The 288,358-nt window shown below is 40.7% G+C and overlaps 2 protein-coding genes and 1 pseudogene across 2 annotated transcripts; all 3 read left to right on the top strand.

Moving 5' to 3' along the window:
• The first annotated feature begins 167,991 nt into the window (after nucleotides 1-167,991).
• Nucleotides 167,992-284,823, top strand: LOC124606139 (solute carrier family 22 member 7-like). Its single transcript, XM_047138104.1, has 10 exons — nucleotides 167,992-168,111; nucleotides 199,487-199,761; nucleotides 199,998-200,225; nucleotides 220,129-220,286; nucleotides 228,988-229,156; nucleotides 246,415-246,636; nucleotides 250,495-250,709; nucleotides 266,376-266,563; nucleotides 266,704-266,910; nucleotides 284,737-284,823. The coding sequence occupies exons 1-10, from the start codon at nucleotides 168,097-168,099 to the stop codon at nucleotides 284,821-284,823; spliced, it is 1,764 nt and encodes a 587-aa protein (XP_046994060.1). The 5' UTR covers nucleotides 167,992-168,096.
• Nucleotides 171,102-171,219, top strand: LOC124607885 (annotated as a pseudogene).
• Nucleotides 284,824-284,911: 88 nt separating the features above from the next.
• On the top strand, nucleotides 284,912-285,571 carry LOC124606138 (palmitoyltransferase ZDHHC2-like). The gene has a single exon (XM_047138103.1). It carries the CDS (start codon nucleotides 284,912-284,914, stop codon nucleotides 285,569-285,571), a length of 660 nt encoding a protein of 219 aa, XP_046994059.1.
• Nucleotides 285,572-288,358: the final 2,787 nt, after the last annotated feature.

The raw sequence follows: 288,358 nt of genomic DNA, 5'->3' as shown, positions 1-288,358 counted from the left end.
ACTGCCTCATAAAGTGATATGTAGGAGTTAGATCAAAGTCAATTTTGATCATTCCACTACCTAGTGACAGATAGCAGCACTCATCTACTAGTTTTTATGTTTAAGGGTTAGCCTGCTCTTCCGTGCATGTCTTCATTCATAATATATTACTATTCACAGTTTGAGAACATTATACAAAGTTCTTGTACAACTTGCTATTCAGTAATTTTGAGTATGTCATACAAAAACTGCATTACATGAGAAAATTATTATTTTTCTGAATCAGAAATTACTGTCTTAATAGAATGGAAATATATATATGTAAAATTTCATATTACTGTAAACTTGAGAATGAAAGAGTATAGGCAGTTTTGTTATTTATAGGAAAGGTAATTATTCCAAACAGTTTTGCATAATGTGTTGGAAATGTATATTAAATCTGAAAGGAACAGACACGATAATAAATATGCAATAACATAATGAAAGATACAATGAATCAAATAAATTATTACAGCTTTTGTATAATTTTCTCCTATACAAAATCTAATGCTTGGACTTCATTCCAGTGATACTAGTGCCCCATTCCTTTCTTAAGTTCTTCATAAACTTTAACATTCTTGTCTGTCAGAACTATTTCTGGTTTCCACAAAGACAAAAAGTCAGCCATCAGCTGCACAAGAAAACCTTTATTTGGTTCACTTTACCAGTTTCAACAGTTTAAACTGTCAGCTTCAGAAGTGAAATACTCTGAAATCATTGGTAAGCCACTGTCAAAATAAGAATTTGGTGGTAGTGCCCTACAAATGATTGGCAAAAAATATATATGTAAAGCAGGTCTCTTAAAAGCAAATGTACAAAAATTGAATGGGTTGTTGAAACCAAATGTAAAATAGTTAAGCTTGAGAGCCATAACATATCTTGGCCACAGAACCAATAAAATAGAGTGACATCACTAAAAATATGTGATATGGGTGATGAGTGGCAAACAATGAACTGACAAATCACAAATCATACTTAGTATGTGCACCGAAAGCCAGTGCAAGTATGAATTAAATCTTATGAAACCACATAAATTTAATAACAAAAACATTTAAACAGACTTAAAAAAATAGCATTATTACTATGTAAAGGGAGCCAAACAAAGAAAGGTAAACTGTTGACATTATTTTACATATGATCAGTTCAATGTAACACTACTGTTCCAGTGGCCCAAGATGCCATTACAAATTGATATGAAATGTCTTCAGGTTCTTGCTTTGGCCAAAATAAAAACTTCTCTTTGCTCAGCTTCTGGATGTACTTAACACAGTCAAGGACGGTGATCTGAAGGCATGCAGGGGGCACAGCACATGTTTCCAAATTGACTTGGGGTGTGGATCCACACCTGTAGCTTATCTAAATGCTAAGAAAAGCCTAGTGTGTGGAAGCTAATAAATGTTGGTAGACATTTTAGCAAGTTGGCGTGTGACAGTTACATATTAAAAATAAGTAGTAGTCATGGCTGCACCAAGAAGACATCATAACAAAATAAAAAACCTATCTTACATAAAAGACATTAGTACATACTGGATAGAAATAACAAAATAAAATTACTTTGTTCAAAAACTATGTAAGGTTAAAACAAGCAAACACACCAGATCTTCTTTACTTAACAAAGATGGTGTCACTGGGAAAAAATATTTTACAATTCCTGTCATAGGTGACATGTCACATCAGATTGCTAAGTTGTTAAGAAAATAAAGGTTTTCTTGTGCACTGATGACTCACTTTTTATCTTTGTTTAAAAATTGAAATATCCTGCAGCTGCTAAACTACAGCTATGAAAAAAATCATTGTTTCTACTTTCGTCCTAGACTGTACTCTTTATAGATAGCAACATGACATAGTACCCTCAATAATTATTATTTGGCAGTAGAACACACACATAAAAGATGGTTGGCATGCTTTTGGAGCCAGTAGCTCCTTCTTCAGGCAAAATGGTTGAAGGGGAAGGGAGAGGGGTGAAGGGAAAGGACTGGAGAGGTCCAGGAAAAGGGGTAGATTTCGGAAAGTCACCCAGAACCACAAGTCAGGGGAGACTCACTGTACGGGATGAGAAAGAAAGACTCTTTTTTCTCATTCTGTATGGTTAGCCTCCCCTGACCTCTGGTTCTGGGTGACTGGCTCCAAAAGCTTGTCAATTACAACTGTCTTTTATGTGTTCTGCTGCCACTTGGTGAGTAGATTTTTTATCTATCTAAGCAAATAATTTTGTCAATAATCGATTGTTTTTTTGTTATATCAGTAATTATTCAGTTAATTATCATTAAATCTTTATCACATGTACTTTCAATCCTTACAAAAATAACCATTTATGTCAAGCATAATTACTCTTTCTTATTCGTAAGACCCACATATTTACAGATATGACATTACATATCTTCTTCTCACTGACTATGATACTTTTAATTACTCTGACAAAATTACTTATACTTATCTGTAAAGATGTTCCACATGACTCAGTGAATACTATCACACTATATTTCATGACAATCCCTGATAATAACCTCATCACCATATTCTTCATCATATATATCAACAATGAAACATGTAAACATGTTAACCCATGATTGCTCTCTTATAGGGAGTGGATAGCAATTTACAGTATGAGATAGCATCAATAGAGTGGCAGAATAGAAAAAGAAAGTTGTAGCACAGGAAACGAAAGTAGAAATAGTGTTACGATGGCCCAAGCCCTGTGCACTCCCAGAACATAACATACAAAGTGTGTATGTTACTCTAACGGTTTACACCAAATAAATCCTCAACTTTAAATCAGAATGAAATACCATGAAACCACAAAGCAGACACAAAATGCTCTACGGTATGTTGATGATTTTCACTTATGGACCGTCTGACAGCAACTGAATAAAACACAATTTTAGTGCCATACGCGTTTCGCCTTTATTTTCTGCAAGGCATCATCAGTGGCCTGTAATATGTACATATGTTAGCTATTTTATTTACATTTTTGTCACTGTGCCTATAGGTTATAAACAGTTCTGGTGGTTGGTATTTCCTATTAAGTAGTAATGTTTTGAACTGTACTTACAGGTTGCGTAGACAGTTTCTTATATATTACGCTCCTGTTGCATTTTTGGTCTTGTTCTTCTTCCTATGAGCGCCAATTTGCTGTTTTTTCTAGTATTACGCGCAACTGAGGAGGACAGGACCAAAAAATTGAAGATGACAAAATGCTCTGTTCAGTTCCTATCAAAATGTGAAACATAACATAGATATTAGCTCATCAATTTACCATTAAATTACACAATTCCTTGTACCAATAACTACATAGCAAAATCAATAAGTCACTCAGCATAACAATTCATATTTCGTACTAAAACACTTGTCATAGGCAAAGAACTAAATGAACAAAGCACAACATAGAAGTAAATCACCTAATAATCGAGAATTTTCTCACCAGAATCACACATACCAGACAAATCATTTACTACGTGGATAATGCTTACACACCACATTAAATAATGTACACAGAACTGAAGCATATAGAACTACCTTTCATTTCTTGCTTTACAAATAATTGTCCATAAACAAATACAGATAAACCAACACAAAGGGAAACTTCAAAGGAACCAATCTAGGGGTAACACACATTGTAGTATCCCCACATTCCCAATAAGCTCTGCCCCTACCCCCTCCATATAGTGAGAAGCATCTGGAAACTAAGGAAGCTGAAACTCCATTTTCTGGTTGGCTCCTTGTGGGCTGCTGGCTGTGGCAACAGTACAACTGCTAGCTGCATTGATGGGACGCCTATTGGCTGATGGCTGAGGTTGGTAACTGCAGTTGATGTCTGTACAAGTGTCTCCAGGTGTGGTGAGGCTTGCAGTGTTAGCATGGTATCTTGTAGGAGTATAGAAAACACTGGACAGACATGCTTCACATAGATCTTTCTCATTTTGCCATGTTATAAGATCCTGTTTGTGTAGTCTCCTTGTTGTAACACCAGAAGGGACCAGTGTACAATGGTTTGAGCAGCAATTTTATGAGTTCGGTGTGGATCATAACATGAGTACAGTCATCCAAAGTTTTGTGGGTGGAAATAGGGTGTTTGCCATGATATGAAGCCGGTGGGCAATGAATCTTATCTACATGTCCTTGAAGGAATGATTTAGGTTCCCTTCACTGCTCTTAATTCATGTACATGTCTATAGCACTGTGCCAATTAAAAAAAAGTACAATAAATTAAAGGGCATGCAGGAAGAGCCATGTGAGTTGGTTCAGAGATATTATTCTTAAAAGCCAGCATGAAATTTAATGACTTACTACTACTTAATCAAGGAAGGCTCTCACTCATGGCGAAGTCTTTGAACAGGGCTGACAGAAATGGCTTACAACCTTGGTTCAGCGTTGTCTCATGGCATGGGAAAACCTGCTTCAGTGGTGCACCTGGCAGTAAACATGTGCCAAAACAGTGAGGGATCGAATGACAATAAATCTGCCTGGTTCTGCTGGCACACACTGCACTATTTACACCATACAGCATGCAGTGTTCCAGGTGCAGGGGATGAACTAGGCATCTGGCATCAGGCTTTTTACAGCCCCAGTCAATGGAAGCCCATCAGAGGAATGTCATTTGGGAAGATGTTGTGGAAAACATGGTAGTACTCCTATTGTTACTCAAGCCATAACAAAACACTGACACTAGGTGCAGGGTAAGAATCCTGCTTTTCAAACATACTCTGGCGAAACATGGCAGACAACAATGCAAGCCATGTGGCATTGTGTGGGATGAGCTGCCAAGAGCATGACCAGGAGGTGTTGCTCTGTTGAAGTGAAAGAAGACTGCTTGAGCAACAGTTCAACATGCGCAGCTCTGGGTAGCATATCCACCTAAGCTCTAACTCTGGCGGAAGTGACCATTGAGGGGTGTCGGGGGGATGCGGGGATAGGCACAGCCTGTCATTTGCTGCTACATGTGAAGGCAATGGAAGGCATCACCACACAGTTTCCCCCTTTTGAGAGGAAAACACTAGTGCCAACCATGCAGAGGGGGTGTTTGGAGCTGACTGAGGAAATTTGTTGGGGGACATGCACAGATTATTACTACTGTGCTTATGCCCATGCTGTGGTTTCTGGTGAGAGAAGGCGCATGGGTAGCTCCTGTGCATGGTGTTGGGAGCATGTGAAACAGGATCACTACCCCAATGGTACAGGTGCTAGCTGTGTTGATGATGGCACTCTTTTTGGAGTGGCAGGTGCCTGGGGGTGGGGCTCTGTCTGTGTTAGCTGGAGGTAATAAAATGGGTAGTGCGGTGGTGGCATTTAGGTCCCAGGCACCGGGGGGAGGGGGGGTGTCAGTCATGTAGTCAGTTGGTAGTGGGTCAGAGGCACCTTCAGCTGGCTGTATGTTGGACATGGTGTCTGGGGGTGGCGTCAGCCAGTGACACATTGGCAACAGTGTGGGGTATGGCGTTAGCCTGTGTTGTATTGAGGGCAGTGTTGATGGTGCTGCAACTGGGGCCAGTGGTAGGTGGAGTCAACTCCACCTCGCTGGTGCTGTGCTCATTGGCTGGAGTGAACTCTAGGACTTAGGCCAGCTTGAGACTGTCTATGGAGACAGTTGATGTGGCCCCATTCAGACAGATGGAGAAGGTCTTGTCCTCAAATTCCAACACCAAGTGCAGGCCAGAATACTGAGAGAGAGGAAGAGGCCAGTAATGTCCATAACCCTCAAGGTCCAGAAGAGTTCATGCTGAAAGCCTAGATTGAGCAAGCTGGTATGCACCCCATAGGGTGGCTCAACTGTTGGTGGCACTGATGAGGAAGGGAGTGGTGGGGGCGAGATTTAGGAGTAGTTTGTGGGGGAAAATTGGATAAACTGGAGCTGGTGTTGATGAGGTAGTGATCAGGGAGACTAGCAAGATTCAAATCCAATATGAATTAGTGGTATGATGTGGTGTAGCAACCAGGTGCACCTGCTGCTGATGGCTGCAGGAGTTTGGGGACCAGAAGCATGGAGGTCTGCAGTTGGTGGCATTCTCACCAAACCTCTGGTGGTACCAGCAAGCTATGCCTTGTACACAGTGGTTGTCAGGGGGGTGGTTAGAGCAAAGCCAGAGAGGACATCCTTTTTCACCTGGGCCAGCATCTCATGAGTGAGGGTGGTTAGTGACTGGCAGCGGGTACTTGAGGCATAGGCAGGCAATGTAGCTGGTAAGTGCTACCACCTAGAATGTCAGGCGCTTCAGAATATGGTAGAGGTCAGGAGCCTGCATGCTGTATGTGGGTCATTAGCAGCAGGTGGTGTGAGTGACATCGCACACATGGAGGCTTGGGGTGGGTAGGATGGGCAGGTGAATAGCTGGCTGGAACCACAGTGTGGTAGCTGGTATTACATGGTGCAGCTGTGACAGGGAAGGATTTCAGGGTTTTGAACAGTTTATCAGCCAAGACCGCTGCATCTCCTAATGATAAATCGACATATGAGACCAGAGCATCCTGTACAGGGGCTGTGCATGAGCCAACAATTTAGGAGCAGGCATTTGGGGAAGATGTGTGGTTCAGTGAGTGCTCGGATGTGATCCAGCAACAAGGAAAGGTGCATGTTGTCACACTGCTCGGATGATAAATTAAAGTTACATGCCTGTTGCTGTTTAAAAGGAGTAAAGCTGGATATGATGCATCCTTTTAATTTAGTGTAGCTGCTGAAAAGTGGTAGGTGTGAAATAATGGCCTAGACTTGGGCAGTGGTGGTTGGGTTGAGGTAGGCAACAGCCATCCCAAATTTTATTGTATCTTTCGTAATAGAGCACCCTGCAAAAACTGCCTTGATGGAAGCAAACCACAGGCGTGGGTCTCACAAGTTGAAGGAGGGCAAAAGAACAGCTGCATGACCAGGGTGACGTTCTGCAGAGTTGGCTTGTGCTGGGCACACTGCTTGGTTAGTCAGCTGAGTCTAGCAGTTCTGTAGTGCTGACAGTTCCATGTGAAGTTCTGACATCTCGAAAGTACTTGTAGGTCCTAGGTGCTAGGGTGAGAGAGGTGGGAAGGGGGGGGGGGGGGGTGCCACGTGGTAGAGAGCACTGTAGGAGAGGGAATGTGTGGCTGCAACATTGTGACTTAACAGTGTGGGCAGTGTGTCACAGTATGTGGGGCGGTGCTGACAAGCAATATTGCAGAGAAGAACTTAGATGGGACACACACAATATGGCCCAGACAATATTATCTGCACCATGTATTTCTGTGGGGTTCAGTACACCACATGTTTTAAAACTGTGGTTTGTCTGGGTGTGTGGCTGTTAGCAGCAGGTGGGGCACAGAGGGGCTTGGTTGTGCTTGCAGAGGGGCAGCATCTGTGGAGGGGCGCAGGGAAAGGTGCAGAAGGGGAGTGCTGGTGAGCATGAAGGTAGGATATGCGTGGAGGGGCGTGGGAGGGGAAAAGTGATGTGCGCAGAGGGACAGCATGCATGGAGGGGTGTGGAAGCGGGTGGAGAAGGCAAGGTGCAGATGCACGTGCAAGACATATGCGTCCAGCTGCCCTAATGGGAACTGATTTTGTGACAACATGGAGTGTGCTAAACAGAACAATAAAACAGAAAAACTAGCATCTTTTGGTAATGAGACTCATCTCTTTTGTTTAGAGGGAATCACCAGTGATGTTTCTTCTATGCTCCCAAGGGGATACTTGCCTATAGTTGAGTCATAACTAAGAAAGATAACTATAAATAATGAGTTGTGCTGGAAGACCCATTTGAGATGGTTTAGAGATATTATTCCTAAAAGCTAACAACTGCAAGAAAATTTAACGACTTACCACCTCTTAATCATGAAGGACTCTCGCTCATGGTGAACTATTTGAACAGGGAAGACTGGAATGGCTTACAGCCATTTATTCAATGTCATCTGGCAATGTGGGAGAACCCACTTCAGTGGCACACTTGGCAGTAAACAGGCACTGAGCCATGCACGGCTCATGTTCATGCCATTTATTGTCATCTTCTATTATGGTACTGCCACCTAGTTTTCTTATTCCATTTATTGGCGTCACTAATTTCCTGCCTTACTTGCACGTGAGTGGCAGCAGCGGCGTGTATTGATAAGTGCACTGTCATACCATCTCTGGAGCGACTGATAGTATTTCCGGCTCATCGTTGTGTCTAGCAGACTGTTGTAGACAGATCAGCAGTGCAGTCAGAACGCAGCAGCAGTGCAGTCGGGGACAGAGCCCCAGGGAGGTCTGCGCAACTAGTACCAGCAGGGACGACTGTTGGTTGGGGTTCAGTCGGTCACCTCATCGACGGTGTGTATTTTGGGTCGGTTCCTTCCTGTGTAGAGATGTTGGTTGTGTTCCCTCTGCATGGTTGGGTCTGAGCCAGTGTCTCTGGGATGTCGTCCATCCAAAGGAAGTCAGTTGAGTTAGAGATGGACCAGCAGTGCAGTTGGGATGCAGCAGCAGTGAAGTAGAGGACGGAGCACAAGGGAGGCGCTGACAGCCAGTGCTCGTCGACTGCTGGCAACACACATGAACAGTCCAACAGAGGGAGATTGGAACAGGACGAATATTGGTTGGTTGTTTGGTTGGTTGGCTCATCAGCATATATTTGGTTCTGGGCCTGGGCAGTCGGTCTGTTGACATGGAACAGCAAGGAAGACCCCGTCGCACAGAGTCGGGCCGGAGCGACTGGCAGCGTGCATGCATGGTTGGAGTGTGAGGTGCTGCTTGTGAGTGCTACGAAGTTCATCGCCCACTGACCTTTGACATCAGAATTGAGTTCTCAAGTAATCTATTATCGAGCCTCAGCTGTTTACATTTCTTCGTTTGATCCTGGTTGTCACTTTTGGGACATTCCCATAAGCAACAACGTGTGTGTTTTCTAGTTGGATAGGATTCCAGCCGTCTTCCTGTAATTTATTCCCTGTTATTAAAGTTGACCAGTGGTATCTTCCGCCTCGTGGCCATTGACATTCCGGTTACCTGCCGTGGTCATTGACGTCCAGTGTGGCGTGTAGTTCAACAGCTGAGGTGTTGTTGGTCATTGTGGGCGCCAATATTCTGTGTGTCAAAATCTTGTGGTCGCTTAGGTAGTTGCGTGGAGCAGAACGGATCTTATTCATTGGTCAGTCAGCTGTCTGTTGGTTGTGGTGCCTCCAGATTAAGAAGTTGTTGGATAGGCTGCCTGTCTCACCTAAACAGGCGTTAGTGTTACAACCCCAGGCCAACCCTTGGAAACTTCTGAGGGCCGTCCCTGGTGTGTTATGTAGTAATTTTCCTGTTTGGATTTTAGTTATTTGGTTGATGAGTGTCCTTCAGTCGGGTTTTAATGTCTCTTAAATTAATGTCCTTGTCTTGCCTTTAGGGCATAAGATTGTTAAGCTTTTGTTTTAAGATAACGTCTTCTGCCTATTGATTGAAACTCTTCTTATTGCCTAATATGTGGTCTCCAGCCAAGGTCCATTAAAATTAAATTGCTAAGGCTTTCAGCCTGTTTAGACTGAAGATTTAGAAAATATTCTTGGGTGAAACCTCCCATAGAACCTTGTATTTAATTTCTTGCTTAGGCCTTGTGGTTTGGATTTGGAGTTTGGCCTTCAGGCGATCTAAGGTTAATCAAAGGAGGTCAATTAAAGTTTTGAATGTTTTGCATCCTTGTTGTAATATTGTGTGTTGATGAATAAAGCTTGTATGTTGAGTGAAACCAACAGCAACATATTTTGGCCCCTTTCCACAACCTAAACCACTCTGTCCTGCTAGCACAGGCGTTTCAGGCACAAAAATGGCCAGAGGTGGAATGATAAGAAACCTGACTGGTATTCCTAGCACACACTGCATCATTTACACCATACTGCACGCAGTATTCCAGGAGCTGACACCAGGTGGTGAACCAGGTGTCCAGCGTCAGGCTCTGAATAGCTGCAGTCATGACCTGGGGGGTGGTGCAGCCTAGGAAGGTGAGGCAGAAAATGTAGTAGTACTCCTCTTGTTAAACAAGTTACGGCAAAGACTGACACTGGATGCAGGATCATAATCCGGCTGTTCATGCATACTTGGGTGAAATGTAGCAGACGGCGACACAAGCCATGTAGTGTTGCACAGGACGAGCTGCCAAGAGTTCAGCTGGTAGGTGTTGCCTCATTAAGGTGGAGGGGACTGCTTGAGTGACAGTTCTTGCATCTGCAGCATGTGGAAAAAGTTGCCTTCTAAGCTCTCCCTCTGACAGAAATGACCATCGAGGGTGTTGGGGGGATGCAGTGGTAATTGGCTGGCAGGCACATTGCTGATCACTGATTTTGGGTCCGCCCAGCACATCGTCTGCTGCTACAGCAGTTCAACTAGACCAAGTAATCATCCAGATTAATTAATAGTATTATTATAGTGTAAATAAAATGCCAGCATGGTACCAGTAACCTCACTTTGTGAATGTTATCCTAACATACATGATCTTGAAACAGCAATGCACCAAGTCTTGCAATGAAACAGATTTGAATTCTCAGTCCTAATCTCTAGATATGTGGAGGGGGAAAATGAATCATGCAGTCTAGTTGGTGACTTAAATGTTTACTTAGCAAAATGGTAGGTTTGGCACCACAACTCTTAGTTCAATTATGACATGTAATCATTCAGATTTCAGGTTAACAGTATAATTATAGAGTAATTGGTGGGAACATCTCAAATTCTGACCTCCACTTGTAATTAGCAGATCATGAAATCGTGTTTTTGCTAGGTGCTTATCTCTGATTGTTAGCCAAATTATCTCAGACAAAATTTTACTATGTTGTGTTCAGCTATTATTCGTTTGTATGATCTGCATATCTGACAATATTAACTAATTTTCAGAATAATCATGAAACTTTATGAGTTACTGTCAATCTGAAACTATAAACAAACAACTAGAACTTACATTCTGTTTAAATGTCACAACTTCTGGTAATACTGATAGAAAGGTCTGTTACATCATGCATCTAAATATGGTAGGTATCTTGTATCTAATTTATTAATTGTGTAACTAACAAAATTATAAAAACCATTGTTTCTATTGCATATTTGATGTTAATTCCTTTGATAACTTCTTTTTCAGGATGAATTGTGTTTACTGATCAAATGGTAGTAATTGTAACATTTCCAACTATATGTTACATTAACAAGATGCAATGATTTTTAATTATAACTTGTATCAGTGCTGTCAATAATCTTCCAACTGTCATGAAATGTATATAAGGAATCGAGTTGTGAGAGGTGGGGCTCACTGTTTTTCTGACTTTCATGATGGAAGACCTGTGACCCATTGTGAAATAAAATGTTGATTATCATAAAATCCGTGGTAAGTGCCACAACTACTGTTTTGAGGAAACCGCAAAAAAAGTCAAGAAAGCATTCCTTTTCCATATGCTTATTTTTTGTATCCTAAACAAATGAAGACAGTGTATCTACAAACATTTTTAGAGTAAAGTTACTGTAAAACATTTAACAACAACAACACAAATGTTGATCAAAAAAAACAAAAACAGGGGTATGTGCCAACCTCTCTAACATAAAAACTGGGCTAAGTCTATCACTTATATCTGTAAATATAGGGATGTGGGAAGAGTAATAATAATATTTTAACTATTATAAAAATCTGGAAGCTACTGTTTACAGTTTTTCTATAATAACTATATTATTTAGAAAAGTCAGTTAGGCCTACAGAAGTGCCGCGTTAGCAAACAAACTAGCCTAGTTAAAGAATAAAGAGAAAATCAACACGGTACTATGTACTTACAAGTTTTATTTCAAAATAAATGTGTTTTACAACGTTTAAAAAGCTACATTTTGTATTAATTGTCCACTATCTGATAAAATACTACAATGTTACAGTCTATAAACAGCTGCTGTGTTTACTCAGTCAGATTTTGGTAAAACAGTTTGTTTTCTTGTTTGAGATAAGGTATCATCTTTTTTAAGTCGTCCTTCTTCTCAGTTTTGAATCTGGCTGTTATTTCAAGCTGGGGTAGATTTGTTTGCATCCGTGTTTCAACTTCATTGAATATTTATTTTGTAAGAACTTTTCCTGGGTTGGTTTTGGAAACTTTGAGCCAAATGGCCTTGGAAATTTCTAACTTTTTTGTGATGAGGTGTTCTTTAGCTACTTTGGAGAAGTCATAAAAATCATCATCGTTCATCATAGTGGTTAGAAAAGGAGTTTTACTATTGGCATTACGCAAAACTCTCACAAGATCCAAAGGAAATTCGTATTTTTCTACTCTTTTTCTATTTTTCAATTAGAGCAAAGTCTCGGTCATAGGTTAAGTATGAGTGGCAATACACGACATAACTGTGGTAAACCTCATCAAAGATATCATTTCAGACCAAGTATACTCACAGGAACAATACTATTTGGTTTTGTTTTGACCGCAGCTGTTGTCAGACCACACTATTAACTTTTTTACTAAAAACTTTTTACTAGACAGCAAACCTTTATTATTATCTGCCATATGCAGTCCCAAAGTGCAACAAGAAAGTTGACATAAATAATACATTTGGCAGTGTGACAATTTTGGCAAAGAGAAAACCAATTGTAAATCTGTGGCTATTGTGCATGTACGAGGGTAATCCCAAAAGTAAGGTCTCCTATTTTTTTATAAGTACATACACCTGTTTATTTCTACAAAGGTTTACATCAGTTTACAGCTTGAACACTTAGCTATTTTTCGACGTAATCACCATTTCTGTCGATGCATTTTTGTAGACACTGTGGCAGTTTTTGTATGCCCATGTCATACCAGCTCGCCACCATGCTGTTCAGAAAGTTATGAACCTACCCTTTCTCCTCGTTGTCGGAGATGAATCGCTGGGACCACATTTAGCGCTGACAGGTACTGTGAGACTTTGAAAAAAGTCAAACAGGCAATTCAGACCTGGAGAAGATGAATGTTGAGCAAGGGCATACACATACTCCATGACAACGCTCGCCCACACATCGCTCGACAAACCGTTGCTCTCCTGCAACAGTTTCAGTGGAAGATAATCACCCACCCACTCTATAGTCTTGACTTGGCACCCAGTGACTATCACCTGTTCCCTAGGTTAAAAGAGCATTTGGCTGGAAAGCGATTCGTCTCCGACGACATCGTGAAAGAAGAGGTTCATAACTTTGTGAACAGCATGGCAGCGAGCTGGTGTGACATGGGCATACAAAAACTGCCACAGTGTCTACAAAAATGCATCGACAGAAATGGTGTTTACGTCGAAAAAAAGCTAAATGTTCAAGCTGTAGACTTATGTAAACCATTGTAGAAATAAAGAGGTCTATGTACTTATAAAAAAATAGGAGACCTTACTTTTGGGATTACCCTCGTATCACTTTTAGGAGTAGCAGAATATACATGATCACGCTTCATCTCTTCTCTAGCTTTTTCAGCACGTCTATGATGAAATTCTAGTAAAGTACGACGTACAGCTCTATTGCTTGAGTCGTTAAATATTTTGCTTTTAAGCAGATCACATGTGTTACAGGTATCTTTCCTAGTTTTGGTGAAATCTCAGTTTGGGAAAGTGTTCTTTCAATACTTTTTTGTAGTACAAATACCTAATGTTTGTGTTTGGATAAAGCGTAACAGAAGCCTCATACATTCTGCTGTAATTTATATCTTGGCTTAAAAATAGAAGGGAGCTTTTAGCCCTTGTGTCATGGCTTTTGTACTTGGAGAAGCTTTTGATGTGTTCAACAATGTGTTTTACATCAGCAGCTATATATTTACTTTCTTTGTTTTTATTTCCCCTACGCTCAATGTAGGTAACATCACCACTCTTTTTTGCTTTTTCCAAGGTTTCCACACTCCACTTGGTAATTTTGTGTATCTCCAGAAAGGTTCTTTGCGGACTTGAAAATATCTGCCTTTGTCATCAGGAACTGTATAAAAAACACTGGCCTGTCTGCATCTCTCCTCGGGTTCTTCGTAGGAACCATGCCGCCTTCTTCTAACATTGCATATTCTTACGTTCCCCATCAAATAAGAGTTTTGTTTAAAATTATCGCCTATAATCCGTTCATCATAAGAATAAACCGGATGTAAACATTGTACTATGTATTCTTCCTGGTTTGCTGGATTCTCATTGGATTTTATTTATTTGTTTTATTTATTTATTTATTATCATCCCAATGATCACATTTGTGATATAGGATTTGTCAGGGTACATTTTAACAACTATATAATATCTTTACAAAATTTGTATCTGTGCTGAATTCATATTAATCTATCTTATGTTTAATACAATATACAACTAATAAGTGTTTTTATAACATAATTTCTTATGCACTGATGTAATTTCATTTGTCACATTAACTTAAACATATATTGTTATACAGTTGCACAGAGATATTCACTTATGCTGTAATAACATTTGTCAAGCATGTGGTTCTTTATAACAGTTTTAAATTTATCCTTGTTTTCCAGCGCTTTGATATGTTTTGGTAGTGCATTAAAAAGTTTGATGCCTTGATTACATATATGTTTCTAGCTTCGGGTCCTTGTTACAGCTTGTATGTGGAGATCTTTACATTGCCGTGTATTGTAATTATGGAAGTCTGTATTGGTTTTCATTTTGTCCTGATTTCTTTTGATCACCAACAGACATTTCAGAATGTATAATGACGGAATTGTTAAAATTTTCAATGCTTTAAAAAGGGGCCTACAATGTGTTTGAGGTGGGCTGTGGGTCATTATCCGAATAGCACACTTTTGTAATTTGAAAATCTCATTTAGACGACAATTTGTTTTTCCCCAGAATACTATCCCATAGGGTGCATTGGACTGAAAATAGCCAAAATATACTAATCTGGTACAGTCATTACTACAAACTCTTGAAATTATTCTAAGCACAAAACATGCTGAATTTAGTTTTAGTGCTAAGCTCACCACATGGTCCTTCCAATTAATCTTCTCATCAATGTGCATACCCAAGAATTTTGCACACTGTACTCTTTCAAGTTGTTTGCCCTCCATGGTGGGATTTAGGTCGTCTTGTTCACTTATTTTTCCATATTGCACATAATTAGTTTTTTTTGCATTCAGTGTTAGCTTGTTAGCACTAAACCATTTTTGTATATATTGTAGGACATGGTCCACAGTACTGTGCAATGACTGCTTCATATCACTAACTATTAAACTAGTATCATCAGCAAATAACATGATTCTAGCTTTTCTGTCTGACACCTGAATATCATTAATGTAAATGAGGAACAGCAAGGAGCCTAATACACTTCCTTGGGGTACTCCTACTGTGACCTCCCTTGGATCTGATCTTAGTTTAATTTTTTGATTAATATTTAGTGCTGTAATTTCAACCACCTGCATCCTCTTATCTAGATAAGACTCAAACCACTTTTTTACCGGTCCTCTGATACCTATAGCTTCAAGCTTTTTCAAAAGTATGCTGTGGTCAACAGTGTCAAAGGCTTTTGACAAATCTAGATTTATCCCAACTACACTTTTTCCCTCTTCCAATTTAGTGATTATTTCTTTTGTGTAATCTAGTACAGCTGTTTCAGTACTTCTCCCAGCTTGAAATCCATGCTGATTACTGTTTATCAGATTGTGCATATTAAGATAACGTGTGACTCTATATTTCATTAGTATCTCTAAAGCTTTAGAGAAAGTTGGGAGGAGTGAGACAGGTCTGTAGTTTTCTATTTTAAGTTTATTACTCTTTTTCAACAGGGGAATGACTTAAGAAATTTTCAGTTTTTGTGGAAACACGTCCTCAGCCATTGACAAGTTTGCTATGTGAGCCAATGGTTTCGCTATTTGATTAGCTGTTTTCTTTACTAATATTATTGGCACCTCATCTACTCCAGCTGACATCTTGGACTTGAGACTTTTAATCACTTTTAAAACTTCCTTTTCGTTTGTTGGAACTGCCATCATACTGCTGGCTGCCTTGGGTGCTTCCATCTTTTTTCTGCTCCCCAAAATTCCTGCTTAATGTCTGGGGTACATTTAAAAAGTAATTATTTATATAATTAGGCATGACATATTTATCTACCATTTTATTCTTCTCATCTTTTAGAATAATTTCCTTGTCTTTGATAGGTACCCCGGTTTCTTTTCTCACAATTTCCCATGCTATTTTAGTTTTATTTCCATATTATTACTTAATAACTTTGCATTTGCAATTACTCTGCGGTATATTTTCCTATACCTCTTTACATATTCTATAAAATCAGTATCTGTACACTCCCTCAACTCTGAATTCAGTTTTTTCATGTTTTCACATGGTTTCTTAATGCCAAGAGTCATCCAAGAACTTGACTTTATGTGTCCAGTAGACTTGATTCTGGTCAGTTTCTTTGGAAAACACATCTCAAAGTTCATCATATAAATCGATGCAAATACACTATATGCCTAATCTGTACTTGACTGTTTCATAACATCTAACCAATTTTCATTTTCTAAGATACTTATGAACTGATGACAGCTGCCCAGAGAAGTTTCTTTTGTAAATATTATTTACACCTTTATCTTCCTTTGACCTTAAAGGGATTTCAATTGTGAAAGCATTGTGCTCAGACGATCCTAAATATGTGTTTGTTACCTCTATGCTGACATATTTGAGAAAATGTTATCTATGAGGCTATTGGAGGTGTTTGTTATTCTAGTTGAATTGTTTATGTGTGGTGACATGTTGAAACTCTTTAATATGTCCAAAAATTACCTTTTTTGTTGGCTTTCAACTAGAAGATTAATATTGAAATCACCACAAAGAATAATCACAGTTTCTTTTTTGTAAATAGTATTTAGTAACAATTCTAATTTATCAAAAAAGACTTCTATGTTCCCACATGGTGACCTATACACTGTTATGACTATGACTTTTTTCATCAGGCCATATAGCTGGACAGCACCTGGTTCAAAAAACTTTTCAATACTTAAGTTCTCTGCTTCACATATCTTTTTAAATTCTAACTCTTGTCTAAGGTAAATACCGACTCCACCACCTTTTGCAATTTCCCTACTATAATGATTTGCAGGTTAAATGGATTAATATGAATACTACTTATTTCTTGGTCCTTATACCAATGTTCAGTAATACACAAGACATCAGGTTGGGTGTTACTTACTGCTATTTCAAGTTCACAACATTTGTTCTTGAGGCACTGCACATTTAGAGTCGTAATCTTTAGAACAGGGCAGTGAGCACCGACGGTATTTCTCCTTTCGTTTAACACTGTTATCTTGGAGTTTTCATTATGGCTGGATACCAAAAATTCTGTTGTACCGCAGGTTTCTTGTTTCTGTTGCTTTTCCTACTTGAAGTGGATGATGCTGATTGATTGTTTATACTAGCTGTGGCAGCTGATGACATTTTAATATTTACTATAGCAGATGTTGTTTTTAGTGCTTCAGCAAATGTTGCTCTTATTAAGGTATTCATTTCTTCTGCTTCTGCCCTCATTTGGAGTGGGATTTTAGAAACTTTTCTACTGTTATACGGCTTATTTCTTCTAGTATCTTTTCACCCATCATCTTTTTTCCATAATAGTTCCTGTGAGGTCCATGCCTCGTGAAATGATTTCTCACTGAGCTGTTTGCATCCACAAAAGTTGCACACTTAAAAGCACAGCAGATCTTCCTGAATTTATTATTTTTTGACTTTATTTCTTTGTTTACACATGATTCCTCGATTAGATCATGTCTTGGTGGCACACTTACAACGAGAACCTTTAAATTTAAATCTGACAGCTTTTTTTTAGAGTTGTTTGAAGTGTCCTTGTCGCTAGTTGGCTTTCATTTTTGTATATGTCATTTGCTCCACCTATTAGCACACAACATGTTCCAGTCTTAACTAAGTTTTCACAATTATTTACTATTTCATTAAGGGGAGCACCATGTTTGACAATGGCTGTTACTCTGAATTGGGACTGCCGATCATTTATTATTTGTGCCACACCCTTTGCATGACTATCAGCTAATACACAGACTTGATATTTGTTGTTCTCCAGGTGCCCTAGTTCCGTCGCTTTTATAGTATACTTTGAAGAAACATTTCCCTCGTTAGAACACACGGATGATCTAGATTCACTTTACTTGTCTTATTTTTTGAGTCCACATTTCGTCCTGTCGTGTCTTTATTGCCCGTTTTTCTTTGCACTCTATTTACTGACGAATTCATACCATCAGAAAGATTTCGTTTACTACTAGCAGAAGTTTTGATTGAAACGAAAATTGCCGGTATGTTTTCATTACACTCGTTTTTTAAATCGTCATAATTCCGTTGCTTTATCAGTTCCTCTAACTTATTTACGTAACGATTTGCAAGCACAAGGTCTTGCTGAAGCGATGCAGTAACACTTTCTTCTATCCAGTTATCGTATCTTGACAAAGCTACCATTAGTAGATCGCAGCAATCCATGCCACAGTCACATTTCGCGTCCCATTCTTCCGTTCCCGCGAAACACTTTGCATTAGAGATGGGCAAACTGAAACACGTAACTGTTTCGAAACTAATGAAACAGTACGATGTAATGTTTCGATACACTGTTTCGAAACAGTGAAACAGTTTGTGTTTTGTAATCTAATAAATCTACACATTTTATCATCTTGAATGTCTACTGTATAAGTATGTCCACATAAACATAAATGAGGTGCGAGAGCGCTAATCATATCGTAGAAAGTATGAAACTATCACTTAGGCGTCTTGGCAGTTTCGTATTTCCTTCAGCAAATGCGCTGCTTTCGTGTCGTGTGACTTTCATACTTTTCAATCGGCTGAGGGCAGCCATAGCTGAAGACAGAAGAACCACCACGAACGGAAATGGAGGTGGGAGCAAACTGCTGAAACAACGGATATGCTACTGGGATTCCCACATTCCGTTAGTATGGCTAATATACCCATCCTACTAATTTCCATGCACACAAAGGGAATCATTGTGGATAACAGACACAGTGACTATAGACTCACAAATAACACCAAATAATTCGAATAAATAACAAAATATAACAGAAAAAATATTTTGTGTTTCAAGGTGTTTCGAACCGTTACTATAAATTTACGATGCTTCCCGTTCACCATTACACTATCAGTGATATGTCAAACAGATTGCTTGCAATTATACCTACATCAAATTTATGTGCATGTCTAATAACTATCACTCTACGCCTTTTTTTATTTAAAATGTTGTAGTCTTACTTGCGTTTCTTAATATGATTTCTGTACATGAACAGAGAAGCGTATTTTATAAAAAAAGTGTAATTTAACTGAATGATTTTCACATATTTATTATTTTGAATGTGAATAGTATGCGTTGTTTTATTGTTTGGTTAGTGTTTATAAAGCAGATGTTACGGCATTTCGGAATGGGACAGTCAGCTAGAAACGAAGCTTTATTTTTGGATATCTTAAGCTTCATGCTATTGCTTGTCAAAAGATTTCGACACTCTTGAAAGTGTTTCATGAAGTGGTATGTTGTGTTTCAGTACCTGTGCCGAGCCCGAATCTCGTCCGACACAGAGCGGAATGAAACATCACTGTTTCGATACAATTAGTCCGTTCCAGGCACAGGTGGACTGAAACAGTCTTATTTTGAAACAACGATACAGTTTCCGTGTCTGGCTCGAGATCCGAGACAGGGGCGGAATGAAACACCATTGTTTCGAAACAGTGAACCATAGCCGTTCCGGCACACTGAAACAATTCCAGGTATCGATACACTGTATCGAAACATAGAAACAGTGGCCAAGTCTACTTTGCATGAATCCATTTTTGCGACACTGCACATAACCTGATACCTTTCGCGATGTAGTTATTGCACTTAATATAATTTATACTCGATATGTAGCCGTTTACCGTGGAACTATTTATACACACTTCTACACGCGACGCCATCTCCATTTCACGTGGGACTGCAGCCAAGTTGTTTCGAATACTGTCAAGTACGATGATAAGAGTACGTTTGTGCTGTGATTTACGTGCACATAGACTTAGCGATAATACGGGACAACAGCTTTACCGGTGCATTTAACTTGGACAGCACTGGCCGGTCTGCGGGTACAGCTAGCCTGCAGTGGCGTGGCCAGCTGCAGTTCACTCGTAGATAGACGCGAGCAGATGAGCTTCGGTAGTCATTTAATTTCTAAGCAGAATGAAATAATACATTGCAAATCTCTACTTAGACGACTAGATGAAAACCGCAACACGTTATCGTTTTTAGCTAACGTACTATTGTAATTAAAAACGAGAATGACGAAAATTCCTGTCTTAATCACAGGGTAATTTTTCTGCGTGAGCTGTGTGTGACGTAAGAGAGTATTGAAGGATTTCACCGTATGGTTAAATATTGATGCCGCTGAATGTATTACATCCAGTCAGTCGTCTGGTAGTCTCTTAACTCCTTCCTTATCCGAATCTGAGAAATGCATTTCAGTTCTGGAAGTGTCACCTGCTACGTTGCTAACGAGCCTATCAACAACAGAATCCATGAAGCCAACCACGCTCAGTATTTTCTCTTTTTCTTTTATTGCAATCCGTTCTATATCCCGCCAGCGTTCAGCAGTGACGAGTGAAAAAGCTGAGAGCGTTAGTTTCAGTACACCTGGCAGCTTAACAGTCTTGTTACTTGGGTGCCAAACCCCGCAGCTTGGCTCCAGATCAGTTCTGCTGGGTTCTTATTGTAATGGTACAGTAGCAAATGTAGAAATGCAGCATTTGTATGTCCTCGATGCTGTGAAAATGTTTCTACGATACCTATCTACCCCCGTGGTATAAAATGATGGACACAGACCAAATAAAGAGCATTTGGTTTTTCATTTTTGCTTTAAAAATTAAATTATGTTTTCTTAATTTAAACAACTTTTATGAACAGTCTTTCATAAAACATCTATAATTAAGAATTTGTATTTGAAATAGAAACAGGAATTTCGCGTCCACTATGTAATACGAAACAAGAAGTCATGCATTCATTAAAAATGATGAGTTTTATAATTACGAGATGTAGGTATTTCAAATTGAACGAGGAGGGAAATGACGCTGGGAATATTTGAACCAACGCACGTGTAGCTGCTTCTCGTTCACATTCTATCATGCTACTGACTGCGCAAAAACGTTTAATCTGGTTTTGTTTGTCAATTGCATATATACAACACTGGGAAAACTTCAAAGCCGATGATCTCCGTAAACTTATGAAAAACATGAAGAACAGCCTGTTTCTCGGCACTTTTTAACCGTGTTCCAATCGCGTGTTTCACTACGGAACAGGGAGCAGCCTCAGCCATTTTCATACTGAGCATTAACAGCGCGACAATCAGAGCACAACACTGCAGAGCCCAAAAGGCCTGCGCAGATCGGCGAATATTTCGTCGTTCTGTGCATGACGTCAGCATAGGAGCACGTCGTGTCGAGGCGCCAAAAGAGCTGTTTTTTATCGGGGTTGTTGTTTTGCTTTGGTTTGTGGTGTTGTTGAGGTGGTTTGTAAGTTTTGCGTTAAAATGCCTGGGTGTGCTGTAACAGGGTGTCTGTCGTACAGCCGAAAGACAAAAGGCACGGATATAATTTATCATTCGTTCCCAAAAGACAAAGTGCAGAAGGCCTGGATAATGAAGTGCTACCGGAAAGATAACTTCGATGTTGCGACGTCAACTGTTTGTTTGTTGCATTTCACATCCGATGATTACCTACGTGACTTGCGAACAGAACTTCTCAACCTACCGCCGAAGAAAACACTTAAACCAGACGCAGTGCCGTGTGTAAACATACCAGGAAGTGTACCCAGTGTTAGTGGAAATTCTGGCCCTGATGACACAGTTTCTCCGAATAGGACGGACAGGTTACAGGCAAGAAAGACAATAAAAATGCAATTGAGCACCTGGCTAGTGTGTCTCCGAGAAAAAGAAAAATAGACCAGTCAATAGCGACAGATGACTGTGACACTGATAGTAAACAGATCAGCGAACTCTGTAAACGTATAGAAGAATTAGAATACAGGAACCGCAGAGTGACAGCTATGTGTGCAAACCTCAGGTGTAGTGAGAAGTGTTTGAAACGCAAAGTGAAAGCTTGTGGCGAGAAAATAAAGTATCAACAAAAGTGTCGAAAGAAGCAAGTGCAGGATAAAGTGACTCTAGTATTAGGCAAATTGTTTTCAAACACACAGATAAACTGCTTGCTGAGTGGAAAGAAACGAGCAAATGGCAAAGGGAAGATATTTGTAAGGCGGTTACACTTCGTCCTGTGTCTAGGAAGTGTTATTTGTTTTTAAGAAATCAGGTCGGTTTCCCACTTCTAGGACTGTCAACACTAGAGATGGACGTCACGCTCTTACAGATGCTTTCCTGGTGTGCTGACAGATGTTTTGCAACTAATGAAAGCCCACTCATCTGTATTGACAAAAACTGAATGTGTGTGTGTGCTATCATTCGAAGAAATGAACGTAAATAGCAATATTAATTATGATCCTGTTGAAGATCGTGTTGTAGGGCCACACAGAAACGTGCTATTTGTTATGGTACGTGGTTTGTTTTCTGGATGGAAGCAATCCATTTACTATGATTTTGACACACAAATAACAGCTGATCGGTTAAACAGTGTTATCTGATCTTGTACAAGATGTTGGTTGCGATGTTGTTGCGGTAGGGTGCGACCTTGGAACAAAAAATCGACCTGTGTGGAAAGATTTTAATGTGACAGAAACAAATTCCTGCTTTTCCACTCCGCAGTATGAAAAGAAACGAATCCGGGTGTTTTCAGATGTTCCGTATTTGTTTAAATTAATGAGAAACCACTTTCTGGATGACGGGCTAAAGCTTCCAAGTGGGAAAATTGTTAATATATCTATTATAGAAAGACTGCTCGCATTCGATAGGAGTGAAATGGAGTTGTGTCCTACACTGTCACAGCTTCATCTCAGTGTCAAGGGGAGAGAGCGTCAAAGGGTTTATTTGGCAATGCATCTTTTTTCAAGTACCACAGCTAAAGCCATAAAGTACCTAATGCCTGAAGAAGAGGAAGCAGCAAATTTTTTTTCAGTTAGCAAAGGACGCATTTGACATTCTTAATGCTCGGAGGTACAATAAGAATGTGTTATCATGTGGTTATGGGATACATAAGAATGTTCAAGAAAGAATATTGAGAGAACTTTATACGTGTGCCGCAAAAATGCGCGTAGGCAATGCAAATCACTTGCTCCCATTCCAGAAAAGCATTATGACAACTGTTCGGTCATTATTTGGACTGTTTTCAGACCTTCAGCCACTACAAATGACATATATTTTAACTGCAAGATTGAACAAGGATGCACTGGAAAAATTTTTCTCACAGATTTGAGGAATTGGTCATTTCCATTCGAACCCTTCTTCAACACAAGTAAAATATCGATTATGGCTGTTACTGCTGGGACACAATGCTCATGACAGTCCTCTGTCAAGTGACACATCAGTAGAGGCAGATGAGTGTGACGGATTTTTGACGTCACATCTGTTCACAGGAACGGTAGATAGTGTCGGAAGTTCCATGCGGCTTTTCGCGGATGATGCTGTAGTATACAGAGAAGTTGCAGCATTAGAAAATTGTAGCGAAATGCAGGAAGATCTGCAGCGGATAGGCACTTGGTGCAGGGAGTGGCAACTGTCCCTTAACATAGACAAATGTAATGCATTGCGAATACATAGAAAGAAGGATCCTTTATTGTATGATTATATGATAGCGGAACAAACAGTGGTAGCAGTTACTTCCGTAAAATATCTGGGAGTGTGCGTGCGGAACGATTTGAAGTGGAATGATCATATAAAATTAATTGTTGGTAAGGAAGGTACCAGGTTGAGATTCATTGGGAGAGTGCTTAGAAAATTTACTCCATCAACAAAGGAGGTGGCTTACAAAACACTCGTTCGACCTATACTTTAGTATTGCTCATCAGTGTGGGATCCGTACCAGATCGGTTTGACGGAGGAGATAGAGAAGATCCAAAGAAGAGCGGCGCGTTTCGTCACAGGGTTATTTGGTAACCGTGATAGCGTTACGGAGATGTTTAATAAACTCAAGTGGCAGACTCTGCAAGAGAGGCGCTCTGCATCGCGGTGTAGATTGCTCGCCAGGTTTCGAGAGGGTGCGTTTCTGGATGAGGTATCGAATATATTGCTTCCCCCTACTTATACCTCCCGAGGAGATCACGAATGTAAAATTAGAGAGATTAGAGCGCGCACGGAGGCTTTCAGACAGTCGTTCTTCCCGCGAACCTTACGCGACTGGAACAGGAAAGGGAGGTAATGACAGTGGCACGTAAAGTGCCCTCCGCCACACACCGTTGGGTGGCTTGCGGAGTATAAATGTAGATGTAGAATTTTGCCTGACATGAGCGAAGCACTGCAAATGATAGATGGTGAAAAAGAGCTACTGTATACTAACTTTCCTCTTCAACCTGCACCAGAAGAATCTGCTGTCAAAGAGGGATGTGACTGCTCTGCAGAGGGATTCCGTTACCTGGCTGGCTACACTGCATATCGTGCAAAGAACTGTGACAAGACACTGGAAACGCCGTCTGCTGATATTTTAAGTCCTCCAACAAATGAAAATTATGGTAGGATTGAAGCCATATCTCGCGGTGGGCTTACAGATCCAACAGATGAGTGGCTACATAAGGTGTCTCAGTTTGAACAAATTTTTAATGAATTTAATGTATTGGATAGTATTTCCAAGTAAAGCAAATGTAGTGAAAACAATATCCACTGCTGTCCAAACTAAATATCCGGAATTTTCTTCACAAGTTATAAAACTGTATGCCAGAACAAGACTTTTCATTCGTATGCGGTTCCTCAATACGAAGCATAGAATGCAGAAAGCAGCAGCAGCACAGAAGCAGAAATCAAGACAGTGGCATTCTTCTTCCACTGCAAACATCTAAACAGGCAAATCAACTGTTTTAAATAATTTCCTGAGAACGTATTGCTGTTATAAGTAGTTGCTTGTCCATACAAGGGAACCTCCCCATCGCACCCCCCTCAGATTTAGTTATAAGTTGGCATAGGGATAGGCCATGAAAAACTGAACACAGATCAATCGAGAAAACAGGAAGAAGTTGTGTGGAACTATGAAAAAATAAGCAAAATATACAAACTGAGTAGTCCATGCGCAACGTATGCAACATCAAGGACAGTTCCAGCTTATGAGCGCCGTAGTTCCGTGGTTAGCGTGAGCAGCTGCGGAATGAGAGGTCCACGGTTCAAATCTTCTCTCGAGGAAAAAGTTTAATTTTTTATTTTCAGACAATTATCGAAGTTCAGGCTTTCACACATAATCAACTTCGCTCTCCAAAATTCTAGGGCATGTTCTAATTTGCTTGGACATATGCACAATTTTACGGTCTACACACGGTAACATTTGAAAACGTAAAAATCATATGTTTTGACAGAGCACAGAGAAAACTGTGCGACTGTGAAACTGTTGCATTCATTTGTTGCAGTTTATGTGACAAACTCTTGTGTTTTCATCACTTTTTTGGGAGTGATTATCACATCCACAAGAAAACCTAAATCAGGCAAGGTAGAAGAATCTTTTTACCCATTCGCCTAGTGTGCAAGTTAGGTGGGTGGACAACATATTCCTGTCATGTGACGCACATGCCGTCACCAGTGTCGTATAGAATATATCAGACGTGTTTTCCTGTGGAGGAATCGGTTGACCTATGAACTTGCGATCAAATGTTTTCAGTTCCCATTGGAGAGGCATGTCCTTTCGTCTACTAATCGCACGGTTTTGCGGTGCGGTCGCAAAACACAGACACTAAACTTATTACAGTGAGCAGAGACGTCAATGAATGAACGGTCAGATCGTCACTTTGTGAAAATAAAGAAAGTAAAATTTTCACTTAAGGGAGGACTCGAATCAAAGACCCCTCATTCCGGAGTTGCTCACTCTAACCACGGGACGACGGCGCTCATCAGCATATATTGTCCTTAATGTTACATATCTTGGACATGGACTACTCAGTTTGTGTATTTTGCTTATTTTTTCATAGTTGCACACAACTTCTTCCTGTTTTCTTGATCGATCTGTGTTCAGTTTTTGAAGGCCTATCCACTGTGTCAATTTATAGCTAAATCTGCGGGGGTGCGATGGGGAGGTTCCCTTGTTAGTAAGAATCGCTTGCTGCGCTAGCCGATGCCTCGCTTTGCTCCTACAGTGACGTCACTGCGCCAGCCAATCATAGCCGATTTAGCTTCGGGCCAACCTCCCTTTTAAATAACCTTGCTGCAGAGGCTGTGACAGTACACGAAAGCTCTCCGCGAAAGGCAATACTCCCGACTTCGAGTCGTGGTCTGGCACACAGTTTTAATCTACCAGGAAGTTTCATACCAGCGCACACTCAATTACAGAGTGAAAGTTTCATACAGGAAACGTCCCCAAGGCTGTGGCAAGCCATGTCTCCGAAATTTCCCTTTCTTCGAGGAGTGCTAGTTCTGCAAGTTTCGCAGGAGAGCTTCTGTGAAGGTTGGAAGGCAGGAGACGAGGTACTGGCATAAGTGAAGCTGTGAGGACGGGGCATGAGTCGTGCTTGGGTACCTCTGTTGGTAGAGCACCTGCCCGCGAAAGGCAAAGGTCCCAAGTTTGAGTCTTGAACCAGCACATAGTTTTAATCTGCCAGGAAGTTTCATACCAGTGCACACTGCACTGCAGAGTGGAAATTTCATTCTGGAAACACATATTCAGTTTCAGAGGTATTACTTTCATAAATGTCACGCCCATTCTGAATTAGTTACTGCCAGTCCATGTCTTAAGTACTTAGTTAAGTCTCCTTTACCAGTATGCACTTACTGCTCCTTCTAATTATTCAACGATAGTCACTGCAGTATGACCTTACCATTCCACAACAGTGTCACTCTGATGAAAGATGCGTGTGCCACATTTATATTACAGTTAACCTTTACAGTATTACAGTTAGCCTTCTGCGGCCGAGCAGTGTGTCAGCAGTGCGCAAGTAGCAGCAAGTGGCTTATTTAGCATTCATATCAGTGTTGTAGTCAAGTTGAAAATTTGTTTGAGTGTTCTTAGCGCACTTGGTTAGTTAAATCCGCCGAACCATTGTGTAGTTTCGTACTTAGCAGGGGCAGATCTGCATTTTAATGTCTGTGACGTGTAAAGTCGCGTAGTCGTCTGTCATTTGTTTATTTCTTTCAAATAGTCTTTGTACGTTACTGACAGTACAGTTAGCCTTCAGCTGCCGAGCAGTGTGTCAGCAGTGCGCAAGTATCAGCATTACTGCATTTACTAGGCAGTCTTGTATTTTAATAACCGTTTAAATTTTGTGTCAAATTGTTTGTGCTCTCTGTAGATTAGTTCAGACATTCTTTGCACAACAGTATTTAGCATGGATAGGGACTGCGATTGCTGTGTTCGGATGCTGGCTGAGTTGGCATCCCTTCGCTCCCAGCTTCAGGCAGTGTTGGCATCGGTCTCACAGCTTGAGGCTGTTGTCAATGGGCATCACTGTGGGGGTGTGGACGGGGGTTTGTCGGAGACGGCCAGCTCGTCCCACGCATCCCCCAATCGAACTACAGCTGTGGCTGCCCAGGATACTGATTAGATTGAGGCTGACCCCTCACGCGTGGTAGAGTGGGAGGTCGTCTCAAGGTGTGGCGGGGAGGGAGGGGGGGGGGGGGGGAAAGACATTCTGGAGGGCTGAACGGAAGACCTCTCCAGTTTGTCTGACGAACCGGTTTCAGGCTCTGTCTCCGGCTGATACTGACCATCGGACGGACATGGCTGCTTGTTCTGTTCCAGAGGTTGCCCCTCAGTCTTCAAGATCCTGACGGTCACAGGAGGTGGGCTTACTGGTACTCGGGGACTCAAAACGTCAGGCGCGTAATGGGACCCTTTAGGGATATGGCTGCAAGGGAGGCGAAGAAAACCAATGTGCACTCCGTGTGCATACCGGGGGAGTCATTCCAGATGTGGAAAGGGTCCTTCCGGATGCCATGAAGGGTACAAGGTGTACCCATCTGCAGGTGGTCTCTCATGTCGGCACAATGATGTGTGTCGCTATGGATCGGTGGAAATCCTCTCTGGCTTCCGGCGGCTATCTGATTTGGTGAAGACTGCCAGTCTCGCTAGCGGGATGAAAGCAGAGCTCACCATCTGCAGCATCGTCGACAGGACTGACTGCGGACCTTTCGTACAGAGCCGAGTGGAGGGTCTGAATCAGAGGCTGAGACGGTTCTGCGACCATGTGGGCTGCAGATTCCTCGACTTGCGCAATAGGGTAGTGGGGTTTCGGGTTCCGCTGGATAGGTCAGGAGTCCACTACACACAGCAGACGGCTACACGGGTAGCTGGGGTTGTGTGGCGTGGACTGAGCGGTTTTTTTAGGTTAGATGGCCTCGAACAAGTACAGAAAGGGCAACAGCCTCAAAGGGTGCGGGGCAAAGTCAGGACTTGCGGGGACCAAGCAGCAATAGGTATTGTTATTGTAAACTGTCGAAGCTGCGTTGGTGAAGTACCGGAACTTCAAGCGCTGACAGAAAGCACCGAAGCTGAAATCGTTATAGGTACGGAAAGCTGGCTGAAGCCAGAGATAAATTCTGCCGAAATTTTTACAAACGCACAGACGGTGTTTAGAAAGGATAGATTGCATGCAACCGGTGGTGGCGTGTTTGTCGCTGTTAGTAGTAGTTTATCCTGTAGTCAAATAGAAGTGGATAGTTCCTGTGAATTATTGTGGGTGGAGGCTATACTCAACAATCGAGCTAGGTTAATAATTGGCTCCTTTTACCGACCTCCCGACTCAGCAGCATTAGTGGCAGAACAACTGAGAGAAAATCTGGAATACATTTCACATAAATTTCCTCAGCATGTTATAGTCTTAGGTGGAGATTTCAATTTACCAGATATAGATTGGGGCAATCAGATGTTTAGGACGGTTGGTAGGGACAGAGCATCGAGTGACATTATACTGAGTGCACTATCCGAAAATTACCTCGAGCAATTAAACAGAGAACCGACTCGTGGAGATAACATCTTGGACCTACTGATAACAAACAGACCCGAACTTTTCGACTCTGTAAGCGCAGAACAGGGAATCAGTGATCATAAGTCCGTTGCAGCATCCCTGAATATGGAAGTAAATAGGAATATAAAAAAGGGAGGAAGGTTTATCTGCTTAGGAAGAGTAATAGGAGGCAGATTTCAGACTACCTAACAGATCAAAACGAAAATTTCTGTTCCGACACTGACAATGTTGAGTGATTTTGGAAAAAGTTCAAGGCAATCGTAAAATGCCTTTTAGACAGGTACGTGCCGAGTAAAACTGTGATGGACGAGAAAAACCCACAACAACAAAGTTAGGAAACTACTGCGAAAGGAAAGAGAGCTTCACTGCAAAGTTAAATGCAGCCGAAACCTCTCAGACAGACAGAAGCTAAACGATGTCAAAGTTAGCGTAAGGAGGGCTATGCGTGAAGCATTCAGTGAATTCGAAAGTAAAGTTCTATGTACCGACTTGACAGAAAATCCTAGGAAGTTCTGGTCTTACGTTAAATCAGAAAGTGGATCGAAACAGCATATCCAAAGGTGAAATACTAAACACCTTTTTCCAAAGTTGTTTCACAGAGGAAGACCGCAATGCAGTTCCTTCTCTAAATCCTCGCATGAACGAAAAAATGGCTGACATCGAAATAAGTGTTCAAGGAATTGAAAAGCAACTGAAATCACTCAACAGAGGAAAGTCCACTGAACCTGACGGAATACCAATTCGATTCTACACAGAGTACGCGAAATAACTTGTCCCCCCTTCTAACAGCCATGCACCGCAAGTCTCTAAAGGAACGGAAGGTTCCAAATGATTGGAAAAGAGCACAGGTGGTTCCACTCTTCAAGAAGGGTCGTCGAGTAGGTGCGCAAAACTATAGGCCTATATCTCTGACATCGATCTGTTGTAGAATTTTAAAACATGTTTTTTGCTCGCGTATCATTTCATTTCCGGAAACCCAGAATCTACTCTGTAGGAATCAACATGGATTCGGGAAACAGCGATCGTGTGACACCCAACTCGCTTTATTTGTTCATATGACCCAGAAAATATTAGATACAGGCTCCCAGGTAGATGCCATTTTCCTTGACTGCGGTAAGGCGTTCGATACAGTTCCGCACTGTTGCCTGATAAACAAAGTAAGAGCCTACGAAATATCAGACCAGCTGTGTGGCAGGATTGAAATGTTGTTAGCAAACAGAACACAGCATGTTGTTTTCAATGGGGAGACGTCTACAGACGTTAAGGTAACCTCTGGCGTGCCACAGGGGAGTGTTATGGGACCATTGCTTTTCACAATATATATAAATGACCTAGAAGATAGTGTCGGAAGTTCCATGTTGCTTTTCGCGGATGATGCTGTAGTATACAGAGATGTTGCAGCATTAGAAAATTGCAGTGAAATGCAGAAAGATCTGCAGCGGATAGGCACTTGGTGCAGGGAGTGGCAACTGACCCTTAACATAGACAAATGTAATGAATTGCGAATACATAGAAAGAAGGATCCTTTATTGTATGATTATGTGATAGCGGAACAAACACTGGTAGCAGTTATTTCTGTAAAATATCTGGGAGTATGCGTACTGAACGATTTGAAGTGGAATGGTCATATAAAATTAATTGTTGGTAAGGTGGGTGCCAGGTTGAGATTCATTGGGAGAGTCCGTAAAAAATGTAGTCCATCAACAAAGCAGGTGGCTTACAAAACACTCGTTCGACCTATGAGTACTGCTTATCAGTGTAGGATCCGTACCAGGTCGGGTTGACAAAGGAGGTAGAGAAGATTCAAAGAAGAGCGGCGCGTTTCGTCACAGGGTTATTTGGTAAGCGTGACAGCGTTACGGAGATGTTTAACAAACTCAAGTGGCAGACTCTTCAAGAGAGGCGCTCTGCATAGCGGTGTAGCTTGCTGTCCAGGTTTCGAGAGGGTGCGTTTCTGGATGAGGTATCGAATATATTGCTTCCCCCTACTTATACCTCCCGAGGAGATCACGAATGTAAAATTAGGGAGATTCGAACGCGCACGGAGGCTTTCTGGCAGTCGTTCTTCCCGCGAACCTTAAGCGACTGGAACTGGGAAGGGAGGTAATGACAGTGGCACGTAAAGTGCCTCCGCCACACACCGTTGGGTGGTTTGCGGAGTGTAAATGTAGTGTAGAACCCACAATCATTGTTAACTGTCCTTCTTCACTCTCTGTCTTCTTATCCACTATTCATCATTGCACCATTATATTACTGCTGTTTTGATTGACATGGGTTCCACACACGAAATCTCGCAACAAACTGACTTAAAAGTTCCTTCAGGCCCTGTGCTTATATAACTTTGCAAAAATGCCTACAAAAGTTTCACGTTGTGAAATACATATTTTCGGTTATTTACAATTAAAATTTTACTCTCAAATTAATCGAATAAGACAGAGAAATTGTTTTTCGTCTGAACGTCATGCTACAGTAAGAGTTTCAATTGAAATAAGTTTCTTGAAGACAAAAACTGCAAATATAGGTAAATAAACAATACCATGCATTATCTGGCAACTATTAAGTGCTGGTGTTCCTCTGTTTTGGAAATAAGCTACACAAATATTTTAAGGATTTCTATGGGTTGTTTTCATAACTTTATTGGTAATACAGTAATATTATCTGTTTACATGTCAACAATGTGGCTAGAATAGGAAATAATTACTGTTAGTTAACTGAGTTGAGCTTTCGCAAAAGTAGTTACTTGAAATGATTCAAATTAATGAAGAAATTATTCTGACCAATGTAATTTAGCAAAATTCTGCCTGGTCTTATACTCAGAATTACAGAATGACGGTTAATCCTATTGCACATCTCTCACTAACATTAATTATAAGTAACAAATCATAAAAAACACCATGTATGGAGGCAATAACAAACAGAATGGGATTGGGTCCCAGCTCACATTGCTACAAGGTCTCTAGCTAAGTATTACTCATTGCTAACACCACTCACATAGATTGTTTTGTTTCATTGAGCACATCACGTAGCAAAGTGAATGGAATATTTAAATGTCATTCACAAGCAAATGAAAATGTAAGAATATGGTAGAACGAGCTGTGATATGAGGTAATGTTGGGCTACGTCCTAATGTTGTTTTAAGTTAAAAATTTAAGGAAATGAAATCAGAAAATGAGAACTGACAGTCACGAATTAATTCAGTGGGATGAAATGCTGAAGCCAAGGCAAGACGACAGAAACTGAAATTTTGGAACCAAAATCAGACATGTGATGAACAACATTGAGGACTTAGCAACAAACAACATAAGGCTTTTGACACTGTACCACACAAACGGCTTGTAGTGAAATTGTGTGCGTATAGAACATTGCCTTAGTTATCTGACTGGATTCTTGATTTCCTGTCTGAGAGGTCACAGTTTGTAGTCATTCACGGGAAGTCATCGAGATGAACAGAAGTGATTTCTGGCATTCCCCAAGGTAGTGTTATAGGCCCTTTGATGTTCCCTGTCTACATAAACGATTTGGGAGACAATCGGAGCAGCCATCGGAGGTTGTTTGCAGATGAGGCTGTCATTTATCGACTAGTAAAGTCATCAGAAGATCAAAACAAATTGCAAAACGATTTAGAAAAGATACCTGAATGGTGCGAATATTGGCAATTTACCCTAAATAACGAAAAGTGTGAGGTCACCTATATGAATGCTAAAAGGAATCGATTAAACTTGGATTACACGATAAATCATTCAACTAAATACCTAGGAATTACAATTACAAATACTGAAATTGGAAACGACACACAGAAAATGTTATGGTGAAGGCTAACCAAAGACTGCGTTTTATTGGCAGGACACTTAGAAAATGTAACAGATCTACTTAAGGGACTGCCTATACTACATTTTTCTTTCCTCTTTTAGAAAACTGCTGCACGGTGTGGGATCATTACCAGATAGGATTGATGGAATACACCGAAAAAGTTTGAAGTAGGGCAGCACATTTTGTATTTTCGAGAAATAGGGGAGAGAGTGTCACTGAAATGATACAGGATATGGGATGGACATCATTAAAACAAAGGCATCTTTCGCTGCAGAGGAATCTTCTCATGAAATTCCAATCACCAACTTTCTCCTCTGCAAAAATATTTTGTTGACGCCGACCTACATAGGGAGAAACGATTACCATGATAAAATAAGGGAAATCAGTCCTCTCACGGAAAAACGTAAGTGTTGTTCTCTCTGCAGACTATACGACATTGGAAAAATAGAGAGTTGTGCAGGTGGTTCGATGAAACCACTGCCAGGCAGTTAAATGTGATTCGCAGAGTATCCCTGTAGATGTAGACATGTAGATGTAGAAGTAAGTACTCTTCAAAATCAGTTTTATTTATTTCACTCAGTGTATTGCATTTAGGTCATGTGAAAAACGTATTGTATAGGTTTTTCGGAACTTACTGAAAATGAAAGCATCTCATGAAGTTGTTGGGTGGGGATAGTAGGTAGACGACAATGTGCATTCAGAACAGGACAGTGATGATTTGAAGATTTTAGTGAAGAATGAAAATTTACATGATGAAAGCCACAAAGCAGGAGCTGTAGGTGCCTCAAGTAGTGCTCCCATTTTCGATGAATCAACTTCCGAGAGGTTTTAGATAAGAGCAGTGACTTATTTGAAAAGCTTTAAAAATTCTTAGAGGAGAAGTTGGACAAACAGGACAAACACATAGGCAAAAATTTTCAGAACGTAGGGAAAAACTTTCAATGCTTTCGAGAAAATTTTGAAAAGCAAAACAAGTTTCTTAGTGGGAGAAGCAAAAACTGACGAGAAGCAAAAAGACAGTTAAATAACACAATCCTGTAGATTGATGACTTAAAGGAGGAAGTAGGCAGTTCCATACGTTTTGTCATAACTGAATACCAGCTGACTGACACTCATATTATGGCAGTAGAAAACAAAGAAAGTAAAGTAAAAATCATACTTGTTGAAACAGAGACAAATGGTAGTAGCGTTTAGGTACTGTATGGCATGATTAAAAATAAAAGGCAAATGTCTGAACACGAGTTAATTAGAAGTAAAGAGTCTATTGATAGAAAATTAGCAAGTTTAAACAGTGTGTTGATACATGTCAAAGCAACATATCAGACGTTAATGTAAATTCTATATTCTACCAGAAGATTTTGTTACTAAGAGTTTAGGAAATGGCTGTGGTAATGTATGGGGAAACGAAAATATGAAAAATTTTTAGAAGAAAACAAAGTACACCCAGTCCACTTCATCTTTTAATGTAAACACAATTCTGTATCACCACTGTCTGGATGTTTAAAAATTAAATTTGTAAAAACAGTTTGTATGAGTAAGTATTATCTTGGGTGAACCAAAATATTAATACAGATATGAATTTATTGGCCGAAAAAATTTTTTTAATTAACTTTCCGTCAGAAACTACATAGACAAGAATAAAAAGTGAATCCTTAAACAGACCTTATTTCATGGAAGGTAGTGGTAGAATGAAGGACTTTTGTGAGCAACATTGAAAAACGTAAGTGTGTTTAGATAAGTCACTTCAGTAATTAATCCATATTGATGCCCTAAGGAGGAGATTACCAAATAAAGTTTATTGGGGATTACTATATGGGCCAGATGCTTCTTTTCTAAGATACGTAGACAAATCATGCATGGCGGATGTGAGAGAAATGAAAGACAAAGGGATAGACAAGGAGAATACAATCACAAACAGAACTAGGGAGGGGGGGGGCTGGTCTCAAAATTATTATGAGGATGGATATAGAAAGGGAGAGACAAGATATTATAGAAATTATTAACAGGATAATAATAAAGGGAGGGAAAACTACTGAAATGAAAGGAATAGAAGTGAAGGCAGGAGCAAAGAAGTAGACCATGGGAAGGAAATAACACACACTTTTGGCGACGGGGGGACAGAAAAGGAATGGCGTGGTAAACTGAGGGACATCCCACTTGGAGACTGTCAGTTTGTGGCGAGAAGAATACGTCAAAATGAGGCTAATTGTTTAGAAGAAGTAGCTGAAGAGGAAATCAAAATTTCACCATGTAAATAATATGTAGAGATACCAAGTTAACAGAATTAATATTGACACCGAATTTTGGGAATCTATACCCAAATGGTGAAGATATTCTTTCTTCTAGTGTTGTAGTTATGTACTTTGCTATTATTTTTCAATTGGGACGGGTTGTTAATAATAACATTCATAAGTGAATATATGTATTGTAAGGTACTGTGGATATCCCAGTTCCGTAAACAAATGTCTGCAAGATGATGTTGGGTGGGCTCCAGCTATTATTCTGATTACACACTTCTGTGCAGTTTCAGTTTATTCACCATTGACCATTCGCGGAATGGTTTTGACCATTAAATATACAATTATGAATAATTTTTACATCGAATACTTTTTCTCTTAATGACGAATTACCCCAAAATATGATGCCACATGAAAGCAGTGAATGAAAATAGGCATAGTAGGCTAACTTACTGATATGTTTATCACCAAAATTTTCAATAACTCTAATAGCATAAGTAGCTGAACTGAAACAGTTCAGCAGACCAATAAGTTTCTTACAATTCAACTTCTCATCAATGCACACACTCAGAAATTTTGATTATTCTGCCTTTTCCAGACCATTTTATCTACCTATCCTTCCCCCCGTGTTTACACGAGTAGTGGGTGGTCCACAAATATGGAATCAGCCTTCTGAAACAAAAATATATGGATGAACAGTAATTTAAAGTTGCTATGTCGTCCTAACAAGACACAGTCAGGGAAAGAGCATCGCAGGCGCCAAGATGCAAGTTGGTGCCAATTCTGTATAAATTCGCCACCTGCGCGAGTTCCACCAGCACCACCGGTGGCGGTGAGGAGGATGAAGGTATCCCGACTTCGCCTTTGCCAATTGCCGGCCGAGTACAATCCGCCAATGACCAGACGACAACGGACAGAAGCCTCTCTGAAGACAGTAGAGAAGTTCTCGTCAAGTTGGTTATAGATCATCGTCCAGGGCTGACGTAGACAGGGAACGTCGTTTAGTGAACTTTTAGAATAGACTTGTAAATTGCATACGATATGCACTGAGAAGCTTACCTGCGATTATTTTCACTTAGCCATTGAGGGCCTTTTTTGTGTCATAGTACATGCAGTGTTGCAGACTTCATTATTCGACAAGTCACAAAGATGAGTAAACATTTTTAACTCATTTGTGTGTCTTTGTTACTAATTTGTTGGAGCATTGTAGAACCTTCGTTCTCCAATCCTGTTACCTGATCCTGTGACATAGCTGTGTAATTCCGTTCGTAATTTTCAAATATTACATTTTAAACAGACAAAGAACTGGGAACAGCTTTATTCGTTATACGGTTACGTCTGTCGTGTTGCGGCGGTGCGGTTCTTTCCGTCCCTTTACGACGGACCTGCACCTCCCTGTGAACATTGTCTCAGCAGATCATCAGTAGGAAAGCCGAGTGAAACCTACTGTACTTCGACGTGAACCAGGCTGCAATTTAAGTCACTAATCTACGTTTCGGGAGAATATTTTCACACAAATGAAAGTTTGGAAATTTTGTCCTCAATTAATATATTCTGAAACTTAGGTGAACAAGTATAACTGCCAAGCCTGTGCTAGTGTTAACACAGTCACTCGTAATCCCTTTCACTCACGTTAGCAAGTTTATGGTGTTGCATTTCCCGAAAACGTAATAGCTACAAAAATACTGATTGTTTTTCATTGATAATGCTCGCCAAATATTAAGTCTGTCAGTACCAAATGCAGTCACATTTTTTTTTTTTTTTTTTTTTTTTTTTTGCCATCGACCTGCTCAATACGCCACGTGGAATATATGTCTTTTCTCGTCACAAAATTCACTTAAAATTCCGAAATTTCTACACGCCCATCGGAATAATTATGCCGTCACTTTACAACACGTTTGATGTATGAAACACTGCTGGATCCGGCAATTTATCATTTCAATCGGAACTACTACTACGCACGTCCGAACTGTTTCATGGCTAGACTCCGACTCCTCTCTGCAATACTCTTAAGTCTTCTTTACCAGCAGAGAAAGGGGCGCGAAGAATATTGCTCTACCATTGGTCAGTTTACTCAACAGCCAATAGCAAAACAACATTCTCCCACGTCAATCGGCGCATTTCATCAATAACCAATCGCAAAATAGTAAACCTAACGACTGCACATTTTACCAACGTAATTATCTAATATGCTGAAGTTTTGCTTATGCATAAAGTTATTTACTATTGTTATTTATACCTGAATTTACTTTCCCTTTACCATAAACTTACTTTACAAATCTATTCTACAAAAATCCCCTTTGTCCATATCCATACTTCTTCGAAATGTTCCCACACTAAATCCCACTACATAATTCGTTAAACAATTATCTTCATATTAACCTTAAACCACACTCACGCATCATTCATACTGCTACAACACATTTATAACATTTTACATACACAAAAAGAAATAATAACACTTTATGAAAATACTAGAACAATTTATGAAAAACATTCTATTACTTTAGTGCACTCTAGCGGGCACAATCGAAACTAAAATCACAGTCCCCCTATCCAATATTGTCCTCTGATACATAAACTACATGCGCGTCCAGTCTCGCGTCACCATCTGTCACTATCCAGCTCTGAGACACATCTCCCACTTAACCGCCTCCAAAACAGGATCGTTATACGGCGCTACGCCTCAATGTCTACCTTACAGGTGAATGGAAGCTGATGGTGAATTATTTCTACGTATATTCTGTATTGAGATCGTCATGATTTCGGGAGAGAGGAGCACCCGTCTTAACGCAGAGGATTTCAGCCGACTCTTTCCCAGACAGACCAAGCTTTGCCGACAGTGTAGAGGAGAACCGCCCACGATATTCCATGGAAATGAATGTGTCGGAGACAAAGCGAACGCAGGACGATCGAGAACGCCTACAGATGTCGCAGCATCAATCGCTGTTCTGGCATTGTTCACTGGGAGTCCTGACGGCAGTGTTCGCTATATCTTGCAGGAAACTACGGTCAGTCGTAAACGAATAATGCGAATTTGGCCCACACATTCATGGCACCCTCATGTGCATGGAGAGGTAAATAAATAAATCACAGATGCTGACCTGATTGAATCCTGACTGGATGCATCCATCTACGATAGTTGGCTTATCACAAGTGATGTTTTGGCCTGGAATATGAGATTCTCGTATTTTCGGGCCCTTCTTCATTCAGGATACACTAACAGTACTACTCTATTCTGCAGCTGTTAGACAAAGAAGAGCTGCCGTGGCTGTGTTTGAAGACAGCACCTTTCTTTCAGCACGATCTTGCCCAAGGAGGTAGAGAATACATGGAGAGGCTATAGCACATTATTCGGGGCTCCCTGCCGTACCACGTCGTATTAATAGTTGCCATGATTCGGTCAGTCACTCGGCGGTTGTTTTGAATTCGTGTATGGTTTTGTAAGCTACACAGTTGATGAGGTTCTTTTCAGAATCGTGCTTGCCTTGTTTTAAGAGCACAACTGCAGGCATGTGTCTCGAAAAGAGATTGGAGATTGATGTCATCATTTCTACGTATGTTCTGTAACAGTGGTGTGTTTTAATAAAGTGGTACATTTGTTTACTTGAGTAATAAAGCCGGTTTCATCCAAGCTTTCCATGGCAATTAGGTTAAGCCATATGATATTACGAGAACTTTATGATGATGGAAAAGCCTAACATATACTTTGTAATATTTCCGAAATGTCAGGAGCATAAGATCGTAAGTTGTTTCTGTGACTGAAATTTAGTTGCTAGATAGAAGGTGTGATTGATTAGGTCTTTTGCATCATTCTATTTTTGATAGTTGCAGTAGGCATTACTTCAATAATATTGTTTTGTTGCTTTCTGGAAACTTTAAATGAAATAAGCTTTTGCATTAGAAAATACGGACTACTAACAGAAAGGTCTGTAATTTTATGGGAACAGATAATTCAGTTTTAAATTGTAATGTTAAATAACAAGACGATCCTTTTAAATACAAAGCATAATGTGGAAATTATTCTTTGAAGCAATCTCCTTATGCTTTTATACAACGATAGTCATTTTTCCAAGTTTTGATCGAGAACGAGTGGTTACGCATTTAGATTATAGCTTCAGATAAACGCGTAAATAAAGTAAAATGTGCAAAGTGTAAATTAATTTGATACCGAACCTCTGAAATCGAAAGCAGATGGATAGTGTTGAGACTAAAGTGTGATACTGGACGATCCCCCCCTCCCTTGAAATCTTGGTTGTTGTCACAAAATGACCTATAGCGTAGCCTAATGTTTACTTTCACCCATTACTGAACCGCACTTTGTCATATATAACGCACGTTTCGTCATAAAAACCTAGTGCAAGGTAAAGTCAGTGTTTTGATGCTTATTTTGTACATACGTCGCAAATAAACCAAGCAAAATGCAAGCGTAGAGAGAGGGAGGTGGTGGTCCGCAACGAATCTTGGCTGTATATGACGATGTAAGCGGAATATCTAATTCATGAGAAACGCAAGGTAATGTACTGGCTATAACATTAATAAACCTATGACCAGTGAAAAACTTTGTTTCACATTCGAATGTTTGGGTGACTTATATCGCAATATTCCTGCTCTGCGGTGTGGTGTGGTGTTTCCTAGCTCAGTGTAACACAGTTTGTGTTTTGAGTGTGAAATTAATGATACATACAATCGAAATCAACGAAATTTTTCAGTAGAATGTTTCTCTCTGATACCTTTGTCATTCTCCAAAAGTTTTCTCTTAAAAGTGGTGTACTAAAACACATGAATAAGAATACTAAACTAAGTTTTGCAGACTGTATCTTTTACTTTTAAATGCTGTGCTGCTCACCGTCTGGGGTTACAGTATTTAAATGAAAGCTACTGACACTGTCAAGCGACGATGCATATAAAGTGTTAGTGGACTCTACTCAGAGGTTATATTGTCCTGGCTATAGAGGATGGTCAGAAACAATATAAAAAGCTCGTAAGGGTGTTGCAGGGTAGGCTGTGATGTGAAGTAATTGTCATGAAAAAAATTCATACGTTGCGCCGTTTCCGAGCTAATTATCATTGAAGTTAGTCAACGAGACCGTTATGCGCGCAAATTTAAGCGGCTCACCAGATACAATAAGTGTTAGCTGTCATCATAGCATAGATGACAGCACACAGGACTACTCAGCCTTGGCTCTACCGTCCCATGTCCAACTTTTGCGTCGCTTTCTTGTTCGGTTTTAGGAAATCAAACCAAGTACCGGCACATTTGGCGACACAGTCACTAGCGTAACGTAACGCGTTTTTTCCGAACAGTCACTTCTCAGCGCAATCTACCCTGCAACACCCTTACAAGCTTTCCTGACTGACTACCCTCTATCTGCTAAAAGCTAACAGTTGCAATTTCCTGCCGCGCGGGATTAGCCAAGCCGTCTAAGGCGCTGCAGTCATGGATTGTGCTGCTGGCCCCGGCGGAGTTTGGAGTCCTCCCTCGGGCATGGGTGTGTGTGTTTGTCCTTAGGATAGTTTAGGTTAAGTAGTGTGTAAGCTTAGGGACTGATGACCTTAGCAGTTAAGTCCCATAAGATTTCACACACTTCCAGTTGCAATTTCGTAATCTTCTTACTCACAGTTACGTACCGCGCCCCTTTCCTTCGACTTCCAAAAATAAGGCGAGGATGGTTCAGTTTACTTCACTTCGATCACGGTTTTGTCTCTATGTGGTCTATATATTTGATGATGCATCACCTCATTACTGGGTAGCTGTTGGGAATACTTAGACATCCAGTTTCCTCGGAGATACATAGGTAGTAAAGATACAGTGAAGCGGCCCCCACGATCCCCGAATTTCAGTCCATTAGATTTCTACCTGTGAGGACGAAAGGTTGTACACCTCAGGGAGCCGATTATTGGTGGTTGTGCCGCATTTCGGAACGTGTTATGGTTATTGAGAAATGAATGAAGCGGATAACAACAACCTTACAACTTGCTGGACATGACAAGCACATCCAGTACCCTTTTTGTGTTGTCGCCAGCAACTGCCTCGTTCTATACAAAATGCAACGTAACTGCAGAACTAATAAATCTATGCTTAAATGAAAGATAAAAGAAAGACATCACAGTTTCTATCGTGTAATTCTCTGCCTGTTTCATTCGTCACATAAACCCATTCTTATCAGAAAATTGCGAGTTGCATCGCAGATAAAGGCTTCCGAAACGGTCACCATGTTGGTAATATAGCCTGACAGGTTCTCCCCCTCTCTCGTCTAATGCTACTTTAAATTATTTATATTTATCAGCCTGTTTTTATTATTAGAAAGATGGTTCCAAACCTGTGACTCACCCGTAAAGGCTCAGTACAGTTGAAATCATGGTCACAGTTCGTTCGCCGCTAGAATCTCGAATACTAATCGCACTGACATACCATGGGTATATACTTAACCTTGACATCACATTAATTAACAAGAACACAAAATTTGAGAATAATACATGGTCTTGTGGTAGGCGAGAAATGTAAATCAAGTGATTCTGTTGCAAATGAAAATGGAATGCACGCCGTGTCTGTAATGAAAATGTTTCAGTTTATTCACGGAAGTCGCCCCTACAGTTGAGTTAAAGGCCTTCTGACATCTTTGCCCCAAACTTGAAGTCAGTCAGTGGCAACACACTATCATATGAACATTACCAGCAAATGAAAATTTACAAGACTTGTGTATGTAGTAACCCAGATATACCGGTTGATCAAAAAGTCAGCATAAATTTGAAAACTGTATAAATCACGGAATAATGTAGATAGAGAGGTACAAATTGACACACATGCTTGGAATGACATGGGGTGTTATTAGAACTAAAAACTATTTAAAAGTTTAAAAAATGTCCGACAGATGGCGCTTCATCTGATCAGAATAGCAATAATTAGGATAACAAAGTAAGACAAAGCAAAGATGATGTTCTTCACAGGAAATGGTCAATATGTCCACCATAATACCTCAACAATAGCTGTAGTCGAGCAATAATGTTGTGAACAGCACTGTAAGGCTAGGCGCAAATTGAGACGCGTATAGCGCGTGTGGCGCGACGCAGCGCAGCGCGCGTTTTTGTAACCAGTTTCTCGCGCAGCGCGTCGCGCTTGCCTCGCTAGCATCGTGGGAGATTTGAGGAGGGGAGCGGACAAGTAGCCCAGCCATATGCTCACATCGGAACGGCGCATATCAGCAGTGGTAGTATTGCCAATAAGATAAATTTTGCCTTACTGTATACTGAATTTTATTGCCTTTGGATAGTGTTTCGTTTTTCACCATTTAAACGCTCCAGCTTTCTTCGTTAGCACGTTATACTTTCCTGTTATTTATATCTGCATAGTTTTGTTCTGTTTTTCTTCTGTCAAGAAAAATGTATACTTCAGTAACTGATGAGCCATTGGCCGCTGGAATTTGCACCATATGCCTCCGTGATGTTTTCAGATCGCAAGAAGGTTCAAAATGGTTCAAATGGCTCTGAGCACTATGGGACTTAACTACTGTGGTCATCAGTCCCCTAGAGCTTAGAACTACTTAAACCTAACTAACCTAAGGACATTACACACATCCATGCCCGAGGCAGGATTCGAACCTGCGACCGTAGCAGTCGCGCTCGCAAGAAGGGACAGAGGGTAGTGAATAAGGAAGCAAGGAATATTATAAAATCATGTGATTAAGAATCAAGGTAGGAAAGTAAAGCAAGGTTATATTCTCGCTGCCTAGTAAGCTAGCGTATCTGTACGATCTGTTACAAACATTTAGAAAGGGATAATCTCCACAGGTGTGATCCCTTTGTTCTTGTGGTAAAAAGTGTCCAAGATCTGAAGTATAGAAGTTTCACTGTGATTACTCTGATATGTATGTAATAATGTAATACGACACACTGTACTACATGCTTGTGAACAACATATTTCCACTGCAAGCTAGAAACAGTCGAAAATCAGTCACAAATGACTATGTTTTAATTGGTTCGCCGTGATGAGAAAAAGCGTTTCAATTGTTGCATGGACATTATCAGCATTAATAAACTAATTTTACAACAACAGGCTACACAAATGAAGAAAATGGTCGGTATTATTACGAAAGTAGGAATATCCTAAAAGAGTGTTATGATTAGATATATTTAATTTGCTGAAATGTGCTGCTGACAAAGGCAGATCTACTTTCATGACAATGTTTTTCGAACTCCATCTCACAAGGCACACTTGGCTAACTTGTGCATTCCTGCGCGCGCATTATCCTTCGCTGCTGACAATACACTAACCATTGTGTTGTGCGACGGATCAATTGTTTATTTTTCTCAATAAGAACTATTTTATTCGCGATCACGCATTGTCAGTTTGGCAAGCCCTAGGTGAGTAAACAGTATCTGGCATGTGCCTATCATTCCGCCTGAAGGAACGCTCGTCATTATTTTAATACTGCTCAGATCAAGAGAAGGAATAAAATTCTTTGGTAAGTTTCCATTCCCGTCGCTCAGTGTTAAAAATACGATGGGTTACGGGGATTCCACCAAAATTCCAACAGAATTGCCAATCTGTTTTTGAGTGAGTTGTTAAGCTTTTCGCATTAGAAGAAGCATCACCATTTATGAGTAAAGGCCACATTTCTCTTGGTGACTGGTTTAATTGTACTTTCTTTGTCATAGTGTAATTTGCCAAACTCATCTCACAGCAGCTATTGAGACAGAATTCCGAAACTTAGGGCCTCATTAAACAAGTTCAAAATGGCTCTGAGCACTATGGGACTTAACATCTATAGTCATCAGTCCCCTAGAACTTAAAACTAATTAAACCTAACTAACCTAAGGACAGCACACAACACCTAGCCATCACGAGGCAGACAAAATCCCTGACCCCGCCGGGAATCGAACCCGGGAACCCGGGCGTCAGAAACGAGAACGCTACCGCACGACCACGAGATGCGGGCATTAAACAAGTAAGTGACAATTACAGAGCTCAATAGCTTACGAAAAACCTCATAGTATCGGTTTGCAGTAACATAAAAGAAGAAATTTCATGTTTATTTTCATACTAGGAAGCTCTTGTTTCGCTAGCTGTCGATAACTCTTAAAAAATTACAGTCACTGGAGTGAAATAAATGAAAAAAGAAGTATAAGTAGTGACATATCGCCATAGATAAGAAAGTTCCGTGTGTTTAATAATTGGCAAAAGTCTCTCCTCCTTGTGTGCTATCATTCGCCAAACTTTCGTTTCGATGTCTCGAGCGGTTTAGGAGATACGAGAGATGTTGCTAGTATTTCATTCTCGCGGGCGTGAGATCGGAAGTGAGCGCGCTACATGGGATCCATTTTCTCGAGATCGGAGGCAGATAGAGACCTCCTCCCAAGTCTAAACAAAAATTCAGCATGTTAGCTAAATTTCATACGCAGCAACATATGGTGTAATACGCACCAAAAGCAAAATCATAGCGACCCCCAATTTTCGTTGCAAACTTTTTGAATTTTGCGTAGTGTCTTACTAAAATGTGTACATCACAGTAAGAATGGTCATTAGCGAGGTGATGGGCACGAAGCTGACATATAACGCTACAAGTGAGGCAAAAATCATATATTTTCAGAGAATAGTTTCTGTAAAATCGTTTGAGAAAGATAAGAGGTTGCGCGCACTTCGGTTCAGTCAGCGCAGAGCGTCGCCAGTCGGCGCGTGCGAAGTACGGTGTACGCGTCGCAATATGCGCTGGACCCGCGTGACCCGTGCGGCACGTGCGTGTCGCGCTGTAGTCCAGTGTCACGTCACACGTGCTATACGCTTCTCAATTTGCGCATAGCCTAAAGCATGTCCGGAGTTATGGCGAGGCATTGGCGTCGGATGTTGTCTTTCAGCATCCCTAGAGATGTCAGCCAATCACGATACACTTGCAACTTCAGATAACCCCAAAGCGAATAATCGCACGGACTGAGGTCTGGGGACATTCCAGGCCAAGCACGACGAAAGTGGCGGCTGAGCACACGATCATCACCAAACGACGCGCGCAAGAGATCTTTCACGCGTCTAGCAATATGGGATGGTTCTAATAAAACCCCATGTCATTCCAAGCATGTGTCAATTTTTACCTCTCTATCTACATTATTCCGTGGTTTATTAAGTTTTCAAATTTATACTGACTTTTTGATCACCCGGTATATTCCAGCACAGTGCGTAAGAACAGCCGTGCGGTGTGGCCTCGCTGCTTAAGGCGCCTTGTCACGGATTGCGCGGCCCCTCCCGCCGGAGATTGGAGTCCTCCCTCGGACATGGGTGTGTGTGTTGTCCTTAGCGTTGGTTAGTCTAAGTAGTGTGTAAGTCTAGCTACCGATGACCTCAGCTGTTTGATCCTTTAGGAATTCACACACACACACACACACGTAAGAATATAAACAGTTTCTTTACAGGAGCTGTTCCAAATGCCAACCATTCTGACACTTCCTCCCATGCCAATTTTCACTGTTGTCGTTGCTATGTTCAGTTCGAAGACTGGCTTGATGTAGCTCTCCACGCTACATCAAGCTTCTTCTTCTCCGAATAACTACTACAGCCTACATTTTTTAGACCTTGTTTACTGTACTCATTTATAGGTCTCCTTCTACGATTTTTAACACTCACGCTTCCGTTTAACATTAAAATGGCGATCCCTTGATGTCTCAGAATGTGTCCTATCAACTGATCCCCTTCCCCAGTCAAGTCAAGCCACGGGTCTTCTTTCTCCCAGTTCAGTCTAGTACCTGCTCACTTGTTGCACAATATACCCACCTAATCTTCGGCATTTCCCTGCAGATACACATTTCACAGCTTCCATACTCCTCCCCCTGTCTGAACTGTTCATCATCCACGTTTCACTTCCATACAAGGAAGACGAACGCCTTCAGAAAAGACCATCTCTCAACAAATCCACACTCAGTACTAACAAACTATTCTTCTTCAACAACGTCCCTCCAGCCATCGCCAGTCTACATTTTACATCCTCTCTACTTCAGCCATAATCAGCTATTTTACTGTGCAAATAGCAAACCTCATCCATAACTATTAGTCTCCCAATTCCCTATTCAGCTCCCTCAGCATTACCCGATTTAATCCTGTTACATTCTGTGCTCATTTTAAAGCCTCCTTGCAAGACACTGCTCTCACAAGTCTCTTGCCGTCTCTGACAGAATCACAGGATCATCGGCAAACCTCAAAGTCCCTTCCTCTTCTCCCTGAACTTTCATTCTTTCTCCAAATTTTTCCTTGGTTTCCATTACCGCCTGTTCAGTGCGCATACCGAGTAGCATTGGGAACCGGCTACAACACTGCCCCACACCCCTCTCAACCACCGCCTTCCCCCTTTAGTCCTCGACTCTTACAACTGGTTTCTGGGTTCTGAACAAATTGTATGTAGCTTTTGCTCTCTACACTCAATCCCTGCTACCCTCAGAATTTCGAAGATTGTACTCTAGTGGACAAAATCAAAAGCTTTGCGCAAACCTACAAAAGCTATAAACCTAGGTTTGCCTTTCCTTTAGCCTACCTTCTGAGATAAGTCTAGGCTCAGTGTTGCCTCGTGTTTTCCTACATCTCTCCGCAATCCAAACTGACCTTCACCCAAGTCGGCTTCTAGCAGTTTTTCCATTTTCCTGTAAATAATTCGTGTTGGTATTCTGCAACCATGGTTTGTTACAGTGGTAGCTGGGTAATATTTACACCTGTCAGCACCTTCTTTTTTTGGAATTGGAATTATTACATTCATCTTGAAGTCCGACGGTATTTCGCCAGTTTTCAGAACAAATTATTATACCCACTGTACACAAATCTTACACTTGGCCGCCTCTCTCAACTCGTCGCCCCAATGGGCGCTACTAATTGTGATACGTCCTGTATAAAAATCTTCATTTGTGACACCTTTGGTGATCTCCTCAGTTTGTTGCCTCAGGTAGTGGCTTGTGTCGCTTGGGCTTTAAACCGAACTTGGGCACAACTTACCGTACAGTCAGGCACAATGGATGTTTTACGTGCGCAGCAATCCTAGAAGACTGGCGTAAAAGTTTAGCGTTCGTGAACAAAAGCGATGAGCATCACTGTTTATGTACAACTGATGTTGCCAGAAGCAGTTCCGAAAAGGGTTGGGCTGTAGACAACTGAAGAGCGGAAATGGAAAATCTTCTAAGTGCCAGATCTCACATTTCTAAGGGTAACCAAAATTATGCATATTTTTTTGTAAATAACTCATTTCTATCCAAAGAAATTGAGAAAGTATTCATATACCATGGATATATGGAGCCGGACGCAACAATGCAAAAAGTAATGAAACAAATGAGAAAACGGGTAATTTATTAAGAGCGTTCTAAGTGTCATACTAAGAAACCGTCTGGTTCTAAGTGCCACTAGGAAACTTTTTGTTATAAATGCCATTAGTACAGAGGCATTACGTTTTATTTGTGATAGTTCAAGTACAGAAATACAGCGGTAATATTTTAACCAGTAGAACTGTAGTCGACAAAACTTTTCCTCTAATTGTTTTACAAGACAACACAATGCATTTCCAGAAAAAGTATCTCTCAGTATTGACTTACTTTTCTTATACAACTAAATTGTTGGAATCAGATGTTGCAAAGTGTATTGTAAAAACTTCCTGTACCTGACAAAGAAAAAATAATGGCAACATCGTCAACGGCATGGCATGCGTCTACCATGGTCTTCCCGCTTTTGAATGCTTTGGTATTTTTCAGTTCTTCAGCTTCAGAGTAAGCACTTTTACACAGCTCTTTGAGATGGATGAATATGAGACATTTTGATCATTCGCATTTGAAACGTCTTCGTTGACCAAACGCTTCAGCGGAATCTTTAAAAACAAAGTAGTCAGTAGTATGCATTGGAATTACAATGCATTGGTTTGTAACTTTAGCTGGCTGTACAGGCTTGTGTAAACCTAGCGGAATAAAGGCCTTGCTTGTATTTCTTCTTTCCTCTATGACTGTAAAGACACTGTCACAGCTCAAAAAGATGTGCCCACTCACCAAAAATTTGTGTGTTATCGCTTCAAACCATCCTAGGTTAATGGAGCACACTCTGACGCATGGCATTTGGAACTTAATTAAGAAGCACTGCTTGGCACAATGTCCGTGCGGCATCTAGTAACGAGTGTTAGAAACATTTTTCTATGACTTGACACTTGGAATACGTCTAGCGACAGCCAACAGAATACCAAGAATGCAACAGCGCTGAAAATATTTTGTTGACACCCACCTACGTAGGGAGAAACGATCATCTTAATAAAATAAGCGAAATCAGAGCTCGAACGGAAAGATTTAGGTGTTCCTTTTTCCCACGCGCCATTAGGGAGTGGAATGGTAGAGAAGTAGTATGAAAACGAAAAAATGGTTCAAATGGCTCTGAGCACTATGGGACTTAACTTCTGAGGTAATCAGTCCCCTAGAACTTAGATCTACTTAAACCTAACTAACCTAACGACATCACACACATCCATGCCCGAGGCAGGATTCGAACCTGCGATCGTAGCGGTCGCGCGGTTCCAGACTGTAGCGCCTAGAACCGCTCGGCCACTCCGGCCAGCAGAATGAAAACGGTTCGATGAGCCCTCTGCCAGGCACTTAAGTGTGAATTACAGAGTAACCACGTAGATGTAGTGGAAAAATGCGCTTTGTTAAAAAATAGCACTTACAAGTTTAACGTTTCCCATTCTTCAACTAATGTCTGACGGTAAAGATACAAGAGGTTATTCAACTTTATTGTCAACAGTCATTACCAGCAACTAGTTGGGTCAATAAATTCGTAAACACAGCACGCATTGTTACTAGTGTATTAAAAATAATTCTCAGAGCAATATACGTGAGTGAGGTAACGAAGTCAGAGAAGGACACTACAGCCAGTCGTTCAGTACCAAGATTCTCTCATGTCGAAATCCTCAATAAGGAACGGTGATAACCGTTGAAAAGTCGTCGTAATGGTCTACACCTTTCCTGTGGACATTTTACGTCGAACACGCAACAATGAGCATTAAAGTTGTGATAGTGAACCTTGTCACTGGACATTTTAGATAGGTTTATCAGTCACGCATGTCTTCGTCGCGTCCGTTGCTCTCTGTGAACGAACAAGCAACTATCGAACTAGTCTTTGTTTCTTATGTGCGTAGAGAACCATATCAGTTTCCTCGAAATGACCTATCGGCTAAATACTAACTCTTTCCACATATCTAACTTAAGTCCAATGTCATACGTGGCTGTAAAAATGTGTAACGTTTGCAAGAAAACCGATAGAGTAGAAAAAGCGATAAGATAAATAACTGTCTTAGTTATGAGGGCGCGTTGAAAAGTAATGCCTCAGAATATTTTATACGAGAACTCTTACGACTTTTTAAATAAAATAAACGTCATTAACACACTGCATCATTATTCTTCATGTCTACATATTGATTTTTCAACATAGTGACGAACTCACTTCCCCCAAAGGGAGACGAATTGCTTGATACATTCAGCCTAGGATGTTTGATTTTGTTAGCGGAGGCACAAGTTCACCTCTGTTTACACAGCTTCATCATAATCGAAGGGGTCCTTAAGGTATGGGAGCCGATGAAAATCTTATCGGGGCAAGTCGGGACTGCATGGAGGGTGATCGACTGTGGTGAACCCAAGGCGTCGGATCGTTGCAGATACCGCAGAGTTCGTATGCATTCTGGCATTGTCATCATGAAGGAGAGGTTTCTCCAAGCGTGGTCGAATTCTTCGAATTCGAAGCTCGATTACAGCAGGCTGTTTCTCAGGCACAGACGTAGTTACGTTACTTACCGACGTGTTACACTCCACAGTTCAGAGCTCTCTAGCGGCAGAGGCTGCAAACATTAGACATGAAGCATGAAGGTGTAGAATGTTAATAACGTTTGCTTTATTTAGAAAGCTGTAAAATTTTTCGCGTAAAATATTCTGAGACATTCCTTTTCAGGGCGCCCTTTTAATTAGCTGTATTCATATTCCGCGGAAATAATTGCGACCAATCGCTATGACGTGAAAGTGTCAACTGTTTTACAAACATATAAAAGAAATAAATGGAGGAATCCCAAATGTGTGTGCGTGTAAATGTATGTTGGGTTGTAGTCAATGTTCCCAACTGATTGAGAAGCTGTCTAAAAAAGCTTCTGTAGCTGACGTCAGGTATTACGTTTATAACACGCTTCTACACAATGAAGATTTCCCTCATAAACGAAAAGTTGTTGCTAAATATAATACCATAAGATACCAGTAAGTGAAAATAGAAAAACTAAATCAACATCTTGACATCTGTCTCTCTAGCCCTTCTAGTGATTCGTTGTTCCTACGTTTTTCATTTTCTTCGCTTCCTGTTTAAGGATGTTGTAGTCTTCAAGCTGAAGACTGATTTGATGTAGCCTCCAGCCTAGTTTATTCTGTGCAAGTCTTTGGTCTCTGCGTAACTGGTGCAGCCTACAACCATACATCCACTTGGCTACTGTAGTCAAGTCTTAATCTTCGTCTATAACTTTCACCCCCAGAACTTCCCTCCATGACTTAATTTAACATTCTCTGGTGCCCCAGGATTTGTCTCTCCTTTTCGTCAAGTTTTGCCATAAATATACAGGGTGTTACAAAAAGGTACGGCCAAACTTTCAGGAAACATTCCTCACACACAAAGAAAGAAAATATGTTATGTGGACATGTGTCTGGAAACGCTTACTTTCCATGTTAGAGCTCATTTTATTACTTCTCTTCAGATCACATTAATCATGGAATGGAAACACACAGCAACAGAACGTACCAGCGTGACTTCAATTTGTTACAGGAAATGTTCAAAATGTCCTCCGTTAGCGAGGATACATGCATCCACCCTCCGTCGCATGGAATCCCTGATGCGCTGATGTAGCCCTCGAGAATGGCGTATTGTATCACAGCCGTCCACAATACGAGCACGAAGAGTCTCTACATTTGGTACCGGGGTTGCGTAGACAAGAGCTTTCAAATGCCCCCATAAATGAAAGTCAAGAGGGTTGAGGTCAGGAGAGCGTGGAGGCCACGGAATTGGTCCGCCTCTACCAATCCATCGGTCACCGAATCTGTTGTGAGAAGCGTACGACCACTTCGACTGAAATGTGCAGGAGCTCCATCGTGCATGAACCACATGTTGTGTCGTACTTGTAAAGGCACATGTTCTAGCAGCACAGGTAGAGTATCCCGTATGAAATCATGGCGGTGAATCGAGGAAATACAGTACATACTGACGAAGCTAAAATGAGCTCTCACATGGAAATTAAGCGTTTCCGGACACATGTCCACCTAACATCTTTTCTTTATTTGTGTGTGAGGAATGTTTCCTGAAAGTTTGGCCGTACCTTTTTGTAACACACTGTATATCCTTCACGATTCGATTCAGTTCCTCACCATGACATTTACCCGTCTAATCGTCAACATTCTTATGTATCATCACATTTTTATTTTTTGAGTCATCAGTCTTCTGACTGGTTTGATACAGCCTGTCACGAATTCCTCTCCAGTGCCAACTTCTTCATCACAGCGTACACTACAGTCTGAAATCGCGCGACCGCTACGGTCGCAGGTTCGAATCCTGCCTCGGGCATGGATGTGAGTGATGTTCTTAGGTTAGTTATGTTTAAGAAGTTCTAAGTTCTAGGGGATAGATGACCTCAGAAGTTAAGTCCCATAGTGCTCAGAGCCATTTGAACCATTTTGAACAGCGTACACATGCAACTTACGTTCTCAATTATTTGCTGGATGTATTCCAATCTCCGTTTACCTGTGCTGTTTTTACCCTCTACAGCTTCCTTTGGCGCCATGGAAGTTAATCCATAATGTCTTATCAGGTGTCCTACCATTCTGTCTCTTTTTCTTGTCCTTATATTCCTTTGCTTGGCGATTCTCCAAAGAACCTCCCCATTCCTTCCCACCTAATTTTCACCGTTCTTCTATACCATCACATCTCCAGTTTTCCCACTGTGCATGTTTCACTACAATACAGTGTTCCAAACATACATTCTCAGAAATTTCTTCCTCAAATTAAGGTCTATGTTTGATACTAGTAAATTTCTCTTGGTCAGAAATGCCCTTTTTTCCAGTGCTAATCTGCTTTTTATGTCGTCTTTGCTTCATCTGCCATGGCTTAATTTGCTGTCTAGACAGCCGCATTCACTAACTTCATCTACTTTTTGATCACCAATTCTGATGTTAAGTTGTTCGCATTTCTGCTATTTTTCATTACTTCTGTCTCTCTCAGATTTACTCTCAGTCCATTTTCTCTATTTGTTAGAGTATATATAAATGACCTAGTAGATAGTGTCGGAAGTCCCATGCGGCTTTTCGCGGATGATGCTGTAGTATACAGAGAAGTTGCAGCATTAGAAAATTGTAGCGAAATGCAGGAAGATCTGCAGCGGATAGGCACTTGGTGCAGGGAGTGGCAACTGACCCTTAACATAGACAAATGTAATGTATTGCGAATACATAGAAAGAAGGATCCTTTATTGTATGATTATATGATAGCGGAACAAACACTGGTAGCAGTAACTTCTGTAAAATATCTGGGAGTATGCGTGCGGAACGATTTGAAGTGGAATGATCCCACAAAAGTAATTGTTGGTAAGGCAGTTACCAGGTTGGGATTCGTTGGGAGAGTCCTTAGAAAATGTAGTCCATCAACAAAGGAGGTGGCTTACAAAACACTCGTTCGACCTATACTTGAGTATTGCTCATCAGTGTGGGATCCGTACCAGATCGGGTTGACGGAGGAGACAGAGAAGATCCAAAGAAGAGCGGCGCGTTTCGTCACAGGGTTATTTGGTAACCGTGATAGCGTTACGGAGATGTTTAACAAACTCGAAGTGGCAGACTCTGCAAGAGAGGCGCTCTGCATCGCGGTGTAGCTTGCTCGCCAGGTTTCGAGAGGGTGCGTTTCTGGATGAGGTATCGAATATATTGCTTCCCCCTACTTATACCTCCCGAGGAGATCACGAATGTAAAATTAGAGAGATTAGAGCGCGCACGGAGGCTTTCAGACAGTCGTTCTTCCCGCGAACCATACGCGACTGGAACAGGAAAGGGAGGTAATGACAGTGGCACGTAAAGTGCCCTCCGCCACACACCGTTGGGTGGCTTGCGGAGTATAAATGTAAATGTAGATGTAGAGCGTTCATTCCATTCACCAGATCCTGTAATTCTTCTCCTTTCTCACTGAGGATAGCAATGTCATCAACAAATCTTTTCGTTGATTTCCTTTCACCTTGAATTTTAATTCCACTTTTGAATCTTTCTTTTGTTTCCGTCATTGCTTGCTCGATGTATAGTCTGAACAGTAGGGGCGAAAGTCTACGCCCCTGTCTTACACCCTTTTTAATCTGAGTACTTCGTTCTTGGTCTTCCACTTCTATTATTCGCTCTTAGCTCTTACACATGTTTTATATTACCTGTCTTTCCTTTTAGCTTACCCTAATTTTCCTCACAATGTCTAAGATCTTGCACCAGTTGACACTGTGGAAAGCTTTTTCCAGGTTGACAAATCCTATAAATGTGTCTTCATTTTTCTTTAATCTTGCTTCCATTACCAACCGCAACGCCAGACTTGCCTCTCTGGTGAATTCACCTTTCTAAAACCAAACTCATCGTCATCTAACAGATCTTCAATTTTCTTTTCCATTCTTCTGTAAATTGTTCTTGTCACCAACATGGATGAATGAGCTGTTAAGCTGACTGTACGATAATTATCTCGCATGTCAGCTCTTTCAATCTGCGGGATCGTGTGGATGACGTTTTTCCGAAAGTCAGATGGTACAACCTCTGACAATAAAGTTCGGTGAATGAAGTCAGATCGGTCGATCAGGAAACACTGGAGACTCACAATGTTGCACCTGTGTAGCGGCCAGTGTCGACAACCTGCCACCACAGTAGTTCAGTTCAGCATCGTGTGTGTTCCGTGTTAGACCTGTTGGACGAAGTGCTTGTCTGGTGTGTTGGTTCTGAACTGAGAACAGGACGATGGACGAGCAAAGGATCAATTTAGAAGTTTTGTTTTAAGCTTGGCAGGACACCAAAAGAAACGCATGCAATGCTGATTCTGTTTTACGAGGATCAAGCGCTGCCCATGAAGTGTGTGTACGAGTGGTTTGCCCGTTTGCGAGGAGGCTGGGGAAGTGTTTCTCACATTCCCATAGCAGACGACCGGCGACCGATGTCAGTGACGAAAACATTGGGAACGTGAGGACTTAAATCACGAACGACCTTCGATTAGCTATGCACATGATAACAGATGAACTGCAGATGAACCGTGAATCCTTCCCCTGGAGTTAGGGAAGAGGAAAACTTGTTGTCGTCTTGTGCCACATCACTTGGCTGACGGTCAGAAGCAGGAACGTTTAGAGGCTTCACAGGATTTTGTGGAAACGGTGGATGCGACACCCAGTTTCTTGAACCGCATTGTCGCTGAGGACGAAACCCGGTGTCTCTGGTACGACCCTGAAACGAAACGGCAAAGCATGGAATGGCACTCTCCGACATCACCTCGCCAGAAAACGATCAGAGCCGAAAAAATCACGCATCAAAACAATGCTCATCACCTTTTTCGATAGTCAAAGCATTATCCACAAGGAATTCCTACCTGAGGGAACGACATTGAACGCTGTTCGGTACGTTGAAATTTTTACCCATTTCATGCAACGTCTACACAGGGTACGACCCCAGTGCGCACAAAAAGGTTCCTGGTTTTTTGTTCAACGCTCGGCCACCCACAGTCAGTATCGTCAGACAGTTCCTGGCAAAAAAGGGGGTGGTGCAACTTGAACATCCACCATACTCGCCGGATCTCAATCCTCCAGACTTTTTCTTATTTCCTCGACTCAAATCCGCTTTGAAAGGAAGTAGATTTGACGATATTCCTGACAGTCAACGAAACATGACGCGGCTTTTGAACACATCCCAAAGGAAGGCTTCATGCAAAGTTTCCAGGACATGTGTGGCAGAGCTGAGTGATGCTTAGTTATGGGAGGTGACTATTTCGATGGACAGTGAGGAAACTGTAGTTCATATTTCACCTATGTTAATGTTACAGGACTACTCACTGAACATTATTGTCATAGAATGAGATTTTCACTCTGCAGCGGAGTGTGCGCTGATATGAAAGTTCCTGGCAGACCAAAACAGTGTGCCGGACCGAGACTCGAACTCGGGACCTTTGCCTTTCGCGGGCAATTGCTCTACCAACTGAGCTACCCAAGCACGACTCACGTTCCATCCTCACAGGTACTGGCAGAAGTAAAGCTGAGAGGACGGTACGTGAGTCGTGCTTGGGTAGCTCAGTTGGTAGAGCACTTTCCCGCGAAAGGCAAAGGTCCCGAGTTCGAGTCTCGGTCCGGCACACAGTTTTGGTCTGTCAGGAAGTTTCATTATTGTCATAGGTTGTATATCACCAGACTCATACATTCTACACACCAACGTGAATAGTGCTTTTGTTCCCACTTCCACAATGATTTTAGATATTCTTATGCAATGTTATCGATCCCTTCTGCCTTATTCGATCCTAAGTCTTCTGAAGATCTTCTAAATTCTGATTCTGATACCACATCCCCTATCTCTTCTAGTTCGACTTCTGTTTCTTCTTCTATCACGTCAGACAAGTCTTCCCCCTTACATGGGCTTTCAGTTTACTCTATCCACCTATCCGCTCTCTCCTCTGCACCTAACGGGGGAATTCTCATTGCACACTTAATGTTAGCATCACTTATAAAACAATGAAAAGGATGAAGACTAGAAATACTGCACTATATTTCCATACTAACATTTCCGTTCAGAAAGGCACCATAAGAAATATCATGGAAGTTGCATTATAATTAGCTTGCAGATATCGTAAAACGTTCTGTCACATTATTTAAATTATGTGAATGGTGAAAGTAAAAATGAATAAACACTGATCAGCAGACTACTACAAACATAACCCAAATAACTTGCTTGCCCAGTTTCATAGGTCATGTGCCAAATCCACACAAGTTAACTTAGCGTTAAGGCCGATTCAGCTGCTGATTAAACTCTCATCTTTAATAGTGTTTCCTAATGTGCACAGATTTAGTAAGCGCGAAAGTGTGTGGGAGTCCCTGCACCACAGGATGCAAAGTATCAGGGATACGAACGTTAAATTACGTACAAACCCCAACTGGCATACTTACAGGAGTCTCTTTATAATTGAGCAATAAATAATTTGAACAACGATTGACTTGTGTGAGGAAAGGCCCACGGCAGTTAATGAAATATTGTCTAAAAAACATCGTTTTCTTTGTTAATAACGATTAATCGATGATTTGAATTGTGCCTTTTTGAAAGTTATTTTTTAATGATCAGTTACATGTTAAAAGTACAGTATTAGTGTTTAATTAGTTTATGGCTCTGCAAACAATTCAAAACAGTGGGTTCCTTTCCTTTTGTGTTTTGCAATTTGTAATATGTATGTGTGAAAGAGTAGCTTCCTCCTGATTCTTTTATTCACTAAAGTGATATATGTACTTTTGTTTGTCTTGCTTAAATAATTATTGTATACTCCATGTAATAGATTCTTGTTCTTCTCCATGATGCAATGTTAAAATTATTAAGTATGCTCTTTACTTATCTTTCCAATTTATCAGATGATTCATCGATTCAGTCATGAATGTTGAAGTACTTAAAGAATGGGTGCATATAACGCGTTTGGTTTTGTTCTTATATTGTGTTTGTGTTCCTTTTACTTTCACATTCACTCTAAAACATTGTCTGTTGAATGTATCTTTCTATGAAAGACAGTTTCTTTTTTATCCCTTTACGTTATACTACAGACTGCCCTCCCATTGGAAGGCCAGTCCAGACTCATTTTTCTCTTGAGGCATTGTGTGATGAAATGGGTAAACTAGACTAGTTTTCTAGATGTCAGACATGTGTCACATACAACTGTGCTCACAATAATGAGCTTACATTGTGTATGAGTAAATCAGTCTGTATGATGAGCACCTATAGATGGGATCAGTTCACTAGTTTCTTTATTTAATTTGTCAAAGACCTATTGTGACTTAAGAAGTCGGGATTGGCATGGAAGGCCAAGCCCCTATAATGTCACTTCTTGAACACAACAACTAGTAGGTCAATAAATTAACAATTTATTCAAGACCACATTTATAAAACAGCTAACACACAATAAACACATGGCCATCTTAAAAACAATACCCAGAAAGAGTAATGGCTTCCTTCTCAAGCAAGCAGCAAATTACAATTACTTAATGAACAATAAATCTGAAGTAATTTAAAAAGATGACTCAGATAAAAAAATTTTGAGCAATAACACAACGAGCACAATACGTTACACTTAATATAAGGGAAATTAATTTTTTTTAGTACATGGGAGACGTTAAATGTTTATCAAATTTGACAGTGACGCCAGGCTGCCCTGGGCAAAAGGTGACTTAATTTAAAATTCCGGCAGCAGCAGACCAGCCTTCCTAAACAACACCTAAACGCCGGGGCCCAACTGGGAGTCACTTCCCATTAGACGACACGTCATAGCTCCTGTGCACCGAAGCTGAACGTGGCGCCGCTCCCACACACTAGAACTCGCAGAAAACTGGAACACAAACAGACCGCAGAAAACATGGCAAACACCAAGCAAACATCAATCAATATAAGTTAAGAGAACAATAAGCAATATAAATTAAAAAAAAACAATAAGTGCTTTCAATAGAAACTACTTAAGTTTTGCAGCAATATCAATGCTGTAAAACATTTAAACTAAGACTTGTAAACCAGTGCAGTGCCGTCAAATAATATTAGACCTTTACACTCTCATAGTTTACCCAACAATGAAGGCCGACAATGTGTACAAAGATGAAACGGAAATAATTTCAAGATAATGTCACGTTATTCAAATGCACATCACAACAAAACTAGGTCCGTGCACTTTAATTTTGTTGCATAGGTCTGCAATGTAATTGCCAATTGTGTAAGTTTGGTGTGCAGAAAATCAGAACTAGACTATGAGCTAATATCTTCAACACCTTACAGTTACTACATCTTTTGGGGGCGCTGATTTCCTTAAAGGAAGTAGTGACTGCTGGTCTCCATGCGATCACACAGCTTGCTGGCTCCTCTTATTCAACAACACATACATTAGGGCAACAACCAACCAAAAAGTGACAATTGTACAACGCAAATAGTTCCACGAAACGAAGGCACCAAAACCACTTACACCTTCGATGGAGAGCGTTGTTCCAGATGGTCTCGAGGAATGGGTCTGTCCGAGAAAACAGGCACCAAAGCAATGCGACGAGCAGCGCCCGGATTTGACATCAGGCAGGTCCACCACAAACTCGTGACCATCCTGCAAGGTAGACCGGCCGCGCCGCTGCTGGCCGAGCACGCGTGTTTTGCTCCTTCGTCCCCTCAAGCATGTCCTAGCGCCTCGTAGCGAGTCCGACGACCAACTCCCGACCGCAAAATACCCGCTGCCAGATCACAACAGGAGCAAAGATCGTAGTACAGCCGGGTAATCGATAGTCGTGCCAAAGAGTGGTGTGCCAGAAAAGGCGCACCACGGCTCACCTGTGAATCTCCTCTTTCCTTTCCATGAATGAATGGATGATTGAACAACAGAATGAGTGTAGATCAAGCTTAGCCACGTGCAAAACAGAGTCAATAAAGTAGTTTTTTTATCTACCCAACTTAACTTGGTGGAAGGAGATAGCAGAGAGTAGAGCAATGGTCATTGTCAAAGATAGCAGGTAGTTCTGCACAGCATGAGAGTGGTGTTGGCTGTACACTACTTAATGGGATCTCTCCACAGCACCTGTTCAAGTGAGAGGTGATTTGGACTCATGCTTCTCAGTGCATTCATGTTCTCATAGGGAAGTTGTAAGTAAGTGCTCTAGTAGAGAGTCTGACTAGTGTATGAAGGTATCAGAATATATTAATGAAGTCTGGAAGAGTGTTTAATCCATTTCAGCTACATTTTGTTAGGAGAGTCACCTGCTATATGTTATGTACATTTTCCTGAAGTTGATGTGTTGAGGGTTATCTGATAGACTGCACATTGTTTCTTGAGGATGAGTGTCACTTTTGAATTTTATTAGCAGTGTGAGGGTCACCACGAACCAACTATTCACTTATTTAATGTCGTAATCTTTCATGGCCCTTATGAGGAATATGTGTTGAATTATCGTTTTTTTAACCCTGCTGTCTTTTTGTATGATGTCTCAGCGTTTGATAAACGATTCACCGCGTTTTTTAGAAGTAGTACTTGTTACAGAACAGTCAGATGTGTTACACAACCACCTTGAGGAATTGTCACTTTCATATTCACAATTTATTTTTGCATATCATCTTTGTTTAAGGAATAGGTGATTTATCCTGACTTAGTCATACCAAACGAACATGATTCAACCCAGATCTCTAGATTTAGTACCTATCGTTTAATATCGCTGAACACGATGCAGAATGCGAGATTTCACCTCTATCGAATACTGATATGCTTGGAGAATTTACTTTCATTCTTGAATTTCCCAAATTTAACTCAATTCTTGCAGAATTGAGTCTTATCACCAATGCTATTCCCTGCTTTCTCTATTTGTTATTTGAATGTTGCCATAAAATTTATTGGTAGAAGTTGACATTGTCCACTCTCTGTGCATGTGTATGCTTGGATGAAATAAGTCTTGTCATATTTGTTGACCAGTGGATCCAAGCTGACACGGGTGCAGTCTGCATTGTTTCCAAATTTATTCAGGCTGTCAGCAGTAGATGTGGCGTCGTCACATTACTGATGTCCCTGGGTGACGTCATGGCTTCCACTCCTTCCCTCCCCCCACTCCCCTCAACCTTCTCTTCCCCCCTCCCATCCCACCTCTTCCCTTGCATTCTCTACCTTCAAATAGTGAAGAATGCTCAGTCTGTGCTGAGCTATTGCTGTGGAAGGGCTTAGGGTGGCATTTTTTATTTTATTTTGGGAATTGCAGGTACTATCCCATTGGAAAATTTTCTTTTAGTTCACAATACCACTCGAAATTGGCGGGGAAGCTAAGCTGTTGGTGTGGAAGGTACAAGTATTACCCTGATCAGAAATTACAAGTTTTAATTACGTAATTATACTGCTACTAGCTATCTCAACCCTGAACTGCTGAAAAAACATATACATGGGAAACCAAAAATACAAATAAGACCTACAATCACCATATATGGATGTATTGCCCAAAAACTGTATTTGTGTCCTCAAATGCTGTGGAGATACCTGTACATGGTGCCTGTCTAGAGTTTAATAGTGGAAATATAGGTAGAACTAAGTATCTGCAGAGATTAGGCTTCCTTCCAGGTGCAGTCACAGTGAGGACGCTGAGAAGAATCGATGAAGCATGACTTGACAAAGCCCAGGCAGCAAACTAAAATACGCAGAAGATGGCTAAGCAAAAGAGGTAGAGGAAAAGACTACTCAAGGGAGACATTTAAGGGAATGAAGATTATAGATCTGGGCATGGTTAATGACTAGAGGTACAACCATATTGTTAAAAACTGAAATAAAGACCTTAAGTGAGACTTGCCATAGAGGGATATTTTCGAGATGTTACGTACTTTTTCTTAGGAATTATAAAAGCTAACATCTGAAATTTGACACAGTTCTTAAAAATCACTTACTGAATAAGGTGTGCGGCCTTTTCCCGTTATCTTGTCTCTGAGAAAAGTGCTCCTTTACTGTATGGTGAAAATAGAGCAGAAACAGTTAACAGAAAACTGAAACATTAATTTGAAAGTAACTGTGAGTTTCAACAAAAATCTGTTGCACGTGTTTTACCAGTCTTTTATGCAGAAGTAAGGTGTAAAGTTTCTGATGTAATGCTTGATTACTTCACGAGAAAAGGTGCATTCACGTATACTGGTAATTAAACATTCAAATCCTTACAAAATAGATGCACATGAACATTATCAAACAAAAACTGCACAGAACATCATACAAATCATACACTACGTCTTACACAACAGTCTCAAGTTTTAAAATTTTATCTGTAGTATTGTACAAGATCTCAAAGTTTGAATTGTCAGTATGCATTTTGGCCTACTTCTATCCTGCTGCTAGTCACACAAGTCTGATTAATTTTTAGTGTAGATGTATAGTTTCCTTTCTTATCCAGTCCCCCGAAATTGTGAATATTTTTAACGTCAATTGGATATAGCCAGTGATACTGTTGCGTAGATGTAGATTTTTTCTTCATGTTATATTTATTAGCAATAGTAATAGTGTAGGAAAAGTAGCTCTGCATTAATAATTTCTTAAAAACCAAATTGTATCCATGTCAAAATAGATGTGAATTTTTTTAAAGAACCAAGAACTGAAATGTATCTATTAATTATATACATCTGTGTCTGGAAGAATTGAATAAACGAATGCATTATCATACGCCTTTGTTGTTGTTATTTACAGGAAACCTATCCTCATTCCATTGTATATACATATAAAGGGTGTGCAAGACAAACACATGACTTTACTTTAGAACATGAGTGTTATTAAGGACACGAAGTTTAAAATGGAGAATGACAAAATATATGGAATGGTTGCATGGGATTTTTGCCTATCATGCTGCACATGTTGGGTTACGGGAGCAGGTGGCATGCGATTGTGTCTATTTCCAAAGACATCTATCAATAATATCTGAAATTGCATCACTTGTGTGTGAGTAAAAACCACTGAAATAATACCTGAACAAAGCTGCATACTGTATAACTATTCATGTATTAAAGTGGGAGCAGAGTAAAATCACAAAAAGTATACACATACACAGTGTAAGAAACTTTCATTTATTTCTCATCGAACTAAAAAGTAATTTTACGTTTTCAAAAGTAGACACAACATCGTTTTGTTCTTGAGCCGATGCAGCTCGGAGCAAACATAGAATTCCAGATCTTGAATAGCTGCATACTTGTAGATTCCATATGATCTTATCCTTGCCTTTGACATAGGTGGTATTGCACTCCTCCATGTTATAGCACTCTTTACATCCTTGAAAGACTTCAGTGCTGCATCACTCACTGAGAATGTCTCTATTACAACGGCGTCTTCTGTGAATGCTGTGATTGCAAATCTGTAAATACAGGATGTAACAAAAATGTAATGCACAAATTACATGCCACATTTGTAACACATACATGAAGAAACTATACTATACGAACGTGGGGCTGGAAACACTTTGTTTCCATTTACAACTCGTTTTCTCCGACGGGTTCAGCGAGATAAAAGTGTAAATTATCACTATCAGCATGTTTGGGCAGGTGTCAGCCCTCACACAACTGTTGAAACATGTCATCAACAAAGATTTCCTGTCAATGTTTGGTACAGCATTATTGGTGACTGTTTGGTAGGGCCTAACTTTCTTCCACCCAGTCTCAACGGAAAAAGTTGTAATTTCACAGGGATTGTTCTGTCTCATCTGTTAGCAGACGTGTCTGTAGCTGTGTGGCAACACATGTACTTCATACACGATGGAACACCTTATTTTAGCATTAATGTACACTGGCTTCTAAATAACAGATTCTATGACAGATGGATAGGTTCAGATGTACCAGTCGCCTGGTCTAATTGCTCTCCGGACTTAAACCCAATGGCTTTTAATTTGTAGGGGCATTTGGAAAGTCTTGTACGTGGAACTCCAGTACAAAATGTTCAGAGTCTCGGTCCCATATTATGGAATGCTGTGATACCATATGCATTACTCCAGGCACCCGTCAGCACATCAGAGATTCACCACGACGACCAGTTGATGCATGTATCAGTGCCCATGGAGGACATATTAAACACCTCCTGTGAGAAAGAGTTGCATGTGGTATGACGGTGCCATCTCTTTGTATGTGTTTACCATGATTAATGAGTTGGAGAAAATAAGTTGTGACACGGAAACAACGAGTTTCCAGACCCATGTTCAAATAACATAATTTCTTCACCTACATGTGAGGACTGTACCTTACAATTTGTGCCGTACGTTTTTGTTACACCCTATATGAACCGTCTGTGCTCGTCATCATAGAAACCTCTGTAATATCCACGACACTATGTTCTAGCCACAACATGTTAAAATGAACTAAGTGTACAACCTTCAACAAATATTATCGATACTATGTATAAAAAAGACTGTAGCGTGTAAAAATGACGATAATTATTTCATTATTTCTGTAATAATTTAATTTATGTGTGAATTAAAACTATTTTCAGTGAATTACATTCATAGACAACGACAATCATAATTTTTTTTTTGTTATCTGTGATAATTGTGGTTCATTTGTTCTTCCTGTACTAATCGATGAATTGTTCGGACGTGAGACGTGTGAGGTCTGTAAAGAGAAAACCTGTATAACTATATTGTTAATTATTATTTGAAAATTAGAGTCGCTATTGTCTAGACGTGTATTCGTTTTTCTTTCAATTGTAATCCAATCTAATTAATGTTTTTAACTGTTAATTTTCAGCTCCGCAATTAGGAGCGCAGCAGTTAGCGCTAGTACCTTACAGCGGAGTTTATTAGTAGCTGGAATAAAATATATGAAACATTTTTCATTGAGAATTATTTTTAGTGCTAAAGAATAGAGGACAAAAGGCTTAAAGACTTTTATCTGAATATATTAACTTCACATAAAGGAATCGAGAGTAACAATAGACAAATTGACTATCGTCTGTCTGCCGCCATCTTAGCAAAAATATCTCCGCAGCAGTTTTGAATCGAGAATTTTAACAAACATAAATGTTGTTAGATATAAATGAATGGAAATAAATGTGCACCGAAGGTCCCGAATATACATTAAAAGACAGAATTCAACTCAGGGTGAATCTTTAAAAATAGTGCTCACAGCACGTTACGTAATATTGATCTCTTATTTGCTGATGTATGAAGCCCATTTATTTCGGACAATTTACATGGAATATTTCAATAGAAGACACACGTCACTGTTGTGCATGGGTGTGTTTCCATCTTAAGTAACACTTGTGCAAAATCTGATAAATGATATGCAATTTAGTGCCACTCACACGACTTAACAGACAACATTTCTACACAACGTCAAGTGGAGATTTCTTTAGCAGAGTGACAAATATTAGGCGGGATAATCATTTTTTAAATCAAAACTACCTTAAATATCATTTATAAATAATTAAAGTTACGAAATACTATAAACCGGTTCCGCCACACCTCGAACATCTGCAATAATGTTCACACTACGAGATGCCATTGCAAAATGCTCTGGGTATGACATAACACCTGTTCATTTATACAGCTTGTTGCAGAACAGCAGTGAGTAGACAATAGTTAATCACACGGTCATATAGAACTGGAGCAAGTGCTGCAGTGCTTTCTGGGATACTGCTCAAGATTCAAATACAATTTGTACATCTATCAGTCCTATTTAATAATCTTATTCTGTTTTGGGTAGTCTATTACGATGACTAGTGTCAGCTCTTTGAATTACTGAGGGCTGAGTAGACATCCTTCCTCTTCAGCACCTTCATAGTAAGAAGCAGAGAACCTGACATACATGTCAAAAGCTAGACTGTACATATTTTCATCTCACTGTAGCAGTTAATTGTCATTTTGATAGAATTCCGAATTCAAGTAGGCTCTGGCATTAGTTAACTTGTAGTTGTCAAATTTGGTGGAATCTTTTGTTATATTCCTCCTTATTTCAGTCTGAAATGCAAGTCTAATGAATCTGGGTGTTTCCGGTTAAGGAGAGGTTTTAATAGCCCACATTTATCTGAGTGCTGTAGGTAGCACTGGGTATTCCAGCTGACCAGAACAATCCGTAAATTGTATGAATCAGTACATCGTTGAGATAGGAGTTTTTTGAAATGTTGCACTCAACATAGATTGTGCTGATGGGGAGTATATCCAAAGGTAGATCAGACTTGTAAAATTTACTAGGATACTTCTTCAAAATTGTCACTTGTGGAACCCAATCCTATTCAGTCTTACTGGTTAAAGTCAATCGTTGCATTCATCGTCCTTTTTTCAGATTTAAGTGTACTGATGTTCGCACGTAGCTCAATCTCTTTTCCACACTGTTTTAAAACCTTGTTTAAGTAGTCAATATCATGCATCTGTTTGTGTTTCCACAATTTCTGTTTGCCATTAATTTCCAGATGGAGTTTATTGTTAGTCTCTGTGATATTTGGAATGCTGTTGTACGTTTCCAGCCAGATCAGCAGAATACTGCAATCTCCAATGCTTAAATCAACTAGTTGGAAGTAATTTGCATGTAATACTACCTATCATTCTTTTAAAGTCAGAGTATATGACTTTGCATGTGAAACTCAACTGTTGAATGGATGCTTATCGCTCCTCGTTGTATATCCTTCTTCATAAACGTTAGGAGGAACATGATGCATAGATGACCACGCAGGTGTATATGGAAGTCTTGACAGCATTGGAAATTATAGAACGAGTGTCTTCTATTGATGAAGTATCACTGTAATTCTTCTGGAGGCTGCAGGTCACCAAATCAGTCGAAACAGTAGATATTATTAGTACTTTTTTAACATACGTCACAGTTTCACATTGCCAGGATTTCCACATAGTCTTTGATAACGTAACCTGCACAAACACACTGCGTGATCTCGGAATGTTGATTTTTTTCTGTTAAACCTAGACAGATCTGTATTTTCAAGCGCCCTATATGCTTTTTGTTTATGAAGAGACCTAGTCCTTTCTTGTGTGATTTCAGGTATTGTCCTCTTCCAGTGCCTGCTGCTTCTATCACGAGTTTATGTAGATATAGTTTAATATTATGTGATCAAAAGTATACGGACACCTGGCTGAAAATGACTTACAAGTTCGTGACGCACTCCATCGGTAATGCAGGAATTCAATATGGTGTTCGCCCACACTTAGCCTTGATGACAGCTTCCACTCTCGCAGGCATACGTTCAAACAGGTGTAGGAAGGTTTCTTGGGGAATGGCAACCAATTCTTCATGGAGTGTTGCACTGAGGAGAGATATCGATGTCGGTCGGTGTGGCCCGGCACGCATTCGACGTTCTAAAATATCCCAAAGATGTTCTATAGGATTCAGGTTAGGACTCTGTGCAGGCCAGTCCATTCCAGGGATGTTTTTGTCGTGTAACCACTCCGCATAGGCCGTGCAATATGGACAGGTGCTCGATCGTGTTGAAAGATTCAATCGCCATCCCCGAATTGCTCTTCAACAGTGGGAAGCAAGAAGGTATTTAAGACATGAATGTAGGCCTGTGCTGTGATAGTGCCACCCAAAACAACGAGCACACCATAACACCACAGCCTCCGAATTTTAATCTTGGCACTACACACGCTGGCAGATGACGTTCATCTGCCATTCGCCATGCCCACACCCTGCCATCGGATAGCCACATTGTGTATCGTGGTACGTCACTCCACACAACGTTTTTCCACTGTTCAATCGTCCAACGTTTACGCTCCTTACACTAAGAGAAGTATCGTTAGGCATTTTCTGGCGTGATGTGTGGCTCATGAGCAGCCGCTCGACAATGAAATCCAAGTTTTCTCACCTTCCGCCTAGCTGTCATAGTGCTTGCAGTGGATCCTGATGCAGTTTGGAATTCCTGTGTGATGGATAGATGTTTGCCTATTACACATTACGACCCTCTTCAACTGTCGGCGGTCTCTGTGAGTCAACAGACGAGGTTGGCCTGTACGCTTTCGTGCTGTACGTGCCCCTTCACATTTCCACTTCACTATCACCTCTGAAACAGTGGACCTAGCGATGTTAAGTAGTGTGGAAATATCGCATACAGAAACAAGTAACACCCAATCACCTGACAACGTTCGAAGTCCGTGAGTTCCGCAGAGCGCCCCATTCTACTCTCTCACGATGTCTAATGACTACTGAGGTCGCTGATATGGAGACTTGGCAGTAGGTGGCAGCACAATGATACTACTATGAAAAACGTATGTTTTTTAGGGGTGTCCGGATACTTTTGATCACATAGTGTATATATATGCCATTTTTCACCCTCTTTTGTACCACTTTCTTACAAAATAAATTGTCCCCGTATGTAACCTCAAAATCTTTCTCCATTATTAGTATTCCTTTTATGCCACAAAACTCCGATCATCTATGGTATCCAGAATGCCAATATTAGGTTCCTCAATGCAAACTTAACAAATGTATGCTCCCTGAAAATCAACAAGTTCCAAGTTAAAGAATAATTACATAAATTATCCTGAAAGGGGCCGCTGTGTCATTAACAATCGTTGTATTTTGGCTGACATCATGATTATCCATTGCGCTATACTATTGTAATTTTTATTGATAGGCCTCAATGGATGAGAACCAGTCCTTCTTTTCTCCACCTGTCGCAGCTGCTACTAGTCTCCGACCATTGGTGTGAGATGACACAGAGTGTTGGAGGGACTCCATTACTTGTTCTAGCATGGTAGGTGGAGATTTGGAGGGGCTGTGATGTTCTTTTACGGCAGTTTTCCATTGCGGTCGACTGGAATCTTCGTAACGTGTATGCTTGTCCTCACATTCCCATGTAGTGCAACACTGGGCCACTGTAACATCCGAATGACAGACGGATCTGGATATTGCTCGATTTGATGAGTCGGCCGAATGTAAAGCCACAATGAGGCCGCTTTCAAATTTTGCCAGGTGCTGATAACCCTGTCTCACATAAGGATGTGGCATATCCGTGTCCATCGCAGCGATCTTTCAACAGCCGACAATTTTCATACGCGGCCAGACCAGCTAACAACACTAAACCCCAACAATAGTAATGCATTATGGTCGCTGTTGCACCTGTCACAGAGAACTGGAACTCTAGCGATTTACATACTCGCTGATAGCGTGCAGGTGTACGAAGTTACATTGATGTCGGAAATTTTTTTGTGCGTTTCAGTTTTTTTTTGTTAAAATGTATATTAGATGGACGACGTAGTACAGAATGTAAGCTTAATAATGGTCCAGGAGCAATACCGTGTGTTTCAAAATGGGTCTTGGGGTTTTAAGGCTTTCTAAAATTGTTCAAATGGCTCTGAGCACTATGGGACTTAACTTCTGGGGTCATCAGCCCCCTAGAACTTAGAACTACTTATGCCTAACTAACCTAAGGACATCACACACATCCATGCCCGAGGCAGGATTGGAACCTGCGAACGTAGCGGTCGCGCGGTTCCAGACAATAGCGCCTAGAACCGCTCGGCCAACCCGGCCGGCTAAGGCTTTCTAGCGTATGTTACATTCAACAGTGAAAAATAACACTTCAAATGAAAGGGCAACTCAAACAGTTTTCCTTACAAGTGTTCAGTGTGAGCACCATTCGCCACACGGCACACATCGAGTCCATAGGTGAGGTCTTCCCCAAATTTGAACAGTATGTCTAGAGTAGCTATTGCAACAAATGCTTCAATCCTGTTTCTGAAGCTGGTTAGCCAAGTTGTTAGCGGAGTCACATACACATGATCCTTGATGAAATCCCAAAGATAAAAATCACATGGCGTCAGATCGGGTGAACATGGGAGCCATGCGAAACAAGTTCTGTCATCCGGCCCATTGCGGCCAGTCCAGTGGTCGGGTGCAACGTCGTTTATCCAGTAGCGTACTGAGTTATGCCAGTGAGGTGACTCACCATCTGTTTGCCAAGTTCTGTCGTTCAGCTTCTACCAAGTTATCAAGGAGCCGTAGTTCTAACGCATCAAGGTAAGAAACACCAGTTACAGTCGCTTCACGAGAAAAGAAAGGCCCTTACAGTTTCGCAAGGATATGGCACAAAAAAAACCTTCAAGTTACTGCAGTCTCGTTGTAATTTCACCATCTTGTGGGGATTTGCTGATCCACAGATTGGCACATTAAGTATGTTGTCATTATGACTTAGGTGAAATGCCGATTCAACATTGAAGACGACATGACTCAGAAAATTTTCATCGTCATGCATCAACATTTCGTTTGCAAAGCTGGCATGTAAACTGTAGTCTGTAGAGCTTGTAACAACTGCAGTCGATAAGGGCGTAGTTGTAAGCGTCTCCTTAAACGTCTCCACGCAGACATCACAGGAATTGCAAATTGACGACTAGTTTTCCGAACTGATTTCTTGGGGCTGCGCTTGAAAACTCTTTCACTTGTTCAACCCATTCTTCAGCCGTAGTCTTCGAACTGGTGATACCATCTACAGATGTTACTTTCAATAGGAGGATTAAAATGGGACTTGGCAACACACCTTGCACAGTACTAACAGAGTCAGTTTTTGCAAACTACACTCCTGGAAATGGAAAAAAGAACACATTGACACCGGTGTGTCAGACCCACCATACTTGCTCCGGACACTGCGAGAGGGCTGTACAAGCAATGATCACACGCACGGCACAGCGGACACACCAGGAACCGCGGTGTTGGCCGTCGAATGGCGCTAGCTGCGCAGCATTTGTGCACCGCCGCAGTCAGTGTCAGCCAGTTTGCCGTGGCATACGGAGCTCCATCGCAGTCTTTAACACTGGTAGCATGCCGCGACAGCGTGGACGTGAACCGTATGTGCAGTTGACGGACTTTGAGCGAGGGCGTATAGTGGGCATGCGGGAGGCCGGGTGAACGTACCGCCGAATTGCTCAACACGTGGGGCGTGAGGTCTCCACAGTACATCGATGTTGTCGCCAGTGGTCGGCGGAAGGTGCACGTGCCCGTCGACCTGGGACCGGACCGCAGCGACGCACGGATGCACGCCAAGACCGTAGGATCCTACGAAGTGCCGTAGGGGACCGCACCGCCACTTCCCAGCAAATTAGGGACACTGTTGCTCCTGGGGTATCGGCGAGGACCATTCGCAACCGTCTCCATGAAGCTGGGCTACGGTCCCGCACACCGTTAGGCCGTCTTCCGCTCACGCCCCAACATCGTGCAGCCCGCCTCCAGTGGTGTCGCGACAGGCGTGAATGGAGGGACGAATGGAGACGTGTCGTATTCAGCGATGAGAGTCGCTTCTGCCTTGGTGCCAATGATGGTCGTATGCGTGTTTGGCGCCGTGCAGGTGAGGTCCACAATCAGGACTGCATACGACCGAGGCACACAGGGCCAACACCCGGCATCATGGTGTGGGGAGTGATCTCCTACACTGGCCGTACACCACTGGTGATCGTCGAGGGGACACTGAATAGTGCACGGTACATCCAAACCGTCATCGAACCCATCGTTCTACCATTCCTAGACCGGCAAGGGAACTTGCTGTTCCAACAGGACAATGCACGTCCGCATGTATCCCGTGCCACCCAACGTGCTCTAGAAGGTGTAAGTCAACTACCCTGGCCAGTAAGATCTCCGGATCTGTCCCCCATTGAGCATGTTTGGGACTGGATGAAGCGTCGTCTCACGCGGTCTGCACGTCCAGCACGAACGCTGGTCCAACTGAGGCGCCAGGTGGAAATGGCATGGCAAGCCGTTCCACAGGACTACATCCAGCATCTCTACGATCGTCTCCATGGGAGAATAGCAGCCTGCATTGCTGCGAAAGGTGGATATACACTGTACTAGTGCCGACATTGTGCATGCTCTGTTGCCTGTGTCTATGTGCCTGTGGTTCTGTCAGTGTGATGTATCTGACCCCAGGAATGTGTCAATAAAGTTTCCCCTTCCTGGGACAATGAATTCACGGTGTTCTTATTTCAATTTCCAGGAGTGTATAAATCACAAAAAGCTTTTCGGTCACTAGTCGCCATCTCTGCTGCTAACGCTTTCGAATGGAAGATACAGTAAACGGTGCATGGGCACAGGTATACAACCAAATTGAATGGAATACATGCTACAAAGCGTAAAACTCTGACACTTATTTTGAAATTCGTGGCAGATAAGAATGTACCCCGCAACAGAAGCATAGGACGAAGCACACAGTCGACCAAGGTTATGCCCGTTCCAGTGTCACCTACCCCGGCCTCCTTTTCCGATAGAGCAGTATCTGAAACCAGTTGGAGCCTGTCGCAGGTATTGCTTTCATGCCAACGCGTGAGGAACTTCCTTTGCACTCGTTTTTCTGACAGACCCATGGCAGCTCGTTAGTTAGTTAATTAGTGACGTATTCCATAGGTCACTTAGCTAATTAGCGACGTATTCCATAGATCACTTGAACGACTTTTTTTCAAAATGTTGTGAAACGAATGAGCTTATTGGATACGGATAGGTGATTAGTTTGAACATTAATGAACGTATTTTTAAGTCCTAATCATACAACTATACCTGTAAACTAAGTTCTTTTAGAGGGCACTAGTTTTTAAACAAAAATTCGTCAATGGAAAAAAGTAGTCCAGAGGTAATGGTTTTAAGTTTAACTTTTAAAAATTGTTTTAGATGAGCCATTGACAGCTCTGTTGTTGGATCCATAGATATCACTATTCTTTTCAGATGTGAATGATGATTTAAGAAGAATTTCATTATCGAATACAGATATTCTGAAAGTTCCGTTAAAATACCTAACTCCGCGAGGAGGTACCACCAAGAGGGCTAAAGGTGAACACCATGTGTTTTTCTTAGTGCTTGCTTTTGTGCAGTCGGTACTTTCTTTGTAAGTGCAGACACCCTAGAACATTATTCCGTAAGAAATTATAGAGTGGATATACATAAAGTACCTCAGGAAGTTGATTCGTCTGTTTATTGATTGCCAAGTGGTTAGGACCAGAGTCCTCATCTGTAACTGCGCCAACATCAAAGTATCTCTTACATTTTTTTCTAATGTAACTTTTACCTCAATCCATACGCCACAAACACAGTGACAGAATAGCTGACGAAGGCGCAATAACTCTTGTCTTTGCCGGCCGCGGTGGCCGTGCGGTTCTAGGCGCTGCAGTCCGGAACCGCGGGACTGCTACGGTCGCAGGTTGGAATCCTGCCTCGGGTATGGATGTGTGTGATGTCCTTAGGTTAGTAAGGTTTAAGTAGTTCTAAGTTCTAGGGGACTGATGACCTAAGATGTTAAGTCCCATAGTGCTCAGAGCCATTTGAACCCTTTGAACCAACTCTTGTCTTTTAGAAACACAGTGGTGTCAGCACTCTTTTCAGTAACATTGGTAACGATAGTTGACAGCCCACAGTGTCTATCATAATTAGCAGCTAAACTGACGCGTGTAAAAGTATTACAGAAGCAAAAATCGTTTCGGCGAACATTGATCTGCAACCGAGACGTTTGCGAGATAACTACAGATCTGTGGTTACAAATCGCCGCATTTCTTTCACTATAAAATACTGTCTCAGTCAGTACAAATAAGTGGCATCGTTGCAATTCGTTTTAAGTGCACAGATCATAATTTTAAATGAGGGAAAAAAAAGTTTCATTTCCTAACCAATTGAAGTATGTGACAATTCTAGACAACAGGACCTAGGTATTTATACACTACTGGCCATTAAACTTGCTACACCACGAAGATGACGTGCCGCAAACGCGAAATTTAACCGACAGGAAGAAGATGCTGTGATATGCAAATAATTAGCTTTTCAGAGCATTCACACAAGGTTGGCGCCGGTGGCGACACCTGCAACGTGTTGACACGAGGAAAGTTTCCAACCGATTGCTCATACACAAACAGCAGTTGACCGGCGTTGCCTGGTGAAACGTTGTTGTGATGCCTCGTGCAAGGAGAAGAAATGTGTACCATCACGTTTCCGACTTTGATAAAGGTCGGATTGTAGCCTATCGCGATTGCGGTTTATCGTATCGCGATATTGCTGCTCGCGTTGGTCGAGATCCAATGACTGTTAGCAGAATATGGAATCGGTGGGTTCGGGAAGGTAATACGAAACACCGTGCTGGATCCCAACGGCTTCGTATTACTAGCAGTCGAGATGACAGGTATCTTATTCGCATGGCAGTAACGGATCGTGCAGCCACGTTTCCCCTGAGTCAACAGATGGGGACGTTTGCAAGATAACAACCATCTGCACGAACAGTTCGTCGACGTTTGCAGCAGCATGGACTATCAGCTCGGAGACCATGGCTGCGGTTACCCTTGACGCTGCACCATAGACAGGAGCGCCTGCGAAGGTGTACTCAACGACGAACCTGGGTGCACGAATGGCAAAACGTCATTTTTTTCGGATGAATCCAGGTTTAGGAAATGAGACACTTAAAGTAGTAAAGGAGTTTTGCTATTTGTGGAGCAAAAAAACTGATGATGGTCGAAGTAGAGAGGATATAAATTGTAGACTGGCAATTTGTTTACATCGAGTATAGCTTTAAGTGTCAGGAAGTCGTTTCTGAAAGTACTTGTATGGAGTGTAGCCATGTATGGAAGTGAAACATGGACGATAAATAGTTTGGACAAGTAGAGAATAGAAGCTTTCGAAATATGGTGCTACAGAAGAATGTTGAAGATTAGGTGGGTAGATCACATAACTAATGAGGCGGTATTGAATAGAGTTGGGGAGAAGGGGAGTTTGTGGCACAACTTGACTAGAAGAAGGGATCGGTTGGTAGGTCATGCTCTGAGGCATCAAGGGTTCACCAATTTAGTATTGGAGGGCAGCGTGGAGGGTAAAAATTATAGAGGGAGACCAAGAGATGAATACACTAAGCAGATTCAGAAGGACGTATGTTGCAGTAGGTACTGGGAGATGAAGAAGTTTGCACAGGATATAATAGTATGGAGAGCTGCATCAAACCAGTCTCAGGACTGGAGACCACAACAACAACGAATCCAGGTTCTGTTTACAGCATCATGATGGTCGCATCCATGTTTGGCGACATCGCGTGAACGCACATTGGAAGCGTGTATTCGTCATCGCCATACTGGCGTATCACCCGTCGTCATGGTATGGGGTGCCATTGGTTACACGTCTCGGTCACCTCTTGTTCGCATTGACAGCACTTTGAACAGTGGACGGCGAGAACGTGCACCAGCACTCTCACCTGAAGATGGCGGCTAGTTGGGCCGCGGAAATATTGTGTCATGAAGACGCTATGATCCGGCTGCATACCCGAGAAGAATTTTATCATTTAAATATGTTTATGATAAACCGAGAACAACTGGATCTTTAACGCATCGGAAACATATCCGGCAAAGGAAAGTTACCAACGAGGAAACGGAAATTGGTACTCTTGCCACTGTGTTTCTAGCTGCTTGTGTTAGTTCGCGTCAAATGGCAAGGGAATGTGGCATGAGCCAGAGTAGTGTTGTTCGCGTTCTGCCTCGCCATAAGCATCATCCATACCATATCGGTCTCCACCAAGAATTAACTGGTACGGTTTGTATGCATCGCATTGAATTCTGCCAGTGAGCTTAACTACAGACTCAGAGGGATGACACATTTATTAATTTGATTTTATTTACTGACGAGGCTACATTCACGAACCATGGAAATGTTAATTTGGATTACATGCATTATTGGGCAACTGAAAATCCATGTTGGCTACGGTAAGTTGCACACCATAAACAGTGGTCGATGAATGTATGGTGTGGGATTCTGGAGGACACAATTATACGCTCCTGTTTCATCGAAGGATATCATAATGGTAGGAAGTACACCACATTCCTGCAAAAAGCATTAGGTCTGTAATTGGAAGAAATATCTTTAGGAACAAGGAACAGAATGTGGTATCAACACGATGGGTGTCCAGCATATTTTTCGCTGATGACTAGAAATGAGTTGCAGAGACAATTCCCAAATTGTTGGATTGGGCGCTGAGGAGATATGTCGTGGCTGGCTCGTTCGCCAGACTTGACTCCTCTGGATTTTTTCTTGTGGGGATCCGTAAAAGACATTGTTTATAAAGACATCCCAACTACTCCTGATGATATGCGAGATAGAATTGTCAGAGCACGTGCTTCGATATGTGCTGATGTCATGAGGAATACTACTCACTCTATGATAAGAAGATTGCAGCACTGCATTGATACCAATGGTCATCGCTTCGAACACCTTCTGTAAATGGATGTTCATGCCACCTTTGTGACTTTCGTTGACCTCAAAGACGTTACTGTTACACATCATTGGATTCGTGTCGATAGCCGCTAACAAAAAATAAGTACCAAACTGTAACATCCCATTTAAAAAAAACAAACAAAGTTGGCCTTCATGTCTTTGAAGCGACCCCACCTAGCAACAAAAAACCAACGTCATATTATGGCCCCATTGTCCCATGCAACATTTGTCCCACAAACTTTTCAGCTTAAGTCATACTTTCCGAGTTATTCTAGGTGGCAATAGTTAGTGACTCACCCTGTATATATCACCAACTGAGCTGAAATTCTCACATGTTACATATACACAAATGGTGAGTCAGGCCGCTCCCATCATTTAAAAAATTCTTAAAAAAGATTTTTAAATTTTAACTAACGCTTCCACCAGATAACGGTATATTGGACGTGAATGGTGGGGAGTGGCTACAGGGCAATGTTCAACGTTGTTATGTTATAAATAACATTGCCTGAGGATGTACTGATAAGTGGTGCGAAACCGGTCGCAGATTTAATAAATATCATTCATACAGCCAGTGCGGAATTTTCTTTGAAAAAATGTCGAAGTTCGGCTGTGGTTGCCCGCCCTACAAAACAACAAATGAAAACTGATCTATCATTCAGTTTAACAATGATTGAATATGCTGACCGTGGAGATGAGGTGATTCAGACAGCTTGCTGTTGCTGTTGTATTGTAGACATTGCATGAAAATACTGGTAGCAGTAACAATGTTATGAACAGAACAAAACATAGTACTGCACGCGGTAATATACATATCTTTATTGACAGCCAGGTGCATTACATCAAAGCAACTCAATTACTTATTTCTTCATTTTCACATCAGTACCGAATTTAGCAAAGAAAGCTTTCCTGCAGGCACAGATTTCTGCGTGTATTTCTCTCAAACTGATGGGTATTCCTTTAGCTTCTTCTTTCGACATTGTATTGATGCAGTGTTGGAAATCATATGCATTCATACTATATACATGGAGATAGTTCACAATGTCTTTATACATAGTTTGAGACACAAAGCCGCCATTCATTCAGTCTTTCCAACACACGGGATAGCACCATACTTAGACCGAACAAGTTTGTAACAGTGGAGTGCTACAGATAAACGGACCGACCTTCAGACTTCACCATGAGTGCTACCCTGCTGTGTAGTGATGTTAGAGATAGTGTCAGGCCAGTACAATAAATGTCTAGGGGTGAGCAAGATGGACTATAGTCCAAAGACCGAGCGAGGTGGCGCAGTGGCTAGCACACAGGACACGCATTCGGGAGGACGACGGTTCAATCCTGCGTCTAGCCATCCTGATTTAGGTTATCTGTGATTTCCCTAAATCGCTCCAGGCAAATGCCGGGATGGTTGCTTTGAAAGGGCACGGCCAACTTCCTTCCCCGTCCTTCCCTAATCCGATGAGACCGATGACCTCGCTGTCTGGTCTCCTCCTCCAAACAACCCAACCCATATACTCCAAAGTCCTCTGCTGACTGATGTAGGGTTCTGCACAACACAGTTCACCCTATTTCAACTCGGTAAACTGCACTTTAACACTTCTTGATGCATTTTCAATCCATAACAGAACATGTGTGTTACTAACCACTGATGCTTCTATACCAATATTCAAGCGGTTTGAACAGCTAGGTGTTAAATTAAAAGTTGAAGAGAAAACCAATAGACCACTGGTAGGAATCAACAGCTTCTCGTCCACATCAGCACATCAGTACTCTGTGCTTGCACTAACACCAGAATGTTCTGGGATGGTGTATATGTTGCAGACCGGTACTGACCTGTACGGTGTGGTATAGGACCCCCAGCGCAATTCTTCTGAGAGTCAGGGTCTGGCTGGATGTATATGTATTATGTAAGTATTATATATATATATATATATATAATTGTGTCATTTAAATATATTAAACCCATAGAGACACCAAAGACAAGGAATGATAAATTTCATACGTGACACCATTCAACTAAATGACCTGATCTTATTATGTTTACACTTGAGGCTGTATTCTTATGAATGAGAGCAGAAATTACTCTTAACCTATCCCTCCTTCACACTAACTCGTGCACATAAGGACCAGTTCACATACACAAAAATAATTAAACAAGTCTTCCCTGAAGAGGGAAATATAGAAATTAAAAATAATTAAAAAAGCTCTCCTTTCGTCCAAAATCACAGCCAGTGTGCTATATGGACTCTTCGACGTTAGGAACATGCTGTATTCCACAGAATTCATTTGTTCAGAACAAATCAATCTCTACGCCATTCTGGTGGGCAAATCTTTTTACTCGAAGCTACAGCAGACATTTAAAAATCTGATGACTGGAGAATCTGTGTTTGCTCATGTGACTCAACAAGAACCTTCTGTCCGACCTGGTAATTTCTGGGTGGTGATCATTTGCTAATTCTTTTCAATGTGTCTACATTGCTTCAGATGTGACAGAGGGAAAATTCCACATTCAAATGGTGCTTTAATTTACACTGTGCCGAGAAAGTTTCTAAGTTCTTTATTCAATCTGCGGACTGTTTATATTTGAGTACCAGTATCATGGAGACCGCCAAATGGAGGCACGCTGAAAATTAATGTGTCTGAATTTTTATTCTGTTCTAAATGTCGACTGGGTTATTACATGTCATGCATATTACTTGGTCGACTCCCATTCATGCGAGTTGCAGCCCTCTGCCACTAGCTAGCTGCAAAATGTAGCATGTAACATGCTGGTATGTAATGTAACTATGGCGACGCTGTAACCGAGCTTCTAACTGCAAAAAACACGTCGCCAATCGAAATCGGTAAAAGAATGAAAGCTGTGTACAATGATGATCGAATCAAAATCAGTAATGTGACAGCTCGGTTCACTACTTTGACCCCAAAAACAAGAGAGCATCAATGGAGTTCCACCAGAAGGGATCACCCAAAAAAAAAAAAAAAAAAAAAAAAAAAAAAAAAAAAAAAAAAAAAGACCATGCCATCAGCAGACAAAAGTTTACAGTGTCCTTGGATGTTCAGTGTGTGATGCATTTGCAATTGAGGCCCAAAGACACCACCATAAAACCTGGAAGGTACCGCAAGACTCTCCAAAAACTGAAAGCATGAATTTGAAGATTCATTCACACATGGAGCACTCATTTAAAATGTCAATGCAACACCACACACGATCATTGCAGCAATCCGGTGCCATGAGTTCACTGCCATCCATCGTCCTCAATATAGTCCCAACTTGTTCCCCATCCCATTTTCATGTTTCCAAAACTTAAAGAACATGTCTGAGGATTTCAATTTGAGAGTGCTAAAATAGTGTAAGCAGAGGTGAATCTGTGGCTCCATCAACAAAGTCAAAGGTTCAACAAACTGGTCTCTCGTTGGGAGGAATATGTTTGTCGCCGGGGTGACTAAGTTGAGAAATAAATACGAGGGCTGTTTTTTAAGTAAGGGCCGTTCGCGCGTATAGTCCCGAAATTCGCGCGGACGCCGCAACAAGCCACCGCGCTACTTGATGGCATCCTTCCTGTTCACACTGATGCAAATTGCAGCTCTGTAGCTGACGTGTACGCATCGTTGTGCTACTTTATAATGTTTACGATTATTGAATCGCCCGCCGCGTGTGAGATACGGTCAGTGATACGTTTTTTGACCGCGAGAAGCCTATCAGCTGCAGAAATTCATCGTCAGTTAACATAAGTTTATGGCTTGAATGCAATAAGTGAAGGTAAAGTGCGTCAATGGGTTAGAGAGTTTAAAAATGGCCGTCAAATCGTCCATGACGAAGAACGCTCAGGCCGGCCCTCTGTGATCACTAATGATTTGGTGGCTGCAGTCGAAACAAAGATTCGTGAGGACAGAAGATTCACAATTTCCACTCTTTCTTTGGAATTTCCACAAGTTTCAAGATCGGTTTTGTACAAAATTGTGTCTGAAAACCTAAACTTTAAGAAACTGTGTTCTCGGTGGGTACCCAGACTCCTCACAGAGGACCACAAAGGGAAGAGATTTGCCACTTCATTGGACTTCTTGATTCGTTACGAGGAAGAAGGGGATGACATGTTGAGTCAAATTGTCACTGGAGATGAAACATGGATATCACATACCACTCCCGAAAGCAAGCGACAATCGATGGAATGGCGACACACAACCTCACCCGTCAAGGTCAAAGCCAAACAGACGCTGTCAAAGCGCAAGATTATGGCAACTGTGTTCTGGGACCGGCGCGGTGTTTTGCTAGTGGACTTTATGCCACGAGGAACGACAATCAACTCAGATGCCTACTGTGCAACTCTAAAGAAGCTCCGCAGAGCAATTCAAAACAAAAGGCGCGGCATGCTGACAAAAGGAGTTTTGCTCCTGCACGATAACGCTACGCCTCACACCTCTCAAAAGACTCGGGATTTGATTGATTCTTTTGGCTGGGACGTTTTGGACCCTGCACCATACAGCCCCGACCTTGCTCCTAGCGATTTTCACCTTTTCCGGTACCTGAAACACCATCTTGGCGGGCAGCGCTTCAATAACGACGATGAAGTGAAAGCGGCCAGGAGCTCTTGGCTGTCAGAGCAGGCGGCCGAATTCTTTGAAGAGGGAATTAAAAACTTAGTTGTACGGTATGACAAGTGTTTAAATAAACAAGGCAACTATGTATAAAAATAGGTAAAAGTGTGTAGAATCAGAAAATAAAAGTTTTTTTACAAAAGTATTTGTATCTTTTTTAAAAAACAAAAACGGCCCTTACTTAAAAAACAACCCTCGTATATAGACACGAAGAATAAAGATGTAGAATGTTAATAAATTTTGTTTTATTTAAAAATCTTTAAGGGTTTCCACATAAATAATTTGTAGGCATTACATTTCCGTATGACTCTTAGAATCATATGAAAATTCATTCAAAACGTCATGAAAATCATCGCGGGAAGTGTCTCATGCTCAGTGTTGAACAATATAACAAATACAGTTTCCCGAGTTCTTTCATGAGCCTCACTGAAGGGTTACTGGCAGGATAATTCTAAATGAAAGCAGGTTTTATTTGCTTTCCTTGTAGCATTTCTTTCCATTTCTGGGACTGAAACTGGAGGCCATTGTTGGAAATTACTTCCATAGATGAGGTGAGTTGTTTTTAACGTCCCATTGACAATCAGGTCATTAGAGATAGAGCAAAAGCTTGGGTTACGAAGTATGGAAAAGGAATTCAGCTGTGTTCTGTAAACGGAACCTTGCCAGCATTCATCTGGAGTGATGTAAGGCGGTATGCCTACCCTTTCTCTTTCCTGCCACTTAAAAAATAAAAATAAATGCCATGAGAACTTAGAATGCAGTACTGTTTTGTACAGAATATTTTATCTGTGTTTTACTCTATGTTTCCAGCCCCACTGTTTAGTGAAGAATATAGTGTCATGGTACTAACAATGCTAGTTGCTTGTTGTGCATTTAATCCAGGCATGATAATTTCAGGAACAGAACATACCGGTAAGTAAGTGAAGGGCCCGATTGCCATTTGCCAGAAGTTTCAACAATAAGCAAGTCTGCTTCCTGTTGTTGACTCGTACCAGGCATGGGGAAACAAAAATATGATGTAGGAGCAACTTTATGTCAGGCTGTCACGTTGAAAGCGACTACCTGTGCATATTCCGTAGCGTCCGGTTGTGCACGTTTAGAACCACCGCTGACCTGAGGAGAAGTAAAGCTGTTTCCCCAACGCCGCCAACATACTAGTGTATGTGGAAATAATACTGTAGAGCAGGCGAAGCCAACTTTTTGTACCTACGCCCCACCGGATCCACGGTAGTAATGATTTACAAAGTAGGGAAGTAACTTAATAAAATTTATAAAGCCTAGTTACAGCAACTTAAACCATATAAAAATAATTACTTACGAAATGCTTTATGTAAAAATATTATAAATACCTAATGAATGCCTCTGTAGCCTACGACCACCGAGATAGTTGGTACTCCCACTGGTGGGCAGTAGGAAAAAGGTTGTTTACCATTGCTGGGGAGTAACTGAATAGGTTTGCAGTGAGAACCGGTTAAGCCAGTAATATTCCATAGCGTAATGGCAGTGTTGTGGCTCTGTATTGTCCTGTGAAATTCCTCGGGTCACGATAATGAAGTGGAATACTACTGAGGACAGGAAACTCGCTCGCCAAGATAGTAAAATAAACAGCAATACATGGAACACCTCTTGTTCCACAGTTTCTCGGAATCACCTTACAGAATCAGAGCTCACCAGAACATTGCTTCAGGTCACTAGATAACAGGAGTCCATTTGTTACGAAAACTTCATTGAAGTGTCTCGGGTATGGCCTCTAATCAGCAGATCAGAGACAAACTCGATACAAAATATCGTGTCTAGTACTGTACTATGGTAATATCGGTGTAAAGTAAACAATTGACACGATACTTTCTATCAAGTTTCTTTCTGGTATTCTGATGATAAACCATGCCGAAATGCTCATTGACGTTTCTATAACTAATGAATTACTGTAATGTGTCGACCTGATGCAGTGTTAAGAGAAGACTAAGTTCTCCCGTACGACTTTGAGGAGTCCACAGTGGTGAAATTCGTAGAAGTCTCTGAGGACAGTTGTGTTTAATAACAGACTGCTGACGTTCTATTATCTGCACAGATTCTCACCTTTCTTCAAATTTCAGCCGTACGTGCGCGGCGAGGATTATTTTCAATGGTTAACGAAGCCTCTTTGGGTTTAAGATGAGTGGGGCCCGTGTAGTGGATAGTAAAGTGAAAAATCGACACTTGCTACATTTTACTGAGAACTTCGGTATTTCATTCAAGTTCAAAAATGTCACCATCGATTATGCACATTTTGTAGCTGACACACACAGATCGCTGCTGATCGGCACAGTTGTCTACGCGGAATTTTAATATTGCGCCGCTGGGGGACCAGGTACTAAGGTACTGTCCGGCACAATAATCATATTAATTTAATTGACTCAACATTTTGTTAATTAACCTTGGCCAACTTAATGGAGCACCAAGCAGTGAGGGTAACTCAGCCCAGTCCAAGTACATTTTTCCAGAATAGTAAAAAAATTAGCTAAAAGCTGAGAACAGTCCACAATGTCACAGGAAACATGCATGCTCGTGCGCGACACAACGTCCGCCGTATGAATACGCCACAATTACTCAAGATAACACGTAGCGTCTCATGGAAAACACGTTTTACAACCTTCACTGCCAAACATCATATCACTTCATAACATGAATTAGGTGTAATGATACTCAGAAGGAAACATGGAACTAAAATGTGGTCCGGTTTATGCGACAATAGCACCATCGTACGGATATGTCAGCGAAGCTGTTACGTAATTATTGTATTATTTTCTGTAGACAACAGTTCATCAAGTACATTTTTTCTCCATGTCTTTGTCTGTTTTGAAATCCCATCCCCATTCTAACGAGCTCTTTCTTGTTCAAGTCTGCTAAACTGTCGTGTTGTAATGTGGCATCTTCACTGCTCATCTAGTAGCGCACAAAAATTTAAAAATAAAATATTAGGTTGTGCCTAAGGTCGTAGCGTTTTCCCATGAGTTTGATAAACATAACGGATAGACATAAGAGAGACTTTAGTCGTCAATAATATATTCTCTTTCACTATTTGCAGTAGCCTATCAACGCTGACGTAACTTTGCGATTATGCGACTGTAGAAATCACGTGGTTTTGAGACGAAGAACTCGTCAAGACATATTTGGAAAGCATTGCCATCCGGAAAGGAAGTTCCTTAAAGGTTGTTCGAAGAGAACGGTGAAGGTGAAGATCTGAAGGCTCAGTATCAGGTGAGTAAGGTGGGTGCGGAATGACTTCACAACCCAACTCTGTGTATAGCGGTTTTTTGTCTATAAGAATTATGACGGGCGTCACCGTGGAGTAGCATCACTACATGCAGTCTTACTGGTCGTTGTTAATGGACTGTGTCTACAAGAAGTCTCAGTCGCTCACAGTCAGCAGTGATGGTTACACCTCGGGGAAGAAATTCCTCTTACACCACACTATCGATGTTCCACCAGATGCATAACGTTATCTTTTGTGGACGCACACGGGTCTTTGTACGGGCTGTTACTGTTTTGTTTGGGCTCTACCTTTCCTTTCCTTTACTTATGTTGGGATAAAGACGCCATTCCATGTCACCTGTAAGGATACAGGATAGGAAGGATCTTGACATTCACGAGCCAACTGATGACGAGCAGGCAGATGTTCGTGATTTTGGCTTAGATTTTTGAGCCTTCCACATTGCATGCAAATGTCGCACGATGGTGGAATGATCACAGTTTATCGCATTTGCCAGTTCTAGAGGACTGTGACGTGGATCATTTGGATTTATACGATCTTCCAGTTTTTCTTGACCTGAGAGTCACTAAAGTTAAAACGATCTCCTCAAAACGACAAAACCTTTTCTTGTCGTGCTCTGTCCAATGGAATTATCCCAATAGACGGCGCAAACGTCTGTGTAAAAAAAAAAGAAAACAAATAAAAACAAGTTTTACGTCGTCAGCCGCTCGAGATTAGCCGAGCGGTATAGGACGCTGCAGTCATGGACTGTGTGGCTAACAAATAATTTTTATTTTTATTTTTTTATCTCCATCATTAGTTTTTATTCCTATTTTCCCTGCCACTGTCAACACAATAAGTATCAAAGACTGTATTGTTCAATTTTCGTGTGCCCAAAGCTTACAAGCCAAGCAGCAAACCAGTCACATTTTTTACTGATTTCACAATACAATTCTTTGCACTCTTTACGTGGTGTATTATCAAGATATGCTTTCTTTGATATAGGCCTAGGCCTATGTTTGTCGTAATTCAGATCGTCGGGATCTACATCTACGTCTACATCTATATCTTCATCTTCATCTTCATTTACATCTACATCTACATCTTCATCTACATCTACATCTTCGTCTTCATCTACATCTACATCTACATGGATATTCTGCAAATCACATTTAAGTGCCTGGCAGAGGGTTCACAATTCTCTATTACTCCAACCTCGTATAGCGCGCGGAAAGAACGAACACATTTATCTTTCCGCACGAGCTCTGATTTCCTTTATTTTATCATGGTAATCGTTTCTCCCTATGTAGGTCGGTGTCAACAAAATATTTTAGCATTCGGAGGAGAAAGTTGGTGACTGGAATTTCGTGAGAAGATTCCGCCGCAACGAAAAACGCTTTTCTTTTAATAATGTCCATCTCAAATCCTGTATCATTTCTGTGACACTCTCTCCCATATTTCGCGATAATACAAAACGTGCTGCCTTTCTTTGAACTTTTTCGACGTACTCCGTCAGTCCTATCTGGTAAGGATCCCACACTGCGCAGCAATATTCTGAAAGAGGACGGACAAGCGTAGTCTAGGCAGTCTCCTTAGTAGGTCTGTTACATTTTCTAAGTGTCCTGCTAATAAAACGCAGTCTTTGGTTAGGCTTCCCCACAATATTTTCTGTGTGTTCCTTCCAATTTAAGTTGTTCGTAATTGTAATACCTAGGTATTTAGTTGAATTTACAGGTTTCAGATTAGACTGGTTTATCATGTAACTGAAGTGTAACGAGATCCTTTTAGCTCTCATGTGGATGACCTCACACTTATCGTTATTTAAGATCAACTGCCACTTTTCGCACCATTCCTCTATTTCTTCTAAATCATTATGCAGTTTGTTTTGATCTTCTGATGTCTTTATTAGTTGATAAACGACAGTGTCATCTGCAAACAACCCAAGACGGCTGCTCAGATTGTCTCCCAAATCGTTTATATAGATAAGGAACAGCAAAGGGCCTATAACACTACCTTGTGAACGCCAGAAATTTCTTCTGTTATACTCGATGACTTTCCGTCAGTTACTACGAACTGTGACCTTTCTGACAGGAAATTCCAGATCCAGTCACATAACTGAGATGATATTCCATAAGGACACAATTTCACTACGAGCAGCTTGTGCGGTACAGTGTCAAAAGCCTTCCGGAATTCCTTGTCAATAGCACTCAGAACTTCAAGTGAATAAAGAGCTAGTTGTGTTTCCCAAGAACGATGTTTTCTAAACCCATATTGACTGTGTGACAATAGACCGTTTTCTTCGAGGTAATTCATTATGTTCGAACACAATATATGTTCCAAAATCCTGCTGCATATCGACGATATGGGCCTGTAATTTAGTGGATTATTCCTACTACCTTTCTTGAATATTGGTGTGACTTGTACAACTTTCCAATCTTTGGCTACGGATCTCTCGTCGAGCGAACGGTTATATACGATTGTTAAGCATGGAGCTAATGCATCAGCATACTCCGAAAGGAACCTAATTGCTATACAGTCTGGACCAGAAGACTTGCTTTTATTAAATGATTTAACTTGCTTCACTACTCCGAGGTTAATTACTTCTACGTTACTCATGTTGGCAGCTGTTCTCGATTCGAATTCTGGAATTTTTACTTCGTCTTCTTTTGTGAAGGCATTTCGGAAGGCTGTGTTTAGTAACTCTGGCTTGGCGGCACTGTCTTCGATAGTTTCTCCATTGCTATCGCGCAGAGAAGGAATTGATTGTTTCTCGCAGCTCACAAACTTCACTTATGACCAGAATCTCTGGATTTTCTGCCAGGTTTCGAGACAAAGTTTCGTTGTGGAAACTGTTATAAGCATCTCGCATTGAAGTCAGCGCTAAATTTCGAGCTTCTGTAAAAGATCGCCAGTCTTGAGGATTTTGCATCTGTTTAAATTTGGCATGGCTCTGAGCACTCTGGGCCTTAACATCTGAAGTCATCAGTCCCGTAGAACTACTTAAACCTAACTAACCTAAGGACATCACACATATCCATGCCCGAGGCAGGATTCAAGCCTGCGACCGCAGCAGTCGCGCGGTTTCAGACTAAAGCGCCTAGAACCGCTCGGCCACCGCGGCCGGCTGGCATGTTTGTTTCGTTGTTTCTGCAACAGTGGTCTGACCCGTTTTGTGTACTAAGGAGGAGCAGCTCCGTCGTTTGTTAATTTATTTGGTATAAATCTCTCAATTGCTACCGATACTGTTTCTCTGAATTCAAGCCACATCTGGTCTGCACTTACATCATTAATTTGGAAGGAGTGGAGATTGTCTCTCATGAAGGCGTCAATTGAATTTTTATCTACCTTTTCGAATACATATATTTTTCGTTCATTTTTGGAGGATTTGGGGGCTACAATATTCAGTCTCGCTACGACAATCCTGTGTTCATTAATCCGTTTTGATACTAGTTATTAACTCAAGCTTATTTGTTGCTAAAAGGTCAAGCGTGTTTTCACGACAGTTTACTACTCGCGTGGGCTCATAATTTTCAGAGAATGCGCTTAACACAGTTTCGGATGATATTTTATGCGTAACTCCGAAATGAAAGATGTATTCTCGCCAATCGAGGTTTCAAAAATGTCATCCTATCTCAAACGCTCAATTATGATGGTTGGGGGGCCGCCTCTATCAAATTTTTGCCCCAGTCGGAAATATCGTAGATCCGGAGCTATGCCTTGGTGCTGTCAGTGTTTATTCTACAGAAGCTGAGATTAGTACAAGGTTAGTGAAACTGTTTGCTGAAGAGTGCTAACATGCATCTTCTGTTCATAGTATGCCTTAAGATCTATCAACCGTAATTAGCTGCTCGCTCATCATATCCTGTTAGTTACGTTAACATGCGAGTAAAGCTGCGTGTTTATAGACAACCTGAATCAATACTCTGTACAAGCTGAGGTATACCCTTAGTGATACTGTAACGTAACTTGTATTTAGGCGAGCTAATCGGCCGCCCAGTACTGGTACGAGGTAAGGTGAATTTGTTGTACGGTCGGCCGCCAAAGCGCCGCGGCCCATCTAGAGGCAGCGACCGTTGCTAGCGAACAAAGGTCCAGGAAAAAAGGCTTGGCCTAAAATACGAGATTTTGAAGGTTAGAGGGACAGACAATGCTCCAAGAAATGGCGGAGTGTCAGAAAAGCTGAGAGGTGATTTCTTACAGCTGTTTGAGATTCTATAATAATTTACAGTCAAATATTAATGCAAATCTGAATACATCCACGATCTCACAACAATTAGGTGTATCCAGTGACTCAACAATATTTCAATTTCTTTAAAACTAGAGAAGTCAGTATTCCACAGCGAATAAATACGAGGGCTATCCACAAAGTACATTACGTTTTGGAATTAAAAATAAATAAAGTATTGAATTTTTTTTATTATATACAGATGAACGCCACACTTAAATACTACTTTTCTACATAGTTCCCATTTAAATTAAGGCACTTATCGTAGCGATGGACGAGCTTGGAAATTACTTCGTCGTAAAATTCGGTCGCCTGCGCCTTCAACCACGTGGTTACCTCTTTTGGGACAGAAAAGGTGTGATTTTTGTGGATTTCCTGGAAAGAGACACTACAATAAACTCTCAAAGGAATTGCCAAACTCTGCACAACCTCAGAAGAGCAAGTCGGGCTCAAAGATCTTGCTGATTCACGACAACGCCCGGGCCCACACGGCAAATGCCACGTGTGAAGTTCTCGAATCTTTTAAGTGGGAGTTGTTTCCTCATCCGCCGTACACTCCCGACCTGGCACCAAGCGACTTCCACATATTCCCAGCAATGAAGAAGTGGTTGGCTATGCAGCGTTTTGATGACGACGCACAGCTTCAAGAAGAGGTAACCACGTGGTTGAAGGCGCAGGCGGCCGAATTTTACGACGAAGGAATTTCCAAGCTCGTCCATCGCTACGATAAGTGCCTTAATTTAAATGGCAACTATGTAGAAAAGTAGTATTTAAGTGTGGCTTTCATCTGTATATAATAAAAAAATTCCAATACTTTATTTATTTTTAATTCCAAAACGTGATGTACTTTGTGGATAGCCCTCGTATTTTCACAATGAACCTCCGAAGAAATAACTTTTAAATGCTTCATGAGATTTTAACGTGCAGTAACTCAGTTGACAGTATCGAACCACAGCTATCATCGCTGAAAGCTACATATTTGCATCTATTTTATTTTTGAATTATTATCTTTTTTTTTAATTTTTTGATTATGCAGATGTCTGCCGGAATATAGTATCCTCCACAATTATACAAAAAGTGAATACTCCATTAACACTTTATATTTGACATATTTGTGTATTTATTTATAGAAAAGTTTCCTCTCGTTCTTGTTAATCCTTGTTATGAAATTATTCATTTAACTTTATTTTGTAATTCTATTTTATTAAAAAAATGGTTCAAATGGCTCTGAGCGCTATGCGACTTAACTTCTTAGGTCATCAGTCGCCTAGAACTTATAACTAATTAACCCTAACTAACCTAAGGACATCACACACATCCATGCCCGAGGCAGGATTCGAACCTGCGATCGTAGCGGTCGCTCGGTTCCAGACTGTGGCGCTTAGAACCGCACGGCCACTCCGGCCAACCTGTATTTTATTAGTTCGCAGTTGTAGCCAGTGCATAGACTATTTGACTGCAGGAACCCAGTTACAAGTTCTTGCTTGCAGGAAATCAGCTGCGGCGCAAGAAAGCAGACAAGTGCGGTTCGACCGTATGGCTACAACCAGTTATGCTTTTCAAACAGAGCCGTGCATAGCCTACGTACCAAAATACGAGGAATCGTAGGTAAGACGCTACTGGTTTGCTCATACGGGATGCTTTTTAGAGGAGGCGTTACTCAGCGGTAACCATTGGGTACCATCACAATGTCGTACTTTGTCTGTTGGTGACAACATTGTCTGTTCCCCCCCTCTGTCTGTTCCCCTTCTCTACAGCCATTCAGTGTACCATGAATTCTGTGTCCTTGATGTGCAACAGTTAACGGCTACCGTCCGCAACCAAGCCCTTTCGTTCCCTTTATGTGCATTTCTATTATTCCTAACTTCATATCGAACACAAGTGGCTCACTCCGTTCATAATCTGCACAAATAAAATTTTCATTTTCCCACTTTCGTGGTCCATACCGATACGTATGACATCCCCTTTTCCTTCTTTATTCCCTCTGTTTACGCTATGTAGACCACGTACTCTCCAACTATGTATTGAATTCGCTCGAGCTCTCTTTCTTTCGACCAATTAAGGACCCACTATATTTCGTTGGCAGCATGTCATGGCACAACCATATGATTTCAGTAGGAGTGAAAGGTTTGTCTAAATAAAGATAGTTAAATGTGATTTGAGACTTTCTCGGCGTATTCCATTCGTGAAATCTTCTCGGGTGATCAGCCGAGTAAAGGCGTCGTCTTCTCGCAACGTTTCGAAGGGTTTCGTACCCATCATCTTCAAGCTTGAAGATGATGGGTACGAAACCCTTCGAAACGTTGCGAGAAGACGACGCCTTTACTCGGCTGATCACCCAAGAAGATTTCACGAATAAAGATAGTATTATTTTCCAGTTCTTCAGGCAGTTGGACTAGGTTTCATAAACCCGTCTCTTTAATGGCGTATAAACCTACCATTACCTGCTTACCCTGGTCCTGTGTTGAGCGTGGCCAGTATATCGCTAGAAACTTCTCTCTAAATACTGCAATCAACGAAAAGTTCTTAATAATTGGAAAGAGTCTAATGGTGCTTCTGTGTCGAGGTGACTCATTACAAAACGTAGCCGACAAAGCGCTGACCATTTGGCAGGAAAACAACAGACGAACTGTCGAACCCATGCCATCGGTTTTCTCTTGAAGTTTTGGAATGGATGTGCTAATATGTAGAACGCATCGTCCATTTATTCCTTTATTAGAGATGCATTCTTTCAGTCCGACTCACACCCTGTCCCTCGTTCCCAGCTCATCGGCGGCGATAAGGCTAACCACTGCTTCGGTAATTGTTGATTTCAGGTTGCACGCTAGGTATGCGTCCTTGTTCACGGCCTGTGGGCAACTTCCTGCGCAACACCGCACCTTTTGTTGTCTACCAAACAGTCCCCATATGTTTCATACCGAAAAACGTTCTCGTTACACTCCTCTACCTGTTTGTTCCCCCATTGATTGAGACTGTCCTGCTGTTAATTGAGTATAGGCTGCATGGACCCGAACATGGCTTTCGTATCTCTTGTGCCACATGTTCACTGTTCTTGATCTTTAACTGATTCATGATCTCTTCTGATTTCGCATTAACATAGTCTTTGAGTTGACCGGCACGCTCTTCCCTTAGTTAATCACGCTTCTCCATCTTTTCTTGTCTCATGCTTTTGCAAATCAAAGTTGTTCCTATAAAAGTTCTATGGTTTCAACCGTACAAGTTAGTTTCATTATCTCATTACCACTTCCCTCTACGGTACGATATTGCAGTGCCTGGATTACTCTGATTATGATGCAAAGTTCGTTTGGAAATGCATGCATGTCCAAAGGAACAGGCACTGCGGTGACTACATCCGCCTTACCATTTGGCTATCCGTGCACGATTCACAGCCAGCCCCAAACTTCCATATGTCATCAAGCATGTGTCTACGACCTGGACTCGTACATCGATTAAGTATATTCCTGTACATGTCAGATGTTGTACTTAAAAGTCGCCTGCCCAGTATCGGTAGCGAAATACGATATTGCAGTGCCTGTGTTATTCTGAGTACAATGTCCGCCACCGTAGCTGAGTGGACAGCGTGCCGGCTTGTCATGCTGAGGGGCCGGGTTCGATTCCCTGCTTGGTTGGAGATTTTCTCCTCTCAGGGACTGGGTGTTTGTGTCGTCTTCATCACCATCATCATCTCGTCTTCATCATCATCATCTAATCCTCATCGCCGCGCGGGATTAGCCGAGCGGTCTGGGGCGCTGCAGTCATGGACTGTGCGGCTGGTCCCGGCGGAGGTTCGAGTCCTCCCTCGGGCATGGGTGTGTGTGTTTGTCCTTACGATAATTTAGGTTAAATAGTGTGTAAGCTTAGGGACTGATGACCTTAGCACAAGTCGCCGAAATGGCGTCACCTCAAAAGACTTGCACCAGGCGATCAGGTGCATTCATGTCCATAGGAACAGCAACTGCGGCGACTACAGCCGTTATGAAATACATTAAACGTATTCGCAATTGCGGGTAATGACAACCATCAGCTGTAAAATGGAGTGACGACAATGAAAATTTGTGACGGACCGCGATTCGAACCCAGATTTTCCGCTTATCTCGAACGGCCGCCTTACCTACGATTTGGCTAGCCGCACATGGCTCTGCCGATACCGAGCAAGCGAATTACAATGTCTGACCTGTACGGGAATATACATAATGGATTTATGAGTCCACGTGGTAGACGCATGGTTGACGACATATGGAAGTTTGGGTCCGTCTGAGTCGTGCATGGATAGCCAAGTGCTAAGATGACCACTCGCGATAAGCGACAAATCGGGGTTCGAGTCCCGATCCGGCGCAAATTTTCATTGTCACCATTCCATTCTACAGCTGATGGTTGTCATTATCCGCAGTTGGAATACATTTAATGTATTTCCCTTTACTGTTTTCCTGCATTCTTCTTTCGCTTCCATCGCTACCTTCCTGGCTTCTTGTGCCGGGTTCCTTGCTCCCTGAGCTACTTTCGGTTTCTTCTGCCAATTTCTTAGTTTCCTTGGTCTCTCCCTTTACTTCCATGACTTCGTTTTGTATTTTTTTCTCCCATTTTCTTGGCTTTTTCTCTCCACTTCTTGGTCGCGTCTTTGACTTTACTCCGCATTGCTTTTAAGAACTGTATGACACCAAGTCTATTACCTCCTGTCTCACTACGTCTATGTGGCGAAGGTGCACATGAACCCAACGAAGTATCAGTTCTCGCTGTTCTACATGTTCAAATGGCTCTGAGCACTATGGGACTCAACTGCTGAGGTCATTAGTCCCCTATAACTTCGAACTAGTTAAACCTAACTAACCTAAGGACATCACAAACATCCATGCCCGAGGCAGGATTCGAACCTACGACCGTAGCGGTCTTGCGGTTCCAGACTGCAGCACCTTTAACCGCACGGCCACTTCGGCCGGCCTGTTCTACATGCGGCGTGGCCTTGTCTTTCTCTCTTCGATAACCAAGATCGGCATCTGCTTCCTGCACAGTGAAGTTCGTGGAACGCAATTAGTGAATCGTATTTTTATGTTCGCCCTGACCAGCACCAATTCCGCAATCGTTTTCACCTTTACCATTTCCCAGAGCATGTTCCAGATCTCCAGCACCATGCTCATTCGTGTCTTAGCTCGTTAGACCATCATCTTGATAGAAATTGCCCCGTTCGTTCCTCATTATCGCTGCTACGTAATTAATTGTCCCATTTCATCCTTTATGTATTAGGTGTCCTTCCGTCAGAACAGTAAACGCCAGTTGCCACAAGGTAGTTAACTTCTTTCAGGGGGTGGCATGATTCTGCGAATACGCAGAACTCGCAAATAAGATATGCAAACCTTAGAATTATATAGACTTGTACAGAGATGCTTACGACTCGGTTAAATACAACGAAGTATGACATTTAGAAAAAGAGTGACTCACTGTCTTAGATTCCTTTTAAGGTTGCTGCGACCCTCATGTTGCTATTGTAATTTACTTCACTGTGGCTCAAAAAAAAAAAAAACATTCAAACTCCCATGTAATTTTAAGCTACCAAAAACTTACATTTACCGTTTATTCTTTACAACCATCTAACATTCTGCGTGGTGTCTGTTGTTCTATGTCCTGTCTCCCTACCACTTTCGCGCAACGACGCTCTGAGCGTGTTTTTTAGGGAATTGACTAGTTCGAACCTGGGACCTGTTGCTGGTAAGGAGACGCCAGACCACAAATGACATGTAGAGTTCAGAAGAGTTCAGTGAGACTAGCGATGATATAACCAAATACTTAATGGTTTCAGCGTCAGCTCCGCTGCACTCCCTGTAAAAGAATCTTAATACTGACTAAATTTAGTGGAAGGGGTTCAAGGCTTTCCTATTTTTAGTTAGCTGGCAAAATAACGTCGAAAAAGCAATTAAGTTTACCATTGGAAATTTTATTATATTCACAAAACATTGTTTATTGATAAAAGGAAATGTTTTAGTACATGGTGATAAAAACCAACTGCGTTCAACAAAAATCTGATCGAATATTCCCTGAATGGGTTTCCAAGTTCTACAATGGATCGAAAGATGACCTATGCCATATCACATCTATAATCTAGGTTTAAATTAAGTTTCACAAAAGAGAAAACTATCAAAATGGTCTAAAGTGACCCTCAATTATCTTTAATTACTTATCTAACTTGTCGTAAATTACAGTGGCTGATGTGGCTTCTCAATAATTATATAACAGAAAAATCATCGGGTTTCAGATTTTAACTTACGTAGCAAATGTGAATACCATGAGCTTCAATTGACGATCGACACTAGTATTACGTAAAAAGGGGATGTAACAGATGAGACTTCTGCAGTTCTGAATGAAGTCTTAGGCACTCAAAAAATGAGGCATTGTATGCGTTCATTACCTTGTCGGTGTTCGTCAGGGGGCAGCGGCCGGCGCAGCTCCATCCAGCTCGCCATCTCGGAAGTAACTCTCTCCTAACTTCTCCTTACTACAATTTACCGAAGTTGGTTTAAAAAAAACTGTCTGGCTGTGTTTTCATCTGACCAATCAGGGTCTCAATGTTAACCTTAAGCTCCGCCTACAAAAATTCTGTCCATCCAATGAGAAACGTTATACTTTTCATGGTGGGGCAATGTTTTTAAAGTTTGCAACGTAACAGAGACGCGAAAAAGTCTCACACTAAAACTTGCAGTTGGTGTCGCCCTTTTAGTGTTATCGTAAGATCTATACTGTTCTTCTGGAGGGCTCTAGCTTTTAACATGGGCTGGGGGGCGGTTCTAGCGGTTACGTTTTGTGGTGGGGCAATGTTTTTTAGGTTTGCAACGTAACAGAGACGCGAAAAAGTCTCACGCTAAAACTTGCGGCTGGTGTGGCCCTTTTAGTGTTATCATAAGATCTATACTGTTCTTCTGGAGGGCTCTAGCTTTTAACATGGGCTGGGGGGTGGTTCTGGTGGTTAGCTGGCGACGTGGGTGTCCGTCCCTTATCGTAGGGCCTTCTAGCTTAACACGGTTCTGCTCTCGGCTTCTGTTCTCATTTCTCCCTTCGGAACTGCGTCTGTCTCACGGTGGGAAGGTATGACATGCATTTAGGCATTCTTGTGTTAGTCTGTGGTATTCCATTTGCTCACTCGTTAAACGTATTGCTTTGGTTAATTTAATGTCACGATTTAATCGGAGCTATATGACATACTACTGGATTTGCTTATCATGTCAGGGTTTTCATGGAAGGTGTTGGATTTGCCTGACACCTTACATATCACCACTCTTCGAACTTAATTTTTGCACTGAATTTAGACAATGATTGAATTGTTGTCTAAGTCAGTCAAGAATTATTCCTTTATCTAAATTTTGTTGCCTACTGTTCAGCCACATTATTCTGGTTCTATGCTGGTTTGTATTACTAATTTATATTTTTATATTCTTCCACATTAATCTCAAAAATATGTTTATATTGACAAGAGAAGAATATTTTTTTCTATTATAATTATTATTTTTTAATTATTTTATTTCTTTATTTAAGTGTGAAGTTTGTTTTTTAAGAAGTTTGTTATCGAAAGTGAGGAGTCTTTCACATCGATTTTCTTAGAAGTATTTCTTTTTATATAAATGTAGTAATTAAGTAAAATCAATTCCTAACACAATTTCTAAATATCATGTACAAGTAAAATGTTTTTGTTTCTAGACACTCATTTCAACATTGTTACACTAACAAATAAGAATTATTTCCAAGAATTGCTTTGACAAAGAAATATACATACACAAGTATTGAGATATTATCCTATCAAATGGTACAAATGTTAAAAAAAAGGGATAACATCCAACAAGATTATTTTTTATTCTTTGTTTAGGAGAAAATAAGTAAAATATAGTAATTCTTTTATTTTTATGATGAGAAAATAAGTGGCATATAGTTTTAGTGTTTATTATGCCTTACTTTTGTTCTTTATATACTGTCCATTTCAGAACTAATGACTTATTTTTTATCGATAGTCTATTTTTTACTGAAGGCCATAGTCAATGACTGTTATTTTGTAGTTTATTAGCTGTCTGGTGTGCTTAACTTATTTAGTTTTTCACACATTCTTTTTGCACAATTCCGACATCACATAATTTGATTTCACACATTCACACAATCCTATGATTGTTTAAGCATGAAGTTGGCAAATGTTTTTGCACGAAGATGATGGACTTGAGCGAGATGGATGTGGGCAAGTATTTGATGTACAGCTTTGTTTGTCATTCCTTGTTGGCTTTGCAAGTGTGTGTTGCGGAGATCCCATAATGGAATGGAGCTGTGAGTGCAGAAACTTGAGGTTTACTGGCTTTGTATGCGTGAAAGTCATCGTTATGTGTCGCTGAAAGCGGTAGTTTTTCGTTGTAATACTTCGCAGACGACTAGTTTACAATAGGATATGGATTTGGGAAGTATGTCACCTATTCTTCACCCATCTTCTTTCTTGGTCTCAATCTTGCGAATCTTCAACTTCTGTTCTTCCTGCTTTTTCTCTGCTTCTTACTTGTTTCTTGGTTCTTCTCTGGGCAGGATATGGAAATATTTATTGATAACTAGTCGCTTTGAAGTTCTCCTCTTAGTAACAGTTTCATAAATTGTTTTGGCGTGTCAGTTTTACTTTGTGGAAGTTTTCTTCAGTTTCGTGCACCAGCGTGCTGTTTAATAGCAGTAGTGACTTTTACACTTTTTTTTTTTTTTTTTTTTTTTTTTTTTTTTTTTTTTTTTTTTTTTTGCCAGTGGTAGCTTACCCAAGCGATCTTCTCGTTGGGCCGTTTTTTGCTCGCTCCGTTGAGTCGGGGTGTTCCAAGACGCTCTTGACTTCTGTTCCGCCACTCTGTGGTTCCGTGTTCTGTCCCAGCAGGGTTCCGCCACCCTGTGGTTCAGCAGATTTACTGTGCCCACTTCGGCTACAAGGGCCCTCTTTCGGTCTCGCTGTCCTTTCCCTTCTCTTGACGCTTCTGCTTTGTAGGAATCGTGTCTTGTTAATTACGTCCTTTTCTTTCTTGATACTTCTAGCGTTGCAACTTGTGGGTTGTTGCATCTGGTCTTTGCTGGAGTTTTTACAATGGTTCTTACAAAAAGTTTTACTTATAACCATCTAACATATGTCTAGTACCTACATTGTTTTTCGCCTTCTTAAAAAGCTTTACAAATTTCGGCGCCCTTTCCATGTTACAGTTCTAAGATATTTTGAGTCTTAACTCCGCCTCTGGAAATTCATCTTCCTCGTCAGTATTCTCCCAATTAATTTCGTCCCAACATGATATTGTTATTTTCTTGTGTTCGATTTCATTTGGTCCCTTCGGATTTGTTTCTTCCTTCTTCTCTTCTCGTGATAAGGTATTTACTTCTCTGTTCAAGGTGCTGCAATTGTCCTGGGTCGGTGCGTCATTCCCTTTGGCATGGGCGCTTAGCTGTCAATTCGAACGTTTATCGGGGTTTGATGGTCTTACCTCCACCTCTTCTATCTGTATTCTCTTTTCTTGTTCAGCTTGTTGATATTGGTTTCTTTGTTGATAATTTGTCGCTCTATTGGTTCTCCAATACCCGTTCCGGTTGTCGTTATTCCCTCTGTAATAGTTGTTGCCGTTTCTGGGTGAATTATAGTTATTGCCATATTCTCTTCTAAATCCATAACCGGTTCTTTGTTGAAATCTATTGTCGTTTCTTGGTGCAAAGTTATCACGTGGTTCATAATTACTGTTTCTTCGTACTGTGTCTTGTGGATTCCACTGCTTTTTGCTTTCGTTTTCACGTGCACTTCGTCTTTTTCTCGCGTCATCTTTCGAAAATATGAACTCTAGTCCCTTAGAATACCTTTAAATTCTTCGACGTCATTGCCTCCGCGCCCTACTAATGATTGCTGGTATTTCAATGGTAACTTCATCGCGCATAATTTAATCAATCTCCGTCACTGTATGGTACATCTAAGCATTGATTTTTCTTTGCCATTGATTCGAAAAATTTCACGGGACTCTTCTCTCCTGAATTTTCAAAATATGGGTTCTGTAATAATTCGTACTTCACTCTGTTCTGTGCTTCGCTGGCCCAATATCGTGAGAGAAACTTCTCTCTGGAATCTTCGTACGATCGGCATGTCTCTGCAACATTTTGCATGGTTTCTGCGACTGTTCCTGACATGTGTGCACATATAAAGTCTAATTTGTGTGCTAGCGTCCAGTGTTCTGGTAATCCTACTCGGAATTGATCAATAAAAGTTCGTGGATGTAATGAGTTTCCTTCTCGAAAGTGTTGAAATTTTCTGACTGTGAGGAAATGATCGTCGTCGTACTTCGTCATAGTTCCATATGAAATTCGCGATTCTTCGCCACTTTTGTTTCTGATCATTTCTCCCGTCGTTCTTTCTGGTTGTCGTAGATCCATTGGATATTGTCCACTGTAACTTTCGCGTACCCTTGCGTAGTATCGTTGGAGTGGTACGCAATAATTTTCTTCCATCGTTTGTGAACGTGTAGCTGAATGCATTGCACTGTACTCTTCGCGACCTGTCTTTCCATTTTAAGGTATTGGTTCGGTATCTTGTCTGGCTAACCTTGCCGCTTCATTGCACGATCCAATCTGTCTTGAAACATACATTTGTGGATCCGCATGTGCCTGTGGTGCCGTTTGTTCATCAAGAATTTCGAAACGTGTTTGTTGCGGTGCAGGCTGTCTGATTTCACGTATGTTATTTTTCGCCTGTGACTGGAATCGAAAATGCATGATATCTTCGTTAATTGCTTGTTTTTCCGGTGCTGTTACAGATACGGATGTGGTTGCAGACTCAGTGCTTGTTCGATCCTTTTGCCTCGTCTTCAATATGACTTAGGTGTAACTGAATTTTTTTGTTTTGTTCTTTAATTTCACGCATTTGTCTCGTGGTTTCTGCAATTTGGTTCGTCGTTCCTGCATTCTGAATTTTAATTTGGTTCGCAATTTCTTTATTTTGTCTTGTCATGGTTTCCGTCATTAATTGTAATAATTCTGCCAGATTGGTGGGTCCTATTGCGTTTTCTTCCGATGTCCTACGCTCTGTGTTTTCGCCCAAGTGTTGGTTTGCAACCGATTGCATTGAACTGTGCGGTGACACGTTTCTGCTCGCATTCCTTGTACTAGGTGGTGAGGGAGCTCTGATTACTTGTACTATGGGTTCTACGTATTCAAGACGCAAGTTAGAATCCTCATCGGCTGTCTCTCTACTTTCCTGCTCCTCTGTCGTATGCTGACCTAGGTTTTTTGTGCCTTGGCGTACATTATCCTCGTTATGGTGCGTTATCTGTCCTATTTCTCGGGATACTGTATCGTCTGTTGTACTGTCCTCTATTCTCTGTCCATCTTCATGTTGGGTCTCTACCCAATTCGGTCAAAGTCTCGATCTGCCATTGCTACTCTCTCCAAATACCTTACTTTCTGTTTTAAAGGCAATTCACGCGCCCTACTTCGCGTTAACATGCGCTCATACGATCTCACGCGTTTCATAAACTTTTTGCACACACTACTTGACAAACCATTCACTTACTTGTTGGGTCAGAAGCAACTTGTCAACGATGTATCCGCCACCTGTGTGCTTACATTGGAGAGAAAACTTAATCAAACTTAATTCTAACAATATTAAAATTCATAACTTAATTATGCTATTGTCTCTGCTAGAATGTCTCACATTCTATTGAATACTTTCTTACTATCTATCGCTGCAGCTACTGTTTTCGACTATGTATAACTTTATGAAAAAATTTTTTTTACGAAAATTTTTCAACAGGACATTTTTCTGACCTAGTTAGGCATGTGGTCGACCTTCAATCATGGTATTTTACCATCCTGGCAGGGTCGCCATTCTGTAACATTCGGCGTGGTGTCTGTTGTTCTATGTTGTGTCTCCCTACCACTTTCGAGCAACGATGCTCTGAGTGTGTTTTTTTAGGAAATTGACTAGTTTGAACCTGGGACCTGTTGCTGGTAAGGAGACGCCAGACCACACATGACATGTAGAGTTCAGAAGAGTTCAGTGAGACTAGCGATAATATAACCAACTACTTAATGATGTCAGCGTCAGCTCCACTGCACTCCCTGTAATAGAATCTTAATACTAACTAAATTTAGTGCAAGGGGTTCAAGGCTTTCCTATTTTTAGTTAGCTGGTAAAATAACGTCGAAAAAGCAGTTAAGTTTACCATTGGAAATTTTATTCTATTCACCAAACATTGTTTATAAATTGCACTGTTGATAAAAGGAAATGTTTTAGTACAGGATGATAAAAACCAACTGCGTTCAACAAAAATGTGAACGAATATTCCCTGAATGGGTTTCCAAGTTCTACAATGGATTGAAGATGACCTATGCCATATCACATCTATAATCTAGGTTTATATTAAGTTTCACAAAGAGAAAACTATCAAAATGGTCTACAGTGACCCTCAATTATCTTTAATTACTTATCTAACTTGTCGTAAATTACAGTGGCTGATGTGGCTTCTCAATAATTATATAACAGAAAAATCATCGGGTTTCAGATTTTAACTTATGTAGCAAATGTGAATACCATGAGCTTCAATTGACGATCGACACTAGTATTACGTAAAAAGGGGATGTAACAGATGAGACTTCTGCAGTTCTGAGTGAAGCCTTATGCGCTCAAAAATGAGGCATCGCATGTGTTCATTACCTTGTCGGTGTTTGTCAGGGGGAGGCGGCCGGCGCAGCTCCATCCAGCTCGCCGTCTCGGAAGTAACTCTCTCCTAACTTCTCCTTACTACAATTTACCGAAGTTGGTTTAAAAAAAAACTGTCTGGCTGTGTTTTCATCTGACCAATCAGGGTCTCAATGTTAACCTTAAGCTCCGCCTACAAAAATTCTGTCCATCCAATGAGAAACGTTATACTTTTCATGGTGGGGCAATGTTTTTAAAGTTTGCAACGTAACAGAGACACGAAAAAGTCTCACGCTAGAGCTTGCAGCTGGTGTGACACTTTTAGTGTTATCGTAAGATCTATACTGTTCTTCTGGAGGGCTCTAGCTTTTAACATGGGCTGGGGGGTGGTCCTGGTGGTTAGCTGGCGATGTGGGTGTCCGTCCCTTATCGTAGGACCTTCTAGCTTAACACGGTTCTGCTCTCAGCTTCTGTTCTCGTTTCTCCCCTCGGAACTGCGTCTGTCTCATGGTGGGAAGGTATGACATGAATATAGGCATTCTTGTGTTAGTCTGTGGTATTCCATTTGCTCACTCGTTACTCGTATTACTTTGGTTAATTTAATATCACGATTTATTCGGAGCTATATGACATGCTACTGGATTTGCTTATCATGTCAGGGTTTTCATGGAAGGTGTTGGATTTGCCTGACACCTTACAACCCTTCTTTTCCTTGCGGCATCACTTTGTTATAAATTATTCTTGACGGAGAAAGACCAACATCTTAGTTCATGTAAACCACTGTCCATCGCTTTCGTATACCCTCTAACTTCTGCTTTTGTTACTTCATTCCAGCACAATTTGCCAGACAGTATTACTCTTCCACAACTTACGATTCGTATGTAATTTCCCTAATACTAATTCGGTATCCGCATTCATCCGTTTAATTTGGATACAAAGCTTTAGTCAGACTATTAAACCTCACTCTCACTTTACAGTATAAAAAATTGTACATACATAAAACCATTAAAAATATTTACAAAACTGAATTAACGACATCGCTAATCAATCAGCCGAAGAACAGAATCCACGGAACAACAGACAGGAAACTGAAATAAAATTACATCTTTTATTTAATCGCACCAGTAGAGTGCTATTAACTATCGTGGTTCTAATTATTTACCGTTCCCAGGTCACTTACAACAAATCCGAAAGATGACTGCGTCATAGAAAATTGTATGCTGATACAATCAATTTATGCAAAACCTCACGTGTGTAAAAAGTGAAAGCCTGTATCAGAACGTTAATTATCAGACAGATAAATTCCCTGATGACCCGTTGCACTCGAACGGATCGGTACAAACAAAGAAACCCTAATGTTCCTGGGTCCTTAAGGAGTGTGTTGCGTAATATTAAGAATGCAAATGTTTAAAGTGTTGTCAAAAATAAGATTTGAATATCATATTAATTTATTCAAATAAACCACAAAGAGGGAAACGCATCTGATTATCCCACAAAAGGAAGTTAATAATAATAACTATACAAGAAACGTCAAACTAGATGAACTCCTTGGTTGGCAAAGATACTTCAAAAATTTGAAATGGGCACTTATAAACACATCTGACATACTGCAATAGCTCACGATTTCCTACTAATCGATTACAGTGACTGCTTGGCAGAATGTTAGTCTGAAAAGACACATGCATCTACTAATGTGCAGATGGACTTGGATTAGCTAATTGTAATGCTCAGTTCCGTGACAGGGTTGTTGTTTTCAGAAACAACAGCAAACCAACACCGACAACGATAGTTCAGGTATACATGCAGACGTCGCAAGCTAAGATGAAGAGACAGAGAAAGTGTATGATGATATTAAAAGGGTAATACAATATGTAAAGGGGGATGAAAATCTAATAATCATGGGGGACTGGAACGCAGTTGTAGGGGAAGGAGTAGAAGAAAAGGTTACAGGAGAATATGGGCTTGGACAAGGAATGAGAGAGGAGAAAGACTAATTGAGTTCTGTAACAAGTTTCAGCTAGTAACAGTGAGCACCCTCTTTAAGAATCACAAGAGGAGGAGGTGTACTTGGCAAAGGCCGAGTAATACAAGAAGATTTCAGCTAGATTACATCATGGTCAGACAGAGATTTCGAAATCAGATACTGGATTGTAAGGTGTACCTAGGAGCAGATATAGACTCAGATTACAATATAGTAGTGATGAAATGTAGGCTGAAGCTTAAGACATTAGTCAGGAAGAATCAATATGCAAAGAAGTCGGATACAGAAGTACTAAGGAATGACGACCTACGATTGAAGTTCCCTAAGGCAATAACGAATAGCTCAACAGGCAGTAAAGTTGAAGAGGAATGGACATCTCTAAAAAGGGCCATCACAGAAGTTGGGAAGAAAAACATAGGTACAAAGAAGGTAACTGCGAATAAACCATGGGTAACAGAAGAAATACTTCAATTCATCGATGAAAGGAGGAAGTACAAAAATGTTCTGGGAAACTCAGGAATACAGAAATACAAGTTGCTGAGGAATGAAATAAATAGGAAGTGCAGGGAAGCTAAGACGAAACGGCTGCAGGAAAAACGTGAAGACATCGGAAAAGAAGTGATTGTCGGAAGAACAGACTCAGCATACAGGAAAGTCAAAAGGATGGTAAGAGTGCAACGGGAGTTCTACTGTTAAATGCAGAGGAGAGGGAGGATAGGTGGAAAGAATGCATTCAAAGCCTCTATGAGGGGGAAGATTTGTCTGATGTGTTGAAGAAGAAACAGGAGTCTATTTAGAAGATATAGTAGATCCAGTAGTAGAATCAGAATTTAAAATAGCTTTGGAGGACTTAAGATCAAATAAGGCAGAAGGGATGGATAACATTCAATCACAATTTCTAAAATACTTGGGGGAAGTGGCGACAAAACGACTATTCACGTTGGTGTGTGGAATGTATGAGTCTGGCGACATACCATCTGACTTTTGGAAAAGCATCATCCGCACAATTCCGAAGACCGCAAGAGCTGACAAGTGCGAGAACTATCGCACAATCACCTTAACAGCTGATGCATCAAAGTTGCGTACAAGAATAATATACAGAAGAATGGAAAAGAAAACTGAGGATGCGCTAGATGACGATCAGTTTGGCTTCAGGAAAGGTAAAGGCACCAGAGAGACAATTCTGACGTTGCGGTTAATAATGGAAGCAAGAGTAAAGAAAAATCAAGACACGTTCATTGGATCTGTCGACCTGGAAAAAGCGTTCGACAATGTAAAACGGTGCAAGATGTTCGAAATTCTGAGAAAAGTAGGGGTACGCTGTATGGAGAGACGGGGCATATACAATATGTCCAACAGATTAGATTAGATTATATTAGATTAATACTTGTTCCATAGATCATGTATACGACACTTCGTAATGATGTAGAACGTGTCAGGTTAATAAAAGATGTCTGTACAAGATAATACATTACACAAAGTATTGCATGACACAAATGTTTAAGTTTTTTTCCCCCTTAATTTATATCTAACAATTCAGCCAATGAGTAGAAGGAGTTGTCATCTAGAAATTCTTTTAATTTATTTCTAAATGTTAGTTGGCTATGTGTCAGGCTTTTGATGCTGTTTGGTAGGTGACCAAAGACTTTTGTGGCAGCATAATTTACCCCTTTCTGTGCCAAAGTCAGATTGAACCCTGCATAGTGAAGATCATCCTTTCTCCTGGTGTTATAGCTATGCACACTGCTATTACTTTTGAGCTGTGTTGGATTATTAACAACAAATTTCATAAGTGAATGTATATACTGTGAGGTTACTATGAGGATCCCTAGATCCTTAAATAGATGCCTGCAGGATGACCGTGGGTGGGCTCCAGCAATTATTCTGATTACACGTTTTTCAGCAATGAATACTTTTCTACTCAACGGTGAATTACCCCAGAATATGATGCCATACGAAAGCAGTGAATGAAGGTAGGCATAGTATGCTAATTTACTGAGATTCTTATCACCAAAATTTGCAATAACCCTAACAGCATACGTAGCTGAACTCAGACGTTTCAGCAGACCATCAATGTGTTGCTTCCAGTTTAGCCTCTCATCAATGTACACACCTAAAAATTTTGAAAATTCTACCTTAGCTACAGACTTCTGTTCCAAGTCTATATTTATTACTGGAGTTGTGCCATTTACTGTACGGAACTGTATATACTGTGTTTTATCAAAATTTGAAGAGAGTCCATTTCCTGACAACCACTTAATAATTTTGTGAAAAACATCATTCACAATTACATCACTTAGTTCTTGGTTTTTGGATGTTATTACTATACTTGTATCATCACCAAAAAGAACTAACTTTGCATCTTCATCAACGTGGAATGGTAAGTCATTAACGTATATCAAGAACAGTAAAGGACCTAACACCAAACCCTGTGGGACCCTGTACTTGATAGCCCCCCAGTTTGAGGAATCAGCTGTTGTTTTAACATTACATGAGCCACTTATATCCACTTTCTGCATTCTTCCAGTTAAGTATGAATTAAACCATTTGTGCACTGCCCCCCACAAACCATAATGATTTAACTTATCTAAAAGAATTCCATGATTTCCACAATCAAAGGCCTTTGAGAGATCACAAAAAATACCAATAGGTGATGTCCGGTTATTCAGAGCTTTTAATATTTGATCAGTGAAAGCGTATATAGCATTTTCTGTTGAAAAGCCTTTCTGAAAACCAAACTGAGATTTTGTTAGTACTTTATTTTTACAAATATTGGAGGCTACTCTTGAATACATTACTTTCTCAAAAAATTTTGATAGAGCTGTCAGAAGAGAGATTGGGCAGTAGTTGTTGACATCCGACATAGCCCCCTTTTTATGCAACGGTTTTACAATGGCATATTTCAGTCTATCGGGAAAACACCCTGCTCCAAAGAGCTATTATATACGTGGCTGAGAATCCTGCTTATCTGTGGGGAACAAGCTTTAAGTACCTTGCTGGAAATGCTATCAATTCTGTAAGAGCTTTTATTTTTCTGTGAGTTTATTATTTTACTGATTTCAGAGGGAGAGGCTGGTGGAATTACAGTTGTTTCAAACTGCACAGGTATGGCCTCTTCTATTAGTAGCCTTGCCTCTTCTAGTGAAGATCTAGATCCTATTTTCTCCACAACATTTAAAAAATGATTATTGAAAAAATTTTCAATTTCTGATTGTTTGTTAGTACACTTGTCATTCAGTTTTATGGCACTTAAGTCTTCCTGTGCTCTTGGTTGCCCTGTTTCCCTTTCAATAATATTCCAAATTGCTTTAATTTACTATCAGAGTTACTGATCTCAGACATTATACACATGCTTCTGGACTTTTTAATAATTTTTCTTAGTTCCAAACAATAGATTTTATAATATTGAGCAATTTTGGGGTCAGTACTCCATCTTGCCGTTAGATACAGTTCTCCATTACGGTTGCAAGATATTCTTATTCCCTTAGTTAGCCAAGGTTTTTTATGTTTTCTTGGAATTATGTTTAACTATTTTCTTGGGAAAACAATTTTCAAATACCCTTAAAAATGTATCGTGAAATAAGTTATATTTCAAGTTTGAATCGGGTTCCTTATACACTTCATCCCAGTCAAGCTGCTGTAGGCTTTTCCTAAAGTTTGCAATATTTATATTGTTAATTGAACGCACTGCTTTGAAAGCCTGATTTGATATACTGCATGGAGCTATGTCATGTACTGTAACTAGCTGTGCACCATGATCTGAAAGACCATTCTCAACAGGATAAGCATTTATGTCCTTAAACTTATCTTGGTCTATAAAAAAGTTATCTATCAATGTATTCTGTTCTTTGTTATCCGAGTAGGAAAATCAATGACGGAGCTCAAATTGAAAGAACTGAGTAATACTACAAGGTCATTCTTCCTATTACACTCTTTCAGGGACCAACATTGAAATCCCCACAAATGATAATTTGCTTTCCCCTGTCTGACAGATAGCACAACAAATCATTCAAGTTTTCTAGAGAGAGCTGGAAATTCCCTGATGAGGGGGACCTATACACTGTTACAATTATGAAAGTGCCATCATTTAGTTTAAGTTCAGTGGCACATGTTTCCATATGTTGCTCTACACAAAATTTTTTAGTTTCTAAATTTTTTACTCTGTGGACGCTCTTGACATATATGGCAACTCCTCCTCTCATCATATTATCTCTACTTACATGTGCAGCTAATTTGTACCCATTGATGCTAACCTTTTGCATATCAGTGACAATGTGATGCTCAGACAGGCATAGTACATCTATTACATTCTCAGTTTCTATATCTTCTAAACAAAGCAGAAGCTCATCAGTTTTATTCTTCAATCCCCCAATATTTTGATGAAATATACTAACATTATTTTTCACTTTACTTGAACTTTTTTAACATCTTTAGTACTTGCCTGGCTGAGTTTCCCACTGGACACTGATCTTACACTAAAAAAGAGTTTCCACCATGAGATGTAGTTCCTCCCCCCTTTAAATTTCCTGCTATCAGCCCAGCCAGTTTACCCTTCCCTTTCTTGTTGAGGTGTAGGCCATGTCTAGTATAGTCCTACCTACAGAGTGAATCAACAGGAACCACCCCAATGTGTGACCCTGCACCAGATCCAAGTAGCCGTTCCAACTCCAAATTAACTCTCCTGACAGAAGAGCTCAAATGCACTCCAGAACCGACACAAACCCAACACTGGTATGACTCGATGTTGATGCAATCTTTGCCAGGTCACACTCTATGCTGTACCCCGGATCTCTGTCAATACTGTTGCCTGGCCCACCCACAATAACCACGGTATCTTCCTTAGTAAAGCCTCTACGTAGTGAACCTAAATCCTCTGTAACCTACCTCAGTCCAGCACTATGTTCGAAAAAACTTGTGACCTGGTATTCTGACCCTAATTCATCCTGCAGAAGTTGGCCCACACCCCTAGCATCCGAACTACCTATCAACAAGACTTTCTTTCTCTTTGCAGACTTCCCTACATTCTTATTCAATTTGCTGCTGAAAGCTTGTTGAGCTCTGTCTACATCTACTTCTGTGAGAGGCTCATCAGTTTCTGACTGAGGCAACAGGTCAAACCTATTTTGTACATTAATAACAAAGCTTCTGAAGAATTTCTCGGCCTGTTCCTTATGCCTGTTGCTACTTTCCACCCCTGTTTACCCTTCTCCCCCATTAACCTGCCCAGTTCTCGCCTAGCCTCATCTAACTCAGCCTGAAGGGCAGCAATTTTCCCCTCCTGTTCCACAATCTTTCTATCTCTACTGCGTAGCCTACAGAACCACTGATAAGTCTCGCTCATTTTCCCAATTCCCACGCCACTACAATCGCCCCAATGAAAAAGGTACTACATCCGTCACACCATACCCCGGAGCTAACGATTCTACGACACGTCAGGCACTTTACACTCATGGTACAAATCGATTTTAGTGACAGAAAGACAATTAAGTTACCGGAAAACAACGAAAATACGTGTACGAAAAATTAGGCCTACTCGCGACTACGTAAACAGTGGTTCAGAAGTTTTTTACTGGAATTTACTTAAGAGATGACGATACTCTACGGATGTGAAGGGGCAGCAAACGTATTTAGCACACTAAACTATCAGTATCTGAAAGTTCAGAAGTTCGGCCTCACCGCGATATGTAAACAAAACGAACTTTACGTGATTACTGTGAAAATACGCGAGTAAGACAAAAACCTTTAATGGTACGCTTGAAGAGCACTATAATTAACGTAATAAATTAGTTTAAAGTGTTAAAAACAGTTTATTACTACTTAAATTACTTATCTTGTACGAGAGCTGTGACTCAGACGTCCGTATGGACAAGAGGGAATAATAAGAGTGAGCAACCAGGAACGAAGTGTTCGTATTAAAAAGGGTGTAAGACAAGGATGAATCCCTTCGCCCGTACTGTTCAATCTGTACATAGAGGAACCAATGATGGAAATAAAAGAAAGGTTAAGGAGTGGAACTGAAATTCAAAGTGAAAGGATAGCAATGATACAATTCGCTGATGACATTGCTATCTTGAATAAAAGTGAAGAAGAATTACATGATCTGCTGAGTGGAATGAACAGTCTAATGAGTACAGAGTATGGACTGAGAGTGAATCGGAGAAGTAGCAGAAATGAAATCAGCAAGAAGCTTAACATCAGGACTGAGGGTCACGAAGGAGATGAAGTTAAGGAATTCTGCTGCCTAGGCAGTAAAATAACCAATGACTGACGGATCAAGGAGGACATCAAAAGCACACTAGCAATAGAAAAAGGCCATTCCTGTACAAGAGAAGTCTACTAATATCGGCCTTAATTTGAGGAAGAAATTTCTATGAATGTACGTCTGGAGTACAGCATTGTATGGTAGTGAAACATGAACTGTGGGAAAACCGGAACAGAAGAGAATCGAAGTATTTTAGATGTAGCGCTACAGGTGAAAATTAGGTGGACTGACGACGTAAGGAATGAGGAGGTTCTGAGCACAATCGGAGTGAAAAGGAACATGTGGCAAACACTGATAAGGAGAAGGGACAAGATGATAGGACATCTGTTAAGCCATGAAGGAATGACTTCCATGGTATTAGAGGGAGCTGTAGAGGGCAAAAACTGTAGAGTAAGACAGAGATTGGAATACATCCAGCAGACAAGTGAGGACGTAGGTTGCAAGTGCTACTCTGAGATGAAGTGGTTGGCACAGTAGAGGAATTAGTGGCGGGCCGCGTCAAACTAGTCAGAAGACTGATGACAAAAAAATAAAAATGCTCAGACTCAGTGCTGGCCAGGGATTGTCTTAACCTGCCGGACCTGCTGTTTATGTGCACCATAAATTATCAACACAAGATAAGCAGGTCATCGCCTCCATCTCTGGTTTCCTCCGATACAACGCCGGGCTGCTGCTGCCGCAGACTCGAACCTGCAGAGAAGTGCTCACTTCTAAGACCCACATCAAACTCCCTCTCGTCTGTCAAAATTTAAAGGCCCACTCTTTTCGTCCCACCAAGAAAAAGGATAACTAATCTTACAAAGATTCTAGTTCGGCAATGGCGTGATTGCTCTTCCAGCAAATCTCCCGCCAAGACAGCACATCATGTAAAAAACCTCCAACGACCTCTCAGACCTCCCCTCCCCTCTAATAACCTTCCCTCAATGTGGTCTGGCCTCATGATGCCACATTTCATAATGTTTTCTCCAGTCGGTGTTTTTTGTGCCCAGAGATAGCCCCGTTTACGGCATTCTCGGAAAGTTACAAAAACTGTATCCGAGGATAGTTGCAAATTCTGCGCCTCTTCATGTAATTTCAGAATCCTGGATTTTATTAGCTACTGAAGGCACTGTTCCGAACATGGCAAAATGCCGGCCTCAGGCTGATAGACATTCCTTCTCCTAACCCTAGCTCTGTTTCTCCGGCCAGAGTGGACGTGTGCCATTAAGCTGCATAAAAGCTTCCGTACACGGGGGGCCGCCTGGCAAAGCAAGTTCCATCTTCACTACACGTCTCTTACTGCCTGAGGCGCAGCCCCGGCTCTGTTCCTGCGAATTCCTCTATCCCTGCTTTTTCTGTCAAGCCTTACAACTCCTGTCCAGAGTCCATCGCGTGTGCAACTCCCAAACTCTCAGAAAAGAAAAGAACAGGCTCACACCAGCTGTGAAAACAACGACAAGAAATTAGCAAGAAATCAGCATATATAGTTACTGCAGTCACGTTTACCATTCAGAGGTGTTATTGTTAGATTCTGCCTTTTCAGTATCATTTATTGTTATTGGTTGGAAAGCTGAAAAATTTGCGCCTTTCAGTCCGCCATTATGTTACAGCTGCAGCACCTACAAGGCTATTTACAGCAAGTTTTCTACGGCCTACAGTGTCCAACCTATTTGCAAGTCAAATGGAGTGCTATCTCTTGCGCTGTCTTCCCTAATCTGCCACTCTTTGAGAATATTACCTGTGAGGCAACACGCAGTTTACTGCCGCATACTCATTCACTACAGATAACTGATTATCTCTTGCCATTGGGGGAATAACACTCCCCGTTCGTACTTAAGTGAGCAATTTTCGTTGACAAGCAACACTGCTGTAGAACCGTCACTAATCGCCCATGACATGAGTGAGTGGCCTTAAATTCATAATCATAAGGGGTTGTTAAATAACACCACTAAGTAATCCTGGCGGTATCCCCAGACACCCCTGCGACGGGGATGTATATGAGCTCATGTACTTTATCATGCCACCTTTCTGCGACATCGGTACAAGTGGAAAGGAAGTTTTGTTATTACCTAGTGTGGGAGTTTAGCTTCCCACTCGCCTTTTTGAACTTCTGCATTGTGACGAGACATCTTCATGCCTCTACTTGCCCCCTCTTGCTGTATAGTGACGAGGAGTCAAACCCCTTGTTTTTCTCATTAGTGAACTACCTATATATGTAACATGTAGAGTAGTTACCGTCCTCATATATGCCATCACATGTGATCTGACTCTAGTAATTAAGCCATGCCAGTTACTATTTGCAGCTGTGTGAGAGATTGGCTTACAGTTTATACAAAGCTATCTTGCCATTTGATTCATCCTGAGGCTCCTGATATCAGTTCCAAGCGAAGTAAACTAATCAAAAATAGTGTGCAATGTTTCTGGTTCGTTAAAAAACGTTGTGAAGTGAGTCAGTGACCAGATTTCTGATATCATCAATATCATGAGTTATGCAGTTCACATATGTTTCTCCAATGGTAAAGTAAACACATTAATATTAGAAATTTACGAATTTACTGTTAGACTCCTTCTATTAAACCCCTGATTTTTCTAATATTTAACACTGTGCTACAGTTATCTGAGAAAAGTTATTTTAATTTCTTTACTGATACTTTGTACAGTTCATTTTTGAGAAAGTAATGTATTCAAGAGTAGCTTCACATATCTGTAAAAACGAAGTACTAACAAAATGTCAGTTTGGTTTACAGAAAGGTTTTTCAACAGAAAATGCCATATATGCTTTCACCAATCAAATTTTGAATGATCTGAATAACCGAACACCACCCATTGGGATTTTTTGTGATCTCTCAAAGGCTTTTGATTGTGTAAATTATGAAATTCTGCTAGGCAAGCTGAAGTATTGTGGCATGAGTGGGACAGTGCACAAATGATTTAATTTGTACCTAACTGGAAGAGTGCAGAAAGTTCAAATAAGTAGTTCTCATAACATGCAAAGATCAGCACATTCCTCAAACTGGGGAACTATCAAGAATGGGGTTCCACAAGGGTCAGTCTTGGGTCCTTTGTTGTTCTTAATATATATTAATGACTTGCCATTCTATATTCATGAAGAGGCAAAGTTAGTTCTCTTTGCTGATGATACAAGTATAGTAATCACACCTGACAAACAAGAATTAACTGATGAAATTGTCAATACTGTCTTTCAGAAAATTACTAAGTGGTTCCCTGTAAACGGACTCTCACTGAATTTTGATAAGACACAGTACATACAGTTCCGTACAGTGAATGGTATGACGCCATTGATAAATATAGACCTTAATCAGAAGCATATAGCTAAGGTAGAATATTCCAAATTTTTAGGTGTGTCCATTGATGAGAGATTAAATTGGAAGAAACACATTGATGATCTGCTGAAACGTTTGAGTTCAGCTACTTATGCAATAAGGGTCATTGCAAATTTTTGTGATAAACATCTTAGTAAATTAGCTTACTACGCCTGTTTTCACTCATTGCTTTCATATGGCATCATATTTTGGGGTAATTCATCACTGAGGAATAAAGTATTTATTGCACAAAAGCGTGTAATCAGAATAATAGCTGGAGTCCACCCAAGATCACCCTGCAGACATTTATTTAAGGATCTAGGGATATTCACAGTAGCTTCTCAGTATATATACTCTCTTATGAAATTTGTTATTAACAACCAAACCCAATTCAAAAGTAATAGGTGTGCATAACTACAATACTAGGAGAAAGGATGATCTTCACTATTCAAGATTAAATCTAACTTTGGCACAGAAAGGGGTGAATTATACTGGCACTAAAGTCTTTGGTCACTTACCAAATAGTATCAAAAGTCTGACAGATAACCAACAAGTATTTAAGAAGAAATTAAAAGAATTTCTGAATGACAACTCCTTCTACTCCATAGAGGAATTTTTAGATATAAATTAAGAAAAAAAGAAAAAAAACAAAAAAATATTTAAAAAAACACAAAAAATAAAAAAGTTAAGTATGTTGTTAAATTAACTTAATTATGCCATGTATTGGAAAATTTGACTCGTTCCACATCATTACGAAATATCGTATTCATGATCCATGGAACTAGTATTAATCTAATCTAATCTAATCTAATCTTACATTCTTTTATGTTACTTTAATTTTCTGTTGTTTTCCCATGGCAAACTGTAGAGTAGTTGGACAATTTATGATGACACAGATTCTTCAGGCTACAGAGAAGACCACATCATGATCGTCCATTCAGCCAATGTTAGTGGGCTATCCAGTTTATATTTTTTCCATTTCCCTTTACCCTGTTTCTCTCCCTCCAATTGTGTCAGCAATGCTATAGTTTCTCTGTTCTTCTGTTAAAGAATGCAGCTTTAGTTTTGCTGTCTTATCTTTACATGCACCCTTTTGAGATATCATTCGTCCCTTGGTGCAATATCTGATTAATACTTTTCCCCTGTGGTCTTACCATTGATGGACTCCAAAGATAAGTGCGGCTTTGTAATGCTTTAAAATGTCTAGTCTAAAAATAACTTCCACAGTTTTTTTTTTTTTACTATTAACTTGAGTTACTGACAAACGTACTGCAGTTCTACTTCTGTGCTTTTGTTACGAATGGCTCTGTGCACTAGAGTTTTCTGCAGTGAAAGCATAGTCCAGTTACAATTTACACTGCGGTGCTACAAAACATCTTCTCTAATCATTGAGGCTTGGCCACCTGGGTCAAGCAGACAAGCAGTTATAACTCTTTTAACTTTAACACTAATGACAGAGCATTTCACTGAACTGAGACAAGATTGTCTTCCAGTTACCTATCTCTTATATCCTCAAACTGTATACACATCGCATTCACCCTGGCATCTATGCTTCCCATGTACTGAGTTGTGAACTACACCTTATCCCCTAATCATTGCCTCATGCCTTGCATTTCTTCCCTGTTGCTATTATTACGGTGAGCGTACCTCCGCCAGACATGGAGTAAACCTATCATCTGGTTGTTGACTGAATCTCCTAATTACCACCTGCCACTGTCATTATAACAAGGTCCAAAACTATTATTCCAACGTCCTCAACTGCCATTCCTTGAAAACTGCGGCTTCCAATTATGGTTGTCTTGGTGCCCACTAACAGAATAGTACACCTCAATCCTGACGGCAATGTTGTGTTCATGTACACGTCGATTTACACCCAATTCTTGTAATACGAGGGAATGAGCTTATGTCACCCATATTGCATCCTGCAATGGTGATATCACGTCAAAATTTATTGAGAAACTTAGTGAGACAAATGCGAATAAGTTCAAGTGGGTCACAGGGAGCATCCAAATATTGATAACTTTTCAAAAAATGGTTCAAATGGCTCTGAGCACTATGGGACTTAACATCTTAGGTCATCAGTGCCCTAGAACTTAGAACTACATAAACCTAACTAACCTTAGGACATCACACACATCCATGCCCGAGGCAGCATTCGAACCTGCGACTGTAGCGGTTGCGCGGTTCCAGACTGAAGCGCCAAGAACCGCTTGGCCACTTAATGGCGATACCGTTTCACCATATCTTTAAATTACTCAATTGGATGATGACGAACGCTATCCAAATAATTCTCTTTAATCAAACTACTGATTCTTATCCCGTTCAGCATTCCGCAACCAGAACTCATTAATGATAGCTGTCCAAAATTTCTCACACATCTTACAGTCTTTCATCAGTACTTGCATTCCAGCTGCCAGTTCACTGCGTAAATGGATGCATGCGTATTTCATGTAGAATATTGTCCACAATAAGCTGGAAGTGAGTGGTAAAAGTGGCTAAGTGACATATGGGAGCGTTGATCATTGTTTGAATCACGAAAAAGAGACTAGGCCTGCATAGAAACAAACTTTCTTCTGCACCCCTCATCACCACGGCCATAACAATTAATTTTATTGGCCTGACTAACTGGCTCAGACATACATTGAATGTTATATGATTATTCTTCTAATTTCCTACATTATCCTGTATCCTGACATCTACGTTTGCACCCTGTGCTATCTGTCCCCCTCGATTTGCTACTACTTTCTGCATTATGCCTTCATTGTCTGACACTCTATTATACACACATCAAAAAAAGCTTTGCATCATCGTGGTTCCCAGAACTCCTGAAGATAGACGTTGACTGTGGATACTGTATCACAGACACAGTCTCTTTGACTGTTCAGAGACGTCACTAAACCCGCCCAAAGATGTAACCAACCATGCTTGAGCAGCGTCTATTAGACGGAAGCGGTCCGATAGCCGATCAGTTCCAGTCATTTCCTGGGAGGTACACGGCTCATGTTGTCTGCAGTTCAGCCATGCCTAGACGGTCAATACCGCGGTGCGATCGCGTCCGCATTGTTACTTTGTGCCAGGAAGGGCTCTCAACAAGGGAAGTGTCCAGGCGTCTCGAAGTGAACCATAGCGATGTTGTTCGGACATGAAGGAGATACAGAGAGACAGGAACTGACAATGGCTTCCCTCGCTCAGTCCGCCCAAGGGCTACCACTGCAGTGCGCTACCTACGGATTATGGCTCGGAGGAACCCTTGTAGCAACGCCCCCATGTTGAATAATGCTTTTCGTGCAGCCACAGGACGTCGTGTTACGACTCAGACTGTGCGCGATAGGCTGCATGATGCGTAACTTCACTCCCGACGGTCATGGCGATGTCCATCTTCGCAACCACGGCGCTGTGCAGCGCGGTACAGATGGGACCAACAACATGCCGAATGGACCGCTCAGGACTGGAATCAAGTTCTCTTCACCGATGAGAGTCGCATATGCCTTCAACCAGACAATCGTCGGGGATGTGTTTGGAGGCAACCCGGGCGGTCTGAACGCATTAGACACACCGTCCATCGAATGCAGCAAGGTGGAGGTTCCCTGCTGCTTTGGGGTTGCATTAGGTGGGGCCGATGTGCGCCGCTGGTGGTCATGGAAGGCGCCGTAACGGCTGTACGATACGTGAATGCCATCGTCCGACCGATAGTGCAACCATATCGGTAGAATATTGGCGAGGCATTCGTCTTCATGGACGACAATTCGTGCCCCCATCGTGCACATCTTGTGAATGACTTCCTTTAGGATAACGAAATCGCTCGACTCGAGTGGCCAGCATTTTCTCCAGACATGAACCCTATCGAACATGCCCGGAATAGATTGAAAAGGGCTCTTTATGGACGACGTGACCCACCAACCACTCTGAGGGATCCACGCCGAATCGCCGTTGAGGAGTGGGACAATCTGGACCGACAGTGCCTTGGTGAACTTGTGGATAGTATGCCACGACGAATACAGGCATGCATCAATGCAAGAGAACGTGCTACTAGGTATTAGAGGTACCGGTGTGTGCAACTGTCTGGACCACCACCTCTGAAGGTCTCGCTGTATGCTGGTACAACATGCAATGTGTGGTTTTCTTGAGCAATAAAAAGGGCGGAAATGATGTTTATGTTGATCTCTATTCGAATTTTCTGTACAGGTGCTGGAACACTCGTAACTGAGGTGATGCAAAACTTTTTTGAAGTGTATATAATTCGGCAAGCTGTTCACTACTCAGTTATTGATTTCATATTGTGCCTGCTTAATTTGGACCTGTGCTTCAGCTTATGATGCACCATTACATACTAACAGGTCATGTTCGACAGCCATCAATCTGTTTTCAAATTGCTCACCGAGTGCACAATTTATCGTTTAATAATTCATATTTCCTTCAAAACTGATTCAGCAGTCGTCTGGTTTTTGGCGACTACTGCGTCAATTTGAGTTTCTATGTTGCTAATCCTTTCTTTCTGTTGTTCATGCTTACTATTTTTCTCATCAAACCTTTGATTAATAACTCTACTTTGTTCCTCTAAGCTCTTAGGAATATTTCGTTGTTGCTCCTCTAACTTATTACTTTGCTCCTCTGGGCCTTTGATCCAATCTCAGAAAGAACAACTTAACAGCCACAGTCTTTAAATGACTGTGGACAATATTTGTCTCTTCTGAAGTAACATGAAGTGAAGGTTTATCTTCGGCACCTTCTTCGCTTATGTTATCATCACCACCTTTCCTACTCAAGGCGGCTCTGAAATTCCTGGAATTTGGTCCGTATCTCGCCTCTGTCAGAGGCCCCTGTCTCCTTGTTCACGACTTCCTGCGCTCGACTCTCGCCTATTCTAACCACAAAATCACCTACACCTGCTGGAGTCCATCTGCTGTCTAGACAGATAGTTTTCATATTCGGTTGTGCTTCCATGTTGAAAGACCCTTACAGCGTGCCTTCATCACTTCTACTTAATTCTGCTTCACGCACTATGCTGTACTACTCAAAACACAACCTTCAAAATAATGACAAAAATTCGAACACATACAATGCAAAATGAAATCTCCGTTTCCTGTCATTTCACACCAACACTCCTCTCAGATGCACATACAGTTTCTCTCCCCCGAAATAATAGATGCGCACAACAATACCAACATCTGACAATCAGGGCAACAATAGTTTTTTTCAATTATAGTCTTAACGCAAGGTAAAATTTTGATTGGCTGAAAAAGAAACACTGATCAGTACATGCTAGCTCACTGTGTTTCAGAAGGAACTACCTTTCGGAAACATCCACAGCAAAGGGAGCACGTGTAAGAGTGCCACTCTTTCTTATAATGTTAGTTTTTGCATGGTAGGAGTGTTTCCTGTCCTACTGAGCGCTATGTTCCATGGCCAATAGCTCTAGTTCAAATTATTCTTATGATAATCTGTCTAAGCATGGATTCATTGTGACCCTGGCACTATACGATAACGAAATGAATTGAAAATGCAGCACATAATGCATGCATGGCAAGCTACCAAGGAACACCATGTACAGTAGATGGAGCACGTACTTCTTTCCTTAAAATCATGGACTACTCATACGCATTCTTAATTTCATTTATCTATCTTCGTAAATACGCACTTCAGTGGAAAATAGATATCCTTCCAGCAACAACTACAATTGGGGTTATATATTTTCTTGTGATTATTTCTTGCTGGGAGAGTGGCTTCAGACTGGCAATGAAAAAGAATCTCTCTATAAAATATTCAGATTTATTTTAGAATAGCATGCAAAATAGATTAACATTTAACCTTTAGAATTTGATCGAGTATTACACTCATGTACAGAAAAACAGAACATCTTGGACGTCTAGAGATGGGCTGTTCATATTCACAGGACATGTACATTAGCATGTTCTGCAGAAATGATTAGCATTTAAACCATGTCGGCCCGCGGGTTCAAGGTCAACATCGACATCGTGGCGCATCACTGCCTACCGGTAGAATGTGCCTGCGACTCTCGCTGTCGCTATAAACCGAAGGTAACGGATGAGTGTGACTTGAGCAGGATGTCTCGCAGACTTATTCGTCAATCGTACAGTCAGATCAGTGAGTTTGAAGGAGGGCGCATTACACTGGCATGAGATGTATCCATCCGGGAAACTGCTGCTCGTGTGGGACGAAGTGTTTCGGCGGTGCAACGGGTGTGAGCAGAATGGTTCGTGGAAAGCCGTAGAACACGACGAGATGGGTCAGGTGGCACCACCCGGACAACCCTTCGAGAAGATTGCCACCTCATCCGAAGAGCATTGGAGGACAGGTCTGCCGTGCGGTTAAAGGCGCTGCAGTCTGGAACCGCAAGACCGCTACGGTCGCAGGTTCGAATCCTGCCTCGGGCATGGATGTTTGTGATGTCCTTAGGTTAGTTAGGTTTAACTAGTTCTAAGTTCTAGGGGACTAATAACCTCAGCAGTTGAGTCCCATAGTGCTCAGAGCCATTTTGAGGACAGATCTGCGCCCTCCTCGTGTTTGGTGCAACAGTGGAACTGTGAAACACATCGTACACTATAAGCTGTGACAGTCCGTCGCTGTTTATTACGGTATGAGTTACATGTGCGTCGTCCACTTCTCCAGCTACCTTTGACAAATGTGCAGAAACATGCTAGACGGTAATAGTGTATGGAACGACGTCACTGGGGACAGGAATAGCATCAGACAGTGTTTTAGAACGAAGCCAGGTTCTGTTTGTTTGAAAATGATGGCCGCGTTTTGGCTCGCAGCAGACAGGGGTAGTGGTATCACAGTGACTTTATTCGCATAAGACTTACAGCGCCAACCCAAGGCCTTACGGGTTGGGGTACTATTGGATGCAACCACAAATCGCGGTTGGTGCGTGTCCAGGGCACTGTGAGCACTGTGACCTACTTGAATGACATCCTGCAACCCGTAGCCTTACCCTTGCTGCACAGCAACCCAGACGCCAGTCTCAGCAAGACAATGCACGACAACACGTTACTGCACGAACACGTGCCTTCTTGGTGACACAAGAAGTCAGCCTTTTTGCCCTGGCGTGCCAGATCACCAGGCTTGTCACCAATCGAAAATGTGTGTGATGCGGTAAAACGACGGATGCATCGCTGTGACCTAGTGCCAACTACCACAGATGAATTTTGGAACCAGGTGAATCCAGCATGGATGGCTATACCACAGTACGCCGTTCGCGCCTTATAAGCATTGATGCCATCACGCATGGAACAAGTCATCAGGGTCCACAGCGGACGCTGTGCATATTAGGCAACAGGACACATGCTGAACCGGGTAGACTGAAATGTAATCATTTCTGTAGAACTTACTAATGTACATGTCCTGTGAATATGAACGTCCTATTTCTAATTGTTCAAGGTGTTCTGTATTTTTCTGAACATTAGTGTACAATCTACAGAATCAGTAATAAAGACTTCTACAAAAATACACTACTGTCCATTAAAATTGCTACACCAAGAAGAAATTCAGATGATAAACGAGTATTCATTGGACAAATATATTATACTAAAACTGACATGTGATTACATTTTCACGCAATTTGGGTGCATAGATCCTGAGAAATCAGTACCCAGAGCAACCACCTCTGGCCATAATAACGGCCTTGATACGCCTGGGCACTGAGTCAAACAGAACTTGGATGGCGTGTACAGGTACAACTGCCCATGCAGCTTCAACACGATACCACAGTTCATCAAGAGTAGTGACTGGCGTATTGTGACGAGCCAGTTTCTCGGCCACCATTGACCAGACGTTTTCAATTGGTGAGAGATCTAGAGAATGTGTTGGCCAGGGCAGCAGTCGAACATTTTCTGTATCCAGAAAGGCCCGTACAGGACCTGAAATATGCTGTCGTGCATTATCCTGCTGAAATGTAGGGTTTCTCAGGGATCGAATGAAGGGTAGAGACACGGGTCGTAACACATCCGAAATGTAACGTCCACTGTTCAAAGTGCCGTCAATGCGAAAAGAGGTGACCGAGACGTGTAACCAATGGCACCCCATACCATCACGCCGGGTGATACGCCAGTATGGCGATGACGACTACACGCTTCCAACGTGCGTTCACCGCGATGTCGCCAAAAACGGATGCGACCATCATGATGATATAAAACAGAACCTGGATTCATCCGTTTTGCCATTCGTGCACCCAGGTTCGTCGTTGAGTACACCAAGGCAGGCGCTCCTGTCTGTGATGTAGCGTCAAGGGTAATCACAGCCATGGTCTCCGAGCTGATAGTCCATGCTGCTGCAAACGTCGTCGAACTGTTCGTGCAGATGGTTGTTGTCTTGCAAACGTCCCCATCTGTTGACTCAGGGATCAAGACGTGTCTGCACGATCCGTTACAGCCATGCGGATAAGATGCCTGTCATCTCGACTGCTAGTGATACGAGGCCGTTGGGATCCAGCACGACGTTCCGTATTACCCTCCTGAACCCACCGATTCCATATTCTGCTAACAGTCATTGGAGCTCGACCAACGCGAGCAGCAATGTCGCGATACGATAAACCGCAATCGCGATAGGCTACAATCCGACCTTTATCAAAGTCGGAAACGTGATGGTACGTATTTCTCCTCCTTACACGAGGCATCACAACAAGTTTCACCAGGCAACGCCGGTCAACTGCTGTTTGTGTATGAGAAATCGATTGGAAACTTTCCTCATGTCAGCACGTTCTAGGTGTCGCCATCGGCGCCAACCTTGTGTGAATGCACTGAAAAGCTAATCATTTGCATATCACAGCATCTTCTTCCTGTCGGTTAAATTTCGCATCTGCAGCACATCATCTTCGTGGTGTAGCGATTTTAATGGCCAGTAGTGTACTTTGGTCTCCCAGGAAAGAAAGGACATCGCCACAGGGCTTTTAGTAATAGGATCGGGGTAGAATCTAGTAATTGCTGTCATCAGTACGTCAGGGATACCATCCTACAATCACTTGCTTGTAATTAGTACAACACAGCACAGGCTCCCAGAACCACATAATAAGATGAGCAAATTGGGAAAAGTTATGACTTCTGCGCACACATGTGAGATTTCCGTGACAAACCTCAACAAATTGTTTCACTCGACGCAGCCTCTCAGAGCCACATTAGTTAAAGGTCATAATCAAAAATAATCCGCATGCAAAGAGAATACTCGTCAGTTTTTATTCTTGATTATCCTGTAGCCGCGTCTTATGTGTCATTATGAAACAATGGCTCACAGAGAGTCTTTCCTTGATTGATTTGTGGATAGACCACGTACAAAGAGACGCAATGAAAAGGAATAAATTAAATTATCAACCATCATAATTTCGTACATCATATAAGTAGTTTTATTTCATTTAAAGAACAATCCAAACAGGTGTTTAGTATTTCAGAACTACAGTCAGCCGCAGATCATAACTAACGATGAATGTCGCTTTGACCCGCGGGGTAGCCGTGCGGTCTGGGGCGCGTTGTCACGGTTCGCGAGGCTCCCCCCGTCGTAGGTTCGAGTCCTCCCTCGGGCATGAATGTCTGTGTTGTCCTCAGTGTAAGTTAGTTTAAGTTAGATTAAGTAGTGTGTAAACCTAGGGACCGATGACCTCAGCAGTTTGGTCCCATAGTACTTATCACAAATTTCCAATTGTGTCGCTTTGGATCGGAAGAGATTCTCTCCGATTTCGGGCAGCTAGCTGAAGTAATAAGGACTGCCAGCCTTGCTTGTGAGATGAAGGCGGAGACTGCCGTCTGAACCATCGTCGACAGAAACGATTCTTGTCCTTTGGTACAGAGCAGAGAAGAGGGCCTGAATCGGAGGCTTAGACGGTTCTGCGACAGTGCAGTCTACAGATTCCTCGACTTGTGCCACAGGGTGCTGGATTTCTGGGTTCTTTTTAATACGCCAAGTGTCCACCACACACAGGAAGCGGCTACACGGGTAGCGGGGACTGTGTGGAGGTGACTGGGTGTTTTTTTTTAGGTTAGAGTGTCTCGGGGAAACACGAAAAGGGCGTCCATCTATAAGGGTGCACGACAAACACAGGAAAGTAGACCCAGAAGCAATCGATGTTGCAGTTGTAAATTGCCGCAGCTGTGTTGGAAAAGAACCAGTGAGAAAGCAGTGAAGCTGAAATGGTTGTAGATGCAGAAAGCTGACTAAAGCCGGAAATAAGTTGAGCCGAAACTTTTACGAAGGACCTATCCGTTATCAGGAAGGCTAGATTAAAAACAGTTCTGTTGGAGCGTTTATTGATGTCAGGAGTAGTTTACCTTACAGTGAAATCGAAGTAGATAGTTTCTGCGGGTTAAAAATGGTTTGAACGGCTCTAAGCACCATGGGACTTAACATCTGAGGTCATCAGTCCCTTAGACTTAGAACTACTTAAACTTAACTAACCTAAGGGCATCACACATATCCATGCCCGAGGCAGGATTCGAACCTGCGACCGTAGCAGCAGCCCGGTTCCCGACTGAAGCGCCTAGGACCGCTCGGCTACAAAGGAGGGCTTTTCTGCGGGTTTGTATGGGTAGAGTTTATACTTGACAACAAGTATAAGTTAATAACTGATTCATTTAACCGATCCCCCAACTCAGATGACAGAGTTGCTGTGCTGAACAGTTCAAACAAACTCGAGTCTCATTTCAAATACGACCCCATTCATATAAATATAGTCGGTGGTGACGTCCACCTACCCTCGATATGTTGGCGAAACTACATGTTTAAAGTCGGTGGTAGACCTAAAACGTCGTCGGAAATCGTTCTGAATGCTTTCTAATGCACAATTAGTTCAGCAGCCCACTCTAAGTGTAAACTGTTGCGAAAAAATACTTGATCTCTTCTCAACAAAACATCCTGACCAAACAGGGAGTAGCACGACGGATACATTAGTTAGTGACCACAAGTTTGTTGTAGCGAGACTGAATATCGTAACATCGAAACACACCAAAAATAAACGGAAAATACATCTCTTTCAAAAGCAGATAAAAATTCGATTGAGGCATTCCTAAGAGACACTCTCCACTCCTTGCATATCTGAATATGTAAGCGTCGCCCAGATGTGGTTTAAACTCAAAGAAATTGTATTAAGAAACATACCAAATAAATTAATAAGAAATGGAACTGATTCTCATGACGCACAAAACACGACAGAACACTGTTGCAGCAGCAACGAGAAAAGCATGCCAAATTTACAAGAACACAAGACCCTCGTGATTGGTGAAGTTTTACAGAAGCTCGAAACGTAGCGCGAACTTCAATGCAAGATGGTTTTAATACTTTCCACAATGAAACTCTGTCTCGAAATGTGATAGAAAAACCAAAGAGATGCTGATAGTATGTAAAGTAAACCAGGAGAAATATAAAACCAATACATTCACTGTGCCATAACAATAGTAATGTTATTGACTCAGTGCCACTAATGCAGAGCTGCTAAATGCAGTTTTCCGAAATTCTTTCACCAAAGAAGACTAAGTAAATATCCAGAATTTGAACCAAGAACAACTGCCAGCATAAGTAACTTAGAAGTAAATATGCTCGGTGTAGCACAGCAACTTGAAATCACTGAATAAAGGTAATGCCTCTGGTCCTGATTGTATACTAGTCAGATTTCTTTCAGAGTATGCTGATACGATAGTTCCATATTTAGCAATCACATTCAACCAATCGCTCACTGAAAGATCCATATGTAAAGACTGGAAAGTCGCTCAAGTCACAACGATACCCAAGAAAGGAAACAGGAGTAATACGAAGAATTACAGACCCATATTGTTAACGTCGATTTGCAACAGGATTTTGGAATATATACTGTGTTCGAACATTATCAGTTATCTCGAAGAAAACGATATATTGACAAACAGCCAACACGGATTCCAAAAATATCGTTCTCGTGGAACACAGCTAACTCTTTATTCTCACGAAGTGATGAGTGCTACCGACGGGATGTCGCAGTGATTCCTCATTTTTAGATTTCCAAAAGGTTTTTGACACCGTACCTCACAAGTGACCTCTAATCAAATTGCTTGCCTATGGACTATCGTCTGAGCTACACGATTGCATTCATGTTTTCCTGTCAGAAAGGTCACAGTTCGTAATAACTGACGGAGAGTCATCGAGTAAAACAGGAGTAATATCTGGCTTTTTCTAAGAAAGTGTTATAGATTTTCTGCTGTTTCTTAGGAGACAATCTGACTCGCACTCCTAGATTGTTTGTAAATGATGCTGTCATTTACGGTCTTATAACGTCATCTGTTGATCAAAAAAACTTGTAAAACGATTTAGACAAGATATCTGTATGGTGCAAATAGTGGTAGTTGAAAGATATCTGTATGGTGCCAAAAGTGGCAATTGACTCTAAATAATGAAACGTGTGAAGTCATCCATATGAATACGAAAACGAATTCGCTAAATTTCGGTTACATAAATAATCATACAAACCTAAAGACTGTAAATTCAAGTAAATACTTAAAGATTACAATTATGAATAACTTAGGATGGAACTGTCACATAGGTAATGTGGGTTAGGCAAACCAAAGACTACGATTTATTGGCAGAACACTAAGAAAATGCAACAGGTCTACTAAAGAGACTGCCTACACTACGATTGTCCTCTTGTGAAGTACTGCTGTGTGATGTGGGATCCGCATGCGTCACACTTATAGTCGTGATACTGTGATGTTGTCTATCGCGGTATTCCTCTACGTGCTGGTACATTTGTTCCGTAGTAATTCTCCCTTTTTACATTGCTACTAGTTCCTCTGGTAGAAGTGGTTCTGGGTTGGCAGTACCTCTAGCGAACTCTCGGTCCAGTACAACATAGCCTGTTCCGCTTGGTTGTGGTCGTACCAGCGGTCGTAGCTGGTAGACGAAATGTTGCGCCAGTTAATACACAAGTTTTGCCGTTTATTATTATTCCGCCATCCTGTAATTCCACTCTGTTTATACCCGTTGGTTTCCCACGTTCATAACTGTATACTATGACTACTTCTGGTGAAAAAACTGAGTAGACATAGTGGGTTTCTGCTCAGTGGAAATGTGGATATGGCCTTAACACTTCCCTTTGGCATTCACGTGCTAAGGGTTTTCCCAGCAATAACTGGACCTCGCATGCCTGTACGTCAGCTTGTATCGTCCTACTTGGACAGACCGTAACGCTTTCCCTCTGGCATCTCTGTATGGCTTCCAATGGCGTTTGAGCGTAGTCGTCTCTTTATTCTGAAATTGTTAAAACATCTTTAGTCCGTTCCTGTACCCATTTTCCCGCAATTTCCCACCAGACTGGATATGGGTGTACGGTGCAACATTGATACCATGCACTGGCATCTGCTTCTGGGAATCGAATTTACACATGAACCTTGCACCATCGGAACTCATCTCAACGGTGTAAACATGATATAAAATTGCCAAATTTCCTTCTGTTGGTTCCACTATGTGTCGTAATTCTGTTGTAAATTCTTTTTGCGCTTTTTGTAGGCCGGTTAGGAATTGCTGTGGTGGCAATAATGTAGAACTTAGCTGCCCCTGACTGGAGTAATGCACTGCTTCTTGTAGCTTATTTACTTCTATTCTTGCACCATTCTATCTGTTAGTGCACGTAGCAACCTGGGCTACGGCCACTTTTCCATCCAATGCGTTCAGTCCATTTTGCATTGTGTAAATTACTGTTTAAGGCCTGCACCGCATCTTGCACAATCTGCGCTAGTGTGGCAGTTAATTCTCGCACTGTCGTGGTGTTGTTAAGCACATGCTGTTCTAGGTTTGACAGCTGAGTGGATTTAGTAGCCTCCGCTACTCTTGTATTCGCTCTATCGTGTTGTTCAAATTCCGTATGTCTTCACTGTCGGCTGTGCCAAACACCGTTTTTAGTAGTTTTCCACCAGCGTCTAACCGATACCTCCTTGTACGCACCAGGATTCGGCGTACCAGGTTTAATACCTGTGTAAGTTGTTCCCTTAGTTTTCCATATCAGAGTTCTAAAACTCGGTATTCCTTTATACTTGGGTTAAAATTCCCTCTTTCTGTGCTTCTCGATGTAACGACTCAAATGCCTCTTGCAATCTACGCACTTCATTCCTAACGTCGAAGCATGATTTGTCGGCAGGACATCTGGTTGCCTGCAGAGAAGGCCGGACTCAAGAGGCTGGATCTGTAATGCAGCTGTTACTCTCATCCTGGCGAGGTACAGCATCACCTTGACTACGGCACTCCTCCAGAGGCCCCATTCCAGTATGGTACCCGAGGGAAAAAACTTCCCTTCAGAGGACGAGATTATCCAGAGAAAATTTTACTCCCATATACAAAGACAATATTGCATTGATCTGTCGATAGTGGAAAATTTAAAAAAATACACTTTAAAACAGACTATAAATAGAACAAAATAAAACTGAAAGACTTCATAATACAATACAAAGGAAGAAAACGAAGTGCAATATAGGCAAAGAACAATCTTATCTATCGATGTGGTGTAAGCGCGCAAGGCGTTTTAGATGTACTTTGGTTATCAGTTGTCTGTTTTTTGTTCCCTGAGGCTTCACATCCTGTACTGCAGGTGCTGCTGGTATCAGTGGCAATGCATCTCAAACCTCCAGCAGGCAAACAAGAATTAAGTGGAAGTACTGGACGGATTGCGGTTCGCATCATTCGCCATTGTTTATTAAAACAGCAATACTTTTACTTGCTCTCGAAAACACTTATTTTCCTCGTTAAACTGAACAGCATTGTCCCTAGTGGCTTCACATCATTATCACATACTCCGCGTAATCTATATGGTGGCGACTGTAGTCTTTTTCTGCCCAAGAGCTCCAGAATGACTACTGACTCCTCAGCCCCTGTTTCCCTTAGCGCCGGCCGCGGTGGCTGTGCGGTTCTAGGCGCTCCAGTCCGGAGCCGCGCTGCTGCTACGGTCGCAGATTCGAATCCTGCTTCGGGCATGGGTGTGTGTGATGTCCTTAGGTTAGTTAGGTTTAAGTAGTTCTAAGTTCCAGGGGACTGATGACCACAGCAGTTGAGTCCCATAGTGCTCAGAGCCATTTGAACCATTTTTTTTCCCTTAGCATTTACTTTGCCTAGCAGGCAACATTCCGTATCTGAATACGTTTCTGCAGTCTTGTGTTCTACTGTCTTTGAGTAGCAATTTTGATCTCCGAAGTGCACACATTGACGTCGAAGATTTGCGCTCAGGAATCGTGCCCCAGATCCACCCGGAGTGCTCGCTGGTTCAAACTGTCCGCTCTCGGTTCCCATTCAGGAGACTGGAGCCGGCAGTACTGGTGTCTGGCACAGGAGTAGGATGAGCAGGGGCGGTATCCCCTCTCTGAAAGGCAGATGACGGACAGCGTCCAGGTCACACAGGTTAAGCTCCAGCAGACATGGAAGTAGATGGCGGCCTCTGCGCCCTAGCAGTGTTGTCTCTGATGTTGGCAGTGCGACTCGTGGTTCCACAGGTGATCGAAGACTGCTACCGTGCTTAGGGTCGACCTCCATAGCCTCCCTTCTCACTGGATACCCGCAACTGACACAAGGATTGAGACTTTGCTTGGGGCAGTCGGCAATCAACACTCACCAATCTGACACATCTTAAAAACGGTTGTGTATTTACCTTGGTGCTTCTCGTGCGCTCTATGGTCGGGTGGATGGCTATGACATCATGCGTATTGGTTTCCCTCGCTGTTAGCTCTCCTAGTGATTTCGGACTTTCATAGCTTCACCTTTCAGAGGCCCTTTCCTGCAGGCTTGGCACTTCAGTACTTTTTGTTGGGTTGTACCTAGCCTTCCTTGCGACACTCGGCTTGTTACTAGTGCGACGGCATCTCTCGGTTTCGAGGATGTTGTTATGCATAGCTTGCAGACGGGTGGCTCAGTCATTGCCTCATGCTGCAACAGTTTCCGTGTTTGCCGCAACTTGCTCAGCATTTCCACCCTAGCTGGCTGTCTACAGGTAACTAACACAGGCGGTTTGGCTTCTAGGGGCTGCCAGGGTAGAACTTGGATGAAATTTTAGTGTCCCCCGGAAATACTATCATCGGCCGCAACAGTATGGTACGTCCTTCAGTCCCTCGCAGTTGGTTGTAGAAGTGTGTACTGTATTTTCTTCCCAGAATAAATAAACATTTCACTCTCTCGGTTTGGGAGAAGTAATCAAAAGAATGACTGAGAATGAAACTGACCAAATTTTTCCAGAACCGTTCAAATTATTTTGTCTAACTGCGACAAGTGCTTCAGTTGAAGAGAGTCTTTCTTGTCTTAAACGCGTAAAAATGAATTTGAGGATTAGTATGGCCCAGCATCACTTGTCAGCTCTTGCCTATACGACAACTGAAAAATCAGTCGTGTGAATACTGGAAAGCCGAAATAGTTGGTATGATAATGTATTCGAAAGATTCGGGAAGAAGAAGAATCGTCGAGTTATTTTGTTTTGCAAATAACAACGCTTAAACGCCCAGTTTAGCAGTTCGTTTGTAAATAAAAATGAGTGTCACTATTATTATTATTGGTAGCAGCTGTTGTGGTAGTCGTCGTTGTCGTCTTAATAGTGATAGTAGTAGTGGTAGTGGTCATTAGTAATGCTACGTCTGGATATATAAAAAGAGAAATAGCGGGGATTTTTCAATATCTTTCCTGGCCTTCCCAGCACTGTGGCTCATCGACCATCAGAGCATCCTCTGTAGTTTCCCTGACTGCTGTAATACTGAGAGAGAGACAATTAGTGTTTTCTACAACTAAACAGCACATTCCAACACATCTTTCTACCCTTACGCGACGAGCCCATAGGGGACATCCACACACTTACCCAGCCAGTCCAGCACTTCTCAATATGGCGGAATCGAAGGACAAAGGCTCTTGGTTCAAACCCAGTGGAGGAGGCATATCTCTCGTTGGCTGTGGCTAACCTGTCTTCTTATAACCTAAAAGTTAATTTATATTTGGCGCTGACTTCAAGCATTGGCTTTGCCCGAATAAGGCCCCAGAGTTACGTCGCTACTGCCTTCATCCTACTCAACTATATATGCTTAGCTCCTGTTTTCACCTCATGCTCGCTCTCATGCATTCAGATACACAGAAAAGAAAATAACAAGCATGAAGGGTCGTGTGAAAAACAATGCGAATGCGTTCATTTTTTATAAGGAGAAATTTTTCCCTGTACCGTTCAACGATGTCAAATCAGAAATGGGTGAACGAATTTAATGGAGTGGAACTAACAGTACCACTGCAGTGGTAACAAAAAGACTCGACCTCTTTGAGGATGTCCACACTGAAATCGGTATTAGTGACCTTGAAGCAGTTGTAGCAACAATGTTTACCAAAGCACACAGGGTAAGTAGAATAAGTAGCAGCATTTACATGGGTATCAAAGTAGAGAAGGAGGCAATAGTGTCACAATTCAGAGAGCAATATGAAACATTTATCTCTGGTCAGGAGCAAGTAAAAGAACTATGGCTAAAATTTAAGAGAATGGTTGACCAGTCACTTGACAGACATGTATGGAATAGAACAGTTCATTATGGGAGGGACCCTCTATTGCATACAGCCACTATAAAGAGACTTATAAGGAAACGGAAGTTATTTCCCAATACATCTCAAACATATCATATGGCTGTAGGTACAGAGAAGCTGAATGAAACATGTTTAACTGTCATAACGATAACGCAAGAAGATCAATAATTACAGTAACAGAATACTATCGAAAGATCTCTCTAAAACCCCAGTAAGTCCTGGTCATATGTAACAGCAATTAGAGATACCATAGTTGGCGCGCAACCATTTACGGATGAGACAGAACCGAAAATGAGGATAAGAAAGCAAATGCAAAAACGATGTAAATAGTGTAGCAGTACCAGTTCTGACCAGAATAAACATTGGGTACAGCACTACTTTTGCTGGTATCAGCGTTGTCAGATTACAGATGAGGCGATTGTTCTTAATACATTCAAGGTAGCCCCCAGTGTGGGAAAGGGAGGGGAAGAGAGTGAGTGAAGGGGTGGTGGGTGACGGGAGGGAGGGGTGGGTGAGGGGACAGAACAGGAAGTTGGCCAATTGCGTTAAATGTCCTTAGCCAATAGAGATCATGCGAAGAATGGACTCCGTAGGGTGACGATAATATTGTTGTAACTAATAAAAACAAATTAATTTTATTATTATTCCAGTTAGGTAACTTACATTATTCACTTTAGGGAGGAGATCATCAACAGCGGAGTTATCCTGCCCACAAATATTTCCATAAATTGCAAGACACTCTGACAGTATAAATGAATGACTTTGTGCCATATTCTGCAAAACAGCGGTCAATATCAATGTAAGGTGCTCTGACATAACAGCGTAAGTATAATTTAATGACATCATGATAAATTCTGCATAAAAGCTATTGGTGAATTGTGTGTGTGTGTGTGTGTGTGTGTGTGTGTGTGTGTGTGTGTGTGTATGTGTGTGTGTGAGCGTGCGTGCTTGTGTGTGTGCCTGCGTGTGTGTGTGACAGGGTGCTATCAAACCTAAAAATGCTGTTGCATCTCTTAATCATAATTAAAGGCTTATCTTAATTAAGATAATTAGTAGAACAGCACTGGGCATTTTTTCTGTAAGTACTCCTCCCATTGTAAGATTAACATACGCCAGTCAACTTAGGTAAAAATGGTGCCAAATATATTACTTTTAATATTGTGATGATGTTCAGATGTGTGTGACATCTTATGGGACTTAACTGCTAAGGTCATCAGTCCCTAAGCTTACGCACTACTTAACCTAAATTACCTTAAGGACAGACACACACACCCATGCCCGAGGGAGGACTCGAACCTCCGCCGAGACCAGCCACACAGTCCGCGACTGCAGCGCTCTAGACCGCTCCGCTAATCCCGCGCGGCACTTTTAATATTATTCCAGTTATGCAAGTCTCATCATTTGAGGTCTGTATGCTGTAATGAGGAGGCCATCAACGGCTGAGTTATCCTACCTGCAAATATTACCCTAACTTATGACGTAAGTTACTTTGACAAAACAAATTAATGACATCAAGGCATATTCAGCAAAAAATGGTGGTATGGATGCTGCACTTGTGCCACGATATCTATCAACAGCGGAAGCCAACACGTTTGTGAGCGCACCCTCTGCAGCAGCAACCAGTCACCTCCATCCTTGGCGCCAGGCGGGACTTAACCGCACAATCGCGACACACTACGTCATTGAGTCACAATTGGAATCAGCCGAATACAAATACCTGCGCGTAACAATTTGTAGGGATATGAAATGGAGAGACACCATAAAAATTACCTTAGATGTAGATAAACAGGGTGGCAGACTCCATTTCATTGGTAGTATACTAGGAAAATGCAATCAGTCTGCAAACGAAATTGTTTACTGACACTCATGGACCCGCCCTAGCATATTTCCCAAGTGTGTAGGCTCTATATTTACAGTTGCGCTCTACCAAAACTAATGTTCGGTAGTTTTGGTACAGTACATAAGTAACGCAAGGAATTAACCAAAGGAGGAATCCAGAGATCCGAACCCCCCAAAAAAATCACTTAAATAAAATTATGCATGAAATTGAAAGTGAAATTGAAAGATATTCTTACTTTCAATGCTACTGTGAAAAAGGGATAGCACTATCGATAGTCAACAAGATTATCGACAGGTATAAATTAGGGATATATCGATGACACTTTCGGTATGCCGATCCATACTTTAGCCAACACCACCTACTGTACGTTGTTTTACCTCCCTTGGGCTCACTTGTTGATTTGTTGTTCAGTTCAGTTCTTTCTTGCAGCTGAATTTAATGTAGAGGGTGTCGTTTTTCCTTTTGTGTTGTATGCTGCTGTGATAGTTTGTAATATGGACAAGTTTGTAAGAAGAAAGAAGAGGAAAGCCGGTTCTGATTCGTCCATTAGTGTCACAGCAAGTTCAAATTATGTTCGCACTACTGTAATAGCCATTTACAATCTATAGCAGTTTAATGTTAGCATAAAGCGCCTATTTGGAGAGTGGTAGAGCTTCAGGGTTGCAGTTTTTCAGTATTTTACAAGGCAGCGGAGCGGTAAACGGCACAACAAATAACATTAAATTAAAATTCAAAATTAAAATTAAAATCAGTGATTAAAAATACACATGGACTTACATTCGAAGCTCAAAAATTGCATTGATCAACAAAAATATCTCCCAAATGGCGATGGGTGCATTTCATTAAAATATTTGCTCAGTAGTAGTCCAAATGGCAAAATGTCACCCAGTCTAGTCAACTGAAAGGTGCTCAGTTATGAAATCCTGACTAGTCCTTGAGTGACGCAGTAAATGCCAAGATTACCGGTAGTATTGGTAGCACTGGTAGGGAAACAAACACACACACGAAGTTGTTAAAGAAAAACTAGGAGCCGCTGACTTTTGTTTGCTTCTTGGTCTGGTAGTTCGTTTTGCAAATAATTAGAACCACACATCATTTAATGTTAGTCCTTTGTGTAAAAATGGTTCAAATGGCTCTAAGCACTATGGGACTTAACATCTGAGGTCATCAGTCCCCTAGGCTTAGAACTACTTAAACTTAACTAATCTAAGGACATCACACACATCCATGCCCAAGGCAGGATTCGAACCTGCGACCGTAGTGGTCGCGCAGTTCCAGACTGTAGCGCCTAGAACCGTCGGTCACTCCGGCCGGCTGGCCGGCTGATGCATCTACAGTTTAAATGTACTAACATAGAAAAATCTACGCAACTATTGTTGTTATTTTGCACTAAATAGAACATTCTTCATCGTGATCAAACGCAAGAGTTTACTCCTATCATTCACAAATGCGAAAGTTGTTTGCGGATAACAGATACACGGTTTATATAAGTTAGACGAAGCACTGAAGCGATGTTTGATGCAATTTTGTTTTGTGGTTTTGTTTTAATGTTATCTTTTTTTTCGAGGAAATTGCATTTTATAGCGCAATATGATAAATATGCATTGCTTTTGTTGTATTTACTACAGCATCCTTCCGTTCCACGTTACAGATCAACAACTTCCGAATAAAACTTGAATTAAACGCTAACAACTTGAGTTTTGCTACTATTTATTTTTAAGTAACAGACAGGGGGAGAACTATGTAGAAGAAATATGTTCCGTAGGTTACGTGGCCCCTTATATATCCTCATTCAGTTTCTAGATGGGTCACCGCTTCTGATTACTAGACGAATCCGCTAAGACACTTATCACACATACAAACAAAGCGATCGATTTGATACTCCGCCAGATATGTACGCAACACGCCTAATCCAGGTATGACTTCTACTGACCAGGGCTGCTAGTGAAACCATGGTAGTGTACCTTACTTATGACAGTCTACGGTAGTGTACGGTAGTTTTAGGACTCGGCCCATACCAAACTGAAGGTATATGAAGAATGCCAGTCTGTTTGAGTGTGTGTGTTAGTGTTTTTTTTTTTTAACGTCCCGTCGACAACGAGGTCATTAGAGACGGAGCGCAAGCTCGGGTTAGGAAAGGATGGGGAAGGAAATCGGCCGTGCCCTTTCAAAGGAACCATCCCGGCATTTGCCTGAAACGATTTAGGGAAATCACGGAAAACCTAAATCAGGATGGCTGGAGACGGGATTGAACCGTCGTCCTCCCGAATGCGAGTGCCAGTCTGTTTGAAACATGGCGAACATCACGGATACGCTGAAGGAACTGAACTGGCCCACACTTGAAGACAGACCTAAAATATCATAGGAAGGCCTACTTAAAAAAGTTGCCTTAAGCGCTAGATCTAGAAACATTCTACAATCCCCTACACATCGCTCCCATAGAGATCGTGAGCAGAAGATATGACTAGAATAAATTTTCCGCTCTGCAGCGGAGTGTGCGCTGATACGAACCTCCCTGGAAGATTAAAACTATGTGCCGAACCGAGACTCGAACACAGGAGTTTTGCCTTTCGAGGGCAAGTGCTGTACCAACGCTGTCGTGCCTGGGCAGTCAGTTGCTAGAGTATGTACACGCAAAAGAGGAAACTCATGTATTCGAGTAAAGTCGTGCAAACAGTTTTAATCCGCCAGGAGGTTTCAAGATGGGAATAATTACGGCGCGCGCAGAGGCGTTCCAGCAATCAATTTTTCCACGCTAGTGACGGACGGCCGTGTGCGACCATCAACATTAAATTTTTATCCTCAAATGCGCTATAAGCGTGCGAGGTTATTGCACATCTTCACACTTGGGGATATGAGCGTGTTACAAGTGAGGGAATTTATTTGCACTAATAGTTGGAATAACAACGTTCCACAACTTTATTATTTGTACGCGCCATGCAGTTTTCGATGGTACAGGTGGAGTAAAAAGTAGCTGTCACCTGTCGGAGTGAGCCGCGACAGCTAGGCTACGATCTACAGGCAGCCAGAGGGCACCCAGCAACCCACGCTGGAAAAAAATGTCTTATTCATATGCATGCGACAGCGTGCGCTTCCAATGCGTTCCAAAACACCGGCCATAAAAATGAGATTTTCGGTGTAACCTAAAGGGCTTGACGATTCAATTGGTTCAAATGGATCTGAGCACTATGGGACTTAACATCTGAGGTCATCAGTCCCCTAGAACTTAGAACTACTTAAACCTAACTAACCTAAGGACATCACACACATCCATGCCCGAGGCAGGAATCGAACCTGCGACCGTAGCGGTCGCGCAGTTCCAGACTGTAGCGCCTAGAACCGCTCGGCCACTCCGGCCGGCCCTTAACGAGACACAGTTTACTTTACGGGTGGTTCCTCAGATAACCCGAAGAAAAGCGTTTTTCGCAATTTCCTTCGCCTTCAGCAGCGCATATCTAAATAACTAACCGTAGAAAATTGCTCAAATTTTAACGGTATATTCTCCAGGCATTTAGCTAGAAGTGCCATCTATACATCTTCCGTTATCGAGAAACACTATGTTTTTGGGTTCCAAAACTGATCTCCGGATTCCAAGACGACTATGCTCAGGAAATGTGTGCATTTTTTACAATACATTCCTAATATACAGATCTCGAACAACCTTGAAAATTTTCTTTGTATTTCATCCATTTACGAAGTATAGAAATTCAATATTACCCTACCTGTACACGTAAAATTGACACATAAGATAAACTAAGCTAAACTCCGTCCAGACAAACGTTGAAGGCCAAAGACACCGACCGATCGCCGCGTCATCGTCAGCAGTGAGGAGTAACTGGATGCGGACGTGGAGGGGCATGTGGTCAGGACACCGTTATTAGTTCTCGTAATCGGAGTCGCTACTTCTCAATCGAGTAGCTCCTCAATTAGCCTCACAATGGCTGGGTGCTCCGTCCTTGGCAAGAGCGCTCGACGGACCGGATTGTCAGCCATCCAAGTGTTAGCCAAGCCCTACAGCGCTTAACTTCGGTGATCTGACGGGAACCGGTGTTACCATTGCGACAAGGCCGTTGACATGTACCTGAAACACGCATGTAAACTTCGATGTGAGACGAAATTGTAGTTCATGAAGTGATATATCAAGGAGAAATATGCTGTAAAGTGTCCCCATTACTGTTACCTGTGTTCTGGTAATTCCATGTTGTAGTACTGAAGTATATGCAAAATTTTTGTGCACTTACAATACGGTTTGAAATGCGAAATTAGTTCTGTGTTATTCCAACTATCAAAATTTTACTGGCCCATAAAGTTCTTTTCATATGAGTAACTTGCCGTACTGTAGCAGGGAAAACGATGGAACCAACGTAAAATGCTCCATCGAAGCACAAAAAAGGCGAATATGCTCGTATTTAAAACACTGTGACTGAAAAGTAGGGGACCACCTGCCTCATTCTACCTTCCGCGGCACCTTTACAATTTTCGCAACATTGTTGGCATGTTAACATATCTGCGCTGTTTTATGCCAAGAGAGAAGGAAACAGTGGTAGTGGGCAAGAGAAGGGAAAGTAATAAACAATGGAAAATATGAGAGAGTGGTTGCCGTACAGAAAGAGCAAAGGAGACACTGGCAGTGAGAGAGAAAGAGAGTGACGTAGTGGCAGTGGAACAAAGTTGACAATGACAGAATAGGGCTAGAAGAAGAGTGAAGGAAGCAAAGAAGAGTGTGAATATATACGCATGTCGAAATTTTTTAGAAAATTTTCAAAGGTGCTGAGATAGTAGGTAGAATGAGGCATCCAGTATCCCATTTTTTAGTCAGTCTTTTAAACAGGAGCATATTTGCCATTTTGTGCCCCGATAGGAGCATCTTTCAGTTGGTGTATTAATTCTCATTTCTTGTTTGGATTGTACACCAGAGAGACCAATGCGCCATGTTAGGAGTTTAATTGCATTAACATTGGATTAACTGGAAATACTTAAGGTTAGCCAAAGACTCAAGGAGCGTATAATTAGGTTGCGTACAGTTAGTTATTGAGCTACAGCAGTTGTGACATTGTGATTCATAGCCTTGCTTTGATACCGTACTAGAACTGATCAGACTGAAACTCTATAGATTGAAAAGTGTTATTTGGAAGTGAAACTAATTACGTGATTTTATGGTGCAATATTTATTGCATGGAAATACTGGACTGTCCGTGTGTGCTGAACATGCGTAACACTCATTTTACAACACTTCCTGGAAACGTCACGTCATTTTGGCGTCAAGCGCAGCATTGACGATCGCAGTAACTGCCGTCGACTTCCGTTAGCGTTCGCAAGGGTCCCTCACAAGACTTCAGTCAAGTGTTTCGGATATTTATAAAAACAAGTCATTCTTGGAATGGTCTGTTGTAACTATGGCTATAATCAACCCTCTGTCGGGGGCAGTCGGCTTGACTGACGCAGTTGACATGTTTTGTTCCCCTCTCCCCAATTAGGCGGCGAGGAATTTCACTGCTACTAGTACCTTCCTATCTTCAGTGCTGTTTACAAATCCCTCCATTATTTTTCACGTGCCCTTGGTAGAGAGCAGATGTGACGTTAATGCCCTCTCAAGCTCACTTCGCCCAATTGCGCCTCAGTTACGGAGGTGTTATTTTTGGCTCTTTTTCATCAGAGATATTATTTTGCTCACTTGATGGATAAGTAGTATGAATTTTCTGAACATTTTGTGGAAATATATAGTATACTGAGCTGGCCCTTCAGGTACATTGCGCCCGATTACATAATTATCCTCGTGTTCTCCTGTTCGCACTCCATATTATCCACAGTTATCGTTCGGAATTATTACGATTTGTCTAACCCACGGCATCTCAAAGAAATACAGGATTTGCTCACGTGTAAAGACGAGGAAGGTTCCATGCTAACTGAAGATCAGAGTGACATTGATTCTAAAGGTAAAATGGAAGAACGTGAAGGCGATTCTGTAGCAGAGCATTATGGTGAGGATACTACTGAAGATGAAGAAGGAAGAGGTAACAAAACATGGAACTTTGATTTGAGAAGGGATAAGGAGACCATGTGGGCCAAAAAGCCATCTGGGAAAAGACATCGCATGGGGGTTCACAACATCATCGCTCTCCTTCCTGGAGTCATAGTAAATGTTAAGAATGCTAAAAGTGCAGTTGAATGTAGGAATAACTTATTCATTGACTATATCCTTGAAACAATCGTCAAGTACACAAACCAATACAAAAGAGAGAGAGAGAGAGATCACTTTCACATATGTAATTGAACTAAGAGCTTTTATTGGGTTGTAACGAGAAAATGCAAACAGAGGGAATCGTCAAAGTATGGCTGAACTCTGGCTTACAGATGAAGACGCGTTGAAAATTTCAGTCTCGTGATGAATCTCAAACGGTTTAAGAGTCTGATACGTTGCCTTCGTTTTGACGACCGACCTACAAGAGCGCAACGGAAAGAATTTGACCTTACTCTTGAAGTTTTCGGAACTTTCGAGGAAATCTGTCAAAAGAGCTACTGCACCGGGGATAAGATCAAAATAGACGAAATGCTTCCAGATTTTCTTGGTAGATTTGTTTTTCGGCAATACATACCCTCAAAACGAAACAAATATGGAATGAAACATCTTGCTATTGTTGATGCTAAAATGGTGTACACAGTCAACACGGAGATCTATGTTGGAGTACGACCTGCAGGTTCTTTCTGTGTCACCAACAAACCAAGTGAAGCTGTCAAGAGAATGGCCGGATCTAGTCGTAATATCACTGCTGATTGGTTTTCTGATTATTATCTCATCGATTATTCGACGACTAAAAAGCTGTCCTATGTTGGACCTGTTAGAAAAAGTAAAAGACAGCTACCATCAGATTTTGCTGATGACAAAAGGGAGAAATTCCACAGCAGTATGTTGAGCTTTAGTGATGGGTAGAATTTGGTTTCCTATACACCGCACGAGAACAAAAACGTGATTGTTGACTTTCGCTTAATAACGACAATGCCATTGATCCCCAATATGGAGAGGAAAATAAACCAGAGATAATCACTTTCTACAGTGCAACAAAAGGTGCCATTGATATTGCAGATAAAATGAAGGCTACTTACAGTGTGAGCCGAAACACAAAGTGCTGGCCAATGATCTTTTTTTTTTTTCACAATGTTGAATGTGGGTGGTATCACCCTATTTACTATGGAGATCAATTGGAGAAACTCCTTGGAAGAGTGTAACCTAAAATCGCAGGCACATCAACTTGTTCTTGGAGAGTTACATAGAAGAAGTATGATGAAGATTGGAATCCCCACCAGCTTGCAAAGCCGGCTCAAAAGATTTATCCCCACAGAAGACAGAAAGAAATCAGCACCTCTCCCACATCCCAAAAGAAGTAGATGCACCACCTGCACAACAGAAATGGGTCGCAGAAGAATATTAAAATATGAACATAAAAATTGCGATCTGCTTATTCCATGCAAATATGGTCTGCCAAATTCGTGCGTCAATGTGTTTCTTCGAGTAATTCTAAGTGAGTGTGAAAGACACAAACATATATTTAAAATTACAGTTCTTTGCACAAATTTATTGTTTAGGAAAATCAATATACTGAAACTTATATACTTCGACTGTCACAATTTTATCAGTAAACTGTCGAAGTATTCGTAACAAAGTTCCCGAATTTACTGCCTTTCAGGAAAGTTCTTGCGCTCAAGTTATTCTTGGGACCGAAAGCTGGCTATATCCAAAGTGGTAAGTTATGAGATCTTTAGTGAGTCGTGGAACGTATATCGGAAAAGACAGATTAGAGGTCATAGGAGGGGGAGTGTTCATTGCAGTTGACAAAAGTATTTTCTCTATTGATGTCGAAGTTGAGTGTGACAGTGAAATCATCAGATGTAGGCGATACTAAGTTTATTGCTGGATGTTTTTGTCGGCCACCCGATTCAGCTGTGACAATTCTAGAGTCATTCAAAGAAAATCTACGGTCAATAGCGCTTAAATACGCAGATCATGCAATCCTAGTTGGAGGTGACTTTAATCTGCCGTGTATATCCTGGGATGTCTATGAATGAATTGCAGGGGGTACAGGCGGACAGTCCTGCGAAATACTTTTGAACACGTTTTCTGAAAATTGTGTTCAGCAGCTAGCTCGGCAGCCCACATGTAATAAAAATACTGTGTAGCTACAAATAGGCCGGACAATGTCAGTTAGTGATCATGATGTTATAGCAACTATGATTACGAAAGTTCATAAATCAGTCAAGAAGGCTGTGAAAGAGTTTCTGCTAGACAGAGCAGATTGTAAATCGTGGTCTGGAGAGTTACGTGCGTAGTAAGTGGATGAAGGATGGAAAAGACCCACCATGATTTAATAACGAAATTAGGTGGATGCTAAGGAAGCAGAGGCTGTTGCACTATAGGTTCAAAAAGGGACGCCCAAATTACGACAAGCGAAGGTTACTAGAGATTAGTGCGTCTGTGAATAGATCTATGCGCGAAGCATACAACAACTACCACCGTCACACCTGAGCAAAAGATCTGGCAGACAACAGGGAAAAATTACGGTCGTATGTAAGATCGCTAAGCGGGCCTAAGGTCTCCATTCAGTCCCTTGTTGACTGGTCTGCTGTGGGGGTTGAAGAGAGCCAAAGTTTCAAATTTCTCGATCAAGAAATCGTTCACACAGGAGAGCAGTACAAACATATCGTCATTTGACCATAGAACAGACTCCCGTATGGACGATATAGAAACAAGCATACCTGGCGTAGAGAAACAACTGAAAGACTTGATAAAAAAAAAAAAAATCACCAGGTGGGGATGGAATCCCACTTCGGTTTTACTAAGAGTACTCTACGGCATTGGTCCCTTACCTAGCTTGTATTTATCGTGAATCTCTCGTCCAGCACGAAGACCTTAGCGACTGGAAAAGAGCGCAGTTGACTGGAAAAGAGCGCAGCTGACTCCAGTATACAAGAAAGATAAAACAACGGACACGCAGAATTACAGACTAATATCCCTAATTTCCGTTTGCGACAGAATCCTTAAACATTGAAACGTCCCCTTTGGAAAATTATAAATGACTGTGCTCATAAAACCCCTTACGTTATTTGATTTTCAAACAGCTGAGCAAAACTGAACATACTCAGACATTTCTCTCTTTACTTATTCTGATCAACACTAAACTGACACACAATATTTTCAGCGCAACGCAATCTGACTTTCAATAATACCCACAAGAGAATGGCCCCAACCAACAATAATCTATACATTTCATGAATCACATACCTCACAAAAAATCTCCGTTACTCGAACTACTGCAATCCAGCGAGTGCCAATACTGCCAGTTAAATAAATGATTCTAATTACTGAAGGCACTAACTACTGATAGGCATAGTTAGCAAATGAAAGATTTTTGTAGAGAACAAACAATGTATTTACCTTAATAGTGTTCAAAAGTCATAATATATATATCAGTTCATGACATCCAGACTTACAAATTTCCTTTTTTCTGAAGGACACACGTTCAGAACGTCCGCTCTCAAAATTCTGCCATCTCCCCACATCCACTACTGCTGGTGGCTCACCTCCAACTGCCCAACAATGCAAATCAGCCACAGACTGCACACAGCACAGTCAGTGTCATACAGAGCGCTACGTGGCGTTACCAACATAAAAACCTAAACAGCCTACTTACATCATATTCTCAGTTTGAATACCATAAACTTTCTTGAGACTAAGAAGCTAATGTCCCAGAATCAGGATGATTTTAGAAAGCATCCCTCGTGCGAATATCAACTTGCCCTTTTCTCACATGATGTACTCAGAACTATCGATGAAGGGTAACAGGCAGATTCCATATTTCTACATTTCCGGAAAGCATTTTACACGATTCCTCATTACAGGTCGTTGATGAAGGTACGAGCATATGGAACAAGTTCACAGATATGTGAGTGACTCGGGATTCTTAAATAATAGAGACAAGGGTACGTCACAAGTGGCCCAATGAAGTGTGATAGGACCACTGTTGTTCTCTATATCTATAAATGATTAGGCGGACAGGGTGGGCAGTAATTGCGATTGTTTGCTGATGAAGTCGTGGGCTACGGTTAGGTGTCGAAGTTCAATGACTTAGACAACATTTCCAGTTGGTGTGATGAATGGCAGTTGGCCCTAAATGAGGAAAAATGTAAGTTAATACAGATGATTAGGAAAATAAAACCTGTAATGTTCGGACAGAGTGTTACTAGTGTCCTGTTTGACACTGTCAAGTTGTTGAAATATCTGGGCGTAACGGTGCAAAGCGATATGATATAGAACGAGCATGTGAGAAATGTGGTAGGGAAAGCGAGTGGTCGATTTCGGTTTATTGCGAGAATTTTGGGAAAGAGTGGTTCACCTGTAAAGGAGACCGCATATAGGACGCTGGTGCGACCTATTCTTAAGTACTGTTTGAGTATTTGGGACCTGTACCAGGTCGGATTGAAGGAAGACATCGAAGCAATTCAGGCGCGGGCTGCTAGATTTGTTATTCGGTAGGTTCAGACAATACGTAAGTGTTGCGAACATGCTTCGTTAACTCAAATGGGAATCCCTGGAGGGAAGGCGACGTTCTTTTCTAGAAACACTTTGAGAAAATTTAGAGAACTGGCATTGGAAGATGACTGCCGAACGAGTCTGCTGCCGCCAGCGTACATCGCGCGTACGAGCCACGAAGATAAGATACGAGAAATTAGGGCTCATACGGAGGCGTACAGACAGTCGTTTTTCCCTCTCGCTACTTGCGAGTGGAACAGAAGGGCAAATGACAAGTAATGGTACAGGGTACCCTACGCCACGCACTGTAGGGTGTCTTGTGGAGTGTCTATGTAGATGTAGATGTAGAAAACTGTAACTGTGCACTGGTAGTTTCCAAATTTCGGTCCTTTATATTTTCTTTTGTTTTTAATAAAAGGTTTCTTAGCTTCTAATTTCGTACGTTCTGTTTCTACATAATTCCATGAAAGCCACTGATTAAGTTTAGGACACTAATGTTGAAACTATGAGATAACAGGTGATTTCAGAAACTGTGCCTGTCGAGCTCTTTGCCTCCGAGACCGGGTGTCCCAGATTTCCGCCTGATGGAGGGTTAAACGTCACATAATGCCTTATGGACGATTAATGTGTTGATGTAAAAGTGCTGATTCAAGAGTGGGTTGTTATGGTCATTAATTTAACAATTAAGCGTGAGGCGAGGCTTGTTTTATAATTATGTCGTTTCAAGATAACGGAGCATAAAAAACTTATTACAAACACGCCACCACTATCGTTAAATGTCAGTTAATAACGCAGCAACGATATAAGCCTTCAAGAGATCACATGATAACCAAGACTGGAGACAAACATCACGTGATTAATTAATAATGTAATGGATAACGTCGTGGTTTCTGGAGTCGAAAAATATATCTTCGTATCTCGCCATATGCAAATATATACATTTTTTTCATGTTAGCTTTGTTAACACATTCTGGGACTTTCTTAGGAATGTAATACAAATATTTTCTGCAATATATGATGTTATTTACATTCTGCCCGATCAGAGAATGAAGGATGAAATAAATATTTACCGATTTCCGAGTGTGTGAGTGGGCAGGATCCTAAGGGGGCAGTTTAAAATTCTGCAACTGAAATGAGCAACAATAAATTTCGTGTACCTCCTTCTCGAAAATATTTTACTCTTTATTTCTGAATATGTGGTGGTTTCCGAGTGGGTGATTCGGAAGGAACCCAAGAGGACAGCTTAAATTGCTGCGAGATAATCGAGGAGCAATAACAATCACATTCTTTCTTGTCACAATGTCTATAACCGACCAATGGTCGTAGATAATGTGTGTGACGTCAAAATAACGTCACGTCCGCAGGAAGTGTTGTGAAATGAGTGTTATCCGTTAAGCTTTGATCCGGTATGAGCAGTTTCGATCTTTTAACTTGAACTACACGCAGTTAGATGAAAACATTTCTATCAGGACATACCATTAATCATTGTGGATTATCAGGGGATTTATGTAGGCCCCTTTAGTTGGCGTTCCACTTCAGTCTTTCTGGAAGGTGGGAAAGTGAACTGACTTAATAACACTGGCTGTAATATTCGCCTCCCAATAGGCAGGCCGCCGCACATTCCTAACGAGACTCAAACGGGAAGGAAACCTAAAAAGTGGTACAACCGGGAGTATCCTCTGCGATGTACTTCACAGTGGTCTGCTGAGTTCGGATATAGATGAGCATGTACAAGAGCCAGGTATATACCCAAGTGGAGAGACGGTGTTATGGTGGTCATGACATCCCTCACCACCATGAAGAACGTTTTACTAAAAAAAATTATACACTGCTCTACAAAATTAAATTGTTTCTTTTTCGAAATCCAATTATAGCCCCCCTTTGCAACGTCTAAATTTTAAATTTGGCTCAAAGGTACCTACAACTTTCGTCTCTAATGGTGCAAAATCGTGGCGGCCTGTGACGTCACCCTAGAGCTGGGCGACGCTTGAAACAGCAAGGTGTCGACACATGCGAAGAAAAGGCCACAGCTCAGAATTTCATGTCAGCTGCAAGGCGTGTTAACGATGTTACGTTGGCACGAAAGTTCACCACAACTCTGCCCAATGACACTGTGAACATATAAGCTGGGAAGTTCGTCACTCTCTGTCTAACCCAAATATCATCCCTTCTTTTGACGCCTTGCGAATGATGTCGGAACCGCGACACCCAGAGTAGAAATCAGGCTGTGTTCTTATGGGCGACTGAGGAAAACATTTCAGACACATCGCTTCTCAGAATCGACACGAAAACGCCTCACGGGGCGGCATAAAGAAAGTCAGTGAAACCACCCCTTCCCTTGGCCCATTAATTCCCACACATTTCGAGATGCGATGAGCAATATGACCATGTTCTTAACAAATCTGGCCACTGCTGCCACCCCGTGGGGTTTCAGCCCTACACTGAGGACATCGAGATGCTGCAGCCCCACTGAACGTGGTGTCATCCCTTCGGAGTGTAGCGCGACAGCAAGTTGGAACCACTAGAATCGGTTCAGAACCATTCGACGAAATTTTTTAATGGGATCCGAAGCTGTACATCTACATTTTCATCTACATACAATCTCCGTAAGCCACCGTAAGTGAGCCACTACTAGCCATTTCCTTCCCTTTTCCAGTCGCAAATACAGTGACGGAAAAACGACTATCTACTGTATATGCCCCTATACTAATCCTAATCTCTCCTTATCTATCTATATACCTCCGTAGGAACCTTAATCTCCCTTAGCTTCATGGACCTTACACTAAACGTGCGTTGGCAGCAGTGGAATCGTTCCCAAATGCCGGTTCTCTAAATTTTCTCTATAGTTCTCCTCGAAAAGAACCTCTTCTACCCTCCAGTGATTCCCATTTGAGTTCCCGAAGCATCTGCGTAATACTTGGCTGTTGCCCGAACCTACCGGTAATAGATCTAGCAGCCCACCTCTGAATTGCTTCGAAGTCTTCCTTTAATCCGACCTGATGCGGATCCCTAACGCTCAAACAGTAATCAACAATGGGTCCCACCAGTGTCCTATATGCGATCTCATTTACAGAAGAACGAGACTTCTCTAAAATTGCCTCAATAAACCGCAGTCGACCACTCGCTATCCCTACTACAATGTGTGCTATAGTGTTTTTATATTTTTTCATCCTTTTTTTTCGTGCATTCCTGTGTTGTGATAAAGGGCGGGTTTGACATTGACACATGCGTGAATAAAATGACAACGTATCCCTCGTAACATCACCTACTTCGGCAACTTTCTCGGTGCCACAGCTGCACATAAAAATTGTACCCGTAAGAAACTTCGACACCAGTTCCGCCTAGTGGCTGCTCCAGTGCCTGAGTATTAGTCAACCCCTTAGACGCTCTTAGGTGGGGGTTACCTACCTTCGGGCGCTAGAGCGAGACTAAATTGCTATAGAATTTTTGACAGGTACACTTTCAGTGTGCCCAACAAATGTGTAAGCTGGCACCGAGGGTATTGGTGGAGGTCTTAGAGCGACACTTCGTCATTTTATTCAAGCATGTGTCATGTCGATCACTCCCGTCATCGAGTCAAAGGTGGATGCGAAGAAGGAAGGACGAAAAAGCATAAAAACATTTTACTACTTCCGATCACGTTCAGATTTCGTCAGATGGTTGTGTTTCTATACCTTTTATGTCACAGCAAAAATTGCTGTCGCGCTACACACCAAAAGGGCGAGATCACATTCAGTGGGGTTAACGCTCCGTGATGTCCTTAGAGTTAGGTTCGAATGCTGAGGGAGTGGTAGCAGTGGCCTGATTTGTGAAGAACCGTGTCCTGTTACTCATCGCACCGCGAACTGTCGTTTTCAACCGCGAAATGTGTGGGAATCAACGCCCCAAGGGAAAGTCTGATTTCGTTGGTGCCCTTTATAGTAATCCTTAAGATCCGTGTCGATTGTGAGTGGCGATGTGACTGAAATGTTTTCGTCGGCCAACCATAAGAAAACTGCATGATTTGCACACTGGGTGTCGCGGTTATGACCTGCAACAATGAGCCGTCAAAAGAATGGGTGTAACGTAGGTAAGACTGGGTGTGACGATATTCCCATCGTACAATGTCTCCACGGCGCCCAGTGTATTTTCAGAGATACTGTATTGCTTTCGAAGTGTTTTCATTTACGTTTTTGGAGAACAAATAGCCGTAAAAAACCAAGTCTCCAAAATGACAAGGTACGCTAGAAAATTACAAGCTTCGTCTAACATTATACTCTTCAGTGGCTTTCCTGGTGTGTGTGTTTTTGGGGTGGGGGGGGGGGAGGGGGGAAGGGGATGGCCCACGTGGACTGGTTTGTGTCGGACCAGCTGAAGAAAACGTTCCGGCCAAGATCAGTTGAATATTCACAGATTTATTATACCCACAACCACCAACAAATCCTACACAGTACGTCCACAGGCAAACTTGGAAAACCATAGCGAGTTCGAAAAGGCGGAGACAGATAGACCACACATTAAGAGGGAGGGGGCGGAGGGAATAACACGAAGACTAAATTCTCCGAACGCAGGCGGAAGCGTCTGAAAGAAACAGCATTCCTGTCATTTACACGCTCGCTCAGCCATTGTTTTCAGACCTGCACTAACCGCTTTAGCGCTATGTGAAATAGTGATAACGATAACTGCACACTTCGACATTCCGCTGCGTAAATTAGTAAGGTGACGAAGTTGCTCAGACATGAAACTTAAGTTTCGTCTTCGTATGTGTGTTCACAAGAACTGATATATTCTGTGCTTGCAGTAGTTTAACACCAATATGTATGATATCTATAAGGAGCGATCAAAAAGTTTCCATTTGAGGGCATGTATGCAACATAGCGCGACTCCGATGCGGGTATATAGGCACCGAGGTGTAGCCAAGAGATTGAGACATTCTTGTATTTCAGAGGTGCATGCTGCGAATGCAGAAATGTGAACTATGGAGACGTCATTACCAAATGCGTCCAAATGCAACCAACGTCCTTTTATTCTTTTCTTGAATGTGGAATGACAAACACCGGTAGACATACATAGGAGAATGAAGAATGTGTAAGGCACAGCATGTCTATCGAAGACCAACATTGTGGAATGGTGCCCCAAGTTCTGGGTGCTGCTGCTTCAGGATAACGCATGTCCCTATATCGGAAATGTCAGAACTCAGAAGTTGCGCCAACTCAGGTGATACACATTCGAGCAACCGCCCTACAGTCCTGACCTCTCCTAACGCGATTGCCACGCCTTCGATCCCTCAAAAACGGCAGTGAAGGGTCGACAGTTCCTATCTGACGAAGATGTGCAGCAAGCAGTTACGGACTTCTTCACGCACCAGGACATGGTGTTTTACCAAACGGGTATCTTCAGCCTGTTGCGTCTGTGCTCTGATTGCCTCAATGCTCGTGACTGTTAGTGAGGGAAGATAGGTCGACGGATTGTGTTCATGGATTTCCTTCCTTCATAGATCCGCAAACTGAAGAGCGAGCAGGTGATTCCCAGCTCTGTCTTCCCCAAGACATCAGTAGAAGTAACTACACGCTGTTTCACAAAGATACACTGACATTACGCGGTGTCAGTCTGCATGAGGATGTTTATTTTCCACAAAGCCCATTAACACTCACTGGAATGAAAATGTGAGTTAATAATAATACTAACACAAGAAAAGCATGTGGACAGAATCTACGTACATCTCTGCATACTGTTCTACACTGTTAGTGGGCAAATTAGTTCTTAGTCATTCTGTACGGCAGCTGCAGTGTTCTTGCCCCAACATGAGTGCTGCTCGCTTTTTATTTTACAGATAGACTATACTTCCCCAGAATTTTCCGTCCGGTTCTCTGATGTGAGTAGAGAAAATAAATTCAGAGAGCTCTTGTTTATATACTCGAGGAATTATTTTCAGTTTATTACATGAGTACTTATTTGCAGATGCTAAGTGAACTATTATGCAAAAATGTTCAACAGTTGGAGATGTCAAATGTTTACCATACTGAAGAGCATGTCCCAAGTATAAAATGCTGTTAGTATGTATTTCATTGTCTCCATTAGCACTGGCTGAATACTTAGTCGTATCTAATGCATCACCACAGCCTCAGCTCTCATAACATCTGAAGAGGCCAACAGTCTTATATTGTCTCCCTCTGCAATAAAAGTAGGTCACCTATGTATTACGGAACTTCAGACATTTCAGCGTAAGTCAAGTAACGCATTACTGCAGATTTCCCTTCTAAGCCTGAACATGATCAGTCCCATTCCATTAGTCGTATTCACACTCCGCATGGGAGGTATACTGATGATGTGTGGTGGATCACTTCACTCAGTGCAGCCCACTTTGTAAGTGCCAGCAGTCGCAGAATAGAAGAGGTTTATGCAAACTTCCAGTAACACAGATGATGGTGAGAGAAGTGCAGTAACTCTCAGCTCATTCGTAATTCGCCGCCAAAGGATTACAACACAATTACACGGCTATAAAATACACTGTCAACAACAGCAGCAACAAAGTGTCAAATTAACCAATCCATTCCCTTCTCCAGCAACAAATACAGGTCGCCGCCAAAATTACACAAAGTATGAACTTCTCAAGCACAGTTTATGCGAGTATATGTTACATGAAAGTTCATTTAACAACAGCAAGTAAGTACTACTCTAATTAACTGAAAATAGCTGCACTATATAAGAACCAGCTGACTGAAGTTACTTTGTCTACTTACAAAAAAGAACTGTACAGGAAATGCTGAGGAGATATAGTCTGTCTGTAAAACGAAAACCAACGAAAACTCATAGTGGGGAAAGTTACTACAGCTGCCGTACATAATGACAAATAATTCATGTCCCGAATGAGATTTTCACTCTGCAGTGGAGTGTGCGCTGATATGTAACTTCCTGGCAGATTAAAAGTGTGTGCCGAACCGAAACTCGACCTCGGGATCTTTGCCTTCTGCGGGCAAGTGCTCTACCATCTGAGCTACCCAAGCACGACTCACGCCGCCTCCTCACAACTTCACTTCTGGCAATACCTCGTCTCCTACCTTCCAAACTTTACAGAAGCTCTCCTACGAACCTTGCAGGACTAGCACTCCTGAAAGATAGGATATTGCGCAGACATGGCGTAGCCACAGCCTGGGGAATGTTTGCAGAATGAGATTTTCACTCTGCAGCGGAGTATGCGCTGATATGAAACTTCCTGGCAGATTAAAACTGTGTGCCGGACCGAGACTCGATCTCGGGACCTTTGCCTCTTGCGGGCAAGTGTTGTACCATCTGTCGTGTCCCATACAACGTCGTAGAAGAGTATACAGAGATTTATGTAGGCTCCGTCACCATGCGTTTCTTGCGTTAGTACTATTAGTAACTCGCAGGTGTATTCCACGAAGTGTTAATGCACTTTGTAGAAAATAAAAGGAACACCCTTCCCGCCACCTCAGGCATGTCAGCTCACTGCGTCGCCAGTGGTTCGTAAGGCGCGCTGCGGAGGGTCAATGTAACTTTGTGAAACACCTCGTATTTGTTTCTTGTAACGTAGTGGGGTAGACAGAGTGGGGAGAAATCTGCTCGCTCTTCACTCTGCTGCCCTATGAAAGAGGGTTGTGCATGACCGAAGTTCGATGGCCTACCTTCCCTCGCACTTTTACTCTGCCCCCGCCTCCACCCTGTTAAACACCAAAAACAATTTGTCCCTTGATGTGGCTTACTGCGCTTGTATGCGGTACACACATTTAATATTTGTTTAAAATTAATTCCATTTAACAGTAACGAGTTTTACACCATTAAAACACTATTTTTAATCATCTGCATTTTTTCATTTCCTGCAGCACAGAAACTACAGGGCGACAATTATTGAACAATATGAAAAAAATCTTAAATTAATTACAAACTACTGAGTGCACACACTTTATTCAAAATGTAAACGTCATATTCGGATTTAGGTTATGACGTGTTCCATACGCCTACCATCATTGGCGATGATGTGAAGCAGACGAATGGTGAAATTCTGCGTGACGCGATGAAGTGTCGGAACATCAATGATGTCGATGACCTTCTGAATGGCAGTTTTCAGCTCAGCAATGGTTGTGATGTTATTACTGTACATCTTGTCTTTAACATAACCCCACAAAAAGGAGTCGCTTGTGTTCAGATCTGGAGAATATGGTGGCCAACTGAAGCCCATGCCAGTGTCCTCTCGATACCCCTTAGCCAGAAAGCGGCAACCAAACTACTCCTCCAGGACATCAAACACTCTCTTGCTTCGATGGGGTCGGGCTCCGTCTTGCATGAACCACATCTTGTCGAAATCAGGGTCACTTTGGATAATGGAGATGAAATCGTCTTCCAAAACCTTCACGTACCGTTCAGTAGTCACCGTGCCATCAAGGAGTAACGCACCGATTATTCCGTGACTGGACATTGCACATAACGAAATCGCCCGTTGAGGGTGAAGATACTTCTCTATCGTGAAGGGCGGATTCTCAGTCTCCCAAAATGCGGCAGTTTTTCTTATTGATGAAGGCATCCAAATGAAAGTGGACTTCGTCGCTAAACCAAGCCTTACTAATCCCCATCATATCCTGCGGCCAATTGTGCAATTTGAACGTCCTAATGCAAACAGTTCAAAAGTTATGACGATTTTATTTCACATAGTTCAATAATTGTCACCCTCTATTACTCCTAGAGAAAACATGAAGAGCAACTTTTCCCGTAGAAAATTTAATCTAGTCTGAAACGTCCCCTTTGAAAAATTAAGAATGACAACGCTGGTAAACTTCTACGTTATTTGATTTTCAACCAGCTGAGCAAAACTCAACGTACTCAAACAGTTTTCTCTTTACTTATTCTGATCATCACTAAACTGACAAACAATATTTTTTTGCGCAGCGCAATTTGAGCTCCGATAATCCAGGTTGCTTAGGTTGTTATGTTGGTAATTCCACATAGAGTATGAAAAACGCTGATTGTGCTGGTTGGACTCATTGACGGAATATTCACTTGTGTAGTGTTGGGCAGTTGTAAGTGAACAGCGCGTAGCGTTGGGCAGTTGATTATAACTACTGAAGGCACTAACTACTGATAGGCATAGTTAGCAAATGAAAGATTTCGATAGAGAACAAAAAATGAATTTACCTTAATAGCGTTCAAAAGTCATATATATATATATATATATATATATATATATATATATATATATATATATATATATATATATGTGTGTGTGTGTGTGACATGCAATCAAATTTCTTTTTTTTGACGGACGCACGTCCAGATCGTCCGCTCAAAACTTTGGCATCTTTCTCCCCACATCCACCACTGCTGGCGGCTCACCAACTACCCAACGCTACGCGCTGTTCACATCCAACTGCCCTACAGTACACAAGCGAATATTACAACAATGAGTCCAACCATCCACAGACTGCACACAGCGCAGTCAGCGATTTCCATACAGAGCACTACGTGGCATTACCAACATAAAAACCTGAACACCCTACTTACAAGTTTAATTTTATTCTTGAAATATTTTCACTGGAAGAACGCGATTTTTCAGTTATTAAAAAAAACATAAAAAAGTGGTGTTTACGCGTCTCCCCCCATCCCCCTCCCCCACTAACACACATTCACACCACCGGTTTTGATTTTTACGTTTTGTTCATGCATCACACTCCTATCACCGAACAAAAATTTGTGACTACACAATTTTACGAATTTTTCCCCTAATTTTCCTTAAGTGACTGGAGTATGGTGTGACAGGCGGAAATTGCGACGCTTGGTTGTATAATGATTCTTGATAACAGACAACTACGAGAAGCAATTTCGTTACACGTTCAGTACCTTGTATGTCAAAGCTACTTGATAACCACTAACTGTTCCCTTTTCTCAGAAACGAGTTAACGTGTCAAGTTCAAATTTACGTCACATCTCTTGGCGGTGTAAAAATTTTAATTGTTAAAATTCATGGTGAAATCTTAGGCTGTCCTTAACTTTGCACTATTCATTACTAGTTTCGGTAAAATGACCATTATCAAAATAAGCTGGCATAAATGGCAGGAAAGTTATACCATAATTTGAACAAAAGTAATTTGCTTTTTCGAGCCCACTACAATACATAAAATCTTTTATAATATTAGCTGTATACAACAGTTTTTATCAAGAAGTTAAGTCCACACCGACAGCTACTTAAACACTTTCCTTCTTGATGAAAAGTATAGTACGTAGCTGTTATTGTAAAAAAAAATTTACATGCTATGGTGGGCTCAAAAGAAAAAATTACTTCTGTTCAAATTATGGTATAACTTTCGTGCCGTTTATGCTAGATTAGCTTGATAATTTTCATTTGACCGAAACTAGTAATTGTGCAAAATAAAGGACAGCCGAAGGTTTCAGCGTGAATTTTGATAATTAGTTGGCGGCTGAATAACACCACCTGCAAACATTTAAAAAATGTTAAGCTTCTAAGACAGTTCAGTCAAAAGATACTGCTATGTATGTCACATAATTTTGATGCTCGAGTACTCCCTCTTCGAAATCTATATGATACTTTCCTTTGACCTAGAATCTTCAAATTTGGTAAGAAGTAAGGCTGACAGTAGAAGTAAAGGGCAAAATTCGAAATTGTTAATTTGTAGTTATACTACACAAAAATATTTCTTTTCTCCTTTGTTATCCGATTTCAAACTTGAAGTTAAAACATTCTCTAAAGTCTTGGAATCTCTGGGACCGATATCTTGTCAGAATCAATATCAACAACAGGCAAAAACCACCAATATCCTTCATTTCCAGAATGGGGAAACTGTCTTTGAGCATAATTAAGTTTGTACGTAGCCCTCAGTGCGCGAGTCTTACTCCATCTGGACGATCTTTTTTATATTTAATCACAGATCAGTTATTGCTGGAAAGTGATAACCTTTATCGCATTTTACTAATACTAATTCTGACTCTAATTTAGTAGTTTTAAAGTTCGTAGTCATAAATAAATATAGACGTACAAGAGTCTTTTCTTGTCGACAATGAGTTTACTTAAAGAAGAGAGAAATATCAGAGAAGACATGCCTGGCGATGACGTTGCCTCGCCGATGCTTCAATAAAATCTGCAACCGTCGGTACTCTAAGACACAATGGACGATCAAGCTAATGGCGTGCCTTCAAAATGGCTCTGAGCACTATGAGACTTAACATCTATGGTCATCAGTCCCCTAGAACTTAGAACTACTTAAACCTAACTAACCTAAGGACATCACACAACACCCAGTCATCGCGAGGCAGAGAAAATCCCTGACCCCGCCGGGAATCAAAAAATGGTTCAAATGGCTCTGAGCACTATGGGACTCAACTCTGAGGTCATTAGTCCCCTAGAACGTAGAACTAGTTAAACCTAACTAACCTAAGGACATCACAAACATCCATGCCCGAGGCAGGATTCGAACCTGCGACCGTAGCGGTCTTGCGGTTCCAGACTGCAGCGCCTTTAACCGCACGGCCACTTCCCGCCGGGAAACGAGTGCCTTCAAAGTTTAATGTAAATAAACAGCAGATTAAAATTCAAGTCGATTAAGCTTTGCGGTGGGAGTTCACCGTTCGACATTTAGCTACATGCTGAAAATCTCAGCCATCACCGACGGATTCTAGGATACGAATTTGATGTCCAATAAGGGCAAGATACCATTTATATAGCCAAGAGCACACGCCCATCCCAACAGAACGCACTATTTTATTTCCACACATAAAACAAGTAAAAGTGTTCCAATGTTCCACAAAGTCGGTCAGCTCCTGTCGGTTTAAACTTTACTTCGGTATGGATACGAATGTCATTAGCTTAAAATCTTAGTGTAGACTTAATACAGACTGAACGAACAGATCACAGTCCGATACACTTCAGCACGTAATTAACACAGTTTATAACTATTATGAAGAAATGCAACTTATTAGACTTCCACCTTCCACACAGTTCAAAGTCACTAGCGCAATCGTTTAATTATCTTCGTAGTTAACCCCTATTTGCGTAATACTGCGAGGTACGAGATTACTATTCCACAGCAACTTTTCCCGTTACTGCCATAAGATATTTGTGGGACCATTTAGAAACTATTCACTGTCCTACATCAGATACCTACCAAAATGTCTCACAGTCAAATTAAAACGTCCACGTTGCGCGTCTGCATGGACTCGTGCATCCTCTTCCTGAGTACTCTACAGCATTGGTCCCTTACGTAGCTTGCATTTATCACGAGTCTCTCGCCTACCACAAAGTCCCAAGCGACTGGAAAAGAGCGTAGGTGAATCCAGTATATAAGAAAGGTAAATGAACGGACCCGCAAAATTACAGACCAATATCCTTAACTTCTGTTTGCTGCAGATTCCTTCAACATATTCTCAGTTCTAATAATATGGACTTTCTTCAGACTGAGAAGCTTACGTTCACGAATCAGCATGATTTTAGAAAGCACATCGCTCGTGCGAAACTCAGCTTGCCCTTTCCTCTGCGAACTATGGATGAAGGGCAACAGGAAGATTCCATATTTTCATATTTCCAGAAAGCATATGACACACTGAGAGAAGGGTATCGTCAGTAGAGCCCCAAGGAAGTGTGATAAGACCGCTGTTTTTCACTATATACATAAATTATTTGGCTGACAGGGTGGGCAGCAATATGCGGTTGTTTGCAGATGATGCCGTGGTGTACGGTAAGATGTCGAAGTTGAGTGATTTCAGGGAGATACAACACAACTTAGACAAAATTTGCAGTTGGTGTGATGAATGGTAGCTAGCCGTAAACGTGGAATAATGAAAGCTGATTCGGATGAGTAGTAAGAACAAATCTGTCATGTTCGGATACAGTATTATTAGTGTCCTGCTTGACACAGTCAAGTAGTGTAAATATCCGGGCTTAAAGTTGCAAACCGATATGAAGTGGAACGAGCGCTGTGGTAGGGAAGGCAAATGGTCGACTTCGGTTTATTGGGAGAATTTTAGGAAAGAGTGGTTCACCTGTAATGGAGACCGCATGTAGGATGATGGTGTGACCTATTTTGGAGTACTGCTCAAGTGTTTGAGATCCTTACCAGGTCGGATTGAAGGAAGACATCGAAGCAATTCAGAGACGGGTTGCTAGATTTGTTACCGGTAGGTTCGAGCAACACGTAAGTGTTTCGGACATGATTCGGGAACTCAAATGGGAATCCCTGGAGGGAAGGCGACGTTCTTTTCGAGAAACACTTTGAGAAAATTTAGAGAACCGGTGTTTGAAGCTGACTGCCGAACAATTCTACTGCCGCCAACATACACTATGCGTAAGGACGACGAAGATAAGATACGGGAGGAACAGGAATGGAAATGACTAGTAGTGGTGCAGGGTACTCTCCGCCACGCACCGTACAGTGGCTTGCGGAGTGTCTGTGTAGATGCAGGTGACATAGTAATTCATATTCTCTTGTTATCAACAACAAAAACTCCTCAGTCCTGGCAAAATTTGACATACAAGTAGATGAAGCACACTGAGGTGACAGGAGTCATCGGATGGCGACATGCACATATGCAGATAGTGACAGTATCGCGTACAGAAGGTATAAAAGGGCACAGCATTGAGACAGTTGTCATTTGTTCTCAGATGATGTATGTAAAAAGGTTTCCGGCGTGATTACGGCTGAACGACGGAAATTAACAGACAATGAAAGCCGAGTGGTAGTTGGAGATAAACGTATGGGAAATTCCATTTCGGAAATCGTTACCGAATTCGGTATACCGAGATCCATAGTATCAAGAGTGTGCCGAGAATAGCAATATTCAGATATTACTTCTCACCACAGCCAACGCAGTGGCCGACGGCTTCACTTAACGACAGAGAGCAGCGGCAGTTGGGTAGAGTGGTCAGTGCTAACAGACAAGTAACACTGTGTGAAATAACCGCAGAAATCAAGGTGGATGTACGACAAACGTATCTGTTAGGACAGTGCAGTGCAGTGAAATCTGACGTTAACTGTCTATGGCAGCAACCGACCGACGCGAGTGCCTTTGCTAACAGCACGACACCGCCTCCAGCGGCTCTCCTGGACTAGTGACCATATCAGTTGAACCCTACAAGGCTGGAAAGGCGTCGCCTGGTCAAATGAACCCCGACTCCATCTGGTAAGAGCTGATGGTAGTTTAGGATGTGGCGCTGACCCCACGAAGTCATGGACCCACGTCGTGAAGACGACACTGTGCAACCTGGTGGTGGCTCCATAATGGTGAACCGATCATTACTTGGAAATGGTTATGCTCGGCTACTTGGAGACCTTTTGCAGCCATTCATGCGCTTCATGTTCCCAAACAACGATCGAATTTTTGTGGGTGACAATGTGCCATGTCATCGGGCCATAATGGTTCGTGACTGGTTTGAAAAACGATTCGAGCGAATGGTTTTGCCACCCAGATCGCCTGACATGATCCCATCGAACATTTATGGGACCTAAACGACAGGGCAGTTGGCACACACAAAATTCTGCACCGGCAACACTTCCGCCATTATGGACGGCTATAGAGGCAGCCTGGCTCAGTATTTTTGCAGGGGACTTCGAACCATTTACTGAGACCACGCCACGTCGAGTTGCTGGACTACGCCGGGGAGAAGGAGGCCCGACACGATGTTAGGAGACATCCCATAACTTTCGTTACCTCCGTGTATATCCCGAACTGGGTCACCGCATTACCGTCCATACAGAATAATATTTTCGGGTATGTTATAGTTACAAAGTAGACAACTTTTACAGCTGTGAAAAACAATACAAAGGCGGGGTGGAAATGGAAAGCGTTGAATTTCAGATCCGATATTCGTCAGAAGAAATAAGGAAACAATGTATCTCTGTTTTCACACAACTGATGCGCAGTCGAAAAATTCAGGAGGTATTCTAAAACACAGAAGTGTGCTGCTCACCACATCGCGGTAAAAAAGAAAAAAAAAACGAAACAAATTAGAAAATAAAAAATGTTACGAATATTTTAAGTGCTATACCAGAAAACTGACTGGTTTTAAGTGCTATAAGAAAGTTTTTACGAGTTAAATCTTACAAATTACTGCAACTGAACATATTTTGAAACCGGTAACGGCGCTAGTTGCGTAAATAAATAGCATTGTTAACAGTGGGTGCATGCTGTTTTCTGCTTTGCAAGAATTAACTTTTATTCTGAACACAGGCATGTTCTCAAGAATGTCGGTTTCCGAGAAAATACTAGGAAGAAAGTTTTTGTTCCAAAAGCCTTTAATGTTAGGCACCACGTTTTATTTGTGGTACTACAAGTACAGAAACGCAGCATTAGTCTTAAACTATTAGAACTGTAGGCAACATAGACCATTTCTCTTATATTTTAACTTTCTAAATTCCAGAGGGAAGCACAACTTGGCACAAAGACGATGCGCCCTCTACTAACGCATGTTTGAAAGACTTTTACCAAGGTTTGGCTCTTTGATCAAGTCTAGAGACATGCAACAGAGTACCGGGAATAGAATAGCACTGAAAACGCGTTTTGTGAAAAAACATGACTGGGAGCAAATTCTATTTCTTCTTTTCAGTTCTAGAGTTTGTAATAAGACATATATTAACAACATAATTAATATTTTATTCAGTAAAAATGGAGAATGAATAGGGGTAAGCAGATAAATGTCTACTGTTAATAATAACACTATCCGGTTCAGTACCACTACTCGTTTTGGTTGTGGTTATATTTTGGATCATTTTATGTACTTCAGGGTATTATATGACTTGGACTGCCGCAACAGTTTATGAATATAAGCTTATACAGTTTTGAAGTCGATCATGTGAACTGGACGTCATGAATAAAATAACTCAATAGACTATCGAGAAGAGCATAATACCGAATGATCAGTTGTGCAGAAAAGTGGATCAACGTGACCTCTATTCATGACGCCCGTCCATACGTGGTGTTCACCGTGACGTCCATTCTTGGGCGTAAGGAATGGGGCATGATTTGTAGTACAAAAACAGTTCATGAAGTATCCGTCAGACCAAAGTGTGACTCACATACGCCGCTAGTGTCAGTCTTCACGCTCTGGTAACATGTTCCTGGTCAAATCTTTGAGCTGAGTGAAACCGAGACTCCCTACTTACGCAATAGGTTTTTGTCCGAAAATCCACAGACAGAGGAAGAGTAAGAAATGGAGATAGGGGGTATCAAATTGCCTAGCGATCTTGTTTTGCAAGAAATAGTTTATCCGATTGAAACTAATACGGGTAATTAAGAAAGAATTAATTAGTGATCTAAGAATTTTTTATGCGAATTGTAACAGCCAAACGAAGAGTGGAAAATGAACAAATGTGATATAAGCTGAATAGCGTGAAGTTTAGTTTTACAAAAAAAATATTTAATTGCTTTAAAGTGGTCACGATAATTGAGAAGAACTGTATTACTGACTAGAAGGAAAATTACACAATGAATTTTTACCCGAATTTTAATAACCTAACGAAGAGGTGATAACGGGCAATGGGGTATTAAATTGACTAGAGTGCGATATAGTTTCCGCAGAAGAAGTGTTTATTTGCTTCAAAGTAATCAAGGTAATAAAGAAACAATTAATTATTGATTTGAGGGCAAATTGAAATATTTAAACAATTGCTGCTACTAGATATGTAAATGAAGTGTCAAAAAGTTCATCCTTTCAATGCCTATCAATTTTGCACACATTAAGTTATGCCAGTGTGATATTTATCTGTCAAAATGGTTTCCTTCGAATTCAACATTAAATTCGAGACATTTCGAGAACAGAAATCATTACGAAACATGTGTCACACATTCTGAAGAAAAATTTAAAATATAAAGAATTGAAAAACAATCGTTCAAATGTTTTGTGAAATGATTTGTCTGATAGTAAGAAATGAAATAGATTAGAGAAAAACTTGACTGTCCTTTGGATGATGCGCGGAATCATGTACAGCAAAAGCGGTGTGTCAAATATTTCTCTACTGTGTTTTACTTCTTACTTTTAGACAAATCATTTCACTTAACGTTTGACCAATTGTTTTTTTAAGTAATTTTTTTCATTCTTCTACTAAATGTAGGACAGCTCCTCCATCTCTGGGGCGCGGACTGAGTGATGCGTGGCACTGTTTATCTTTTACGGTGTTACACAACCTGTGTCTCTAAGACGCTGGAAAAATGGGCCCAGGCTTTCAGGCTACTTCCATTTTCTAGAGCATACAGAAAATCGTATTCATCATATCACTGATGCTGTAGTGGACGTCAGTTGCTAACAAGTTGTGGAAATGGCAAAAGGAAATGTATAGAATCACGTGTACATACAAGTACCATAACAACAGTAAACACAAAATTGAAGTCATTTGTATAAGTAGGTCGTATGATACGAACAGTATTCCATTTGAGTCCATAGACATATCGCCGCAATGCACTGAAGAGGTATCTGAATGCTGTGCAGGGGCAGTTGAATTCAATTAAAACTAATCTTTTAATTCTTGGTGTTTACAGGTCTCCTAACTTTGACTTCAGAGCATTTCTGCTTAAGCTAGAGAGGGTTTTTAGCTCAGGAAGTACAGGAAGTACCAAAACCAAAAATTAGTTACATGCGGTGACTTCAACACTAATTTTATATGTGATTGTGCAAGAAAAAGGATGTTGGAATATCTTCTAAATTCTTATGATCTAATACAGAGTGTGTATTTTTCCAACCAGGGTGCAGAGGAACAATTTACGTTCTGGTATACTGTAAGTTACGTGATTATTTCGATAAAGTAAAGTTTGTGTTGTTGCTGTATTGTTATGCGCTATCCATTTGATTCTCCAGTAAGTAGCCGAAGTATTTGTTCCGAAATAAGTGAAAGGTTTATATAGAGTGGGCTCAGTTCTTGGTTTACTTTTTGTATCGTCACATAAACAATACATGTTAAACTGTTTTTGTTTCTCCAGAGGTTTTGAATTAGTATCCGAACTTTAGGCCTAAACTTTCAAAGAAATTAAATATATTAATTGAGTAGTCTACGAAGTTATTCTTGATTTAAGCTAAAATTTGTTTGCTAGGAGTGAAAAGTGTGTGACATGCCTTAGGATTGTTAGTTCCAAAGTGTGGTGTGAGGGTTATTGCAGTTTCTTTCATGTGGACGACTGTAGCGGCGTGGGAATTGAAAAAATAAACATGACTCATTGGTTGTGCAGGATTTGCTGTAGAGATAGGAAGATAGTGTAACAGGAGGGCAGGATTGCTGCCCTTCAGGCGGAACTAGATAAAGCGAAACAAGACCTGGAAAGGTTAAGGGGGGAAAAGGCAAAAGAAAGGTGGGGAGTGACAACAGGTTATAGAAGAAATAGGAATAGGGCGTTCTCAGATAGTGTGGTTGTCAATGTGGAAAACAGGTTTGATCTGTTGTCACAGTTGGAAACTGATGAGCCACAAGTAGTTACAGGAGTAGACTGGACGCAACCAACTTTCAAAAAGTGTTTGAAAAGTAATAAGTCAGAAAAAGTTGTGTAGAAGAAGAAAGTTTTGTTGTTAGGTAGTTCACATAATAGAGGTGTTGGCCAACTGTTGCAGGATGAACTAGGGTCAGGTTACTATGTCATAAGATTTTTTAAACCTAGTGCTAGTCTGGGTCAGGTGATAGAGGATATAGGTTCACTTTGCAAACACTTCACAATGGAAGACAGCGTGCTAATAGTGGGTGGGGCGGGCAACAGCATAGATACAAACTAATTATTCAATTGAGAGTGACCTGGTAAAGACAGCATCAGCAACGAAACATAGTGGTGTTGGGCTTGTGTCTGTTCTGAGGCGCCATGAGTAGATTCATATAAACTCTTCTGTTAGGAGAGTTAATTTAGAGGTGGAACAGCTGCTTGGATCAGGTCAATGGTCTCATATCAGTGCGGTTCCTGTTGACTCTATCAGCAGGTGGGACGATTCTAGACATGGCCTTCACCTCAACAGGAATGGGAAGGAAAAACTGACTGGGCTAGTAGCAAATTACTTAATGGGGGGCACTGTCACAAGTGGTGAAGTACCAGTGGTTACAAGTGACTGATCAGCAATTTTTTTAGGGTAGGGAAGGCAGAAGCAAAGACGGCTGAAAATGACATTCAAATTGATAAAACAGGAAACCAGAAAGCAAATTTTAATGTACACAATTCATGCAGACGGCGTCTGATTGAAACTAGAGATACTCAAAGATTTATAGGAAAATTAGGTTCTTCCGGTTGTAATTCAGCCAGTGCACATAATCAGTTATCCTTATTGCATCAGAATACTGGAGGACTAAGGGGTAAGCTTAATGAGTTGCTTATTTGTATTGAAGAATTAGAGTTGAGCAAACCAGTTGATATAATCTGCCTCACTGAACATTATGTGACCACTGGTATAGACATGTCATATGCTACAGTTTTCAAGTTACCTTCTTACTTCTGTAGAGAAAATGTGAGGAAAGGAGAAGTTGCCACATCTGTCAGAAAATGTTTTGATTTCAAGAACACTGATATTAATAAATTTTGCTCAGAGCAGCACTTAGAAACTTGTGCAACAGAAGCAGTATTTCATAATAAGTCCTTTATAATAATGGGTATAAGATTACCTTCAAGATATTTTAATCTCTTCATAAAAAATCTAAAAGCTCTGTTGTCTCATCTTATGGTAAAAAAAAAACAAGTAAATAGTGGATGCTGGTGAGTTTAATGTGAATTTATTGAAAAGCTCTGTCAGTGAACAATTATTGCCATCAGTAACACCATCATTCAATTCAGTTCCCACTATGAACCTTGCAACTAGAATATGTAAATGCTGTGAGACTCTTACTGATGATATCTTTGTATACAAATCTAGGGCAAAAGTCATATCACAAAACCAATAGCAAATGGGCTATTTGATCATGATAAGCACCCTCTTGTGTTAAATGTTGAAAATTGTCAGGATAAAAGATCTATTAAATCTGAGTACAGGAGGGTAATAAATCAGTCAAAACTTGAGAATTTTAGGAGGTTGCTCAAAGACATAGACTGCATAGATGTTAACAATACGTCTGACTCAATTTAAAAATACAAAGCATTCATCAATAAAGTTATCTCCTCTTTTGAAAATTGTTTTCCACTATGAGTAACTCAAATCACACAGAAGTCAAAAAGTAAACTGTGGATTACACAAGGAATAAAAACATTATATGGGACAAAAACGAGACTATATCTACTATCTAGGAACAGTTCTGATGTTAGAATCGTAATGCATTACAAAGAATACTGCAAAATATTGAAGCAAGTAATCCAGAAATCGAAGCAGCTTTATTACGAGAAAAATATCAGGCAACAAAATAAAAATTGTATGGGATATAGTGAAGACAGAGACAAGTGGAGCCAAAAAGGAAGAGGAAAAGATAGCTCTAAAAATAAATGAGACTTTGGTAACAAATGCGTATAGTGTTGCAACCCTCTTAAATAGATACTTTCATTTCTGTTACTGACAGCTTCGGGTTATCAGGTTTGGTACACTGGAGTATCTGAGACCAGTCTTTAAAAATAACTTCAGTAAAATGGAAATGACACTTACGTCTCCCAAAGAAATAGCACTCATCATAAAATCCTTAAAATCTAAGTATTCCAGTGGGTATGGTAACATATCAACGAGGTTAATCAAACAGTGCTCATGTGAGTTGAGTTCATGGTTAAGTTATTTGTGTAATCAGTCTCTCATCAGCGGAACATTTCCAGATTGGATAAAATATGCTGAAGTTAATCCTCTTTACAAGAAGGGGGATAAAGAGATACCATCAAACAGTCGACCAATTTCACTTTTGCCGCCATTCTCAAAAATATTTGAAAAGGTTGTGTACAAATGTCTCCTTAAGCATCTGACTGCATATGATATATTGTCCAAGTCATAGTTTGGATTTCTTAAGGGTTTGATATAGAGAAAGCTATTTACACTTACAGTGAGAATGTACTTAATTCATTAGATAATAAATTACAGGCGTCTGGCATATTCTGTGACCTGTCAAAACCCTTAGACTGTGTGAACCACAGCATTCTCTTAAGTAAATTAGAATATTATGGTGTCACTGGCAATACTGCGGAATGGTTTGAGTCTTATCTACCTAACAGGAAACAAAGGGTGTCATTGAAAAATACCTTTGCAGTAAGCAGTCAGTCTTCATCTGAATAGGAATTAATTACATGTGGTGTTCGTCAAGGTTCCATATTGCTCCCATTGTTTTTTCTTCTGTAAATTAATGACCTCTCGTCTGTTATACTGCCAGATGCTAAGTTTGTTTTGTTTGCAGACGATACAAACATCGCAATAAGTAGCAAGTCAAGCAGAGATTTAGAAATAGCTGCTAATCAAATTTTCACTGACATTAATAAATGGTTTAAAACTAATTCATTGCCATTAAACTTAGAGACAACCCACTATATGCAGTTCAGAACACATAAGAGATTTCCTTCCAATGTATGTATAACACATGGAGGGATGCAGATCTAAGAGGTTGACAGTGCTAAATTTCTAGGATTACAACTGGATAATAAATTCAGTCGGGAAGTGCATACCACAGAACTGCTTAAGCGCCTGAATGAGTCTATATTTGCAGTGAGAATGATATCAGATGTAGGAGATATAAATATTGCTTACATTCATTCTATTATGTCAAATAGGATCATATTCTGGAGTAACTCATCAAACCGAGCAAACGTTTTTAGGGTGCAAAAGCGTGTGATAATAATCATTTGTGTTGTAAATATAAGAACATCATGTAGAAACCTGTTCAAGGAACTTGGTATTCTAACTACTGCTTCTCAGTATATTTATTCCTTGATGGAATTTGTTGCAAGTAATATATCTTCATTTCCAACCAATAGCTCAATACATAGTATCAGTACTAGGGATAAGAACAATCTACATAAAGACCTAAAATCACTTATCTTGGTCCAAAAAAGGTTCCAATATTCAGGAACACACATTTTCAATAAATTACCAACAACCATTAAAAACTTGGTTTCAGATACAGCACAGTTTAAACAGAGTTTGAAAGACCTTTTTTTAGATGAATATCTTAACAGAGACTGTTAAGCCAGCTTAAATAAAAATGTCTGTCAGATTTCAGTTTTGGCAGCACTTGGTCACCACAGTCAAGATTAAGAATGTTTTGTATGACAAATTTATTAATAGTGCATAGCAATGTTTCATTCTGACAGTACATAATGGTATAATATTTTGGGGTAATTCTTAAAGTCAAACAAAAGTTTTCAGAGTCCAAAAGCGTGTAATATGTATTATTCGTGGAGTAAATTCACGGATGTCCTGTAGCAACCTCTTCAAAGAATTGGATATACTAACTACTGCCTCTCAGTATATTTATTCTTTAATGGAATATGTCTTAAATAATATATCTCTTTTTCCAACAAACAGCTCGGTTCAAAGAGGGTCCACTACTCAGGAACACACATATTCAATAATTTGCCAGCAAACATAAAAAATTCAGTTACAAATAAAGATCAGTTTAAAAGGAGCCTGAAAGACTTACTAGTGGCCAACTCCTACTCCATTGACGAATTTTTTAATGGAAACAAATGATGTATTGTATATACTCATACTGTTAGTATGGTTATTTCAACTTAAAAAATGATATATTGTATATACTCATACTATTAGTATTGTTATTTCAGCTTTAAAAAAAGTGACACGTTCCACATCCACGAGGATCTCCTCAGCACGGATCTATGGAACGAAAATCTAATCTAATCTAATCTAGTGTGTTAATCCTGTAAATATTAGCTGTTCCAGTTTACCGCATTGTATTCTCCTATTTCGACAATCTCCTGACAAATGATCATGGTAGTAAGTATTATATTCAAATGTTTTATGTTTTTATGTTATACTTTCTGACTTTCCACACCCACGGGAATTATCTCCTTTTTTGAGTGTAAGGAACGAAAACTGAATCTAATCTAATCTAAAGTAGCACAGCCATAGACAATATTTTTATTCATTCTTCATTACTAGAAGGGCTTTCTGTTAGTAGTACGGTTAATGGACTTTCAGATCACAATGCACAAATTTTAACTCTAAAAGGTTTTTGCACTCAAACAAATGTTATATATAATTACAAACTATCTAGAAAAGCTAATTCAATGAGGATAGAGAGATTTTTAAACCTCGTTAAGGGACAAGAGTTACAGGATGTTTATAATGCCGATAGCATAGATGCAAATATAAAGCTTTCCTTAAAATATTTTTCACGCTCTTTGAAAGTTGCTTTCCATTAGAACGTTCTAAACAGGGTAATAGCCTGGGTGGCTGGCTAGTAGGATAAGGATATTTCGTAGAACAAAGTGGGAATTACATCAAAACGTTAAAAGTAGTCCAAATCAAGCTACAGTAGCCCATTACAAACAGTATAGTAAAGTACTTAAGAATGTTAATAGGAAGGCAAAGAGTATGTGGTACGCAAATAGAATAGCTAATTCACAGGATAAAATGTAAACCGTATGGTCAGTCATGAGGGAAGTGTCGACGATATAAAACCAGTTGGTAGTAAAAATATTTCTGTTACTGGTAAGTCAGAGGTATGCACTATATTTAACAATCACTTTCTGAACATTGCTGGTGAATTAAATAAAAACATAGTTTCTACAGGGAATCATATAACTGTCTTGGAAAATGACTTTCCAAGATTGATGTCTGAAATGCTCCTCTGTGTTATGGACAAAGGGGACATTGAGTCGCCGGCCACTGTGGCCGAGCGGTTCTAGGCGTTTCAGTCCGGAACTGCGCTGCTGCTATGGTCACAAGTTCGAATCTTGCCTCGGGCATGGATGTGTGTGATGTCCTTAGTTAGGTGTAAGTAGTTCTGAGTCTAGGGGACTGATAACATCAGATGTTAAGCCCCATAGTGCTTAGAGCCATTTTACCCATTTTGACATTGAGTCAATAATTAAGTCAATGAAGACTAAGGACTCTTATAGATATGATGGAGTGCCTTTCCAAGATTGATGTCTGAAATGCTCCTCTGTGTTACGGACAAAGGGGACATTGAGTCGCCGGCCACTGTGGCCGAGCGGTTCTAGGCGTTTCAGTCCGGAACTGCGCTGCTGCTACGGTCACAAGTTCGAATCTTGCCTCGGGCATGGATGTGTGTGATGTCCTTAGTTAGGTTTAAGTAGTTCTGAGTCTAGGGGACTGATAACATCAGATGTTAAGTCCCATAGTGCTTAGAGCCATTTTACCCATTTTGACATTGAGTCAATAATTAAGTCAATGAAGACTAAGGACTCTTATAGATATGATGGAGTGCCTAGGAGAGTATTAAAGTACTGAGCTGCACATGTTAGCGCTTGCTCAGGCATATTTGTAGTTTTTTCCTTTAAGAATGGTCAGTTTCTTGAACTACTAAAGTGCTCAGTAGTAAAGCCTCTTTATAAAAAGGGAAGAAAGGGATAATGTAGACAATTTTAGTCCTATTTCTATGCCATCATTGTTTGCTAATGTTATTGAAAAGGCTGTATATATAAGGATAATTGATCATTTTATTTTACATAATTTGCTATCAGATGTACAGCTCGGTCTTAGAAGTGGTTTAACAACTGAAAATGCTACATTCTCTTTTCTCTGTGAGGTACTGGATGGATTAAACAAAAGGTTTCGAACGCAAGGCATCATCTTTTATTTAACTAAGGCGTTTGATTGTGTTGATCAGAAAATATTGCTCCAGAAGTTGGACCGTTATGGAATACGGGGATTAGCTCACAGTTGATTCACCTCTTACTGTAACAACAGGCAGCAAAAGTCATTATCCTCAGTGTCGAGACTTCGAGACTGGCTTTGCTATGGGGTCTGAGTTTGTGGGGAGGGGGGGGGGGGGAGGAGTGCCCAAGGGATCAGTGCTGCAACCACTCCTGTTCCTTATTATTTAAGTGATATGCCCTCTAGTATTACAGGTGATTCTAAAATATTTCTGATTTGTGATGATAATTTGTAATAAAGGAAGTTGTGTGCAACATTGACACTGTTCCAAATAGGGCAGTTCATGACATAAGTTCATGGCTTGTAGAAAATTAACTAACGCTAAATCACAGTAAGACTTCGTTTTTACCGTTTCTAACACATAATTCAACAAAACCCGACATTTTAATTTCACAGAATGGGCACGTGATTTCAAACTTCTAGGTATTGAGATAGACAGTAAGCTGTCATGGAAAGCCCACGTTCAGGATCTTGTTCAAAGACGTAATGCTGCCATTTTTACTATTCGAAAGTTATCTGAAGTAAGTGATAGTTGGACATCAAAAGTAGTCCACTCTTGCTTATTTTCATTCGCTTATGAGGAGTAGTATTATACTTTGGGTTAACCCTTCCCATTCTCAAAAGATATTTTTGGATCAGAAACAGGCGGTTCGGGCAATAAGTGGTGTAAGTTCGACCCCTGTTCATTAGTCTGAGTATTCTGACATTGGCCTCAGAACATACATATATATATATATATATATATATATATATATATATATATATATATATATATATATATATATATGTGTGTGTGTGTGTGTGTGTGTGTGTGTGTGTGTGTGTGTGTGTGTGTGTGTGTGTGTGTGTGTGTGTGTGTGTTTCTTATTAACAATATCAACTTATTCCCAAGAATTAACAGCTTTCACTCAGTTAATAATAGACAGAAATCCAATCTGTATTTGGATCGCACTTCCTTGAAACTTCTGCAAAAAGGTGTGCAGTATAATGTTGTATCCATTTTCAATAACCTACCAGAAGAATTCAAAAATCTTAGCAGTAATCCATACGCTTTCAAATCGAAACTGAAGAGCTTCCTCACTCCTTCTATTCTGCCGAGGAGTTCCTTTAAAAATTAAGCTGATTCCTGCATTATATTGTTGTTTGAGTTTACATATACTTATGGCATGTCTCTTTTGTGTTAATAAACATTTTATTTTTTATGTTATTACTATTATGTTATAATTTCACGTACTGACATGTTCCAAGACCTTGGAGATTTGCTCCTCAATTTGGTTCTACAGAGCTAGATGTGTAAAGTAAAATAAAAATCAGAACCCGAAGTTGGGCCTAATTTACTGTACAGCAACACGCATTAGCGTCACTGAAAGTGACAACTTAATTGATAGCAGACAACCTAAAACTCAGTTCCATGTATTTATAAAGCACTCTGATGAACATAAAAAGGCGTTAGTAGATACTGTCGCACGCGTCGACGGAGCACCAATGCAACGACTCTACTCAGGTCCGCAACGAAACGTCTTTTCGTCACTTTTATGACCAAGTGCCACAATCTCAGAAAGTATTCGTTTACGGGCACATGCTTATTGGGCTAGTTATTCTTTTTTTGATAAGTACTTCCACCGATCAAATTATTCCACACTATGCAACACCTGTATACAGGAAAGAGCTTGGTATCCAAGATACTTAAAATTGTGAACAAAACCTGGACATCTCAGAACATTATTTCCGAAGCCTATGTAATTTCATTTTTATTTGGCTTCCAGCTTACAAGATATCAGACGTAGACATCGGAAGTTTGTATTTATATTCAAATTAGACGTCACTTAAGCATCAAGATGCGTTATTAATCATTGCCAACACGAGAAACGACTCAGTTGTGTAAAAGTACCGTTAAGGAACGCTTACATATTGAGGTACGGAAAGCTACCATTACAGGTTACGTGAGCAGAGAACAAAACAAAGAAAACAGATGTGCGGACGAGCAGTTCTTTCCTGCCGGGGAGTCTACCGGCTTACCTTTAACTGCTTCAAATGGAGACGATATACAACATTTTAACAAAGAAGGTGATATGGGTTAGCGCTGCCTTCATAGGTTCACGGGTTCAGGTGCTTGTCTGCACGTGGCCTTTTGTGAGTAGTTATGTGTTCGCTCGTAACGAGGTGATATCAGGATGGCTTGCACTTAGTACAAACGCCCCAGGTCGCAGCAAATATATGCGGCGGCGTAGTCGGGCGATAGTAGGGAGTAAGGGGAGTTGTTGTCCTTCCGCCTGTTTCTATGGTCTGATAACGTGGTAATAGAACCTGAGTGTCTGCCTCTAGTTTCTGCATAACAGGCTGTGCGGTCGCTGGCTCGTCGAGTGAAGTGCAACACGACGCATCCGTCATGCTGGGCAACGACGTGAGTACTCGAATCTTTTTTTTCTTACAATTCAGTCATACTTTTTGCATTGGGAATCGCTGTTGTGGCACTTATTATCAGCAAGTGTTAAGGAAAACGCGAAAGAACTCGTCAGCCTAAAATATTCCAAGCTGTTGCAGTTTTTCGCTATTCAAATCGTCTCTACCTCATTGTCCCCGTTCTGGTTCTTGAATCATCTAGAGGAGGGCCGTTCTTGAGTAACTGACAATCGATAGTCATGTTCTGAAGAATGTGCAGTAGCGGAAAAGAAACTTTGAGGAGGATCAAAAGACTGGAGATTGTGCGACGACGCTCGTGAAGCCCTTGGTGTTAATAACACAGCGGGACTTAACCCATTTTTCCGTTGTTCGATAGGCGTGAATGAAGACTCGACTTCGTTACTGCACATGTAAACTGGTAACCGAATCGTGTACTTGCAACAAAACTTCTGCTCTATCAGCAATACAATAGTTGTGGTATCATTATATTCACGGCTGTAATTTTCAGCAACTGTAAAATATATTTCTCGGGATAAACTTCAGTCGTCGGTTGCAAAAAAAAATAATTATTACGCTTTACCGATTTCGACAAATTAATAAGTGCTGCACATATCTGGACTATCATGTCATTATGGAGAAGATACTGACGTCTGCTAAATCAGTACCAAGTTTCAGAAAATGACAGATTACTTTTTTGAAACCGGTAATGAGTAATGAAAATGTGTTTCCAACTGACGACTCAAATTTATTTCGAAAAATTAGTAGAGGTAAGCCGGCCGGGGTGGCCGAGCGGTTCTAGGCGCTACAGTCTGGAACCGCGCGACCGCTACGGTCGCAGGTTCGAATCCTGCCTCGGGCATGGATGTGTGTGATGTCCTTAGGTTAGTTAGGTTTAAGTAGATCTAAGTTCTAGGGGACTGATGACCTCAGAAGTTAAGTCCCATAGTGCTCAGAGCCATTTGAACCATTTGAGTAGAGGTAACGGGGCCTCCGTACAGAATGTCCCACATTTACCATAGTAGTCGTTTTCTTGAAAATGTCATGGGATCTTTAGGGAGAATATGTTTTAGAAAGCCTTTAATGCCGAGGGGAATAGTAATTTACTTGAAATGAGATTGACTTTCAAGCAAACGTAATCATGCCACTTCAGAGTCGAAATCGAATATTAAATTTCTATTACTGTCAACTAAACATTTACTTGTCAGAAACTTGTTTGGCACACCAAGACGCTACGGAGCACTAGCCAAACCGGAACGAATGGGATGGGATGACGCAAGCTAGTACAGGGCTACTATGAGTTATTCATTCGTTTCCAGAGTTCTGTATTTTCCGAAGTGTTAAATGGACAATATGACTGATGCGTGAATAGAATCTTAAACTCGCCCTCTTCGCACTGTGCCCATCAAGTGGCGTTATAAAATGGGGACAAAGCGGGAAAAGAGTTATTGTATGTTGGAAAATCAGGGCCGGTTCGAGAACATTTTTTCATACAAGAGACTTCTTCGCGCCCCCCTCCCTCCCTTCCAACCCTTTTCTCTCGCACACTTCCACCCGTGCCAGTCTCCGCTGCTAATTGTGATACGCACAGTGCACAGATCTCGCGCTTTTGTACCCCTACCACTCCCCTCGGCTTGGGCGCCCCAAGCAGCCCCTACTAATTGCAATTCGTCCTACGTAGAAATCTTAAAGATGTGACACCTCTGGCGCTGTTCTCATCTTGACAAGCCAAGCGGCAACTTGGGTCGCTTGGGCTCTAAATCTGCCCCGCGAATACGCGAGATGTTCATCTGTTACAATAGCGCAGTCTACATTCAGAAGGATTAATGCAAAAGAACCACCATGTAAGCAGAGCGCTGTGCGTTGGAATCGAACAGTTAGGGATACAGGTTCCCTTTGCAAACAGAAAAGCACCACTCGATCGTGTGCTAGATGCATGCGTGGAGAGAATGAGGGAAAAGTTCTTACGCAGTCCAAAAAGAAATCAACGGCCCGTGCAAGCCACGAACTTTTAATAACGCAGGAAACTGTATGGAAGATTTAGTGTAGGTGTTTACATTTCAAACCGTACCGTTCGCAGTTCGTGCAAAAATTGAAACCGGAAGATTATGGCTGTCGCCTTCGGTTTTGCATCACAATGCAGGAAGCAGTTGAGAATGAACGTTTCGCGTTTGAGCTGATATTCAGCGACGAAGTAGCCTTATATTTGTCTGGTAAGCGTAATCGCCACAGTATGAGAGAGCGGGGCACTGAAAATTCTCATTAAATTGTGGCGCATGAACGAGATTCGCTGAAGGTAACGTTATCTGTGCAGTGTCACAGACGAAGCTGTATGGGCTGTTTTCCTTCTGAGTCTGGTACCTCTTACCTCGATGTGTTGCAGATGTTATTGTTTCCACAAGTGACTACTAATACGGAGAATTTCATCCTACAAGACGGGTTAGCCACTCATTGGAGCATAGACGTTCGTCCCTACCAAAACAACAAACTTCCGCTTCGCTGGATTGGGTGTAGTGGTGAAGATGATGTGGCTCTGTTCCCCTGGTCCCTCAAGTCGCTTGGTCTAACGTCGTGCGACCTTTTTCTTTCGGGTTTCATGAAGAACCGTGTTCGCGTACCCCCACTGCCAAGGACATTGTAGCAGCTCAGAAAACGTGTCAATGCTGCTCTGATACTCATTGGCAGGATGTTGCTACATAAGATTTGGAGCGAACTTGAAAATCGCGTGGATGTGTGTCGTGTGTCCAGAGCGGCACTCACAGAACTTTTGTAGAGTGCAAAATGCGATCTTGGAGGATTTACGGTCCTGTTCGAGCATCAGTCATAATTTTACGTGTAATATTCTGAAAAATAGCGTTTTTTGTAAGCGGATGAATCAGTAATAGTAGTCCTGTATGTCTTGCGTTTTCTCTTTGCTTGTAAGCTCACCGGGCAAAAAATTAGTCACCCCAGTACGTAAGCACATATTTTCCTTTAAGCCTTTACAGGAGGCAGGGCAACGGCCTTGCCGCAGTGGATACACCGGTTCCCGTCAGATCACCGAAGTTAAGCGCTGTCGGGCGTGGCCGGTATTTGGATGGGTGGCCATCCGGGCCGCCATGCGCTGTTGCCATTTTTTGGGGTGCGCTCAGACTCGTGATGCCAATTGAGAAGCTACTCGACCGAACAGTAGCGGCTCCGCTCAAATAAAACCATCATAACGACCGGGAGAGCGGTGTGCTGACCACACGCCCCTCCTATCCGCATCCTCAGCTGAGGATGATACCGCGGTCGGATGGTCCCGATGGGCCACTCGTGGCCTGAAGACGGAGTGCTTTACAGGTGGCAGAGCGATGAACTCACGTGCTGAACAGCTCGCACGCTGCCTCTGCGTGAGCATAAGACAGTAGCAATCAGTGGAACATTTATGTACGTAAACATGCGTAAATGTAGAGACGTGACGGTCTTGCAAAAAGCGGAAATCTTGTTTGGCCGTGGCAACTCCCGTAAGGTGTATGAAGCTGGTAGATTTGTTGGTGTTCCACGACGCACTGTCACCGTGTCTACAAGCAGTGTGTAACTCACGTTTCCACGAAACACGACGTCAGCATTGTGGTCTGAAAAAGATCCTGACTGAGAGGGACAGGATACTCGTTTTGCGAATCAAAATGGCTTATAACCCGACAAGAACTGCTGCAGACAGTGAATGAAGGTCCATCCCACGTGTCAGCGAGGGTACATTGCAGTGGGAACTGCATGCAATGAATGTGATGCGCTAAAGCTATGGTGCTTTCCTCAGTTGGGAGAAGCCGAACTACAGAAAATTATTTGGTAGGAAGAGGGTGGGCCGCCTCACTAGTGTAACTCAGTATGGGACTGGATAAACGACGTTGTATTCGACCACTGGATTGGCTGCAAGATGCCGGACGACAGAGCGTGTTCGTATGGCCTCCACGTTCACCCGATCTGCAGCCAGACGAATTTTATTTATGGATGTTTATAGAGGATCGTGTGTTTCAGCCTCCGCTAACAGCTGATCTACCCGACTGAAGAACAGGATTGAAGAAGTTGTTGCAACAGTTACTCCACACACACTCATCAACGTTTAGGACGAACACTCGTATCGTCAAAATGTGTGACGTATGACGAATACTGCTCACATTGAACACTTGTAAGAAAACTGTTTGAGTTTCTCTTTCAATTGATATATTATTTGTAATTGTACGTTGAAAGTAGTAAATTCTTTAACGTCTTAAAACTCCGATATTCATTTTGAAACATCCGTTATAGCGAAGAACCACTGGTAGACTTAGTAGGATTCAACCCAGTTAATAAAAGGAGTGTACTGTAATCGGCAGCGACTGAAAGTAGCATCGTCACCACAATTTACTAAATGGAAATCAACAGGAGTTTCGCAGAAACGTATCTCATTGCAACATATCTTCGCTTTACGTCATATTTGGTATCTTCGAGTGACTTAGGCGCGAGCGAGAACGTAAATATTTCCTTTAATTCTCCTCATAATAAAGGCTAATTAGCATGAGACATGTATCAAGCGTAGGAAAATTAATGTTTCTGGACCAAGGAACCCACTCGTCACTCTAAGGCGCTGCAGTCATAGACTGTGCGGCTGGTCCCGGCGGAGGTTCGAGTCCTCCCTAGGGCATGGGTGTGTGTGTTTGTCCTTAGGATAATTTAGGTTAAGTAGTGTGTAAGCTTAGGGACTGATGAGCTTAGCAATTAAGTCCCATAAGATTTCACACACATTTGAACATTTTTGAACCACCCGTTACGTTCGTACCTCATGGACTGCAATTGTCTTCCAGTAGTAGAAGCATAGCCTAAAATTTCCTACTAATTATGCTGAGTAGGAACACGACTTGCACGATGAGGGCTTTATAACCACATCCCCTTCCATTACACCGCTGCAGCATTTGCAGGTGAATGTACACGCAGCCGGAGTTACGGTATCAGCGGACACTCAAGTTTCCTTCTACCACCAGCAACTTTCATCGCAAATCAATTTGGACCTCTCATGTCAGTAGATACCCAACTTAAAAGGCGGGCTTTCATGGGACTGATAACTGATGTGGCGCATCGGAATGTATCTTATTTTCAGATGGATTGAGGACAGTGGTCGGCAATGGGAGACGGTAAGGGTGGACGGGGTTGGGGGGGGGGGGGCGGGATAGACTAGGTTATCAGTGCAAAGTCTGCTTTTATGTTAGTTGCACCTGTAACTAGAACATCCTCACTTGTAACTCCACCAACAGTCAGTACTTTAAGACAAAAGTTATTGGAATAAATGTCATTCTTGAAGCTTTCCCGGCGTACTGAATATTCAATAAAATTGTGGCAAGAACTCAACATGATCCGGCAGCAATTCCGAAACCTCAGTAAACATAAGAGAACCTATTTTAAAGGCACCGTTGGCTATAAATGAATTCCATATGTTGGTTGTAAATTGTTAGCCACTATGCTAGTGGGACATGCAGCATGACGAACTGAACCTCAACATTGACAGTGATTCCTGACCTATTTTCCATACTGATACTTTCATCAGATCAGCCTCTAAAAAAATTTTGTAGTTGCTCTTTCATTTCTTTTACATTATCGTGTACTTCATCAAGTCAGTTTTTAACCATCCCACTTACGTTAACTGGTAAACATGTTTGGAAAACCTGGAATCAGGTACTAAGGCTTATAAAATTGAAAATGAAGCCTCTTACAATACAAAATGGACAGCAGTTTTGGTAAAGACCTAAAAAGGAGTAAAAACGTGCACCCAACACTCCCAAAATAAATCACCGTGTGAGTAATGGAGCCCTGATTTATTCTTGCCGCTGTCGTGTATAATAATCTCAACAACATTCTTATTTATGCCTGAAATTTTGCAAACCAACGACCTCCAAAATCCAAGACTACAGCAACCCAAGTCAAACTGGTCCTCACTGTCTTACAAACAGAAAAAAAAACCCGAACAGTTGTCCAAATGACGGCCCGCACTTGTCTGTAACAGTCCCACACATTCTCATAAAAGCAAAGCAGAGCCAACAGGCAATAAACCAGAAATGACTACTGACCTCATACAAACACTTCATTGACACACTCCTTCTGTTAACAAATTTCTGCTGTCGACCCCCTTCCCCTCACAACACACATGCAGTCATACTTCCACATACACACACGGACTAAAGACTTTATCTGCTTTAACGACTCTACCCTCTAGAACTACTAACCTACCATCTAATCCACAATCACATAACGCGGGAGACCGCGCTGACGCTACCAGTAACGCATAGCTGCTTGCCGGCTGTCACGTACAGTGTTAAAAACACAGAGCGTACGCCACGCAGTTGACAAGCGTGATTACAAAAACAGTTTTTATCAGCCCGGTAACATATGCACTGTCATTGCCAGCCGCACGTTGAACGCAAAACGAAACAAAGCAGAAGTGGTTGTTTTCGAAATACGTGAGCGGACAGTTAGTTATATTCAAGCATGTACGAGGGCAGTTCAATAAGTAATGCAACACATTTTTTTTCTCGGCCAATTTTGGTTGAAAAAACCGGAAGTTTCTTGTGGAATATTTTCAAACGTTCCCGCTTCATCTCGTATAGCTTCATTGACTTCCGACAGGTGGCAGCGCTGTACGGAGCTGTTAAAATGGCGTCTGTAACGGATGTGCGTTGCAAACAACGGGCAGTGATCGAGTTTCTTTTGGCGGGAAACCAGGGCATCTCAGATATTCATAGGCGCTTGCAGAATGTCTACGGTGATCTGCAGTGGACAAAAGCACGGTGAGTCGTTGGGCAAAGCGTGTGTCATCATCGCCGCAAGGTCAAGCAAGACTGTCTGATCTCCCGCATGCGGGCCGGCCGTGCACAGCTGTGACTCCTGCAATGGCAGAGTGTGCGAACACACTCGTTCGAGATGATCGACGGATCACCATCAAACAACTCAGTGCTCAACTTGACATCTCTGTTGGTAGTGCTGTCACAATTGTTCACCAGTTGGGATATTCAAAGGTTTGTTCCCGCTGGGTCCCTCGTTGTCTAACCGAACACCATAAAGAGCAAAGGAGAACCATCTGTGCGGAATTGCTTGCTCGTCATGTGGCTGAGGGTGACAATTTCTTGTCAAAGATTGTTACAGGCGATGAAACATGGGTTCATCACCTCGAACCTGAAACAAAACAGCAATCAATGGAGTGGCGCCACACCCACTCCCCTACCAAGAAAAAGTTTAAAGCCATACCCTCAGCCGGTAGAGTCATGGTTACAGTCTTCTGGGACGCTGAAGGGGTTATTCTGTTCGATGTCCTTCCCCATGGTCAAACGATCAACTCTGAAGTGTATTGTGCTACTCTTCAGAAATTGAAGAAACGACTTCAGCGTGTTCTTAGGCACAAAAATCTGAACGAACTTCTTCTTCTTCATGACAACGCAAGACCTCACACAAGTCTTTGCACCCGAGAGGAGCTCACAAAACTTCAGTGGACTGTTCTTCCTCATGCACCCTACAGCCCCGATCTCGCACCGTCGGATTTCCATATGTTTGGCCCAATGAAGGACGCAATCCGTGGGAGGCACTACGCGGATGATGAAGAAGTTATTGATGCAGTACGACGTTGGCTCTGACATCGACCAGTGGAATGGTATCGTGCTGGCATACAGGCCCTCATTTCAAGGTGGCGTAAGGCCGTAGCATTGAATGGAGATTACGCTGAAAAATAGTGTTGTGTAGCTAAAAGATTGGGGAATAGCCTAGTGTATTTCAATGCTGAATAAAACAACCCCTGTTTCAGAAAAAAAATGTGTTGCATTACTTATTGAACTGCGGCGATTTTATATAGAAAGGAAGATTCTTTCAAAAGTGAAATTTTTTTAAAGTGTTTTGTGCCTTTCGTCTTGGAATACGTATACAAGGTGAATCACCTAAAATTTGCACCGCAAAGATCGCAGAAATGGAAAGTGCTATTGATGTGCGGTTTTCGCAAAATGGATTGGTAGTCACGGGCTCGCGTTGTTAGTCAAGAGATCGCAGTAAAAATTAAAAAATGTATTTTTTGTACAAACCACACTTTTTAAAATGGAACAATGCGTATTGATATAAAGAATCTAAAGACAGGATAAATTACAATGTCAGTGGTGTTTGTTTCAGGGTTCAAGTGCGGGTCGTTTACGAGATATCGTATTTTGACAAGCTCTGACACCCATACTTGTACAATACACGAGGTAGCACACGCTAGAGAAAAAAACAAGTACACATACTAGTTATGATTTTGATCAATAACGAGAGAACTGATCATCACAGGTCGGGTTCAAAATAACTTCCATCACGGGCAATACAGGCTTGCAGTCTGGTATGGAACGACTGCTACACACATGTTAGCATTTCAGAGGAGATGTCCGGGCAGCCTGCAGTAATATATCGCTGAATATCAGCGGGTGCGGTTGGCATCCAACTACCGACCGCTGCATCCAGTCCAACGATTCGGACCCAATTCGCGGAGACCTGATGTAGTACTTCGTGTGCTGTGGACCGGACGGACTCCGACCATCCTGATTTAGGTTTTCCGTGATTTCCCTAAATCACTCCAAGCAAATGCCGGGATGGTTCCTCTGAAAGGGCACGGCCGACTTCCTTCCCTAATCCCATGAGACCTATGGCCTCGCTGTCTGGTCTCCTTCCCCAAACAACCCAACCCAACCAGACGGACATCGTGCTGGTACCACAGGTTCCTCCTAGTCTGCAAAGAAACGTCTTCTAGCACCCGTGGAAGATGGTCTGTTAGGAGGACACGATACTTGTGCGTGTTCAGTGTTTTGTCCATCAAAAAGGAGCCAATGAGCTGATGGTTCACTATCCCACACCACACGTTTACACTCCATGAACACTGAAGTTCCACCTGACGAAGCTAACGGGGATTGTCGACAGACCAATAGTGCATGTTTCGGCAGCGTACCTGTCCATGATTGGTAAATGTCGCTTCATCACCAAACAAGATACATGATACATCTTGAATATCTTGTCTTAACATAAGTTAACACGATTGTCATAATCGTTTCCCTGCAGCTCTTGATGGAGAGAGATGTGATAGGCATGAAAATCGTGTCAGGGGAGAATGCATAGGACACTTACCTGAATCATGCCACTTCCTCGTGCGATTTCACGGGAGCTAAAGTGTGAATAAACAACAACAACAGGAAGAACATTAATTTTGCCCCCTTCTGAAGTTCACTTGTTTCCTTCTGTTATTTTGTCGAAGTGTTACACTATCACTTGCAAATAATTGTTTGAAGAGGTTGATAAATAACTACCGAAATTGTTGACGTCTATTGGGATATCTTGCCGCATACACCGTACAAGAACAAACTACATTCTTCCTACACTCTCATTCCCCATCAGCATGTCTGCTTTTTGTGCTCTGATAAATCACATCGCCCACTTACTACCTCCTGCATGGACCGTCGCATACTAATTGACTATCAAGTCGCAGTGCACTCAAGGAACACACAAGCACATTGCAAGCAAACATAAAAACATCGCACCTAGAAACTTTGCAGTTTGAATGGCACAAACAAGTGTCGGTGTGGGGAAGTATCAAAATGCAATATCTTGTAAACGCGTCGGACTAGACTCCACAACAAGCACCACTGACATTATAATTTACCCTAATTTTAGATTTTTAATGTTAATAGACATTGCTCCCTTTAAAAAAGTGTATGTTTGCGCAAATGGTACATTTTCTATCTATTATTACACTCTGTTTATTGGCTAACAGTACGAGCTCCTGACTGCCAATCCATTCTATGAAAACCGCACGTCAGTAGCACTTTCCATTTCCGCAATATTTGTGGTGCAAATTTTAGGTGATTCACCCTCTATAAAGGTTCAGACTTAGTATTTACATATGTATGTTTCTTGCTATATTCATATACTGCTGTTCCCCTGAAATTATGGAAACGTTACTAACATAATAGTAATTCCTCTGCTAACTATTAAAGTTGCCACATCAGGAAGGATATCAAGTAACGAAATTTTACCTATAGTGCACATACAGTATGAGGATGTGGTTACCTACCTTTCTCACTCCATCATACCTGATTGTAATTTAGGTATTGGTAGCTCCTCCCTCCAATTCACCACACCATGGTCATCAACATTATTGCCTAACTAGAGTTTAGAATGAATAAGAATTTTCTTTGTACGTTTTTACTTTTAAAATAAGAATAGATTGCCGATACTTAGTTTTTGCACGTGTTTTTATTAAACCACAAAGTAATGAGTAAATTAGACAGTTGGTACTACTTATTTCTAACAACCTTTTTTATTTTTATAATGAAGCAGTAATTTTCTGTGTGTTCAGAGTGCTACCTACAGCTCCTCAGAAAAGAAAGCTTACTATCCACCTGTAAGGTAGACCCAAAACATATTTCCCCAGCACCAATCCTGTTTTCAGTAATACTTGCTTCAGGCATGACCTTTACCCCCATTTAAAATGAACAAAGTTAAAAAATTGGTACTGTAATTACTCTTTGTAAATCATTTGACTGTTCGAATCTTTATTCTGAATTGGCAGAGATCGGAAGGCTTCAGGCTGCCAGAGCTTCATGCACTCCCACTGCCACTAATATTAATAATATTATTATTATAGTAATAATATACCGAGGTGACAAAAGTGATGGGATAGCGATATGCACACACAAAGATGGCGGTAGTATTGCAGTGCATTGGTGGAACTGTCATTTGCAAACAAGTGATTCACGTTAAAGGTTTCTGACGTGATTATGGCGGCACAGTGGGGATTAACAGATTTTGAACATGGAATGGCAGTTGGAGCTACACACATAAGACATTCCATTTCAGAAATCGTTTGCGAATTCAATATTCCGAAATCCACAGTGTCACGAGTGTGCCGAGAATACCAAATTTCGGGCATTACCTGACACCACGGGAAACGCTGTGGCCGATGGCCTTCACTCAACAAGCGAGAGCAGTGGCGTTTGCGTAGAGTTGTCAGTGCTGACAGGAAAACAACACTGCGTGAAACAACGGCAGAAATCAATGTGGGACGTACGACGAATGTATCCATTAGAAGAGCATGGCGAAATTTGGCTTTTATGGGCAGACGAGCGACGCAAGTGCCTTTGCAAATACCACATCACCTGCAGTGGTTCTCCTGGGCACGGTATAATATCAGACGGACCCTAGACAACTGGAAAAACCATGGCCTACTCAGATGAGTCCTGATTTCAGTTGCCAAGAGCTGTTAGTAGGGTTGGAGTGTGGCGCAAACTCCACGAAGTCATGGACCCAAGATGTCAACAAGGCAGTACGCAAGCTGGTGGTGTCCCGATAATGGTGTGTGCTGTGTTTATATGGAATGGACAGGGTTGTCTGGTCCAACTGAACCCGTCATGATTATGTTTGCCTACTTGGAGACCATTTGCAGCCATCTGTGGACTTCATGTTCCCAAACAAACGACTGAATTTTTATGGATGACAATGTACCATGTCATGGGGCCACAATTGTTCATAATTGGTTTGAAGAACATTCTGGACAGTTCAAGTGAATGATTTGTCCACCCAGATCGCCCGACATGAACTCAATCGAATATTTATGGGACACAATCGAGAGGTCATTGTAGCGATTCGCAATTATGGACGGCTATAGAGGCATATGTCTCACTATCTCTGAAGGGGACTTCGTCGAGTTGCTGACTGGGCTGGGCAAAAGGAGGTCCGACATGATATTAAGAGGTATCTCATGACTTTCGTCACCTAAGTATAATAAGATTGTATGGCCCCTGAGCAGTGTAGTAGCCATTGTATAGTACTAATGTGCTGTCAATTGGTTCGCTTATATCTGCGAAGTGAATACGGAAGGAATTTCTGGCCCATTGCGGAAACTATCTACAACCCGAAGAAGGTATCTTCATCTGCTATTTAAGCGTGTGTCTCAGTTTCATTCTGATGGATGCATGTAGAAACTATAAGGTATGCATATAGTGAGTGGACTGAAGATGATGACATGCATACATTCGTCTCACAAGCTCTAACTTCTCCACATTTCGACACACAATTAGAGTATAAAAAATGTGATTATTGGTGTGGTAACTTACGTGATCAGTACTACCAACTTACAAAATAGTGATATTTAAAAAATAATTTAGTTTCCTGAGCATAACAAATTCAAACTCATTGTTACTCATCAGCAACTGTCATTTTACCCCTTGGTGGATAATTACCTCCAGTTGGGGAAACTCTGTTCCACATTAACAAAAAGAGAAACATGGCTTAAATTATAATATTCGGGTTGGACCATAAAGTTTTTAGTTTCAAAAGAACTATCCTGTTTTATGAGAGCATATTCAATCTGCGACAAGAAAAAGTCGCACTGCGAAGGAATTAACCGAATGGGACAGAAATAGGCAGCTGTGATGTACATGTACAAAGAAACAAATCATTACAATTTCAGAAAAATTCTATGATTTATTGAAGAGAAAGAGCATCAGAAACTGAACAAGTCAGTAACACGTTGGTCCACCTCTGGCTCTTATGCGAGTAGTTATTCGGCTTGGCACTGATTGTTAGAGGTGTTGGATGTCCTCCTGACGGATAACAGGCCAAATTCTCTCCAATGGAATAAAGAAAACAAAAAAATTTCAAAAAGTATTTGATAAATATCATAATGCATTAAGTAATTTTGATATAGAAGAACTAGCTAAACAATTGATACTTCCTGGCAGATAAAAGCTGTGTGACAGATCGAGACTCGACCTAAGGACCTTTGTCTTTCACGGGCAAGTGCTCAACCACCTGTCGTGTCCCATATAACTTCACAGAGCAGTATACAGGCACAGGTTCAAGTCTCGGTCTGACACAGTTTTAACTTCCAGGAAGTTTCATATCAACACACAATCCGCTGCAAAGTGAAAATGTCATTCTGAAACTAAACAATTAAAATTTAAAGACTTTAATTGTGTATTCATGACTGACGAATTATTAATAAACCATTAAAAATTGAATGTGGTATATAAATATACATACATCTGATACTCATTGGATTTGTTATGATACAAATAATGATAAAATATTTGATTTGATTCATTGTTGGTAATATACTAGAAAATTAGATAACTATTTAGGAAAAAATGAACTATATTACAAAACAGAAAGAATACAAAATATTGATGAAGTAATATGTGGTCATTTATGTTTATTTCTTTTAAAATTGCTATGTGAGAATTATAATTTTAATGATATTTTAGATTTAATAAATGGACATTTTTGAAAAGAAGATACATCTAACTGAATAAACTAAACAAACAGTTAATACACTTACATTCATGTTTAAAAAAATTTCCTCAAATGACTTCAATCATCAATATATCCAAAGATAAGTAATGCAATTTAACAATTTCAAAAAGAATGTAATACTTAGAAAAAGAACATGTTACAAAGCATTTTAACACAGTTCAATAATTACGTTAATAATGAAGATTATAACAAGATTGTTTTACATTTAAAGCAAAGAAACGGCATTATCAATAGTATCTAGGAAGAACAAAAGAATAAAATAATCGAAATGCAAAGTAATATCCTTAACACATTAACTATAATTAATTCACTAGAAAGTAAATTTAAAACATTAGTATCATAAATTAATAAATGCTTACACAAGAAAGAAGGTGAAGAATTTGAAATTATGCAAGAAATATAATTGTTAGATTAATTTCAAATTTACTAAATTCTTTAATCTATTTAAATTTTTATATATATAAATGTAAAATCACAGTTAACATTTAGTTCTTAAAGACGATCATATTTATTGTTTATAGGGTAAAAAGTTTACAGAAACACATAATCCACGTAGAATAACTACTAAAAATTGAAGACAATTTGTAAATGTCAAAAGAGCACATACATTAAAAAAATTGTAAATGGTGAAAGTTTAAATGATATTTGTGAAAATATATTTAATGAACTACATAAACCAATTTAAAAAATTTTAAAATAGGAAACGTTGTTTTTTTAGTATAGATGATTTATGGCAAGTTGATTTAGTTGAAATGAATTCAGATAATTAAAAAGGAATTTCAAAAATACACTAAGGTTATAAATATTTTTGACAAAAGCTGATGATTTTTCAAAATATGCATTTGCTGTTACTATTAAAGATAAAAAAGCTAAAAATACAGATGATTTAAAAAAAAATTATAGTCAGAAACCCAAATAATTTACAAATTAATGGTAGTAAAGGATACTATAACAAATAATTTAAAGATTTAATGAAGAAACATAGCATTAATCATTAGTCAAGTTTTTCAGAATTAAAAGCATCAGTTGTTGACGATTTAACACAACACATAAAGAAAAAATTTAGAAAAAAATTTGCTTTACAAAGGAATCATAAATGGCTAAATTCAGTTAAAAATCTAATTGATGAATATAATAACACAAAACATTCTGTAATAAAAATGAAACCAATAGAAGTTACTGACAAAAATTAAAAAATAACTAACTTTGTAATAATTGAAAATGGTAGATTTAAAACAGGGGATAGAATCAGAATTAGTAAACCTAAAGGTTTTCTTGAAAAAGAATATACAGCTAATTGGTTAACAGAAATATTTTATATTATCCAAATGCATATAAATCAAAAGATATAAAACGAAAGTTGTATTATCAAGAACTACAGAATCCTAAATATCCAGATGTATACATAGTTGAAAAAGTATTAAGAAAGAATGGTAATCACATTTATGTTATATGGATAGATTTTGATAATTCACACAACAGTTGCATCAATAAAGATAAAGTAATTTTATAAAAAGTTAGTTTAGTTTAAAATCAATTAGTTATCAAAGAATTACTTTACTATTGGTTAAATAATCAATTCGTTTTTCAACAAACAGTTTTAAAAAGAATAAGTTTAACAAGTATCAACCATTTCCATCATATTTCAAATTTGAACATCTTTTCATCTAATTATTTCAATTTTTACATTAATGCATTGACTTTCATTTTAATTCGATCACCTTTTATTTTAATTACTTCATTGTTTATTTAATTCAATGTCTGTAGCTATTGAATACAAATATATTTTTGTTTTATTTCATATGTGTAAAATGTTTCCATATATACAGAACCACTTTTTGAATAAAAAATTTTGTTAGTTATATATTAAAAATTTTATTAATGTTATATAGAATTAATTTTATTAAATTTATATAGAAAAATTTTTATTATATGTTCACAATTCATATCTATTATTATCATTCAGACATAATGCTTTTTTGTTTACATGAATTGCATATATTTCATGATTTCACTGTATTGTTCTGTACTGTTAAACAAACAATCTTCGCAATCCTCGAAATTTACTTTTTATTTAACAACACATTTCTTAATTCCTTTAGATTTTTTCTTTATAAGCATACATTTTTGCTCTTATACCACAAAACTCTTAAATTACTACTCCATTACATTCATCTTTAATTTTTCCAGCAATATTATATATACTATCTGTTGGATAGTAACTTGTTTCAAAATATTCAACCATGATTTATTTCTTCATAGAAATCTTCAGTTTTAATATTGTAAATATAACTGTCTGTATCTTGATAACATAATTTAATATATTCACCACATTTAGGTTTCATAACTCTATAGTGAAAATCATTTATTAATTCTTCAGATATATCAAGAATGCTTTATCCAACGTAAAGAGTTTTATCAAATATACCTTCAGTTTTATACATATGAATAGCAGCAAATTTTCATTAAATATAGTTCTACATTTAAAGTTCGGTTTAGCTAAAATTTATCACATATTTTACTGTTTGAAATTAATTTTATATATTGTCTGCTTCTTATATTCTTCATGGTTTTACCAAATACAGATTTATTCATTAATATATAGAAATGTTTTGCGAAATTATTTGTAGCTTTTGTTCCTAACATTATATTTAAATAATTGTGATTTTTCAAATTTTTCCAACAATCCATATTATCATGTTGACAAACGCCTTTTCTTATTATTGAATTAACTAATTATCGTTATAATTCTATTTAATATTTTTAATTGATTTTTTGTTATATTTATTGAAAGTTTGTCAAGTGAAGAAGCTATAAATGTAAATGTACCAACAAATCTCATTTATAAATTTTTTGTATCTTTACCAAAACTAATGTGTATATTTTCATTGTTTGGTATTAGTTCTATTTATTTTTATCATAACCAAGTACTTTTACAAAAAGATGTAAATTATGTACATAAACAGGTGAATAATGAGGTTGTTGTAGTTTGAAATTACAATTATTGCACAATGGAGCAATATATTTTCCATGTATATAATCATGATGACGAACTTTTTATTACTATTTGTATAATGATATTTAAAAAATGTACAAAACATAGAAATATTGTGTATTTTGTTTTCTTTAAATGTAAATGGCATCAATTGTTCAGTTTCAGAATAAATTTTTCCAATTTCTTCACCTTCTTGTTTTATACATTCAATAATTTTGTTATGACAATTCGATCCTCTATAAACAACAAGACGTTTATAATTTTCATATATGTATTTTATGTTGTAACAAATTTCACTTGGTTCATGTTTTTGATATTTCATTGTATATGGTTTTTTTGGATTTGGTTCAAATTGGCAATATTTTAAAGAAAACTTTCAAAATCAGCATAAATAACAAATGGAATTTTTTTGTGTATATTGATTACGTTTAATATATACACATGTTCCATTATTTGGCATTCCTACTTTTAATGGTTTTTTAGTTAAACAATTTGGTGTATGATTATCTAATTTTTCTTTACTATTGAAACAAAGTAAACGTAATTGACAAATAAATTTTACTAGATTATTTGACTTGATACAAGTCCAGATAATTTTTTTATCTAACAATAATGTGAATAACCATGTTTCTAGAAATAAAGTAGATGTACATGTTTCTCCTTTTCTACATTTTGTAATTTTTAATGGATACATTTGATATTCTTCATCATCAAATGAATAAACATTGATAGATACATTAATTATATTTTCTACTTTTGGAATACGACCAACAACTACAGTAATTTCAATATTTTAAGGTTTTTCTTAATCAAGATCAAGACCAACATCTTTATATTTTTTTATTCTTTCAGCATTTTTATCTACAGGAAAAAAGCTGATTTTATGGACCATAAAAATTCATTTTTTCACATTGAGACACGATTTTTTATTTTTATTTTTATCTGGTAATTCAATGTAAGATGATCCATTTAGTGGAATGTATTTATTAACTGCTAGTTGCAAGCCAATAATTCTAGTTAATGCCCATACTGATCCTTGTGCTTGAAAGTTAGATATTTTTTAAAAAAATATCTCTTTTACCTCGTTGAAATTTTTAACTAAAATCTTTTTCTGTTTACTTTCTTGTTTCTTCAAGTTTTTCATTTCTTTCATTTATTTGTAGTTTATATTCACAATATAAATTAAAATTTATCTTTAAACCACTATGTACATTCAAATAGTCTTTAAAAATTTTAAAAATTTATGTTTTTACTACAGATACAAAATCATTAGGATCAAGTATTCATTCAGGTGTATATTTCTTACAATATATGGTAACTGTATCAAAAAATTATAACTTACTTCAGATGTATAATTTCTAACAGTGTTTGTATTATTTTCACTTACTTCTGGTGTATAATTTCTAACAATATATGTATCATTTTTCACTTACTTCATGTGTTTAATTTTTAAAAATATTTGAAAGATTTTTAATAATAATCAGATGATTTCTAATAATAAATCTAATTAAAGAAGCTCTACATACATTTGAACACACTCATAAATTATTTATTGCACAAAATTGCACTAAATGACTATTATTGAATAGATGGATGAGAATTAATATTAAATAGATAATTATTAAAAAAGAGAATTAGTTTATTATTCAGTTTAACAATCCATTTGGTTTTAAGCAATTAGCTTTTTGAAATTATTAGTCATTATGTAGACTAACAATCAATTAGTTTTATAATTTATTTAATTAATCATAAGGGATTATTACTTAATAAATAATAAATCATAAGGTTAAAGCTTTCTTATTCTTAATATATTCTAAAGTACGTTTCTTACATTTATTATTATGTTTATCTTTGTGTGAAGGATTCATATAATAACACTTTAAATCTTTGACCTCTTGACAACTTTTATATTCCTTTGTAGATGTATATGTTTCTTAATTTACAACTTCTTCGTTATTTATTGTAGATGTAGATTTTTCTTCATTATTCATTGTTAATAATATTTTTGAATGTTCTTCACCTGGATTTCGTCGCAAATGTTCCTTAAGATAATTAACGACACTTTTTCCACATACACAAGGAATTCGAATTTTATTGTAATTTTTTACATGATATTTATTATACATGGTCTACATATAGTTCTATAACCATCGTTTGTGTATTTTTGTAAAGTAAAATTATCAATTGATTTCTCTTTATTACAATATTTACAAAATTCAGATTTCACAGAAGACTCTTGTTGAACTGGCTCCATTTACATATAGAAAATGTATTAGATTTGTGAAAAAGTATATTTTTATAATTTTTACAATTTAAATATTGAATTAATCATAATCATAATAATATGCTAGTTCACCATAATGTACATCTTCACATTGATCATCAAATATAGCCTAAATATCAATGATTTCAATTTTTTCTGGTAATTTATTTTTGATAATAATTCTACAAAATGGACTGTTTTCTTTTTCCATTTATCAATGCTTTTTTATGAAAAATATGTTTGCAGCTTGTTTTAACAAATTCATTAATATTTCCATTCCTTAAACAAATAGGACAAACAGTATTTTAAGATTGCTCAATTACTTCATAAGTTTCTTTTGGTTTATTTTGCACTTCATTTAGGATCTTCATTTATAAGAAATAATTGTTATTTGATTTATAAAAAAATAACAATTTTCAATGAATCATTTAGTTATAACTCAAAATTACAATTTTTTAAAAATTTGTTGAATGCAAACTACACTTTTATTTTTGTAAAACTAATCTAATAGAATTTTTTTTATAAATGAAAACTACTTTCATCAAGAAGCTCAACAATGTAAATATTTCTAAAGAAATTTAAAAGGTAAGTGAGCTAGAGATAAATGTTTTATATAATATTATTAACTGTGAATATTTAAATACTAGATATGTAGAACAACTTTGTCTAGAACTCAATAACGATTTTCAAGTTATTTTAGCAAACAGATTTTCTAAATTAATTGATGATTTTGATTTTGAAATAAAAAATGACAAATGAAATTGAAATATACAGGAATGAAGAAACGTAATAGTAGAAATAATGAATTTAATGACTTAGAATTCGCAATGTAAAATTTTAATGTGCTTTCGTTTTAACTAATACATTTTATTATCTTACAATCACATTGTAAGTTTTTTATAATTTAGTTTTGTTAACTAATACATTGTAATTGTTTACTTACATCCACAATGTCATTTTTAAAATAATGTAATTTGTTAACTAATAGATTTTAATTAATTTACTTACATTCACAATGCAAAATTTTTAAAAGTAACTTACTTTCTAACTTATTTATTTTATTTTTTTACTTAGGTTCACAATGTAAAATTTTTATAATTTACCTTTGTTAGTTAATACATTTTAATTAATTTACTTACATTCACTATGTGATTTCTTAAAATAATTTACTTTTGTGAACTAATACACATTATTATCTTACAATATTATTGTAAATTAAATAATTAAGTTATAAATCAGTTGTTTATTGTAATTAATTTAATTATTGTAAATGTATTTAGTTGATGTTTTAAAATCGGTTAAGTTATACTGAATATTAAAAAAATCAGTTAAGTCACATATAAAATACAGAATTTATTTTAATATTGAGCTATTGAGCTGGAACCGGTAAAATTATTCTACTACAGGTGTCGAAAATTTTTTTTGAAAAACTTTTATACTTTGACAGCTGATCTCTATAGATTTTTATTAGCTGAAACAAAATATAGCATTAATTTTTTTGCATCATACATAGTTTTCGAGCAATGTGCTTTTTACTATATAGTATAAAAATCCGATACCATACAGTAAACAGGGAAATCAATGAAATGCTTTGTTACAACATAAGCATGGTTTGTATTTACACTAAGCTACTTAAAACAATGATATGTATTAATAGAGGTTTCACTTGTCAGCTGGAATTGGTTCGTATTTCCTATCTCTTTTTTCATCGAAGCTTCTTGTGTAGCTTTTTCTACGATGAGTCGCTTGCTGAACTCGGTGAAGTTACCAGCAGTAGCCCCCATCATGTTGGTGTTCCAGCAGCCTTGGTAGCGTTTTTCCATCACTTTAATGTCCTAGTCAAAACCTGTCTTTGCTCCTCACTAACATCTCCATATTGTCTGGGAAGTATTCAAGGTGACTGTGCAAAAAGCGAACTTCCAGGCTCATTAAACATCCTAAAGTTTTAAACATATTCTGGGTCTTTTTCATGTCCTAAGAATTTTGTAACGACCTGCTTGACTGATACCCATGCTTCTTTGTCATTTAAGGTCATTGTGGATTCAAAGTTAACATCAGTTTTCTAATGTCAGATCCAACAAATACATCTTCTTTTAGTTTAGCTTCTGAAAGGTGTGGAAACTTTTGGCAGAGATACTTAAAACATGGTCTATCTTTAGGCAAAGCCTTTACAAACTGTTTCACTAGTCCTAACTTAGAGGTGGTAGGAGTACGTTTTTGGATATACAAGGTTTTTGTGTAGAATGTTCTTCTCACCAGGTTTTAAAGACTCCCTTACAGGTCAGTTCTTTCTGCACCAATGTTGATCCCTAGCCCTACTGTACCATTCACACAAGAAACATGGAAATTTGGTAGTCACTTTGCTGACCAAGGAGCATGCATGTTACTTTTAGATCGCCACATATCACCCAACCATGAGCAGAATAGCCTAGTTTATTTAGCACTATTTCTAGGTTTTCGTAGCTTTCTTTCATATGTACAGAATGTCCATCAGGTATAGATGCATACATGTTACCATTGTGTAATAAAGCAGCCTTTAAACTAATTTTGGATGAATCAATAAATATCCTCCAGTGTTCCTTTTTATATTCAATACCAAATTCAGTCATCAGACCGGGAATGTCTGAGCAGGACATAAAATCACCGTCTTGTTGAAAAAACTTGGAAAACTGCTGCTCTCTCTTTTTCTATAGATGTATATGCTGGTTTCAACTGACAATAAGTTCTATTCTTTTAATCTAGAGCCAAGCAATTCAGTTTTTCTTTTGTTAAGCCCAGATCAATAACCAAATCGTTAAGCTCAGTCTGAGTAAACAATTTTGGCTCTAGACTTTCTGTATTACAATGGAATTCATCATCGTCTGGTTCATCTAAATCACAATGTACATCAGAAAATACTTTTGTTGGAATAGAATTTAAATCATCTGGTGGTCCAGGAACTGGCAAGTCTACACTATGCCCTACTGGTCAGATGGCGGATGGAAGGTTAGGGTAGCTTATAACCTTCTTGTTTTTCTAATTACGACCAGTAATATCAACACTGCAAAAGTAGCAATCATCATAATGATTTCTTGGCTCCTTCCATATCACTGGAACAACATATCTAAAGACTTTTTTCTCCTTTTTGGACCATTTTCTCAGATCTTCAGCACACACATAACATACCTTATGCGGCGCCGAAGATTTATCTTGATCACCAAGTTTAGATCCTGCTCTGGTCGCAGGTTCGAATCCTGCCTCGGGTATGGATATGTGTGATGTCCTAAGGTTAGTTAGTTTTAAGTAGTTCTAAGTCTAGGGGACCGATGACCTAAGATGTTAAGTCCCATAGTGCTTAGGGCCATCTGAGCCAAGTTTAGATCCAAAGTATGATAAATAAACCTTTTACACAAAGTCTGTAATGTTTCTTTGGTGTTTTTAATCACAAATTCACCACACATATAACATGTACAGAAAATGGGAAAGTGAGGTTAGGTGGACAGTAAACAAAACACCATCTGTTAACACAAAAATAGAATCGACCTTTTTTGCCAGTAAATGTTTTTCAGCAGTCATCTACATTCATTACATCTCCTTTTTAAATTATTTTAACTATATAAAAGCTGTTAAAATCTTTAAAAACCGGTTAAATTAATACATTTAACTGTAAAATGTGAAGAAATGGTGGGTGTCACTGTTTTTTAAGTATCATATTTGGATTTCCTACCCTAAAAACATAAGAAAAAGGTATATTCAGCAAAGAAGTTTTTCCATAGTTGGCCTGTGTAGTTGAAATTCTAATCATTTACATACCCGCCAATGCTTTGCATGTGCACAAAGTTTCACATACAGACAGCCATACGATCTGGTTCTTAACTTCTTTTGTCGTGCAATGTAAATTTGGAGCCTATCATGATATAGCTCCTTGCGGAATCTGGCAGCTTTGTATCTCAGTGTTAGCAACCTTTTTCAGATAATTTTGAGAAGTGCCAACATTAAAACTTGTAAGTCATTCTACTATTCTTTCAAGATCTTTTGAACATCGTTCAAAAGAGTGTACCATCCCACTTGAAACACTCGCACCCGAGGCAGCCTCCCGTCAAGGAATCTGGAACTCAGCACTGCATAGACACTCAGAGCTAGTATCGATACAGCGCCATAAAAAATTAATACAGTCCTAAACACCTTAGTTGATACCACAGAATTAAATCTCCCCTTTTGTAGACTAATATTGTTTGTTAAATACCTCATTTCAACATTTTAAACTGTTTACGAAATAAAAGAGTTGTTATGTTTCGCATGACTTAGCCTGCACCTGTATCGCTATCATCAGATATTTGACATACATTGCAGGATAAATGTCACCTACAAATTACTCCACACAATGAAATCTGTAATACTCGTTACCATGTTGCTCTTGCATGTTTCTGGACATCACCTTTTATTGGCTAGAACGAATTTCCACTCTGCAGTGGAGAGTACGCCGATCTGACAATTCCTGGCAAATTAAAACAGTGTGCCTCACCGGAACTAATATCTGGGAACTTTGTCGTTCGCGGGAAGATGCTCTGCCGATTGAGCTATCCAGGCACAAGCTATCCAGGTTGCGGCTAAGCTATGTCTCCGCAATATCTCTCTTTCTTCCACGAGTGATAGTCCTGCAAGTTATGTAGGAGACCTTCTGTGATGTTTGGAAGGCAGGAGGAGACATACTGGACGGAGTGGAGCTGTGATGGGCGGTCGAGAGTACGACACCGTGATCGATATCCTTGGCAGCAGGCTCGTAGCATCAGGACAGCCATACCTTCTAGAACTTTCTGCTGTCTCGCACTTTTTCCGCTGGACAGGGCATTACCGTGTGCGAGTCAGTAGTGGATCAGACCCGTTTGAGTGATCTTGTAATGAAACAGCTGCTGTGAGTCTGAAATACAAGACAGTTCCGAATACGGCTCTCTTTCAGCAACCATATGTAAATCTCAGCGGAGAATCGACACAGCCAATCGGTTGTAAATAACTGACCTAGGTTTCGATATAACATTTAAGTGACTGCATAAACTTAAAGTGAAATTAAACATAAAATTTCAGGCTATAGCCCACGTCACTTAGGCTGGCGTTTCTGCGCATACATACAGACAGATAGGAAAGCTTGGAGGGGATGAGGTCTGTACGTGCATGGCAGATGCTGGGTCCACTGCAGCCTTAGTCCGTGAGATGTCAGAGGCGAGAATAGTTGGCAGCTCTGTGAAGACGTCAGGTACAATTGTCTAACTATGAAGTCATTGAAACTGCTTGCAGTAATTGTCACTTACTGCGCTTTGAACTGTATTATGAGCAAAAATGTAATGCACAACAAAATTAACTTTAAACGCAAATCAGAATCATTATATTTGCTTGACAACTGCTTCCACTCAAAGGAATTTTTTTAAAAAATGTGTATAATGTGTTCATGACGGTGCTTTTGACTGTAGTTAGGAGTAATCACTGCACATAAAAAAGAATTATCGGTAGAAAAGACTAACGCAAAAGACTATAGCAAAAATGGTCCGTGTTTTGTCATATTTTTCGCTATCAATGGGCATTGTGAGTGTAAACTAATTATTTCGACATTACAGTGAGCGATCGCGTTTAAATTCCATTGAACAAGCGAACAATTAATCATTTTTGCGATAACTCGAGGGATTGCTGACCGATAACGTAGAAAACCACCGATGCTTCGTAAGGTAAAGTTTTAAGGCATTTTCCAATCCATTCCTTGGAAATGACAGGGATTTATCTGTGGAAATATCAGAGATTTTGACTAGTTGCTCTGGCAGCATTGTAGCCAGTAATTAGAGCACGCAACGCGCCAGGAAAAGCTTAACTTCTCCTTGGGCAATATGTTGAACATTACAGCTTGCATAGGACACAAATTCGTAGGCAATAAAGGCTAGGAAGTTCTCATACTATGTACGCAATTGATAGGTTGATAAACACATTTTTAAACCATAAGTCTTTAAAACTAAGACACATTATTACTTTACTTTGTCCCAAAGTCTCCATCATAAAGCCATCGTCACTGCTATCTGAGTTTGTGTCCGAACCGTCTGATCGTAAATTTATGTTGATAGGTTCAAGCCTTACATCCATCTTCACCTTCCTTTCAACATCTTCTTCCTGCAGCGTTTCAGCATGTCACACAGACTGTGGCAACGCTGAAGGGGAGGATGTCTATTGCTTCATGCACAATCGATTCAGTCTCTACTGTCTTGCACGTTTTTTTTTCTTTTTTGTTTTTTTCTCCAACATAACCTTTAAACATTGCCCAAATTAATTCCATGGGCCTTTTAACCAGGGCACAATATCCGCTTTCCTGGCGTTTGTAATTGGTGTTTCCTCTGTGACAACTGAATGATAACTGGCCTGGTACATTACAGTGACCAGTTTTGAAACAAGGTATGACAAGAACTGTTCAGTGAACCACTTCATGAAACTGATAGCCTTCGTTTCGGAATGACAGTCACTACTGTTTTTCTTACACCTCCTATTGGAACTTTAAAACTACCAGTACCATCACTCATTTCCCAGCAGGTATTCCTGTAATGATTCTGATTCACCCTTGTTTCGTAAAGGTAATACACTGTTGACCTGCCTTCTTCATATTTAAAACCAATGTCTTTTCAAACTCTTTATGTGTTGAAGAGGGACCTTTGAAGCCAATTTTCTCATGCAAATTGTAACAACTTTTCTGATGTCAAGTTATTCAGCATGCACTCGGAGTGCTTTCAAACATAGTTGTCAGACACACCTATTTGTGTTACAGGTTTTTTGCGATTTCGATGCTTTCCAGACGACAGAAAACCAACATTTTTAACATTTATTGCCTCATCTGACACTTTTTCTTTAATCGCACTATAACATTTACCGATATACATTCATAGCCTATTACTACAAGAAAAGAGAGAAACACCGACCGTTGGGCAACAGTGCAGCATGTAAGAGAGAGATTCTCGTCGTCTAGCTGTAACTCGTGGCTAGCCGCTCGGTAAGAGAATGAATCTTATTGGCTGCCAGCAGTTTAATGGAGGGTGATGCGCAGAACGGCTGAAAACTGGGCCGCCTTCCTACATGACGCGGAAATAACATGTAACAGCAACAGATTGCTGTAAGATGAATATGTAGAGTATGAAAAATTAGCGGCGTATAACGAACTTCACATGTAAAGTGATACACAATTTTTCACAAATGTTCCAATATTCACACAAGTTCTCCATTCCACACTCTTCACGTCACTGAACAGCAGGCTTGGTAAATTTATTCTGTCCTGGCAAACAAACACCCACATCCTTCTAATGGTGTGCAAGTGTCTGTCAGTCTGCTTGCAGGGCCTTTCATTGCACGAAATTTGATGACGAAATTGTGGCTTAGTGTTTCCTCACTCCTTCGAGGTTCAATACCTGTATCTGTCATAGAAGCTAGATGCCTCCTCTCAGTATTCATTCCTGTCTTCATTATCTGATTCACTAGAGTCACAGCTTTGTTCTGAAACAGTTCCAGTTTCACTATTGTAAGATGGGTCATTCTTATCTTCGAGATCATTTTCATTCCTACCTTAATCTTCTTCTAGCGCTTTCCTCACAAAGTCCAGAAAATTTGGATGAAACACTGATGAAAGACAATGAGAACTCGAAGCAGTACTAACACTGACAATATATGAAAACACCAACAAAGCCTAAACATTATATATTTAGTTGATAGGTAAATTTTGACCACACAGAAAATAGAAACACTCGCATTGCTGTGGAGTTAAAAACGGCAGTACCCAAACTTTGTAGTTGTGATCTGGAGAAGCGGACGGCTCCGCAATAATTCTAGTTTGTCTGCAGGTCGGTTGTCAACTGCTGGCTGTACTGCGTTTATCATAAGAATAAACCTCACGTAAACAATATACTGTTTGCTGGAACCTGGTTGGATTTAGTTTCACGTGAAGCGGAAACCAATCTGTCTCGAGTAATTCAAGTATGATAATGAGGATACGTTTTATGCTGTGCGTTACGCTTACATCGATTCAATGATGACACGGGACAACAGATTTACTGGCGCACGTGGTATAACTAATCTGCACTGATGCAAACAATTGTAGTAAAGACGTAAAAAGAGACGAGCAGAGAACAATAGAGCTTTGAATGTCATTTAATTTTTAAGCAGAAGGAAAGTGTGGCAAAACTCAGACGGTACACTTGTTAGGTGACCTGACGGAAAACATAACATGCCCTCGATCTTAGCTAACATATTATTGTAATTAAAAACAAGAATAACGAAAATTTCTGACATTAGCAAGGGTAATATTTCTGCTTGAGCTATGCGTGGCGCAAAGCTCACTCCTGATTTCCCATGTAGTTAAATATCGAAACACTGAAGGTATAACAGTCGGTGGTCTGCTTATCTCTCATCTCCTTCCATATCCGATTCTGAAGAATACATTTTAGTACTGCAGTGTTGAAAAAGAGGCGATCAGCAATAGAATCCCAAGCCACCTAAAAGTCAACATTTCCTTCTCTTTTATGACGCACAGTTTTGCAGCCGGCAGCTGCGGCCGAGCGGTTCTAGGCGCTTCAGTCCGGCAACCTCGCTGCTGCTACGGTCGCAGGTTCGAATCCTGCCTCGGGCATGAATGTGTGTGATGTCCTTAGGTTAGTTAGGTGTAAGTAGCTCTAAGTCTAGGGGACTGATGGCCTCAGATGATAAGTCCCATAGTGAGTAGAGCCATTTGAACAGTTTTGCGTTTCGCCATCGTTCGGCAGTGACTTGTCACAAAGCTTCGTGCATTACTTCCAGTACGTTTGGCAGCTTAAATATCCTGTTATTTCTCGCGACATATCCATTAACTTGGCTCTAGATCAGTTTTATTGGGTTCAGATAACGGTGGCATGCTGACAACTGTGAAATTGCAGCATTTGTACAGTGTGCTCGATGCCATGAAAATTATTGTTTTCCATGTTTCTACGACGCTTATCACTCTGGCTCGTGTGAAAATATATCGGTCCTACAAAACAAAGGGTGTATTCAAATAAAGAGTACTTGATTTTGCTCTTTTCTAAAAAAAAAAAATTGATTCTGTGATACTGTCTTATTTGTAGCGATCTTCAACAATCATTTATAAAATATCGGTACTTAAGAATTTATACCTGCAATGAAAACCAGAATTTTGCATGCGATATGTAGTTATAAAGTAGAGGACGCGCATTTTTCTTGACAAATTATGGTTAAGTATGAGTTAATTAAGATATATTTGATGAATTTCATATTGAAATGATCTAGGTATTCAAATCGAAAAAAAATTATACTTCACAACGAGGTTCGAACTGCCGCCATAAGACGCTACTCATTACGCTACAGACATGATAGCAAAATGATTCGATTTTTATTACACAATGTTTCTCGAAAAACGTCAGAGCTGATTTTTCTCTCTAAGCTTGTGGAAAACATTAAGAACAACTTGTTTTTCGCCATTAACAGTACCCGTGCACATGTTTCACTACGAAGCAAAAAGCAGTGTCATCAATTTTCACAGTACGTATAAGTTTAACAGCGAGAGAAGAGCACAAGTAGCGTTTACGAAGACTGTGACTGTACACGATTTTTGAAATAAAAATTACATAGCTAAACTATGATTACGAAAAAACATTGCTGGCTGTTAATACATCAGAATGCCTCTGCTGACCAGTCATAGCGCTTGTGTTTGTTTACATTAGGTCCATTCTTATGATGAACGAAGTATGTGGAACCGCCAACAACAGAATGACCAACAAAGGAAACGGCAGAGGTGTACCGTTTCACTGGTATCGAAAAGGACCCCTCGCAACTCCGTTTGAGGGGTAACTTGGGGGACGCACGTGGAGAGGTCCTCGAAAGATTCTGACACAGTTCATCACCGTACCGCACCTCATTAGTCCAGGCGACAATTCTTCCATCCTAGTAGCGTTCTGCGTCCTGTGCTATGTGGCGAGAAGGTAAGCGCGTAGAACTGCATGCTATAGTGAGGAAACAGATGTTTCTGAATGGTACAGCTCCTCAACGGTTCTGGCGAATGAAACACTGCACTATGGCTTTTAGATCCGCTGTTATATACCGCATTAGTCGATGGTGAAACCTGTCGGCATTATTCTCTTCATCAGATAAGCAACTTATTGTCTGAGAATGACAGCAAAACCGAGTCAAAAAGTTGTACGGCAAAAGATACGAGGGCGTGCTGAAAGTAATGCCTCAGAAATTTTTGACACCTTTAAAGCTTTTTAAAGGAAACCTTATTTTCTTTCTACATGTTTATTCTTAATTTCTGCGTATTTGCAGCCCTCAGCCACTAGAGGGTTCAGAATTGTAGCACGTAACATAGGAGTCTGGGAACCCACCGCGAACACTGTTTCTTAAAGTTTAGGTTTTCAGACACAATTTTGTACAAAACCGATCTTGAAACTTGTGGAAATTCCAAAGAAAGAGTGGAAATTGTGAATCTTCTGTCCTCACGAATCTTTGTTTCGACTGCAGCCACCAAATCATCAGTGATCACAGAGGGCCGGCCTGAGCGTTCTTCGTCATGGACGTTTTGACGGCCATTTTTAAACTCTCTAACCCATTGACGCACTTTACCTTCACTCATTGCATTCAAGCCATAAACTTCTGTTAACTGACGATGAATTTCTGCAGCTGATAGGCTTCTCGCGGTCAAAAAACGTATCACTGACCGTATCTCACACACGGCGGGCGATTCAATAATCGTAAACATTACAAAGTAGCACAACGATGCGTACACGTCAGCTACGAGCTGCAATTTGCATCAGTGTGAACAGGAAGGATGCCGGCAAGTGGCGCGGTGGCTTGTTGCGGCGTCCGCGCGAACTACGGGACTATACGCGCGAACGGCCCTTACTTAAAAAACAACCCTCGTAAGATCAGTGAATCTTAGGTATTTCTTAAGTGACTAGATGTTCATTCATGACTCGACCAATGATACCGATGGTTCAAAGAACCAAGTCGGAGATACAAAACATATAATATTATAAGAACAGTATGTGGTGTGTATGACGCTATCCAAACACATTTCACATATCTATTATGTGTAGATGTGTTGTTTGATTAATTAAGCTGGATGTGAATAAAACGTACATATAATTCAAGTTTACTGGCGAAATGTGATGTTCCTCACAACAATTAGCACATTAGCTGTTACGTCTCCCCGACTGACAACATGATGGTTGATTTTACGAAGCTTGTTTCGTACCTAAGTAAATGACTTGGTACAGTAACGATCGTGGTATCAAATTGTTTAAGTGATGCAACGAGTTTCACTGGATCTTGCATTGTTGCTATGGTATGTCCATAAACAGTTCCAATATATACACTGACAGAAAAAAATCGCTACACCAAGAAGAAGTTATGCGACGTAGATGAAATTTCGTACACATGTTTCGAAGTCTGAAAGATGATGTCTAATCAGAATTAGGGCCAGTCCCACAAGTGTGGCTCTAGTAGTGACATTATGAGAATGCAAATCAAGTTCGCTTTAATTACACACTGTATCGGTCGTGAGCGTTAATTACCTTTGAGATTGGACTTCACGACTTGATGTTAGTCAAGAATGTCTTTAAGGCTACAAAGGCGCCATTATCAACACCTCACTGAGAGGTCTTGCAATGGGCTACAAGAAGCTGGATGTTCCTTCTGCAATACTGCGGAAAGACTTGGCAGGAATGTAGCCACTGTACACGACTGCTTGCAGCGGTGATCATGGGAATGTACGGCCACCAGAAGACAGGGCTCTGTACGGTCACGGGCCATACCGTGTTCAGTGTATGGTACTGGCGCATCGTACTGCATCAGCAGCAGCTGCAGTGGAACAACGAACTATTACAAATGGGTTACTTCAAGGACACCTCCGAACCAGACGCCCTGTAGCTTGCATTCCATTCATCCAAAACCACCACCATGTGTGTCAAACAAGAGGTCATTGGAAGATAGGGTGGATATCTGTTGTGTTTTCCGATGAAATCTGGTTCTATCTTGATGCTAGTAATGGCCGTACGGTGGTCAGAAGGGCCAGTATGGAACAGATAAACTGCAATCCCGACTACAAATCTGTAAGTAAGTCTGGTTATTCGACCTGTTGTGCAGCCATTCATGGACAGCATTCCAGGGAGTGCTCTTCCAAAAGGATAATGCTCGTCCACGTATCACTGTTGTAATGCAGCCTGCTCTACAAAATGTAGACATGTTGTCTTGGCCTGCTTGATCACCAGATCTGTCTCCAGTCGAGTACATTTGGGACATCATCGGATGAAAACTCCAGCGTCATCGACAACCAGCATTTGTCCCTTTATTGACCCACACCAAGTGCAACAGGTATAGAACTCCATCCCAAAAACAGACATCTGGCGCTTGTACACCACGATGTGTGCACGTCTGAATGCTTGCATTCAACATTCTGGCGGTTACACCAATTACTAATGTGCCAGCATTTCATATTTGCAATGGCTTCTATCGTGCATGTATTAACCTGTGATCTTGTAACGTTAATCACTTAAATATGTTACTTAGAGAAACGTACTCCCAAAATTCCATTACTCTATATTAATTATGTTCTGGTGGTGCGAGTTTTTCCCTTTAGTTTATATATACTAATCTCACAAAGGATTAGCAGCTATGTGCTATCAGTGGTAGTTCGCCACACGTGGACTGCGCTTTCCAGCGGTGCCACAATCACAAGAGGGCGATATAAGTATGTGCAAAACAATGTAGAGTTTTATCCCTTCTAAAATGCACTGCTTGAGACAGTGCTATTTCATACACCTCTTTATGTTTCAGGATCCCACGAAACCCACTGATGATGAGACAGAAAAATTAAGCTTGACAGTAGAAAAGGAATCGTCATTTGAATGCATACTGGACACAATTGGCAGCAGAGGAAAATTTCAAATTCGACTGAGTTGTATTTACATTTGTCTCTCTGTACTCTTGTGTACCTCTCCCAGTCATATGTTTATAATGTCTATGGTGGTTCCTGACCATTGGTGTCACGTTCCTGGAAGAGAGTTATCGAATGTTAGCGTCGAAGAATGGAAGAGTCTGACGATACCAAGGTAATTAGGAGGTGTGTGACCGAAAGAGAGAAAAATATTACATGTTTTCAGGTGACTGATTCATGATAATCAAATGGGACAATTTCATTATGTTTCCATTTCTACTTTCTTAGATTCTTAAGTAAAGTGCCTGTAACACAATTCTTCTTTCAGCCTTGATATTATTACAAACTTCCTAATTTTTTGTTTTCGGCAGAAAATTTAATTTTTTGATCTAGTCTGTTTTAATTTGTCAGGAAAAATGGATCGTACAGCAAGTGTTCCATGTACAAAAATACGGAACAAAAAAACGAAACGATATCATGTCAGTATGGATGGGAATTTGATACAACATGGTATTCGCTCACTCTACCAGCCCAGGAGGAGTGGGTCTGTGACCGAGAAATTGTGGTCAGCAATACTCTCGCATTGATCCAAGGCCTCTCCGTCGTCGTTGGTCTGGCAATATGTTACATTGGAGACAGGTATTTCACTTTTTAAGCTTTTACCCATTTACTTAGCAAGCTAAATAAAGTTGGTCGCTTTCGGCTGCCTTTGAAACTTTGTAAATACGGCCCAGCTGAAACTTTCTAAATACGATTCTACTATTGCAACTGAATGAACGTGATGCATCTGTGTCGTTTTACTGGGAAACTATGTAACTTTTAAATTACTATTACAGATTCTGATCTACAATAGCCTTAGCTACCCTACAAAAAAATGTTCAAATGTCTGTGACATCTTATGGGACTTAACTGCTAAGGTCATCAGTCCCTAAGCTTACACACTACTTAACCTAAATTATCCGAAGGACAAACACACACACCCATGCCAGAGGGAGGACTCGAACCTCCGCCGGGACCAGCCGAGCTACCCTACATTTGAACACGAACATATTTATGCGCATTCCTTTTGGGGTGTGTAATACTAATTAATCTAAACTTCATCTGTCTGTAAATGTGACTGACTGTAAGGAATGGTTATCTGTAATACTAACAACTCTTTTGTCATGAAAGAAACATACACAGTGACTAACCGTTGCATAACGAGAACTATTCTCTGTAAGAAAAACGTTGATTACATGACAATTTTACAAATTAATGCTGTTCCTAATTTTCTCAGTAAGTTCGTTTAGGCCCTACAATCTTTTCGTACCTTTGCAATGGATAACCAGAGTCTGCTCTGCCTGTACGCTGTAGCGGTGTTGAGTACTGAATGACATACAGGCGAAATAAATCATTGCGCGGCAAATTACCTTACATTACTGATTCTATTAGGCTGTTTTCGTAAGTTAAACATTTGTTACCTTTCCAGAAACACGCTTCACTCTCCATGCAGTAGTGCAATGCGTGTTGGCGCAGGTTTTACCAGATACAGTTTTCATCTAACAGTGAGGATGAGCTTCAGTCCAATATTTGCAAATTAAAAAAGGAAAGTCTTCTGCAATTATACTGAATCCTCTTAATGAGACAGAAAAAAACACGAGCTAGGATGAACAAGAACTTTTTCTCAGCAATGCCATACACCACAAAAAATACTTTTACACACAGTATTCAAAAATGGTTCAAATGGCTCTGGGCGCTATGGGACTTAACTTCTAAGGTCATCAGTCCCCTAGAACTTAGAACTAATTAAACCTAACTAACCTAAGGACATCACACACATCCATGCCCGAGGCAGGATTCGAACCTGCGACCGTAGCGGTCACGCGGTTCCAGACTGTAGCGCCTAGAACCGCTCGGCCACCTCGGCCGGCACAGAATATTCAAATTACGTCAAATTTTCTCTTTACTTTTTAAAATGAAATACTTTTAACCTACAATGGTGGAAGGAAACCAGTTAAAATACTGAATACATGTTTGATAATTCACTCCGGTTACCAACACATAGACGTCGTTAAACAATATGAAATCTTTTCACTACCATATTTGTTACCTTCTTCCAAAAGTATCGTATCAGAATCATTCTCTATCCTCAATCACATAATGGTGCATCACTAGCAAAAATTCATTTCCTGAACAGCAAATCCGCCATCCAAGCTCCTTACTCTGCCATGACACATCACTCTGGCCGACAACTGCTTACTCGCTCGCCCGAGCTCTACTCAGTAATACTACAACTTCTGGTTGGCAAAGAATACGTATGTGTTCAGACATGCAAAGATGATCATAGATGTAAACATCCAAATAAACTTTAAAGTGTACCAAGTATACTCTCATTTTACATGACATACACAAGGTGATTATAATTAAAGTTTAACTTTCAAAACGCAAGAACACCATTTGTCAGAATGATGTCAAATTGCAACGGAATATTATCGGAGAAGGGGGAAAACGTACGGCAGAAGAAAAGTAAATAATTACAAACTGTAGCAACAGATGGTGCTGTAATTTAATAGTGGTCTACTACAAATGACAAATGAGTTATACAACAATGTCTAAGGTGTACATTTGACGTTAAACAAACTGTACTACTCAGTGTGCATGGGTGTATAGGTGTCATACTGTTAGTTACGTATGTCCATCCACCATGGCAATGTCATATCACATCAGATGGGAAAAATCTGTTTTTAATTGTCCTGAGACCAAAAACCTCATAAAAAGCATCAATCAAAATCAAATCGGATTATAAAATTCCGTGTGATTGGCGCAAAACTTGTTCACTATACTGTCCACCGTTTTTTGCAACAAGTTTAAATCGAGAAACAGTATGTTCCACAACTGATCGAAGTGTTTCCGGGGTCACATTCAGAATGCGTTGTGCAATGCGTGCCTTTAACGCAATCGGAACACTGAACACAACACCTTTCAGATAGCCCCACAGCCAGAAGACACACGGATTAATATCCGGTGATCAGGACTGCGAGGCTTTAGGGAAATGGCGGCTGATAATTCTAGCATTTCCGAAATGGCACTTCAGTTGCTGCTTAACTGGATTTGCAATGTGCGGAAGTGCGCCATCTTGCATAAAAATGACCCCATCCACACATCGACGCTGTCGGAGAGCTGGAATAACGTCGTTGCGCAAAAGACACTCATAGCGCTTACCAGCGACGGTAGAGGTAACAGGACCGGAAGCATCCGTCTCTTAGAAGCAATATGTTCCTATGATGAGGGATGCCGTAAACCCGCACCACACAGTGACCTTTTTAGGATGAAGTGGTACCGGTTGATTTGCGTGTGGTTTTTCCGTTGCTCATATTTGACAATTCTGTGTATTGAAACATACTGTCATATGGAAGTGGGCTTCGTCTGTCCACAAAGTCTTCCTATGGCAATCATTGTCCACTTCCATACAAGCAAGAAATTCTAAAACAAAGGTCTCTCTGGGTGACACGGCAACAGGAAGCAACTCGTGCACGTGAATAATTTTGAACGGATAGCAAAGAAGGATGTTTCGTAGGATTTTACGCACCATGCCACGGGCATGTCCAATGTTCACGCAATTTCCGTGCACTACAATTTTGCACACCATCACTCGTCTCATCCTGCATTGCTGTGGCTACTGTTCCCACTGACGTCCAATCAATTCGTTTCCTCCCTCTACCAGGATGCACAAGAACCCGTCTTTCCGAATTTCCGAATCATTTTCGTCAGACCCAAGGCAGTCATTCGACCAACGCCTTTTCTCAAACCTTTCAGCGTCTGGAACTTCTGCAGAGCGACATGTGCACAGCCATCATTCTTGTAATACAACTTTACACGCAGAGCGAGATCCTGCATTAAGACAGTCATGGCGAACGTCGCAGACGCGAAAGGAGGAAAAACCATGTACCCGGCGTGTTTATACCAACTTCAATGGGTCGTGCGCATGACAGGTGTTTTCATGTAAGTATTCTCACACATACAGCGCCATCAATTTTCACACTATTTTCTTTCTTCTGCCATACGTTTTCCCCCTTGACGTCATTCTGACCAGCGGTTTTATTGCTACAGCGATTTGTAAGTTTAACTTTAGCTATAATCACCCTATAAACTGAGGTGACAAGTCACGGGACAGTGATACGCGCATGTACAGCTTACACAACGCATAAAAGGGCGTTGCACTGGTGGAGCTATCTGTACTCAGGTGATTCACGTCAAAAGATTTCCAACGTGATTATAGCCGCACGAATGGAATTAACAGATTTTGATTGCGGAACGATAGCTGGAGCTAGATCGATGGGGCATTCCACTTATGAAATCAATATGGAATTCAGTACCCCGTGATCCGCAATGTCAAGAGTGTGCCGACAATAGCAAATTTCAGGCATTTCATCTCAACACGTACAACGCAATGGCCGACGGACTTCACTCAATGACCGAGAGCAGCTGCGCTTGCGTACAGGTATCAGTGCTGACAGACAAGCAGCACTGCGTGAAATAACAGCATAAATAAACGAGGGACGTACGATGAACGTATCGGTTAAGATAATGAGGGGAAATTGGGCATTAATGGGCTATGGCAGTGATGACCTTCGTTAACTACGACTTCGCCTGCAGCGTCTCACCTGGGCCCATGACCATATCAGTTGGACTTTAGCGACCGAAAAGTGTGGCCTGGTCAGATGAGTGCAGATTTCAGTTGGTAAGTGCTGATGGTAGGGTTCGAGTGGAGCGCAGTCCCCACGAAGCCATGTACCCAGGCTGATGAACTCTTCTCGGGTTATCAGCCGAGTGGTGGTGGCGTCGTCTTGCCGCAACGTTCCAATAAGTTTCGTACCCATCATCTTCTGGGAAGTTGATATGATGCATTACCAAGGCAAGGTATAAAGACATATTTAGTTTCTACTGGTGCTAAAGAATGGTTGGTTGGTGGTTTTTGCTTACTTTTCATTTTTGCATCTAGTTTGCCAACTATGGTTGGGTCATAAGCATTGTTGTGGGCTATTGTTTTTAAAATGTTTAGTTCCTTGGTTTTTACAGCAGGTTCAGAATGAATTTTGTTTACTCAGTTGAGTGTTGATCTGTGGATAAAGAAATGTTGAAAATATCATCTAAAGTAAGGAAAAAGCTCTCAAACCTCATTGCCGAAAAAACCATCAACTACAACCTACCTGATGGAAAACATAATTTTTCTGAGAGTGTAGTAAACACAACAAACAATAATTTCAACAGCACAGATCTAAATTTGCTAAATAAAGGACTAAAATACATTATTTCCACCAAACTTGATGAAAACATTGTCAAAGACATAATAACTGACACTAAGGTAGCCTGCCTATCAGCAAAACTAAATCAAAATGACCAAAATGCTCTTGCACATGAAGCAAATAAAATAATAAAGAAAACATTAAAACAAAAAACTCCCCTATTTTACTCATAATGAGGTTACAACATTCAAACAAATTAATAAAAAATTAGTTGACAATAATGCTCTTGTGGTTAAGGCTGACAAAAGCAATACAACTGTAATTATGTATGAATCAGAGTACATTAATAAAACATTAGATTTTTAAAAAAATAACAACATAACTGAACTAGAATCTGATCCTACCCCAAAATACCAAAACAAAATAAAGAACTGCAACTTCCTCCTAACAATTGCTGAAGCCAAACACTGCATAATAATGAGCCCAACAGCCCCAAAGCTCAGATCATAAACCAAGGTTCATAAACAAGGCCTCCCACTATGCCTAATAGTCAACTCAGTAAACAGTCCTGGATACAAAATGACCAAAAAACTTCATGAAATTCACAGTAAATCCTACACATTTACAAACAATTACTCTGTAAAAGCAGCTGTGAAATAACCCTCAGCGTAAAAGACAACACTATTCCCACAACAGTACAATATACATCCCTCGATATACTGAACCTGTACACAATCATACCTATAACAGAAACACTCCACTTAATCAAAAACAACTTATTGCATCATAAAAAGCTAAGTAACATAGAAATCTATGAACTGATGGATTTGCTCGAGTTAATGTTGTCTCATACATATTTTTACCTTAATCACAAAATCTATATTCAGAAAGACAGTTTAGTAATGGTCAGTAGTTTAGCTGGCATACTAGCTGACATCTATATTAATGATCTGGAAAACAAATTCTTTAAAGATAATCCAATGGAAAAATGCATTCATTTATTATAAACGCTATGTTGATGACACATTGATACTACACAATGGAACAACAATTGAAATAGAAAACTTAGCCAATAAACTAAATAATATACATCCCAAAATACGTTTTACAGCTGAACACCAAACACAACAGGGAATTAATTTTCTTGACTTAAACATAACATGTCACAACACCAAACAAAAATTCTAAATTTACAGGAAACCCACCACAACAAATGTAGTTATAAATAACACATCATGCCACCCAAAACAGCATAAAACAGCATTTTTCAGATCAGCACTCAATCATGTAAACAAAGTTCATGCTGAACCTGATGTAAAAAGCAAGGAACTAAACATTTTAAAAACAATAGACCGCAACAATGCTTCTGACCCAACCATAGTTGACAAACTAAATGCAAAAATGAAAACTAAGCAAAAACCATCAACAAACCTGTCCTCAGCACCAGAAGAAACTAAATAGGTCGGTATGTATTTCCTTGGTAATGTATCATATCAACTTGCAGAACTATTCAAACCACACAAAGTCAAAATCATTTTCCACACAAACAACAAAGTACAAAACAAAATAATTTGCAACATTAAAACAACAAGCCCACTATATCACAAATCAGGTATATACAAATTAACTTGTGCCAGTTGTTCTTGCTGCTACATAGGACAGACAGGAAGAAATTTTGAAATCCGATGCAAAGAGCACACTGACACACTCCATTTAAATAATTTAAATAAATCCACTTTTGCAGCCCATCTACCCCAAAATAATCATTCAGTCACAGATATAAAAACCAACCTCCACATTCTGCACAGTGTAGACAAAGGAATAAAAATGGACCTCTTGGAACGACTAGAAATTTTCATGCATAACAATAAAACACCCCACACCATCTTAAATGAACAAATTGATTTAGCAAATAATCCATTCTTCCAAAATTTTACAGAATCCTTAAATTTGAAAAACTAATAAATACTGTACTCATCCACTCCCATACCCATTTCCTACCTCACTCATACCACACCTAAACACCATCCTCTCAGTCTCTTTTTTACACACACACACACACACACACACACACACACACACACACACAATTTCCCTCTCTCACTCTCTCTCTCTCTCTCTCTCTCTCTCTCTCTCTCTTCCCTCCTCCCTCCCTTCCCCCCTCCCATCCCTCCCTCCCACTCCCCCCCTTCCCCCCCACCCAATATGTATACTATCCTCTTTATTGAGCAATGAGAAACATACCAAACATAACATCACTACCGGAAATATTGTCCTAAACACTTTGTTGTAGATTTTGTAAGTAGCATAAGAGAAAAAAATTGCAGTGAAAAAAACATAATACTAATTTTTTACAGAAAGTATTGTAATAAATATATATTTTACTGCGAATGCCACACAAAACGAAAAATGAGCAAAGAAAATCTCTGCCACTTTTTCGTTTCCATATTTGCCACAGATGCACGACCCCCACAATACTCCAAACTAAATTGTATCATCTGATAATGAATCGCCAGGCGATTCGAAACCGGTCATGAATAAATAAAAAACGAAGAAAAAACGGCGATTGGTTACAGTAATTCCTGAAACCATTAGTAGAAGTGACGGAGTCTTATGACTATATGCTGTAGTACTAACATTTTAAGTCTGATAAGGCCAGTATCTGCCATGTTTTAATTTTAATTTTATATTGTGACATTTCTGAAGAAGGCTACATTATTATAGCCAAAACCTTGATGAAGTTTCTTTGCTTATGCACCTGGAGGCTGAAATTTAATGTAATTATACGTAAGTTGAATATAAATCAGCATTTTTAATTTAAGGCATAAAATGTATTTGCGAGATTTTAATATATGGGACATATGTGTGTCCTGACAAAAATTATGGGGATGCCAGTCACCTGGGCCAAAAAAGGGGAACCCTAATACTCTTCAGAGCACAGCTTTGTGAACATCACTGAAGTAGTTTTCACATGCAGAATAGCTTACGATGGAGGGTCAGGCTTTTGAATCAGGTCATAGAGCGGAAGAAAGATTACAGTTCAACTTGGTATTTATCTTCACAGTTTGCGTAATTGTCAGTTAGCACTTTGAGTATTGGACTTACTGATGGAGCAGGGAAAATTATATATTGTTCACCGCCTGCCTGGGTCTATCTGATTGTTAAAAACCCTTTTTTCCCCAGGAGTGGGTAGGCATTTCAAGTTGAGGTTGAAATTGTGCTGAATACTAAGGTCTAAGATCTCTTGGCACTGGAACAAATGTAATCTTCTAAATCAATACAGTCAACTGATACAGCCATTTATGTCGCAAACTTCGATCCTCACAAACTCATTATAATCTATATGGTACTTCCCATTGGCCTAGTATCATGAAATTTGGCAAGTAGCAAGGTTTTACAGTACACGTAAAGGGAAAAATCCAAAAATTGTTAATTTTAATTATATCACACAAAAAATTTTTCTGTTGTCTTTTGTTACCTGTCTTCGAAGTCAGAATTAAAACATAGTCGAAAGTCATGGAACTTGCTGGGCGAATATCTTGCTAGTATCAATAATGATAACAGGCCAAAATTGTCGAGATTCTTGGGATCAATTAAGTGTCTACATACATAACTAAGTTTATGAAGTCCTACTAGCACCTGACCAACTATATTACTAAAAGTTTAATAAGTGCTGGCACACTGCTGAAGCTGGGGAATGACGCCACAATATACGTTTTTCCTTCTGAATAAATGGGTATTTTGACATACACGGAAGAAGGGGTATCTTCTCTGAATTCGAACAGGTCACCACTGTCCAACTGGCACATCTTTTATTTTTTGCAGTTTCGTTTATTTTATGTTTCTGGATTTCTGATAATCACCCCACAAAATTGAAGTCGTTCACTTGTTGTAGAACAGCTGTCAACAATGTACAAAGAACTACATGAATTAAATTAGAAAAAAGTATTGAAATGTACAGTTATCCTAATAAAAGAAAAACTGTGTTAAAGTAACACAGAACTGTCTCAAAATTAAAAATCACGAGCTGTCACCACTAATTGTGTATCGAAAATTCCAATTATTGTAGTGCCACAGTACGTATTTGATTTTATTTCTCATCCATTAAGTTAATTATTGACTGCAACCAAACTATTATCAGGAATGGTTGTGCTCCTAACTTTCACTTTTATGTAATCACACAATAAGACACACAAATCATGTGAGATAATCCTCTCCAAAATATTTCACCTATTTCAAAAATATGAAAACAAAGCAAACAATATTTGTAGAACACTTTTGATAGAAATTTAATGTGAAAGAACGCAAGTTAACAACAATGCAACAATATCACAACAAATGAAATGTAAAGAAAATAAATATATTCACTTTTACATTCATGTCACCGCAATCATACTGTATTCACGTGCTCTCAATCACACTACAATGATGTAACGTAAAGAACACAAGTTAACGACAGTTTCCCAACAATGCAGCAGTATCACAACAAATGAACTTTCAAGAAAAGAAATACATTAACTTTTACATTCATGTCAGCACAATCATACAGCATTCACATGCTCTCAGTCACACTACACTGATCAGAAAGAACTCAAAAACTACTGACTACCTAAATGCACTGTAGTGATAAATAAATACATATTGTAGTTCTAATGTGCAAATTTCCAGGTGCTATGAGTTAAAATTATCTAATTCTAAGACATTAATTGTGTAAATTGATTTTTTGATTGAATCTTACTGAACCAAGATTGGCTCTTAATTATGATTATAATTAAGGACAGAGGAACAAATTTAGATCGAGATAATTATTTCAAAGGGACAAAAATATAGCTAAAGCTCATTTGAAGAATTATATTCTTAATTAATTTGTGTGAGGTTACTGTGTGGTCAATCCATAAAACTGAGTGGGGCCTAACTGAGGTACAGCAGTTCTGCAGCATACATTCGTGAATGAAATTAGTCATAAATAATCCATCTCCACTTGAGAAGGATAACGATTCCCATACCTACCACACAAGAGGAAAAAATGACCTATATTAACCGTCATATTAAAGCTGTCAGTGGGTCACAAAGGTGTTAAACATGTAGCAATAAAAATGTTTGATCAATTTCCCAATGACATAAAATGTCTGACAGATACCAAAGCAAGTTTTAAATCTACCTTAAAATCATTTCTGCTTGGCAAATCCTTCTATTCCATGGACGAATTTTTATTTACAAATTGGTAATCTCTAAAAAAAGAAACCTAGTTTTCAAGTGTAATTACAGGAGTTGGACTAATAATAATATGTTCATTAATGGTAGCGCTAATCGTGTTTACGTCCTCTAAACTATTTTGCTCCATATCATTTCAATAAAGGAATCGGTCAAATGATCCCAGAACCATTTAACTAACTAATTAACGAAGTAACTGTGGGCTGCCCTGTAAACCCGTTTCCTTCATCAGCTTCTTCCTTCAGTAGATACTTCTCCACAGCTTCTTCAGTTTATTTATCATCCTCTCCTGTTTTTAAATGTGAATCTCCAGCCCTTTTTATCGTAGCATTCAGTTACTTGATTTCCATTTCACTGCCTTCCCTTATTTCCTACCCTACCATATCATGCTGTTTGTAAACCATAAAAGCACAATTATTATTTAAAGGACTAAACAGTTGCGCAATAGCCATGCTATCGTCTGGCACTCCCTTACTTATCTCTTTGTCAGCCACAACACCTTTCATAATAGACTCATTACAAACATATGATCCAGCATCTCCTTCACAACTTTATCCACTACTTTCATCACTACCTGCACCACTATCCTCGTTGCTTCCTTTATTATCTATTACCTTCTTCTTTTTCTATGTTACCTACATGTTACTCTACACTTGCCTCTCTTTCCTCATTTCTTAAGTCCCACACTTCATTTTGTTTTAAACCTTCACGATTGCCACTTAATTCTAGAATACATTCCTTTGTGATCTTTTCTCTTCTGTTGCATTACAGTCCTTATGCACTCTCTTACCCGGGTATTCGTAGCTACTTTCTCTTCTTTCCATGTTATGTCTGCTAGTTTCCACTTACACTGAACACCTACATCTTTTGATAACTTTAGGGTACTGTATCGCAATACATTTGGGTTCTCTATTCTGGACCACTTCACTATGGATCGTTACTGATCTCGTGTCCTCTCTAGAGCCCTGTATTCCCTGACAGTAACTTCCTCTGAACAGTCCCCAGCCTCTGCTGTCTCAACTCCTATAGTTATTTAGGCTCATTTTATTCATATGCCTCACATTATCATGATTTCATTCACTCTGCCTAATATCATATCCATAATTACCTACATCCCATCTGTCAATTTTAGCCACTTATTTTACAATTTTTTTTTAAATACTGGGTAGCATATAACATTCTTTGCCAACTGGTAGTTTCTCCAATAGGCTGCCTACAATATTAGTATTGTAACGCTGGTAACCAGTTTTTAGCTAAAATAATGAGAAGTAGTGAGAATGATACCGTGAATCAGTACATAAATAGCTGTAGACTGATAGCTGTACGTGTGATAACAGTTGGTCAGAATAACATACGCCTAAGGGGATTGTGGGACGAGGCTAGCCGCACTCAGTGGAAAATTGCACTGTACACTTATAACGGCTGTAGTGGTTAGGTCGATGGCGCTGTACCACGGCATAAGTCTTGTTACAGGCAACGTGACTGGGTGCCAGGTATTACTGAAACAAATAAGCCTCAGAGCGGTATAAAAACATCTGAATTTTGAGACAGAAGTCATTGCCTGAGTCCAGTAGCAGCACTACAACACCGAAGGCCACGGCAGGTAGGGAGACGTCTGGGCATCACCAGCAGTAGCCATATGTATGAGTGCTGCCACCAGCACTAAGTTCATAGTGTGTCTTAGTGTCTCACCATCAGCTGCTGTCCAATAGCTGCCGTCTGTTTGCTGCCAGAGGGCAGCAAGCTGAAGACCATGCACTATCATTTCCACATGCCACCATGGTAAATGCGTGCGGAGCCATGGGGCCGTCAGGGTACCGTGCCACCAAGGGAAGCAGGGAGCCGCCGACGTCACAGCTGTGACCTTTAGAGGCCAGTAACGTGTCACAGCGCTTCTGTCTGCAGAAACCACTGCCGATACGTCAGCGCAGACCAAGAACAACAGAGTGACACATGATTGCCTCGCTGGGCTATGACATGTCATATACTGGAATTAAATAATGGCGTTATATATTGTCAACAGAGTCTCCACTGGGCCTTTTGGCCTGTCACGACCATTCACTGACCACCCTGTGTTCGACCGCACTCTTCAATGTCTTTATGTTCATACTGATCCGATGTAGCCCCCCTGATAACGTAATTCATGGAATGATACCAGACAGGCATCGAATCGACGGGCGGGAGAGCTGAGAGGGAGGGGGTCACAATTGGGAATGGTTCCCCACTGGTCAGGCTCTCACTCTGACTCAGTTTATTGAAGATGGTTTTGAGAGGCAGCTTCGGGCAGATTAGTGTTCATTGACCTAACTGAAGCATACAGTTTAAACCTGGGATCTCCTATCTCTAAAAATCAGATGACAAAAAATGACAGATGCGTAAAAAATCTTACTACACTGTTGGTTGAAAGAAGATTCATCGAATCCCAACAAACGAGAAGCAGATGGGGAAATAAGAAGAACGGTTTGCCACAAGGTAGTCTGCTGTCGTCACTGGTGTTTAACATACAACTTATTGGCGAAAAGGCCAAATCTTTTATTTACACAGATGATAGGGCAACTGCACATCAAGAAAAATCTTTTAATGACATTGAAAATGGCCTAAGCGAAGATCTCAGAGTGCTTACAAACTGTCACATATGTAATAATCTAAAATCAAACCCCATGAAAACACAAGAGGTCTTTACCACCTTAACAAACGGGAGGCAGCAAAAGGAGCTCAATATCATCTAGAATGGTACGTGCTTGAACAACTGTCCCCATCCATCCTACCCAGAAGTCACTCTAGACACAACTTGACATGTAGGGTGGAGCAAATAAAAGTGGCCCAGAGAACAGTGTTCCAAGGTGCCAAGAAACACAGCAGGGGAAAGATAATAGTAACCTGACGGTATCAGATGTTGAAAGTACCACCAATTTACTCTTGGCAGTTTTTGGCCCTGGTCATCAAGTTGCTGAAGGCGGATCGAAGCTGGTTTGGTGGAATTGCTGCAATCTAATGTGAAATGCTCTGCTGCAGTTCTTGAAGACTATGGGGGGTTTTGCAGTACACATGGGACTTGGCGGCTCCCCACACAAAGTAATCGCACACTGACAGATCAGATGATCTGGGTGGCCAGCTAGGGCCACCTCCAGATTGTCTGCTAACAATTCTGTCAGGTGTGAAGATTTTGTAAATATGCTCCAAGGTTTGGCCAGATGCATGGACAGTGGCTCCACCCTATTTGGAAGTTACTGTAAGTGTTTTCCTCCTACGTTAACCTGTCACAAATCGTATCCACTCGTCTGGGCCATTTTAATTTGCCCAACAATGTTTAAGATACATATCGAGATAACAAAAGCTAAAATGCAAACACATAATGGCGTACTGAATAAGGTGACATGTGCAAAGTCGGGCACCAATGCGAGTATACTCCGTTCCACATCACTCGCTTTTCGGTTCCTGAGTATGGATGCCCAGTTTGGGGAAGATATCGTCACGATCTCGTGGTCTTAAACGATACCTGCACGAAGATAACTGGTTCCTTGACACATAAAGTAGTGGACCACTTATATTTAGTATAGGGTATTGCCCCACCAAAAGTGAGAAGATCATGCCTGAACTTGAAAGAAAGGAGCAAACAGATGAATGACCAGCGTCACCCGCTACACAAGCATCAAACCATGACCAAAAGGCTTAAATCCAGATGAAACCCAGATGAAGTTTTATATACTCAGTACAACCAACTGAAACTTCCATAAAATCATTGTGGCAAGAAGAAAATCCAGAAGCCCTTTTCACAGAGGAAGCTCTGCTCCAGGGCTCCACCTATACTGGCGACGCTGGAAAACACTGAACCGACTTCATACTGGCGCGGTGTGATCAAAACAACTTATGAGGAGGCAGGGTTACACTGACAGTGACAAATGTGTGTGTGGTGAAAAGCAAACCTTCTAAAATTCCCGTTAGCGCATGCACCCAGAGAGTGTGCTCAAGAGGATCCCCTGAATCATTCTAAGACAGATGTAGCTTACATCAAATTCAGGATGAGCGAAATATGATGTATCTTGTATTTTTGACTATTTATTTCTGATAAACAGGACATAAAATCCCGCCTGAGAGCTGCGATCATTTATATGTTAACAATTGGCAACCAATGCTGTACAATCGCAATAAAGTCAAGAGATCTTCAGTTGACTCTTTTATTAGAGCATGTTACGCGTTTCGGGATTACACCCATGATCAGACATCACAAACTTCAACTCCTTCCTAACCAACCAGGCGCACAGCCTTGAGAACTCAAAGAAAGTGTCCTTTAACATATTAATATAACTGCGACACAAGCAGTCTTGAAGCAGAGCGTATACTCTCATGACTTTATCGCGATTGTACAGCATTGTTTGCCAGTTATTATTTATTTCTGTATTTGACATGTATTTTTTATAGAAACATACCTATTTTGCATTTTAAATTATGTACTTGGCTTTTTTATTTGCTGTATACTTTATGATGCGGTTTGTACATGAATACATAGTAAAAATTAAATGTTCACAGTACTCTTCCATAGACTTTGCTGACTGCCTAATACAACATTGTGTCCATATAAAAGGTTTCTTCACATCCTTTAGCTTCTCCTTCGACCAATACTCCTCTAAGAGTCGCTCTGTAGGGTCTTGAAAATTTCCATATCTTTTTGGTATGTCTGATCCCCACTCAATACTGTATCTCTTTAATAAGGTTCTTGGTTGTCTAAGTTTATACTTTTCTGACAATCTTCAGTGAAGTCACTTCTCAACACATTAATAAAAAATGCTGCAGGTTGAAAACTTTCATTAGGATCGAAGTATAGAATAAAAAAATAATTTTCTCTTACAGAATTAACTTGTGGCTTCATTACCACCTCATTGCACTGAAAATTGCTCTCTAAACTATCCACACGCCCTGGCACTTTGTATGTAGCATCTCCCAACTCCTTAATTTTCTATCCAGATTTACTGGTATGCTCAAGGGTCAGGTGATCGTAGACAAGTCTAATTTCATTTTTTCCTTTCTTGCACTTATTTTCCTGGTCCTCTAGCTCTGTATCCAGATCTCTAATTTTCTCAGTAACTCGTGATTCTAAGTTTGACCGTTTATCACTTAATTTTTAATTCACTTATATTTTTATCTGTCCTTTCTATAAATTCTAATTATTGCTTCTGTACTCATTCTTTCATTAATTAATGAAAGAGATTTTGCTACCTACTTTTGTTTTCAGATCCTTTTTTCAATCATTTATGTGTTATTTCACTTCCTATTTAATCTTCCTCATTTTTTAGAAAGATTCCATTTTATTTTTTTCAGTAAGATAATTTTAGTTAATTTTGTCATGTTTCTGTTTCAGTAAGATCGGTTTTAATTAACTTTATCCCGTGTTTTTAGTAACATTGTATCATCAGTGGTAATTTTCTCATTATTTCTGTTATAGCACTTGAACTGACTTTTCCTTCCACAGACATTGTATCGTCAGTGGTAATTTTCTCATTATTTCTGTTATAGCACTTGAACTGACTTTTCCTTCCACAGACATCAATGTTCGAAAATGTCTACTATCTGTTGCATTTTCAGACACACTACATCGAAACCCTGAGAACTATCATGCGTTTTTTACGTTATTTCAGTTTCTAATTTCATATACTAAATTTTTTCCTGTTGAATTCCTATATTAATTTCGTCATAGCTTTTTGGAATTCACTCCCAAACCTCTATAAGTTCGGGACTGTATAACACTTGTTGGTATGGTGTTAGCAAAGGCGGTTACTACACGTGAAGGCAGCAATTGTATTATACTCTAACAATAAGACCCAGTCCTGTCATGAGATAATCTCCAAGTCTAGTGGAACAGCTCTCTAACAGTGTATAAAGTACTAATGAATTAACTTCAAAATTTCTATTGAAATGTACATTTAATGTAATTGAGAAAGACTGTGTTAAAGTAACACTGAACTGCCTCGAAAATATCATGAGATGTTGTTACCAGCTGTGTGTCAGAAATTCTAATTATTGCATAAAGTGAATTATTGACTGTAATCAAGTTACTATCAGGAATGGTCGTGGCCATGATTTTCATAATTTTGTAAATCACACAACAAGACCCAAAAATCATACAAAATTATCCCCTCTAAAATAGTGCACACAAAAATGTACAAAAAACAAAGCAGACAAATTTTGTAAAACCCTTCTCAAAAATGTAATTTAAATGAGCATTTATTTCTACAACGCTGATCCACAACACCAATTTACTTACAATGCAGCAGTGTCACAGTAAATGAAATGTAGCAGTAAGACCAAACGAAAACAGATTCACTTTCACTGTCAGCACAATCACACTGCATTCATATGCTAATCGTACCACAATGATCAGAAATAATTCGAAATGTGTCGTGTACAAAAGTGCTGCGCAGTAACAAAATGAATCTATCGTAGTTCTACTGTAATAGTTGCCAGGAACAATACTACATAATTACTCTTTATCTACTTCAGAGATAGTAATCATGTAAACTGAGGTTTGACTAAATCTTCAGATAATTAATTACTGAAACAACAATCCCTCAAAACGACGATTGTAATTCATGACAGAGGAACAGATTTTAGTTCAGAATAAAATTTTCCACAAGAACAAAAACTTAGCTGAAATCCATTTGAAACGTTATAAGCTCGATGAAAATGTGTACATATGTGGTCAATCTACAAAACTGAGGTATAGCAGTTTTTCAACACGTTACGTAGGAAGAGGTTGCCAGTGCACCCAGATTGTCATTGAGCAAATGAACTCCCCAGTAATTGTATGGGCGTCGTTTCTTGATATTGCGCATTTACAAACGCTCAGCACTTCATTACACTTCAGTTCGCAGTTCTCGCTAGCCACGTTCCTACTGCCGCGTGACCGAAACGTAACAAACAATTTGTCCAAAGTGCTAGAATCTCCTCTTAATCACAAAATAAGTGCTGTTCATGAATATTTTCAAACATAATAGCTATCAAGGATAAGATGCAAAACGATTCCATGTACACACATTAAACAAAATCTGAGTAAGAGCATTTACAAAAATTTAATTTACATATTACACAGAATACTTAAAGGATTAGCAAACAAATGGCTTGTTAAGTAGCGTCTATACACGGTCGTTACAGCAAAATAGCTCGCAAAAATTAAATAATACCTACAATACGTGTATTGACTTATATTACAAGCTACTTAATTGGGGCCGGCCGGTGTGGCCGAGCGGTTCTAGGCGCTACAGTCTGGAACCGTGCGACCGCTGTGGTCGCAGGTTCGAATCCTGCCTCGGGCATGGGTGTGTGTGATGTCCTTAGGTTAGTTAGGTTTAACTAGTTCTAAGTTCTAGGTGATTGATGACCTCAGAAGTTAAGTCCCATAGTGCTCAGAGCCACATCTAAATGGGATTCCTTTCCGTCTTCATTCATTGGTGAAACATTCCGTGTACTGGTTAGGTCATTTATGTGGTGATAAAAAAGTCTGTTTCAGTTTCCTGTATTGAATCGTAAGACAACGTTACTCCCTGTATCAAATAAGTTCTTCAATATTACAGTTAGAGAACTCTCTGTAAATGCTCTCTTTTCCATCGATACTGTCCCTCTATGTGTTTCATCTATACATTTGAGACGTCATCTGAGCTACTATTGGACTATTTGGAACGACAAAGCTCGTTGATCTTGCTGGAAAGCCTACAGTGAAATACAGAAAGAAGAAAGGAAATGCAGTTAGGGTTGCCAAGTCCTAAAATAGAAAAGCCGGGCTCGGCGTTATATTTAGCCAGACATTTTGCAATAAAAGCCAGACTTCGTATTTTAAATAGAAACAGGCGGTTGGATGTTTCTGATTGTTTATTAATAATCAGTTATGGTGAGCTTTTTGCGAGATCAACCTTAAACGTGCGTAACTAAAAAAAAAAACTGCCTTATAGCGACTTTGCATGGGCTTATGACTCGTTGGCAAAAACACATTTTAATTTTGTGATTTTTTATATGGAGTGTAATGTGTTAAACTCCAGTTGTAAGACTACCCTATGATTTCATAGTATGCCTGTTTATAAATATTTTTTTCGAATTTAAACATAACGGTGCTGCCGCACTGGCTACAACACCAGTTGGCTTTGCTCTGTTGAAGTCACACATTTATACATTACAAAATGCACAAAAATACCGCAGACGTACACTACAAGAAGGGAAATATGGACCAAAGATATACGAATATGCACTTAGAATGAATGAACCTGTATCTTAAACCATCACAAAATAGAACTGGAGAAATAGGAATCTTAATATTTTTTTAGGCATTTGAAACATTGCAGTTATACTAAACAAAGTCTTAATTAAATTTCGTTGTGTCTATTGTAGTAAATCGCTAAATATTTTTCCAACTCGTTCAGAAAGGTCTTCCTTACGTCTGCCAACATACGGCAGATTTCACATTTGGAAAGGTCCAATCTGTTTCACTAAACGTTGCGAAGTGGAGCTTCACTGTTGCAATGCTGCTTGCAAAATAATCCTTAAAAAATTGTATCTGGAAGCATAATGTCTGGTATAATTATACTTCTTTAACTCGCAGATTTAACAGCAGCACGTGTATGTAGATTTTGTAATGTATTAAAATTTTGCTTACGGTTACAATATTTTACATAAAATTAGAAAATCAGGTTACTAACAGATATTACAACGGTTGCAATGTTTGGGCGTTTGATTGAAATTTTTATTTCTTAAGGAGCAAAAAGTGAACACTTAGTTCTGGGTTTCCTGATTATGTGCTACGCTGATCTGTTTTTACAACTAAGACAAGCAGCTAGTGACGGCTGTAGTAGAAATAAATTCGACTTACACACTTTTGTAAGTTTTCTTTTTGTGGTCACTCTTTACCAAGCGTTAGTAAATGTTCACAATGGTTCCCAGCGAAGCACGGCTCACCAGGTAGTAATAACTTCTATATGCATCATTACAATCACGCACAATTACACACATAGTTCAATAGATTCTGTCTAATTATAGATTAAACTGAGAGAAGCCTAATTTTAAACATCACTGATCTAAATCTCTATCTTTCTTGCTTTTTGAGCAGGCCGTCACCAACTTCTGCATCTCAGCGAAGGCACAATCTCTCTTTCCACAGATATTATGGCAAGGCCTCTTAGCCTTTCAACACTCATTAAAGATATCAGATAGTTTTTAATCATCTTTAACTTGGATAATTTATGTTCAACAGGCGTTACTGACATTGATATCCACAAAAATACTGGACAACGTCTAGCAAGTTCTTTCCGGAAATGTACTGAAATATGTGTTGGCAGTGTGGAGAAGCAAAGGGGACAACATATCCAATTTATTTACAAGGTCTCCCCTCGATATTTCGCCTACAACGCCTGTCCCTAAACCCACCATTACCACTTTCCCCACGCGTGTCCTGGTGTAAGCTCATCTATCGGACACGGCATACTGCGCGGACTATAACATTAAAATTCAAGATATATTTTTTTAAAGTGAAAAAGCAACTGCTCGTTAAGTAAGAACAAATTTTTGTAGCAATCATAGAGGGGCCCCCTCAAGCTCGGAGGCCCCCGCGACTGTGGTTCTTGCCGTAACGGTAAACCAGCCCTGCGCTGTGCGTTTAGCTCGTTCGTCCTATGAAGAAGAACATAGGATACAGACACTAGAGCACCTGGTATAACTCCTTATTCCTCGCCCTTACGTCATTAGCTTGGTATAGGCCTCCGTTATGCGTCATCATCGATTAAAAAATCTAACAAAAGCCATACAGGCTGGACTCGTATTTATTTGGCCGGACACGAATGTAGAAAACCTGACACCTGGCACTGTTAAATGCAGCATTGCCATAACACACCGCCAAATTTTCCTTTTCTACGTGTTTGTAAACGCACAGTTCTTCATCTTACAGTTCACATAATACAATCATATTTCTATTATTCGCTCAAGGGTCTGTAAAAAACAGTGACTGTCACGAAAAATATGTGAATTTGCTCTAGAATTTTGTTTAAGAAGGATATTAGACACTAGTCAGCGCATAGCAATGCAGTCATTTATTTGCAGCTTACTGCTTAAAATTTTGTCCACAGGTTTGGCCGACGTACGCAGTATTTTGTCTCCCTTTCGCTGATTTCTGTGTGTCGCAGCCTGAGTGTTCTGGCTGTGTCCATATATCCATTGTTCATCGTATTGTCGGTTCTTGGAACTGCTGCAGATAGTTCGACCACGGAGGCAACTACGGCAATTGGTGAGAGCCGATAATAAAAGAAATAAAACTATAATTCTAGATCTAAGATTCCAGCAAGTATTAATTCACTTCGTAATATATATTTTGAAAGATGTTTTCCCCCTTCTATGTTTGACATGAAAGGCATAGACATTTAAAATCTCTAACAAAACTCTCACAACAGTTAGGTGGTACAAACTACCGGACAGCGAGAAATCACTGGATAATTATGCTTGTTAGTTTTTGGTAAGACTTCTCTTCAAGTGTATTTTTGCATATCCTTTGTCCTTTCCTCGATCCTCTATCATTTGTGTAACTTAATTACTGTATTAATCGTAATGTACACTGATGGAAAAAATTGAAACACCAAAAAAGAAGTAAAGTAGAGTAATGAAATTTCGGAATACAGTTGTGTAGGTAACACAGGTTCTGTAAGCGCGAAATAAGCCATTGAAAATGTGAAATCTTCTTCTTCTTTCCGTGTATATCCGGTTCGGATGTTGGCGATGATGATGGCTATTCTTCTCTTGTTGGTAGCAACACAGATTAGTTCTGTTAAAGACATACTGAACCAGCATCTAAGGCTGTCAAAACAACATATTCGTCTTCTTTTGCTGTTGATTTTCCCTTAAAGCAATTTTTTGTACCAGATCTTGTCTATTTATATTACGCATGATGTGTCCTAGATATTGCAACTTTCGGCATTTCACTATCTTGATTAATCTAGGTGTTGTGTTCATTCTTCTCAAAACTTCTACGTTTGTCACTCTGTGGGTCCAAGGTTTTCTCATGATCCGCCTATAAACCCACAATACAAAGGCCTCCAGCTGCTTCTCCGTGTTTTTATTTAAGGTCCCTATATGTACCCCATATAGGAGGGCAGATTATACATAGCAGTGCAAAAGTCTGATTTTTGTTGTTAGAGTTAGGTTATGGCTTTTGAAGACAGCACTCATTTTCTGAAACACACTTCTTGCTTTCCCGATGAAAATCTTGATTTCTTGCGAGTTATTCCAGTTCTCATTTATTACAGTTTCAAGGTATGTATATTCTTTTACCTTTCCTATAATTCTTTGGTTTATGACTAAGTTTATGCCTATAATAGTTTCCTTACGACCATGAGTTTTGCCTTTGTGGTGTTTAGTTCAAGCCCGTACTAACTGCTAACTCTTTCGGTTCCATCCATTAATGATTGTAATGCTTGAATAGTCTCAGCAAATACAATAGTATGATCAGCGTATCGAATTTTGTCTAATCTTATCCTATTTATCAAAATTCGTCTTCTATTTCTAGGGATTCTCTAAATAAACATATAATACTTAATAGCACAGGTGACAAGATACATCCCTCCCCTACTCCCCTGAGAATATTGACTGCTTCAGTGTGTTCTCCATCAATACGCTCCACTCCTGTTTGATTCCAGTACAGGTTCTTGGTGATTCGCAGATCCCTTTCCTCCATTCCAAATTTCACAAAATCTCCATCAGTTTGTCGTGTTTTACTCTATCAAACGCCTTCTAGCGATCTATCAGGCAAGCAAACACGTTTTTATTTACATCTGTACATATGTGAAACAATACTTGTACACTGAACAAGGCTTCTCTCGTACGCACAGCATTAACACACCCAAGCTGTTTAGGGGCTATCTGTTGGTCATATAATCTATATATGCTTCTGTGTATCACTCTCAAAAACAATTTCGAGATATGGATCACTAAGCTTGCTGTTGTTGTGGTCTTCAGTCCTGAGACTGGTTTAATGCAGCTCTCCATGCTACTCTATCCTGTGCAAGCTTCTTCATCTCCCAGTACCTACTGCAGCGTACATCCTTCTGAATCTGCTTAGTGTATTCATCTCTTGGTCTCCCTCTACGATTTTTATTTTCCACGCTGCCCTCCAGTACTAAATTGGTGATCCCTTGATGCCTCAGAACATGTCCTACCAACCGATCCCATCTTCTAGTCAGGTTGTGCCACAAACTCTTCTTCTCCCCAATTCTGTTCAATACCTCCTCATTAGTTATGTGATCTACCCATCTAATCTTCAGCATTCTTCTGTAGCACCACATTTCGAAAGCTTCTGTTATCTTCTTGTCTAAACTATTTATCGTCCATGTTTCACTTCCATACATGGCTACACGTCATACAAATACTTTCAGAAACGACTTCCTGACACTTAAATCAATACTCGATGTTAGCAAATTTCTCTTTTTCAACAACGCTTTCCTTGCCATTGCCAGTCTATACTTTATATCCTCTCTACTTCGACCATCATCAGTTATTCTGCTCCACAAATAGCAAAACTCCTTTACTACTTTAAGTGTCTCATTTCCTAATCTAATTTCCTCAGCATCATCCGATTTAATTCGACTACATTCCATTATCCTCGTTTTGCTTTCGTTGATGTTCATCTTATACCCTCCTTTCAAGACACTGTCCACTCCGTTCAACTGCTCTTCCAAGTCCTTTGCTGTCTCTGAAGAATTACAATGGCATCGGCGAACCTCAAAGTTTTTATTTCTTCTCCATGGATTTTAATACCTACTTCGAACTTTTCTTTTGTTTCCTTTGATGCTTGCTCAATATACATATTGAATAGCATCGGGGATATGCTACAACCCTGTCTCATTCCATTCCCAGCCACTGCTTCCCTTTCATGTCCCTCGTCTCTTATAACTGTCATCTGCTTTCTGTACAAATTGTAAATAGCCTTTCGCTCCCTGTATTTTACCCGTGCCACCTTCAGAATTTGAAAGAGAGTATTCCAGTCAACATTGTCAAAAGCTTTCTCTAAGTCTATAAATGCGAGAAACGTAGATTTGCCTTTCCTTAATCTGTTTTCTAAGATAAGTCGGAGGATCAGTATTGCCTCACGTGTTCCAACATTTCTACGAATCCAAACTGATCTTCCCCGAGGTCGGCTTCTACCAGTTTTTCCATTCGTCTGTAAAGAATTCGCGTTATTATTTTGCAGATGTGACTTATTAAACTGATAGTTCGGTAATTTTCACATCTGTCAACACCTGCTTTCTTTGGGATTGGAATTATTATATTCTTCTTGAAATCTGAGGGAATTTCGCCTGTCTCATACATCTTGCTCACCAGATGGTAGAGTTTTGTCAGGACTGGCTCTCCCAAGGCCGTCAGTAGTTCTAATGGAATGTTGTCTACTCCCAGGGCCTTGTTTCGACTTAGGCCTTTCAGTGCTCTGTCAAAGTCTTCACGCAGTATCGTATCTCCCATTTCATCTTCATCTACTTCCTCTTCCGTTTCTATAATATTGTCCTCAAGAACATCGCCCCTGTATAGACCCTCTACATACTCCTTCCACCTTTCTGCTTTCCTTTCTTTGCTTAGATCTGGTTCCATCTGGGCTCTTGATATTCATGCAAGTGGTTCTCTTTTCTCCAAAGGTCTCTTTAATTTTCCTTACCCCTAGTGAGATAAACCTCTACATCCTAACATTTGTCCTCTAGGCATGCCTGCTTAGCCATTTTGCACTTCCTGTCGATCTCATTTTTGAGACGTTTGTATTCCTTTTTTCCTGCTTCACTTACTGCATTTTTGTATTTTCTCCTTTCATCAATTAAATTCAGTATCTCTTCTGTTACCCAAGGATTTCTAGTAGACCTCGTCTTTTTACCTACTTGATCCTCTACATCCTTACATTTGTCCTCTAGGCATGCCTGCTTAGCCATTTTGCACTTCCTGTCGATCTCATTTTTGAGATGTTTATATTCCTTTTTGCCTGCTTCACTTACTGCATTTCTGTATTTTCTCCTTTCATCAATTAAATTCAGTATCTCTTCTGTTACCCAAGGATTTCTAGTAGACCTCGTCTTTTTACCTACTTGATCCTCTGCTGCCTTCACTATTTCATTCCTCAAAGCTCCCCATTCTTCTCCTACTGTATTTCTTTCCCCCATTCCTGGCGATCGTTCCCTTATGCTCTCCCTGAAACTCTGTACAACCTCTAGTTCTTTCAATTTATCCAGGTCCCATCTCCTTAAATGTCCACCTTTTTGCAGTTTCTCAGTTTTAATCTACTGTTCATAACCAATAGATTGTGGTCAGAGTCCACATCTGCCCCTGGAAATGTCTTACAATTTAAAATCTGGTTCCTAAATCTCTGTCTTACCATTATATAATCTATCTGAAACCTTCTAGCATCTCCAGGGTTCTTCCATGTATAGAACCGTCTTTCATGATTCTTGAACCAAGTGTTAGCTATGATTAAGTTATGCTCTGTGCAAAATTCTACAGGCGGCTTCCTCTTTGATTTCTTAGCCCCAGTCCATATTCACCTACTACGTTTCCTTCTCTTCCTTTTCCTACTGTCGGATTCCAGTCACCCATGACTATTAAATTTTCGTCTCCCTTCACTACCTGAATAATTTCTTCTATCTCATCATACATTTCATCAATTTCTTCATCATCTGCAGAGCTAGTTGGCATATAAACTTGTGCTACTGTAGTAGGCATGGGCTTCGTGTCTATCTTGGCCACAATAATGCGTTCACTATGCTGTTTATAGTAGCTTACCCGCACTCTTATTTTTTTTATTCATTATTAAACCTACCCCTGCATTACCTCTATTTGATTTTGTATTTATAACCCTGTATTCACCTGACCAAAAGTATTGTTCCTCTTGCCACCGAACTTCACTAATTCCCATTATATCTAACTTTAACCTATGCACTCCCCTTTTTAAATTTTCTAACCTACCTGCCCGATTAAGGGATCTGACATTCCACGCTCCGATCCGTAGAACGCCAGTTTTCTTTCTCCTGATAACGACGTCCTCTTGAGTAGTCCCCGCCCGGAGATCCGAATGGGGGACTATTTTACCTCCGGAATATTTTACCCAAGAGGACGCCGTCATCACTTAACCGTACAGTAAAGCTGCATGGCCTCGGGAAGAATTACGGCCGTAGTTTCCCCTTGCTTTCAGCCGTTCGCACTACCGCAACAGCAAGGCCGTTTTGGTTAGTGTTACAGGGCCAGATCAATCAATCATCCAGACTGTTGCTCCTGCAACTACTGAAAAGGCTGATAAACTCTGCATTGCTTTGCATTTGGCTTTTTGGACAGAGTAATGAACTTCAGCCACGCCATTGGAATGTTTCCAGATACGTGAATCTGATTGAAAATTTGGGTTAATTATATTACATGATTTTCATTCATCAATTTTAAGAACACCACTTATAATTTATCTGGTCCGACAGCCTTTCCGTCCTTCCTCTGCCCGATGGCTGTTTGAGCCTCTACTTCCACAATATCTGTGCCACTGATTTAATTTGTACTTGAATTAAAAGCATATCTAGTGTCATGAAATAAATTTTCTGTACTTTTTCCATGTTTCTTCTTGTCTTCTAATTCCACCATCAAGTTCCCTGCTTCATCCACTAGTTTCCCACTCACACTTTTCCTACATTTCCCTGTTATTTCTTTGAATTTCTTGTGTACATTAAAATTACCGTATTTACTTTGATAAACGCCGATTTCATCGTATTTCTCCACCTTCTAAAAGGTTTCTAATTTGTAACAGCAACCAGCCCCAAATATGATTTTAGAAGTGTATTTAAAACAAATAATTACGGTTTTAGGATTTATTACAAATACATCTTCAGATGGTTCATAGTGATTTTCTTGCTTTTTCTGCTGCGGCCTCGTTGTACAGTAGACATTGATTTTTGTGCACCAAGACAAACAAAAAGCGCCGCGCGGTGTGGCAGCGTGGTTTGACGCGCATGTCACGGATTGCGTGGCCCCTCTCGCCGGATGTTCGAGTCCTCCCTCGGGCATGGGTGTGCGTGTTGTTCATAGCATTAAGTTAGTTTAAATAGTGTGTAAGTCTAGGGACCGAGGACCTCAGCAGTTTGGTACCTTACGAATTCACACACATCTGAACATTGAACAAAAAAACGTTTCTCGTTCAAAATTTGGTAAACTCAACAGATTTTTTTTTCTTTTTGACCTTCTCAGAAACATAAATGGAATGACTTTAAAGTTATTAAAACATGAAGTGGTGACTTACATGATATTTATTTCTGTGCGACAAATTGGTTGTATATTAGTGTTAAACATTTTGAAGATGACATATTTTATCACGTGCCCATGTGAGTGTAACACGATGATAAGCGAAAGAGTACCGTTTCATCAGTAAACTGAGTGTTGTTCGATCTCTGTACTAACTTCACTGACGAGACTAATCGTTTCCTGCATGAAGCTACTGCCTGCTTCCCTGAATCTATTACTTTGTACCTCTTTTACAACTGACATCTAAGTTACTCTTGAAAGCAAGCAGTTTCCGCCACACTGTAATTTAACTAAATGAAACTGGGATGTTGTCTCTTTAGAACAGATTTGAACGACCATAAAACGTACCGCATTTCTCATGTCAAGTTAATCGACCTCTGTATACTGATAGATAAGCTTTTTCTGATATTGCACTGCCTTACACTTCCTGGTTTCTACATGAACAATGCAAGTACGAACACATACTCGTTCACACAATCAAGCTATACCTACAGATTTAGTGGGTATTTACTAAATGGATGCGTGTGTCTATGATCTTGGTTTTATTTTAAAGCTATATGTGAAATATGGAGATACCTGCCTAATATTTTAATTTACTACTTACTTTGCAGTTCATTTTAAACGAATATTATAACATATTCCTGTTGTATTTTAATTTACTGCTGACTCTGTGGTTAATTCTAAATAAATATTTTACCGTTTTCCTATAGCGTTGGCGATAAACAAACTGGTAACATCTGAATAGTAAAAATTAGTAACAACAATTTGACTGCGCAGTTTTATACTAACATGGTACAAATCCAGCAGCAAGCGTAACTAAATAATGTCTCCACTGCCACACGCAAACTTATTCGTTGTCTAATGTTAAAATGCTCTGTATATCAAAATGTCACTTCACTGAATTGCTTTTCTTTATTCAGTTGATTTATCCTATTGCATGGTGCGCAATAATAATCGACGTATGTACTGGGCTGCTATGAGTGATTCATTCATTTTCATAGTTCCGTATTTTCCAAAGTGTTCCATTTACAGATATGACAGATGCATGGATATACCCATAAACTCACCAGGTTTGCATTTGGCAGTTTTAAATGTTCTGCGAGTGCCCCTCTGGTTTCATGACGCACGTCCGAGCGGTAGTCAAGTCCGTTTCATACATTATATGTCAACACAGTAAACGGTCATCACAAAAACATTGAAGCGTTCTGTGAGCTGTTCCAGTATTCTTGACAGTGGTGGTACGTAAACGCGGCCCTTAAGGTAATGGAAAAAGTCACAACGCGTTGGGCAGGCGCCTTGGGGGGGGGGGGGGGGGGGAGACAGGAGTAGAGCCAGATCATCGTCATCTTCACAACTATGCCCAATCCAGCGATGCGGAGGTTCGTCGTTACAGTAGCGACGAACATCGATGCTCCATTGAGAGGTGCCCCATCTTGTTGGAGGATGGAATCACCAGTCAGTGTGGAAACAACCACGACTGCAGCACATCAAGGGAGGAGGTCTTCTAACAGAAGGAAAACGGCCTATACAGCTTCACCTGTGACACTACACAAAAACATTAACCTACGAGAAACTTCGTTCATGCACCACAATTTCATGAGAACGTTCAGTGTCCCACACTCTCATATTGTGGAGATTAATTTTCCAGATAAATGAAAGGTTGCGTGGACGATGAATTTCAACCTGGGCGCGAAATGTTCACCATCTTCCTTTGTCGCCATTTTGTCAAGGCGCTGCAATCGCAACGCTATTTGGCACAATGTAAGCTCGGTGAGTTTATGGTTCTAACCCCACATCAGTCATATTTGGACACGTACTGCTCTGGAAGTAAAGAACTTTGAAAACAAATGAATCATTTATAGTAGCCCTGTATAGCTCATGCATAAGCAGCCTGTGCGCAATGGTAAAAATTATGTAAGCGGTCTATCGAGAAACTGACATATCCTGTCTAGGTGGATCTCAGCGGCCTGTTCGCCAAAATGCAGCTATATGGGACTTTGCCAAATGACTAAGAGTTACTACTCGAAAACGATCAGAATCCAGTGTGGTCAAAGAAACACCAAGAACAGAAGATTGATTACCATGATACTTCTAGTAAAACTGCATTTAGAGTGATTTTAATGCTGCTTCACTATGTTAAAGGTAACAGCATGTATGCAAACTTCCGATATTGTTCACTATTAGCCCAATAATGTGTACATTTAATGATACCTCAGTATCACTGAAGTGACAAGTGGAATACGTTTCACTTATTTCAGCTAGTTCTTTCATGGTGTTGCCATTTCCCAAGCAGTAGTATATGTGTTTCGTATATAGCTAACAGGTTGCACATTGTGGGTTATTCACACTCGACAAGCATCTAGGATTTTTCCATTTTCTCACCAATTAACTTTCGTATAAATTATGAACCAAATGTGATCCAACATATTACATATGTTATGCATATCTCTGTGTAAAACATGCAAGTTCATACAGCGTTGCGATTGGATTTTAAATCCTAGTTTTCCTTTCTCCATTTACCTATGTACTTATGTCACAATAACCGGAGTTATTGTGCTTGATAGATACAGAGAGACAATACAACAGTTATTCATATAAACGAGTTACGACACGAAGAGCTCTCATACCACACCTAGACCAAAATTTTATCTTTCAAACCGACTGACACAACTTTTGCATTCCAGGACTTGAACTGACAGATATCATGCATCGCTCCACTATCAACTTCCAGTTCACTGTAATGTACTGCGTGGGTTCAATGGTGAGTCCCCTAATTGCTTGGGCCACAAGGAACTGGATGATATTTATGCTGGCCTCATCAGTACCATGCTTCCTTTTGTTCTCATGTCAAAGGTTCGTTCTCTTACGTATTATATATATTTTTTAAATTTAATAGATCAGAGTGTCAATACTGTGTGCCACACTGCTTAATCTTAAACGCACTTACGAAATGATAAGGTTGGTGCATAAGTTCGTAGCGTTTTTCCCTGAGTTTAATAACCATAACAGATAAACGTAACATAGAGTTTAGTCATCAATAATATATTTTTCTTCACTGTTTACTACAGTCTGTCTACGCTGGCGCAAGATCAGGTGAATAAGGTTGGTTCAGAATGACTTCCAAACTCAACTCCAGTATATTATTTTTTGTCAGTGCAGCAGGATGCGGGTGGGTGTTATCGTGGACCAGCATCACTACAAGCAGTCTTTCTGGTCGTTGTTCTAGGACTGCCTGTGCAAGACATCTCAGTTGTTGACAACAAATGTCAGCAGTGATGGTTACATCTCGGGGAATCAGTGCACCACACCATCGCTATTCCATCAGATGCATAACATTATCTTTTGTGGATACACGCAGGTCTTTGGAAGAATTGCTGCTTTCTTTTTGTCTCAATCATTCCTTTCATCTCCTTATGTTACCATCAAGAAATCATTCCCGTCAGCATTAACGATACAGGATGGGATGGTTCACGAGCCAATTGATGAAGAGCAAGCAGAGATGCACATATGGCTTGGAGCATGCGGTACTCGTTCACCCGATTTTCGAACTTGTCCCAACTAATGCAAACGTCGCACGATGGCGGAATTATCACAGTACATCACTTTTGCCAGTTCTCAAGTACTCTGACATGGATCACTACGGATTAATGCGCTTTAACGATCTTCATGAAACCCCAAAGGTCTTCCTGAACCCCAAAGGTCTCGCCACAGAATTGACATGCCCCAGCAACTGACTCTGCCATGTGGAGAGAATATTTACAAGATGCAAGGAGCTGCATTGATATTTTACTTAGTCTCGAACCTGAACAGCAGTCGATGTCATCCCTACATACAGGAGTTGGGTCCCAGTTAATTACGACTGAAGAAGATAGACAAGATTCAATACTAACGAAACAGATTACACTTTGACAGTGAGATGTATTCTATCGAAATTCACCAACATAGAGCCGATAGCAGCTTTCGCTGCTGCTTTAATACCGACTACACTAGACCCTCGCTAATCCGGCTATTCCTTGCACATATGGGTGCCGGATTAACGGAACTGGCGGGTTATGAAGAGCGTCTGAAATTTACACACATCAAAAAAAGTTTTGCATCACCTCGGTTCCGAGAGTTACGGAACATGTACTGAACATTGGAATAGAGATCAACATAAACATTATTTCCGCCATTCTTATTGCTCATGAAAACAACACATTGTTGTACCACCATACAGCGGGACCTTCAGAGATGGTGGACCAGATTGCTGTACACATCAGTACCTCTACTACCCAGTAGCACGTCCTCTTGCATTGATGCATGGCTGTATTCGTCGTGGTATACCATCCACAATTTCATGAGGGCATTGTTGGTCCAGATTGTCCCACTCCTCAACGGCGATTCGGCGTAGAGTGGTTTGTGGGTCACGTCGTCCATAAACAGCCCTTTTCAATCTATCCAAGGCACGTTCTATAGGGTTCATATCTGGAGAACATTCTGGCCATTGTAGTCGAGCGATGTCGATGTCTTGAAGGAAGTCATTCACAAGATGTGCACGATGGGGGCGCGAATTTTCGTCCATGAACACGAATGCCTCGCCAATATGCTGCCGATATCGTTGCACTGTCCCTCGGACGTTGGCATTCACGCATCGTACAGCCGTTATGGCGCCTTCCATGGCCACCAGTGGCGTACGTTGGCCCCACATAATGCCACCCAAAAACAGCAGGGAGCCTCCACCTTGCTGCACGCGCTGGACAGTAATGCGTTGAGCCTGACCAGGTTGCGTCCAAAAACGTCTCCGACGATTGTCTTGTTGAAGGCACATGCAACACTAATCGGTGAAGGGAACGTGATGCCTATTCTGAGCGGTCCATTCGGCATGATGTTGCGCCTATTTCTACCGCACTGCATGGTGTCGTTGTTGCAAAGATGGACCTCGCTATGGACGTTGGGAGTGAAGTTGCGCTTCATGCAGCCCATTGCGCACAGTTTGAGTCGTAACACGACTCCTGTGGTTACACGAAAAGCATAATTCAACATGGTGGTGTTGCTGTCAGGGTTCCTCCGAGCCATAATCCGTAGGTGGCGGTCATCCACTGCAGTAGTAGCCCTAGGGCGCCTGAGCGAGGCATGTCATCGACAGTTCCTGTCTCTCCGTATCCCCTCCATGTCTGAATAATATCGCTTTGGTTCACTCCGAGACACCTGGACACTTCCCTTGTTGAGAGGCCTTCCGGGTACAAAGTAGCAATGCGGACGAGATCGAACCGTGGTATTGACCGTCTAGGCATGTTCGAACTACAGACAACACGAGCCGTGTACCTCCTTCCTGGTGGAATGACTGGAACTGATCGGCTGTCGAACCCCATCCGTCTAATAGGCGCTGCTCATGCATGATTGTTTACGCCTTTGGGCAGGTTTAGTGACATTTCTGAACAGTCAAAGGAACTTTGTCTGTGATACAACATCCACAGTCAACGTCTATTTTCAGGAGTTCTGGGAAACGGAGTGATGCGAAACTTTTTTTGATGTGTGTGTATTAAAAATATAGCGGATATACTTTATTAAATCCAAAGAGACATACATTTTCAGAAGCTGATTATTTTTGTTTAGATTCCTTTAATGTTATATGTAATTACGTTAGAGAAGACGAAAAATTCGTCGAACATTGTACCCAGCATCAATGGCCTTCTGCGAAGAACCTCGCTTCAGCGTGTCTCAAACTTCGACGTTTTGCTTCGTGTCTAGTGAAATGTGTTTCCTTTTAGAAGAATGACACTGAAATGTAAAAATGCCACAATTTCAAATGCGTATAGCATTGTTTAAAACTGTAGTTCACTAACATCACTGCTGTGCACGATAATCCATTGTTGTGCACCATTTTGGACGTGGGCCTGATTACTGAGAGGCCAGACTACAAAGGGCCATATTAGCGACAGTTTAGTGTATTAAGTCAGTGCATTAGTTCGTAGGGTACATATTTCCAATTCAGTGATTGGATCTAGTAATTTCTCGGAGAGCAATCTGACTCTTAACAGGTCTGTGATTCATAGTGTCGAAATTGTGAATTTGGAAAAAACATTTCGGTCGTACTGGAAACATCAGTGAAATGAATTTCAGAACTGGTTGATTTTCCAGAGCAATCACATCCCATTTCAGCAAGGAACTACAGATGTGGTTTTCTCACGAGTGCTTGTGAGTGAACTATTGATTTCACTTTTTGATCTGAAGATGACCGGTGACGACCGAAGCCTACATTTCTTGTTGAAATTATATATGGTTGTATCGAAAAATTAACCACTTTTCTGAAAAAAATGCAATTGTTAAGCTAGTCTCACAGGTCACTACGGATCTGGTGACTCTTGTGAAAAACTACGTCACTAATAAAGTAGTGTATAGAGTTAAACCTGGTCCCCCGGTAAAAACTTCTTCACTTGCAAAAGTGCAATATTCGTATATTGAGATTGCTAGTAGCACCAACTGTTTCCTGGGGCACAAGAACCGCACCATGGCCATGCCCTCACAACTTCGGGCTGTAGACAGAAAAGTGGATTATTACCCACTTGACAGTTTGTAGCAACCTAACAAATTTCGCCTGGAGTCAGCTGTCCCTCTAAAGATTACTCTGAAGCAGAATTAAGTTGTTTCACGAGTGCCTCCTGTTTTCTTTTCTTTATTTCACTGTTATTAGAACGTTTTAGACCTGTCTTGTGCGTTCAAATCTGAAGTAGCACATACTGCAAACTAAGTCGAAACTCGGCGCGATGTCTGATGGGAGGGACCGTAAAGGCATTTCCCATGTACGATCGTTCCCATCAGCCACTGCGAAAAATGTCAACGTAGTTGGCGCAGGCAGTAAGTTACGCCTGCTGGTCTAGACAATGCACAGCCTGATAAAAAAAGTGCAGCACCCAAAAGACGTCGTCGGATGTCGGTATACACACTATCGGTGGATATGTAGAGTTGCAATTCTCTGTGACATATAGAAGTCCCACCAGACTACATTAGTGTCCTCGTGCTCAGTGTTGTAACCAGCCCGCTTAGGCTACAAAACAGCTCAACAGCATCACATGTTGACCAGTCAATGTGAAGGACATAGAGGTGCTATGTACTTGTCTGAGACAGAGTTATCAGCAACTGACAAAGTTTGAAAAGGGCATCATTGTGAGTGTCTATTTGGCCAGCTGTTCGAATTGTGCCATATCCAAATCTGTGTGGCATTAGAACGTAAAAGCGACCCGAGGTTGGGCTTAATGGACCCGTAAGGCAGGCATACTTGTCGTCGTTACCGATCGACCATGTCTGATCACCACAAGGGAGGATCGCTGTACTGCATATCATGCACAGCGTAACAGCTTCATATCTGCCCTCCGAGGGCAAGTAATGGACACCCTACAGCAGTCGGACTAGGGAATTACCGTCCCATGAGTAGGTTGCCGTTCAAAACGCAACACAGATGGCTACATCTGGAGTAATGTCGTGGTTGGGAAGTGTGGGTTGCTAATGAATAGAGCCGCATTGTGATCAGCAGTGAATCTTTGTTCTGAAATATCCTGGATGACAATTGTCAGCAAGTATGGCGGCGACTTGGGGAGAGGTCCGATTCTTCCAATGTCTCGAAGACAAAATGGTTCAAATGGCTCTGAGCACTATGGGACTCAACTGCTGAGGTCATTAGTCCCCTAGAACTTAGAACTAGTTAAACCTAACTAACCTAAGGACATCACAAACATCCATGCCTCAGGCAGGATTCGAACCTGCGACCGTAGCGGTCTTGCGGTTCCAGACTGCAGCGCCTTTAACCGCACGGCCACTTCGGCCGGCTGTCTCGAAGAGGCACAGCCATGTTACTCCCGTTGTCATGATGTGGGGATTCATTTTGTTTCCTCATCGCCTTCTGGGTGCTTCACATTTTCTGTCAGCCAGTGTATAATTGTCAGATACCTTACTTCTACAAGGACCAAGCAAATCAGCTGCCATCGCCGACTGCCTTGAATGTAATCAAGAAATTAAACACAGCGAGAGAGTACCGTGGTACGAAAGGCAGTGTTTCTAAGACTGCATACTAAAGAAGACTGTCAGGCTTTGAGTCCGGCATTAAATTTACCCTCTAAGAAATATTAAAAAAAGGACGCGACATTTAGGAGTTATGCAAGTACCGACAAAAAATGTAAAATTGTAAACTTTGGCGACCGATGGATGACTGTGTGATGCTAGGCTGGCTACAGCTGGCAGGGATAGTGAAAATGGGGTCTTGTAGATACGAGGGCACAATTTCTTTGTGAATTGCATTCCATGAACTCTGTTGAACAGTAACTGCGTCTCGCAGACAGGCACGTGAACGATATAGCAGATGTCAGCATTTGAGAGAGGACGTGTAGTTGCCGGCCGGAGTGGCCGAGCCGTTCTAGGAGCTACAATTTGGAACCGCGCGACCGCTACGGTCGCAGGTTCGAATACTGCGTCGGGCATGGACGTGTGTGATGTCCTTAGGTTAGTTAGGTTTAAGTAGTTCTAAGTTCTAGGGGACTGATGACCTCAGATGTTAAGTCCCATAGTGCTCAGAACCATTTTTTTTTACGTGTAGTTTGGGTGAAAGAAGCCAACTGGGGTAATCGGGGAATCGTGAGACATTTGAATAGGAGCGATGTCACTACTCCACGATGTTGACAGGAACGGGTGAACGACGGCTGAACACAGCGTCAAGAAGGAAGCGGTCGACTTAGACAGATGACAGAACGTGAGAACCGTGCAATCGTCAGACTGTCAAGAGTCCCGGATTGATCATTATCGTCAATTCGATGTGCAAGTGGTGCTTCAGTGATCACAAGGACCATTAATAAGCGGCTCACAAAAAGGAGGCTGAGCTCAACGGCGACCCTTGCGCCGACTACCATTGATCTCTGCACGCCAACAAGCCCGTTTACAGTGGTGTCGGGCACATGCTGCCTAGAATCACACTGACTGGAACAGAATTGTCTTTGGAGATAAGTCCTGCTTCCAGCTGAGCCCCGATGACCAGCGAAGACGTGACTGGAGACATCCCGGACAGCCGCGAGATACCTGCCCAAATGTCGCCCCTCATAAGGCACGGCAGCTAGGAGTGATGATGTGGGGTGCCATTTCATTTCATAGCTAGACGCCTTTGGCTGTCACCTGCGGCACTCTTACGGCACATTGGCATGTCGATGCTATTCTATGGCCCGTTTCGTTGCCTTCCATGGCAAGCCACCCTGAGCTCATATTTCAGAAAGCTAATACTCGTCCACAGATGGCGAGAGTTGCTACTGCTTGTCTTCGTGTTTGCCAAAACCCTACCTTGGTCAGCAAGGTCGCCAGATCTCTTCCAAACTGGAAATTTTTGAGGCATTATGGGCAGTGCCCTCCAACCATCTCGGGATTTTAACGATCTAACGAGCCAGTTGGAGAGAATTTGGCATGATAGCCCCCAAGAGGATATCCAACAACACTATCAATCAATTGCAAGCCGAATAGCAGCCTGACAGCGTAAGGTTCAAATGGCTCTGAGCACCTATGGGACTTAACATCTGAGGTCATCAGTCCCCTAGAACTTAGAACTACTTAAACCTAACTAACCTAAGGACATCACACACATCCATGCCCGAGACAGGATTCGAACCTGCGACCGTAGCGGTCGCGCGGTTCCAGGCTGAAGCGCCTAGAACGGCTCGGCCACTCCGGCCGGCGACAACGTAAAGGCCAGAGGTGGACCAACGCGTTTTGCGAAGCTCTTTCTCTTCAATGATCCATCCATTTTCTTCTGAAATTGTGACCATTTGTTTGTCTGTACGAGAACATCACATCTACCGATTTCCATACGTCCTGTTTTTGTTTTTTTAGTCTGCAGCCACCTTATCCACTTGAGATGGAAAACGCTGAGAGAATTTGCGTTCTATCGGATAGCTGTGTGCGGAATACAAATGGTCATATAATGCTGTAGAGGGCGCCGGGAGCACAGTTTAGTTATAAATAGCGGCACGTTTAAGCGACACTAGTTCTCAGTCTGTTGGGAGTCCAAGCAGCGTAGCCGTAGAAACACGGTTCGCAGCATCTGCAGAAGGTGATTTGGCGGGTTGTCGAATATTGTGCACAAAAATGGAATTAACAACTTGGCTGAACACCCGAAATCACACGGTTTTCTTTACAAGTCTTAGAACAATGCAATGAAATCCATGCCATAGGACATCTACATCCTCCTAACCATTCCGCAGTTCATACTTAAGTTCATGAACCTCCAGTTTCATTCAGAGAGGCACCACGTCGTCGAACAACTTTCACTCTGTTTCTCGACCATTCCACTCTCGAACAGAGCGCAGGAAAATCGAACACTTAAATCGTTCCCTGCGAAATCTTAGTTGGGTTGGGTTGTTTGGGGGAAGAGACCAAACAGCGAGGTCATCGGATACACACACACACACACAAAAAGAAATGGCTCTGAGCACTATGGGACTTAACTTCTGAGGTCATCAGTCCCCTAGAACTTAGAACTACTTAAACCTAACTAACCTAAGGACATCACACACATCCATGCCCGAGGCAGGATTCGAACCTGCGACCGTAGCAGTCGCGCGGTTCCGGACTGAGCGCCTCAACCGCGGGACCACCGCGGCCGGCACACACACACACACACACACACACACACACACACACACACACACACACACACACACACATTACTACATTGGTTTTGTGGACAGGAAAATAAGATTCTTGGGGGAAAAAAAGTGTGTCCGATGAAATTGTGTGAGAGGCGGGGTGTAACAGGAACGCCAATATCTGTCGTGTCAAGTGCCACACTGGAGCCGTCCCACTACATGCTAAACGATGTTCATCAGTGTCCATTGTTGCACAGCTTAAACATAGGGTGATCGCTATTCCACGTGCCGAAGGGATGGACATGACTTCGTCCACTCCTATTCCGTCCCTGGTGAGGATCGCCACACCCCATCCACTCTCATCGTGCACTGAATAACGTGCTTCGTAGCCGTAGAACTCCGGCGGCGATGTAAAAACGAATTTCTTGTAGGAGTACAGTATCCACGTTCGCAGCGTGTAACATATGTTTCAGCTTTTGAATTTTAAGTGGTGTCCGAATGGCATTAATGTTTATGGTTGCAATGCAGTACGCCTAGCGTGTGTTCGTCAGTTGTCTGGGGGTGTCATCAAGCGATGGTGTTGAAAACCGAACTGCTGTTGGCTATCGGCAACCCCGTCGCTTCTCACCACATCAAGTTGTTCAATATTCTCCGGCCCCTCCTGGTGCTTGGCCAGGAATATCCTCAATCGCCCGGTCCTTATCTTCATCCTGCTCCTGTTGGTCCATTTCTTGCGCCCAGTAACCCAGCATATTTCCGGAACTGGCCGAAGGATGGTAGGCAGCGGTGTCACCACTCTGATGTTGGGCAATTGCCATCTCCATTTCTGCCTTCCGATCACCGGAAGGAAAATTCAAGTTATCGTCGCTGTGTAATTCCTGCGCCGTCATCTCGGTATCTGCTGAATCCACTGGTCGTAGGTCTATACTGTCGTTGTCGTCCACTGTCCCCTCGGGACTATGGCTATCGTCAGCAGAAGTCACTCTTTCTCCTCTTCGGCGAACGCTGTTTCCGTTGTCTTGCTTCCGCATCGGCTGTTTGGATTGTTATCTTGCGTCTTGGGCTTGGTCTATCACGCTCTCGGTGGAAACACTGGAAGCCACCATGTTGAGCATGGAGCGACCATCAGCTGCATCTCTCGTGTGGGGTCCTGTGTCTGCTGTGGTGGAACCGGTGATCGGAGTTCCAATCCGTTGGTGTCCATGTTCTCTATAGTGCGCAACTGCTGGCGCCCATCGGAAATCTCCCTCACTTCTTCTCTCAGGACCTCCACAAAGGTCAACGGCAATACAGTCATCTGTTGTGGCGCCTGAACGTCGTCCTGTGGGGTTTGCACTAAACGTCGCTGGAGGCATTCCGAGCGGACGTGACCTTCTTTCCCGCACCCCGAGCAAGTGCGAGGTTGTCCATCATAGCTTATAATCGCTCGACAATCCCCTATGCACAAATAAGAGGGAACGTGCTTTCGCAGTTCAATCCGTATTTGTCTCACCCCATTTAGGATGGGGTATGTAGTAAAACTCGTCCATTTTTCGGCCACATGGGATAGCACTGTACCGTATGGTCGAAAGGTGTCGATCACAAGTTCAGACGAAACCTTAAACGGAAGTTCGAAGACCCGTATGGTGCATATCCCCATTCCTGTGTGGTCGACTGTAACCGCACCAACATTCCCATCGGCATGACAGAAACTATATCCGTTCGGTGATCGTTGTAGAAGTCTTTCACAAGCGGCCTCGTCAATAAGCTTGACACAGACGACGCTTGAAACGATCGGTAAATGGATTCCCACCATTTCTCATGGATCGATTTTTACCTCTTCTCTTAAAAAACGTTAAGTCGTGTGCCTTTGGTCGCGGATAGTCGTTCGCAAAACTGAACTTCAAAGTCGTTTTTCTGTACGAGTGTGCCATCTCGTTCTAGACTCAAAACACCGCAAACGCGAAGCTGCTCCGGTGTAAACAAATAGGCGCGCGCACCACAGCGCGGCCGGCGGGCAACACGGTCCGCACTGTGTCACTGCCGAAGGCAGACTGTCCGACTGAGCCACCAAGGACACAGACGATAGTGCGACTGCAGGGACTTATCTCTGGCATGCTCCCCGTGAGAGCCACACTTTCCAACTTCCTGTCCACACACTGTATTTGTAGTACCCCTGCCCACCATACTTATTACACGCGGCGGTCAACTACCGATTCCCGTAAGAGTTCGCGCAATTTGAGTGCATCCTCACTGAGGACGATCATTGGCCGGTACTCCTTATCTATATGAAGCTGGTATTTGTACAGATATAATTGGTGTTCTTGCAGCTCTCGAAGAATGAAGTTATAACGAAATCTAGATTTCATTACAACTTCATACAGATATCCTGGTTTTAATCTTGTGATGACTTTACTAGATGGTAAATAACACTATCGCCTGCCAACAATCTAAGAGAGAAAGTGTGTGTGTGTGTGTGTGTGTGTGTGTGTGTGTGTGTGTGTGTTCGTTCCACATCTCCTCATAAACCAAACTTGGTACACATATACCTTACTGTCAGACGACAGTCGTTGTGGGGGTAAAAACCACCGACCTATCGAAGGTGTGGGGGTGGAAAAGAAGCGTAGCCTGCGACGCATGAATTCCCAGATTTTATTCGGCCAGTATTGGAAAATGAAAGGCCCTAGCGACTAGCAACTAACTTTACACATAATTTCAAACCTTTACGAATTTTTTTTCTCGCATACAATCCCCTACAACAAGATAGAAGGTAAAATATTTATCGCTTACTACTCTTCTGTCGTTAATGAAGTAGAAGTACCACATGAGGCATGAAGTTACAATTTATTCCTTCTGCACTGACTGTTTTCACAACACTTTTTATGGACGGTATGCATATATAGCATTGAATGTAAGTGCAAAATTATTGTTAGACACATAGTTCAAGAGATATGACGTCATAAACAATGAAGTGCATGAAAAACTTACTCATCGGATATTCCGCTTAAATTTATTAATTCGTTAGTACCGTACTAACTCCATTCGAAACACTTTTGCAGACGGTATCCACATACGCTGCTGACTGCACCTACAAATTATACACTCCTGGAAATTGAAATAAGAACACCGTGAATTCATTGTCCCAGGAAGGGGAAACTTTATTGACACATTCCTGGGGTCAGATACATCACATGATCACACTGACAGAACCACAGGCACAGAGACACAGGCAACAGAGCATGCACAATGTCGGCACTAGTACAGTGTATATCCACCTTTCGCAGCAATGCAGGCTGCTATTCTCCCATGGAGACGATCGTAGAGATGCTGGATGTAGTCCTGTGGAACGGTTTGCCATGCCTTTTCCACTTGGCGCATCAGTTGGACCAGCGTTCGTGCTGGACGTGCAGACCGCGTGAGACGACGCTTCATCCAGTCCCAAACATGCTCAATGGGGGACAGATCCGGAGATCTTGCTGGCCAGGGTAGTTGACTTACACCTTCTAGAGCACGTTGGGTGCCACGGGATACATGCGGACGTGCATTGTCCTGTTGGAACAGCAAGTTCCCTTGCCGGTCTAGGAATGGTAGAACGATGGGTTCGATGACGGTTTGGATGTACCGTGCACTATTCAGTGTCCCCTCGACGATCACCAGTGGTGTACGGCCAGTGTAGGAGATCGCTCCCCACACCATGATGCCGGGTGTTGGCCCTGTATGCCTCGGTCGTATGCAGTCCTGATTGTGGCGCTCACCTGCACGGCGCCAAACACGCATACGACCATCATTGGCACCAAGGCAGAAGCGACTCTCATCGCTGAAGACGACACGTCTCCATTCGTCCCTCCATTCACGCCTGTCGCGACACCACTGGAGGCGGGCTGCACGATGTTAGGGCGTGAGCGGAAGACGGCCTAACGGTGTGCGGGACCCTAGCCCAGCTTCATGGAGACGGTTGCGAATGGTCCTCGCCGATACCCCTGGAGCAACAGTGTCCCTAATTTGCTGGGAAGTGGCGGTGCGGTCCCCTACGGCACTGCATAGGATCCTACGGTCTTGACGTGCATCCGTGCGTCGCTGCGGTCCGGTCTCAGGTCGACGGGCACGTGCACCTTCCGCCGACCACTGGCGACAACATCGATGTACTGTGGAGACCTCACGCCCCACGTGTTGAGCAATTCGGCGGTACGTCCACCCGGCCTCCCGCATGCCCACAATACGCCCTCGCTCAAAGTCCGTCAACTACACATACGGTTCACGTCCACGCTGTCGCGGCATGCTACCAGTGTTAAAGACTGCGATGGAGCTCCGTATGCCACGGCAAACTGGCTGACACTGACGGCGGCGGTGCACAAATGCTGCGCAGCTAGCGCCATTCGACGGCCAACACTGCGGTTCCTGGTGTGTCCGCTGTGCCGTGTGTGTGATCATCGCTTGTACAGCCCTCTCGCAGTGTCCGGAGCAAGTATGGTGGGTCTGACACACCGGTGTCAATGTGTTCTTTTTTCCATTTCCAGGAGTGTATTATTGTAAGGCACATAGTTCAGGAAATATGACTCCACAGACATTAAGCACGTAACTAAATACTTCGGCAACGCCGGGTTTCTCCGCTAGTTATTTATATAGATTAGAAATAGCAGAGAACCTATAACACTTCCATAGGGAACGCAGATATCGCCTCTGTTTTACGCGGAGTCTCTCCATCAGTTACTACGGACGGTGACCTTTCTGACAGGCAATCACGAATCCAGTCGCGACAACTGAAACTCTTCTCCATAAACAAGCAATTTAGCTAGAATCTGCTTGTGAGGAGCAGTATCAAAATCCATTTGGAAGTCTAGAAATAAGATATCATTCTGAGGTCCTGTGTCGATAGCATTCATTGCTTCATGAGAATAAAGAGCTAGTTGTGTTTCACAAGACCCTCATTTTCTGAATCCGCGCTGTGTGTCAACAGATCGTTTTCCCCGACGCAATTCATAATGTTCGAGGAAAGTACATGTTCCAAACTGCTACAACAAATCGACATCAGTAGAGTTTCAGAAAGTCGCAGTTAAATATCAGTCACTGCGTTTTGTCAGTTTGCAGTCAGTCAGAAGTAAGATGGCGTTCGCTCGGCAGAAGGCGTTTTGTGTGCGGCAGTTTGCAAAGAGTGAGTCAGTGATTTCGGTACAGCGTGCTTTTCGTCAGCGTTTTGCCATTGAGCCGTCCGCACCCAAAAACATTCGTCGTTGGTGTCGCCAAACTGAAGAGACAGGATGCTTGTGAAAAGGTAAGAGACCTGTTCGGCCTCGCACTTCTGATTACCTGGAGGAAAGAATTCGGCAATGAACTATCTTCAGATGCTGCAGAATTGGCTTTCTGCACAACTACAGGATCCGATGTCTTCATTTTCCAGCAGGATGGACCTCCACCACACTGGCACATCTACGTACCACAGTTTTTCAGTGACACACTGCCGTAACGCCGGATAGGGCGCACGGGACTCCGAGACACTGCCGTGCATTCTTGGCCAACCAAGACCGCCAGATATGACCCCAGGCGATTTTTTTCTAGTGAGGATGTGTGAAGGAAAGTGTGTCTATCTCCCCTTTACCTCGTGACATAGAAGAAGTGAAGAATAGAATAACAGCCGCCATAATTTCTGTAAAAGCAGATACATTTGTACGGTTTATGACGAATTTAGCTATCGTCTAAATGTTGTTCGTGCTGCTGCCGGTGGACACGTAGAGCATTTGTAATAGCATAGCTAAAACTTTAACATCTTGTATTTTGCAACTTATCCCATGTTTGTAATATGATTTTATCAGTAAACACGGAGTTTTGAAACCAGGTCATTCTTTTTGAAATACCCGGTATTTACGTCGCCTTCTTTGGTTCAAGAATTTCAGATAATCGTATTTAGTAATTCCGCTTTAGAGACGCTGTCATCGGTAACATTGCCGTCGCTAGCACACACTGAAAGTCTTGATTGCGTCTTGCCACTGGTGTAACACATACGATCAGAATCTCCTTGGATTTTCTGTCGAATTTCGACACGCAGTTTCGTTGTGGAAACTTTTAAAAGCACCTAATATTGAGGTCCATGAATCATGGACCTTGCCGTTGGTGGGGAGGCTTGCGTGCCTCAGCGATACAGATAGCCGTACCGTAGGTGCAACCACAACGGAGGGGTATCTGTTGAGAGGCCAGACAAACGTGTGGTTCCTGAAGAGGGGCAGCAGCCTTTTCAGTAGTTGCAAGGGCAACAGTCTGGATGATTGACTGATCTGGCATTGTAACAATAACCAAAACGGCCTTGCTGTGCTGGTACTGCGAACGGCTGAAAGCAAGGGGAAACTACAGCCGTAATTTTTCCCGAGGGCATGCAGCTTTACTGTATGATTACATGATGATGGCGTCCTCTTGGGTAAAATATTCCGGAGGTAAAATAGTCCCCCATTCGGATCTCCGGGCGGGGACTACTCAAGAGGATGTCGTTATCAGGAGAAAGAAAACTGGCGTTCTACGGATCGGAGCGTGGAATGTCAGATCCCTTAATCGGGCAGGTAGGTTAGAAAATTTAAAAATGGAAATGGATAGGTTGAAGTTAGATATAGTGGGAATTAGTGAATTTCGGTGGCAGGAGGAACAAGACTTCTGGTCAGGTGACTACAGGGTTATAAACACAAAATCAAATAGGGGTAATGCAGGAGTAGGTTTAATAATGAATAGGAAAATAGGAATGCGGGTAAGCTACTACAAACAGCATAGTGAACGCATTATTGTGGCCAAGATAGATACGAAGCCCACGCCTACTACAGTAGTACAAGTTTATATGCCAACTAGCTCTGCAGATGACGAAGAAATTGAAGAAATGTATGATGAAATAAAAGAAATTATTCAGATTGTGAAGGGAGACGAAAATTTAATAGTCATGGGTGACTGGAATTCGAGTGTAGGAAAAGGGAGAGAAGGAAACATAGTAGGTGAATATGGATTCGGGGACAGAAATGAAAGAGGAAGCCGCCTGGTCGTATTTTGCACAGAGCACAACATAATCATAGCTAACACTTGGTTTAAGAATCATGAAAGAAGGTTGTATACATGGAAGAACCCTGGAGATACTAAAAGGTATCAGATAGATTATATAATGGTAAGACAGAGATTTAGGAACCAGGTTTTAAATTGTAAGACATTTCCAGGGGCAGATGTGGACTCTGACCACAATCTATTGGTTATGACCTGTAGATTAAAACTGAAGAAACTGCAAAAAGGTGGGAATTTAAGGAGATGGGACCTGGATAAACTAAAAGAACCAGAGGTTGTACAGAGATTCAGGGAGAGCATAAGGGAGCAATTGACAGGAATGGGGGAAAGAAATACAGTAGAAGAAGAATGGGTAGCTTTGAGGGATGAAGTAGTGAAGGCAGCAGAGGATCAAGTAGGTAAAAAGACGAGGACTAGTAGAAATCCTTGGGTAACAGAAGAAATATTGAATTTAATTGATGAAAGGAGAAAATATAAAAATGTAGTAAGTGAAACAGGCAAGAAGGAATACAAACGTCTCAAAAATGAGATCGACAGGAAGTGCAAAATGGCTAAGCAGGGATGGCTAGAGGACAAATGTAAGGATGTAGAGGCCTATCTCACTAGGGGTAAGATATATACCGCCTACAGGAAAATTAAAGAGACCTTTGGAGATAAGAGAACGACTTGTATGAATATCAAGAGCTCAGATGGAAACCCAGTTCTAAGCAAAGAAGGGAAAGCAGAAAGGTGGAAGGAGTATATAGAGGGTCTATACAAGGGCGATGTACTTGAGGACAATATTATGGAAATGGAAGAGGATGTAGATGAAGATGAAATGGGAGATACGATACTGCGTGAAGAGTTTGACAGAGCACTGAAAGACCTGAGTCGAAACAAGGCCCCCGGAGTAGACAATATTCCATTGGAACTACTGACGGCCGTGGGAGAGCCAGTCCTGACAAAACTCTACCATCTGGTGAGCAAGATGTATGAAACAGGCGAAATACCCTCAGACTTCAAGAAGAATATAATAATTCCAATCCCAAAGAAAGCAGGTGTTGACAGATGTGAAAATTACCGAACTATCAGCTTAATAAGTCACAGCTGCAAAATACTAACACGAATTCTTTACAGACGAATGGAAAAACTAGTAGAAGCCAACCTCGGGGAAGATCAGTTTGGATTCCGTAGAAACAATGGAACACGTGAGGCAATACTGACCTTACGACTTATCTTAGAAGAAAGATTAAGGAAAGGCAAACCTACGTTTCTAGCATTTGTAGACTTAGAGAAAGCTTTTGACAATGTTGACTGGAATACTCTCTTTCAAATTCTAAAGGTGGCAGGGGTAAAATACAGGGAGCGAAAGGCTATTTACAATTTGTACAGAAACCAGATGGCAGTTATAAGAGTCGAGGGACATGAAAGGGAAGCAGTGGTTGGGAAGGGAGTAAGACAGGGTTGTAGCCTCTCCCCGATGTTGTTCAATCTGTATATTGAGCAAGCAGTAAAGGAAACAAAAGAAAAATTCGGAGTAGGTATTAAAATTCATGGAGAAGAAATAAAAACTTTGAGGTTCGCCGATGACATTGTAATTCTGTCAGAGACAGCAAAGAACTTGGAAGAGCAGTTGAATGGAATGGACAGTGTCTTGAAAGGACGATATAAGATGAACATCAACAAAAGCAAAACAAGGATAATGGAATGTAGTCTAATTAAGTCGGGTGATGCTGAGGGAATTAGATTAGGAAATGAGACACTTAAAGTAGTAAAGGAGTTTTGCTATTTGGGGAGCAAAATAACTGATGATGGTCGAAGTAGAGAGGATATAAAATGTAGGCTGACAATGGCAAGGAAAGCGTTTCTGAAGAAGAGAAATTTGTTAACATCCAGTATAGATTTAAATGTCAGGAAGTCATTTCTGAAAGTATTCGTATGGAGTGTAGCTATGTATGGAAGTGAAACATGGACGATAAATAGTTTGGACAAGAAGAGAATAGAAGCTTTCGAAATGTGGTGCTACAGAAGAATGCTGAAGATTAGATGGGTAGATCACATAACTAATGAGGAAGTATTGAATAGGATTGGGGAGAAGAGAAGTTTGTGGCACAACTTGACCAGAAGAAGGGATCGGTTGGTAGGACATGTTCTGAGGCATCAAGGGATCACCAATTTAGTATTGGAGGGCAGCGTGGAGGGTAAAAATCGTAGAGGGAGACCAATAGATGAATACACTAAGCAGATTCAGAAGGATGTAGGTTGCAGCAGGTACTGGGAGATGAAAAAGCTTGCACAGGATAGAGTAGCATGGAGAGCTGCATCAAACCAGTCTCAGGACTGAAGACCACAACAACAACATTGAGGTTCGCTCTAAATTTCGTGCTTCTATAAAACTTCGCCAATCTTGAGGACTCAGCGTTCTTTCGAGTCGAAGCACTTATTTTATAAGTTTACTTTGAGAATAGAGTGATAAGTAATACTAGTGGTTTTAGCTATGTTGAGCCAATGTATTGTTTATTACAGCTTTCTTCCTGAGTCACCACGCTGGCTGCTCAATAAGGGGCACACGAAAAGAGCGTTTTCGGTGGTGCACAAGATAGCCCAGACCAATAAGAGGCACGTTCCGGCCGACACTCTGGAAATTTTAAATGCGATGTCAAAACGACGGTCTGCGAAAATGGGAGTGCTAAGTTTAGTCACCAATAGAAACCTGTTTAAGAATACACTTAAACTGATTTTTGGCAGGTAAGTGAAAATGTTCAGTGTTTTGTAAAACGAACATGTCTATTAAAATTGACTGTCCGTTAGGAACATTGGCTTATGTATTCAGGTCAGTACGGGGTGTATCACAATTACTGGTGTAAACAACACGACATTAGAAGCAAAAAGGTCTTGGTAATCACAAGCCCTACAAACAAACTGCGAGATAATTGCGACTTTGTGGTTACCAGACACATCTGGCTTGATTGCGTGTAAAGGTCATCCCAGGTAGGGAAAGGTAAAAATATTGTACAACATTAAGAAAAGTTATTAGAGATACTTTGGTAGAAGTGCAGGTGTTTTGAATAAACACGACATTCTCATGGCTCTACTTGTAATTAAAGGAGAGGTTCGAAGTGTCGTCTTTGTAGCCGAGTGCATGCCTGTACCCGTCACCACATTCCCATGGCTCTACTCGTAATTAAAGGAGAGGTTCGAAGTGTCGTCTTTGTAGCCGAGTGCATGCCTGTACCCGTCACCACGATAAGTTTCGAGTCCTTTCAAACACGCCGCGATCATTTCGAAATTTTTGACAAACACTGACAAGGCTCTGCTCCAATTAATCAACCGTTTAAACTGGAGTGGCGTACACTAAACCATTAAGGTGGCCTCAAAAATAGAAATCCATGGGGTTCAGATCATGTGATCTTGAAGCCACGGTAGAGGTCCTCCTCACCCATTTCATCTTTGGCCATATCTGAGTGTTAGATGTCGTTTCACCATAGCAGAAAATTGTGCCGGTGCTCTATCACGTACGTATCACATTTTCTGGCGTTGCTCTAAGGGTCTAAGCTGTAAACCTACGTCCTCAAACAATCTTGCAAGATGATGCCGCAGAAACCGAAGGTAATTCCGTCCACTGAGTTTGTTCGGTAACTTGTATGGCCCAATGAGACGATCACCTACCATCTTAACAACATATTCAATACGAAACGTCGATGTGGAGACTCATACACAGTATGTGGGTTGGAGCCAAGATGACTCAAAACGTGAGAAATGTGATAATTACACACACTGACTCGAGGGAACCCTGCTTCATATGTAAATAAAATGTTATTGTCAAACGTATGGTTGCCTAAATATTGTTGTTGCACGCACTTGCAAAACGTTAGTCTTGGACCAAAATCCGTCTCTCTGAGTCAATAAATTCGTTGGAGATGTTTCGAAGACAATAAACTCGTTGGAGGTGGTCATAGAGTAAATATCTCTGGAGTGAGCATTCACATGCGCAAAACAGATTTTGTGTCGTCAACATACATTGCCGGCCTGGTCACGTGTTCTCGGGACGTCGTGTGTTTGTCCGTATTGCGCCCCGTATATTTCGAATGTCACTACATCCCTAGTACAGGCGGATTCTTTTCGTACGTGTGTGGATTATTTATATATGTTGCGCAGACATTTTAACAGTATCCATTTGATACCGGGCACAAACCAGCTACGTAACTTTTAAGGGCAAGTGATATTGAATTCTGCTTCTTTGCGATAGGTGTCACAGTTCAGATTCTCTCGATTTTCTGTAGTTTCCGGTATGATACGGCACTTTATTGTATTACAGAGCCTGACGTACATTTTTGCAGTGATAGTCTTGCAAAACGAGTTGACAGTATGCTAGTACTTTTGCAAGTGTCCGAAAAAACACCGAATTTGCCACACATTAGCATAATATATCCCTGCTAATTCGTCCTTCTTTTCTGCTATTTCTGCGTATTTATTTTCTCGTTTTTGCGACCTAAAGCACAATTTTTCTTACTGGTGACACTTTGAAATGTTTATTTAACGCATTTTACGTACTTGCTCCCAGTTTATTAAGTAAATAGAAGAATGAGTAAGAAGGGGGGGAAAAAGGCTATCGGAGAATAAATGTACTGTAAAGCAAATACAGTTGGTCATGTAACAGTCAACCCATATAACACCATTAAGGGAGGTGGGAAGTGACACAAATGAAAGAGTTTGCGGACATGTTTACTAATATTTTACGCTTCTTAATCAAATGGTGAAGAAAATAAATTGAAGGCAAAATACACCAAAGAAGATGAATGTGTACTTTGATTAGCTACACTATTGTGTTTTTTTATTTGATTTGTGCCGAAAATGTATTTAAGCTGAATGCAGAAATTGGTAGTAGGTGCTGTGGAAAATTAAAAATAAATGATATAGCATCTACCTTCAGCCACAGACGTCCAAATTTTTCTTTGTCTAAACATTCCTCTTCAAAGTGCTTTGAACGGAGCCACATCTTTACTCGTTGTTCATCCTTCGGGAAACAAAAATATAAATCACACATAATCATTCTCCAGGTCCTAGACACACTTAACATGGTCTCCTACTGTAACTTTATAGTAAACAAAAAGGTTTGGACACACATATTATACGAAGACAATTACATACTCCCACTCTATTGAATTTATCTGTCTCCTGCCTTTCAAATCTATATACATAATCGACAAGACACTGATAAATGCATGGAGGATAATATTTGCTGAAGCAACTAACCATTCCCTTTCCTGTTCCACTAGCAAATTTACGAGAGGAAGCGATTGTTTGTAAGCTTTTGTACGAGCCTTAATATCTATTATATAGTCATAAAATCGTAGAAAAATAGGTCTACAGAATCAAGCCTTAATTATAACGCGTCTCGAAATTTTTAAACATAGTACCCATGAAAGTTACTATCTCTCTTCTCACAAATTTTTCTTTGCATCCGTAGCAACAACAGTAATTCGCCATCGCTATTACACTATAAACAAACGATGAAAACACAACAAAAACTCTTGATATTATAAACTTCGAACTCAGAGGAAAGCATACACGCACAGCGAAGTCCCGTAAACACGTGACAATCCTGCTTTAATGTTGACAACATGCTCAGAACGCAATGCTCACTCCAGAGATATTTACTCTATGGAGGTGATACGGGTGCATTGCACTGCGGTGCATTATTCTCCAAACACTAGTGTGGCTCATTCCATGAATTTATGTGCTAAGTCTCCTTGTCGAGATTCCTGGAGAGTGTTTGTTTCCAAGAAGTGCAGGTGTAATTCGAGCAAGAACACCCACTCGCGCAGCATGTGCAAAGTTCTCAGTTGCTCCGAGGCGTTGATGGAAACGTAAAAGTTCGTCTCACGGGATACCCTCGAGCAGGGTATGCTTGTTGGCACGATGCATCCTCCCGTGCCTTGCTGTTAGCTCTACCATACATAACATGTATATCCGCTTACTGCCTGTAATGTTCGACGTTACCACCAACGCTCGTACCACTTAACTTACGCTCTGCAAACAACTGACGTGAGTGGCACTTTGAGTGTATTAGTCGACCACAGAATTGCTGTATCTGGGAATCAAGGCACTTCGGTTGGCTTATAGTGAGTTTTTATCGTCATATTTCACGAGGACATGCTGAAATGGTTGATAATAAATGCGCAACTGTCTTGAAATCATTCACTGAGCGAAGCGTTTTCCTCAACCATCACTGTAATTGTTTACTGTAATTTCACCGCTTTACCGATAACGGCCACGGAAAGTCAAGTGTAATAATATCAGCCATTCTGTTTACAAGTCCATGCCTCGAAAATGTAAGAACACACCATTGACCAGTATGTGGTTGGTGGCTGGTAACCACAAAGTCGCAGTCATCTCATAAACTGTTCGTTTGCGGACCTGTTTACTGGGAGTGCTTTCTTTGTAGTACCATGTATTTTCAACTCTATGCCTTTAGGCCATTAGTTATGATACACCCTGCATTGCTAACCGGCAGCATTAAAAATGAAATTATTATTGCCACGAAACTTTAAATTTTATGCCGTCTGTAAATGTATTTCAGTATTACTAACTGACTTTCTTTAGGTTAGTCTGCATACTGACCAGAAGTACCATGATGTTTAATATCGGTAATCTCGGCGGCAATCCATTCCTCGCCTATTTGGTTCAAGGAGCTTTCGAGTTCCCCGGTAATCTTGCAGCGCATTTCCTGGGCAACAGGTTTGGACGGAGGTTCACAGAAGCATTTTCATTGTTGGGGGCAACACTGGTTTCCGTCGCCATCATTATTGTAATGACAGGTAATGTATCTACATCTACATCATACTTCACAAGCCACCTAATGGTGTGTGGCGGAAGGTAGTTTCCGTTTTTTTGAGTAACATTGATTATCAGTATTGACGTATGTGCCACTGTACAACAAAAATTGCGGGCTACGACAGGGAATACGCCACTGACGGTTAATCTTTACGTTCTAGCGCTCTTAGAACCACTCTTCGATAATAGTCTTCATAGAATCAGTATCACACGAAGAGAACTTCAAAATTAACCCACCCTTTTTATTATACGTTTATCTTGAGCTGAGAAAATGGTACGTTAGAAAAATGAAAAAAAGTTTGTATTTTTATTGAATAATTCTGTAACTAGAAATACGCACTACCAATATATTTGCCTATAACCCAATATAATTTCATTATCATTGGACATTTACATTTCAGAACACATAATTTTATAAGTGAGCAGTTCCTAGCCAAGATGCCCAGAAATCGGACAAACAATTCTTACTCTAATCGTAAATAAATCATGATCAAGGAACTTTGAAAGCAAATTGTCTCATGTAGCCTACCGCAGAATTAAGATTTTGGTATAACTTGTTTTGCGATAATCCTATTAGCTCATTTGTAATTAAAGCCTCAACTGGATTCTCCATAACAAATAATTCGACAATAAAAATCTACCTGCTTCCTGCTCGCTGTTTTCTCTTTCCATTTGCCACCTTCAGTCCTATTTAATTTTGTGGTTTCCATCCTCATTTTTTAAGCAGCCCTTAGACTTTTTACTTTTCCCTCTTACTTTTTTTTATTTTTTCCTCTTTTATTTTTATTATTCGTACTATCCCCTCCTGGAAACATACAAAACTACTGACACCGCCCAATATATCCTTAGTGTGTGATATTTCTCTAAACATTGCATCCTGCAAAGAGCTACATCACACTTTTTGCATCTTATACATGTGATTTTTTGCTGTGAATTAGCAGAACACAGAACACAGTGTCTCTGGAGAATCTCCTTTTCTCCATTGCTCCGAGGAATCTTGGATAATATCCTTCTATATTTTGCATACCAAATGGAATATCTTGTTTTGGTGCCTTTGGGATCTCAGTTTTACGTGTTTGCCCACGAAATTTATTCAGAAACTGGTTGGTTAGTTCCAAGTGGAAATTCACCAGTGGCGTGTTAAGTTTCTTTTTTTATTTCAAGAATTGTTTTTGCAGTCAGTGCACACTAGTCAGTCAAATGGAAGAATACCTTTCTGTGACATTTCATTGTCTTTCGGGTGCACTGTGCAGAACTTAACATCAAGTCTATCGTATCAACAGCGCCCATTGACTTATTGTAGCTCATTACAGGAGTGGGTTTCGATTTATTGTGTCCTGTTTTATTTTCCCTCTTCTCTATTTCAACAAAGTCTGGACCATTTATGGTTGAAAGCATCCATGCTTCATTGTTGTCCATCCATTTTAGAGAAAAGTGTGTTACACAAGAACTGAACTATATTTCCTCTTTCTTCAGTCCGCCAGGCGACGGTGGTAAATGTTTCCTGTTTTTGCGTACCTTTTTTAATGGCATTGGTGCATTTATCGTGGAGCCATAGTAATATTCGGAGCTGGAATACTAACTGTCTAAATAAACGGTATGACCTCTTTAGAGGTATGGCAATAACAAACAAACGACATCGCCATATTTTCCCGTCAGCATTTCCAGATTCCATTTCCGTGGCGCCACCAGTATTGGCAATATAATCCAGAATATGATTACGTGACCCTGCTTAAACCGCAGCCTTCCTTGGAAAAGCAGCAGACATGAAATACTAAATTTTCGAAAGGAACTGTGACCTCACAGAATTTTTTCCTTTTGTGCTCTACAATGAGCCGCATTTTCACAAGAACATCCTGGAATACAGCGTAATTATCACTGAAGCGCAATAAACGGAGCATCAGTTTCAACCGGTCCCTTGACATTATGTGTGAAAATATTGATGTTTGAAGCAAAAAATGTGGTGGCCAATACTGATCCGCTTCCAACTATTTAGTTTTTGGCATAAGCATGGAACACATCAAGAAGCAATAAAATTCTGCAAGCTCTATATGCGTCCACAGTGTTAACATTCTGGGTACTGTCATCAGAAATGTAAGAAATATGTAGTAATTATTCATCTGTATACAAATGGCAGAAACAAATTCAAACGACATAACGTACAAAAAGTTTAAATGACTTGCTGAAACATCGAGGTCTATTCTTATGCAACTAAATGTGTTCACGAAATGGTGGCTTTTGGTCACAGGACGATTATCCGACCAATCAAACGTTCTTTTTCATGATGAAGCTGCTCTTACGACTTTATCTTCTCTTCCCCGTTTGAAAGAAGACTCTTCCGAAAAAGGTTCCTTGTATTGGTGAAGAATCATCATTACGTCCAAACACATCGGCATCTTCGTCCGATGAGGATTCCGAACTGAGGATTTCCGTGATTTCCTTGTTCGATAAATTACGTTCCAACATTGCAAAGGCAATACAGACAAAGGCTGTCGTCTTACCAAACGTGGAAACAGGACTGGCCCATTGCATGACTCGTAATGCTCCTTTCTCTTCTCTTTCTATTATATTATCCTCAAGTTTCTTCACCTTACATAGATCCTGTAAATACGCACTCCTTCCACCTTCCAGCTTTCCCTTCTGTTTTCTTCGGAGGTCTCCTTAATTTTTGCTGTAGGCTGCATCTATCTTTCCCCTAATTATGGATGCTTCTACAGCCTTGCATGGGCCCTCTACCCACTCCTGCTTGGCCGTTGGGCTCTTTCCGTGAAACTCATCTATTCCTTTCTTTATTCTCTTTCATCTGCACCATTCACTGCATTTGACAATTTCTCTTTTCATCAGTTAAAGTCAGTGCCTCCTGAGTTGTCCATGGATTTCTAGTAGACCTTGTCTTTTTACCTATATGATCGTCTGCTGCTTCCCCTATTTCATCTCTCAAAGCTATCCATTCGTCTTTTGTTGTATTGCTTTCCCTTGTTTCCGTCCAACAATGCCTGTCACTCCCTCTCAAACTCTCAACAACCCCTAGTTCCTTCAAATTATCCAGGTCCCATCTCCTTAATTTCCTACCTTTTTACAAATTTTTCAGTTTTAATTAGCAATTTATAGGCAATTACTTATGGTCACAGTCCACATCTACATCTATACTCTGCAATCTGTTACATTTACGAATGGAGGGCGGGAAGAATGACTGTTTAAATGCCGCCGTGCGTGCTGTAATTAATCTTATCATGTCATGATTCCTACAGGTGCGATACATAGGGGGTTGTGGTGTGTTGCTACAGTTATAATTTATAGCCGTGTCTCGAAAAGTCATTAGCAGGCTTTCTCAGGACAGTTTACGTCGATCTTCAGTAGTCCGCCAGTTCAGTTTCTTCAGCATCTCCGTGACACTCTCCATTGGATCTAACAAACCTTGACCATCGTGCTGCCCTTCTCTGAATACGTTCAATGTCCCTTGTTAGTACTACTAGGTACAGGCCCCACACATTTCAGCAATATTCTAGGATGTGTCAAATAAATGATTTGTAAGTAATCTCCTTTGCAGGCTGATTGCATTTCCTAGTAGCCTACCAACAAACCGGCGTCTGCCACCTGTTTTACATACGGCTAAGCCTATGTGATCGTTCCATTTTATATGCTTACGGAGTGTTACATCCAGGTGTATGTATGAGTTGACTGATTCCAACCGTGCGCCCCTTATACTACATTTATAGTAGACCACTTTTTTTTCATTTTGTGAAATGTACACTTTTATGTTTCTGGTAATTCAAAGGAAGTTGCCTATCTTTGCACCACATTGAAATCTTATTGAGATCTGACTGAATATTTATGCATCTTCTTTCAGATAGTACTTCATTATAGATGACTGCATCATACATATATACAAAGTTTAATGTTACTTTTAATTTTGTCACCAAGGTTATTAATATTAAAGATGCATAACATGTGTCGCAACACACTTCCCTGGAGCACAGCCGCAGTTACTTCTACATCTGGCAATGACTGCCCATCCAGGATAACAAGTTGTGTCGACCCTAGCAAAGAATCCGTATCAAAGGAACCATTCCGGCGCTGGGCGACGTCGAGGAGGTCATTCTGTTCGAGATATCTCATTACCTTTGAGCACAGTATCTGTCCTGGAGATGCCTAACGGTTTAAGATCTGGTTCTGAAATCTCTGTCTTATCATTAGACAACCAGTACGTAACCTACCACTATCTCCAGGTCTCTTCCACATTTACAACCAACTTGCATGATTATTAAATCAAGTGTTTCCAATGATTAAATTATGCTCTGTGCAAAATGTGGTTGCTTTCTCTTTCATTCCTTTTCCCCATTCCATCCCTGTCTTTCAGTTCTCCCACTATTTTCCTTCTCTTCGTAATATTTCAGTCACCTTTCACAATTAAAATTTCCTCTCGGGTAACTTCTGAATAATTTCTTTTGTCTCATCCTACATTGTTTCAATCTCTTCATCTGCGAATCTAGATGGCACACAAACTTGTGCTACTGCGGTGTGTGCTGGCTTTGTGTCTGCTTTGGCTACGATAATGCGTTCACTCTGCTGCTCATAGTAGCTTGCCTCATTCTTATTTTCTTATTCGTCATTAGACCTACTCCTGCATTACCTCTATTTGATTTTATGTTTATAATCCTGTAGGAACTCACCTGACAATAAATTCTGTCCATCTTGCCATCAAACTTCAGCTATCCTAACTTCAAACAATAGAATTTCCCTTTTATATTTTCTAACCTGTCTATCAGATTAAGTGACCTCACATTGCACCCTCCAATCCGTAGAGTACTGGTTTTGTTTTTGGTAATGATGACAACCTCCTCAGTAGTCCCTGCCCAGATATCTGAATGGGGAGACCATCTTTCGTACAGAATATTTTTCTCAAGAGTATGCCATCATCATTTAATAGTACAGCAGAGCTTTACGTCCTCAGGAAAAAAAATGATTGGCTGCAGTTTTCCAATCCCTTTAGTTGCTCGCAAAACCAACACATCAAGGGCCATATTAGCTATTATTACAAGGCCAGATCGATCGGTTATTCAGGCTGTGGCCGCTGCAACTACTGAAAAGGCTGCTCCCCTTTTAAGGAACCACATATTTCTGTGGCTTTCCCACAGATACCCTTTCATTGTGGTAGCACCTACGTTACAGCTATCTGTATCGAGGCATACAAGCCACTCCTCAGCAATGTGTGTCATTTCTAGGGATATTTAATTTACCTTTCATAATTGGTTGCCCTGAGAACAGTGCCGTCCACGTGCTGCGTATTTACATGTTGTTACTCTTTGTCATCCGTATGCCACAAACAATTATATACATCTAAACATAATACACAAAATAAAACGAAATCTTCTATATTTCGGCTCTTCGGAGTCCCTTTTACAAAGAAGAACAAAAATGGTGCATCTTAATATATAACTTTACCTGTTTTAACAAGAGCAATGTGGAGTGTGGTTCAAGTAGAGTTTGTGTTGTTACAGGCATTGTTGATATCTTCCATCGATAATACTGGGGGATTCCAGTAATGCCATCTCTCTCTCCAATCCCCAGTATCTGAGTCGATTAGACATTAATTAGTTACAAGTATCATGTTTTAAAACTGAAGAATTATTATACTCTGTGTCTTATTAATATCCTACTATCTAATCAAACTTGCTCCATCTCTGCTTCATATTCAGCTACTGTGGATGCTATCCTAAGTTTACTGTCTATTATCAGAAGTGAGTCTCACATACTGCTCAAGCAGTAAGCTGTTGTCTTGACCTGTATTCTGTCGCCTTCAGTAGTCCTTCTAAAGGCCCCCATACACAGGCCGATCAGTCAGCTCAGCCCCCTTTGCCAAATGGGTCTGCCCGACGTGTCGGGTCTGGTGTGGGTGCACAAGTTTTACAGCAAAGCGCTACCTCGCAGTCCTGATCGCTACCTCCTGATCGCTACCTGTCAGTACAAACTCTGTCACTGCAGGCAGGTAGGTTTCACCAAGTAGTTGCCATTGCCCACACACAGAGGGGTCAGCGAGCTGGCTGGTGAACAAGTCGGCACACCGATCAGGCTGTGCGTATGAGGCTCAGGGGTTCAGACACCCAGCTGTGAGCAAACTTTTCCTTTGTTGGGCCACGGTGCCATTAACTGATAACATGTCCGTTAGCATCCCATTAAGGTGCCCATCCACAGCCGACCAGTCCGGCCACTCGCTCACTGACTGTAACTACAACACATTCGACTGTGTGTGGACACCGGCGAACAAATGGCGGACCCTACATGTCTTTCTTGGTGGTGGGAGGCAGCAATCGTTGCAAACACACGGGACTCGCTGGTGGAACCGATGCACCCAAACCACAGATCCGATTGGGAGCCTGTCGCCCACACACAGGCGAGCTTATCTTCGCTAACACGCTTGGTGAGCGGGTCTGCAACAACTCAGCCTGAGTTGGACAGTTTTATGCTTTACCTCTACTCAGTATCCAGTGCTATAGATGCTGTTTGAATTCTGAACATTACCAAATCCTTACATTTAAGATATATGTCTCATTGTACTTTTTAGTGTGCTTGCTAAAATTCCCTTAATAAAATGCCAACAGCCATAATTAAAACAGAGAGATTTTGCTATAAGTATTGTTCGTTTGATACTCAGTGTATATCATGTCGAACACAGGTCTAACTTCTCTTGGCTCAAATCAGCATATGCTAACCATGTCCATTTCGACAGCATTCTCTCCCAAAAGTAAGTTTTCACTGGTGCTTCACAATATACAAGTGGTGCGAAAAGTGTAAGGATGTAACTTGGACCACACATAGAAAGAACCACCTACAGCACAGTGCACAAAGTAACTGAAAGAAATACACAATGAGACAGACAGAAATGGCACATTTACGCAACGTCGATAATTACACGGAAGTCACCGTAATTCACGGAGGTCCCCTGGACGTCACAAAAGGCAGGGCATGGTACTTAATACGATTTGTGATCACCATAGACGGCAATGTATCCTCTGCAACGTTCTTCCATGTTGGCTATAAGGTTGGGAAGGAGTGCTAGTTCTGCTAGGTTTGTAGGAGAGCTTCTGTGAAGTTTGGAAGGTAGGAGACGAGGTACTGGCGGAATTAAAGCTGTGAGGAACGGGCGTGAGTCGTGCTTGGGTAGCTCAGTTGGTAGAGCACTTGGCCGCGAAAGGCAAAGGTCCCGAATTCGAGTCTCGGTCCGGCACACAGTTTTAATCTGCCAGGAAGGTTCATATCAGCGCACACTCCGATATAAAGTGAAAATTTCATTCTAGGATCCTATTGCTCATTTTTTGGAAATGTAAGTGTCGCAATTGTCCTAGCGTGATCGATATTATTAGCAGCTCGCTACTTACTTACTTTGACTTACAACTTGTCTTGCTTAACATGTTTATAATTTGTAGCATTTATTGGTATCGTTAACTTTGATTTCTTAAGCTGCCCTCATGAGCAGATCTTTTTGCGTTTCGTTCAATCAGTCTTCCACACTTTCTCACACTTCCTCACAGTGTTAGTGTCATTTGTAGTTTAATTCGAGTTCAGATATCTTTGTTCACTATTAAGTTTTGTTGTGATTTTAATGAATCATTAGAGAAAATAAATATCTGTTAATCTCAGTCATGGCAAAGATTCCAAGATACAGTACGTTCTCCTCATTAGGTGACCTATAATAAATGTAGCCTGGTGCATACTGAAGCTGGTTGTTCACACTGCGCCGGCCGAAGTGGCCGTGCGGTTAAAGGCGCTGCAGTCTGGAACCGCAAGACCGCTACGGTCGCAGGTTCGAATCCTGCCTCGGGCATGGATGTTTGTGATGTCTTTAGGTTAGTTAGGGTTAACTAGTTCTAAGTTCTAGGGGACTAATGACCTCATCAGTTGAGTCCCATACTGCTCAGAGCCATATGAACCATATATATGTTCACACTGTGATGGCGTTATCGTTGTGCACAGTGGCCAAAATGTATAATCAATCATATTACGAGTTCAGAGAAAAGATAGAGCATTGCACTCGGTCATTTTGTATTATCGAAGAGTTGTTTTGAAACGGGCATAGCACTTAACGCTTCTCAACTGTGGTCAAGAACATAAACCTAACTTCCACTCTTATCATATCTTACTTTCTTGGAATGTGTCAGTCTTATTCTTTGTGATAAACTTAAGAAATTTAGTTGTAGACCTTTTGTCCTTTTGTAATTACTGTTCGTGACTTAACGTCTTGCGAGTTTCCCTAAGCTGAATCCACCATTCACACTTTCCATTAACTTGGTTACTATAATTTCGATATTTCCCATGATAATTTCCTCTTCGTCTATCAAATTCACCCACTCCTGTTCTGAGAGGACTGTGACAGTAGTTTCGCTGGTCTTGTGCTCCATACTATGGCCTCTCTTCAAGCTATCGTTGCGCGTTTATTTGAGCTGGAGTCATGATAAATCTCAGTGACGGTACTTCTTCCCAACTTCGCACATCATCTTGCTTCTTGCCTTTCCACCTGTTTCTGCACCAACCTTCCAAATTCTGATTGTTACCTGTCAATGAGTCTAACTGATCTACTATCTGCACAATAGAATTGACATCTGTTTGTGGAATTCCAATTAACTTTTCCTGTATTAATACTGGCAACTTAATCATTATAACTGAAATTAGGTTCCACTCTTTAAGCAGGTCGTCCGAATACTGAAGTTTTTCTAAACAGGTGTGAAAGAGTTCTTTATTATTCTTGCACCCGCTACTATTGAAATTACGACCTTCAAATATTTCTTTCCTCACAATGTTTTGTGCGTTTTCAGACCAATATCAGTTCAGATGCGCACTTTTGAATTGATCGAATGTGTTGCATTGCAGTCCTGTAATCCCAAGAAAATGTTTCTTCTAAGCTACTAATTACGCAACCAATCTTCTTCTTATCATCCCACTGCTCCAAAAATATTCCATCAAACTGTAGTTTGGTTGCAGCCTGGCATTTTCTTCCTCTGTCAGAGGAATTATGAAAGTTACATACTTACAAATGTTGATGATCAAACATTAGATAATTTTTATTTTTAAATTTCAGTTTTCCTGCTCATACCGTACTTCAGATACTTTGCTTTATTTCAGTTCCACCTGAGCAGCATACTGAGCCCCTGACTCTAATTCTCACTCCGTCTCTAATGACCTCGATGTCAATGGGACATTAATCCCTACTCTTCCTTCCTTCCTTCCTTCTAATTTTACCTCAGACCTGTCGTCATTTTTTCGCGATTTTCTACAGTTCTGAATGAAGTTCACTCTTGGCACATGTCTTTCGGATTAGTTCTACCCTCATAAAGAAACCAACATTAACCCTTACTATTTTTATATCCCATTGCTCATGAGCAATTTAGTAAATACCATTAGTTTCTTTTTGACCGTTCACTAACTGCACAGTATTAGATTCTAAAAGAGTTATTCGAAGTTCATCTGCATCAAACAATTCTTTATTCTTAGAACCTTCTTCTGCTAAAGAATCAGTTACTAATTCATTAAGTTAGATCGAGGTTTCTAAACAAATATCATCTCCCAGTTTATCAAATTGAGACTTCTTTTCCACTGAAGATTTTAACAGCCTGTTCAAGCTTTTCTAGATTCTGTCTCGTACTGACGAAAATATCTTTGGTGGAACTTTGAGTTCATGCCAGGAATTCTGTGAGAATTCTCATCATACCACATTCATCATCAGTAACATTTACCACCATACTTAAAACAGATATTTCACCATCACTATAGACAGCCACATGGTCTGATGATACAGCACGCTGACTTCGACTTTGTACATTCATTTCTAACATCATGGTCCTCTGAGAGTACTTGAGCACTATCTTCCCTGACATCTGAAATGTCTTGCATTGATGAACTTTCATCACGTAATTCTGACTATTTGTCATGTGTTCTAGTTCATCCTTGTGATCACTCCCATGAGCGTCACATACTTCCATATTACTTAACACCATGAGGTATCCTCTATTCTCACTCTTGGTTCAAATGTTACTGATATTTATAAATAAACATCCGTTTACTACTAGCTAACCTATTGGTAATGCTGCTTTTCACTACACTGAAAAGCGTGTAATGCCACAGGTCCTGGGGCTTTTAAGAAAGATAAGATCGTCCTGCTCTGAAATTTGGGCGTCTTGGCTGCGTGTCGTTGGCTATTGGGCTTCCCTCGCTTCGACTGGTCGTGTATTGCCTTTTGCTTTCATTGCTGGTGGCACACTGCGGTGACAACGATCGTCTGCCTGCCTCCACGTGGAGACTACAAAGAACCGCATGCTGCCTCACGCCACAGCTGCCTGCAGCTGTTGTGTTATCTGTCCGCTGTGTTGCATCGTAACTCAAGTCTCACAGTCTTCTTCTTTTCTTGGCGTCAGTCTTTTGCTTTGCGTCCCACATCAGAATCTGTTACATTGCTCGTGCGTTGCACAGTATACCAAATTATTTACTGTCTCTGAAATGTTGCGTAGTTTTTAAATTACAGCAAAATTCGTCAAAGTCACTTCCACTAATTTTTATGCTCTTTGCTGCTATTGTTACCACAAATCACTCTACATCCACTACAAAACACTGTTTACTAGAGATGGGCAAACTGAAACACGTAACTGTTTCGAAACAAATGAAACAGTACAATGTAATGTTTCGATACGATGTTTCGAAACACTGAAACAGTTTGCGTTTTGTAATCTAATAAACCTACACATTTTATCATCTTGAATGTCTACTGTATAAGTGTGTCCATATAAACATAAATGAGGTGCGAGAGCGCTAATCATATCGCAGAAAGTATGAAACTATCACTTAGGCGTTTTGGCAGTTTCGTATTTCCTGAAGAAAATGTGCTGCTTTCGTGTCGTGTGACTTTCATACTTTTCAATTGGCTGAGGACAGCCATAGCTGAAGACAGAAGAACCACCACGAACGGAACTGGAGGTGGGAGCAAACTGCAGAAACAACGGATATGCTACTGGGATTCCCACATTCCGTTAGTATGGGTAATCTACCCAATCTTGCTAATTTCCCCATGCACACAAAGGGAATCATTGTGGATAATAGGCACCGTGACTATAGACTCACAAATAATGCCAAATAATTCGAATAAATATCAAAATATAACAGAAAAATTTTGTCTTTTACGGTGTTTCGAAGCGTTACTATAAATTCACTATGCTTCCTAGCCCTTCCCGTTCACCATTACACTATCAGTGATACGTCAAACAGATTGCTTGCAATTATACCTACATCAAATTTAAGTATGTGTCTAATAACTGTCACTTTACGCTTTTTTTTATTCAAAATGTTGTAGGCCTACTTGCGTTTCTTAATATGATTACTGTACATGACCAGAGAAACGTATGTTGTAAAAAAAAGTGAATGATTTTCACATATTTATTATTTTGAATGTGAATAGTATGCGTTGTTTTATTGTTTGGTTAGTGTTTATAAAGCAGATGTTACGCCATTTCAGAATAGGACAGTCAGATAGAAACGAAGCTTTATTTTCGGATATCTTAAGCTTCATGCTATTGCTTGTCAAATAGATTTCGACACTCTTGAAAGTGTTTCACGAAGTGGTATGTTGTGTTTCAGTACCTATGCCGAGCCCGAATCTCGTCCGACACAGCGCGGAATGAAACATCACTGTTTCGATACAATTAGTCCGTTCCAAGCACAGGTGGACTGAAACAGCCTTATTTTGAAACAACGATACAGTTTCTGTGTCTGGCTCGAGATCGAATTTGGTTACCCGAGACAGGGGCGGAGTGAAACACCACTGTATCGAAATAGTGAACCACAGCCGTTCCGAAACACTGAAACAGTTCCACGTATCGGTACACTGTATCGAAACAGAAACAGTGGCCGAGTCTACTGTTTACCAAATTGCTATCTCAACTCACTATTACTGCAATTTCACCGTTCACTTTTCCGACAGATCTCAGGTGTCACAGTCACTGAAAATCATCCCCACAAGGGATAGCATGCTTCGAAATATGTGCTAGTAGCAGGATGTAACAGACTGACCACATACAGGAGGGCTGTGGTTGGAAATGTGCAAAATCAGTCACACCTCACAAAGTTTCTTGAACTTTTATCAATCTTCTAAAGATATTGATCTACTACTCGCTGCAGAAGATTATGCCTGGTTGTGGTTTTGTTTATGAAGTGATACTGCTAGATTAGGATTAGAGGGAACTGAGGATCTACTTTGCCATGAAGATCGCTCCAGTATTGTTTTACGGATGCCTTATTTTGATTTCTTACAGTAAGTCATCACACACCAAATAATTACATTAAGTGATTAAACGATCAGTCAATCATATCGTATGCTAACACACAAATCCAACTGCGCTCGACAACACTCTTTTATCAATACCCTGAACAATGAAACAAGTCATGCACAGTACAGCTCATCAAATTAACAAAACCTTATACTCGTGATCACAGTTGTCTTCAGCCATCACATAATCTGCTTCCACCTCCCTCCAAAAATTCAGTATTTCCTAACAGTTAGTTACAGCAATCAAATATTCGACCGCCCACTTCGGCTTGACTCCAATACCACACTCTAGTGGTACACTTAACACTTTGGCTGAAATAATTAAACGGTTAACGTACTTTTTTACAATGATTAGGTGCACGCCCGCTCACTGTGGCCACCACTACTCGACTCTGGCCAGCAATGACACCAACGTTTCTGCCTCAGGTGCCATAAAAATTACCGCTACCTTATAGTGTCCAGCTTCCCTCAGGCAATAGGAAGCGAATATGCCGCCTCCGAGTCGACTTTGAGCCTTTAACCTGCCACTAGGATGCTTTCACCGCGTAAAAGGCTCCCCAACAGTAAGGCTTGCTACATATTACACAGTATTACAATTTGAGGGACACTCATTTGCCATAAATTTTATGCTACCATGCCTGACACTGTAAGGGTGAATAAACAACAGAAAGCCAGTCAAACGAAGTTTCTCACTCCTTCTAGCAGACTAATGAAATCAACTACTTTTAATTGTGGAGGAAATATAATGAAGCCTGGACAACAAAGTGCGCTAGTAGATGCAACTGAGGACCACTGCACTATGGACGAATCAGCAGTTTCATTTAGTGACAGATATTTTACTTTATGACATGACACCATACCCAAGCAATTTCAAAGTTAACTTTTCAGTTACAAATTAAAAAATATGTGTTTCAATGTTTTGGAAAGTTGAACCCTGAAAAGGGGCCAAATAGCGGATGAGATTTCTTAGGGAAATATTTTATTACGAAAGCATTTTTAAAGCTAAATCAATGAAACTTAAATTTGGCTTCTCAGTAAGAAATAAAAGTACATGTTTCACCGTTTTTGGAGATCCAGTCCCTATGGGTCACAACTAAGGATGAAAGTTTTTATGGATTATTTCATTGTGCAAGCGTTTTTGAATATGAGTCTATGAAAATTTGTATCTGGATCCTCTGCTAGAAATAAAACATAAGCGTGTCACTGTTTTTTGAGAAATCGACTCCTAAGAAGGTGAAATGGGGTCAGAATGATTCACTGACTCATCATCGCCAAGCCCAAACAGCTAAGGATAGAGACTTGAAGATCGGAGATGAAGTGGCGCAAACTGTAGGCGTCATTTAAGAAGAGACTGTCCGAAATTCCACTTTTAAGGGGGTGAAATGCTTTTTGAAAGTATGTCGCGGTCAAGGGAATTTTGAAACTAGAACTACGAAAACTGGTATTTGGTTTCTCAATCAGAAATTTAAAAAATACAAGTTTGAGCACTTTTGGGAATTCAACAACTAAAGAGGTAAAACAGTGGCTGAAAATGTTTTTGAAAATAAATAATTACTAAAGATCTACTAAAGGATTTTAAAGGCTACATCTATGACAATTGATATTTCAATTCTCTGTTATAAAAAAATATATGTTTCAGTGTTTTTGGAAATTCAACATCTAAGGGAGTGTAACAGAGGATGAAAATTTTTAAGAAAATGTTCCGTTACAGCACAAAAAATTTAAAGCTAAATTTATGAAAATTAGTATTTCACTTCTCGGTTAGATGTAAAGAAATATTTCCACAAGAACACAAAAGGCATAATTAACAAAAGCTTTGGACTCTGCTACCGGTATCGCTTTTTGGTGAAAAGTACATTGGCAAAAGACAATGCATAAGGCCTTAACTAGCGTGAAAAGCTTAGAAGGTGTTGTGTTTTGTTAATAACATAAATATTCGATTAAATAAAAACAAAGAAATTTCTGCAGGTCGTACAATCTATGCGAGCAAAGCAGCGCGTGGTAAGCTACTATTCTAATAAATAAATCGTTCTAAGTCTAGAAAAAAAACCATAAGCGGTAACGTTTTCATTAAATCCTAAGGTGTGTCTTGTCGAAATTGCAGAGATAGTACTCAAATAAAAAATTGTATTGATCTGTGTAAAGTCAACCAATTTCTTAAACTATTAACAATCACTAACAATGGATCAGTAAATCAGAGATACCAACATTTCACGTGTAACGGGTGTATTGTATAGGCCAGATAGGAAGTTCAGCACGCCATCCAGATCAAATAACTGCATGACACTGGGGCCAGCAAACACCTGTGCAGATTGGCAGTCATGCGCCAAGTGACTCCAGCGCGTTCACCAACGCACTATTTTACGTCCGAACAGGTATCAGAACAGTCACACATATTGTCACACATATTGTCAAGCTGGGACAAAAGTGTCAGGTGGTTCTTGTATCTGAGCGGTGAACTGATCCTCTTGTCTGGCCAGCACAGTATACAGACTGGTCCAATATGCCGAAATAATAATTAAAGATAAAGGCAACAGCCTACATCATTAAATTGTTAATTGTGAAGTACTCCCATTGTCATCTAAAAAACTATCCATATAAATTCAGATACACATAAAAATTGAAATTTTGCGGGTATGTTAGTAAGTTACTGTATTTATAATTTATTCTGTTAATGATGAGAACTAAATTTCTGAAAAGCTTTGTAATTCTGTACATAAATTTGTGAGTGAAATGGATCCCATATTGTTGGTCAGAGTGCTGAGCTTCTGTATTGCCTTTCAGTAGTAAACAAATCTCAATTAAATAATAATAAATATCCAGTATAACAACGATAATTGTGCTTTTGGGATATTTATTTCACTGCAGAGAGGCTTAAGAAATATTTGTTGCAGTCACTACATTGTTAGTGTCATTTGTCACAAATAATGTAATATCCATGTAATATGGCATAAAACAATATGAGTTAAATTTTTCACTAGGATTTCTAAATATTTTGATCTTCAAGAATTCCCTGCATCATTGTCTACTCTACTAGGCCACAGTTTCGTAACGTTTCAGGACTTAATTTATTCCTTTCGGAATACCGTTGCTACTGCCTTAGCAGAAAAATTCCAGAACCAGGGTTTAATTAGAGTTAATTTTCAATACATTTCGTCCTCCGTACACGTCAATTCAATTAAATAAACATGAAAAAGGGAACTGAATTGAAGTAGTTCTTTTCATTCCATTAAAGGCACAATCCTTCTTTTCAAAATACTGTATTGCAGAAAACTTACTAAACAGCTTTAGTCATTTAATATTTATCTGAGTCTTATTCAAAAACTATCTCACTTTCTAGTGTCTGGGCCTGACTGGATGGTGAATTCAGGAGCTGTTCTCTTGAGGTTTTTCAGTTCAATGTCGTTGTTTATCAACGTTATCCAAAGCATGGAAATCCATCCAACGTGTGTCAGACAGATTGGTTCTGCCATTGAGTGGGCTGTCATCGCGTCCATGATTGGAGTTGCGCCATATATTGTGTACTTGGTACGTTTTGTAGTCACTGTCACACCTTCCCTATTATGGCTTTACTAATTCACGTGAAACAGTAAATGTAATTTTTCAGATAGGCCTAATTTTATTACATTCTAAAGTTAGTAGATTTCTCAACGATTTGTTCTTTGCAGGGTGAGTTGGTTGATCGCCGGTGCCTATATGGTGTGCTTGGAATTCTCCTCTTCTTGGCAGCTGTGGTAACGTCCTTTCTTCCAGAGTCTTTGCACGAGAGATTACCAGAGACTCTCGAAGATGCTACCAATTATGGTGCCTGTCAAAACTACTGGAGCTTACCTGTCATTAAAAAGGGATGGAGATCCGCTACTTACATGCCTGGCGTATTATTTCTTAAAAATTTATGCTTCAGTATACCTTTTTCCAAAATCATATTTATGCTTTTTAACCTCTTTCGCATTCTGTTCATAATTTGTGGATGTGATCTCGGCAAACGGCTGAGTAAAATTAAGAAAGAAAGAAAATTAGCACACACCGTACTTAAAACAGAACATTAATTTCTAGCTATGAAGGTTGGTACACCAATTAGAATGTAAATTAATATTCACACCCTTTCATATCATCATCGTTAGACTCACTTTGTAATGAGCAGCGTACCAAATTTATTTTCGGTGCCTCTGAGAGAGAAGACATGAGTTGTTTTCACTGTAACCTCACCCTCTAACTCTTAGATTGCCTGCAGATATTATTTTTGTGCTCTGCTGTGAGCAATGGTTCATACTAATCGTAAGAAAGGCTGGAAACTTTATTGCATTATCACATGGCAACATTAATCGGTCGCCACCACACTTTGTCTGGAAATCTTCTCAACTACTCTTATAAGGTTAGTCAGGAAGATATATTACGGTATATTGATAATTTTTACTTATGGACCGTCTGACAGTAACTGAATAAAACACAATTTTAGTGCCATACGCGTTTCGCCTTTATTTTCTGCAAGGTATCATCAGTGGCCTGGAATATGTACATGTGTTAGCTATTTAATTTACATTTTTGTCACTGCGCCTGTAGGTTATAAACAGTTCTGGTGGTTGGTATTTCCTATTAAGTAGTAATGTTTTGAACTGTACTTACAGGTTGCGTGGACAATTTCTTACATATTGCGCTCCTGTTGCATTTTTGGTGTTGTTCTTCTTCTTATGAACGCCAATTAGCGGTTTTCTCCGCATTCCACAGCACTATGCACTCAAGGTTACTAAATAATAAGGTTGGGCAGTAAGCGCTCTGCTCTGCCATTGGCTGGCCTAGTGACGTCAGCGTGGAAGCAAGCGCTCACAAGTAGACGACACGGCATGCCCGTTTACGTCAAGTTTTTGGCGGAAGATTTTGTTTATACCAGAAATGAGATGTCTAAACTGCTTTTCTGCTGCTAAAATATTACAGTTAAAACTGATGAGTTATATTCTTTCGCAGCTTATACCTCACACATCGGTAAAATTTCAGATCACAACCGTACACTGGCACACACTTGAAATTCGAAACCTCGGCTCAAATAAATCAGAAACTGTTCATTTAATCGCATTGAAATGAATTTACTTAAGAGCTCGAAGTTGCACACACTTGTTTGTAAGAACAGCATTCCTTCTTCCTAAAGCCGCTATAGTATTCATCAAAGTAACTTTATCTGTGTCTCAAAAAAAAAAAAAAAAAAAAACTGTCATCTGTAGATGTGCTCTTATTATGATGTTTCTTATTTGGTGACAGCTTTTCCAGAGTTTCCAGAGATTTCTTATGTGGTTCTCGTTTCTTATACCGTTTGGTTCTGTTCTGTTGCGGGTGACACATTGACAGTCGCACTACTGCACGGCAAATTGCGCGAAGGAACTGCATCTGGCTTAAGCATTCTTTTTCGGGGCAAATTAAGCAATTCAGAGTGTAAATCCCTTAAGTAATCTGTTTCTGCGAAATGGCGAGAACATATTCTTGCACGCATTCTTGCGTGTGCGTGTGTGTGTGTGTGTGTGTGTGTGTGTGTGTGTGTGTTTACACTGTCTTTCCCTCAACATTTCGACAACCATAGTTTTTGTAATGTTTCATTACGAGGGAAACTGTGATACATTACGTCAGTTCCCTTCGTGCTCCAGTTGTAGGAAAAACAGCCCGTTACAGCACAGCCTGGCATTGTAAGAATTAGGAAATGATAACATAAAACAAAAAAAAACTCTTCCCCACACCATCTGGACACACACACACACACTCACACACACACACACACACACACATATACACACGAAGACAAAAAAAATTATTTCGCACCAAAATACAGACACACACACACAAACACACACACACACACACACACACACACACACACATACAGAGCACAAAAAAATAAAATAAAATAAAATAAAAATTTATCACACCAAAATACACACACACACACACACACACACACACACACACAGAACAAAAAAATAAATAAAATACAATAAAGTAAAATAAATAGCACACCAAAACACACACATACACACACACACACACACACACACATACACACACAGCACAAAAAATAAATAACTAAATAAAATAAATAGCACATCAAAACACATACACACACACACACACACACACACACACACACACACACACACACACACACACATACACAAACGCACACACAAATGCATACACGAACAGACCACAGATACTTCAATAGTTACACCCATAAGTTTGGCAATAACATTCGATCTTTGGCAAAAACATTTGACAGTCGGCAACAGAAACCAAAACATTGCATTAAAACAAGTGTTCAGTGCATAGTGCTGTGGAATGTGGAGAAAACCGCTAATTGGCGTTCATAAGAAGAAGAACAACACCAAAAATGCAACAGGGACGCAATATGTAAGAAATTGTCCACGCAACCTGTAAGTACAGTACAAAACATTACTACTTAGTAGGAAATACCAACCACCAGAACTGTTTATAACCTATAGGCACAGTGACAAAAATGTAAATTAAATAGCTAACATATGTACATATTCCAGGCCACTGATGGTGTCTTGCAGAAAATAAAGGCGAAACGCGTATGGCACTAAAATTGTGTTTTATTCAATTGCTGTCAGACGGTCCATAAGTAAAAATTATCAATATACCGTAATATTACACGCAACTGAAGAAGACAAGACTACAAAAGTTGAAGATGTCAGGAAGATATAGTTAGTAGCATTTCGTATATGTGAGCGGTGTCTGCTTTTTTCGAACACACACACACACACACACACACACACACGCACGCGCACACACAGATGTGTATAAACACACACTGAAGCGCCAAAGAAACTGGTACAGGCATGCACATTCAAATGCAGAGATTTGTAAATAGGCAGAATACGACGCTGCGGTCGGCAACACCTATGTATAAGAAGTGCCTGGCGCATATGGTAGAACAGTGGTGGTGTGGTGTACCACGAATTGCTTCCCCGAGGTGTAACCACAACTGCTAACATTTATCGTCAACAACTGAGACGTCTTTGAGACGCAATCCAAGAATAACGACCAGGAAGACTGCATTAAATGATGCTACTCCACGATAAAGCTCGCTCGAATTCTGCTAGACTGGCAAAAACGATATACAAGCGTTGCGTTGGGATGTTACTGCGCATCTACCCGTATTCGACTGATATTACACCTCCAGACTGTCACCTTTTCCGTTCTCTATCGAACAGCCTTCAAGAAACTTCTTCCCGGATGAAAATGCACTCTGAACGGGCTCGATGAGGTCTTCGCCTCAAAAACACGTGATATCTATAGCTGCGAATCGAACCCTTACCCAAACAATGGCAGACTGTTGTAAATGGTGAAGGAGAATATAATATTGACGACTAAATTCCCTGTTACGGTTATCAATTGTGGTATTAAACTTACGGAAAAACGATATGAACTTGTGAAACAACATAATATGCTGCGGTACTTACTTCATTTTGAAATATCAAAATCACTATAATCGATATCGAAAAGAGAGTCAATTCACTATCAAACCCGCCAGGTCAGCCAAGAGGGCTAATACGCTGCTTTCTGGACTCGGGTAGACGCGCCGGTCCCGGATCGAATCCGCCCGGCGGCTTAACGATGGAGGCCGGTGTGCCGGCCAGCCTGGATGTGGTTTTTAGGCGGTTTTCCACATCCCTCTAGGTGAATACCGGCTGGTCCCCACGTCCTGCCTCAGTTACACGGCTCGCAGACATCTGAACACCTTTGCACTATTCCATGGCTTACACTAGACACGGACAGTTGGGGTACACTAATTCCGTCTCGAAAGGGGAGGGGGGGGGATGGGGTGGCGGCAGGAAGGGCATCTGGCCGCCCCTTCAATTAACCTTGCCACAGCTGATTAAGCATGCCGACCCTGCGTCATTGCGGGAAAAGGCACAAGCAAAAGAAAAGAAAGAAAGAAAAGTCAATTCATTATCAAGCTGTGGTATCAGTCTACAAGGTGCGGAAGAGTCAAACTTTGTTATCTAATAGTTTCTTCAATATGTAAAGAGAAAAACTGCTTAGAGGGGAAGTATTTAACACAAGCAGTAAAAGTTTTACTGAGAAACTAACAACAGGAACAGATGTAGCTTTACTTCGGTTCCATAAAACAGTAACCAAATTGACTAAAGTCAGAACACTTTCATGATGCGAGAATGATAAGGTGCCACGTTACTTCTACTGACGTGGAGTCGCACATATGCAACGCACCTACTATGTATCTGTTATGCCACACGTCACGCCGGCTGTGGTACTTTGAAGGCCGTCTTGTCAGGATGCGCACAGAGAGAAAGCGGACTACCTGCGCATTGGGGCCCAGTTCGACGCGGCTTAACCCAGTGCGGAAAATATCACCTTGTTATCTAATGAGGCGACGTGCTGTGCTGACATGATCTCAAACGATTTTGCAGAAACTAATGGGCAAAAAAAAAAAAAAAAAAAACCATTACGTTACTTATAGCTCTATATGTCATCCTCATGGATAGGTTCCCAAAATTTCGATAATGGTCGTACTTATTGTGCTGTTCTCACTGAAGTAAGTCGCGGCGCGAAATTCGAAAAAGTTTGCAATGATAAATATGCGTCGCTATGATTTTGCATTTGGTGCGTATTACATCATATGTTGCTGAGAATGAAATTTAAGCAAAATACTGAATTTTTCTTTAGCCTTAGTAGGAGTTCCCTATCTGTCTCCAATCTGGAGAAAACACGCCTCCGACTGCAGCCACATGAGAATGAAATATTTATAACGTACGTTGTATCTCATAAACCGTTCGAGATACCGAAACGAGATTTTGGCAGGTGATGATCACGCCAAAAAGAGCGTGTTTTGCTACATGGTTAACATATGGAACTTCTTTATCCACGTTGGTATAGCAGAAGCTACGGTTTTTATTTTATTTTTTTCCATCCACTACTGCAATTTTTTAAGACTCTTCGACAGCTATAAGGAGGAGAATCTGCTAGTATAAAAATAAAGAGGAAATTCCTTATCTTATACTACAGCAAACCGACACAGTGAGCTTTCACGTAAGGTATTGACCACCCTGATCGCATATTGCTCGTTTAATAAAAGACTTAAGTTTCAAGATTCTGTCGCATAGCAACTGCAAGGCGAGTTTGTGCCATTTTGTAATGTGTTTTGGCAGAAAAAAGCAAAATTAAACCGCTCAACAAGAGAAATGTAGCCATTCCTCATAACTGATGAACCTTCCTCAGAAAAGAAATGGTTAACAGTTCAGGCAAAAATAAATCGGGACGGAAATAAGTACATGTGTGCCGTTCACCAGATATAAAAACCGATAACTCAAGATCGAAGTGAGCTACCGCTCTGCTCTCAGTTCTAAATAAAATTTCGATGCCTTATCTACATTTAACACACGACAACATATGAGCTAAAATCAACCATATATGCAAAGTTTACACAATGCGTTTTTACCTCCGCAAACCCTTGAAAATTTTGTGCAGTGCTTTACTTAATTTAATGCAGCATGGTAACTACGACAAATAACGGCAGCATATTTACTCCCCTATCGAGTGAAGATATCAGACTGTAAGATGTGAAAAATTAATTTTCTCGCTCAATAGTTTTCTTAAAATCGGACGATAAGTACGTCATAGCACCCAGCAAGTCAGCATGGAGGGAACTGAGCCCACTGTGCATGACTATCCAACGGATATAAAAATCAATAACTCGAGAGCGAAACTAGCTATTGCTCTGCTCTCAATTTTAAATAAAATTTCGATATCTTATCTACTACATTTAGTGCATGGCAGTTGAAGGGCTACAATGAACAACATGCAAAGTTTACCACTGCAAACTCTTGAAAAGTTTGTGCAGTGGTTTACGTAATTTCATGCAGCGCAGCAGCTGTGACAAATAACAAAAAGAAATTGTCTCATATCGAGTGAAAATAGCAGACTTTAAGACGTGCAAGAAGTTAATCTTTTCCACCTGATAGCTTTTTTTAAAGTTGGATGACAAGTAGAGACCGTATTATAAGCATTTACATGTTGCATATTCATTTGCATATTTGGCTCCTTTTCATCGGTTATTGCATATTTTAACTAAAAACTAGTCACGATGCATATTTTCGCTCTATGTTTACTATATTTCAAAAATTTTGATGGGCGGTCTCTAGCTGGATCTAGTTTTGATGTCTCACAGATTGACCATGAGCTAGAACTGTGTGCAGTCGCTAACCCAGAGGCCACTGCCTAGCGAAGTCATTACATAAGAGGAACAGGAACAAGCAGACACAGTCAATGCTCCTAAGCCCGCACCCCCGGTTAATCCCCACCATTGTCATATCGTACGCGTTGGCAACAATTAAATTAAACTACGCAAGCTTTTAGTGGGACGCCCATTGTTACAGTTTAACTTTCTATTTACTTGTGGCAACGGCCTTGCCGCAGTGGTTACACCGGTTCCCGTGAGATCAGCGAAGTTACGCGCTGTCGGGCGTGGCCTTGCCATTTTTCGGGGTGCACTCAGCCTCGTGGTGCCAATTGAGGAGCTACTCGACTGAATAGTTGCGGCTTCGGTCAAGAATACCATCTTAACGGCCGGGAGTGCGGCGTGCTGACCCCACGCCCCTCCTATCCGCGTCCACCACTGCGTATGACGCGGCGGTCGTATGGTACCGATGGGCCACTTGTAGCCTGTAGACGGAGTGATTTTTTTCTGTTTACTTGTACACAAATGAACGTGTTTACGACGTGTAGTGGGTAACGTGTTGTGCGCTGTTACCTGAGAAAAAAAAACGGCGTTACGTGGATAGCTGACCATCTTGGAACATTTACATTTGACTCGGCCTCGGCTATCTTCAAATGGTTCGACGCCAGTCGTCGTGGTCGGCAGGAGAGCGGCGGCCCCTCAGACGTCTTGATATAGTGCACAGTGTTGTGCCCGACGTCCTTCGGTATGCCTGGTGCCGTGGTTAACGCTGGAAAGTCTTTCAATAGTGCGGCATACTGATTGTCAGTGGCGGTAATCAGCTGGGCAGACTGGGTGGATGTCTGGCGCTGGAAACCTGTGGTCGTCAACCGTGCGATCTGGTTCACAAGGTGGGTGTTGGTCATATCTGGCAAAAGGTTATAGAACACCAAGAAATCCGTCCTAATATTGGCTCTGCCGCATCCGCCACCCTGAAATTCCAGAGGAACGTGCAGTGGAGGCCAAGATCCATCTCTATTCTGTGCAAGCCATACGTTGCAGTAGGCGAGTTATTTGCCGCCGCCAGGCAAAACGACATACGTGGTCGGCACTGATGTAGCGTCATACGTGGGTAAATACATAAGTTGGAGCGAGTATCACTCAAGTTCTTATAACCGGTGTGTCGATCGCTGATGGACAGGTACTGTGATGTTGGCCAGTAATCAGGCGAATCACCTTTGTTCAACTGCTGCTGGCATTTGGGAAAGCGCACCGTTTGGCGGCAGCGTTACACACGTTCCCCAAAATGCTGGTGGTACCAGGGGCCCTATTCTGTATCGTTCATACCGATCGGTGTAGTAGGTTTTTCTCGGTAGTGACGTCATTTTCGGGTCTGTACCGAAATATCCTATTCAGTAAGATTCTGAGACCTGTTACCGAACAGTCCTCCCACCGATTTTACGACAATTGTACCGAGAGGTTTTGGATTTCGCTGTGTCCCTGTCAATCGGTGAGCTGTGGTTTATGTACACTTATAATTTGTTTTTTTAAACATATTTAGCGGTTTTAGCTTTGGATTTAGTGAGTATGTTACTCAAGATTCACCAGAGGACGCATCCGGTTGGAAAGTGAGTTCATAATAGACTATTTGCCCTTGTTAGAAATATGGTTAGGTTAGGTTGTTACTGTGAATGATTACATCCAAAAAGAAAACGTTTTCGATCAATATTCTCTCAAAATACGTGTTATTTTAATGCAAATAAGAGTTTAAAGATCAGGAAATATCAAGACATCGGCTCTGCTTACGTATATTACATGAGTGTGAACTGACATTACTAGTGACTTTGTGTACTTTTTCCCAAAAATGGTTTAGTTAGTAATTATCAAAACGTGTTTACAACCTTCGAGTAACAATGGAAAGCAATTATGTGAAGCCTGATTTGGAAACCCTCCAAACTATTACGCAGCACCGTTTGGCAACGAAGTCAGCCTACGTTCCTCTCCCAAATAGTACAAGAATTGAGCAGTGCGTAGCTGTTGTTTAGCGTGGCCAAGTGGTTAGCGCGTGGGAGTGCTATACAAAACAAGGGTTCGCGCACGGATAGGTGCAAATATTTTTTTTTTTTGTCCTCTTCATATACGCAACACGTTCTGAGACATTGTTATTGGTGTAAGTTAAGATTTCTCTGCAATATTCGTTATTACTTACATGTAAGAGCGCGCTCCCTCAATAATGATTTCGTGATTCCCGTGCGTTTAAAAAACGAAACATGAAAACGCTCCAGATGAAATTGCTGTGAATGAAACAACTGACAGTGACCTTTATAGTTTTTCTTGTCATAAATAATTTACCATTTTTTCCGAATATGTAGCGATTTCCGAGTATGCGGTTAGACGGGAACCTAAGAGCACAACTTAAATTACGGGGAATGTAACTAGCAGCAGTCATTTTCATATTCTTGCTTGTCACAAGTATTTATCTGCGATCGAATCCTCAACAACAATAGACTGAGATGAAAGATCTCCGCCGCTTTAGACAGTAGCACCATATTCGATACATTTTCAATAATGAGATACGTGTTATAAACTTCGACGAACTGCAGGAGCTCTGGAAAACGCGTTTTTTCAATTTTGTTTTTAAGACCCAAATCATTGAGGTATCATATAGGGAAATGGATAGGTTGAAGTTAGATATAGTGGGAATTAGTGAAGTTCGGTGGCAGGAGGAACAAGACTTCTGGTCAGGTGACTACAGGGTTGTAAACACAAAATCAAATAGGGGTAATGCAGGAGTAGGTTTAATAATGAATAGGAAAATAGGAATGCGGGTAAGCTACTACAAACAGCATAGTGAACGCATTATTGTGGCCAAGATAGATACGAAGCCCACACCTACTACAGTAGTACAAGTTTATATGCCAACTAGCTCTGCAGATGACGAAGAAATTGAAGAAATGTATGATGAAATAAAAGAAATTATTCAGATTGTGAAGGGAGACGAAAATTTAATAGTCATAGGTGACTGGAATTCGAGTGTAGGAAAAGGGAGAGAAGGAAACATAGTAGGTGAATATGGATTGGGGGACAGAAACGAAAGAGGAAGCCGCCTGGTAGAATTTTGCACAGAGCACAACATAATCATAACTAACACTTGGTTTAAGAATCATGAAAGAAGGTTGTATACATGGAAGAACCCTGGAGATACTAAAAGGTATCAGATAGATTATATAATGGTAAGACAGAGATTTAGGAACCAAGTTTTAAATTGTAAGACATTTCCAGGGGCAGATGTGGACTCTGACCACAATCTATTGGTTATGACCTGTAGATTAAAACTGAAGAAACTGCAAAAAGGTGGGAATTTAAGGAGATGGGACCTGGATAAACTAAAAGAACCAGAGGTTGTACAGAGATTCAGGGAGAGCATAAGGGAGCAATTGACAGGAATGGGGGAAATAAATACAGAAGAAGAAGAATGGGTAGCTTTGAGGGATGAAGTAGTGAAGGCAGCAGAGGATCAAGTAGGTAAAAAGACGAGGGCTAGTAGAAATCCTTGGGTAACAGAAGAAATATTGAATTTAATTGATGAAAGGAGAAAATATAAAAATGTAGTAAGTGAAACAGGCAAAAAGGAATACAAACGTCTCAAAAATGAGATCGACAGGAAGTGCAAAATGGCTAAGAAGGGATGGCTAGAGGACAAATGTAAGGATGTAGAGGCCTATCTCACTAGGGGTAAGATAGATACCGCCTACAGGAAAATTAAAGAGACCTTTGGAGATAAGAGAACGACTTGTATGAATATCAAGAGCTCAGATGGAAACCCAGTTCTAAGCAAAGAAGGGAAAGCAGAAAGGTGGAAGGAGTATATAGAGGGTCTATACAAGGGTGATGTACTTGAGGACAATATTATGGAAATGGAAGAGGATGTAGATGAAGATGAAATGGGAGATACGATACTGCGTGAGGAGTTTGACAGAGCACTGAAAGACCTGAGTCGAAACAAGGACCCCGGAGTAGACAATATTCCATTGGAACTACTGACGGCCGTGGGAGAGCTAGTCCTGACAAAACTCTACCATCTGGTGAGCAAGATGTATGAAACAGGTGAAATACCCTTAGACTTCAAGAAGAATATAATAATTCCAATCCCAAAGAAAGCAGGTGTTGACAGATGTGAAAATTACCGAACTATCAGCTTAATAAGTCACAGCTGCAAAATACTAACACGAATTCTTTACAGACGAATGGAAAAACTAGTAGAAGCCAACCTCGGGGAAGATCAGTTTGGATTCCGTAGAAACACTGGAACACGTGAGGCAATACTGACCTTACGACTTATCTTAGAAGAAAGATTAAGGAAAGGCAAACCTACGTTTCTAGCATTTGTAGACTTAGAGAAAGCTTTTGACAATGTTGACTGGAATACTCTCTTTCAAATTCTAAAGGTGGCAGGGGTAAAATACAGGGAGCGAAAGGCTATTTACAATTTGTACAGAAACCAGATGGCAGTTATAAGAGTCGAGGGACATGAAAGGGAAGCAGTGGTTGGGAAGGGAGTAAGACAGGGTTGTAGCCTCTCCCCGATGTTGTTCAATCTGTATATTGAGCAAGCAGTAAAGGAAACAAAAGAAAAATTCGGAGTAGGTATTAAAATTCATGGAGAAGAAATAAAAACTTTGAGGTTCGCCGATGACATTGTAATTCTGTCAGAGACAGCAAAGGACTTGGAAGAGCAGTTGAATGGAATGGACAGTGTCTTGAAAGGAGGATATAAGATGAACATCAACAAAAGCAAAACAAGGATAATGGAATGTAGTCTAATTAAGTCGGGTGATGCTGAGGGAATTAGATTAGGAAATGAGGCACTTAAAGTAGTAAAGGAGTTTTGCTATTTGGGGAGCAAAATAACTGATGATGGTCGAAGTAGAGAGGATATAAAATGTAGGCTGGCAATGGCAAGGAAAGCGTTTCTGAAGAAGAGAAATTTGTTAACATCCAGTATTGATTTAAGTGTCAGGAAGTCATTTCTGAAAGTATTTGTATGGAGTGTAGCCATGTATGGAAGTGAAACATGGACGATAAATAGTTTGGACAAGAAGAGAATAGAAGCTTTCGAAATGTGGTGCTACAGAAGAATGCTGAAGATTAGATGGGTAGATCACATAACTAATGAGGAAGTATTGAATAGGATTGGGGAGAAGAGAAGTTTGTGGCACAACTTGACCAGAAGAAGGGATCGGTTGGTAGGACATGTTCTGAGGCATCAAGGGATCACCAATTTAGTATTGGAGGGCAGCGTGGAGGGTAAAAATCGTAGAGGGAGACCAAGAGATGAATACACTAAGCAGATTCAGAAGGATGTAGGTTGCAGTAGGTTCTGGGAGATTGAAAAGCTTGCACAGGATAGAGTAGCATGGAGAGCTGCATCAAACCAGTCTCAGGACTGAAGACCACAACAACAACATAGGGAAGTGGGCTACTTAATCATTTGGCTCTCTAGGAGCGAGTTATAACCACATTCTGTTTATCTTCTTATTCTTTGAAAATCTCAGAATCAATTTTTCGGGTGTTTTTATAGATGTAATAGTGCAATGTGGTACTACACACTATTCCCAACTCAGTTCCGAAACGTAAAATGCAAAACACGATGTCATTGTGAATGAGAATAAGATGACATAATGCGGCGTTTCCGACAATCTGCAGAATACAGTCAAATATGCTATCTTTTCGGTACTTCGAAGAATAGCGCGCCTGTGTCGTCTGCTAGCCGCTTTGTGTTCGTGGCGCTGTGCGCGCTGCAGTGCGCATGCGCGGATCTGCGGCCGCTTGCTTTTGATTGGCTTGTGCGACGCGAACCGGCAACAGCGCTTTGGTTCTCTAGACCCGAACGGCATCCCTTCCGAAATGCATACTGAATAACGCAGGGGCTTTAATTCGAGCACTAGACCATTCGGTGCTCTTGAGTACCGAAATGATCGGCACAATAGCGGAAAGATACAGAATAGGCACCCAGCAAAAGTCTTTCTGTGCATCAGGTGATGGCGCAGGCGAGCGGAATGAGGCCCTGCTGCGGGAGTGTCTCCTTTATCTTGGCCGGCTGTAATCTCCGATGCTGCAACACACTACCAGCCGGCTACTCTGTTGCACCAGTTGATCGACCTTCTCGGCTAATGCATCGTACTCAGCTTGCGCTACTGTGGTGGCTGAACTCACGCACAGTGCGGCTGATACAGTAATAGGCATGGGTGAGACTGCATCCAGCACCATGTCGGCCGATTCTGCCACTGTGTCTAACAACATCTCCCACTGCTTCGCGATAATCGTCTTGATAGATGGAGGTAAGCGAGTGCTCCAGATTGTACGAGGCGTGTTTTTTAAATAAGTACCGTTTTGAAACTAAAAAATGATGTGCTAAGATATCTCAATAATTTTATTTTTACGTGAATGCCCGTACCTTAATCTACGCACTGACGCCATGTCAGTCTGATTCTTCCTTGCTTACTTTGTGTACTGAATGTTTAAAATGCCTCCGATAATCGTGAGTCCCGCCGACTGTGAAGTACGGGCTGTTATAAGATTTCTTAGTGCCAAAGGCCTAAAAGCGATCGATATTCATCGTGAGATCTGTGCAGTTTACGGAGAAAACATTATGAGTGATAGAATGGTAAGAAAGTGGGTGAGAGCATTTAAGGATGGCCGCACAAATGTGCATGATGAACAACGGAGTGGGCGTCCTTCAGTTGTTAATGAAAGTTTGGAGCAGGAAGTGGGCAATAAGGTGAGAGAAAACAGACGCTTTATGATTTCATCCTTGCGGGATGACCTTCCTAGTGTTTCTCATAGTGTTTTGTATGGCATTGTGAACGAGCACTTCGATTACCGAAAACTGTGCACACGTTGGGTACTGAAATTGTTGTCGGATGTGCTCTAAACCAAACGTTTAGACAGTGCATTGACTTCCCTTTCGCGGTACCACAACGACGGTGATGATTTCTTAAGCCAAATAGTTACGGGCGATGAAACATGGGTGGCCTACGTCACACCAGAATCAAAGCAACAGTCCATGGAAGTTGAGCAAGGGCATCGTTTTGCTACAAGACAATACCCGTCCGCATGTGGCGAATCAGACCAAAGATCTCATCACATCTTTTCGATAGGAAACTCTAGATCATCCTCCGTACAGCCCCAATCTTGCTCCCAGTGACTACCATTTGTTCCTGCACTTGAAGAAACACCTGGGCGGTCAGCGTCTTCAAGACGATGGCGAAGTCAAAACAGTGGTGATGCAGTGGTTAACAAGTCAGGCAGCAGACTTCTATGAGAAGGGTATTCAAAAACTGGTACAACGTTATGACAAGTGCCTCAATATTGACGGAACGTATGTAGAAAAGTAGATTAAGGTACAGGCTTTCATGTAAAAATAAAATTATTGAGATATCTTAGCATGTCTTTTTTTTATTTCAAAACGGTACTTACTTAAAAAAACACGCCTCGTACATAGCAGATGATCATATACAGTATTAGCATCAATTTTACTTCTAAATGCTGCAGATACTGTGATGGTCTTTGGTCTCCAACATCTTCTTGAATTAGTAACTGACGGAAGCACTCTTCTTGTGATGCAGATACACGGTGGATCAGTTCCGTTTTCAACCTTTTGTATGCATTCCCTTCAGGTTGTGCAACGATATCTTCCTCTCCTGCCGCATATTGCTGCTCCAGTTGGCTCACCACCAATGCAAATTTAGATGTGTCTGCGGTAACGCTTGAATAAATGAAATTTGTCTCTACCTGGACAAACCACAGCGCCAGATTTTGTGGTCGTAACGGTAGTAGCCTCACAGCTAGTCTACATACTGTCAAGTTACCAACCACTTGATTCTCATTCATTCTGTACTGGTGTTACGTGTGTGCAGGAATGACCAGATCACATCGGTGTCACCACAATAGCAACAGTGTAAATGAATTAGGTCCTGAAATCTGCACTGTGACATCATGGAAATTAGCCACTTGTGCATGTACGGTGCCTGCCAACTTTACTGTTTTGGCACTGGAGACAACACTTCATCCACTCTCTACAATCCCTCTTTGCTCCTGGCCACACGAGGCGATCTAGAATCAGATCGAGTGTAGATCTCGTACCTGGATGGCTCAGACTGTGTAGGGATTCGAATGCTTGCCGTCAGAAGTTCATAGACAGGTATGGATGTGGCTTGCCCATGGACACATCACAATGCAGTTGCATGCTGGTGACAGGAATGTCTACAGATTGTAATTGCACTGAAGTCTGTGCATCTTGTAACAGGTCTTGCAGCCCTTGGTCTGACTTCTGTGCTACTGTGAGTGCAGTGTAGTCCAGTGTAGAGCTGTTCATGACACAAGAGAGACAGTCCGACATTATGTTGTCGATCCCAGAAATGTGTTAAACGTCTATGGTGAATTGGGCAAAGTACAGCAGTTTATTGTGTTGCCTCTGTGAACAGTTCAGATTATTTTTCACGGAGGTGAATGTCAGCGACTTGTGGTCTGTAAATATTGTGAAGGCATGAGCCTCAACGTGAGGACGAAAGTATTTGGCAGTCTCATACATTTCCAGCAGTTTGTGGTTGTATGCGCTCCATTTCTCTTGCGAGGTGGTCAGCTTTTTAGAGAAGAAAGCTAGTGGCTGCCAGGCCTCATCAACCCATTCTATTGCTGCCTATTCTATTACTGTCTGGCCCGCATCTACAACCACATCGGCCGGCCGTGGTGGCCGAGCGGTTCTAGGCGCTTCAGTCCAGAACCGCACGACTGCTACAGTCGCAGGTTCGAATCCTGCCTCGTGCATGGATGTGTGTGCTGTCCTTAGGTTAGTTAGGTTTAAGTAGTTCTAAGTCTAGGGGACTGATGACCTCAGATGTTAAGTACCATAGTGCTCCGAGCCATTTGAACCATTTTTTTTTACAACCACATCCATTCGGCTCAGGATTGCCAACAGTGCCGCATCCACTATCACTTGCTTTGTTTTCTCAAATGCTGCCATCATATCGTCTGTTCAGGTAATTGCTGAATTGCCTTTAGCCTTCGGGCCTGCCAGCATGGCTGTCAGTGGCTCTTGAACTTCAGCTGCATGTGGTAGATGCAACCAATAAAAATTCAGTATGCCTAGGTAGCGCCTTAATTCCTTGCATGTGGCCAGCCGGGGCAGCTGGCGGATAGCCTCTATTTCGTTCAGCAATGGTAGCAAGCCTGAAGGAGTAAAGCGGTGGCCTCGGAAGTCAACTTGCGACTGTTCAAAGATACACTTCGCCACGTTCAGCACAATCCCGTACTCACTTGGGTGTTGAAATACATCAAAGAGATGCTGGCCACCTTCTTCTAGCGAGGATGAAAAGACCAAAACGTCGTTGAGGTAAGTGAAATAGAATGACAGGCCTTGCAGCACAGAATTGATGAACCTTTGCCACATTTTCTTCGCAGTCTGGAGACCAAAAGTCATAAATTTGCTTTCAAATAAGCCAAATGGCGTAATTATGGCTGTCTTCGGTATACCTTTGTTGGTCACTGGGATCAGTGTATAGGCCTTAGCACAATCTAGTACATTATACACACAAGCGCCACTCAACGCGCAGTTGAAGTCGCAGAGCAGAAGTATCGGGTACCTTTCAGGTATTGTGCGGTAATTCAGTGCTCTATAATACCCACAAATTAAATCTGCAAGTGAAAATTGCTCGAAATGTGTATAAACTCGACGGATTGACAGGCAGTAAAGTCCCACATTACTGAATTTATCGAGAAATTGTCCCACAAATATACGGCCATCAACCTCATCATTAGTTGGTTTACACATTACCGAGTGTCGTGGCCATATTTTTTCATCTGAAGACATGCGCCGAAAAATGGGCTAACCCTCAAATGTAACAGCTTAGATATAAGTGTTGCCATCTGTTGCCAGGTACGGGAACTATCAAAATTGACATTGGTCTCATCCCTAAATATCAGGGATGAGACCAATGTCAAATTTGATAGATCCCGTACCTGGCAACAGATGGCAACACTTATATCTAAGCTGTTACATTTGAGGGTTAGCCTATTTTCCGTGCATGTCTTCATTTGTTTCTTAGGTACTGTAAAGGAATCTCCAACTGGACATCTGCACCCACAGTGAACGTTAGCTCTTCTTAATATAATGTGAAGAGGTAGGCAAGTAATCTTCTTTGGTCGATCCAGCCATCTACTTGCTGCTCTTCTTCGTGGTCTTCTGCTTTCGGTTTAGTCTTACAAGATAGTCTTTCCTAAGTTATCACCTTGTCTTCCTAAAATGTTCCCAAGGAACTGGCCATATTTTTGACTGACATGGGAAGATAGGGCTCTTGTGATGTTAAGTTCTGCTATAATGAAAGCATTGGTTCATATTTCTGCCCATGGTGTGCTTAACATCTTCCACAAATATTACAGTCATTGACTACCTCTAGATTCTTTAAGCAACCTGTAGGTTGGATGTGATCTGAAACTTAGCGATTAATAACTTTTAGTTTGATTTTTCATGTTTATCTCTAGATATTAATGTAAATTAAGTCTTCACTGTGAAGAACAGATCATGAAGTTCCTCATCACTTCCTGCAATGAGGATAATATCAATTGCAAAGCACAAATTGGTTATTTTCCTACCGCCAATTGAAATTCCACTATTCTGGCCTTACAGTCAGAAGTATTAACCCTACATTACTACACTGTTTCTCAATATTTTTAACACATATTTCCTGGTATAAGTGAAATTAGGCATTTGTGGACTATGAGAAGTAACTTTACCATATTTCGATTTGCGTCTGTACCTACAATAATTGTGGAGCTCACTACTGCTGTTACAAATACATAAATGTGTAAAACAGGACAAATAAGTGCAGTATTAAAGTTTCAGTCCCAGTGCAAAATGTAAAAATACAGAGTTACACGTAAGTTGTCTGACAGTCTCATTCTGTCATGCACAGTACACTATGCTCAGTCCATAGATATTCTTGGTTTATGTATTCTGTCCATGATCCTGTCTCTGATTCTTTAGGTTTGTTATCTCTCAAAGTTTAGTTCTGTGCTGCAATCGTTTATACCACCATAAACATATTCGGTTTTTCGGAGCTAGATTTGAGACAAGAAAATTTAAATTTCTGTTTGTAAATTGATTTTAGTTGTAAACTCCTTGAAGCATTATCAAAGATTTTAACGGAAGTGGCAGTGTGAATATGAAAGTATGAAATACAGGTACCGTACCTCAACATTGTGTTGTGCTTACGGCAGCCAGCTATTGGACACTCAACGGCAATCTGTCTTCGCGTGTGAGACTTCGCCATCCCTTTAAACGCAATGTACGGCACATTGAGCCAGCATTTCTTAAAATAATGTCCGAGGACACCAGCTGTGGAACATGTCAAAGACTTGCTGACTGCTGCTTGCGTATTTCGAAGTGGTGTCCTATCCTTGTAGTAGCCGTCATAGTGCTGTGGTCGTACTATGCTTACGTGGTAGAATTTTGCGTTTTCAGTGTGGCTACAACATACGAGAATATAGTGTACCTGTTGGTTTTCCATTTTCTCTTTGTTTTAGTATTGGTGGCGTATTGGAGAACTAGTTTCACGCACCCCGGAGAAATTCCGGATAATTTCCAAATTCCACAGCCTGAAACATCGAACCAACTCGATGTCAACAATGGTGCAAGCATGAATGAACACTTAGAAGAAATTGTTCGAAACATTGGAGTGAAAACGCGAACAGCAACGGGGGATATTCGATACTGCGAAAAATGTCGGCTCATTAAACCTGACAGAGCACATCACTGCAGTGCCTGTGGGAAATGCATTCCCAAAATGGATCATCATTGTCCATGGGTTAACAATTGCGTTGGTTTTAACAATTACAAGTTCTTCATGCTGTTTCTGGTGTATGCTATGTTGTACTGCGTTTTCATTGGGAGTTCAACGCTGATGTACTGTATAAGGTTTTGGAAACAGCAGACGCAGAACAATAAGTGGCAAGTTTATATCCTATTCCTGTTATCTGTTATGTTTCTTATCAGCATAGCGCCGTTATTTTTTTACCACTGTTTTCTTCTCCTAGACAACAGGACGACTCTAGAAGCTTTTAGAGCGCCAGTGTTTCTGCATGGAATTGATAGGGACGGATTCAACTTGGGCAGAAGTAAAAATTTTAGGGAAGTCTTTGGAGAAAATTGGCTTTTATGGTTTCTTCCAGTGTCAAGCACTCCTGGTGATGGCGTTCACTTCCCATTACGCATTCGTAACTCTGGCAGAACGTATAATACTGTGGAGAGAGGTGATAGTCATTTTAAACGCAATCATGAATATGGTGAAGTAAAGTGAATCCAGCAATAGACCCATCTTTTGACAGTCGGTTCCGAGAAAGCAAGGATCAAGTGTGAATGAGTGGATACAGATCTTTTCTCGAGTCGGCTTTTAAAACTCGTCTAAATAGATGGCTTACAGATTGTCTTAACAATACGACAACAATTCTGTACGGCACTTTGTGTTTCAGATAGTACGAGCATGAACATCAATCCATAAAAAAAGAATAAGCGTCAGTTGTACTACATATTCACGCATTCTTCATATTTATTTAGAAATAAAACATGTAATCGTAAATTCTATCAAAATGCTGGCTTGATCACATTATTTTCAGCTTAATAGAGACAGCAAATCAAAGATGTTGAAGCGGCATATTGTTTACGATTTACGGAAAGGTAAGTCACAACTACTTGCAGTGACCATATTTTCAGTTATATGTAATAGTTTTGTAACGTTTTTTCTACGTGAACCCGCAATAAGGGCACTTATTTCAGACCCTTCACAGAGCTGTTCTGACAAACAACTGATACTACCAGCACGGTAGGTAGGCCTATGCCTACTTGAAAAATTTCCACAGACAACAGCTAAAACCAGACCTTATTACTCCTACAGAACACGCAGGCCCCACTGGTAGGTGCTATTATGGAAACTGCAGGCGTGATATAAGTAGGATACCGTAATAGTTTCCCTTTCAGCTCTGGTAGTGTCACTATGTCACTGGAGAACGTCTGTTCTACTTCGTAAAAGTCTGATGCTGACCGCAAAAACCATTCAACGACGCGTTCCCAGAATTTTCATTAGAAATTCATTTAATAGCCTGGTAATTTATTTGTATTAAAAATAAGTGGGCATTTATTTTGTCATCTGTTTCCTATTTTCCAACATTTTTCTACGCTCCCCTTCACCCGCCTCTTGATAAGGTAGATGCCCATTTTATCCTGCAACGAAGGAGACGACTCAACTAGAAACAGTAGTACAGTGAGAAGAAATATTTTGAGAACTCAGAAAAGCATTTTGCAAGCTTATAGTACAAAGGTTGACATGCAAATACGCTATTTTTATATATGTAAGAAGTGCCAGGAGCATTGCATAATACTATACTTGTAAGTTATAAGTGAACAGATAAAGCACATCGGGTGAGCTCATTACCAAATCTACGACTAGTACACAAGTAAAAAGACCGTAAATTTCAGCATAGCAACTCTGTTCCAGTATCTCCTGGAAGAAAATAAAGGTATGATGGAGGCGGATGGGGGAGGGGCAAGAAGGGTCACTAGTGCGCCCTCCCCCCCCTAGATAAGGAGATTTTACTCATAAACTGAGAGCATAACCATCAACTCCCTGAGATATAAGAAGTTGATAGTGTCATTTTTAAAATTTAGTTCTTATTGGATAACATCTCAAATCAGGCCAACACATTTACATAACAAAAATGGTAATTTGAAAGTCTTGTGCCCCACTGCCCCTGCTTTCCCCACCCCCCTCCTGGGAACACCAATGCTGCAACAGCTTTCAAATTGAGCTTAACATATGGTACACTTCACAAATAAACAAACTTGGTGCAAAGCCCATTGCTAATTATCCTAAAAAATAAATCTCAGCAAAGTGATGATGACAGGGAAAGATACATCATGATTGAAAGGAAAGGTCGTAGATATCAGATTAAAATTTCCAGCCGACCGGTGTGGCCGTGCGGTTCTAGGCGCTTCAGTCTGGAACCGCGTGACCGCTACGGTCGCAGGTTCGAATCCTGCCTCAGACATGGATGTGTGTGTTGTCCTTAGGTTAGTTAGGTTTAAGTAGTTCTAAGTTCTAGGGGACTGATAACCACAGATGTTAAGTCCCATAGTGCTCAGAGCCATTTGAACCCTTTTTTAAAATTTCCGGGAAACAAATAATTAGTATATCTCAAATTTAAAAAGAAATTTGCGTGTTAACCGAAAATGTAGTTAAAAATGAAATAAATAACTATGATGAATTTACAAACATATTCTTGTTCCTGAGGCTTTGCCCTGCTTCACGGCAGGATCAGCATGATTATGAATGGATTTGGCATGGTTAATTTAAAGGGCTGCCAGATGCTTTTCCAAATAATGTAACTTAGTGTGATGGAGGAAAGTGCCAGAAAATCACATCCTGGCTGCACATGGACCATTGTCCTTAATCTGCCAGACAGATCTAATCCAGGCTGGTACATCCATGTTCTGAAAGTGGTGCTTTAATACACATGGCTATCTGAGTGGGTGTAAATTAACAGTGATAACCCAAATAACATTTTGTAAACTTTGCTAATCAGCCAGTCCACTCAAGAATTGCAAATTAGTTGCACAAACCCTACCATCTCATGCAAAACAGACAATAAATGTGATAATTTCTTAGCTGCATACCACTTTCATAAACTGGCAAACAAACTCAATATTCCCAAACCAAATAACTATGACATATTCAGTAATTTAATCATAAAGTGTGCAGAAGTGGAAGTAAAAAACTCATTTCTTTTGCTTTCCAACGTGGTACTAGGTGCAAGCATTTTCCTAAAGTATCTTAAGCTTACAGTTACCATTATATAACCAGTTCAGCAAGGGGAATTTAAAATCTGTAGGTATTTCTACATACATGCTATGCACAACAAAAATTCATTGGAGTACACTGAAATTGAACAGTTATAAATTGGATCACATTTCTGTATGTAAATTATAAGGAAAGGGAGAGGAACTGTAGACATAAGAAGTGGGAAAGGAACCAGGCCCCAGATGTAAATAAATTCATCTACATCTACAGGATTACTCTGCAACTCACAGTTAA

The sequence above is a fragment of the Schistocerca americana genome, chromosome 3 (assembly GCF_021461395.2).
Source record: "Schistocerca americana isolate TAMUIC-IGC-003095 chromosome 3, iqSchAmer2.1, whole genome shotgun sequence".
Taxonomy (NCBI): domain Eukaryota; kingdom Metazoa; phylum Arthropoda; class Insecta; order Orthoptera; family Acrididae; genus Schistocerca; species Schistocerca americana.
The sequence above is the reverse complement of the archived record's forward strand: the minus strand, read 5'-3'. Positions and strand labels throughout refer to the sequence as shown.

Coding starts and splice junctions, on each gene's coding strand:
- LOC124606139 (XM_047138104.1), top strand. Junction 220,287..228,987: donor GGAGGCAACTACGGCAATTG/GTGAGAGCCGAT, acceptor TTTGCATTCCAG/GACTTGAACTGACAGATATC. Junction 246,637..250,494: donor CTTAAACTGATTTTTGGCAG/GTAAGTGAAAAT, acceptor GACTTTCTTTAG/GTTAGTCTGCATACTGACCA.
- LOC124606138 (XM_047138103.1), top strand. CDS start 284,912: ATGAATGAACACTTAGAAGAAATTGTTCGAAACATTGGAGTGAAAACG.